This window comes from Rhinopithecus roxellana, chromosome 11 (assembly GCF_007565055.1).
Source record: "Rhinopithecus roxellana isolate Shanxi Qingling chromosome 11, ASM756505v1, whole genome shotgun sequence".
NCBI classification, from domain to species: Eukaryota; Metazoa; Chordata; class Mammalia; order Primates; family Cercopithecidae; genus Rhinopithecus; species Rhinopithecus roxellana.
This window is the reverse complement of record NC_044559.1, coordinates 136,700,929-136,930,763: the sequence shown is the minus strand read 5'-3', so window position 1 is coordinate 136,930,763 and position 229,835 is coordinate 136,700,929. Positions and strand designations below refer to the sequence as shown.

The window sequence follows — 229,835 nt, the reverse complement described above, 5'->3', positions numbered from 1 at the left end:
TGTACCCAGGGGGCTGAGCATCAGTTTGCTGTATGATAGTCCTTGGTTTGTCTCTCTGGCTCCTCTCTATAGGGGGAGCTCCTTGAGACAAGGAACCACCTGACAATTACTCCCACTTCTGTGTTGCAGAATGGGTACAGAGTGAGTGCTCATGACCTTAGTCTGGTTTCTATTGCTTATGAGAGAATACCTGAAACTGAAACTAAATATACCTAATTTATAAAGAAAAGGAATTTATTTCTTTCAATTAGGAAGTCCAAGGTTGAGAGGCCACATCTGATGAGGACCTTCTTGCTGGTGGGGACTCTGCAGAGTTCTGAGGGCAATACAGGGCATCACATGGTGGGGAGGCTGAGCATGCTCACATGCTAGCTCAGGTCTCTCTCCCTCTTCTTATAAAACTGCCAGTTCTGGCCAGGCTCAGTGGCTCAACCCTGTCATCCCAACACTTTGGGAGGCTGAGGTGGGTGGATCACTTGAGGTCAGGAGTTCAACACCAACCTGGCCGACATGGCGAAACCCTGTCTCTACTAAAAATACAAAAATTAGCTGGACTTGATGCATGCCTGTAATCCCAGCCATTTGAGAGGCTGAGGCACGAGAATTGTGGAGGTTACAGTGAGCCAAGATTGTGCCACCCCACTCTAGCCTGGGTAACAGAACAAGGCTGTCCCAAAAAAAAAAAAAAAAAACAGCTAGTTTTCCAGGATGAATCCATGAATCCATTCATTCATGGGAATAGAGCCTTCATGATCCAATCACCTCTTAAAGGCCCCACCTCTCAGTACCGTCACATTGGGGATTAAGTGTCAACATGAACTTTGGAGGGAACCATATTCAAACCATAGCACTCATTAAGTCTGTTTTGAAGGAATGAGTGATATGATTTTATTCCGTATGCAAACTTTTTCCACTGGAGAGTCCAGGATGAATCTTCACTTTTCTAGGGTAAGTGGCTCTTTGTAGTCATTTCTTGAACCAATATTCTCAAACTTTATGGTCTTTTTACTCTTTTGTTAGGACCAGAAATTCTCACTCTCTAAAGCTGTGCCTCATTCTTTTTCACATTATGACCCAACTGGTACATGATACTATTTGTTGTATAACACAGCATTGTAAATGGACAGAGCCTGCTTGCTGCAGAGGTAACACTTGGGCTGGCCCCCCAAATTTTACCTGCTCATCTCTGGGCCAAGGGCATAATATTTCTGCATCGCTAAAAGCCCAATGGCCACACTGGTCCAGAAGCTCTCCTCTGCAGAGAGTTGAAAGTTCATCTACTTCTCAGTGAAGAATATCATGAATTCCTTACCTGGAGGAGTTCCTGTCCTCCCTGTCGTTCCTGACTCTCTGTAACCTTGGTGGATCCCTGTAACTGTCTGACTCTAGGCTTCCTCTTCTGCACAAGAGTGATGCTGCCTCATGAGCTTGTGGGGACCCTCACATGCTGAACTTTTTACTTAAAAAAAAATCACATGACTATATGAGTATATTCTTAATGCAAAAAACCAAAACACGGAAAAGCAAAAGTCCAAGTTTCTGTTCTCCAAACTTCCTTACCACCCCCCGCCCCAGCCCCTACCTGTCCAATTCCTTCCCTTCCCTTTCTGGGCATCCATATAGACAGTTTCCTTCGCATTTACTTACAGACATAGACTTATGTAACAAATAGTTTTGTTTTTGGTGTTTCCCTCTAACATTTTGTCCAGAAAAACAGAAAAGTTGAAAGAATTACAGAATGAGCATCCTTATAACCATGTAGGTTTTAGAGTAAACACTTTGCTGTACTGCATTATCACACACCTCCTCATTTACCCACACTTCCTTTCCTCCATCCGTCCTTTCACACTTTCACTTTAGCATACAGTGAGTTGCACCAATCTAGAGTCAACATTGTGTAAGGGTTTTTCTGTTTTCTTTTTGTTGTTTGAGATAGGGTCTTGCTCTGTCTCCCAGGCTGGAGTGCAGTGACATGCATGATCTTGGCTCACTGCAACCCCTGCCTTCCGGGCTCAAGTTATCCTCCTGGCCCAGCCTTCTAAGTAGCTAGGACCACAGGCACACACCACCACGCTCGGCTAATTTTTGTATTTTTTTGTATTTTTTTTTTTTTTGCCATGTTGCTCAGGCTGGTCTTGAACTCCTGAATTCAAATCTGTCTGCCCACCCAGGCCTCCCACAATGCTGGGATTACAGGTGTGAGCCACTGGACCCGGCCTATTTCTTTACTTTAAAACGTCAGAAGATAACTTATCTCAAATAAAAAATTACTAAAATTAAGGATTTCTAATTGGCTGTTTCTTTTTGTTTTTAATTCGTGGTAAGAATATTTAACATGGGATCCACCCGCTTCACAAATTAAGTATACAATGCAGTATTATGAACTCTAGGCATGATGTGCAGCAGATCTCTAGAACACATTCATCTTGCATAGCTGAAACTTTCAACCCATTGAAGAGCAACTCCCCACTTCCTCATCCCCTCAGCCCCTGGAAACCACCATTGTACTCTCTGCTTCTGTGAGTTTGACTATTTTAATTGATTAATTTTTTTAGACAGAGTCTCACTTCGTCACCCAGGCTGGAATGCAATGGCGTGATCTCGGCTCACTGCAACCTCTGCCTCCGGGTTCAAGCGATTCTCCTGCCTCAGCCTGCAGAGTAGCTGGGATTACAGGTGCCTGCCGCCATGCCCGGCTAATTTTTACAATATTTTTAGTAGACAAGTGATCTGCCCGCCTCGGCCTCCAAAGTGCTGGGATTACAGGCATGAGCCACTATGCCCAACTGGTTTCTTTTTTTCATTTTTTTCATTTTTTTTTTTTTTTTTGTGAGGGAGTCTCACTTTGTCCCCCAGGCTGGACTGCAGTGGCATTATCTCGGCTCACTGCATACTCCGCCTCCCAGGTTCAAGCGATTCTCCTGCCTCGCCTCCTGAATAGCTGAGATTACGGGCATCTGCCACCACGCCCAGCTAATTTTTGTATTTTTAGTAGAGACTGAGTTTCACTATGTTGGCCAGGCTGATCTCGAACTTCTGACCTTGAGTGATCCGCCCGCCTCTGCCTCGCAAAGTGCTGGAATTAGAGGCATGAGCCATCGTGCCCAGCCGGCGGTTTCTTTCTGGGTAGATGGTGATATCATCTTAAAATTATGACAATTTTTTCTCATCTTCCAATCCTTACATGTTTTCTTTCTTTTTCTTTCCTTGGGGCATTGACCAGTACAATGCAGTTCTGTGTTAAACCATAGGAGATTACTGAGTATTTTTGTATTAATTAATCCTGACCTTAAAGGATTAATTAATTAAGGATCTTTGCAATTTTCTTTAGCAAGTAAAATTTTGATGTAAGGTTGAAAAAGTTGAAAAAGTTTCTTCCAGTCTTAATTAGCTAAGAGGGAAAAAATCATAAGTAGGCTTTGAATCTTATCAAATTTCTGAATAGACTGAGATAATTATATGATTTTTTTTTCTTTTTAATGTGGTAGCTCATGTTAATAGATTTTTCAATGTTGAAAAATTCTTCACAGGACTTTGGGAGTATGAAACAGGAGGATCGCTTGAGCTCAGGAGTTCAATATCAGCCTGGGCAACATAGTGAGACCTCATCCCTGTTGAAAAAAAGAAAAAATATATGTGTATATATACATATACACACACAAATATGTACATATATAGACACAAATATACACATGTATATATACACACATAATATAAAAAAGAAAAATTATTACATTCCTAAGCTAAGTTTTACTTGATTTTATATACAGTTGGCCCCTTGTATCCTGGGGCTTTACATCTGTGGTTTCAACCAACCGTGGATCAAAAATATTTGAAAAACAAAAGCAATAACAAATAAAAAATAATACAAATAAAAAATCAATACAACAACTTTTTTTTTGAAACAGTCTTGCTTTGTTGCCTAGGTTTGCAGTGCAGTGGCACCATCATAGCTCACTGCAGCCATGACCTCCTGAGCTCAAGTGATCCTCCCACTTCAGCCTCCTGAGTAACTGGGACCAGAACGCCTGGGCTCAAGTGATCCTCCTGCCTCAGCCTCCCAAAGTGTTGGGATTACAGGAGTGAGCCACCGTGCTCGGCCCCAGCAACTATTTACACAGCATTTACATTGTATTAAGTAGTAGTGTAAGTAATTTAGAGGTGATTTAAATTATACAGAGGATGTGCATAGGTTATACGCAAATACAGATGTTCCTTGACTTATGATGGGGTTACAACCAAATACATCCATCATATAGATTGACAATATGGTGAGTTGAATTTACAATGGGTTTATCCAGATGTAACCCCATTGTAAGATGAGAAGTGTTCTGAATGTCCATTGCTTTCACACCATTGGCAAGTCATTCCCAATTGAAGCCATCATAAATTGGGGACTGACTGTACAGTGCTATTTTATATAAGGGACTTGAGCATTGTGGATTTTGGGGGGAGGGTCCTGGAACTAATCCCTTGTGGATATGGAGGGACTGCTGTATATATACATCTACAGGGCAAGAAAGTTTATTTTTTAAAATTATACCATGTTGATTGTGATGACTGGCATATAGATTATGATGGTTTTTCTCTGATTTTGTATACTGAAGTGTTTTGATAGGACCAAGAATGTTAGAGAAATAAAGATCTTAAATACAAAATGATAAATTAATATATATACTATTTGATTCTGTTAGCTATATTTTGTTTTATATAAGTGATCATAAGTAAAAAATGGTTTTATAATTTTATTTTTGTTAACCTTATCTAACTTGAGAATTAAAAATTTTAGTTTCTTAAAATGAACTGGATAATTTTTCTACTTTTTAAATTTTCTTTTTCTTTTTCTTTTTTTTTTTTTTTTTTTTTGAGATGGAGTCTCGCTCTGACGCCCAGGCTGGAGTGCAGTGGCCCGATGTCTGCTCACTGCAAGCTCCGCCTCCTAGGTTCACGCCATTCTCCTGCCTCAGCCTCCCTAGTAGCTGGGACTACAGGCGCCCGCCACCACGCCCAGCCAATTCTTTTGTATTTTTAGTAGAGACAGGGCTTCACCGTGTTAGGATGGTCTGGATCTCCTGACCTCAAGATCCGCCTGCCGCGGCCTCCCGAAGTGCTGGGATTATAGGCGTGAGCCACCGCGCCAGGCCTACTTTTTTTATTTTCTTGTACAGCACACTGTCCAGTAGAAATGTAATACAAGAACACATGTGACTTAATGTTTGTAGTAGCCACTTAAAAAAGTAAAAAATATGCGAAATAAATTTTAATAATATATTTCAGTATGTCCAAAGTAGTGTCATTTCAGCATTTATCAACATAACCATAAATGAAATATTTCACCTTCTGTTTTTGCACTAAGTTTTTGAAATCTGATATTTTATATTGATAGCACTTCTTAATTCAGACACGAAATTTTCATAAGAAATACATGGTTTGTATTTCGGTTTCATAAAATTTACAATTCATAAACTAGATTCACATACGCGAATCGTTTCAAACATACTTAAAAGTTTTCCAGGAGGACCTCTCAGCCCAGCGCCTCGCCCCCTGAAGTCAGCCCTGACTGCAGCCTGCGAAGCACCCGCCGGTTGTCCCAGGAGAGGGCGCCTCAGACGAAAGCGCAGAGTCCCCAGGAGGCGCGGGAAGCAGGAGGAGGGCGAGGGGGCCCAGGAAGGCAATGGGGGCGAGGTGGGACGAGGAGGGGCGAGTGAGGACGGGGGGGCCGAGGTAGGCGAGCGCCGGGCTGTCCACAGCCAGAGTGTCTCCCCTCCTGAAAGCCCTGGGCAGGTGAAATGAGGACCAGCGCTGACAAAGGGTAGGATGCAGAAGACTCCTCAGGAGTGACTTTGGAGCTGAGATCACCCTCGGGAAGCTCGGATTCTCATCCGCGTCCACAGACCCGGTGGCCGCAGACTGGGCGTCCGGGGAAAAGGCAGCGGCTGTGAGCATCACAGTGAGAAAACCAGGCTCCTGCGACCCCCAGGCCTTAAGCCCCGACCCCAGGGCATTTGGGAGCAGGTCTGCGTCAGGGACCAGCACACTCTGGAAGGGAGCTCTGCCTTTCTGGGGTCCTCCAGCTGAAGAAAGATGTGATTTGCACGAAACCCACCCTGTAGACCTCAAATCAGCGGGAAGCCCCAGGAACTTGGCGGTGGGGGGGGGACTTTGATGTGGCTCCCGCGCACCCACCGGGCACCGTGTGAATTGCCAGGCGCACGACGAGCTTGAGTGGACGCTGGGTTCGCTGAGCCCCCCAGAGGCTCCTCGCCATGGGTCACCTGTGCCGCCTTGGACTACCCAGAGAAACCCTTCCTCCCGCCAGGTGAGCCGCAGGCCAGGCGCCAGGCCTGAGTGTGCCCGCGGCGGGGATTTCTCTGTGAACAGCCCATCAGACCATAATATCAATGTTATCTTAGCCACATGTTCTGAAGAAACGAATTTCATGCACAAGCGTGAATTTTGCGTGTTTTAAATTGTAAATGGGACTCCAAGGAAGATGAAACTTGAAGCAGCCTGGAAGCAAACTTAATTGCGCCATCCCCCACCATCCTCCAGGGTAAACTGAGGAGCATAGTTAATTGGTTTTGTCGGATGGGCTGTTCTGGATGTAACCACCTAATTCCTGGAACCCACTGAGAGTCAGCTTCCTTTATGGGCATCTGACAAGATGTGCTCAGAGTCAAACACCTTGAGGATCTTTATGGAAACAACTTTTTTTTTTTAATTAAGATGTCATTCAGGGCTCTGAACAGTCAAAGACATTGAATTGAGCTGTTAGGTGGATGAGTTTGATGTAGTTATACAGTGTGCAATTGGTACTTGTAAATAGCGTGAGTAATGATATTGCAAAAATAAAGAAAACCGTCTTTAAAAAAGAAAAGCAGCCGGGCACAATGGCTCACACCTGTAATCCCAGCACTTTGGGAGGCCAAGGTGGGCGGATCACGAGGTCAGGAGTTCGAGACCAGCCTGGCCACCATGGTGAAACCCTGTCTCTGCTAAAAATACAAAAATTAGCTGGGCATGGCGGCCTGCGCCCAGGCAGGCTGTTCTGGGAGAGGAAGCTTGGCTGTCTAATGCAGTGTGGCCATTTGGCTATGACATCACACTGCACAGTTTAATGACTGAAATCAGACCTCTTCTTGTTATGGGAGATGACTGGAGAATTTTTTTTTTTCCCCTGAACGTAAGTAGGTGAGCCATGGAGATCCCAGATTTCATTCAGGGACTCGGAACCAGCAGCAAGGAGCAGGCTGCGTGGAGAAAACAGAGGTGGCTCTGAAGTACCCCACGAGTCCAGCTTGTTCAAAGTAAAAGTGGCAATGGCTTTGGGATCACAAAAACAGCCCTTTAACATCAAAGTCAATTAGTAGAAACCCATAAATATCATGTGGCAAAAAAAGATTTGAAATTTACTTAAATATTCAGTTTATTTTCTCAGATGGGACTCAATTTTTTTTTTTTTTTTTTCTGAAACAGAGTCTCGCTCTGTTGCCCCAGCTGGAGTGCAGTGGAGCCATTTCGGCTCACTGCAACCTCTGCCTCCCAGTTCAAGCAATTTTCCTGTTTCAGCCTCTTGAGTAGCTGGGACTACAGGCGGGAGACACCACGCCCAGCTATTTTTTGTGTTTTTAGTAGAAATGGGGTTTCACCATGTTGGCCAGGCTAGTCTCAAACTCCTGACCTCAAGTGAAGTGAGGCCTGCCTCGGCCTCCCAAAGTGCTGGGATCACAGGCGGGAGCCACTGCACCCCACTGGGACTCAATTTTTAACACATACTTTTAACACTAACTTTTGTGCTAGAAAATTAAATTATTAATTCTGTAAAAAACCTAACTGTGTGTACTTTAATAAGTAAAACTAAGTTGGTTATAATGTGACAAAAATACAAGCAATAATAATAGAAAATTATCCAATAGGAACCGTGCAAAGAATTTTATATTATAACTCATGTCCCCTTTCCCTGCAATGTTATGAACTTCTATCCCCATTTTCCACATCAAGGAAATTAAGTTTGGAGACACTGAGTGACTTACTTAAGTCATAGATCTGGTAGGTGGAGAGAGTTTCTCTCACTCTAGGGACCACAATCTACAGAATAAAAAAATTCTACAAAATATTTGTTACCATTGAAGTAGGTAGGCAAACTGTTACTAGCATCAAATTATGGCAGGAATAAGAAGAAAGGGTGGTGGGCTGGTCTTGCTTCTGCAGTTTAATGGGGATCCCTGCACTGAGATGTCTGGCTAAGTGGTCATTGTAACAAATGGCAGAGATCATGAAAACATCAGGGAGCAGGTGGTGGCCGTTCCAGTTTCTGATCTCAGGAAGAGGGAAGAGCTGCAGATGTCTTTACTGTGAATGAGGGAGAGAAACGCTAAAGCGCAGAAATGCTCAGAACCAAATAGCTGTATCACTCACGCTTCTGGAAAAGACATTAGCATCTTCTCATTGCTCATCTACTGTGCCTGGCACAGCCTTATTTTCTAGCTTTCTGAATGTGAGTTCCATCCATATCCTTTGCATAACTGTGGTACTGGGCTATGGAGAGCTTGGGATGCGTGTCCATGAGGAAATGGGCTGTTCTGGTTATTATAAAATGGCCAAGGGAGGGCGCCATGGCACACCTCTGAGTAACCCAGGACACTCCTGTTTGGGGAATGCAAACCATCCATATGGCAGGGGCAAATTATAAAGATTGATCCTGTTACAAGAATGGTTTCAAATCTGAACAACCTCATGGCATACATTGGGGAAGCAATTGTGAAACCCCTTGATTCTCTGAATCTGGACATGCTGTACTGTGCCAATGGTTTGTGTGTGACAGAAAATGTAGCTGTGTCTACTGGGAAAGACTGGGGAAATTTCTTCCTGTGGAGTTGTTTATAAAGCAAAAGTGCATGAAACTGTCAGTAATATTGTAGTCTATAAAGGGAAATTACTCTTAGAGGCTAATATTGCACGATGACTACATTTTTTTTGCCTATTTGGAAAAGATCTTTATCTCTTGGAGTATTAAGAAGTCAACATATAATTGCCACCCTATACACTGTGTTCTGGACTGCCTAATTTATTGAAGCGTGAAACTTGTTTTAAATAAAAATCTGTTTCAAAACCAAGGCCAGACATGGTGGCTCATGCCTATAATCTCACACTCTGGGAGGCTGAGGTGGAAGGATCACTTGAGGCCAGGAGTTCAAGACCAACCTGGGCAACACAATCTCCACCAAAAAAAAATTTAGCAATTAGCCAAACCTGGTGGCACATACCTGTTGGTCCCAGCTACTTGGGAGACTGAGGCAGGAGGATCGTTTGAGCCCAAGAGGTCAAGGCTACAATGAGCTGTGACGCACCACTGCACTCCAGCCTGGGTGTGAGGCCCTGTCTCCAAAAAAAAGAAGTCTGGAAACATTGACAGTATTTTTGTAATAGATTGAACCCACTTGTTTAGTTCTTCTGGGGTAAAGGCATAAGTTTACACCCTGGAAGTTGGACACATAAATTATCTGCAGCAATATAGGGTGGACGCAGGTGCAGCGGATGATGGGAACGTTGCTTTAATGCACACTGTGCATTGCAGTTTTGCACAACCTAGTGAGGGACAGCACATTAAACATGTCATAACAATAAACTGTTATAGACAGTTGTCTGTTTTCAGACATTGTGGCTACCCCAAACAACTTTAAGTCAAAATATACGATCATTTAGTTTAACCCTGTTTTAAAAGTCAGTTTAAAAAGGGTACACTACTCTGTAATGCATTTTCTGTATGGAAATCTTTCCTAGTTGGTCCATTGTTCGATGATTAAACATCTGTTGCACTGTAAAAAGAATACAAGCCAATAGTGTACTAGAGGATACTCACTATTTCATCATTTTATGATTCAATGACATTAAAGGGAGTAAAGTAGAAAATATAATAGGTATAAGTGTGTAATTATAAGGAATAGGAGGGAAGTTCTTCTTGGAACAAATTGGCTTCAAGGGCCCTCGTGTTGACTTTGCTCCTTTTGAAGAAAGGAGTGTGATGCTTTCACCCTGAGGGATAATCTGAGAGACTTCACCAGTGACACATGCTTAACAGATGATATTAAAGCAGACTTTAACAAGCCAACGACAACGTATTACTTATAAGCAGCAAGAAATATACAGTCTCACCAAAGTGCACCCTTCAGAAAGTGCTGGGCATATAAGTACTGAGGCCTTTCGTTATTCTAATATACATGTTGACTAAATGGACACTTTCTTCAATTCAGATATTAAGACGCTTCGTCCCAGTACTTTGAATGGGCTGTGTATCTATGTCAAGCATACATTCAGTGAGAAATTTACTAAGATTCCAAATATCTGAAGTATCACATCCTTTAACCCTTTACTGAATATAAAATGAAGCCTGACCTCCAAGAGTCTTGGAAAATGTGCATTTCTTAGGATTATTTTAAAAATGAATCCTTTGGCCGGCATGGTGGCTCACGCCTGTAATCCCGGCACTTTGGGAGGCCGAGGCAGGCGGATCACAAGGTCAGTAATCCCAGGTACTTGGGAGACTGAGGCAGGAGAATCGCTTGAACCCGGGAGGCGGAGTTTGCAGTGAGCCAAGATCATGCCACTGCACTCCAGTTTGGGTGACAGAGTGAGACTCTGTCTCCAAAAAAAAAAAAAAAAAAAAATCCTTCTAGGTAGTTCATCAGCTTAAGCCATGTTGGCTGAACATGAAGACTTTGTCAAATCTTGGAAACATGGATAATATCATTTGAAGGTATTTTATATATATATATATATATATATATATATATATTTTTTTTTTTTTTTTTTTTGAGACGGAGTCTTGCTCTATCGCCCAGGCTGGAGTGCAGTGGCTGGATCTCAGCTCACTGCAAGCTCCGCCTCCTGGGTTTCCGCCATTCTCCTGCCTCAGCCTCCGGAGTAGCTGGGACTACAGGCACCCGCCACCTCACCCAGCTAGTTTTTTTGTATTTTTAGTAGAGACGGGGTTTCACCATGTTAGCCAGGATGGTCTCGATCTCCTGACCTCGTGATCCGCCCGTCTCGGCCTCCCAAAGTGCTGGGATTACAGGCTTGAGCCACCGCGCCCGGCCGAAGGTATTACATTTTAAGGAACAAAATAATATTAAAATTAGGATTATTTTGCCATGGGATAAAATAGAAATACTGCCATACATTTGACTCATTTACATGACTGAAAAACATTTTCAGATTGTTGCTTCATTTTAAAAATCAGACCTCACAAATCTGACACAAGTTATGTGCAAAATAATGTGCCAGTTACACAGCTCCTGGAGGCCAGTGTGAGCCCACATGCCTCTGGTGGTTTATTTCTAGAGTCCATTTGCCATGGGTCTTTATCATGTTTCCAAAATAAGGAAGTCACCCATCTCTAGTTCAGGCCTTGTTGCCAATGAAATTTTAAAATGCGACATTGATAGCATTTGACTAGACAGTAACTAAAATTGGACAAAGGAGATATTTTACTCTCATTGGAGGTTGGCAGCATTTTATTCAGGTTTAAAATTTATGATTCAGCTGGGTGCGGTGGCTCAGGCCTATAATCCCGGCACTTTTGAGAGGCTGAGGCAGGCGGATATCTTAAGGTTAGGAGTTCAAGACAAGCCTGGCCAACATGGTGAAACCCTCTCTCCACTAAAATTATAAAAATTAGCTGGGTGTGGTGGCACGTGCCTGTATCACAGCAACTTGGGAAGCTGAGGCAGGAGAATGACTTGAATCTGGGAGGCGGAAGTGAGCCGAGATGGTGCCACTGCGCTCCAGCCTGAGCAACAGAGTGAGATTCCATTTAAAAAAAAAAAAATGATTCTCTAAACTGTGGGTCAGGAAACTGTAGAGAACAGAAGTTTGCAGGTCTACACATGGAATCTGCAGTTCTGTTAGGAGAGAATGGCAGTGCAAAAGAGCAACAATTCGTGAGCATCTTCCCTGCAACGTTGACAATGACCCAAAGTTTCTGGGTTGTCCGGTAGGGGGCACAGCTGATGTTATCCCTCCTGTGCTGGCAGTTTTCTAAGTGAGTTCAGATCCTCTAGGAAGAATAGACATGAGGTCTCGGTGGGAGATCTTTGCAGTGGGAGGTCTCTGTGCAGCACTGTGGAAAAGGTCTCTGTGGGGGCCAAGCCTCCCAAGGAGATTTACGGGCTCCATCTCCGCCTCTCCCGATCCATTAGAACACGCGTTTCCAGCATCTGTGGGGTGCCCGGATGAGGGAATGTGCCTCCAAGTTGTCCTCAAGAGATTCCCAATTGTTCGTGGATGTTGGATGTGCTGTGTCCATGGATTTTGGTGTCTTGTGCGTCCAGCAGCATTGGCACGTCCAAGCTGAGGAAAGTGGGACCCCTGCCTCCAGCTGCCTGCATGTGGGGTCTCCCTAGAAGGAAGCATTTAGTGGGTGGGTGGGAAGATTAGGGTGCTCGAATGGATACTGTGTGGAGGTGCAGAGGCACCAGGCTCTAGCAACCTCCTGCCTCCCGGAGAGGCCCAGGTCAGGATCACTGCAGCGACCAACGCCTTGGATCACTCGAGGGCTAGAAGGCACCGACCAACTGTGTAGACAGGAGCACTCAGGGGCGTTGCACATTGGGCATATTGTCACATCAGTTTTGGAATCAGCCTGCATGGAGTCAGTCCTGGACACCCAGCCAGGATTCCGTCGTCGGGGAGGGGAATGCCCACATGGATTGTATGAAGGACGCTCCAGGGGATGCAAGGGCTGTGGTCGCTGGGAGGAGCACAGGGATGACAGAGACCCCAAGGATTCTACGGAGGTGGTCGGGTTTGGTGACAGGGTGCTGGCAGATGGCCGGTGTGAAGGGTGCTTCAGGGGACGCAAAGGCTCTGGTGGCTTGGAGGAGCTCAGGGATGACAGAGACTCAAAGGATCCTACGGAGGTCTTCGGGACTGATGATGGCATGGAGGCCAGAGGAGCCGGGGGAGCCCGTGGGGACACATGGAAGCTGGTGGGAGAAGCTTTCCCACGCCCCCCACGTGGACGGTGGTTCCTAGCAGGTGCTTGTTTGTGCAGTGGCCCCAGGTGGTCTTGGCATGGCAGGTGATGGGAGCTGCCCTCCCTAGGGAGCTTCTTCAGGCACCTGCAGGAGACAGGAGCACAAACTGCAGCTGGGAGCACTGGACACCTGTGGTCCAGGCCCCTCCAGGGCCCCCCATGCTGATTTCACAAAACTCTGCCTACCCCTGCCACGGGGCTTTAGTGACATCATGGCTGTGATCTCCCCTCCCAGATCAGCCCCAGGCCCTGGGGCAGCATCCTAGGCCCTGGGAGGAAGAAGGACATGGGAGAGAAGGGGAAAGAGCCTCACTTTTTCAGCAGGAAAGCATAGACCTCAAGGTTCTCCACTTCTTTCAAGAGAATTCTGTAATCTGGAAAGCAGGAGATGGGTTATGGTGGTGAGGGAGGGAACTGGGATTTATAGGAGGCTGAGTCCATGTACCCTTAGGAGAGACCCCAGGATCGGGGATTAGACTCTGGAGCCCCAGCATCCCTGTCCAAGGCCACATGGCCCCAAGAGTGATAGCCAGGTGCCCGGGAGGCAGCACTTTGTCATTTACAAAGTACTTCCTGAGTCTCAAAGAGGACTCAGCCATGTTAAACAGCTGCCCACATGGACCTGGGGTCCCTCCTGCAGGTCCACGCAGTCACTGGTCCCCTCCCCCACATAGTCCCCTCCTGGCCAATACCCACTCCCTGGACCCTATGACTTCATCCCAGCAGGGAATCAGAGATGGATCCTGGGTTGCAATTGCCCTAGCAGGAGCTTCCCCATCAGGCCTCCGCAAATGACTTCCTAGGAGATTTGGTGCTTGTTCCTAGGAACAGGTGAAGCTGTGATCTCTGGGGCTTCGGGGACCCTCGGAGCCTTACCTTTCGAAGTGATATACCTATTTCTGATCCTTATCCATTCCCCCACTTCAGCTTGGTCCTGAGAGACAAGAGTGAGGGCACAGGCCAGGTCTCAGTCTCTCGTCCCCACAGCTGCAGACCCACAGTGCTCGTGAATGACACACTTTCTCCACTCAGCTCACGGAGCCCTGCGTGCTTCTCTTTCCTTTCACTCGTTTCTAAAGTGCATAATAACCTTTTCTGGTTTCCTTCTTTGAAAAGCATGGAGGGGTTTTCTATGTGAGGCCTGCCCTGGGCATCCTTAGTCCCTGTTTCGCTGCTTATAAAACACACACACTTGGGTCTGCAGGTGCCTCTGAGCTGGCAGGGAGGATTCTGCTTCCGAGGAGGCCAGAGGCGACTCCAGTCTCAGGTGGGGGCTCTCAGGGGCTCAGCACAGCCCCAGAGCACCGCACACAGAGGCTGGGACCCGAGGCACCTGCCCGGGAAGGCGGCTGATGAGCCCGGGCTCAGGGCCTGTCCTCCCACAACGACCTCACCCTTCTCATGACTGGGTCCTCGCCAGCGCTGAGTCCCGGGGTTTGTTTTTGCTGTGATGCCTCCCATGCACCCCCACAGATGGTCTGGGACCTGGGGATGGAAATCCTATGCTCACTCCAACCCCTGCCTGCCCTGCCTGTCCCTAGAGGGATGATGAGATTTCCCATCACAGGAGCGCCTCTGGTTGATTTGGAAAAGTGGAAAAGAGAGCAGGAAAAACAGAATCATTCTCTGCTGGGTGTGGGCTGAGGGCTCCTTACATTCTTGCTGTTCTCCTCTCTGGGAGGCCCTGAGGATGGCTCCCTGGGGGTAAAGTAGGGGCGTAAGATGATCAGGAACATCAGGCTAAACGCAGCGAAGAGGCTGAAATGGATGATCTCCGGAATGGGGCTCCAGCACAGCTCTGTGTCAAGAACACTGTTCAGAGGAAAGAGAATATCCATGTCAACTGCACTGCTGCCCTCAGTCTACTGAGCCCTGGGTGTCCCCTCGGGAATATTTATTGGGGCCCAGGCCCACATCACAGAGCTGGGGCCTCTCCCTCACAAAGGGCTCCTAAGGGTGGGGTGGGCAGTGGGAGGAGGAGACTGAGGTCCAGCCCCACCCACCACCACCCACCCCTGCAGTTCCCTTTACCCTCCTGGCCTTCTACATCCCTCCTTCCCACTCCACCTGCTCAACCTGTCAGAGACAGACCTGGTCTGTTTTCCATCCTGTCACCCTGGCACACAGATGGTACCTGGTTCCTTGGAGATCTGTTCAGGCTCCCTCAATTTCACAGTTTTTGAGGATCTGGATTTGTCCCTGAAATTCCTGTTATTTCCAGGGATTATTGCTCTAGGGTCTCCTCTACCTGCTCACTGTAACTTCTGCCTCCCAGGTTCAAGCAATTTTCTACCTCAGCCTCCCGAGTAGCTGGAATTATAGGCGCCTGCCACCACGCCTGGCTAATTTTTTTTTATTTTTAGTGGAGACAGGGTTTCACCATCTTGGCCAGGCTGGTCTCGAACTCCTGACCTCGTGATCCACCCGCCTCACCCTCCCAGGGTGCTGGGATTACAGGCGTGAGCCTCCCGTGCCTGGCCTCAAAAAAGTTTTTCTAGGGCTTTGGCTAAGCACATGAAGATAAGTGATGCCCAATTCAGGTTTTGCCAAATAGCACAACTCTTTTCAGAGGCTACAAATTCCAATGGCTCTGGCAGAATGAATATCAACCTAGGTCAGTTCCTCATAACAAGAACCCACAAATTTGTCAGTCCACTTCATGTCTCAACTATTAGATAATAGCAGGCAAGATGCACGTTCCTGACGGGCACAGGTAGTTTATATGGTGATTCTTCTTTGAGTTGTTGGTGTTTTCTCCCTTTCTTCCCTCCCTCCCTGCCTCTCTTTCCTCCCCTCCCCTCCACCTACTAGAGGGCCCACGTCTTCACAGGGTGCTCACCTCTAACTGTCGCCAGCATTAGAAAAGGAAGTCAGAGGGCCGGGCACGGTGGCTCAAGCCTGTAATCCCAGCACTTTGGGAGGCCGAGACGGGCGGATCACGAGGTCAGGAGATCGAGACCATCCTGGCTAACACGGTGAAACCCCGTCTCTACTAAAAATACAAAAAACTAGCCGGGCAAGGTGGCAGGCGCCTGTAGTCCCAGCTACTCCGGAGGCTGAGGCAGGAGAATGGTGTAAATCCGGGAGGCGGAGCTTGCAGTGAGCTGAGATCCGGCCACTGCACTCCAGCCTGGGAGACAGAGCGAGACTCCGTCTCAAAAAAAAAAAGAAAAGGAAGTCAGGGCCAGGTGCAGGAGCTCATGCCTGTAATCCCAGCACTTTGGGAAGCCAAGGCAGGAGGATCACGAGGTCAGGAGATCGAGACCATCCTGACTAACCCGGTGAATCCCGGTCTCTACTAAAAATACAAAAAAATTAGCTGGGTGTGGTGGCGGGCGCCTGTAGTCCCAGCTACTCTGGAGGCTGAAGCAGGAGAATGGCGTGAACCCGGGAGGCAGAGCTTGCAGTGAGCCAATATTGCGCCACTGCACTCCAACCTGGGCGATGACAGAGCTAGACTCTGTCTCAAAAAAACAAATAAATAAATAAAAATAAAATAAAACAAGGAAGTCAGAAAGCTAAGCAAGGCCTGGATCAGGAGAGCTCTTTATTCTAATGATGAGAAACCACCACAGGGCTCTGGGAAGGGAAGTGGCATGGTCTGATTTACCTATTTTAAAAAATCCATGTAAAGATTATGGGGGAGAGCAGGGGCAAGAGTAAAAGCAGAGATGCCAGGTAGGAAGCAGTTACAAGAATCCAGATAGGTATGGTTGTGGGTTGCTTGGACTAGGGTGGTAATACTGCACAGGTTCGGGATATATTTTGAAGATAAAGCCAGCTGGTCTTGCTCACGTGGACGCTTAGAGAAACTGGGGCCAGGGAACTGGGTAAATTGCAGGGTGGGTGGGGAAGAGGGGGAAGGATGCTACTTTTGACTGAGATGGAAACACTGGGGGAGGAGTTGGGTGTGAGTTGTGTGGGGGCTTCAGAAATCTTTTGACCTTTAATGTAAGATGGCGTTAGACATACCAGTGGCACTAGAGGCTGCGGAAGCACGGGAACAATCTAGAAATCGGCCAAGAGCTTTGGCTAGAAATTTAAATGTGGGAATCATCAATTTATAGGTGTCACTGATATATTTAAAACCATGGACCACGGACCGGGCGCGGTGGCTCACACCTGTAATCCTAGCTCTTTGGGAGGTCAAGTCAGGCAGATCACTTGAGGTCAGGAGTTCAAGACCAGCCTGGCCAACATGGTGAAACCCCGTCTCTTCTAAAAATACAAAAATTAGCTGAGTGTGGTGGCATGCAACTATATAGTCCCAGCTACTCAGGAGGCTGAGGCAAGAGAATCACTTGAACCCAGGAGGCTGAGGTTGCAGGGCACCGAGATTACGCCACTACACTCCAGCCTGGGCGAGAGACTCCGTCTCAAAAAAAAAAGTGACTGAGAACTCAGAAATTGGGGAGAGCGGGAGCAGGGGAAGGGCTGAAAAACTACCTGTTAGGTACTGTGTTCACTATTTAAGTGACAGGTTCACTAGAAGCCCAAACCTCAGCACCACACAGTTTATCCATGTAACAAACCTGCACGTGTACCTACTGAATCTAAAATTTTTTAAGGCCGGGTGCGATGGCTTAAGCCTGTAATCCCAGCACTCTGGGAGGCCGAGACAGGCGGATCACGAGGTCAGGAGATCGAGACCATCCTGGCTAACATGGTGAAACCCCATCTCTACTAAAAAAAAAATACAAAAAACAGCCAGGCGAGGTGGCGAGCACCTGTAGTCCCAGCTACTCGGGAGGCTGAGGCAGGAGAATGGCGTGAACCTGGGAGGCGGAGCTTGCAGTGAGCCCAGATCACACCACTGCACTCCAGCCTGGGCGACAGAGCGAGACTCCGTCTCAAAAAAAAAAAATTTTTTTTTTAAAAAGCAATAAGTCATGTTAATAGCAGATACACTTGGTGTGATGTGATGTGATGAGAATGACATTTTCCCTGCAGGCTTCCTCCCCATGACACAGGGGCCACACTGGCCATCTTTACAGCCCCGACCCTGGACCGTATTGAGCCCCTGAGCCCCCAGCACTTGTGTGTACAGCCCCCGTCCCCTGCCCCACCTCACCCAGCTGGCTCTACCTTATTTTGACCTCATAGCTGAGCACCATGCTGGGAGGTGGCCATGGTACAGCCTGTAAGTAGGGCTATAAATAGTCCAGCCCCATTACCACATGCTGGTCCAGCCAGCTGGCTGCAGGTGAGTTGTTTCTAGAACCAGATTTTATAAAATGAGAAAAATAGAAGGGACAGAACAGTGTGTTCCCAGAACACACCTGCAGCTCCCACAGGCTGGGGTGGGGGTCTGGGGCCCGGCTCTGCTGGCTTGGTCACCTCGCTTCTCCTCAAGTTCCTTCTGTGGGACTGGGTGCTGTTTCTACCAAACCGTCTGCTCTCCAGTCCCACAGCGTGTTGCTTTCAGTTATCCTATGGCCTCTCCTCCTACGCTTTGAAACTGATTCATTGTTCTTTTGCTGTATTTTTCTTTGTAGGCTTCAGAATTCTCTATTTATTTATGATAATTTGGGAAGGATCCTGGGAGAGTGAAAACAAATGAAGTGCTCAATCTGCCAAGTTTCACTGGAGGCTCCACTGATCTTTCCACCACGCTCAAATGCCTGCAGGAAATCTGAAGAATCATCTTTCCTACCCTAAGACCCTGGGACTTAGCCCTGGCCCTGAGCCCCTGACAGACATAAACTAATCAGCAAATGTGCAGGAAAAATGCAGAGCTGCAAGATCAAAGTCAGATTCCCACTCTCCCTAAAGGCCTGGATTCCCCTGGAAACCCACGTCTCTACTGCCTGGAAGGAGGGATGAGGACCCAAGGGAGTGGCTCTGGGCATCAGCTGGTCCAGGCAGGAGGCAGTTCCCCATGTCCCATCTTTCCAGCACCCAAGGGAGCCTCTCGGGGGAGTCTCATTACCTCCCCTCACCATCACAAAGCAGCCTGCTCCTGGTCTGTATCCAAACACCCCTGGGGGCAGCTGTCCTGGGTGTGCTCCCCTTGCCCTGATGGCTCCTAGAACTCCATAAGGAGAGGCTCGCCAGGGTCATCCAGACAGTCCCTGAACCCACATTGTCCCAACACACGAGGCTTCACCCAGGAGGAAATAGGAAAAGGGAGTGAATCCCACAGGGTCCCCTCACAAAAGGAAAGCTACATGCTGTCACTTGCACGCAAGATGGGCTATGAGGCTGGAGAAAAACTCCCAGGGTGGACACCTCCTGGAGTCTTTTTCTTTGTTTTGTTTTGTTTTTTGGAGCTGGAGTCTTGCTCTGTCACCCAGGCTGGAGTGCAGTGGCGCAATCTCGGCTCACTGCAACCTCCACCTCCCTGATTCAAGCGATTCTCCTTCATCAGCTTCTGGAGTAGCTGGGATTATAAGTGCCCGCCACCACACCACACCCAGCTAATTTTTCATATTTTTAGTAGAGATGGGGTTTCACCATGTTGGCCAGGCTGCCCTTGAACTCCTGACCTCAGGTGATCTGCCTGCCCTGGCCTCCCAAAGTGCTGGGATTATAGGTGTAAGCCACTGCATCTGGCCATCTCCTGAAGTCTTTGCTGTACAGGGCTCTGTCCTTTTGTGGAGCCAGGAGGGTGGGATTCTGCCCTCATCTGCTGGCCAGTGCTCCCACCTCATTTTACCCAGGGGAAAGCCCAGCCAGGAGAGGCTGGCCTGTTATGCACCCACCACTCAAGGGCCTGTGGGAGGTAGTCACCCCCTCCTGGCCAGACTGAGTGCCTTTGCTTTGCAGTCCACTGATTCAAGTATTAATCCCTCCCTCACCACCATAACCCATCTCCTGCTTTCCGGCTTGTAGAAGTCTCTTGAAAGAACTGGAGAACGCTAAGGACCACACTCTCCTGCTGGAAAAGTGAGGCTCTTTCCCCTTCTCTCCCATGTCCTCCTTCCTACCAGGACCTAGGATGCCACCCCAGGGCCTGGGGCTGATCTGAGAGGGGAGATCACAGCTGTGATGTTGCTAAAGCCGTGGGGCAGGGGTAGGCAGAGCTTTGTGAAGTCAGCGTGGGGAGCCGTGGAGGGGCCTGGACCACAGGTGTCCAGTGCTCCTGGCAGCAGCCTGTGCTCCTGTCTCCTGCAGGCGCCTGAGGAAGCTCCCTAGGGAGGGCAGCTCCCATCACCTTCCACGTGAAGACCGCCTGGGGCCAGTGTACAAACGAGCACCTGCTGGGAACCACTGGCCACGTGGGGGACATGGGAAAGCTTCTCCCACCAGCTTCCATGTGTCCCCAAGGGCTCCCCCGGCTCCTCTGGCCTCCATTCCATCATCAGTCCCGAAGACCTCCGTAGGGTCCTTTGGGTCTCTATCATCCATCCCTGAGCTCCTCCCAGACACCAGAGCCTTTGTGCCCCCTGGAGCATCCTTCACAATGGCCACATGCGAGCACCCTATCACCAAACCCAGAATGATTTCTCTCCTACCTGGCTTTTGTGTTCTGCTCAGGTATTTGATGGATTGTAGGGGCCACCTACAATGGGGAGGGCTGTCTGCTTTGCAATCCACTGGTTCAAGTGTTAACCTCACCTAGAACTCCCTCACACACACCCAGAATAATGTTTGGCCAAATGTCTGCCCTCTGTGGGCCAGTTATGCAGACTCATGAAATTAACCATCACAGGCTCTGAGACTCCAGGCCCAAGAGGCCCACGCCCTCCAGCTTCTGCTTATGTGGCCCGGGGGTCCCTGGGGGTAGTCTGTGGCCTGGATGGGGATGGGGCCACTCAGCAGTGTGTCCCCTGGTCATGTCCTTCACACCTGAGCCTCCCTCCTCCTCTGTAAGTGGGCTCTGTTCTGTACATTTATGGTTCTCGTTTTTATTGATCTATGAGAATTATTTCTACCACTTAATTTTTTGTTCTGGCTTTTCTAAACTTCTATTTTATCTCTCCTTTCCTAACTTCTAGTAGAGAGACTCAGTTTTCGTATTCCCCTTCCTCTTTCAAATGACTTGGAGGTTATGGTAGGCTGATCATGGCTCCCACAGATACACCCATGTCTAAGCCCTGGAGCATCAGCTGGTATGGCAAATGACGTGATTAGAGAGGGACCCTGAGAGGAGGAGCGTATCCTGAGTCATCCAGGCAGGCCCTAAATGCCTTATAAGAGAGAGTCCAAGGGAGCTTCGACCCAGAGCTGCACAAGCAACAAGGCCCTGTGAAAGACGGAGCAGGTCTTGGAGATGCAGCCACAGCGCAGGAACGCCAGGGCAGCCGCCGGAGGCCGGAAGAGGCCAGGAAAGGAAGGCTCCTTCCCGAGAGCCTCAGGAGGGATCATGGCCCTGCCTTCTCCAGGCCTTGATTTCTGTCTTCTGGCCCCCGGGGCTGTGAGGGAATAAGTTTCTCTTTCTGTGAACCCCCAGGCCTGTGGTAGCTTGTTACAGCAGCCACAGGAAACTAACACAGAGGTCGTATTTTCTTTTACTTTAATAAACTGCCTTGAAGACTTTATCGTGTGCACCAGGACAGGCCCGCTCTTGGTCTAGACACAGCCAGCGTCTCTGCAGGTTCCTCTTCCACTGCAACCTCTGCCTCCTGGGTTCAAGCGATTCTCCTGCCTCAGCCTCCTGAGCAGCTGGGATTACAGGTGCGTGCCCCCATACCTGGCTAATTTTTTTTGGTTGGTTGGTTGTTTTTCTGTTGAGATGGAGTTTCGCTTTTGTTGCCCAGGCTGGAGTGCAATGGAGCAATCTGAGCTCACTGCAACCTCCACCTTCCGGGTTCAAATGATTTTTCTGCCTCAGCCCCCCAAGTAGCTTGGATTACAGGCTCCCACCACCACACCCAGCTAATTTTTTTTGTATTTTTAGTAGAGTCAGGGTTTCACCATGCTGGCCAGGCTGGTCTCAAACTCCTGACCTCAGGTGATCTGCCCGCCTTGACCCCCCAGAGTGTTGGGATTACAGGCGTGCGCCACTCTGCACCTGGCCATTTTTGTTGTTGTTGTATTTTTAGTAGAGATGGAGTTTCACTATGTTGGTCAGACTGGTCTCGAACTCCTAACCTCGTGATCCACCCGCCTTGGTCTCCCAAAGTGCTGGGATTACAGGCGTGAGCCAGTGCACCTGGCCGAATTGCTCCCATCTTTTATCTATTGTGAATAACACTGCTATCGACAGGGATGGGCAAGTGTCTCTTTATTTCCTTGCTTTCAATTTTTGGGGTATATATACCCAGAAGTGGAATTCTTGGAGCGTCCCTATGTATAATTTCTCGAGGAACCCCCATACTGTTTTCTAGAGGGGCGGCACTATTTTACATCCCACCAGCAGTGCACAAGGGTTCCAGTTTCTCCACATCCTCACCAACATTCGTTATTTTCTGGGTTTTCTTTGATACTAGTCAATGTAGTAGGAGTGAAATGGTATCTCATCATTTTTCCATCTCCCTAATGATTAGTGATGCTGATTATGGAGAAATGTCTATTCAAGTCCTTTGCTTACTTTATTTTATTTTTTTTTTTAAGACAGAGTCTCGGCCGGGCGCGGTGGCTCAAGCCTGTAATCCCAGCACTTTGGGAGGCCGAGACGGGCGGATCACGAGGTCAGGAGATCGAGACCATCCTGGCTAACATGGTGAAACCCCGTCTCTACTAAAAAATACAAAAAACTAGCCGGGCGAGGTGGCGGGCGCCTGTAGTCCCAGCTACTTGGGAGGCTGAGGCAGGAGAATGGCGTAAACCCGGGAGGCGGAGCTTGCAGTGAGCTGAGATCCGGCCACTGCACTCCAGCCCGGGCGACAGAGCGAGACTCCGTCTCAAAAAAAAAAAAAAAAAAAAAAAAAAAAAGACAGAGTCTCGCTCTGTTGCCCAGGCTGGAGTGCAGTGGCGTGATCTCGGCTCACTGCAACCTCAACCTCCCAGGTTTAAGCGATTCTCCTGCCTCAGCCTCCCAAGTAGCTGGGACAACAGGCACATGCCACCATGCCCAGCTAATTTTTGTATTTTTAGTAGAGATGGGGTTTCACCATGTTGGCCAGGATGGTCTCAAACTCCTGACCTCAGGTAATCTGCCCGCCTCAGCCTCCCAAAGTGCTGGGATTACAGGTGTGAGCCACTGCGCCTGGCCTTGCTCATTCCTTAATTTGATTGTTAGGTTTTTGTTGTTGACTATTTAATTGAAGCGTAATATTCATACAGAGAAGCCACCAATCCCCAGAGGGTAGCTTGGTAAATTATCATAGAGTGACTACGTCTGGGACACCAGCCCTCAGATCAAGAAGTAGAATATTACCAGAGCCATCCTCCCCAACAGCACTAAGATAATCGCTATCCCGACTTCTCACCAGATGTTTCTTTTGCCTGTTTCACAGAAACAGAATCGTGCAGTACGCATTCATTTGTGTCTGGCTTCTTCTGCTCAGCATTATGTTGCTGAGATTCACCAACTGTGCATGGCAGCTGTTAATCCATTTTCAGTGCTGTAAGAATTTTACTCTATAAATACACTGAGAGGTACTTATCCATTCTCCTGTTGGAAGTTGGGGCTACTGTGAATGGTGCTGATATGAACATTCTAGTGCACATCATGTGGTGAACACATGGACAGTGCACAATTCTTTTGGGTCCATGCATAGGAGTGGAATGTGGGGGTCACAGGTGTGGTCTCCTTTAGTAGGTATTACTCAAGGGTTTTCCAAAGTAGTTGTGCTATTTTACATTCCCAATAGTAGTATATGAAGTTTCAGTTACTCCACATTCTTGCCCAAACTTGGTATCAACAGTGTTTTTAATTTTAACCATTCTGGTAGGTATAATATTGGTTTCTCACTGTGGTTTAAATTTGATGGCTTATGAGGTTGAGCATGTTTTATATGCTTTTTGGCCATTTGGATGTTCATTTGTTCTTTCCTCTCCCTTCCTCCCTCCTCCCTCCCTTTCTATTTTTTTTTTTTTTTTTTTTTTGTTTTTGAGACAGAGTCTTGCATTGTCCCCCAGGCTGGAGTGCAGTGGCACGATCTCAGCTCACTGCAAGCTCCATCTCCTGGGTTCACACCATTCTCCTGCCTCAGCCTCCCGAGTAGCTGGGACTGCAGGTACCCGCCACCACGCCCGGCTAATTTTTTCTATTTTTAGTAGACACGGGGTTTCACTGTGTTAGCCAGGATGGTCTCGATCTGCTGACCTCATGATCCGCCTGTCTCGGCCTCCCAAAGTGCTGGGATTACAGGTGTGAGCCACCGCGCCCGGCCCCTCCCTCCCTTTCTTTCTTCCCTTTTTTGTCTCTCTTCATTTCTTTCACCCATTGTCCTAGTGGTCTGCCAGGTTTTTTCTTAATTAAAAAAAAAAATTATTTTACTTCAAGTTCTGGGATACATGTACAGAATGTGCAGGTTTGTTACATAGGTAAATGTGTGCCATGGTGGTTTGCTGCACTTATCAACCTGTCACCTAGGTATTAAGCCCTGCATGCATTTTTCTTTTTAATTTATAGGAATTCTCTTTATACTCTACCTGTGATTTATCTTTTCACCCTCCTCCACTCCTTATCTTTTTTTTTTTTTTTTTTTAAAGAGACAGAGTCTCACCCTGTCACCCAGGCTGGTGTGCCGTGGCACACTCATGGCTCACTGCAGCTTCAACCTCCCAGGCTCAAGTGATCCTCCTGCCTCAGCCTCCCAAGTATCTGAGACCACAGGTGTGTACTACCACATCCAGCTAATTTTTCATTTTTGGTAGAGACAAGGTCTTGCTAAGTTGCTCAGGCTGTTCTCTAACTCCTGACCTCAAGTGATACCCCCCACCTTGGCCTCCCAAAGTGCTGGGATTACAGCATGAGTCACCACACCCGGTCCCATGTTTTTACTCTCTTATTGATGAAAAAATTCTTAATTTTACTATCACCCAATGTATCAATCATTTTCTTTGGGGATAGTGCTTTGTTTGTCTTATTGAAGAAATTTTTACCTGCCTCCTAAGGAGCCTTAAAAATCTCCATATGCCTATAAAGCCCCACTGTTCCAATGTCTATTTTGTGCTAGAAAATAAACGAGGTACTGTTCCAGAGGCGATGCCTATCTTGTGGGAAAACTGTCTTCATCATCATTTGCCAAGCCAGGAGATAATCGGGATGAGGACAATTTCTATGACTCCCGGCGTCTGAAACTCTTCCTGCATTAGAGAGAGTGGGCCTGATGCTGTTGTGGGCCAGGTGGGTGCCCATCCCAGTCCCACCTGCCCACAGGGACAGGGCATGAGGAATGGAGAAGGTGTGGTGTCCTTGGGCAAAGCCAGGCCAGAGATGTGGTTCTGCAAACAGAATGAGGGTACAGATGAGTCTGCCTGCCTCGCCATAGGGCTCCAGGGGCTGCAGGAGGTGGGAGAGAAGCAGGTAGAGGAGGGATCCAGTGGGAAGAAGAGCAGAGCATTCTCCCTGGGAAGGGAAAAAGAAGGACGTACCTTATGTTTAACAGCTCAGTGTTCTGGGACCAGAGGTGAGGTCGCAGCTGCTGGTTCCCACACCTCCTGTCTCTGGCGTGAGTTGTTTAGATGTCAGAATTGGTGAAAAGTTTGAGATTGTACCAGCTGGTCCAGGAAAGGTAATGGGGGAGCTACAAAGCTTGTAGAAGGGCAGTCAGGGCTGTCCTGTGCACAGCGGCTCCAGGGCACGTGAGCCATGCTGGGGCAGTGGTTAGGGCCAGGCCTCTTAGGAGTGACCCAGACCAGCCTTTTCTTTCTCACTCTCTCACCCTCTGAATTCAAAAGCTTAAACATGCCACGAAATGTCCACCCACTAAAAAGAAAGTATTTGCCTCCCGAGCTCAGAAATGATATTAAGGAAATTGCACATCTACTGACTGTGACAGAAAGCAAATCAGTGGCTCCTTGAGATGGGATAGGGTGGGAGGGGCTGTAGGGAGCGATTCCAAAGAAGCATGAGGAAGCTTTGGGAGTCATGATGCTCCTGATCTTGACTGTGGTCATGGTTTTGCAGGTATGTGCGTGTGTCAAAATTGATAAAAAAATTTTTTTTTTTTTGAGATGGAATTTCTCTCTTGTTGCCCAGGCTGGAGTGTAGTGGCACAATCTTGGCTCATTGCAACCTCCACCTCCCGGGTTCAAGTGATTCTCCTGCCTCCTCCTCCAGAGTAGCTGGGATTACAGGCACCCACCACTACGCCTGGCTAATTTTTTGTATTTTTAGTGGAAATGGGGTTTCACCATGTTGGTCAGGCAGGTCTCGAACTCCCGACCTCAGGTGATCCACCCACCTCAGCCTCCTAAAGTGCTGGGATTACAGGCATGAGCCACCACACCCAGGCTTGTTCTCTTGTATGTCAGTTACTCCTCCGTGAGGCTGCTAAACATCCTCCCAGCACACACCCACAGACACACACCTGCACGCCCTCACGCAGTTTGCAAGGCAGTGGTTCAAGTTACACTTTAATCCCTCAAGCGTGCTCATCTCACTCTCCAAACCTGCCCTCTTGCAGGGTCCGTGGTTCTTCTAAGTGTCCTGGTCACAAGGCAGCTGGATCAACACTCAGAGGTACAGAGCAGGGCAAAGTGTGGTCCCTGCATCTGTCTCACCCCCATGTTCTTTACACACAGAGACCTTCCCGGGAGCTGTGACTTGAACTTCACAATCTGCAGGGCCCACCCAGGAGCCGTGTCCTCCTCACAGGCAATGGGATCCCCTCCTCTCTCCACCTGTGTGGGAAGATTGGCAACAAAACGTAGAGAAAGTGGGAGGTAAAAACACTAAGGGGATGGATCACACCTGAACGACCCCAGGACCGAGGGAAACACTGAGGGGATGGATGGACCACACCTGAGGGTCCCCAGGACAGAAGGAAACACTGAGGGGATGGATAGGCCACACCTGAGCAACCCCAGGACCGAGGGAAACACTGAGGGGATGGATGAGCCACACCTAAGCATAGAGGTAAACACTAAGTGTATGGATGGACCACACCTGAGGGTCCCCAGACAGAGTGAAGGACGGCTGTTGTTGGGATGATAATTCCATGTCTTTAGAGAACAAGAATTCCAGGTAGTTCTCTTGTCTCCAAACAGTGTGGTTATGAAGTAGCTCTCACTCCAGGAGGCTTTAAGGCTCCATATAATATATGTAGTAATAAAAAAAACAGGCCAGGTACCACGGCTCACATCTGCAGTCCCAGCACTTTGGGAGGCCAAGGTGGGAGGACCACTGAGGCCAGGAGTCTGAAACCAGCCTGGGCAATGTAACAAGAGCCCATTTCTATAAATAATTTCAAAAATGTAAAAAGAAAAAAAAAAAAAACAAATACTGGTAACTCACAACTAACATATTGGTACAAACAAAAATTTACACCAAGGTGAAAAAAGTCAAGTTTTTTTTTTTTTTTAACCAAAACAATACCTCAGTCTAGGAAGAGGTGCTTCCTCTCCAGAAGCAGCTGAAGCCCTGAGCTGCTGTCCACAGGAGGATGGACTCTGCAGGAGCCCCCAGTGGGCCTCAGCTACTCCACGTCAGTTCTTTCTTGTCCCCCTGCTGGTCCACGGGGGCTGCTGCAGTTGGCCAGGTCTCCTGGGAGTCAGAGGGGGCCATGGGTTCCACCCCAGGGCCCACCTCATCAGCACAGTGCTCTCTCCATCTGAGCACCAGCCCAGAGGAAAAGGAGAAAGGGTGATGCTGATCCCCCAAGCAAAATGGAAACACCTCCACCTCCCACCCTCAAAAGCACCCAACAATGGACCCTGGGCACTGAGGGCCTCGTAGGGAGTTGTTTGCACCACAGTAAAATCTACAAAGTTCCCATGGCACGTGAGTGGATGCTTCATCAACACAGGAATGTCCGGCTGCCCCAAGGAAGGCTCCAGTAATGTTGAGATCTTTGAATAGGAGCAACGGATCAAGGCCGATGGTCTCTCTGAGGGCCTCAGTTTCCATCCATGTGGTCAAGCTCCCCTTTGGGAATCTGGGTTATGGTTCCCGAGACTAGGGGCAAGAGGCATCCACTGACAGCTGTATTTACAGAAATCCATCAAGTCGACAATGCTTGTGAAAGTCAAAGCAACACAGTAACTCACTGGAAAAGTGAAAGCTTCTCATCATCACACCCATAGAGATAATGGGGGTAGGGTCGGGGAGCAATCCGAGAAAGCATGTGTGTGCTCTGTGCACTCACAGCCGCCCCTCTCCTCTGCTCTCTGGCTCCTGATTTGCATAGTGAGAGGCAGATACCAGGCTTGAATCAGGAGGGACAGCGCCTTGTCCCAGTAAGTTTGGGTCTTGAGACAGTGAGTAGCAAGGGTGTAGAGAGAAAGGGATTTATCGACAAAGTTAACTGACTTTGATTCTTGAGTTCGATAGGGAGAGTTTGAATAACAAGGGACACCGATACTAACATGTGTTAAATAGACAAACCGCTTCTAATATTTGATAGGTGACAAATGTCGCATTTATTTATACTTCTAAGCAAAGTCAAGTCTTTCTCAGTTGCTCATTTTCAGAGAGTGAGAAAGCCCAAGATCTCATGACCTCTTCCCTTTCCTCGGGTTATGGACACCAGGGCTCTGGGGACTGCAGAGCTGGGTAGGTCTCCTGGGAGTCACAGGGGGCCATGGAGGAGAGCAGAGGAGAAAGTGCTGTTCTTGGCTGTGATCAGGTGGCTGTCAGATCCCTGCTCCTACATTCAGTGGGGAGTGACCTTCGGAAAATTATGTAACTCTCTATGTCTCAGTTTTCTCATCTGAGAAATGGAGCTGATGGTAATAATCCTCATCCAGGAGAATAGTATGTGTTGATCATCCTCGTGGCATTCTTTTAAAGAGCTGCACAGCACTCCATTGTATGGGCATTAAATCATTGATTTATCTCAGCTCACTGCAACCTCCGCCTCCTGAGTTCAAGTGACTCTCCTGCCTCAGCCCCCCGAGTAGCTGGGATTACAGGTGCCTGCCACCATGCCCGGCTAATTTTTGGATTTTTAGTAGAGACAGGGTTTCACCATGTTGGCCAGGCTGGTCTTGAACCTCTAACCTCAGGTGATCCGCCCACCTCAGTCTCCCAAAGTGCTGGGATTACAGACGTGAGCCACCATGCCAGGCCCATAGACCTAAATGTAAAATACATTTACTGAACGCCATGAAACCAGCAACTTTGCTGTCACCACCAGAAGGTGATGACATGATTTGGAGAATTTTCAAATAGGGATATTGATGCAAACAAACAGGAAGGACCAGTCGCTCTGCTAGTCTCCTCAGAGACCAGAACCTGCCCAAACCACCCAACATCCCTGACTGATGATGGTACCTGAGCGCATGTGAGGAGAAGACACAGCAAGAGGAGATGCCTGTGGAAAGCAGATGGCCTGAGCTCTGTGTGCATGTCCTAGTCCACAGGTAGATCCATCAGCAACAATGGAAGCCTCACCGACTCAAGGTGTTAGTGTACAAATTCAGACAACTGTTGGCACAATACCGTGCATGCAGATACAGGAGTGGTTCCTAGGAAGCCATGCGTAAGAACATAAACAAAAAATGAGCAGAGATGGTTGTGGCTACACACTGCTGATAGAATTTACAAATTTAGTACTGGGGGTTACAAACAAATGAACAAAACAGTAACAACAATTCCAGGAGAAAAGAATCAGAATCCAGAGTTGAACAGTCTATAACCTAAGTATCCAGTGTTCAATGATAAGTTACAAGATGAAAAGAAACAGGAAAATGTGGTAGGAAACCAGTTAATAGAAACTGTCTTTAAGTGTCCCTAGCCGTCACACTTAGCAAACAAAGACTTCAAAGCAGTTACTGTATGTTAAAAGAACTAAAAAAGGGCTGGGCACAGTGGCTCGTGCCTGTGATCCCAGCACTTTGTGAGGCCGAGGCAAGCAGATCACCTGAGGTCAGGAGTTCAAGACCAGCCTGACCAACATGGAGAAACCCTGTCTCTACTAAAAATACAAAATTAGCCGGGCATGGTGGTGCATGCCTCTAATCCTAGCTACTGGGGAGGCTGAGGCAGGAGAATCGCTTGAACCTGGGAGGCAGAGGTTGCAGTGAGCCAAGATCATGCCATTTCACTCCAGCCAGGGCAACAAGAGCAAAACTCTGCCTCAAAAAAAAAAAAAAAAAAAAAAAAAAAAAAAAAAAAAAAAAAGAGGCCGGGCGTGGTGGCTCAAGCCTGTAATCCCAGCATTTTGGGGGGCCGAGATGGGCAGATCACGAGGTCAGGAGATCGAGACCATCCTGGCTAACACGGTGCAACCCAGTCTCTACTAAAAAAAATACAAAAAACTAGCCGGGCGAGGTGGCGGGCGCCTGTAGTCCCAGCTACTCGGGAGGCTGAGGCAGGAGAATGGCGTGAACCTGGGAGGCAGAGCTTACAGTGAGCTGAGATCCGGCCACTGCACTCTAGCCTGGGCGACAGAGCGAGACTCCATCTTAAAAAAAAAAAGAAAGAAAAAGAAAAAGAAAAATGACTTCTGAAACATCAAGCACAACATATGTAGAATGAGAGTCTCAGAAAGAAAGAAAAGGGGAAAGAAAGAATTATTTATAGAAATAATGGCTGAAAACTTACCAAATTTAATATGAAACATTAATCTATAGAGTCAATGTTTACTTTTAGTAAAATAAGAACCAAGATATCCACTCCTACACACATTGTGTCAAACTATGAAAAGACAAAGAGTAAATATTGAAAGCTGTCAGACAAAAACTTCTCTTCATGTATAAGAGCACCATGACAAAATTAACCACTGATTTCTGATCAGAAACAATGGTGGGACCGGGCACGGTGGCTCACGCCTGTAATCCCAGCACTTTGAGAGGCCAAGGTGGGTGGAATACCTGAGGTCAGGAATTCGAGACCAGCTTGGCCAACATGATGAAACCCTGTCTATACTAAAAATACAAAAATTAGCTGGGCATGTTGTGTGCCTGTAATCCCAGCTACTTGGAGGCTAAGGCCAGAGAATTGCTTGAACCTGGGAGGCAGAGGTTGCAGTGGACTGAGATCATGCCACTGCACTCCAGCCTGGGCAACAAACAGAGGGAGACTCTGTCTCAGAAAGAAAGAAAGAAAGAGAGAGAGAGGGAGAGAAGGAAGGAAGGAAGGAAGGAAGGAGGGAGGGAGGGAGGGAGGGAGGGAAGGAAGGAAGGAAGGAAGGAAGGAAGGAAGGAAGGAAGGAAGGAAGGAAGGAAGGAAGGAAGGAAGGAAGGAAGGAAGGAAGGAGGGAAGGAAGGAAGGAAGGAGGGAAGGAAGGAAGGAAGGAAGGGAAAGGTGGGAAGGCAATGGGATGGTATAAACAAAGAATGAAAGAAAAAAATTGTCAACTAAAAATGCCATGTCCAGCAGATCTATCTGTTAAAAATAAAAATATTCCCAGATAAACAAAGACAGAAAATTTGGGCCGGGCGCGGTGGCTCAAGCCTATAATCCCAGCACTTTGGGAGGCCGAGACGGGCGGATCACGAGGTCAGGAAATCGAGACCATCTTGGCTAACACGGTGAAACCCCGTCTCTACTAAAAAATACAAAAAAAAAAAAAAGAAAAAACTAGCCGGGCGAGGTGGCGGGCGCCTGTAGTCCCAGCTACTCGGGAGGCTGAGGCAGGAGAATGGTGTGAACCCGGGAGGCGGAGCTTGCAGTGAGCTGAGATCTGGCCACAGCACTCCAGCCCAGGTGACAGAGCGAGACTCCGTCTCAAAATAGAGGAAGCGATCTCCCTATTCCCATGCCCTGTTAGCCATGCCGTGTGTAGGCTTAGCCTCAGGTGGCAGATGATGTTTGAGGAAAGAGATTGTAGCGGGAAGATGGGACCGGGTTATGGTCGGGTTTCTGTTGGGAATGCTAATGCTCTTTGTGCTTTTGGACATCTGAATGGAAGCTTTAGATAGAACCTTTGGTAGAACTCCCCCAAATCGCCATATTTAAAAATTATTTTCACTCTAAAAAAAAAAAAAAAAAAAAAAAAAAAGACAGAAAATTTGCTGCCAGCAGTCCTACCATATAAGAAGTACTACAAGAAAGCTTTTGGCCGGGCGCGGTGGCTCAAGCCTGTAATCCCAGCACTTTGGGAGGCCGAGACGGGCGGATCACGAGGTCAGGAGATCGAGACCATCCTGGCTAACACAGTGAAACCCCGTCTCTACTAAAAATACAAAAACTAGCCGGTCGAGGTGGCGGGCGCCTGTAGTCCCAGCTACTCGGGAGGCTGAGGCGGGAGAATGGTGCAAACCCGGGAGGCGGGGCCGGGCGCGGTGGCTCAAGCCTGTAATCCCAGCACTTTGGGAGGCCGAGACGGGCGGATCACGAGGTCAGGAGATCGAGACCATCCTGGCTAACATGGTGAAACCCCGTCTCTACTAAAAATACAAAAAACTAGCCGGGCGACCTGGCGGGCGCCTGTAGTCCCAGCTACTCGGGAGGCTGAGGCAGGAGAATGGCGTGAACCCGGGAGGCGGAGCTTGCAGTGAGCTGAGATCCAGCCACTGCACTCCAGCCTGGGCGACAGAGCGAGACTCCGTCTCAAAAAAAAAACAAAAAAAACAAAAAAAAACAAAAAAAAAAACCCGGGAGGCGGAGTTTGCAGTGAGCTGAGATCCGGCCACTGCACTCCAGTCCGGGCCACAGAGGGAGACTCCGCCTCAAAAAAAAAAAAAAAAAAAAAAAAAAAAAGCTTTTGAACCGAAAGAAAGGCTTGATTCTTCTATTTGAAAATACCGAATTGATTTGTCACGGGGTATGTGTGTATATGTGTGTGTGCGTATGCCGAAAATTCCAAAATTTCTCATGCACTTTAACTTTTATTGATTTTAGAAGCAAAAATATTGCAAATATATAAAAATATCCTTGGAAGGTTTAGTAAGTTCAATGTTTATACTTTTGTAGTCCTATGAATTTTAATAATAAAGAATTGATTTAATTTTTGATTAAGTCTAGCTGAAGATAGTAAAGATTAATTGAAACAAAAATTATAAAAATTTTATTCAGGCCAGACGCGGTGGCTCACACCTATAATCCCAGCACTTTGGGAGGCCAAGATGGGTGGATCACGAGGTCAGGGGATCAAGACCATCCTGGCTAACACGGTGAAACCCCGTCTCTATTTAAAAAAATTACAAAAAATTAGCCAGGCGTGGTGGCAGGCGCCTGTAGTCCCAGCTACTCGGGAGGCTGAGGCGGGAGAATGGCGTGAACCTGGGAGGTGGAGTCTGCAGTGAGCTGAGATCGTGCCATTGCACTCCAGCCTGGGCGTCAGAGCGAGACTCCGTCTCAAAAAAAAAAAAAATTTATTCAAAACTCGCAATGATAAGCAAGTATGAAAAATAAGCTCTATGTCTGAGTTGATGCAAGGTAAGAACATATTATGTGGGAAAGTCAGAACTGCAGGCAGAGGAGACCCTAGAGCAATAATCCCTGGAAATAACAGGAATTTCAGGGACAAATCCAGATCCTCAAAAACTGTGAAATTGAGGGAGCCTGAACAGATCTCCAAGGAACCAGGTACCATCTGTGTGCCAGGGTGACAGGATGGAAAACAGACCAGGTCTGTCTCTGACAGGTTGAGCAGGTGGAGTGGGAAGGAGGGATGTAGAAGGCCAGGAGGGTAAAGGGAACTGCAGGGGTGGGTGGTGGTGGGTGGGGCTGGACCTCAGTCTCCTCCTCCCACTGCCCACCCCACCCTTAGGAGCCCTTTGTGAGGGAGAGGCCCCAGCTCTGTGATGTGGGCCTGGGCCCCAATAAATATTCCCGAGGGGACACCCAGGGCTCAGTAGACTGAGGGCAGCAGTGCAGTTGACATGGATATTCTCTTTCCTCTGAACAGTGTTCTTGACACAGAGCTGTGCTGGAGCCCCATTCCGGAGATCATCCATTTCAGCCTCTTCGCTGCGTTTAGCCTGATGTTCCTGATCATCTTACGCCCCTACTTTACCCCCAGGGAGCCATCCTCAGGGCCTCCCAGAGAGGAGAACAGCAAGAATGTAAGGAGCCCTCAGCCCACACCCAGCAGAGAATGATTCTGTTTTTCCTGCTCTCTTTTCCACTTTTCCAAATCAACCAGAGGCGCTCCTGTGATGGGAAATCTCATCATCCCTCTAGGGACGGCAGGGCAGGCAGGGGTTGGAGTGAGCATAGGATTTCCATCCCCAGGTCCCAGACCATCTGTGGGGGTGCATGGGAGGCATCACAGCAAAAACAAACCCCGGGACTCAGCGCTGGCGAGGACCCAGTCATGAGAAGGGTGAGGTCGTTGTGGGAGGACAGGCCCTGAGCCCGGGCTCATCAGCCGCCTTCCCGGGCAGGTGCCTCGGGTCCCAGCCTCTGTGTGCGGTGCTCTGGGGCTGTGCTGAGCCCCTGAGAGCCCCCACCTGAGACTGGAGTCGCCTCTGGCCTCCTCGGAAGCAGAATCCTCCCTGCCAGCTCAGAGGCACCTGCAGACCCAAGTGTGTGTGTTTTACAAGCAGCAGAACAGGGACTGAGGACGCCCAGGACAGGCCTCACATAGAAAACTCCTCTGTGCTTTTCAAAGAAGGAAACCAGAAAAGGTTATTATGCAGTTTAGAAAGGAAAGAGCACACAGGGCTCCGTGAGCTGGGCAGAGAAAGTGTGTCATTCACGAGCACTGTGGGTCTGCAGCTGTGGGGACAGGAGACTGAGAACCAGCCTGCACCCTCACTTTTTCTTGTCTCTCAGGATCAAGCTGAAGTGGGGCTCAGGATATATATCGCTTTTAAAGGTAAGGCTCTGAGGATCCCCAAAGCCCCAGAGATCACAGCTTCACCTGTTCCTAGGAACAAGCACCAAGTCTCCTAGGAAGTCATTTCCAGAGGCCTGATGGGGAAGCTCCTGCTAGGGCAATTGCAACCCAGGGTCTGTCTCCGATTCCCTGCTGGGATGAAGCCATGGGGTCCAGGGAGTGGGTGTTGTCCAGGAGGGGACTATGTGGGGGAGGGGACTAGTGACTGCCTGGAGGTGTAGGATGGGCTCCAGGTCCATGTGGGCAGCTGTATAACATGGCTGAGTCCTCTTTGAGACTGCCCCTGTCCTCTCTCCCCAGGAGGTGGTCGTGACCCCCATGATGGGGTGTGTCTGTGTCGGGAAGCACTTTGTAAATTACAAAGTGGTGCCCTCCGGGCACCTGGCTATCACTCTTGGGGCCATGTGACCTTGGACAGGGATGCTGGGGCTCGGGTCTAATCCCCGATCCTGGGGTCTCCCTTAATGACTCATGCACTCAGGCTCCTGTAAATCCCAGTTCCCGCCCTCGCCACCATAACCCATCTCCTGCTTTCCAGATTGCAAAAGGCTCTTGAAACAACTGGAGAAACTTGAAGTTTTCCTGTTGGCAAAGTGAGGCTCTTTCCCGTTTTCTCCCATATCCTTCTTCCTACCAGGGCCTAGGATGCCACCCCAGGGCCTGGGGCTGATCTGGGAGGGGCGATCACAGCCTTGATGTCACTAAAGCCCTAGGGCAGGGTTAGGCAGAGCTTTGTGAAGTCAGCATGGGGGACCCTGAAGGGGCCTGGGCCGCAGGTGTCCAGTGCTCCTGGCTGCAGCCTGTGCCTCCTATGTCCTGCAGGCACCTGGGGAAGCTCCCTGGTGAGGGCAGCTTCCATTGCCTTCTAAACCGAGACCGCCTGAGGAAGTCGTTCAAACGAGGCCCTTGGAGAGTTCACTGGCCAGGTGAGCGGTGTGGGAAAGCTTCTCCCACCAGGTTGTCCCCACAGGCTCCCCCGGCTCCTCTGGCCTCCAAGCCATCATCAGTCCCAAAGACCTCCATAGGGTCCTCTGGGTGTCTGTAATCCCTGTGCTCCTCCCAGCTACCAGTGTCTTCGTGTCCCCTGAAGCAACCTTTATACAAGTCATACGCAAGTTCCCTAACAGCAAACCCGGGCACTTCCATAAAATCCTTGGAATCTCTTTCATCCCTGAGCTCCTGCCAGCCACCAGAGCCTTTGCATTCCCTGGAGTGTCCTTCACACAAGCCACATGGGTGTTCCCCTCCCCGACGATATGGAATCCTGGCTAGGTGTCCTGATCCAAATCCACCCAGGCTGGTTCTCAAACTGACGCCACAATATACCCAATGTGTGACACCCCTGAGCTGTGTAGCTGGTGGGTGTCTTCTAGCCCTCGAGTGATCCAAGGCGTTGGTTGCTGCAGTGATCCCAGGCCTCTCCTGGAGGCAGGAGGCTGCTAGAGCCTGGTGCCTCTGCACCTCCTCACAGTACCCATTCGAGCACCCTAATATTCCCAACCACTTACCAAAGGCTTCCTTCTAGGGAGATGCCACATGCAGGCAGATGGAGGCAGGGGCCCTACTTCCCTCAGCCTGCACGAGACAATGCTGCTAGATGTACAAGACACCAAAATCCCAGACACTCCCATGGACGCCACATCCAACATCCACAAACAATTGGGAATCTCCTGAGGACAACTTGGAGGCACGTCCCCTCCCTGATCTGGGCACCCCACAGATGCCAGAAACGCATGCTCTAATGCATTGGAAGAGGAACCTGCGGAGACGCTGGCTGTGTCTAGACTAAGCGGACCTGTCCTGGTGCACACAATAAAGTGTTCAAGGCAGTTTATTAAAGTAAAAGAGAAAATACGACCTCTGTGTTTCCTGTCGCTGCTGTAACAAGCTACCACAGGCCTGGGGGTTCACAGCAACAGAAACTTATTCCCTCACAGTCTCGGGGGCCAGAAGACAAATCAAGGCCTGGAGAAGGCAGGGCCATGCTCCCTCCTGAGGCTCTCGGGGAGGAGCCTCCTGGCCTCTTCTGGCCTCCGGCGGCTGCCCTGGCGTTCCTGCGCTGTGGCTGCATCTCCAAGACCTGCTCCGTCTTTCACAGGGCCTTGTTGCTTGTGCAGCTCTGGGTCAAAGCTCCCTTGGACTCTCTCTTATAATGCATTTAGGGCCTGCCTGGATGACTCAGGATATGCTCCTCCCCTCAGGGTCCCTCTCTAATCACGTCATTTGCCATACCAGCTGATGCTCGTGGGCTCCAGGGCTTAGACATGGGTGTATCTGTGGGAGCCATGATCAGCCTACCATAACCTCCAAGTCATCTGAAAGAGGAAGGGGAATACGAAAACTGAGTCTCTCTACTAGAAGTTAGGAAAGGAGAGATAAAATAGAAGTTTAGAAAAGCCAGAACAAAAAATTAAGTGGTAGAAATAATTCTCATAGATCAATAAAAACAAGAACCATAAATGTACACAACAGAGCCTGTCCAATTGGACATGAAACAAAATCTAACCAGACATTGCTTACAAAGGTCATGGTGAAGCGTAGAAAGGTAGAAGGCAAGAGGGTGTGGAGTATGAAGTGTGAATGCAGATGGGAAGAAAGCCGGGTGGCTGGGTCAATACCCAACCTAGACTTAAAGACAGAGACCCCGGGAATGGAGACAGCGAATCCCAGATGATGAGGCAGACATAGCCTATAAGGGTGAGAGTAAGAGCAGGTGACCAGCTTTGTAGAGGAAAAGGTACTTCCCTGAAGGCTGTGGGGCCCATTCCAGCCTGGCTCTGGGAGGACAGCTCCAACCCATCCTCCCATGGATGGGGTGGCCCTGGCCCAGACTAGGGACAGTGCAGGGAGGTCCGGAGGGGCCTGCTGTGATCATGAAGTTGGGAACTGCCTAAACCGTCTTCACGGAGCCTTTGTGTCCAGAGGGAAAATCCAGGCACATGGAATACGATTTGCAGGCCATGGTTGCTGAGGACAAGGCTGGGTCAGCACCAGGCTGGTTTCCAGTAGATGGCAGCGAAGCCTTGGAGAAGCCTGGGGCGGGCAGAAATGCACAAGAAGGGGAGGAGGCCGGAGCCTGGCTGGTCCTGGTTGTCAGCGGCTTGGGGGGACCCTGGTCCTTTCTCTGGGAGCCCTGAGGCCTCAACTGGAGGACAGGAGGTGGATGTGCTGGTCCCTGAGGCCCGGGCAGCATGAACTGCGTGTGGAGCCAGGATTCGTCTGAGCCCTCACAGGCCTGGCCTTTCCCTGCCAGGGAGGTGCCATTTTCGCCCCCAGAAGCCTCCATCCCTGGATCCTGAGCCCTCAGGGACCCTGTCGAGGAAGCAGGAATCAAAGACCCAAAAATTTGGCTGGGCGTGGTGGCGCGTGCCTGTAGTCCCAGCTACTCGCGAGGCTGAGGCAGGAGAATCGCTTGAACACGGGAGGTGGAGGTTGAGCCAACACTGCACTCCAGCCTCGCGACAGAGCGAGACTCAGTCTCAAAAAAAAAAAAAAAAAAAAAAAGAAAAAAAAATTAGCCGGGCGTGGTGGGGCGGTAATCCCAGCTACTCGGGAAGCTGAGGTGGCAGAATCACTTGAACCCGGCAGGCGGAGGCTGCAGTGAGCCTCTCGAGATCACGCCACTGCCCTCCAGACTGGGCAACAAGAAAGACTCCGTCTCAAAAAAAAAAAAAAAAAAAAAAAAAAAAAAAGGTATTAGCCGACAGTACGTTTTGAACATTTGATTTTGCTGAAGACAGTGAGTGACCTGGCCTGGCTGAAGCCTTAGGAGGTGCGCACCCAGAAAGTTCAAAACTGACCGCCTGTGCTGTCTGCCTGAAGGAGACGCGCGGCGTGAACGGGAGGGGGCGTGCTCCGTTCCCTCGCCAGGTCGCCGACCGGCAGACCCTTCTCCTCAGCGGGCGGCCGCACACCGTGGGGACGCCTTTGTTTCCGCCGCTCACGGTGTCTGAATCCACAATTTGTTTACGTGGTTATGGAGCCGGACTTGGGCATCGAAAGGGCGGTCTCTTTCAGCACAACAGTGGGGCTCCAGGAAGGCCAAGAGACGCCGGGATCCCAGCTGGAAGGGCGGACCGCGCTGCCTGGCGGTGGCGGGGGAGGGGGTGGAACCCCATACCCGGGCTGTAACCAAGATGCCCTTTCCTTAAGTCTCTGCAGCTTGCAGTGTACCACCCGAGCAGGTCCCGGAGGCGGCCGATGCTGTATATCACTCAGAAATTTAAAGTTTGTTTGTTTGTTTTGCGACAGGGCCTCCCCACTTTGCCTAGGTTGGAGTTCAGGGGCGCTATCTCAGCTCACTGCATCCTCCACCTCCTGAACTCAAGCGATCCTCCCACCTCAGCCTCCTGAGTAGCTGAAACTACAGGAATGTGCCACCAGGCCTGACTAATATTTAATTTTAATTTTTTTTTTTTTTTTTTTTTTTTTTGAGACGGAGTCTCGCTCTTGTTGCCCAGGCTGGAGTGCAGTGGAGCGATCTCGGCTCACCGCAACGTCTGCCTTTTGAGTTCAAGCAATTCTCCTGCCTCAGCCTCCCAAGTAGCTGAGATTACAGGTGTGCACCACTGCACCTGCCTAATTTTTTGTATTTTTAGTAGAGGCAGTGTTTCACCATGTTGGCCAGGCTGGTCTTGAACTCCCGACCTCAGGTAATTTGCCTGCCTTGGCCTCCCAAAGTGCTAGGATTACAGGCGTGAGCCACTGCGCCCAGCATGTTTCTAAATTTTTGTAGAGATGGGGCCTCAATATGTTGCCCAGGCTGGTCTCGGACTCCGGACCCCGGGTGATGTGCCCGCCTGGGCCTCTTAAAGTACTGGGATTATAGGCGTGAGCCACCGCACGGAACCTAGATCATTTTTTCTCAACTTTTTTTTCATGATCGCCATCTTAAAGATCTTTTCTAGATGTTTTTTCCTAGTTCTCCACCACATGACATTTTAAAAACATAGATATACCGTAACGTATATCTTTTTATGTCCTGTGGCCCTTTGGAAGGCAACAAACCATTATGTTACCTAAGATTTATTTCCTTCCCCTCACAGCCTCACCATCCCACTAACCCCATGCACTCATACCACAATTTATTCCATACTTCATTAGAGATTAAGTTGAGATTAAGTTGAGATTAAAGCTTCCCTATTTCATGCTGCCATGAACAATCTTGTAATTAAATCAGTGCAAAAGTAGGAATGGAATGTATGCTTTAATGAAATGTATGTATTTATACTGCAAATAGCCCTGAGCGAGAAAGGGTGTACCAATTTACACTTCAACCACAATGTACCTCAATGACATCTCCCTGCATCCTTTCCAGCTCTCTTAATTATTATTTTAAATTATCATTAATTTGAAAATTAGTTGCAAAGGCTTTGTGTTATTTTATTTAATTTGCATGTATTTGGTTACCACTCAAAGGGACACATCTCAAGCCTATGGATCATTTGCATATTTTCTTTTTATTTCATTATTTTTTTGAGACAGAATTTCACTCTTGTCCAGGCTGGAGTGCAACGGCATGATTTCAGCTCACCACAACCTCCGCCTCCCGGGTTCAAGTGATTCTCCTGCCTCAGCCTCCCGAGTAGCTGGGATTACAGGCATATGTCACCACGCCTGGTTAACTTTTTGTATTTTTAGTAGAGACGGGGTTTCTCTATATTGGTCAGACTAGTCTTGAACTCCTGACCTCAGAGAATCCAACCGCCTTGGCCTCCCAAAGTGCTGGGATTACAGGCATGAGCCCAGTCATCTGCATATCTTTTGCAAATCTCAGGGTTCTGTTTTTTTTTTTTTTTGAGAGGGAGTCTTGCTCTGTCGCCCGGGCTGGAGGGCAGTGGCCGGATCTCAGCTCACTGCAAGCTCCGCCTCCCGGGTTTACGCCATTCTCCTGCCTCAGCCTCCCGATTCTGTTTTTTTATTTGTTTTGTTTTGAGACAGAGTCTCGTTCTGTCACCCAGGCTCGAGTGCAGATGCGTGATCTGGGCTTACTGCAACCTCAGCTTCCCAGGTTCAAGTGATTCTCCTGCCTCAGCCTCCAATTAGCTGGGATTACAGGCACGTACCACCAAGCCCAGCTATTTTTTGTATTTTTTTAGTAGAGACGGGATTTCACCATGTTGGCCAAGCTGGTCTCCAACTCTTGACGTCAGGTGATCCACCCACCTTGGCCTCCCAAAGTGCTGGGATTGCAGGCATAGCTACCGCCCCGGCTTTTTTTTTTTTTTTTTTTTTTTTTGAGACGGAGTCTCGCTCTGTCGCCTGGGCTGGAGTGCAGTGGCTGGATCTCAGCTCACTGCAAGCTCCGCCTCCCGGGTTCACGCCATTCTCCTGCCTCAGCCTCCCGAGTAGCTGGGACTACAGGCGCCCGCCACCTCGCCCGGCTAGATTTTTGTATTTTTTAGTAGAGATGGGGTTTCACTGTGTTAGCCAGGATGGTCTCGATCTCCTGACCTCGTGATCCGCCCGTCTCGGCCTCCCAAAGTGCTGGGATTACAGGCTTGAGCCACCGTGCCCGGCCTTTTTTTTTTTTTTTTTTCTTGAGATGGAGTCTTGCTCTGTCGCCCAGGCTGGAGTGCAGTGGCACAATCTGGGCTCACTGCAAGCTCCGCCTCCCAGGTTCATGCCTCAGCCTCCTGCCTCAACCCACCACCACGCCCAGCTAATGTTTTGTATTTTTAGTAGAGGCAGGATTTCTCTATGTTGCTCAAGCTGGTCGTGAACTCCTGACCCCAGGTGATCCACTTGCCTCGGCCTCCCAAAGTGCTGGAATTACAGGCATGAGCCACCACACCTGGCCCAGAGTTCTGTTTCTTGAGGGCTGTTTGGTGAGCGGTGGTTTGGGGATCCTAGCCGACTAGGGGGTCAATCATGGCAGTGTTTGGCAGCTGTGAACCTACCTGGAGCAAATTAATTACTCTAACCTCTCTCTGTAAAATTCGTAAAGTGGGGTAAATAATAGTACTCATCTCCCATTGCGTTGTTTTGGGAATTAGCTGAAATACCAGTAAGCATTTTATTTATTTTTTTTGAGATGGAGTCTGGCTCTGTCACCCAGGTTGGAGTGCAATGGCATGTTGGCTCACTGCAACCTCTGCCTCCCAGGTTCCAGCGATTCTACTGCCTCAGCCTCCCGAGTAGCTGGGATTACAGGCACCCAGCACCACGCCTGGCCAATTTTTGTATTTTAGTAGACACGGGGTTTCACCATGTTGGCCAGGTCTTTTTTTTTTTTTTTTTTTTTTTTTTTTTTTTTTTTTTTGAGACGGAGTCTCGCTCTGTTGCCCAGGCTGGAGTGCAGTGGCCGGATCTCAGCTCACTGCAAGCTCCGCCTCCCGGGTTCACGCCATTCTCCTGCCTCAGCCTCCCGAGTAGCTGGGACTACAGGCGCCCGCCAGGTCGCCCGGCTAGTTTTTTTTTTGTATTTTTAGTAGAGACGGGGTTTCACCATGTTAGCCAGGATGGTCTCGATCTCCTGACCTCGTGATCCGCCCGTCTCGGCCTCCCAAAGTGCTGGGATTACAGGCTTGAGCCACCGCGCCCGGCCTTTTTTTTTTTTTTTTGAGATGGAGTCTCGCTCTGCGGCCCAGGCTGGAGTGCAGCAGCACAATCTTGGCTCACTGCAACCTCCACCTCCCAGGTTCAAGTGATTCTCTTGCCTCAGCCTCCCAAGTAGCTGGGTTTACAGGCACCCGCCAGCATGCCTGACTGATTTTATTTTTAGTAGAGATGGGGTTTCACTATGTTGGTCGGCTGGTTTTGAACTCCTGACAGCAGCTGATCCACCCACCTCAGCCTCCTGAAGTGCTGGGATTACAAGTGTAAGACACTGCACCCAGCCTACTTCACATTATTAAGAAATCCATGAAAATATCATTTTAATGGCTGTAACATATCACACAAAATAATTGGAGTATAACAGTTTCCATCAAATCTTAAAATATCAATTTTAAGTCTCACCATTATTTTCTGTACTACTACGAACAAATTCTGGCCTGGCATGGTGGCTCTGTGCCTGTAATCCCAGCACTTTGGGAGGCCAGGGTAGTCAGATCACCTGAGTTCAGGAGTTCCAGACCAGCCTGGCCAACCTGTCTCTACTAAAAATACAAAGATTAGCCTGGTGTGATGGCATGTGCCTATAGTCCCAGCTACTTGTTGGGAGGCTGAGGCAGGAGGATCACCTGAGTCTGGGTGGGGGAGGTTGCAGTGAGCCGAGATCATGCCACTGCACTCCAGCCTGGGCGACATAGTATTATTATTATTATTATTATTATTATTTTGAAACAGGGTCTCACTTTGTTACTGTGCCTGGCTAATTTTTGTATTTTTTGTAGAGTTGGATTTTGGCCATGTTGCCCAGGCTTGCTTCAAACTCCTCAACTCAAGCAATCTGCCTGCCTCGGGCCCCCAAAGTGCTAGCATTACACATGTGAGCCACCACGCCCAGTCGTGTTATTTATGATTGCATTTCTTTTCTTTTCTTTGAGGCAGAGTCTCGCTCTGTCACCTAGGCTGGAGTGCAGTGGTATGATCTTGGCTCACTGCAACCTCTGCCTCTGGGGTTCAAGCCATCCTCCCACTTCAGAGTCCTGTGTAGCTGGGATTACAGGCGTGTGCCACCACACCCGGTTAATTTCTCTTTTTTACTACACTTGATCTTTGCCAAAAGGATGAGAAGTGATAATTTAGTAGAGACGAGGTTTCACCATGTTGGCCAGGTGTGTCTGGTACTCTTGACCTCAGGTGATCAGCCCACCATGCTCTCCCAAAGAGCTAGGATTACAGGGTGACCCATGACGCCCATCTGATATCATTGTTTTTTTGTTGTTGTTTGAGACGGAGTCTTGCTCTGTCACTGAGGCTGGAGTGCAGTGGCGCGATCTCCGCTCACTGCAAGCTCCACCTCCTGGGTTCACATCATTCTCCTGCCTCAGCCTCCCGAGTAGCTGGGACTACAGGTGCCCGCCACCACGCACGGCTAATTTTTTTGTATTTTTAGTAGAAATGAGGTTTCACCATGTTAGCCAGGATGGTCTCCAGCTCCTGACCTTGTGATCTGCCCGTCTCGGCCTCCCAAAGTGCCGGGATTACAGGCGTGAGCCCCCGCGCCTGGCCAATATCATTGGTTTTAAAACATATCGGGCCAGGCGCGGGGGCTCATGCTTGTAATCCCAGCAATTTGGGAGGCTGAGGCAGGTGGATCACCTGAGGTCACCATGGCGAAACCCCATCTCTACTAAAAACACAAAAATTAGCTGGGCGTGGTGGCAAGTGCCTGTAATCCAAGCTACTCTGGAGTTTGAGGTAGGAGAATCACTTGAATCCGGGAGGTGGAGGTTGCAGTGAGCTGAGATCATGCCATTACACTCCAGCCTGGGTGACAGAGCAAGACTCCATCTCAAAAAAAAAAAAAAAGCAGAAAAAATAAATAAAACATATTCCTATCTTATTGAGGCTAAACTGTACAACATGTGTCTTACAAATGATACCAAAGATAACAAATATGTGCTTAATCTCTGGAGGGAAAGGGCTTTCTAAGCTTAAAGACAAACCTCAAAGGAACATATCCATGGCTTTGACATCAAGAAATTTAAACTTCTATATGTCTAAATATTAAAAAGCAATCATAGGCCGGGTGCAGTGGCTCACACCTGTAATCCCAGCACTTTGGGAGGCTGAGGTGGGTGGATCACTTCAGGTCCAGAGTTCCAGACCAGCCTGGCCAACATGATGAAACTCCATCTCTACTAAAAATACAAAAATTAGCCGGGTGTGATGGTGCATGCCTGTAATCCCAGCTATTTGGTATTTTTTCTTTTCTTTTCTTTTCTTTTCTTTCTTTCTTTTTTTTTTTTGAGATGGAGTCTCCCTCTGTTGCCCAGGCTGCAGTACAGTGGCAGGATCTCTGCTTACTGCAACCTCTACCTCCTGGGTTCAAGTGATTCTCCTGCTTCAGCCTCCCAAGTAGCTGGGATTACGGGCGCCCCCCACCACATCTGGCTAATTTTTGTATTTTTAGTAGAAACAGGGTTTCACTATGTTGGTCAAGCTATCTCAAACTTCTGACATCAAGTGATCCACCCACCTTGGTCTCCCAAAGTGCTGGGATTACAAGTGTGAGCCACTGCGAATGGCGTATCCCAGCAATTTGGGAGGTTGAGGCACAAGAATTGCTTGAACCTGGGAGGTGGAGGTTGCAGTGAGCCGAGATCACATAGCGGCACTCCAACCTGAGCAACAAAGTGAGACCCTGTCTCAAAAAAAAAAAAAAAAAAAAGCAATCATTAATAACAGGGCGAGCATCATGGCTCACACATAGAATATTCCCCGTGCTTTGAGAGGCCAAGGTGGGAGAATTGCTTGATGCCAGGAATTCAAGACTAGCCTGGGCAACATAGTGAGACTCCCATCACTACAAAAAAATAAAAAAATTAGTCGGGCCTGGTTGAAAGTGCCTTTAGTCCCAGCTACTCAGAAAGCCAAGGTTGGAGGATGGCTTGAGCCCAGGAGCTCAAGGCTGCAGTGAGCTATGACTGGGTCACTGCACAGAACAAGACATTGTCTGTAAAACAAACAAAAAATACCACCACAAAACCACAAAAATAATTAAAAGGTAAGCAAACTGAGAAGAATGTTTGGGGCAACTATCCTAAGGGCTAACAGCCTTAATAAAGAGCTCTGTAAACTATAAGAAGTATACCAAGACATTGCCGGGCCTCACGCCTGTAATCCCAGCACTTTGGGAGGCCGAGGCGGGTGGATCATGAGGTCAGGAGATCCAGACCATCGTGGCAAACACGGGCAAACCCCGTCTCTACTAAAAAAACACAAAAAATTAGCCAGGCGTGGTGGCAGGTGACTGTAGTCCCAGTTACTTGGGAGGCTGAGGCAGGAGAATGGTGTGAACCCAGGAGGCGGAGCTTGCAGTTCGTGGAGATCGCGCCACTGCACTCCAGCTCGGGCGACAGAGCAAGACTCCGTCTCAAAAAAAAAAAAAAAAAAGTATACCAAGACATAAAGACCACTGAGGCAAGATGATGAACTCTTTTTGTTTTTTTTTAAGACAGAGTCTCGCTCCGTTGCCCAGGCTGGAGTACAGTAACGCAATCTCCGCTCACTGCAACTTCCACCTCCGAGGTTGGAGCGATTCTCCTGCCTCAGCCTCCCTGAGTAGCTGGGATTACAGGCGCGTGACACCACACCCAGGTAATTTTTGTATTTTTAGTAGAGACGGGGTTTCACCATGTTGGTCAGGCTCGTCTCGAACTCCTGACCTCGTGATCCACCTGCCTCAGCCTCCCAAAGTACTGGAATTACAGGCGTGAGCCACCACGCCTGGGCTGATGATGAACTTTTTATTTAAAAAAAAAAACCTTTGGTTGCGTGTGGTGGCTCACGCCTGTCATCTCAGTACTTTGGGAGGCTGAGGCAGGCAGGTCACTTGAGGTGAGGAGTTCCAGACCAACCTGGCCAACATGGCAAAATCCCATTTCAACTAAAAAATTTTAAAAAGTAGCCAGGTATGGTGGCGCATACCTGTAATCCCTCTACTTGGTAGGCTGAGGCACAAGAATTGCTTGAACCTGGGAGGCAGAGGTTGCAGTGAGCCAAGATTGCACCACTGTACTCCAGCCTGGGTGACGGAGTAAGACTGTCTCAAAAATAAAACCAAACAAAAAAACCTTCTTTCATTGCCAGACATGGTGGCTCACACCTGTAATCCCAGCACTTTCTCTGGGAGACTGAGGTGGGATGATTACTTGAGCCCAGGAAGTCAAGACCAGCCTGGGCAACAAAATGAGATCCCAGTGCTAAAAAAAAAAAAAAAAAAAAATTATCTCAGCAAGGTGGCACATGCCTGTGGTCCTACCTACTCAGGAGGTTGAGGCAGGAGGATTGTTTGAGCCCAGGAGGTAGAGGCTGCGGTGAGCCATGTTTGCACCACTGCACTCCAGCCTGGGTGACAGTGAGGCAGTGTCTCAAAAATAAATAAAAATTAAAAACCTTCTTTTAAGATAAGTTGGACAGTTTATATAAAAGAGAATTGGCTACACATGTATGAAATTTATTCTACCTCACTACTATTCTTTTTTCTTTTTTTCTTTTTTTTTGAGACAGAGTTTCGCTTTTGTTGCCCAGGCTGGAGTGCGATGGTGTGATCTTAGCTGACTGCAACCGCTGCCTCCTGGGTTTAAGCGATTCTCGTGCCTCAGTCTCGCCAAGTGGTTGGGATTACAGGCATGCATCACCATGCCTGGCTAATTTTTTTTTTTTTTTTTTGAGAGGGAGTCTTTCTCTGTTGCCCAGGCTGGAGGGCAGTGGTGTGATCTCAGCTCACTGCTTCCTCTGCCTCCTGGGTTCAGGCAATTCTTCTGCCTCAGCCTCCAGAGTATCTGGGATTACAGGCGTGCGCCACCATGCCCAGCTAATTTTTGTATCTTTAGTAGAGATGGGGTTTCACCATGTTGGCCAGGCTGGTCTTAAACTCCTGACCTCAAGTGATCTGCCTGCCTCGGCCTCCTGAAGTGCTGGTATTACAGGTGTGAACCACTGCACCTGGCCGGAGTCTCTCTTGTTGATTACCTCAGCCAAAGTACCTTCTGAAATAGTACCACAGATGTGTGCTTCTAGTTCTGTTTGTAGTAGAAGGCATGGCATGTACCGTCATTCACCCTGCCTGCTCCATCTGCATCCCCCTCACATCTAGCAAGAGTTTTCCTTTACACAGGGCTTATTACTCCTCTGCTGATCACTTGCCAATGCCTTCTCTTGGAGTTAACACCCTTGCCAAGTCCTAAGTGGCCTTTGAAGATCAGGCCCTGCTTAGCTCTGGGCTCCTGTCTCTCTTTGATATCCTCTCTACTTTTCTCAAACCTGTCAAAACTGGATTTGGACTCCGAGACACTGGGGTTGGAAACATGCTTTGTCCGCATCTTCCCAGGGTGGCACTCAGGCCTGCACTAGCTAAGGTAGCCCTGCGCAGGGTCCAACTCTACCTTATTGTTAATTTGTTTATTGTCTGCGTCCGCTAGAGCTGGGGTGAAGAGGGCAGCCAGATCAGACATGAGGAGGCCTGGGAAGCTAAGGCATCTTCGGTTTTGGGCAGTGCTGCTAGAAACCACGAACATTACTCATCTTGCAGCATGTGTGCACATGGGGTGACCCAGGGGCCTCCTCGAATGCAGCGTCTACGCCTGGGGAATGGAAGCACTCTTACCAGTTCCGCCCTGGGAGGATTCATCGGTAACCTACGGAGCACAGAGGCCGGTGCGCACCCATGGAAAAGCCCGCGCTCGCGAGTCCTCCTGGTGCCGGGGCCCCAGGGCATTCAAGACCCGCCGACCGTGAGGCGGGTCAAGGGGTACACAGGGTGCGAGTTCGTTAGTCAAAAGCGGGGTGCGGGCGCGAGCCACAGGCACGGGAACCTCGCGCCGACCGGGGCCCTAGGCCCGACAACGGCAGGTAGGGGGAGTGGAGGCACACATGGCTGGGACGTGCCCCAGGCACCATCCGGTTGGCTTCCGGCGCGGGACGTCCGCAGCCCCGCAGCTTCCAGGACTCTAGACAATCTGCGACTGATCAGCTTCAGCAGGTTTGGGGATAAAAGGAAGACAGGCTCGCGGGGAGTGGGAACGGGCCGTGCCTCTCCTTTCAGGTGGGCCAGGGGCAAGCCGGTAAGAGCCTGGGGCAAGGGATAGAAAGACGACCACCTCATTACAACCCAGAGCTCAGGACTCCTATACAGTCCCATAGGGAACAGGCGGCGGCCATTCCCCTCCCCCACGCTGGCGGGTAAGGCTAGAGAACGGTTTCTTTTCTTTTTTTTTTTCGAGACGGAGTCTTGCTGTGTCGACCAGGCTGGAGTGCAATGGTGTTATCTTGGCTCACTGCAACCTCCGCCTCCTGTGTTCAAGTGATTCTCCTGCGTCAGCCTCCCGAGCAGCTGGGATTACAGGCGCCCGCCACCACGCCCAGCTAATTTTTGTATGTTTAGTAGAGACGAGGTTTCAACAGGTTGGCCAGGCTGGTCTCGAACTCCTGACCTCAGGTGATCCACCCGCCTTGGCCTCCCAAAGTGCTGGGATTACAGGTATGAGCCACCGCGCCCGGCCTGAGAACGGTTTCAAGGAAGACGCATGCGCATGAAACAATTATAAATCGCTGAAACTCCCAAATTCAATATTCGCGGGAAGGCGCAGCCGCAATAAAAAGCCGGGAGGGTTTATGGGTGCGGATGCTGAGCCCAAAACCCAAGCGTGTAATAATCCGCCGGCGGGAGGTTGGGTGGGGGGTGGTGGCTCTTGAAGTTACGCTTGAGCTAGAGCTCTTTGTGACGCAACCTGGCGGTGCGCGCAGCTGGCTGTGCGCGTGCAGAGCTCGCACAAAAGGCCTTACCTAGGTTGCGCAGGCGCCCGCTGGCCAGAGTCGCAGAGGGTCCGCGTTTGCCGTCCAGCGACCCCCGTGGGTGCTGTTTTTGCGGGGACTGTTTGTCCTCATAACTCTGGGAGGGCCACGGGGACCTTGGCGAGCTGCGGGCTGCCATTCAGAGCCCTGGCCGTGAGTGGTTCGCTGAATCTCCGCACCGCTGCTGAAGCCTGCAGGCTGCGCCGTCTCTGCTGTGTGAGAAGTCGGAGGAGGTGGAGCGGAAGCGGCCGCCGCAATTTCTTTTCCTCCACGTTGGCTCTCAGCCGGGCCCCCAAGGTCCGGGGTGCCGACAGCTGCTGTTCAAGACAGCTTTGGGGGTGCGGTCGCTGGACGAGAAGGTGTTGGGTGTTGGAGTCGCCGGGGTGGGTGCATCCGCCCGGTTTTTGTTCCGTGCGGGGGCGGTGTGGGCCGGGGGGAACCTCGGAGGCGGAGGACAGCTTAATTGGCCCTCTCAGGTCTGGTCCTCTTCCCTGCCTTGCATTTTGTTTCAACGCCGGATCGCGTAAGAGACCATGATGTTGGACACCGAAGGTGGAAAGGGGATTCGTGGAGAAGGTCTGGGGCTTGCCCTGGTCTTGCTCAGCAGATGAAGTCCAGAAGTTTTTTTTCCGGTGAATTAGAACTAGGTCACGGGAGTTCGAGGCCGGGGCGGGCGGGCAGCCGGGGCGCCCTTTGGCGAGGCGCGGGCGACTGCACTCACCGCTGTGTTGCTCGCGCCCGGCCGGCCGCTGTTACGCAATGGAAATTTCGAAAGCCCCGCCCGTCCTCCTGGCCTTTGAGAGTGCGGCACATCTGGCAGACTTTTTCTTTACTTACCTGTGAACACCAGCTTTTCTTTTATGGGTGTCTTTTTTTTTCTTCTGAGTTGGAGTCTTGTCACCCAGGCTGGAGGGCAGTGGCGCGATCTCGGCTCACTGCAACCTCCGCCTCCTGGGTTCAAGCGATTCTTCTGCCTCAGCCTCCCGAGTAGCTGGGACTAGAGGTGCGCACTACCACGCTCGGCTGATTTTTGTATTTTTGGTAGAGAGGGTGTTTCACCATGTTGGCAAGGCTGGTCTCGAACTTCTGACCTCAAGTGATTCGCCCACCTCGGTTTCCCAAAATGCTGGGATTACAGGGGTGAGCCACCGCGACTGGCCCGGTGTCTTATTTCGAGAGGATAAATTGGCGTAGGTGGGATTTCCTCCTCAATCTTGAGAAAACCGCCGAGTAATTAGACACATAATAGTAATGTTTTGCAGTGTCTTGAAATGTAACATCTTGTTTCTAGTTTTGATGTTTCCTTGAAAAGGAGCATTTTTCGGAAAGTTAAAATGTCACGTCTTAATTTCAGTTTTCCTAATCAAGATTTGGTAATTGAAGAGTGTTTGCTCATTTAGTTCTTAACCTGGCTGACTATACAGTTGAAGACACTAAAGCCCGGGGAAGTTTCTTTGCAGTACATAGGTGTCCTGAGTATTTTGTATCAGAATGTCCTTGTTCCCATTATTAGACTGGAAAAAAGAAATCAGACAGATAAAATTCTATTTGGATGAAATTGACAGCTTTTGGCAAGACGTTTGTAGTATTGACTTAACTATGTGAATTTAGTGTCAGTAACGGAAAACGACCTGTAAAACAAGAACCAAGTACACTGGAAGCCACCTTGCAGGGGGCAACACTGGGTTTGGCTTCAGCCCTGCAACTTGGAGCATTTTAGCTTGGTAACACTGATCCCCTTTGAGGTGAGTATTGGGCCTGTAATTTGGATTTGAATGAGGAACCACAATGTGGCTGCTGGTAAGGTAAAACTGACAAATGCGCCAGAGCAAAACAACTCGCAACGAAGTATGTTTGCTGTAAAGTCACAAAGTCTAGGCTTGATAATGTTCCGAGAAATTAATAAAAGATGTGTGATGTAGACGTGAGTAGCAAGGACTTGAGAGGAATTCATTCTGAAACTGCTTTGAATATTGGATGTTGTTGATGGGTTGGAAACCTATCACCTTGGGAGTGAGGGTTTTTTTTTATTGGAGTTCTAGGAGTTGGTAATATCGTGGTCATTATATATAGGCTGAAGGGGTGGCCTGCCCCTCCACACCTGTGGATGTTTCTCTTGTTAGGTGGAACAAGAGACTTGAGAAAAGAAATAAGACACAGAGACAAAAGTATAGAGAAAGAAAAAGTGGGTCCAAGGGAGTCCAGCGCTCAGTATACAGAGGACCCGTGCCAGCACCTGTCTCTGAGTTCCCTCAGTATTTATTGATCGTTATCTTTACCATCTTAGAAAAAGGGAAGTGGCAGGATAATAGGATCATTATAGGGAGAAGGTCAGCAGTAAGACATTGATAAAGATTACTGTGACATGAATAAGGAAAAATGCTGTGCCTTGATAGGCATATGCAGACATCTCCATAAACCTTTTTAGTGCATAAAGAGCAGCATTGCCGCTAGCACGTCCCACCTTCAGCCCTAAGGTGGTTTTCTCCTTTCTCACTAAACAACACACAATCACCGAGATGTTCCATTGCCCAGAGATGGGCAGGAGACAGATGCTTTTCTCTATCTCAACTGCCAAGAGGCTTTCTTTCCTCTTATACTAGTCCTCCTCAGCACAGACCCTTCATGGGTGTCCCCCGGGTGTCAGGCTGGGGGACGATTAGGTCTTTCCCTTCCCACAAGGCCATATTTCAGACTATCATATAGGGAGAAACCTTGGACAATACCTAGCTTTCCTAGGCAGAGGTCCCTGTGACCCCCGTGTATGTGTCCCTGGGTACGTGAGATTAAGAGAATGGGGATTACTTTTAACCAGCAAGCTGCCTTCAGGCACTTGTTTAACAAAGCACATCCTGCACAGCCCAAAATCCATTAAACCTTGAGTCACCACAGCACATGTCTTGCAAGGACAGGGTTGGGGGTGGGGTCACAGATTAACAGCATCTCAAATACAGAACAAAATGGAGTCTCTTATGTCTACCTCTTTCTATATAGACACAGTAATAGTCTGATCTGTCTTTTCCCCACAATAGGCTTCACAAGTTACATAATTTGTAGTGGGGATATGGAATAGACATTTCATTTGTGTCACCCAGAGGTGGTTTTAGGTTTTAAATTCTGTATTAACGGTTGTTTTTTTTTCCAGACTGCAAAATTCAAAATGGGGAAGAAGGTATAACAGCACTGGCAGAAGAGCTGGCTTTGAGAGGATGAGGCGTGATGGTTATGGTGGAGGTATGTGAGGATTTGCAAGGTTCGGCAAGTAGTGTGTTCCTTTGTCTTGGTGTTTTATTTGATTGATTGTACTTTGTCTTTCAGGGTATGGAGGCTAGGACGATTACAATGGCTATAATGATGGCTATGGATTTGGGTTAGATTTGGAAGAGGTAAGGTAAAAATGGAATTTCTCTGTTGAAGGATGCTTACACTGTTAGTTCATCTGGACCTCAATTACTGTTTTTCAGGAATGTCTGATCACAGATACAGGGATGGTGGCTCTACTTTCCAGAGCACAACAGGACACTGTACGCATGCGTGGATTACATTACAGAGCTACTGACAATGAGACATGCATGGATTACCTTACAGAGCTCCTGAGAATGACATTTATAATGTAAGTGTAAGATGAACTCACAAGTCAATATTTCAGTATGGCAGTAAAAGTCTGAGCCTTATTCTATAAAGTGAGCACTATGTTAGAAATTTTGGTTTTATTTTGTAACATTAGAAAGTTGATTTAACTCTTGGAAATGCCTTGTGTTGTAGTTTTTTTCACCGCTCAATCCTGAGAGAGTACACATTGAAATTGGTCCTGATGGCAGAGTGGTGAAGCAGATGTCGAGTTTGCAACTCATGAAGATGCTGTGGCAGCTGTGTCAAAAGACAAAGCAAATATGTGGAAGTGTGATTGAGCATTTGTGGGCTCTTAACAGGTGATTATGTGACTAACATTTACAATTGAGAAATAGAAAAATAAGGATATATGAGAAGTTTCCTCTCCAGTAATAGATTAATTCTTGGGGGATGGGGAGCAGTGTGTTGAAGCAGGTTTGGATTTTAAAAATTAGTATAACAGGGATCTGTGATACACACATCTTGAAGTATATATCCTTAATTGACAATATAGATGAATATGTAAAGGCTAGAGTTTGGAGTTAAAGTAGATGACCTAAGAGAAGTAGCTAGAATTTTCTTTGCCAAAGTATTTCAAGTTCACAGATCTGCTTGTTTAAAAACTTTATAAAAGTGCTGGCTGGGCGCGGTGGCTCACGCCTGTAATCCCAGCACTTTGGGAGGCCGAGATGGGCAGATCACGAGGTCAGGATATCGAGATCATCCTGGCTAACATGGTGAAACCCCGTCTCTACTAAAAAATACAAAAAACTAGCCGGGCGAGGTGGCGGGCGCCTGTAGTCCCAGCTACTCGGGAGGCTGAGGCAGGAGAATGGCATGAACCCGGGGGCGGGGGGCCGGAGCTTGCAGTGAGCTGAGATCCGGTTACTGCACTCCAGCCTGGACGACAGAGCGAGACTCCGTCTCAAAAAAAAAAAAAAGTGCTTATCCTGTTTTGTTTCACCAACAAACATTTTCAAACTTTTTTCTCATTTCAGAACACAGATATGTAGAACTCTTCTTGAATTCTACAGCAGGAGCAAGTGGTGGTGCTTTTGGTAGCCAAATGATTGGAGACATGGGCTTGCGTAAATATCGTTAGTTTCTTTAAAAACCAAAATGTTTAAGTCTATTATAAGTTAAGTTAATCTATTTATTTAATGAGTTTAGCATAACAAACTTAGGCAAAGAAAGCAATTTCTTGATATTTGAATTTTGTATTTGTCTTTCTTAAATCCTTGTGAATTAGGAAGTTCCTTAGGATAGATAATTCAAATCAGATTTAAGTACTCTTGGAGGAGGGGACTACAGAGTGAAACTATTTAAATTTTCTGAGTGTAAAGGTTCAATCTAAAATAGCAAAACAGGATTAAGATAAATGTGGGCATAATTAGGTGTAGACATGCCTTTGATACATCAAATTAAGGAGGAAACCCTACTAAATCCAGTCAAGCAGTTTCGTAAGATCTTCACAAAATGTCTCTACTTATGGAATCATGTGGAGTTTAGTTCTGCTGAAGTGTATACCGTTAGCACTTTGGTTTATCAATATTTGATTAGCTGAAATGATGGATAGAAGGGTAACCTGGTTATAGACAGTAGGCAGAAGGAGGTGGAGGGGTTATAGTAATATAAGATCAAGACTGGAAAATCATAAAGAATTACAAGCCCGGTACCACCAGGTACAACATTACATAAGGAACAAGGTTCTAATGTTTCCTTAACAGCAAACCAGTCCAGTTACGGTGGCCCAGCCAGCCAGCAGCTGAGTGGTGATTATGGAGGCGGATGTGGTGGCCAGAGCAGCATGAGTGGATACGGTAAGCCTGTTTTTGTTTTTTTAATATACTTAGAATAAGTTTTAGGCAGATTTCTTTAGTTGGGAAGATGCAGGCTCCTTTTTGGTGAAATCGGGTTATTACATGTATGCTTTCAATCCAAATGTAACTGTTTTTACTAGCTTAATTTTCAGAAACAGTCATGGGGGGAAGTGTTCTGTGAATTAAAAACTAGTCATTGCAGCCGGCTGGGAATAGTGGCACATGCCTGGAATCCCAGCACTTTGGGAGGCCGAGGCGGGTGGATCACAAGGTCAGGAGATTGAGACCACCCTGGCTAACATGGTGAAACCCTGTCTCTACTAAAAATACAAAAAATTTAGCCAGGCGTGGTGGTGGGCGCCTGTAGTCGCAGCTGCTGGGGAGGCTGAGGCAGGCGAGTGGCGTGAATCCAGGAGGCGGCGCTTGCAGTGAGCAGAGATCACATCACGCTACTACATTCCAGCGTGGGCAACAGAGCGAGACTCCATCTCAAAAAAAAAAAAAAAAAACTAGTCATTGCAACTTTGGTGGAATACTGTCGAGCCAGAAAATATCTGCCTCCATTTATTAAAACGTTAAAGTTGTTCACTTTTTTGTCTTTTGGTTAGCATTAAATCAATTTTAGATGGAGGGAGAATTTGAAATAGTAGAATGGTGGTTGGGTTCAGGACCATATGTATTAGTCAGTTAATCTAGGATTGGTTTTATTTATTTTTTTTCAATTGGTCTAAAGAATGGTGATTTTGGTATTATAATCTTACCCCACAAAATCCTTTTGCAGACCAAGTTTTACAGGAAAACTCCAGTGATTTTTCAATCAAACATTGCATAGGTAAATATTTTCTCAAAAAATGTAATTTAAATTCTCAATAGCAAATATTGATATGTTGTGATAATGCTTTCTATAGCAGTCAATGACTCTGACTTAACTCCATGGAGGCTGCCATTTGGGCACAGTGAGTTGCCTTTAGTCCAACGTGGTTGTCACACTTCCTGCCCACCATGAATAGGAAAAGCAAGAGACTTCTCCTGTGTTTCCTTTTCCCAAATGCCATTTGAGGGACACATTGTGAACGTTTATGGTAAATGTTTTAAAAAGATGTATTGTTTAGCTTTAAAAATACGAAGTAATTTTGCAAATTTTGAAAACTACGACTTTTCCTTTAAACTTAATTGTTCACGTTGATCCTGAAGAATCCATTAAAATGGTAGCACAAGAGTCTGGCAAGTTGGTTCTGCAGAGAAAAGGGGTTAATTGAGGCTTGTTTAGCGTTGGGATTCCCCTTTCCCAAACATGCGTCTCACCACTTGGACAGCAGCCATTTGTACTTGTATACTTTTTAAACTTTTTCTTGGAATACTATATTTTATTTGACTGGTAGTCTGACGTTACTCCTAACTTGTCAAATTGATCTCTTTGCAGGTAACCAAGGAGCAATGAACAGCAGCTACTACAGTAGTGGAAGCCGTGCATCTATGGACGTGAATGGAATGGGAGGGATGTCTAGTATGTCCAGTATGAGTGGTGGATGGGGAATGTAATTGCTCGATCCTGATCACTGACTCTTGGTCAACTTTTTTTTTTAAAAGAAAAAAAAACTTCAGTTTAACAGTTTCTGCAATACAAGCTTGTGATTTATGCTTACTCTCTAAGTGGAAATCAGGATTGTTATGAGGACTTAAGGCCCAGTAGTTTTGAATTTTTTTTGATCCTACTATCTAGGATGTAACAGTAAAGCTGAGTAAACTATAACTGTTAAACTTAAGTTCCAGCTTTTCTCAAGTTAGTTATAGGATATACTTAAGCAGTAAGCGTATTTAGGTAAAAGCAGTTGAATTATGTTAAATGTTGCCCTTTGTCACGTTACATTGAACACTGGATGCATGTTGAAAGACATGCGTTTATTTTTTTTGTAAAACTTAATATAGGAGCTGTGCCTACAATTAAAAGTAAAACATTTTGGCATGTTTGTTCTAGTTTCATTTAGTAACCTGTGAGGCACATAAGTTTAAGCTTTTTTTTTTTTAAGTTAATGGGAAAAAGTTGAGATGCAATACCAATACTTTAGGATTTTGGTCTTGGTGTTTGTGTGAAATTCTGAGGCCTTGATGTAAATCTTCCATTGTAGTGTGATTTCCTTTTAGGTATATAGCGCTAAGTGAAACTTGTCAAATAAATCCTTCTAAAAACTGCACTCTGTCTCATCTGTGCTTCAGTGCCAAGTGAACTGAGTCTTGGTGCTCTGTGCTCACATGGGGCCCAGGGCCACATCTCTGGCTGTGGCAGAGCGGCTTGGTAGTTGAGGCTGTTGTATAGATGTCTCCAGCTCACAGAGGGTTCCCTCCCCCCGTCCCAAGGAGGAATCCTACTCTTGTCTCAGGCTGGATTGCAGTGGTGTGATCTCCGCTCACCTGCAATCTTCACCTCAGGCTGAAGCCATTCTCCTGCCTCAACCTCCCAAGTAGCTGGGGTTACAGGTACCCGCCATCACTCCAGGCTAATTTTTTTTGTATTTTTAGTAGACACTGGGTTTCACTATGTTGGCCAGGCTGGTCTCCAACTCCTGACCTCGTGATCTGCCCACCTCGGCCTCCCAAAGTGCTGGGATTATAGGCTTGAGCCACTGTGCCCAACATTCACGGATAGTTTTCAAATTGAGGTTTTGAAGTTTGTATTTTTGGCTCATTCCTAAAAATTCCACTTGGAAGCAAAATTCCATGTAAATCTCCTGAGGTAAAATGATAGATAGTGGTTGAGAGCTAATACGACTAGTTGAAATGAACCCTAAATATATCCCCATTTTGGTAGTTTGGAGCTCCAACATGATGCTGGAAGTATTCAAGCTGCTTTAAAGTAGTCCTGAAATGGCCGGGCGCGGTGGCTCAAGCGTGTAATTCCAGCACGTTGGGAGGCCGAGACGGGCGGATCACGAGGTCAGGAGATAGAGACCATCCTGGCTAACACGGTGAAACCCCATCTCTACTAAAAAATAAAAAAAACTAGCCGGGCGCGGTGGCAGGCGCCTGTAGTCCCAGCTACTCCGGAGGCTGAGGCAGGAGAATGGCGTACACCCGGGAGGCAGAGCTTGCAGTGAGCTGAGATCCGGCCACTGCACTCCAGCTGGAGCGACAGAGCGAGACTCCGTCTGAAAAAAAAAAAAAAAACAAAGTAGTCCTGAAAAGTGTGGTCCCAGAGTTCCTTCAGTAGATGCTTAGGGGCACTGCAGTTTGGGAACTGATGCTACTCTTTCATCCCATTAGATTCAAGTCCCTGATAGTGAAATTAGAATGTAGTATCTGAGCTAGGCTGTCACATAGGCTTGTGCCCTTTAAACCAAAGTAGATAAGCTTTCTCTTTCCTATGACTACACTGAAGCTTTTCTTGAGTTTGTTGTTGGGTTAGGGCTAGGTAGGGTGGACAGGGTGGCTTAGTATTGGTCATTTCTAACCATCTGCCCACAGGAGCAGTGCATGCAGGAGACGTGGAGGGCTTTGCAGATCCTACCTTGCTTGCCCTACCAGGTTGCCCTACTAGGACTGGACACTAGCAGAGGGAAGGGTCTGGAATGTGTTGTTGGTTTTGTCTTCAGCAGATCTAGAGAGCAGCAGTTTTCAGCGGGGAGGCAGTGTTGAGAGTTGTTGAGCTGTGTTCTAAGCCTGGTTACTGCCCTTGAGATCTTGTGTTAATAGAGTTTGGTATTGAGGCCCAGTATTGAGAAGGCTTGGGGGTTCCTTCTCTGGGTCCTTTAGTTAACTGTGGTACATTTAAGGATAAAGCTTGCCCTGTCAGAGAATGGACTAGAACTAGGAACTCGGAGTAAGGTTAAACTAAATCCAGAGCCATATGGCTTTTAAGAAGTGAGTCTAGGCCAGGCACGGTGGCTCATGCCTGTAATTTCAGCACTTTGGGAGGCTGAGGTGGGCGGATCACCTGAGGTCAGGAGTTTGAGACCAGCCTGGCCAATGTGGTAAAACCCTGTGTCTACTAAAAAATACAAAAATTAGCTGGGTGTGGTGGTGCACACCTGTAATCCCAGCTACTGAGGCAGGGGAGAATCACTTGAACCCGGGAAGCAGAGGTTGCAGTGAACCAAGATCACGTCGTCGTACTCTAGTCTGGGTGACGAGCAAAATTTCTGTCTCAAAAAAAAAAAAAAAGTCTAGAAGCATTATAGTTCTTTGGAATCTTGTGCTCCATAGCTTGTTTGCAGTGACTTAACCTCCTGACCTTGTCAGTTGGAATCTGCATTTTAAACAAAATCCTGACCACTCACCCCTACCTCAGTTGACTTGGGAAGTGTGCTGTCTTAGTTCGTTTCTCAGGCTGGGTAAAGGTGGTATGGCACCAGAACAGAGACTGGAGATTCCAAAGTTAGGGCTTGGAATATGTTTGAATTTCTGAGTAGGGAAGTTATCTTGACCAAATATTGACAACTTTGAAAATGGTATGATAAATTTTCACTTAAAAACAAGTGTCAGGCACAGAGGTGGGAACCTCCTGCATGTTTTGATTGAGCTGAACAGAACAGAACAGACTTGAAGTAGGGGGAGTGATGGATTATTCTGCTTTTGTGTGTGCAGAAGAGAGCTCAGGCTCAAGTGAACTGACTTGCCTAAGGCTGCCCAGCAAGTTAGGGGTCCAAACTGGGTGTATTGAAAAGGCATAGGCTGGGTGTGGTGGCTCACACTTGTAATCTCAGCACTTTGGGAGGCCGAGGCGGGTGGATCACGAGGTCAGGAGTTCAAGACCAGCCTGGCCAAGATGGTGAAACCCTATCTCTACTAAAAAAATAGAAAAACTGGCCGGGCGCGGTGGCTCAAGCCTGTAATTCCAGCACTTTGGGAGGCCGAGATGGGCGGATCATGAGGTCAGGAGATCGAGACCATCCTGGCTAACACGGTGAAACCCCGTCTCTGCTAAAAAATACAAAAAACGAGCCAGGCGAGGTGGTGGGCGCCTGTAGTCCCAGCTACTCCAGAGGCTGAGGCCGGAGAATGGCGTAAACCCAGGGGGCGGAGCTTGCAGTGAGCTGAGATCCGGCCACTGCACTCCAGCCTGGGCGACAGAGCGAGACTCCGTCTCAAAAAAAAAAAAGAAAAACTAACCAGGAACGGTGGCAGGCGTCTATAATCCCAGCTACTCAGGAGGCTGAGGCAGGAGAATGGCATGAACCCAGGAGGCAGAGGTTGCAGTGAGCCGAGATCGCACCACTGCACTCCAGCCTGGCCGACAGAGCAAGACTCCGTCTCAAAAAAAAAAAAAAAGAAAAAAAGAAAAGGCACAGATGTCATATATGCCAGTTGGGGGTAGTGAGTGATAGGCAGTTTTTTCTGGAAGTTTGGCCCTGTATGAGATGCAGCTGCTACGGTGAGGTGAGGGAAGGGGAGGGCTGCCAATGTGCTTCCCTAATAGGGTTGGAAACCTGCTTGGACATGCTTTGGAGCAGGGCAGACCTCGTCTTGAAGTCTGGCTGCACAGTCCTAAGCTGTATAGGATGGAGGGTGAATCCTTGAGCCTTGCCCAAGCTCCCGTCTTTTCCATCTTTAGAGCGGTCTGAGGGAGTGAGTGGCAGAGGAGGAATCTCAGTTGAGGTTGCCATGCAAGCATCTACCAGGGCTGACCAGGTCGTGGAGGAGCCTGCTTCGTGGGAAGAGCCCAGAGGAGGGGTGGGATCCTGAGGCCTGGATTTGGTGGAAAGGGAAGGTAAGGTCGAGGACAAGGTGTATGTATAGAAGGTGAAGGATGGAAGACTGACTGCTGGCTGTCTGGACTTAACATTGGCTCTTTGGAGGGGGAGCCTTTGAGGGAGGGACTGGAAGCCAGTCCTAGCACTGCATTTGAAACGTAAAAAATGGCTGCCTGGCAAGTGCCTTTCCACAGGTGTCTCTATCTGTAACCTATCAAACTCCCAATTATGTGAGCTACTCTTGCACTTTGGTGACAGGCTTGGGGTCACTTCCTCTGCCTGTTGATGGCAGGCTGACCCTGCAAACTGCCCTTGGCTCACCAGGCACAGCCCTTCAGGCTCTAGGGCAGCACCAGCAGCCTCCTGGTCACACTGGGCTGGGGAACAAGGGGTGCGCTGAGGCCTCCTCCAGTAGAGGCTGGAGGTGAGGATGTGGTGGGCTCTTTAGAAGTTGACACAGGCTTCTGCATGTGCCAGAGTGAAAAATAAATGATTTTATTGCGGGGCCAACGACAGGTAGTCACAGGACATGGAATGGCAGATCTCTTGACTGAAGCAGAGAAGGCACACTGACAGACCCCATGTGTGTCAAATGCTGTGCACAAATCAGGTTTTTAGAAGGGGGGGTGGGAGAGGAAAACTCACTAGCAGAACTGAACTGCTGTAAAATAGGTTAAATTCTTTGAAAAGTGAAAAATGATAGTAGCAAAATCATGAAGTTATATCTGAACCAGAGCCGTGATGTAACCAAGTACGACAGAAGTTTCCATCCAGAGGAGTTAATTCCGAACAAATCACGGAAAGGTGAGAGCTTCTGGCTCCAGCACACTATCTTCTGGAGTGCCAGTGGCCGGGCAAGAAATTGATTTTTTCCTTTGATTCTCCTGGGAAATAACACATTTCCCAAGTCCCTGGTTGGCCCCTGGAGACCCACAGGGTTTGGCACTGTCCGTGAGGCTGTGTTCCTGAGGATGGATGCATAAGGGTCTTTTTTTTTTTTTTTTTTTTGAGTCTCTGTCACCCAGGCTGGGGTGCAGTGGCGCAATCTCGGCTCACTGCAACCTCTGCTGCCTGGGTTCAAGCGATTCTCCTGCCTCAGCCTCCCAAGTAGCTGGGATTATAGGCGCCTGCCAACCGTGCCTGGTTAGTTTTTCTCTTTTTTTAGTAGAGATGGGGTTTCACCATCTTGGCCAGGCTGGTCTCGAACTCCTGACCTCGTGATCCACCCGCCTTGGCTTCCCAAAGTGTTGGCATTATAGGCGTGAGCCACCACGCCTGGCCTAAGGGTCTTTTTAAGACAAAAAGTTTACTTTTGCTGTACTTCACTAAGCCGGTGAGCTGCTAGTCCATGTTACAGGAAGAGTCTGGTTCATTCTCTTTGCTGCATTCCAAGGGGGTGGGAGTGGTTCTTTCACTTTCTAAACAGGTTCCCTGGGTCCTAATAAGACACCGAGATGAGCACCTGTGCAGCCTCTGCTTCTGTGACTCCACAGATGGGGACAGCCAGGCCTTGCAGACACATGTGATCTCAAAGGCAGCCTCAGGACATGATTTCTAGCTCTGAGCTTACTGTGAGGCACTGCCTGAAACTTGGGGGGCGGGTGGTGGGGTGGGGATGGAGGTAGCTGTGTCTTCCTCTTTTCCACAGAGGTAGGCTATTGATGGGAATAGACAGAATATGGCTGTGGCAGGAAGGGAGGTGGCACTGGTAGTGTTTCCTTTAGCTCCCAGTTTTGCTTATACCCAACTCTTCCCGTACCCAGCTGGTCTTGGTGAGACTGTTAATAAGGCCCTGTCAACCCTGGACCCAAAGGTGAGCCCAGGACCTTGTTTCCAGAACCTAAAAGGCAGGGGCAAGCACCCTGCCTAGATCACCAGTGATTTTTGGTGACCTGCTGCCCTGTAGGTTCCCCATAGATTCTGTTTTTGCCTAAGTTGGGCCAGATTTTGGTCCTGCCACATAGAATTTTCAATGACACTCCCCTGGAGCAGCTCTGCACACAAGAGCCCCATCTCCCCAAAATTAATTGTCAATCACTGAAAGGATGTGCTGGAGACCAAGGGCCTATGACTGGCCAAGGCCTCCCAGAAAGAGGTTGCCAGTATGGAAAGCCATCTGCACAGGCAAGCAGGAGAGGCGGGGCTGCCCATCTATCAACCAGTGAGCACAGTCACAAGGCAGTGAGCCTGGTCTGATGCGGGCTTCTGGAACCAGAGAAAGAGGAATCTCAGCGGGCAATGACTCAGGGCACTGGGAGGGTGGGTGGAGCCCCCACATACATTTCTCCGGGAAACGGAGAACTCCTTTTCACACTGCCTACAGTGCATCGCTTCATCATCTTTCAGCCAGGCATGGCCCTGAAGAGGAAAGGACATTCTAGAATCTACTTTCTGTCTAAGCCCCTGATGAGTGGATAGCTGTGTTCTGGCTACATCCATTGTCCCTCATAGCACCTGTTTCCTAGTGAGGCACTGTTTTTTCTCCATCAGATGTGGCCTCACAGCACTGTCATCAAGGGGCCCTTTCCTGGTCTGGCCGCAGCCAGGATTCCTGCATCCTAGCTCCAAGCTCCACCTCCTGGCCTCTGCAGGCTGCCCTGGGGCCTCAAGGCAGTCTCCAGCAGCCGCTTACTCAGGTGCACTCCCACTTTCAATGAGTTCCCTTTGGCTGAAGCAAGCAGAGTGAGCTTCTAGTGCCTGCAACCCTAGACCCTGCCGGAGACACTGGCCAAAGTGACTAGCTGAACTGGCAGGTGGGGGAGAAGGGCCAAATCTGAGTGAGACTGGCACACTTGCTGACGCTGATCCCTGTGGAGAGACAGAAGGTGATGGACAGTGGGCACCGTGTCCCACAGGCCTAAGGAAGCCCTTCTCCATGAGGGCCAAAACCCTGATTCTTGAACAGCCCTGGGGAGCAGATGGACTCCATTCCACAGGGGAGGCGGCCGAGGCTTTGAAAGGTGGCCCTTGGGAAGGCTTTCTCAGGGAAAAGCAGCACCTGTGATTTATTCAGGCTTAGGGACTGGAGTGTTGCATAGAAGTCAAAGGCATGAGGTACTTTTCTGACCTGTTAGCATCTGCTGGATGTGATTTTCTTGCTGACAAACAGATCCTCATGACTGAGCTAGAGTCACATACCCTTGGGGCTGTCAGTGTGTGCCCAGGACATTCATCCTGACATCAAAGAGCTCTGGCAGCTCTAGAGTCCTGTTTTATGATTTTTATCCTTCCTCTAATGCTGTGAAACTGATGTTACCTAGAAGTCCAGGCTGCTGTTAGTTGCTGCCCCTGACCTGGCACTTGGAAGTTAGATGCCCAGAGACATTAGGGTCCCTGCTCTGCACCACGTGGAAGAGCGTGGAAAGGGACTGCTTTTGCATTGCTGCCATAGCACAGCTGAGGCCGAAGGGTGGACGCTCCTGCAGGCAAGACCATCTTGAAGGCCAGGCTACCATGCCCCTGAATGTCTGCCTCCTCTCCCATACTCTCTTCCCTGCAGCTCAGCCTGGCACTCGCACCCGCACCTGCACCAGGCCACCTGCAATCTTCTGCTCTTCAGTGGAATGTGCCATTCTGCCCTCTCCACAAGGGTGTGCAAACATTGCCCAACTCTGGGCTTGGCTTGAGTGGTCCCTAGCAATGGCACAGGGCACTGCAGTGGGGTTGGCTGGCCTCTGGCCCTCACTTCAACAGATGGGCCTGTTTTTCTTTCTTTTTTTTTTTTTGAGACGGAGTCTCGCTCTGTCGCCCAGGCTGGAGTGCAGTGGCCGGATCTCAGCTCACGGCAAGCCCCGCCTCTCGGGTTCACGCCATTCTCCTGCCTCAGCCTCCAGAGTAGCTGGGACTACAGGCGCCCACCACCTTGCCCGGCTAGTTTTTTGTATTTTTTAGTAGAGACGGGGTTTCACCGTGTTAGCCAGGATGGTCTTGATCTCCTGACCTCGTGATCCGCCCGTCTCGGCCTCCCAAAGTGCTGGGATTACAGGCTTGAGCCACCGTGCCCGGCCTCTTTTTTTTTTTTTTTTTTTTTTTTTTTTTTTGAGACGGAGTCTCGCTCTGTCACCCAGGCTGCAGTGCAGTGGCGCGATCTCGGCTCACTGCAAGCTCCGCCTCCCAGGTTCACACCATTCTCCTGCCTCAGCATCCCGAGTCACTGGGACTACAGGCGCCCGCCACCATGCCCGGCTAACTTTTATGTATTTTTAGTAGAGACGGGGTTTCACCGTGGTCTCTATCTCCTGACCTGGTGATCCGCCTGCCTCAGCCTCCCAAAGTGCTGGGATTACAAGCGTGAGCCACCGCGCCCAGCCAGCCTGTTTTTCACTGTTAAAAGATATCCGCGGGTCTCTCGTCTCTGCCACCTGCTTCCTCCTTTAAGAATATCCGTGAGGCCTATTTTCAAAGCTGATGGCAGAAGAATTGGAGTCAGAAGGCTTAGGTTCACCTTTGGCCCTGCCACCTGTCAGCATTGCCCTCAGCCGAGGGGCACATTTCTGAGCAGCGTTTGGTTCTCTGTAAATACGTCATCACCACCACTGCCTCAGCCACACACCCTCACACCTGACTGTTGAGATACTTAAACGTAGGAGCACACAGGCCATCAGCGCAAGCTGACAGTGAAGTGGTTCCTAGCAAGCCAGTACCTTCAGTGCCTGGTTCACTTCTTTTATATCTTCCATCTTCAGCTTGGACCTAAGGAAAAAAAGGCCATTTCACAGCAGTGAGAGAGTGTGAGGCTCTGAATCCCTAACACGGCTGACTCCCATGACTAGCTTTGTGAGGATAACGGACTTGTGAGGAGATCCAGAACATGAGTTGTTGAAATGCCTTCCGCCTCTGTACAATCCCAGAGTCGCCTCATCACACTGGCTCCCATCTGCTGAGGGCTGAGGCTGAGCCTGGGACTGCATCTGGCACAAGAACACAACGTTTAGCCTGCAGGGTCTCAAAACAACTTTGAGGGAGGCTGAGGCGAGAGGATGGCCTAAGGCCAGAAGTCCAAGACCTGGCCCTGTTCTGCACTAGTCTCTACCGCCCTCCCCAGCAGGAACCTGAGTCTGCAGGCTTCTCCCCAGCCTCCATTCTGCTGCCTGCTGTCTGGAAGGAGCAGGCTCAGAGGGCACACCCATTTGTTCTTGCTCCATTCTTGTTAGTGTCAGAAGAATTCTTTTGTTTACTTAAGAGACAGGACTGAACATGGTCTAAATTGGCAGAATTAAACCAAATAAAATGAAGAAGTTTGCGCAATTTGGGGAAACACTCTAATCTCTTTTTTTGGCGATAGGGTCTCGCTCTATTGCCCAGGCTGGAATGCAGTGGTGCAATCATGGCTCACTGCAGCCTTGACCTCCTGGGCTCAAGTGATCCTCCCACTTCAGCCTCCCAAGTAGCTGGAACTACAGGTGCGTGCCATCATGCCTGGCTAATTTTTGTATTTTTTGTAGAGGTAGGGTTTCACCATGTCGCACAGGCTGGTCTTGAACTCCTGACCTCAAGTGATCCGCCTGCCTCGGCCTTCCAAAGTGCTGGGATTATAGACCTGAGCCTCTTTCTTTTCTTCCTTCCTCCCTTCCTTCCTTCCTTCCTTTTGTTTGAGATGGAGTCTCGCTGAGTTGCCTAGGCTGGAGTGCAGTGGGGTAATCTCGGCTTACTGCAACCTCTGCTTCCTGGGTTCAAGCGATTCTCCTGCCTCAGCTTCCCAAGTAGCTGGGATGACAGGCACCTGACACCACTCCCGGCTTATTTTCTTGCACTTGTACTAGAGACGGGGTTTCACCATATTGGCCTGGCTGGTCTTGAACTCCTGACCTCAAGTGTTCCACCTGCCTCGGCCTCCCAAAGTGCTGGAATTACAGGCGTGAGCCACCATGCCCAGCCTGGCCTGAGTCTTTCTTAAAAACTGAGATTAGTCTGAACTATTGTCAGATTAGACTAATCTAAGTGACAAAATGGCAGGTCTCTGGGAAACACAGGCTAGAATTCTAAGGGAGGGATTAGAAAACAGCATCAGGGCATTTAGAAAAATCTCTGTGGCTTTTACTAAAGATTGGGAGGCAGCTCCTTCCCTTCTGGGTCCGGCTACAGAAATAGGAAATAGGCCAGCAGATTGACAGGACCAGAAGAGGCTGCCCAGATGGACAGACCTTGGGAAGCCAGGTAAAAGATGGCAAACTGAACATACAAGAACTCTGGGAAACACAATTTAGGAAGAATCCAGATGTTCCCAAGATAATGAAACTGGAAAACTTCCTGAAGCTAATGTAGGGTCTGTGAAGAGGCTTTGTCATCTCTGTCATCCAATATAGGCTTGCCAGAGGAAGAAGGGAAGAGGGGAGAGAGCACAAAAGCAACTCCTCATGTAGCCCTGTCTGGGTTTGCATACAACTGATGCTGTGACACCCACAGCACTCTCTGGGAGGGAATGGTGACCAGGCAGCTCACACTGGGATTCGGAAACTAGGTTAGCCAGTAGCACCAGGTGGCTACAAAGTGCAACAATACATTTTTTTTTTGTTTTGTTTTTGAGAAAGAGTTTCACTCTTGTTGCTCAGGCTGGAGTGCAATGGCGCAATCTCGATCTTGGCTCACTGCAACCTCCGCCTCCCAGGTTCAAGCAATTCTCCTGCCTCAGCCTCCTTAGTAGCTGGGATTACAGGCACACTCCACCATGCCTGGCTAATTTTATATTTTTAGTAGAGACGGGGTTTCTCCATGTTGGTCAGGCTGGTCTTGAACTCCAGACCTCAGGTGATCCACCCACCTCGGCCTCCCAAAGCACTGGGACTACAGGCATGAGCCACCACACCCGGCCACAATGATACATTTTAAAGATCAGAGACCATCCACAGTTTCAAGGTCTATGGTCCACTAGGAGGGGACCTATGACACTGCCTTGCAGTCCATCCAATGTAAAGAGGAAAACACTGGCTGCAAACCCCAGAAGCCAGCTCCACACCAGCCTCTATTCCACGTCTGCTTCTGGTGAGTTCCCTTGGGATGCCCTCACAGCTGGCCTATGCTCTGAGCATGGGGACAGACACTGGGCCTTGCTTCACTCCCTGGGGGTTGGGGAGGAACAGGGGCCAGAGCACGGCAAGTTGACAGGCCAGAGCAGCACAGGGCACTCAGCTGAGTCGGTGGCAGGCAGGGCGGAGGGTGGGAGGGGAGGGAGCAGTGGCCATGGGCTAGTCTAGAAAGGTAAGGGGTGTAGGAGAGATGGCAAGTGGACAGCACCTGCATCTGGGAGTGAACAGACCACATTCCCGCGAGATATATCAGATTCCTTGACCAGCTACTTTTTGAGACTGATTCTTTTGTCACCCAGCTGGAGTGCAATGGCACAATCTCGGCTCACTGCAACCTCTACCTCCTGAGTTCAAGTAATTCCGCTATCTCAGCCTCCTGAGTAGCTGGGATTACAGGTGCCTGCCACCATGCCTGGCTAATTTTTGTATTTTTAGTAGAGATGGGGTTTCTCCATGTTGGCCAGGATGGTATCGAACTCCTGACCTCAGGTGATCTGCCCTACCTCAGTCTCCCAAAGTGATGGGATTACAGGCGTGAGCCACTGCGCCTGGCCTATTTTCTTAATAGTACTAGACTCTACAAATTTCCAGACTGTGAGAAAAATTCTAAGGCTGCACACATCTATACACTAGTGTGTTTCAAGCTGATTCTCATTTTGGTCTCCATGTGTGGACCTTTTCTGGTCAAATATATGCAGTGCTGGACCTGAGCCCAGGCTGTGCTGAGGTCGTGAGCCCCATCTCCTTGGTCATGGTGCTTATGTCAGGCATGGGTACTCGGTAGCAGAGAATCAACCTCGGGTGATCTTGGGAGCTATGCAGAAAGAAGAGGGACTTTGTTTCTCTGATAGGTGTTTTTGTTGAGTGCTGTTTTGCCCCTGCAAGGTCCAGACCCACCTGTGAGGTAGATAGGATAGCAGAAGTAGGAGACAGAGATCGATTCCTGATGGCTTCTTTTGCTTAAACCACTTTGAGTTGGATTTCTGTTACTTGCAACCATGAGTCCTGACTCAAGGAGAAAAAGCTACCCACTGTTGAAAATGCAATAATCACATAAATGGACAAGTTCTACAATCCGCAGTGTGATCTACCCCAAGGCCCACGTGTCCACAGCAATGTGTCTAGACTGGGACACCAAGGAGGGGAGCTGTCAAGTCAGAGGGGAGCAGAACTACCAGGGTCTGCATCCCATCAGCATCTGCAGCAGACAGATGGACTCTGGCAGATACAGTGGCCAGTTCCTCGAAAGGAAGGGGGCTGTGCTGCGCAAGGCCGGTGAGTGCACCTCTACCATGCCAGGCTTCCATTCTCAAACCAGCCACGCTCCCTCTGGCCTGACTGTAGGCTGACCAAGCAATCCTCTCATTGCCCATCTGTTCCCTAAGGCCCTGGATATGAAGCTAAGCAATAGGAGTATCCTGGTCACTAGGAATGAACGTACTTGATGAATTAACTAAGAGCTGACTGACATCCCCATGTGGTTAGCAGAAATCAGTCCTAGGTCCTTCTGAGGCCTGGCTTCCTGAGAGCTCATCCGTGAACAGTGGACTGGGCTCCTAAATGGCCCACCCTCCTTTTGCCAAAAGGAGGAAGGTTTGGGGCCTGAGGGACGTGGTGGGTAGACTGGTGTGCCTGCAGCTGCAGACGAGGGGAATGGGGTTCTTACTGGCTGGGGTGCAGGCCCATTTCCTGGAGAGGTTGTTCCTGCTCCTCACAGATCTTCTGCAGCTCTGCCTTCTCGTCCTGATGCTCTTGCAACTCCTAAAGTGAACAAACCAACCAGAAGCTGGATAGAGGATTACACTGTCCTTTTTTTTTTTTTTTTTTTTTTTTTTGAGACAAGAGTCTTGCTTTGTCGCTAGGCTGGAGTGCAGAGTCACGATCTCGGCTCACTGCAACCGCCGCCTCCTGGGTTCAAGTGATTCTCTTGCCTCAGTCTCCCAAGTAGCTGGGATTACAGGCACATGCCACCACGCCTGTCTAATTTTTGTATTTTTAGTAGAGATGGGGTTTCACCATGTTGGCCAGGATGGTCTCGAACTCCTGACCTCGAGATCTGCCTGCCTCTGCCTCCCAAAGTGCTGGGATTACAGGCATGAGCCACTGTACCAGCCTTTTTTTTTTTTTTTTTTTTTTTTTTTTTTTTTTTTTAAGATTTAGCAACCAGAGCAACAAGCAGATCAGAATGTTTTTCCCCCCCCCTTTTTTTTTTTTTTTTTGAGACGGCGTCTAGCTCTGTCACCCAGGCTGGAGTGCAGTGGAGCCATCTCGGCTCACTGCAAGCTCTACCTCCTGAGTTCAAGTGATTTGTAGATGGCAGTGAGAAGTCAGACGGTGGAGACAGAATGTGGAGATAGAAGGCAAGCAGAATGGTTACCGAATGGCTTGGGAGTAAAAGGGAGGTTCTGAATGAGAGGTTTAGAGAAAGGTGGAAGGAGTCTGGTAGACATTTAGCAATTCATCTGCATTTTGGTCCATTTCCACTCATGGTAAGACCTAGAATTTTTTCTGTTAAACCTGTTCAGACCAAGTAGTGGAATGGTCAATTCTCTTGGGTTTAGGGAACATGGAGCAATCAAGACTGGTTTCAGCATGTCAAGAAGATGATTGAGGGAATGTTTTTTCTTTTCTTTTCTTTTCTTTTTTTTTTTTGAGACAGAGTCTCGCACTGCTGCCAGGGTGGCAGTGCACTGGTGTAATCTCGGTTTAACGTAACCTCTGCCTCCCAAGTTCAAGTGATTCTCCTGCCTCAGCCTCCTGAGTAGCTGGGATTACAGGTGTGCACCACCACGCCTGGCTAACTTTTTGTATTTTTAGTAGAGACGGGATTTCACTATGTTGACCAGGCTAGTCTCGAACTCCTGACCTCGTGATTCACCTGCCTCGGCTTCCAAAGTGCTGGAATTACGGGCATGAATGATTGAATAATTGGAGTGTCTCTGTCTGACTCTCACCGTACTGACAACAATGAAGTCCAGAGAGAAGCCCAGCACTGGAGAAGGTTGTGCAGTCCCTGTGGAAGAGCAAATGACATTCACTGCTCTCTTTTGCAGTGGTCAGACCACTCACTCTTGACTACTGGTTTTCAGTGGACCCCAACTGACTGACATTCTGAGAAGATTAATTGTTGTCACAAAGACAGTGTAAACCCTGCTGCAAGTACCAAGAGAGGTGGGTAATCTGGAATAGAAAATACTTGTAGGGGAAGTAGAGGTGAGAGTATTGTTTTAGGGGGCCTTACAGCATGGAATCAGCACCAGTGAATGGAGGTTAAGAGAAGTATTTTAACAAAGAAAAAAAATTTTTTTGAGACAGGGTCTCTGTCACTCAGGCTGGAGTACAGTGGTGTGATCACAGCACACTGCAGTCTCAACCTGTTGGACTCAACTGATCCTCCCACTTTAGCCCCCCGAGTAGCTGGGACTATAGGCGTAAGCCACCAGGCTTGTCTAATTTTATTTTTTGTAGAGACAGGATCTCACTATGTTGGCCAGGCTGTTCTTGAACTCCTGTCCTCAAGCAATCCTCCCACCTGGGCCTCCCAAAGTGCTGGAATTACAGGTATGAGCCACTGTGCCTGGCAGAATTTTCTATTAGACAAAGCTGTCTGAAGATGAAGTAGGCAGCTTTGGAAAAGAATGAATTTCCCATTGTTTAGGGCATTTGAGCAGAGGCTTGGTGATCCCTTTACTGATATGTTGCAGAGAAATTTCCAGAACTTAGTTTAACTGGCTGGCTGAACTATATGATTTTGAAGAATCCTTTCAACTGTAAGGTTTTTTATTTGTTTTTTTGGGAGATGGGTTTTTGCCATGTTGTGCAACTAATGAAGTCCATCTAATTTTGCCACTGGATGCATTATGACACTCTGCCTGTTTTAAATGAATATATTAAATGAATCAAGCTCATTATGAAACCAGTAAAATTTTATCCTACGAAACTCATCATATAACACAGACATTATAGATGGGAGATTATTCTCTGAAATAATTGACCTGCATTTTTCTCCCCAGTAATAACTGCTTTTTGTGACAACTTTAGTTATTGATTTATCTTTCCTAATGCAGTCTATTCTGTAACGAGAAAACAGTTTTCTTGAGGCAGCTTAACGATCTAAGCTTAGGAGTCGGACACAAGTTTGAATTCCAATTCCAAATCCTTCGTAGCTGTGTGATGGAGCAAGTCACCAGATTGCTCTGAATTGGTTTTCTCGTCTGTAAAAGGGAGATAGTGATGATGTCTCCCTTACGGGATTGTGGTGAGGCTTGGGGATGATCTATCAAAAGTGCCCAATATAGGCTTAAGCAACCCCACTGCGGGCACGGCTGTGGAATGGCTTCAGGTCTTAAAAAGAAAAGTGCCCAATGCAGGAGGTAACTAATATACATATATATGCATGTATTTTAATATATTTTATAGTAACAAAAGTTGCTTCATAGGTAAATACATGACACACTATACAGGTCCCCTGTTTTTGTCAGGTTGTCTGGAATTCCTCCATTACAGATTTAGTCCTTTGGGAAGGTTGTAGGATGTATCTGCCATCAAAATCCGGGTATGCCACGGGGAGGTATTATGCCTTTAACTAACAGGTTTTCAGTTGATAGCTTATAAGTAGGAATAAAATATGCAAAATATGGGCTTATTGTAGACATTCATACAACATTCATCCTCTCTCATCTGAGATTTCAGACTCCTAGGAATCCCTAGCATAGCTAGGTTTTTTGCAAAGTATTTTCATTATTTCAAAAATTCTAATAGAAATTGTACTCATTTCCTTTGCCTTACTCTAACTCCTTGCTAGCTAAAAGATCATTCCTTTCCAAATAGTTGAAATTACACCAGCTCAGTAATGCAACACTATCCCATGCTGCTGTGGTGGTTAAACTGCATTTGTATCTTATTCTTAGATTAGAATAATGACCATGGATCGATTATCCCTAAATACAATTTATCAGACAAAACGTTACAAAATTTCAAATCTTCTTTTTATTATTATTATTTTTTTTCAGAGTCTCGCTGTGTTGCCCAGGCTGGAGTGCAATGGCATGATCTCAGCTCACTGCACCCTCCGATTCACGTGATTCTCCTGCCTCAGCCTCCCAAGTAGCTGGGACTACAAGCACGTGCCACCATGCCCAGCAAATCTTTGTATTTTTAGTAGAGATGGGGTTTCACCATGTTGGCCAGGATGGTCTCGAACTCCTGACCTCGAGATCTGCCTGCCTCTGCCTCCCAAAGTGCTGGGACTGGTCTTGAACCAGGCTGGTCTTGAACTCCTGCCCCGTCCTCAGGTGATCTGTCTGCTTTGGCCTCCCAAAATGCTGGGAATACAGGTGTGAGCCACCATGCTTGGCTCAAATCCTTTTTCTTGTTTCCTTTATTTTTTAGTATTTATTTATTTATTTATTTATTTGAGATGAAGTCTCACTCTGTCACCCAGGCTGGAGTGCAGTGGCGCAGTCTCTGCTCACTGCAAGCTCCACCTCCTGAGTTCAAGTGATTCTCCTGTCTCATCCTCCCAAGTAGCTGGGATTATAGGCAAGTGCCACCACGCCCAGCTAATTTTCACATTTTCTTAGAGATGGAGTTTCACCATGTTGACCAGGCTGGTCTCGAACTCCTGACCTCAGGTGAACTGCCCACCTCGGCCTCCCAAAGTGCTGGGATTATAGGCGTGAGTCACCGCTCCTGGCCCCAGATCTTTTTTCATATAGCAGTGCGCACACATGCGCATACGTGCACGTGCGCACACACACACACACCAGACCAAAGTGTCAAGTCCATAAGGAAGAGCAATGGAAAGAGCCTGTAGAAGGGAAAAGATTGGGAACCATGGCATTTTGAGAACCTATCTACAGCTACTAAGGCTTTTTGGGTGTTGGGAAAACAGGCTATTGCTTAACAGGGGTGGGGAAGACAGACATGAATGTCATGAAACAAGAATGGGGGCATCAAAGACAAATTCATGATTACTTTGCTGGTGTGTTACAGGACTTTCTCCCCTTTGAAACCTTAGCAACATTTTTTCCTCTTTAGCACAAGCAGCTTCCAAACATTACTTGGATAATGGTGCCCTCTTCTGGGAAGACCGATATGACTCTGAAACCCTCTCTCCTACTACTTGATTCAAAACATCCAGAAAGTAATTGACTACAGAAATGAGACTAAAGGTTAAGCACTTAAAAAATCATTTAAAAGTCTGAATTTAGGAGCTAGATACACGCATAAATATACATATGATAATGTGCTCTAAGATGTCTCTTTTCCAATGCTGTCAAAACCTCAAGCTAATGTAAGCACCTCAGTTCCATGGTGCTGTTATATCAGCGGATCCAGTTTCCTGTGCTACCAGCATTACTCTCCTCACTTTACTACAAGATTTTAGAACTGACTTGGTTTTGGTCCCATGGCAATGGGAAAAATACCCTCCTCCTTCCCTCCTATTCTCTTTGCCTTTACTTTCTTTCTGCTTTTCTATACTCAACACTTATTTTGTGACCCCAATGTGTCTTAAATCAGTTTTTAACTGCCCCTTAAACTATTTCCATGTCACAGCATTTAAAAATGATGGTTCATGACAAAGCTGCTTGGGATAAAGTAAAAAAAAAAGGTTCAATTCCTCTTGTCACATAAGATTGACGTGCAGATGCAAAATGGTTATTTGATGACTTTTACCTTCAACTCTCTAACTACAGAGTAAAACTAATCTAGCCCTGTAGTTCTAAAAAGATTAGAGAGAGGCAAGTTTGGAAATAGTCATCATATATATATGTGTGTGTATATACACATATATATACACATATATACACACACACACACATATATATATATATTTTGAGATAGAGTTTCACTCTTGTAGCCCAGGCTGGAGTGCAATGGCTTGATCACGGCTTGCCGCAATCTTCACCTCCAAGGTTCAAGCGATTCTCCCGCCTCAGCCTCCAGAGTAGCTGGAATTACAGGCATGTGCCACCATACCCGGCTAATTTTCTATTTTTAGTAGAGACGGGGTTTCTCCATGTTGGTCAGGCTAGTCTTGGAACTCCTGACCTCAGGTGATCCGCCTGCCCTGGCCTCCCAAAGTGCTGGGATTACAGGCGTGAGTCACCGCGCCAGGCCCTTTTCTTTTAATATCTTAATGGTCAGTTTAAACAAGCTGAGGCAAAGGGCAAGGGAAATCTTTATAGGACCTTGTAACAGTAGTAGCAATTGAAGCACCCAATTCTTAAATATTGTAAAAGAAAGTGTATCAGTGACTCCGGTAAGATGTTTGGAAAATAAAGATGTTCTAATAAGATTGTATTTTGAATTGTTGTGCATTTTAATTATTCATGCACAGTATGCCTCCCCCCAGCCCCAAATCTCATCAGACACAATCTCTTGAGATTTACAGAGGGAGCAAATATGAAGAAAACAAAGTTCTCCATTCCTGCATCCCATTCCCACGTTTTCTAGTTGATTGAGGCAAAATGATATCCCCAGAGAACACATGTGTAATGTGGTACATATTGTTTTCAGCTAAGCCACTCCTTAGTCAAATTACTGACATCAGTTTATACTTGCCCTTTCCACCTGACACAGACAGCAGCCAGAGATTTGGTTCAGTGAATTTAGGGCTTAGAAAGGCAGAGTTTGTAGTGCTGCAAGTCACAGAAGGTCATTCTGAAACACTCGTATACTTGTTAATCACTTGAATAGGGAGATTTGAACAGTCTACTCCTTTCTTTTTTCAGGTCTGCTCTTAGGACCTCTGACATACAAATGAATGCCAGAGTGCTTAGGAGCTCAACTTTTACTTTATCTGTTATTAACCTTCAACCACAGGACAGTAACTTCTGTTCCTTTTATCCCAGTTTTACGTGCGGCATTCTTAGCCATATCTACACTGTGTTTTTATGCACATCATCATACCCTGTTGTAGGGCGATAAAGACCCTACTATGGTAGAATTGGGAGTGGAGGGATTAGGACAAAAGGATGTAGAAAACCTCAGATCTAGAGATGCATAACTATTCTAATAACCTAGGAAGAGAGGTGCATTTCTCCGTCATCAATGACTGAACACTCCTTGTGTTTGTAAGTATTGAATCCATAAAGTTACATGCAAACATATAGCCCTTGCCTTCAGGCCAAGCCGTAGTTATGCAGAAGGCTTGAAGCAATCACAGATTTAACATTTGTGGTTCCAGCTGTTCAGGACCAATTCCCAAACTCCACAACACCTAACAATTTGTAATTTTGCTAGGACACAGTTTGATGCTTAGGTTTTAAGGCGGTGTGCTAGATGTTATCAAGAGGTTTCTAAGTAGCCCTGTGTCTCCATTGGGTTGAGTAGGTGGGTTGAAAGGATCATGAAGAGATGAAGAAATGGCTGTGAAAAGGCAACTAGCTAGCCTCGGTGATAGTAAGCAAAGGTATACAAACACACTAAGGAAGTTACGCTTCGTATTATCAAAAGTTTCAGTTTTGTGTAAGGTTGCGATTCACGGGCAGTTAATCCCCATCGCTAAAATTAAATCCTTTTTTCTTCACTTCAAATAGATACTCTGTGGAAGACATTTTGGCTCTTTCGGCTAGCAGAAAATGTGAGGCTTCTTCGGGTTTTTCCTGTTGTTTCATGGGAGGATCTTCTCTAAAACACTGTAAAACAAAGTTTTCAGGGTGATGTGGCAGAGAAAACACTGATCATGGCTTCAGGAGCTGAAGTCCCTGGTCCTGACTGTGCCACTAACAGACTGTGGGACTTCAGACAACTACATTCCTTTCTCGGGGTTCTTCTTAAGTCAAATGGACAGCGTGAGAAGGATCACAATGAACCAGTGACCAACTTCACGATTAAAACCTAAGACTTCAGGGACGGACATCTGTCCGTTCCCGGCTACACCTCCTGCCCATCTGGCCCACCGCAAACCGCGCGAAGCCACTCTCCACCGTCGCCAGGCCCGCGGCCTCGCGCTAAGCCGTTGGTCGTTAACATCTCCCCCGCAATGGGCGGGGCGGAGGGCTTCAGCTTCCGGCGACAAATAGCAAGGCGGCGCGTGGCGGTGCCCACTGGCCTCAGCGAGGGCCTGCCCACGCACCCGCCCACCGCGCGCCGGACAGTGTCTACAGACGTTGAAGGGCTTCCCAGCCCCAGCAGTGAACACTGGGAAGCCCCCAAAAGACTCTGCGGGGCCGAGGAGACCAGTTCGGAGTGGGGGAGGGGAAGATAAACCGAACTATTTATGCTAATCAGTGCGTGATTCCCTTATGGAGATTGGCCAGGTTTTTACTCTAGTAACCAATCACTTCATAACAAGGGTGGGACAGTTGAGATCTTTCACACTCATTGGTTGAGAAGTTGCGGCGCAATGGAAGGACTTAAACAGAGAGTATCCGGGATTATTTTTCCCCGCCGTGCGGTGCGTGTCCCGGAAGTGACGCACGGCCAAGGCCGGGCGGCCGCCCTGCCCCCGCTTCCTTTCACGCTGTCGCTGCCCGTAGGTGGTTGTGGCCACTGTGCCCAGAGGGAGGCGGCGGTGGCCAGTAATGCCTGGGAAACTCCTCTGGGGGGACATTATGGAGCTGGAAGCACCCTTGGAGGAGTCCGAGAGCCAGAAGAAGGAGAGGCAAAAGGTGCGCTGAGCATGGGCCGCGCCTCCTTTTGGGCTGCGCCGGCTTGGGCGGGGAGGGGAACTGTCTGTCCCTGATGATGGCCTGTCAGAACCGGGCCGGATCATCTGAGGGCCTCCCTTCGCGTCGCCCTCGGCCCTCTGAGGTCGCTCAGGGACCGTTTCCACTTCCACACTCCCGACCTGGTTAAAGATGGATGGCCCTGGGCTTTGGGCCTCCCCCCCGCGTGTCCCCTCAGCCCTTCCCGTTGGCGCCTGAATCTCAGAGATGGGCAGACTCAAGCTCCCATCACCGTGGAATCTGTTCTTTCTCTCCTGAAGCAGTGACGCCTGTCATTTCGTTCTCATTGGCCCTGTTAGAAGATGATTAAGAACAAATGATTGCTTTGAATATGTGTTGCTTCTGTCACCCTGTCCCCTGTGCAAGAATCCTGGGGAAAGCGATCTTACGTTTACAAACCTCAATAACTGTAGAAGCTTAAGGAAAAGTGTCACAGTGAGCCTTGCCAGGATTTGTCAGTGATGCAGATCGGGTGGGTTGCATTATTAATAGCTTTTACGGTCAGTATTTTCATTCAATCCCCAGGTGTTTTTAAACCTGATTTGTACTATTTGCTGGGCACCAAGGAGGTTAAACTAAATAAGTAAAGAAATGGTCCCTGCTCTCAAGGAGCCTCTAGAGGAGTTGTAGTCTTTCCTCCTCCCACCCCCATGGCCTCCAAAAAAAAAAAAAAAGATAGGAAAAGGAAAAAACATCCTGAAATGCTCAGAGGATCATAAGGTGCTGAAAAATGCCCAGGTAAAATTATTACTGGAGACATGTGACCTGGAAAAAAAGAAATCAGCTGAAGAGGCTAAGGTGGCAGTATTCGGAGGCTGACATTCAACCAAAGAATGAGATTTACTTTGTATAGCCTTAGAAAGCAGAATCTACCTCTCTGACCTTATCACTAAGGTAAACTTGCCATTCCAGCTAACACTTTTCTTTTATTGTGCTAAAATATACATAACATTTATCATTTTAACCATTTTTAGGTATATAGCTCTGTGACATTAAGTATATTTACATCGTTTTGCAGCTGTCACCGCCATCCATCTCCAGAACTTTTCATTGTCCCAGACTGAAACTCTGTGCCCATTAAACACCCACTTCTCATTCCTCTCTCCTTCCACTCCCGGCAACCACCATTCTACTTTCGCTCTGTGAATTTGACTACTGAAGCTACCTAGAGTGTAAGCAGAAAACTAAGCAGGTATTTTTTAAAAAGGCTTCTTTTGAAATTCTTGTCTTTTGCATCCAAATCCTGTCCACCTGTCAAGGCCTAGTTTATGTCTTTCCTAACAACCCTAGTGTACAGTTACCTAGTTTCAGTGGCTATCTTTATCATTTGATTGACATTTATTATGCATTTCTATGTAAAATTAGTTCGTTTTTCCTATATTATGCCACATATTTCCGAAAAGTTCTTGAGGAAAATGACCAAATTGTTGTCCATCCTTATGTTTCACTATATTGTTGTAAATTGGTGGCTTTCACATTGTAAATTCTCCAGAAATATGTGTTGACGGCCCTTTAACTATGAAAGATAACCAGAGATTTGGAAATGGATTGGAATACCAACTAAAAGAAATGGAGCATTAGAATACTGGTCTGGTGGCTAGCCGCAGTGGCTCATGCCTGTAATCCTAGCACTTTGGAACACTAAGATGGGAGGACTGTGTGAGCCCAGGAGTTTAGGTAGAGTTTTGTAGAGACCCTGTCTCTACAAAAAATGAAAAAATTAGCCAGGCGTGGTGGCTCATGCCTGTAATCCCAGCACTTTGGGAGGCTGAGGCAGGCGGATCACCTGGAGTTTAGGTAGAGTTTTGTAGAGACCCTGTCTCTACAAAAAATGAAAAAATTAGCCAGGCGTGGTGGCTCATGCCTGTAATCCCAGCACTTTGGGAGGCTGAGGCAGGCGGATCACCTGAGGTCAGGAGTTCAAGACCAGCCTGGCCAACATGGTGAAACCCTGTCTCTACTAAAAATATAAAAATTAGGCCGGACGTGGTGGCTCACGCCTGTAATCTCAGCACTTTGGGAGGCTGAGGCGGGTGGATCATGAGGTCAGGACATCGAGACCATCCTAGCCAGCATGGTGAAACCCCATCTCTACTAAAAATACCAAAAAAGGTCAGGTGCAATGACTCACGTCTGTAATTCCAGCATTTTGGGAGGCTGTGGCAGGTGGATCACCTGAGGTCAGGAGTTCGAGACCAGCCTGGCCAACATGGTGACACCCCGTCTCTACTAAAAATACAAAAATTAGCCAGGCATGGTGGCAGGCGCCTGTTAATCCCAGCTACTCAGGACACTAAGGCAGGAGAATCGCTTGAATTCAGGAGGCAGAGGTTGCAGAGAGCCACGATCACACCATTGCACTCCAGTCTGGGCAACAAGAGCGAAACTCTGTCTCAAAAAAGAAAAAAAAAATTAGCCGCCGTTGTAGCTCGTGCCTGTAGACTTAGCTACTCAGGAGGCTGAGGTGGGAGGATCACTTGAGCCAGGGAGGTTGAGGCTACAGTGAACCATGATTGAGCCACTGCACTCCAGCCTGGGAGATAGTGTAAGACCTGTCTCAGAAAACAAAATAAAAACGAATAGTGGTCTGGTATTGAGATGAAGATAACTTTGGTTTGGATGTGTTGAGATATGGAGCTGGTCCTTAGATTCTTAGAGTTGGAATGTAGGTGAGGAAGGGAGTCTGGAAGTACGTGTTGAGCCATGAAAATAGTAATAAAAGTGAACATAGAAAACAGATACTCAAGGAGCATCCACTGGAGGAGGAAGGAGAGGAACCATTGAAGAAGATATGTGGTAGAGGTAAGAAGATAGAGGTAAGAAGGGAATATAAAGTGTAACTGAAACCAAGTAAATGGAGAGTGCCAAGCATTGTGGGTCTAAAGTGGAATAATGTATTTAATCACCTTGAGATGTTACTGGGCTTGGACCGAGAGGTTTCACTTTGCCTTGCTTCAACTTCTCCCTGAAGTGCAGGGCCCAGGAGCAATTCAAGCCCCAAGGCTGACTCTATAAATAATCTTGTTTTTCTGTAGAACCTATTGGTTTGGAAAGATGTGGGCTAGTGCAATTAACTGTAGATCAATCAGATGATGTAATGTGCAACTGCAAAGCATTTTCACACATATTCAATTCTCATAGCAATTCCAATTTTATGGATGAGAAAATTATATGTGAAAGAACTCTAAAAGTTGTGTAAGTTATGGTGAACATTTTGGTGGTGGTAGTTTTTACTGTCACTAGTCACTGCTATCTGTTTTGAACATTTGACCAGGTAATTCATTTTTTTGAGAGTGGCTGAGATTACAGGCGTGCGCCATAACGCCCAGCTAATTTTTGTATTTTTAGTAGATATGGGGTTTCACCATGTTGGCCAGGCTGGTCTCGAACTCCTGACCGCAGGTGATCCGCCCAACCTCGGCCTCCCAAAGTGCTGGGATTATAGGCGTGAGCCACCAAAGCTAGCCACCAGGCTAAAGTCCTAAATTCCCAAATCCTTTCTTGTGTTCTGTAAATATCACAACACTGACCAGTAGTTTGGCATTTTAAAATTGAAGTTGCAGAATAGTGCTTTTTTTTTTTTAACTAACTAAATTAAAAAAGTAAAAAAAAATTCCAGGGATTACTGTCATTCCATGGAGGTATAACAGTATAACAATTGGACTTCTGTATGAATTATATAGTTTCGTTTTGTTTTCCTTTAACCTGTGAATTGTCAAAGTGCAGGGAGGAAGTATAATGTGAAAAGAGAATGGGCTTTCAAGTCAGGCAGTGCTAGATTCAATTTCTAGTACTTAGAGCTGCAGGAAATCCCACATGTGGATCTTTGACAAGTTGCTTAACCCTCTTAGAACTTCTGTTTCCTTGTCTGTAAAATGGCAAAGGTGGCTGGGCGCAGTGGCTCTCGCCTGTAATCCCAGCACTTTGGGAGGCCGAAGCGGGTGGATCACCTGAGGTCAGGAGTTTGAGACCAGTCTGGCCAACGTGGTGAAACCCTATCTCTACTGGTGGTGGTGTACGCCTGTTGTCCCAGCTACTTGGGAGGCTGAGAGGCAGGAGAATCACTTGAACCTGGGAGGCGGAGGTTGCAGTGAGCCAAGATTGTGCCACTGCACTCCAGCCTGGGTGACAGAGCAAAACTCTTATCTCAAAAATAAATAAATAAAATGGCAAAGGTAATACAGGTTCACTATCCCTTATCCAAAATCCTTGGAACTAGTTGTATTTTGGAATTCAGAATTCTGGGGATTTTTAGAAGGGTAACACCCAGATAGGGTTTGGGGCCCAAAACCTGTAATCAAACACCTTAATATTAAATATGAGTAGTCATACTAAGTGGGATAAATAAAGACTATAAAGAGCCTCACATTAGTTCAAGTTAAATTTTGCCATCAAATGAGTTGAGGTAAGGTTTTGCCTCCAAATAAGTTACAAAAAAACTTTCGGTTTTCAGAGCTTTATGGATATCGCAATTTCGGATAAGGGATTATGGACCTGTACTTCCCTTATAGGGTTGTTATGAAGATTTAAACAAGATAAGCTGAAAACACATTACACAGTGCTGGGTAGGTATTCAATAAGTATTAATTTTTTTCTCTTGGAAATGTTGCAAGTTTTTGTTTGTTTAGTATTTATAATTCTGGGGTTGTCTTTCTTTCCCTAAGGAGAAACCGTTTTAATTTTTCTTAAATCTTACGAAGGGATTAGAGAAGGGCTAGAGGCTGAGTCTTGAGAATGCTAGGAATGGGATGAGAGAGTTAGCAATAGTTGAGGCTTAGAGCTTGGCATTAGTGACCAGTCTGGATTTTTACCAGGTAGGTTTTCAAAGTAACTGTAGATTGAACTGAACTGGTGGGGGAGTCATACGCTAACTTCTCTAGAGTCTTAAAAGAAAACCTCTGACCATCTTGTCATTGCTACTTTGTTTGTTCACAGAGTGACAGAAGGAAGTCAAGGCACCATTATGACTCAGATGAGAAATCAGAAACAAGAGAAAATGGTGTTACAGATGACCTGGATGCTCCCAAGGCCAAAAAAACTAAAATGAAAGAGAAGCTAAATGGAGACACTGAAGAAGGATTTAATAGACTTTCAGATGAGTTCTCTAAATCTCATAAGTCAAGAAGAAAAGATCTACCAAATGGAGATATTGATGAATATGAAAAAAAATCAAAGCGAGTATCATCCTTAGATAGTTCTACTCATAAATCAAGTGATAATAAACTAGAGGAGGTATGGATGCTTTTTATTTTGCATTTGACGTTATACTTGAACTATAGGTTGATTTGATTTTTTTAAGGCTAATTATAATTGATTATATAATATTTCTTGATTAGTGTCTAGTACTTACTTTTAGTTACACTAGAGAGTCTGTACAGATGAAGTCTGAGTCTTTTTTCCTTTGGCCCTTGTTTATTTCATTGTATGACTTTTTTCTTGGGGCCTGGTGGGAGAAATAGTCTAATTTAAACCTTTTCTGTACATTTGGGTTCCTAAAGTTATTCTGAATTGCTTGATGGTCACCTACTTGAATTTCTTTTCTTTCTTTTTTCTTTTTTTTTTTTTTTTGAGTCAGAGTCTCACTCTGTTCCCCAGGCTGGAGTGGAGTGGCACAATCTCGGCTCATGGCAACCTCTGCCTCCTGGGTTCAAGCGATTCTCCTGACTCAACCTCTTGAGTTGCTGAGATTACAGGCAGACACCACCATGCCTGGCTAATTTTTGTATTTTTAGTAGAGTTGGTGTTTCTCCATGTTGGTTAGGCTGGTCTTGAACTCCTGACCTCAAAGTGATCCACCTGCCTCGGCTTCCGAAAGTGCTGGGATTACAGGTGTGAGGCACTACCCTGGGCCGATAATTAGTAATTCTTTATATTCTTTAAATATGATAATTGCTGATATACATTTGAGCTTAATGCCTAATCTTTGGGGAGTGTTGGGAAAAGATGTTGAATCCTTGTCTTATGACTTTCGACTTTTTTTTTTTTAATTTGTGAATTTGCTGTTTGTCAGGAAGCACATGTGTTTGTTGATCTAAATAATGTCCTTTAAATCTCTATTGCTAACAGTGGAATGTATGGCTTGCTTCTCACTTTGGTGGGATTTTGCTTGGTAAAATCTGTATTATAATAGGTTTAACAGTTTATTATTTTCTTTAGATCACATGAGAGTTTAGGAATTCTACTTAAAGGAATTTATCCTAAGGAGATGATCAAGAGGTGTGCAGAGCTTTATGAATAAGTACTCTTATCACAGTAATATAATAGCAAATATTTAAGCATCCTAAATGTCTGATAGTAGACAATTGGTTTAAATAAAACATACAATAGTTATATAATAGAATACAGTTATCCCAAAGGGTCTACAATAGAAAAGGTGGTCACTGTATCTTGTTAAAAGATAAAAATAGGATGGGCGTGGTGGCTCACGCTTGTAATCCCAGCACTTTGGGAGGCTGAGGCAGGTAGATCACCTGAGGTCAGGAGTTCCAAGACCATCCTGACCAACAGGGTGAAACCCCGTCTCTACTAAATAAAAAAAAATTAGTTGGGTGTGGTGGCACATACCTGTAATCCCAGCTACTTGGGAGGCTGAGGCAGGAGAATTGCTTGAACCTGGGAAGCGGAGGTTGCAGTGAGCCAAGATCGTACCACTGCATTCCAGCCTGGGCAATACGAGCGAAACTCCATCTCAAAAACAACAATAACAAAAAAAGATTATGAAATGGTATATACAGTGTGATTTTATTTCTGTTTAAAAAATTATATGTTCATAGAGTGAAGATTGGAGGAGTATGTTTCAAATGTGGCTTTAGCTGAGTGAATTATAAATAACTTTTAAATTTGTTTTTCTTTCCTCTGTAGTTATTAAAGTTTCTTTTCTTTTTTTTTTGTTTTTTTGAGATGAGGTCTCACTCTGTCACCTAGGATGGAGTGCAGTGGTGCGATCATGGCTCACTGCTGCAGCCTCATCCTTCCTGGGCTCAGGTGATCCTCTCACCTCAGCCTCCTGAGTAGCTGGGACTATAGGCATGTACCACCACGCCTGGCTAATTTGTGTATTTTTAGGAGAGATGGTGTTTCATTCACTGTGCTGCCCAGACTGGTCTTGAACTCCTGGGCTCAAGTGATCCAGCCGCTTGATGAGACCACTTTTGGCCTCCCAAAGTGCTGGGATTACAGATATAAACCACTGGGCCCTGCCAGTTTCAAAAGTTTCTACAATGACAGTGTATTATTTATTTTTTGTTTGTTTGTTTGTTTCTTTTTGATAGAGACAGGGTCTCACTGTGTTGCCCAGGCTAGTCTTGAATTCCTGGGCTTAAGTGATCCTACCACCTTGGCCTCCCGAAGTGCTGGAATTACAGGCATGAGCCACCCTGTCCTGGCCAACAGCGTGTTATTTTTGTAATTTTTTTTTTAATTGTAAAAAGGTAACAGGAGCATTGACATTTGTTTAAATGGCATGCAATTTGAATTTGAAATTATTTTTTATCTAATTCCAAGTTTGAAAATTGTTAGTGTATGTCTCTTTAAACACATGAACAGTAAAGCTGACTGGGTAGGCATACTGTTTTTGTTCTGTGTACACATTAGTGTACAGAGTTTTCAATAAATGTTACATGATAATGTCATGCTAAGTTGTATATATGTTAAAGAAATCTTCAAACTTACAGTAATTTTCTCTTGTATTAGCAACCTAAATAAAAAAGCTTTTAAAAGCTATAGAATAAATTACTTATTTTCAGAAAAACTTTACATTCCTCATTATGTAATTTCTTTTAGCTTAGTTTATAGGCTTGTGTTAATCTTTATAATTTTGTCTACATCTGTATGATTTAGATTAATAAATAACCTTTTTGGCTGGGCATAGTGGCTCATGCTTGTAATCTCAGCAGTTTGGGAGGCCAAGATGGGAGAATCTTTTTTTTTTTTTTTCTTGAGACGGAGTTTCGCTCTTGTTGTCCCAGCTGGAGTGCAATGGCGTAATCTCGGCTCACCACAACCTCCGCCTCCTTGGTTCAAGTGATTCTCCTGCTTCGGCCTCCCGAGTAGCTGAGATTATAGGCATGCGCCACCACACCTGGCTAATTTTGTATTTTAGTAGAGACAGGGTTTCTCCATGTTGGTGAGGCTGGTCTTGAACTCCTAACCTCGGGTGATCCACCTGCCTTGGCCTCTGAAAGTGCTGGGATTACAGGTGTGAGCCACAGCACCTGGCCAAGTGGATCTCTTGAGGCCAAGAGTTTAAGACTAACCTGGGTAACATGGTGAGACACTGTCTCTACAAAAAATAAAGTAAGTGAGCATGGTGGCGTGCGCCTGTGGTCCTGGCTCCTTGGGAGGCTGAGGTGGGAAGGGTTTGAGCCCAGAGGTTGTGGCCACAGTGAGCTGTGATGGTGCCACTGCACTCCAACCTGGGCAACATAGTGAGACCCTGTCTCAAAAAAAAAAAGAAAAAAAAAGAGTGTTCCACTAAGTTTCCTTGTAAGTGAATCTGTACAAAATTAAAAACAGTAAATGAAGAAGAGTTGAATATAAATTATATGATTTAGGCCATTGATTTCATTTTTACAGACCTTAACACGTGAACAGAAAGAAGGAGCCTTCTCCAATTTTCCTATTTCTGAAGAGACTATAAAGCTTCTGAAAGGTATGTGGTTTTGTTGTTGTTGTTGTTGTTGCTGTTGTTTTGAGATGGAGCCTCGCTGTGTTGCCCAGGCTGGAGTGCAGTGGCGCGATCTTGGCTCACTGCAACCTCCGCCTCCTGGGTTCAAGCGATTCTCCTACCTCAGCTCCTGAGTAGTTGGGATTACAGGCGCATGCCACCACACCCGGCTAATTTTTGTGTTTTTAGTAGAGACAGTGTTTCACCATGTTGGTCAGGCTGGTCTCGTACTCCTGACATTGTTACCTTGTCCGCCTTGGGCTCCCAAAGTGCTGGGATTACAGGCGTGAGCCACCACGGCTGGCCCAAATGTATGCAGTTTTAATGGATATGCAATTAAAAATCTATCACTAGATTTTGTAAAACTCCTGTGCCTTTTCTGACCAAAAGGAGAACATAAAAAGAATGGAGAAGTAGCTCTTCTTTAATTGCAGTTACTTTTATATCATCCTTTTCAATATTCTGACTTGTTTTTAGCTTTAAGATTTATATGCATTTGTCAAAAGTTTAGACTAATTTTTTAGTAATTCTTGTGATAGGAATAGCTGGGTCACCAGGTGATACGTCGTTAGGCAGACATAGAAGAATCATGATTGTCATTTTCAAATGAATATATTTTTTCCTAATGCTAGTCGTAAAGAAGTATTTCAATTAAATCTCATTTTACAGGTCGAGGGGTAACATATCTCTTTCCTATTCAAGTTAAGACCTTTGGTCCTGTATATGAAGGAAAAGATTTGATAGCTCAAGCACGGACAGGAACAGGAAAGACATTCTCTTTTGCCATCCCCTTAATTGAAAGACTCCAAAGAAATCAAGAAACAATTAAAAAAAGCCGCTCACCAAAGGTAATCATTATAGGGGGTAAAAGCTTTAAACGTTACTCTAACAGCAAGGGAAAGAAAGTTACACCAGTCCTAAGTTCTAGTACCCCCAAGATAGAAAAGTTAACACTGTGTTACAAAGCAAAAATATGTTGTTTTTCACAAAAAGAAATTTCAAGCATAGTTAAAATGAAGTAGTTTTTGCATATGAATGTGATGTGCATGGATCCATAGATGTCTTTTGTAATTTCATGAATTACAAAGCCAGTATATCTTATTTACAGTTTATATATTTAGTTGACCCTTTTCTTCTCTTTTTTTCAGTCCTGACCTTTGCTTTTAAACAAATGAATTTTCTAAAGAGGTGTTCATTTATTTGTCATTCAGTAAATGTTCAGCATCATTTATTTCAGTGTTGACTTTTTTTCCCTTTAGTATGGAATGCATCATGAATTTTTATGTCATCCTTGTGCGGGGGTCATGCTAATCTTCTCTGTGTCATTCCAATTTTAGTGTATGTGCTGCTGAAGTGAGTACACACAGATGGACTTTTTGTTTTTTTTTTTGAGACGGAGTCTCGCTCTGTCACCTAGGCTGGAGTACAGTGGGACGATGTCAGCTCACTGCAAACTCTGCCTCCCGGGTTCACACCATTCTCCTGCCTCAGCCTCCTGAGTAACTGGGACTACAGGCGCCCGCCACCACACCTGGCTCGTTTTTTGTATCTTTTAGTAGAGATGGGGTTTCACCGTGTTAGCCAGGATGATCTCCATCTCCTGACCTCGTGATCCACCCGTCTCGGCCTCCCAAAGTGCTGAGATTACAGGCGTGAGCCACCGCGCCCGGCCCAGATGGACTTTTTAAGAAGAGTATTATTGAAATGATACTGCTTGTTTATATATTATTGGGGTGCTAGACATCTGTCTTATTTTATAAATGTAAAATCAACTGACAGAGGGAACTTGTAAAATGTAAGCCTAAAATTTGACCTAAAAAGCTGTGTGCACTTAAGGTTAGTAAAAGTGAAGAAAAAAATCAGCACCATAATATGAATAGCTGTATCACTAAAAGTAATTTGTTCTTTGTAAGACAACTGGGTGGTATTAGAAGAGCAAATTAACATATATAAATATAATTAAATCATAATAGTCTTGGATTAACTATCCCAAATCAGGTTGGCCGTATTGACTTACAGGATAAATCTTTTTGGAGAGTTATGTTTTGGGGGCGAAATTAGGAAAAGACTGAAATAGGACATAGGATATAATCTCAATCTCCCAGGCCAGAGCGGAGTGCCTTGGTGGGATCTAGACTCACTACAGGCTCCGCCTCCTGGGTTTTTGTATTTTTAGTAGAGACCGGGTTTCACCATGTTAGCCAGGATAGTCTCGATCTCCTGACCTCGTGATCCACCCGTCTCGGCCTCCCAAAGTGCTGGGATTACAGGCGTGAGCCACCACGCCTGGCACACCGCTGTTCTTGTTGCTATTTGTGTTGTATCTTTTTTTTTTTTTTTTTTTTTTTTGAGGCGGAGTCTCGCTCTGTCACCCAGGCTGGAGTGCGGTGGCCGGATCTCAGCTCACTGCAAGCTCTGCCTCCCGGATTTACGCCATTCTCCTGCCTCAGCCTCCCGAGTAGCTGGGACTACAGGCGCCCGCCACCTCGCCCGGCTAGTTTTTTGTATTTTTTAGTAGAGACGGGGTTTCACCGTGTTAGCCAGGATGGTCTCGATCTCCTGACCTCGTGATCCGCCCGTCTCGGCCTCCCAAAGTGCTGGGATTACAGGCTTGAGCCACCGCGCCTGGCCTGTGTTGTATCTTTAAATACTATGACATTAATGTAGAGATTCCTGGTTTTAAATGCACATACAGAAAGTCTTCTTGGTTTTAATTCAGATATGTCTTTAGAAAAGTATCTTTTTGTTTTTTAAACCTCTTGCTCAGGTACTTGTTTTGGCTCCAACAAGGGAACTGGCAAACCAAGTAGCCAAAGACTTCAAAGATATAACTAGAAAACTCAGTGTGGCGTGTTTTTATGGTGGAACATCATATCAAAGCCAAAGTGAGTAAATATGTATGATATAAACGCAAAGATGTATTTGATACTTATATTTAAATAAATGTGAAAGTGTGAATTTTACATATTGTTGGCATTTCTCTCTTCTCACAGTTAATCATATTCGAAATGGTATTGACATCTTGGTTGGAACCCCTGGTCGTATCAAAGACCATCTGCAGAGTGGCCGATTGGATCTTTCTAAACTGCGACATGTTGTGCTTGATGAAGTGGATCAAATGTTAGATTTAGGTTTTGCTGAACAAGTTGAAGATATTATTCACGAATCCTACAAAACTGGTATATCCTAATTCAAAATAAGCACATTCGCAATTATTCTTCGATCTTAAATGCAAACGAGTTTTTATTTAATAATTCTTATTGCAGTGTCCCGTGTTCTAACAAAACTAAAATAATTTGTTATCTGTTCTGTCCTTAAAAAAGAAAGTATGATAGCATCTTTTTAACTATTTTCTTAGCTTTCTATGCTTTATTCTGGTTTTTTTTTTTTTTTTTTTTTTTTTTTTTTTTTTTTTTTATAGTCAGTGGTTAGATTTACTAACTCATTTTATTGATTTTTTTGTTCATTGTTCCTTCTTAAATTCTCACCTTCCTTTTAGGTTCAGTTCTCTTCCTATTGTCCCCCAGTTTTGCAAGTTGAAAGTTTTAATACTTGCAATGAAGTCTCTGTGTTAAAAATTCACCCCAAGTTTTAAATTTTTCATTATTTTTTTGAAGCTTGGAATTTTTAAAAGCTGGGTACATCATGGGAAATTAAGAAAACATTTGAATTCTTTTTGTTTATTTAAGATTCTGAAGACAATCCTCAGACTTTACTTTTTTCTGCAACTTGCCCACAGTGGGTATACAAAGTTGCAAAAAAATACATGAAATCCAGATATGAGCAGGTTGACCTTGTTGGAAAAATGACTCAAAAGGCTGCAACTACTGTGGAAGTAAGTAGCTTTCTAGCATGGTAGATTTTAGCTTTTAGTTGGTATTTACTTTTGACATTTGTTGAAGCTAAACTTAAGTTTTGGGTACCTCTTCAGGCCTAATCTTTCTTTTTTGCTCTTAGTAAGACACCAATATATTTTTATAGTCTGAGACTGAGTAGCAGAATAGAATAAATAGAGGGAAAACAAGCACATGAATAGGCAAGTCCTAATAGGAAACACACAAGCAGCCATAGAGACAGATTTGAAGTGTTTGTTTCTCTCTTTAAAGCAGCTCAAAAAACAAAAACAAAAAACAACAAAATATTTACAACGTGACAGGGCTATTTATATTGACTAGAAAAGAATAGTGTGGAGATAATTTGTTAAAGCTGAGGTGAAAAAAAGTTAGATCCTCATCCCATTCCCCTAAACCAAAAAAATTTCTCAAAGATTTGAAAAATTAAGCTGTAAAACAGCTTAAAGCAGATGTAGGTGAATAAAGAGTTTTTTGATTTCAGGAAAGGGAATGCTTTTCTAACATACAAGTTGGGTAGGGCATGGTGGCTAATGTCTATAATCCCAGCACTTTGGGAGCCCAAGGTGGGCAGACCACTTGAGGTCAGGAGTTGGAGACCAGCCTGGCCAATATGTTGAAACCCTGTCTCTACTAATAGAAAAATTAACCGGCCTGGTGGTGGGTCCCTGTAGTCCCAGCTATTTGGGAGGCTGAGGCACGAAAATCACTTGAACCCGGGAGGTGGAGGTTGCAGTAAGCTGAGATTGCGCCGCCGTAATCCAGCCTGGGTGACAGAGGGAGACCCTGTCTCAAAAAAAAAGCCCAGAGAAGTCAGAAGAAGAATCCATAAGGGAAAAGGTTTATGATTTTCACTCCTTGAAAGTTAAACCAATGGTATGTTTAAAAAAAGAATTAGGGCCGGACGTGGTGGCTCACGTGTGTAATCCCAGCATTTTGGGAGGCCAAGGCAGGCAGATCACAGGGTCAGGAGATCGAGACCATCCTAGCAAACATGACGAAACCCTGTCTCTACTAAAAATACAACAATTAGCTGGGTGTGGTGACGCGCAACTAATCCCAGCAACTTGGGAGGCTGAGGCAGGAGACTTGCTTGAACCCAGGAGGAGGAGGTTGCAGTGAGCCAAGATCGTGCCACTGCACTCCAGCCTGGTGGCAGTGTGAGACAACATCTCAAAAAAAAAAGTAATATTTACAGTATTTATGACAGTCAACTAGGTAACGTATGTCATCTTTCTATTTAATAGGTGCATATATATGTGTATGTAGGAAAGACTAGGTGACTAAGTGGATAGTAGTATCTGCAGAATGTAATGCAGTGGTTAAGAATTAGTGATAAAAACCAAATTATGCAATGATGTGTACAAAAATTACACTATTTAAAAAAATACTAAATGGATTCCTTAGGCATTTATGTAAATATGCAAAAGCAGGTTGAAAGAATAAACATCAAATAATGATTACTTCTGGGAAAGGGAGTGCTGGATGGTAAAAAGAAGCTTTGTGGGCGGGGCACGGTAGCTCATGCCTGTAATGCCAGCACTTTGGGAGGCCAAGGCGGGTGGATCATGAGGTCAGGAGTTGGAGACCAGCCTGGTCAACATAGTGAAACCCCATCTCTACTAAAAATACAAAAATTGGCTGGGCATGGTAGTGCATGCCTGTAGTCCCAACTACTCGGAAGGCTAAGGTAGGAGAATTGCTTGAACCCAGGAGGTGGAGCTTGCAGTGAGCCAAGATTGCGCCACTGCACTCCATCCTGGGCAACACATTGAGACTCTGTCTCAAAAAAAAAAAAAAGAGTAAAAAATAAGAAGCTTTGTGTGTTTTGTAATGGTTGAAAGTTTTGCAGTAAGAATGTAAAATGTATCAGTAAAAAAAGTTGATAAGGACATTTTCAAACGTATAAAATTGAATAGTAAATTGAATAGAAAGATTGGATAGTATAAAGAACATGATGTACCCATTACCTATTACTAGTCTTTAACAATGATCTTTTCTTCACCCCTACATTTGAAACAATCCCAGTCATTTCATCTTCAAGGAATAGTATATTCTTCTAAAATGGTGACTAAGGACTCTTTAAAACCACAGTCATTATCATAGTAGAAGAAAAACAGTAATTTATTTATTATTTTTTTGAGACGGAGTTTCACTCTTGTTGCCCAGGCTGGAGTGCAGTGGTGTGAGCTCAGCACAGTGCAACCTCTGCCTCCCCAGTTCAAGTGATTCTCCTGCCTCAGCCTCCCGAGTAGCTGGGATTACAGGCACCCACCACCACACCTGGCTAATTTTTTGTGTTTTTAGTAGAGATGGGTGTTTCAGGATGTTGGCCAGGATGGTCTGAAACTCATGACCTCAGTCTCCCAAAGTCCTAGGATTACAGGCATGAGCCACTGCGACTGGCATAGTAATTCTTATAATCATTAAATACCTAGTGTGCACATTGCCGTTGCTATCTTTTTTAAATAGTTTGTTTGAATCTGGATCCAAATAGAATTCTTACATTGCTACTGATTGATATGAGTCTTAAACATTTTATAGTCTATAGTTCCTATTTTTTCTTTGCAATTTTCTGTTGAAAAAACTGATTTGTTGGCTAGGCGCGGTGGCTCACCTGTAATCCCAGCACTTTGGGAGGCTGAGGCCAGTAGATCACCTGAAGTCAGGAGTTCGAGACCAACCTGACCGGTGAAACCCCATCTCTACTAAAAATACACAAATTAGCAAGGCATAGTGGCACGTGCCTATAGTCCCAGCTACTTGGGAGGCTGAAAAAGGAGAATCGCTTGAACCCAGGAGCTGGATGTTGCAGTGAGCTGACATTGTGCCTCTGAACTCTAGCCTGGGCGACAATGTGAGACTCCATCTCAGAAAAAAAAACAACAGAAAAACTCATTTGTCTTATGAGTTTCCCATAGTCTGTTTTGCTGATTTGCATCCCTGTGGTTTTTATTTTTATTTATTTTTTTACTGTTAATACCACTCAAAGGTGTGGTGGGTTTTCTTGTTTGTTTGTGTTGTGTGTTTCTTTTTGTTTTGAGACAGAGTCTTGCTCTGTTGCCCAGGCTGCAGTGCAATGTTATTCTTTAATATCATTAAAAAATGAAAGCATGATCTCAGCTCACTGCAGCCTCCACCTCCCAGGTTCAAGTGATTCTCCTGCCTCAACCACGTGAATAGCTGGGACTACAGGCATGCGCCACCATGCCCGGCTAATTTTTGTATTTTTAGAAGAGATATTGTTTTGCCATGTTGGCCAGGCTAGTCTGAAGTCCTTATCTCACGTGATCTACCCGCCTCAGCCTCCCAAAGTGCTGGGATTACAGGCGTGAGCCACCATTCCCAGCCTCCATTCCCTTGTTTCTTTATCCACTGTCAATCACTGAGACAGGTATATCTCAATGGATATACCTGTTTTGGATATTTCGTGTACAGTCATGTGCTGCATAACGATGTTTTAGTCAGTGATGGACCATATATACAATGGCACATATTCGATGGTTGTCCCATAAGATTATAATGGAGCTGTCCTATACAGGTGTATCAGTTTTTATCTTTTATGCCATGTTCTTACTGTACCTTTTCTGTGTTTAGATATGTTTAGAGACACACATACTTACCATTGCCTACAGTGTTCAGTACAATAACATGCTGTTTAGGTTTGTAGCCTAGGAGCGATAGGACATATATAGCCTAGGTGTGTGTAGTAGGCTATACCCTAGGTTTGTGTACGTACTCTCTGATATTTGCATAATGATGAAGCCGCCTAACAATGCATTTCTCAGAATGTATCCCTGTCATTAAGCAACGCGTGACTATAAATGTAATCATACAATATGTGACTTTTTATGTCTTGTTTCATTCACTTAGCATATGTTTTTGAGGTTCATTAATATTATAATTTTTATTATGTACAATGAAATGCAAAATCTTTGTACATTTGTCTATTTTTGAAAAATTCATATGTGTGTAACCCAAACCCTTATCACCATATAGAATATTGCCATCATCCCAGAAAGTTCCCTCATGCCCATTCCCAGTTAGTATTCCCGGTTCAGAGACAACCACTGTTCTGATTTTTCTTCCGCAATTGATTGGTTTTGCCTGTTCTGGAACTTCATATAAATGGAATTATACTGTGTGTGCTCATTTTCTGTTAAGACTTTATTCGGCATTTTTTTAAGGTTCATATTGTTCCATGTATATCAGTAGTTGGTTTCTTTTAATTGCTGACTGGTATTCTGTTTGAATATACTGCAGTTTGTTTATTCTTTCATCAGTTTATTGATGGCCATTTGTCTATATTGTTTTTAAGTGCTGCTGAGGAGAGTCTTTGTCTTACAGTCTCCCAGGAAGGCTAATTCTTGACCGGATAGAAAAACTACACAAGAGAAATATTTTAAAATAATTTTAATGAAACAAATACTGTGATATTTTCTTTCTTCAAAGCATTTGGCCATCCAGTGTCATTGGTCTCAGAGGCCAGCAGTTATTGGAGATGTCCTTCAAGTCTACAGTGGGTCTGAAGGGAGGGCTATTATTTTCTGTGAGACCAAAAAGAATGTAACTGAAATGGCCATGAATCCACACATAAAACAGGTAAGTCTTTTTTTCATGCTTTCTGTAATTGAAATTATGGGGATGAATCACTGAACAAAAATTATATTGTCCTTTGTGGACAAGATTTGATAGTCATTCTCAAAATTGAGTTGTAAGACTGGGTGTGGTGGCTCACACCTGTAATCCTGTGACCTGGTAAGTCAGGATAGATTTTATCAGTTTTGTTTGTTTGTCTTGAGACAGGGTCTCCCTGTTATGCCCAGGCTGGAGTGCAGTGGGACAGTCATGGCTCACTGCATTCTTGACTTCCTGGGCTCAGGTGATTCTCCCACCCCAGCCTCTTGAGTAGCTGGGACTACAGGCACGTGCCACAATGCCCAGCTAATTTTTTGCATATTTTGTAGAGATGAGATTTCACCATGTAGCCCAGGCTGGTCTTGAACTCTTGGGCTCAAGCAATTCCCCGCCTTCCCCACTCCCCGGCCCCCGCACCCACCTTGGCCTGCCGAAGTGCTGGGATTATGGATGTGAGCCATCACACCTGACCTCTATCAGATGTTATAATTTTTTTTTTAAACTTTGAAAATGTGATCTGGAAAATATAAAAGTTGAAATAAAATGAATTTCTATGGGTAAGAGAGTAATATTTTAGAGTTGTGTTACAAAACTACAAATTTTTATTAAATTACTAAATCAGAATACTAAATCCATGCGTCTTTTTCTTTCTTAAAAAAATATATTTTGGCTGGGTACGGTGGCTTACGTCTGTAATCCCAGCACTTTGGGAGGCCGAGGTGGGTGGATCGCCTGAGGTCAGGAGTTCAGACCAAGCCTGGTCAGCATGGTGAAACCCCGCCTCTACTAAAAATATAAAAATTAGCCGGGTGTGGTGGTGGGCGCCTGTAATCCCAGCTACTCAGGAGGCTGAGGAAGGAGAATCGCTTGAACCCAGGGGTGGAGGTTGCGGTGAGCTGAGATTGTGCCACTATACTCCAGCCTGGATGACAGAGTGAGACTCCATCTCAAAGAAAAAGAAAAAAATACCTTTTATAGAAAATGTCAAACATGTACAAAAGTTGATAGAATCATGTAATGAACCCCTGTGTATTCATCCACCAGCTTCAATAATTATTTTATTTATATGTTAACCTACGTCCTCTTTCAGAAATATTTTTATGCAAACCCTAGATATCATGTTATTATATCCATAAATGTTTGGGTATGTATCTCTAAAAGAAAAGGATTTTCAGAAAAAAAACCAACAATACAGTTATCACTTCTAAAAAATCAATATTTCAAAATATTAATTCATTTTACATTATCAATTGTCTTAGAAATGTTTATTTTCTTTTATTGTTTGTTTTCTTGAATCTGCATCCAAATAAGATTTTTACATTGTGTGATTATTAAGTCGCTTTTTATATTTGGATTTCTCCTTTATGTATTTTTTATAGCTTTTTTTGTTTAAGAAACTACATTGTCATAAATCTAGAGTATTGCTTCCCCATGATGTCATTTAACATGTTCCTCTGTCTTCTATATTTTCTGAATATTCAGATTTGTTTGTTTGTTTGTTTAGGGCAGAACTACTTCATAGGTGGTGTACTTCTGGCAGGAGATATATGTGTCTGGTTCTTTTTGTGATGCTAACATCCACCAATAATCAGTGCCATCAGTCCTTATGTCAGTGTCTCCAGTCATTTTTGTTGTTTGTGACTTGTTATTGGGTAGATTCCTGAGAAAGGGCTCATGGAAACAGTACTGCCTGTTGATAATATCTTATATGTGACTTTGTACCTGAAAATTATTTTGGCTGTATATAAAATTCTTGGTTCACATTTTCTTTCCTTCATTCTCTTAAATATGTTACTTTAATATGTTACTGTGTTTGGAACAAAGCATCGCTATAAAAAGTGAGATGCCAGTCTAATCTTTTTTCCTTATATGTGATTTTCTTAAAATCTTTTTTCTAAGTGATTTCCTTTAAAAATCAGTAGTTTTACTAGAATATATTTTAGTGGTGTTTTTTGTCAGTTTTTCTGGGTACTCAGTGTGCGCTTTCAATTTGTAGTTTCATATGTATTTTTTAAAAGTTTCGGCCGGGCACGGTGGCTCAAGCCTGTAATCCCAGCACTTTGGGAGGCCGAGACGGGCGGATCACGAGGTCAGGAGATCGAGACCATCCTGGCTAACACGGTGAAACCCCGTCTCTACTAAAAAATACAAAAAACTAGCCGGGCGACGAGGCGGGCGCCTGTAGTCCCAGCTACTCGGGAGGCTGAGGCAGGAGAATGGTGTGAACCCGGGAGGCGGAGCTTGCAGTGAGCTGAGAGCCGGCCACTGCACTCCAGTCTGGGCGGCAGAGCAAGACTCCGTCTCAAAAAAAAAAAAAAAAAAAAAGTTTCATCAAAATTTTCTTGAAGTACAATTTTTAGTGTTTGGTTTTCCAGTTGCTTTGGTTTTCTTCTTTAAGGACTCTTGTTGTGCATATGTTGGCTCTCTTTTTCGAATCTCCTTTGTCACATCAAATCTTTTTCATCTTTTTCCTTATTCAGTTTTCAAAATTTCTCTTTTTTTTTAAGAGACAGGATCTTGCTGTGTTGCCCACATGGGTGTGCAGTGGCTATTCACAGATGTAATCATGGCACCTGATAGCTTTGAGCTCCTGTAGCTGGGATCGTAGGCATGCACCACTACACATGCCTCAGAATTTCCCATTTTTAAGAAATCTGTTGTGTTTATTCAGTCTTTTACTCTTTCTAGTATAGTCTTCATTTGTGAAAAGTTATCTTTTATTTCTACTTCTTTCTTGATTTATTTTATCTCATTGAAAAACTGAAAAGTTTTTCTTGATTTTTGTTCTTTACCGTAGCATTAAAATTTTTTCTTTTAGCAGGCATGGTGGCTCGTACCTGTAATCTCAGCACTCTGGGAAGCTAAATCTGAAGGATTGCTTGAGCCCAGGAGTTCAAGACAAGCCTGGGCAACTTAGTGAGACCCTGTCTCTTAAAAAAAAAAAATTAGCCAGAGGTGGTGGTGTGTGCCTGTAGTCCCAGCTACTTGGGAGGCTGAGGTGGGAGAACTTCATGAGTCCAGGAGCTAGAGGTTACAGTGAGCTATGATTATGACGCTGTACTCTATCCTGGGTGACAGAGTACGACCCTCTCCCTTTTTTTTTTTTGAGAGCCTCCCTCTGTTGCCCAGGCTGGAGTGCAGTGGTACAATCTTGGCTCACTGCAACCTCTGCCTCCTGGGTTCAAGCGATTCTCCTGCCTCAGCCTCTTGAGTAGCTGGGACTACAGGCACGTGCCACTACACCCTGCTATTTTTCGTATTTTTAGTAGAAACAGAGTTTCACCATATTGGCCAGGCAGGTCTCAAACTCCTGACCTCGTGATCCGACCGCCTCGGCCTCCCAAAGTGCTGGGATTACAGGTGTGAGCCACCGCACCCAGCTGAGTATGACCCTTTCTCTAAAAAAAAAAAAATCTGTGTTTGTGTGTGTGTGTGTGTGTGTGTGTGTGTGTATGATTTTTAAAACTTTTGTGTATTTTTTATGTATTTAATATATATAATATATATTTTATTTTATTTTATTTTTTCTGAGATGGGGTCTTTGTCACCCAGGCTGGAGTGCAGTGGCATGATCTTGGCTCACTGCAGCCTTCACCTTCCAGGTTCAAGTGATCCTCCCACCTCAGCCTCCTGAGTACCTGAGACCACAGGTGCGTGCTACCATGCCTGGCTAAGTTTCATTTTTGTAGAGATGGGATCTCTCTAAGTTGCCCAGGCTGCTCTTAATCCTGAGCTCAAGCGATCCACTTGCCTCTGCCTCCCTAAGTGCTGGGATTACAGGCGAGAGCCACTGTGCCCAGCCAATATATGATATATATGTATATTTTATTTTATTTCTTATTTTTTTGTTTTTTATTTTTTTGAGACACAGTTTCACTCTATCACCCAGGTGGAGTGCAGTGGCAAGATCTCGGCTCACTGCAACCTGCTCCTCTTAGGTTCAAGCGATTCTTATGCCTCAGCTTCCAGAGTAGCTGGGATTAAAGGTACACACCACCATACCTGGCTAATTTTTGTATATTTAGTAGAGATGGCGTTTTGCCATGTTAGCCAGGCTGGTCTCAAACTGCTGACCTCAAGTGATCCATCTGCCTCGGCACTCCTAAGTGCTGGGATTATAGACGTGAGCCACCGTGCCCAGTCATATATGTTTGAGTTCATTCAAAATGGTATGCTTTTATTTATTTTGTGGATAAGCCTTTCTAGATCACTTTATTTGTGGAGGTAGTCTGCTTTTTTTTTTTTTTTTTTAAAGATGTAGTCAAGCTCTGTGACCCAGGCTGGAGTGCAGTAGTGCGATGTCAGCTCACTGCAACCTCTGCCTCCTAGGTTCAAGTGATTCTCCTGCCTCATCCTCCAGAGTAGCTGGAATTGCAGGTGCCAGCAGCACACCCAGCTAATTTTTGTATTTTTAGTAGAGATGGGTTTTCACCAAGTTGTCCAGGCTGGTCTAGAACTCCTGACCTCAAATTATCACCTAGGCCTCCCAAAGTGCTGGGATTACAGGCATGAGCCATCGTGTCTGCCAAAAAAAAACTTTTTTTTCAAGAGACAGGGTCCCACCATGTTGCCAGCATTGGAGTACCTTGGCACAGATGCAGTAATAGCACACTGCAGCCTCTAACTCCTGGCCTTAAGGGATCCTCTCTCATCAGCCTCCTGAGTAACTGGGATTACAGGCATGTGCCACTGCTCCCAGCTTATTCTGTTTCCTCTTTTTTTCCTTCCTAATTACTTTCTGTGAGATTTGAGTGTGATCTTTTCTGTTGCTCATTTTTAGATTAAGTTAAACTTTTTGAACTGTAGATGGGAAGGTATTGGTGAGAATGCTTCTGGCGTCACAGCTCTAGAGCTGCTGCTTCTGTTATTTTTGTTAGTGCTTAAAATATAGTCTGTAAATTATATCTGAGTGAAGCTGTTAAAAAAAGGTCTACTTTCTGGCTCTAGCTGTGTCTTTCCTCACTTTTCTCTGTATCTTTTTTTTCCTTTGATCCTGTTATTCTTGGCATCCTTAGTTTAGATCCTCTGTCCTGCAGTTTCTCCTCAGTATGGGGCTTTGTCCCGGAAAGTGAACATTGGCTGTTAGTTTAGAAAGTTTATATAGGGCCCAGCTTGCTCCAGTCCCCGCAGACCTTAACTCTGGCTCCTCACAATCACCCTCAAGTATATAAAAATCCTCCCAGATTCAGCTGCTGTTGTCAACAATTTGTTTGAGAATATGCCTTCCAGGTAGCTTTTCATTATGCTTTCAAGATGGCAGACCTGAAAGACTAGGTCCCTGAATTGCCTGTTCTTAGGACTAGCAAATTCCCCCACATAGATAAAAGAATTTATCCTTCCCTGCTCATTTTTTTTTTGAGAAGGAGTTTTGCTCTTGTTGCCCAGATTGGAGTGCAGTGGCGTGATCTTGGCTCACCACAACCTCTGCCTCCCAGGTTCAAGTGATTCTCCTGCCTCAGTCTCCCAAGTAGCTGGGATGACAGGCATGTGCCAACATGCCCAACTAATTTTTTTTTTTTTTTTGTATTTTTAGTAGAGACAGGGTTTCTCCATGTTCGTCAGGCTGGTCTTGAACTCTCGACCTCAGGTGATCTGCCTGCCTCGGCCTCCCAAAGTGCTGGGATTACAGGCATGAGCCACCGCACCTGGCCTCCGCTCATGTTTTGGAAATCATGAGACTACTTTGTCACTTGTTTGTTACGTGTGTTGTCTGTGGATTTTTAGTTTTGTTATCCTAGTTGATGTGTGTTATGTGGGAACTAGAGACTCAAAGTCACTGTCTTCCCCTGTGTCATTTTAACTAATTGTGTAGCATTAGCTTTGATATTTAAATGTCCAGTATAGGCCAGGCATGCGTGTAATTCTAGCACTTTGGGAGTCTGATGTGGGAGGATCACTTGAGGCCAGGAGTTTGAGACCAGTCTGGGCAGTATAATGAGACACCATCTCTATAAAAAGTTAAAAATTAGCCAGGGCCAGCTGCAATGGCTCACACCTGTAATCCTAGCATTTTGGGAGGCCGAGGCATGTGGATTGCCTGAGCTCAGGAGTTCGAGACCACCTTGTGCAACATGGTGAAACCTGGCCTCCACTAAAATACAAAAAATTAGCCAGGTGTGGTGGTGCACACCTGTAGTCCCAGCTACTTGGGAGGCTGAAGGACGAGAATCACTTGAACCTGGGAGGCAGAGGTTGCAGTAAGCCGAGATCGCGCCACTGCACTCCATCCTGGGCAACAGAGCAAGACTCTGTCTCAAAAAAAAAAAAAAAAGAAAGAAAAAAAATTAGCCAGGTGTGGTGGCACATTCCTCTATTCCTGTCTACTTGGGAGGCTAAGGCAAGAGGATTGCTTGAGCCCAGGAGTTAGAGGTTGCAGTGAGCTATGAACATGACACTGCATTCCAGCCTGGGTGACAAAGTGAGACCCTGTCTTTTAAAAAAATTAAAAAAGGCCGGGCGCGGTGGCTGACACCTGTAATCCCAGCACTTTGGGAGGCCGATGTGGGCGGATCACGAGGTCAGGAGATCGAGACCATCCTGGCTAACACGGTGAAACCCCGTCTCTACTGAAAAATAGAAAAAATTAACCAGTCGTGGTGGTGGGCACCTATAGTCCCAGCTACTTGGGAGGCTGAGTCAGGAGAATGACCTGAACCCAAGAGTCGGAGGTTGCAATGAGCTGAGATCACGCTACTGAACTCCAGCCTGGGCGACAGAGTGAGACTCCATCTCAAAAAAAATAAAATAAAATAAAATAAAGTCCTCTATAAATAGATATTTGCTAAATAGTGAAAGAGTGGTAGAGGGTAATTGATTTGCTTTTCTTTTCGTTGCTTTAAAATATTCAGTAGCAGTTGTTTTGCAGAAACCATTTTTTAATCTTGAAGAAATTGCCTTGCTACAAAGGCTAGGGGAGAATTCTCCTCTCAGTGGACAATAATCTGTTTCTGTGATTTGGAGAATGGAATTCTCCATTCTCCATTCTGCTGCGTGACTTTTCTATTTAGGTAGAACATACTGGTAGTATCTTATTACGAGTTATATGGGATTTTATGGATTAACCAGAGAACCTGAATAGTTTCTTTTTTTTTAGTTTAAAATTGTAATTTACTTGTAAAAAGACAGATTTTACTTGGTTTCCCCCAGAAACGAATGCCTTCTAAATTCTGAACAGCTGGGTTTGGTTGTGCACCTGTAATTCCGGCTACTCAGGAGGTTGCGGCGGGAGGCCCCAGGCAACACAACAAGAACCCCTTCTCTGAATGAATGAATGAATCATTAAACAGTCTGTGTCTCTCACAAAGAGAGAAACACACACACACGTTTGGAAAAAAAATTACTCAAAAGTTGGATACCTGGAAACCATCGCTGATACCATGAATGTAGTATGTTCCTCTAGGACAAATTATCAAGTGAAAAAAACCCTGTGTTTTTTTGTTTTGTTTTGTTTTTAGACAGGGTCTTACTCTGTCACCCAGGCTGAAGTGCAATGGTGTGATCATGACTCACTGCAGCCCCAATCTCCCAGGCTCCAGTGGTTCTCCCACCTCAGCCTCCCAACAAGCTGGGACTACAGGCATGCACCATGACACCTGGCTAATTTTTTATTTTTTGTAGAGACAGGATCTCCTTGTGTTACCCAGACTGTTCTTGAACTCTTAGCCTCAAGCAGTCCTCCCACCTTGGCCTCCCAAAGTGCTGGGATTACAGGCATGAGAAAAAAACCTGTGTTGCAATTGAAAAATTCACTATGAAAAACTGTCTAACTTATTTAAAGTATATTTGTTTATAACTTTTTTCAAAAATTAGATGTTTCTTTTCTTGAAATATTTTCCTTAACTTGGGTTATATGATAACCACGCAGGTTTATTTTCTTCTTTGGCTAACCTTTCCCAGTTCCTGCTGATCTTTTTGTATTCTTGTCTGTACTTTAAATATTGGCGTTCCTCATGGATCTGATTCTTACTCTACATATTTTTCATGGAGGAAAAAAGAATAGTGATTAATAGCACAGACTTGGGAGTCAGATTGGGGTTTAAATCTTAGTTGTGCTACTTACTAGCATAATTTTATACCTATGTACATATGTACACATACTTATGTATATATATTGTCCTGCTCTTACGAAGTGGTATTTCAAGTATCTGCTTTTGGTGAAGAAAAAGTAAATTAAAAAAAATATGTATTAGCCAGGTGTGGTGGCCCATGCCTGTTATCCCAGCACTTTGGGAGGCCAGGGTAGAAAGGTTGCTTGAGCCCAGGAATTTGAGACTAGCGTGGGCATTTCATTTATATAGTAGATATATTTTTAAAGGGAGTCTTATGCATAAATTAAACATCTTAAAATGTATTATGGAAATTGTATTAATTAAGCTTCCTATTTAAAGGGATACTTTTGAGCCGGCCACCATGGTTCATGCCTGCAATTCTAGCTACTCAGGAGGCTGAGGTGGGAGGATCTCTTAGCCCAGTATTTTGAGGTTGTAATGAGCTATGGTTTTGCCATTGCACTGTAGCTTGGGCAACACAGCAAGATTCCATCTCTTAAAAATGAATGAATAAGGCCAGGCTTGGTGGCTCACACCTGTAATCCCAGTACTTTGGGAGACTGAGGCGGGTGGATCACTTGAGATCAGGAGTTCGAGATCAGCCTGGCAAACATAGTGCAACCCCACCTCTACTAAAAATACAAAAATTAGCTGGGCATGGTGGCACGTGCCTGTAATCCCAGCTACTTGGGAGGCTAAGGCACGAGAATTGCTTGAACCCAGGAGGTGGCGGTTGCGGTGAGCTGAGATTGTGCACCACTGTACTCTAGCCTAAGAGAGAGTGAAACTGTGTCTCAATAAAATAAAATAAATTAAAATAGAATAATAATAAAAGGATGTTTTTGAAATTAAAAGAATTTCCCTGGGAAGCCAAGACAGGAAAATTTATTGAGGCCAGGCATTCAAAAGTGGCCTGGGAAACATAGCGAGACTGTCTCTACAAAAAATAAAAAAATTGCCTAGGTGTGGTGGGACACACCTGTGGTCCAAGCTACCGAGGAGGCTAGATGTGGGAAGCATTTCTTGAGTCCGGGAGGTCGAGGCTACAGTGAGCAATGATCATGCCACTGCACTCCACCCTGGGCGACAAAGTGAGACCCTGTCTCCAAAATAAATAAATAAAAAGTTGATATTAAAAATTACTTTCTTTTGTACCATTTTAACATTTAGATGTGCCAGGCACGATGGCCTGTGTCTGTAATCCCAGCACTTTGGGAGGCCAAGGCAGGAGGATCACTTGAGCTCAGGAGTTCAAAACCAGCCTGGGCAACATAGTGAGACTTCGTCTCTGTTTTATTTTAAAAAAAAATTGTTTATTTAAAGCATTTTGCATACCGCATTTATTTTCTTGAAGCAAGGAGTCAATTAGTATAGGAATATAGAAGTATAGATATGTATAGAAAGATCTAATCACTCCTATGGCTCCAGTTATTGAGTATATGCTAATGATAGGCAAATCTTTTTCTCACTGGGATCTGCCTCAAGAATACTAGACCTACTGGCTAAAGACACACCAACCTGTATGTTTCTAAACCTAAATTAATTAATTTTCTACACTCCTGTACGCACTCTGTCTCCAGCATTATCCGTTGCTTAAACCAGAAATTTGTGTATCACTCTTGAGTTTATTCCTTATCCTTGGCCATCCAGCCAACTACATAGTATTTTTGGATTCTGTCTCCTATGGTTTAAAGTGTTCTGTTTATTTATTTATTTTTTTTTGAGACGGAGTCTTGCTTTTTTGCCAGGCTGGAGTGCAGTGGCATGATCTCGGCTCGCTGCATCCTCTGCCTCCCGGGTTCAAGCAATTCTCCTGCCTCAGCCTCCCCAATAGCTGGTATTACAGGTGTGTGCCACCATACCCCACTAATTTTTGTATTGTTAGTGGAGACGGGGTTTCACCATGTTGGCCAGGCTGGTCTGGAACTCCTGACTTCAAGTGATCCACCCATCTTGGCCTCCCAAAGTACACAGATTACAGGTATGAGCCACTGTGCCCAGCCTTGTCCATTTCTTTCTTTCTTTTTCTTTTTTGAGATGAAGTTTCGCTCTTGTCCCCCAGGCTGGAGTAGAATGGTGTGATCTCGGCTCACTGCAACCTCCGCCTCCCGGGTTCAAGCGATTCTCCTGCCTCAGTCTCCTGAGTAGCTGGAACTACAGGTGCACATCACCACATCCAGCTAATTTTTGTATTTTTAGTAGAGACAAGTTTTCACCATTTTGGCCAGGATAGTTTCAATCCCTTGACCTCATGATCCGCCCACCTTGCCCTCCCAAAGTGCTGGGATTATAGGCGTGAGCCACTGCTCCCGGCCTCATTTTTTTTTTTTTTTTTTTTTTTTTGAGATGGGGGCTGGAGTGCAGTGGTGTGATCTCGACTAACTGAAACGTCCGTCCTCCGCCCCCCGGGTTCAAGTGATTCTCCTGCCTCAGCCTCCCTAGTAGCTGGGATTATAGGCATGCACCACCATGCCCGGCTAATTTTTGTATGTTTAGTGGAGACAGGGTTTTGCCATGTTGGCCAGGCTGGTCTGGAACTCCTGACCTCAAGTAATCCGCCCACCTCGGCTTCCCAAAGTACTGGGATTACAGGTGTGAGCCACTGTGCCCTGCCTGGTCCATTTTCTTTCTTTCTTTCTTTTCTTTCTTTTCTTTCTTTTCTTTCTTTCTTTTCTTTCTTTTCTTTCTTTTCTTTCTTTTCTTCTTTCTTTCCTTTTTTCTTGTTTTGTGATGGAGTTTTGCTCTTGTTGCCCAAGCTGGAGTCCAATGATGTGATCCCAGCTCACTGCAACCTCTGCCTTCTGGGTTCAAGCGATTCTCCTGCCTCAACCTCCTGAGTAGCTGGGATTACAGGTGCCCGCCACCATGCCCTTCTAAGTTTTGTATTTTTAGTAGAAACAAGGTTTCACCACATTGGCCAGGCTGGTCTCAAACTCCTGATCTCAGGTGATCCACCTGCCTTGCCCTCCCAAAGTGCTGGGAATACAGGCATGAGTCACTGCGTCCAGCCTCCATTTATTTCTTACACCAGTTGCAGAATCTAAAAGTCTGAGAATCGTGTATAATGTATCTGTTTCCTTTATACATAATTTCTACTCCCTTGAATATGTCCTTGCAATTTTATCAACTAGTAGTTCTTGAATTCAGTTATGGTGTAGCCCCTACTTACCTTTCCAGCTTCATCTTTTTTTTTTTTTTTTTTTTTTTGAGACGGAGTCTCGCTCTGTCGCCCAGGCTGGAGTGCAGTGGCGCAATCTCAGCTCACTGCAAGCTCCGCCTTCCGGGTTTACGCCATTCTCCTGCCTCAGCCTCCCGAGTAGCTGGGACTACAGGCACCCGCCACCTCGCCCAGCTAGCTTTTTGTATTTTTTAGTAGAGACGGGGTTTCACCATGTTAGCCAGGATGGTCTCGATCTCCTGACCTCGTGATCCGCCCGTCTCGGCCTCCCAAAGTGCTGGGATTACAGGCTTGAGCCACCGCGCCCGGCTCCAGTCTCATCTTATACTTCCCTCTCATTTTTTCATTTTGTGCACACGCGCCATACATGCCATGGTTTTTTTTTTTTTTTTTTTTTTTTTTGGGTGGAGACAGGGTCTCACGCTGTCCCCTAGCCTGGAGTACAGTGGCGCAATGGCTTATTGGAGCCTCAACTGCTTGGGACCAAGTGATCCTCCCACCTCAGCCTCTCAAGTAGCTGGGATGACACGTGTGTGTCCCTACACCTGGCTAACTTTTTATTTTTTATAGAGATGGTATATCTTTATGTAGCCTAGGCTGGTCTTTTTTTTTTTTTTTTTGAGACGGAGTCTTGCTCTGTCGCCCAGGCTGGGGTGCAGTGGCCGAATCTCAGCTCACTGCAAGCTCCGCCTCCCGGGTTTACGCCATTCTCCTGCCTCAGCCTCCCAAGTAGCTGGGACTACAGGTGCCCTCCACCTCACCCAGCTGTTAGGCTGGTCTTTAACTCCTGGGTTCCAGCAGTCCTCCCACCTTGGCCTCCCAATGTGTTGGGATTATAGGCATGAGCCACCATGCTGGTCAGCTCTTGAATTTGTAGTCTACCTTGCCTAGCAACTCCTACTCATCCTTCAGATCTCAGTCCAAACCATCATTTTTTAGGGAATCCTTTCTTGCCCCAAGTTAGGTCAGGTTGTCCTCTTACAAAGCCTCATTGCCTCTTAGACCCGTGCATCATCCATTACATTCATTATCTAAATTTATTTGTGTGCCTAATTATTTGATTAATGTTCATCCTTCTGACCAGGATATGAAGACTATGAGGACAGAAGCAGTCTTTTTTTTTTTTTTTTTTTTTTTTGAGACGGAGTCTCGCTCTGTCGCCCAGGCTGGAGTGCAGTGGCGCAATCTCAGCTCACTGCAAGCTCCGCCTTCCGGGTTTACGCCATTCTCCTGCCTCAGCCTCCCGAGTAGCTGGGACTACAGGCGCCTGCCACCACGCCCGGCTAATTTTTTCTATTTTTAGTAGAGATGGGGTTTCACTGTGGTCTTGATCTCCTGACCTCATGATCCTCCCGCTTCGGCCTCTGAAAGTGCTGGGATTACAGGCGTGAGCCACCATGCCTGGCCAGCAGTCTTATTTTTTGTTCACTTTTTTATCCCTAGTGCCCAACATGTTGTAGGTCATTATATATTTGTGGAGTAATAGGTGGTCATTGCCACCACCTTAGTGAGGCCACTGATAACTCTTTATTTCCTTTTTTAGAAACCGGGTATTGCTCTGTCATCCAGGCTGGTGGGTGGGTGACAGAACCTAAAAAATAAATGTATATATATATATATAGAGAGAGAGAGACGGAATCTTGCTGTGTCGCCCAGGCTGGAGTGCAGTGGCACAATCTCGGCTCACTGCAACCTCCGCCTCCCAGGTTCCAGTGATTCTCCTGCCTCAGCCTCCTGAGTCTCTGGGATTACAGGCATTTGCCACCATACCCGGCTACTTTTTTAGTGTTTTTAGTAGAGACGGGGTTTCACCATGTTGGTCTCAAACTCCTGACCTCAGGTGATCCGCCTGCCTTGGCCTGCCAAAGTGCAGGGATTACAGGCGTGAGCCACTGTGCCCGGTCGTATAATTTAATACGTTCATGATATTTTCCTGTTTATAATCATTCAATTGTTTCATATTGTCCTCAGGATAAAGTTTATATTCTATTCCAATCTCATCTCTCACTCCCTATCCTCTCACCCCTGCTCCCTTTTCACTCTGTTTCAGCAGTGCTCAAATATTTATAGGTTTCACTCCCCACTCTTTATGTATGATATTTCTTCTACCAGGATCTCCCTAGCCTTCTGCTCCTTCTTTTACCTAGTAGTTCCTTACGATGTTAGGTGTCAGCTTCAGTGCTGCTTTCCCCTCAAACAAGATTGAGTTAGATTTCCCTCCTAAGTATTCCTGTAGCACTCTGAACCTACACCTGTGATAGCACACGTCATACTTACTGAAGATGCCTGTCAGCTGGTGGCCCCAGAGTTGTGTTTCTTTATGAATGTTCTAGAACCAGGTATAATTCTGACAGATAGCAAGTGTTCACTGAATTTATTCATGTATGCATTAAACTATTTATATACCAAGGCTGAAATACTGTTGGGGTTAAATTATTGTTGTGAACTTTAGTTTTTTGAGATGGAGTCTCGTTCTGCCGCCCAGGCTAGAGTGCAGTGGAGTGATTATGGCTCACTGCAACTTTCACTTCCCGGGTTCACATGATTCTCCTGCCTCAACCTCTTCAGTAGCTGGGATTACAGGCGTGCACCACCACACCTGGCTAATCTTTGTATTTTTAGTAGAGATGAGGTTTCACCATGTTGGCCAGGCTGGTCTTGAACTACTGAGTTCAAGTGATCCACCCACGTCAGCCTCCCAAAGTGCTGGGATTACAGGCGTGAGCCACTGAGCCCGGCCTGGTCATTGTTATGAACTTTTTGACTTTAGTATAGTGGCCAGGAATACTAGGAAGTGTATTTATAATACCAGGAAATTTGCACCAGAGATGAAGATTAACCTAATATAAATAGGTTCAGCATCACTAAAAATTACAGACATGTAAATTAAAACATCATTGGGAAAGTATTTTTGCCTATTAAATTCACAAAGATTACAATGATTTATAATATGCAAACTGGGTGGGGTATGATGAAATAAATATTCATAGAGTATTTAAGAATAAAAGGTACACAACTTTTTTTGTAATACAGTTTTTTTATAATACAGTTTCTGTTAAAATGCTACGTGTTCATAATTTTTGACCCAGAAATTCAACTTCTAGATATGTATCCTACTGAAATATACAGATACTGAGGCATCCAGAGATACAAGTACAAAGTTGTTCATTGCAACATTGTTTCTTTCTTTCTTTCTTTTTTTTTTTTTTAAGACAAAGCTTTATTCTTGTCCCCCAGGCTGGAGTGCAATGGCATGATCTCAGCTCACTGCAACCTTCGCTTCCCGAGTTCAAGCAATTCTCCTGCCTCAGCCTCCCAAGTAGCTGGGATTGCAGGTGCTTGCCATCACACCCGGCTAATTTTTTGTATTTTTAGTAGAGACAGGGTTTCACCATGTTGGCCAGGCTGGTCTCAAACTCCTGACCTCAGGTGATCTGCCTGTCTTGGCCTCCCAGAGTTCTGGGATTACAGGCATGAACCACCGCGGCTGGCCCATTGCAGCATTGTTTCTAAAGGTGAAAATTTGAATACAGCCCAAAAGTTCATCAGTAGGATCCATATGAATAAATTATATACAGTTTAAAAAAATTAAGTAGCATTTTATCTGTAGATGTGGATAGCTAAGATACACTAAATTTATAAAGTAGGTTACAAAACCCTACCTATGTAATATCTCATGTTATAAATAAATACATAAAGTCATAGTATATGCTTGTGTAATGTGAGTATGTGTGTATTTAAAAAAAAAAAAAAAAAGTGGCCGGGTGTGGTGGCTCACACCTGTAATCCCAGCACTTTGGGAGGCTGAGGCCGGCAGATCACCTGAGGTCAGGAGTTCAAGACCAGCCTCATCAACATGGTGAAACCCTGTTTCTTCTAAAAATACAAAAATTAGCTGGGCATGGTGGCAGGCACCTGTAATCCCAGCTACTCGGGAGGCTGAGGCAGGAGAATCACTTGAACTCGGAAGGTGGAGGTTGCAGTGAGCCAAGATCACTCCATTGTACTCCAGCCTGGGCAGTAAGAGTGAAACTCTGTCTGGGAAAAAAAAAGAAAAAAAAGTCTGACAGAATATTTACCAAACTCTTAGCAGTGAATTATTTCTAAGTGACTAGTATTAGGGAAGCTTTTACATTTTATGTTAAATATTTTCTGTCATGTTTGACTTTTTTTAAACAGTAACCATGTGTTGTTAAAATTACCAAAATAAGATTTAAAAACATGCAAAAGGAGCACAGACTAGATGATGTTGTGGTGCTATCAGTTGCAAGTATGAACTATACACTTAATTTTCTCCCCCTTTCTCAAATAGAATGCCCAGTGTTTACATGGGGACATTGCACAGTCACAAAGAGAAATTACACTAAAGGGCTTCAGAGAAGGTAGTTTTAAAGTTTTGGTGGCAACCAATGTGGCTGCCCGTGGTTTGGACATTCCTGAAGTTGACCTGGTGATTCAAAGTTCTCCTCCTCAGGTAGGAAATGGGATTTGATTTGGGAAAAATAAGAACAATTTTATAAATTCCCATTTGATTTACAACATATTGCTTGGGATGTGAAAAATATGTCATCTCTTCTTGCTCTTAGCCATTTTTTTGTTAGTGTGGTATTAAATTGATCAGATTCTGATACCTTTGCAGATGATTAACTCTGTTGTTTGGATTTGAAGCATGGAGCAACAAAATCAGGCAGAGAATTTTAAAAAGTTGCCATGTAAAAAAACCTGGGATGAAGTGGATTAAAAGGTTTTAAATCATACTGCCTTTACCCCAAAATCCACACATATAATTGTTTGGAATGTTGAAAAGGGCAACAGTATTGAAATAAATATATTATTATTAACATTATTATTTGGATTCCAGAATGACTGGAACTTGCTAGAGCTTTAAAAAGTATTACCTCTTATAATCTTTAGGATGTTGAGTCCTATATCCATCGCTCTGGACGCACAGGTAGAGCTGGACGGACAGGGATTTGTATATGTTTTTATCAACCAAGAGAAAGAGGTCAACTAAGATATGTGGAACAAAAAGCAGTAAGTAGAGTTAAATTATTTCAGGCTTATTGTCTAAATGGTGCCTTAAAAGAGAGTTCTTATATTTATTCTCACAAGTAGGTCTTCATAACTTTTCTCAATTTAAGCTGCATTTGGATGTGAAGCCTGCGGAGATCTAAATTTATATTAGCTTCAAGACTTTAATACAGCTTTTATTTTGAAGACAGTGGAGCTGACTTTCTCATCTTTTCCTTGAATTTCTCTCTTCATACTAAAATCAGAAGTGCATTGTGATTTCACTGCTTCTTAGTCCAGCATTGTAAATGGGTGACTAAAAGATTGTCTTGGAATAATAGTTAAGATTCTTTTAAGTAATGGTACAAGTTTCTTGAGAAACTGTACATTTTCTGTGGTCTGAATTTTCAGTTTTTCCCAATTTTATGTGTTTTTATATGCTATTTCATATACTTTGTAAAATAAGGAAAAAAGATGATAGATTTAAACATCTTTTTTTTTTTTTTTCCCCCAAATCAGGCTTGTTTTACAAGTGAAATTCTGTGATTGTAACTAAGGGGCAATTCAAAAAATTATTTTTCTCTTTCTGAAATTTGTAATTGATTATTTATTAGAAAAAAACAGATCTTGGCTGGGTGCAGTGGCTCACGCCTGTAATCCCAGCACTTTGGGAGGCAGAGACGGGCAGATCACTTGAGGTCAGGAGTTTGAGACCAGCCTGCCCAACATGGTGAAACCCCATCTCTACTAAAAATACAAGAATTAGCTGGGCATGGTGGCAGGCACCTGTAATCCCAGTTACTATGGAGGCTGAGGCAGGAGAATTGCTTGAGCCTGGGAGGTGGAGGTTGCAGTGAGCCAAGATCATGCCACCACACTCCAGCCTGGGCAACAGAGCAAGACTCTGTCTCAAAAACGAGAAAAAAAAAAAAAAAGATAAAACAGATCTTTTAATCTGCTAGGGCTATGAAATCTTTAAATCCAAGAAATAGAAATTCAATGAACTATTAAAATATTAATTTAGGAATTAATTGTAAAGACTTCCATTTTTCTTTAATGTAACTCTTTCATTTTCAGGGAATTACTTTTAAACGTGTAGGTGTTCCTTCTACAATGGATTTAGTTAAATCTAAAAGCATGGATGCCATCAGGTATGCTTTCTGAACTTGCTGAATAATTGTTTCTTTTGTATTAGGCTATTCATCTGTAAGCTCTCCCTGTTTAAATAGCAGAAAATTTTAATCACCAGTTTTACCAGCAGACATTTAGTTATATTAAAATATAAAAATGTGGCTGGGCACTGTGGTGCATATCTGTAATTCCAGCACTTTGGGAGGCTGAGGTGGGTAGATTGCTCGAGCTTAGGAGTTTGAGACTAGCTTGGCCAACATGGCGGAACCTTGTCTCTACAAAAAATACAAAGATTAGCCAGGAATGGTGGTGCATGCACCTATAGTCCCAGCTACTTGGAAGGCTGAGGCGGGAGGATCGCTTGAGCCCGGCAGGTTGGCTGCAGTGAGCCAAGATTGGGTCAGTGCACTCCAGACTGGGTGACAGAGCAAGGCTCTGTCTCAAAAAAAAAAAAAAAAAAAAAAATTACTCTCTCTTTTTCCCATTTATCCTCTTTTATTTTTTCCCTGTGTCTTGACCAAGAATACTATTTTTAAACCATAGGTCTCTGGCTTCCGTTTCTTATGCTGCTGTTGATTTTTTCCGACCATCAGCTCAGAGACTGATAGAAGAGAAAGGGGCAGTGGATGCATTGGCTGCAGCTTTAGCCCACATTTCTGGTGCATCAAGCTTCGAACCACGATCTTTGATCACCTCTGATAAGGTAGAAATCTGTGAGAAAATTGTACATAGTGGGAAAAGGTTAAAATTGAACTATAGTAAATATTGTATAGTGAATTACTGTGCTTTTTGTGCAGAAAAAAACTGTTTTGCTCTATGAGAAACTTGTCTCTTTATTTCCTCTACTCCCTAATAAATCCTTTTTTGACAATCACCTCTTCCAAATTTTTCAAATCCACAGAAAAACTGAAAGAATAATGCAGTAACCACATACAATCCACCTAGATTCAACTGTTAAAAGTGTGTATCATTTGCTTTATATCCTTTTTGAGCTCTTAATTTGTAATTTAAAAAAAAAGACACGTAATAATTGGTACATATTTATTTATTTTTTACAAGAGCACAAATCCACGTTTATTTATTGATTTTTCGTTAGTTTAAATCCTTGAGGGGTACATCATCACTCGGATTCTGTGTCCAGTGGCCTTAGCAGGAAGATTGCTTGGGAATTTGGCACGAACCATGCCACTGTTTCCATGGGCCTGAGTTACCTTTCCCCAGATGACTCTGGTTTTATTTGGTTTGCCGCCTGGAGTCACTGTGTTGTTCTTTGCTTTGTATACATAAGCGCATCTCTTGCCCAAATAGAATTCTGTTTCATCTCGGGCATAAACACCTTCAATGTTAAGAAGAGCTGTGTGCTCCCTTTGGTTCCGGAGACCCCGCTTATCGCCGGCAAAAATGGCCTTGGACCACAGCCTTCTAGACATAGTTCCTTTTAGAAGTCCCGTTCCCAGCAGGCTTCCACAGGAACCAAGATGGCGGGAAGAGGAATTGTACATATTTAAAGGGTCTGTAGTGATGTTTCAATACATACTGTGTATAGGGATCAGATCAGGGTCATTAGCATTTCCATCGTCTTAAACATTTATCATTTCTTTGTTTTAGGAACCATTCAATATCTTCCTTCTTGCTTTATAACTTTATAAGTATATATATATTTTTTGAGATGGAGTCTTGTTCTGTTGCCCAGGCTGGAGTGCAATTGCATGATCTTGGCTCACTGCAACCTCTGCCTCCCAGGTTCAAGCAGTTCTCCTCCTGAGTAGCTGGGACCACAGGCACATGCCACCACGCCCAGCTAATTTTTGTATTTTTAGTAGAGATGGGGTTTCACCATATTGGTCAGGCTGGTCTCAAATTCCTGACCTCAGGTGATCCACCGTCCTCAGCCTCCCAAAGTGCTGGGATTACAGGCGTGAGCCACCTCACCCGGCCTGTATTTTTTTTCTAAACCATTTGAAAGTAAGTTGAAACACCGTGATATCATCCCTAAATACTTCAACATGCATCCTCTGAGAATAAGGATATTCTGCTACATAACCACAATCTAATAAGCTCATCTGTGAAAAGTAATGATAGTTCTGTATCATCATCTAATATTTAGTTTATATCCATTTTTTTCTCATTATCCTGAAAATGTCTGTCTGGGTATTTGGAGAGAAATATGGGAAATGCTTACTTTGCACAGACCTTTGTTTACTGAAACTTGTATCCCAGAACCTACATTTCATTTTGTAAGTTTCCATGGAATCCTGCAAAGTAAGAAATAGATTACTTTTAATCTATTTAAAATTAACACAGTAGCATGCAAAGTAAGTAAATGCCTGTGTGTGTGTGGAGGGATTGTGTGTGACACCATCTGAACTCGCCTGCTGCCAGGTTCGTGTCACGTGCCAAAACATAGCACACCAGAACCATTGGTGCAGGTAGCTCAGAGATTTTTTACTTATTCAAGTATAAGTGAGGGGAGTTTCTTGGTGAAGAGAATTTTAAGAGTTCTTTTATGTCTGAGTGGAGAGAGAGAGTGACGAGCCTGGTCCTGGAGACATCTATAAGACTAGAGCCTGCTGGTGGGATTTTCAAATAACAGAACAGACTAATTTTGGGCAGCACATCCCTGTGATGGGGAGGAGGGAACAAAAAGGGCAGGGCAGGTTCACTTGGATGTGACTTATTTGGTGTAGCGCAAATGAATGCAGCTGGGGTATCTGATGGTTTCTACCTGGTAGGTGTTAATAGTTTAGCTAAATGTCATTTTGCTTCGAGTGACTTATTGGGCTCCATTCCATTTATCCGTATGTATACATATACCTGTTTGTATGTATCTTTTTAAAAATTCAGAATCTAGTTAAATATGTTACATTTGGTATTATGTCTCTTTAGTCTTTTTTAGTCTGGAACTGTTTTCTCATCATTTTAATTTTTTTCTGATACTGATTTGGTGAAGAGTCTAGGTTGGTTGTTTGGTATAATATCTCACTGTCTGAATTTGTCCGAATCTCTTCAAGCATCATTTAACTTTTGCCTTTATCCTCTTTTAAACTGGAAGTAATACCAAAGCTTGGTTTTTATATTTAGGTTAAATATTTTTGGCAAGGGTACTTTATAGTTAATATGTACCTCATACTGCATCACATCAAGAGGCATAAAATGTTAGGTTGTTCCAGTACTAGTAATGCTTAGTTTGAGCATTTGTTTAAGATGGAAACTGCCATATTTTAAAGGTGTATCTTACTTTTTGTAATTAGTAACTTGTGGGGTGATACTTTAGCATTGAGCAAATATCCTATCCCTGATAACCCACCAAATGCTTCTTAAGACTGTATTTAAAACATATTTGTTGAGAAAGCATTGAGATTTGAGCTAAGAAGTACCTAAGAAGTTATTTAGTCTCAACCCTCATCCAATAAAGAATCCCTCTTTGGCAGATGGGTCATTTAATCTCTGATTAAATATCTTAGAAACAGGGTGTTAGTGGCTTTAAATTTCTTTCATGGGTTAAACCAAAATCCAGTCTTTATCATGAATGTCCTATAGGCTTTTCCTCTTGCTGTCTCCTTGATATAATCTCTTATCACTCTCCCCTTTCTTATTTCAGACACCCTAACCTATTTGGTTTTCCTCAGACGTAAACTTAACTATTACACAAGGCCTTTGCGCTTACTTTCATTGTCTTGAATGTTTTTTCCCTCTAATAACCATGTTGCTTCCTCCTTTATTTCATTCTGGTCTCTGCTCAAATATCATACCAGAGAGGTCTTTCTTGATCACTCTAAAATAGCTTACCCCTCCCTATACTCTTTGTTTCCTAAGCACTGCTTTATTCCTATTCGTGATGCTTATTACTATATGATATTCCATATATTTGCTTATTTGTTTACTGTGTACCCCCCCACCCAACCCCACATACAGGTGTAGGTACATGCACATGCACCAGAATCTACTCTCCATGAGAGAAAGGACTACTTATTGCTGAATCTCTAGCACCTAATACAATCTGTGGCACATACATAGGGGGCACTCAATAAATATTTGTTTGCTGAATGCATCCCCATATCTTCTTAATGTTGATTCTTTTGCTGTTAGTGAAGCTTTACAGAACAAACAATTTTTGCTTATGTAACAGTCCTTCAAAAGTTTAAAGAAATTGGTCAGGCATGGTGGCTCATGCCTGTAATCCTAGCACTTTGGGAGGCTGAAGCAGGCAGATCACTTGAGTCCAGAAGTTCAAGACCAACGTGGGCAACCCCGTCTCTACTAAAAATACAAAAATTAGCACGGCATGATGGCACACACCTGTAGTTCCTGATGCTTGTGGGGCTGAGGTGAGAGGATTGCTTGAGCCCAGAAGGTTGAGGGTGCAGTGAGCTGAGATTGTGCCACTGCATTCCAACCTGGGTGACAGAGCGAGACCCTGTCTTTAAAAAAAAAAAAAAAAGGTTAAAGAAATTTATGTTGTATTTATTTATTTATTTATTTTTTTGAGACAGGGTCTAGTTCTGTCACCCAGGCTGGAGTGCAGTGGTGCAATCTCGGCTCACTGCAACCTCTGCCTCCTGGGCTCCTGGGCTCAAGCCTCCTGAGTAGCTGGGACTGTAGGAGTGCGCCACCATGCCTGGCTAATTTTTTTTTTTTTTTTTTTTTTTTTTTTTTTTTTTTTTTTTTAGCGATGGCATTTCACCATGTTGCCTAGGCTGGTCTCAAACTCCTGGGCTCAAGTGACCCTCCCGCCTCGGTTTCCTAAAGTGCTGAGATTACAGATGTGAGCCACCACACCCAGCCAGGGTTTTCACTCCAAGCTGACTTTGACTCCCTCAACATTTCCTTAATTCTTCACTTCCTTGTTGTCTTTCTTGGCTCTGGTTTGCTTAATTCTTAATTCTCTCTTAAAGCATAATGGTTAGAATTAAATAGAGTCTTGCAGCAATACATAGGATAGTACTTTCAATTATCTGTAAACACTATTCTAATAATGTAGTTTCAAAAAAATTTTTTAGCTGCAGTGTTATATACTTTTGGCTCATAAGAAATGCACAGTTACATCTTGAAGGATTATAGAGTTAGAATTTCATTGTACTGCTGCTGCTGATTTATTTCCAAACATAATGTGGTTTTTATTCCTCAAGGGGTTTGTGACCATGACTCTGGAAAGCCTAGAGGAAATACAGGATGTCAGCTGTGCTTGGAAAGAACTTAACAGAAAGCTGAGTAGTAATGCAGTGTCTCAGATTACCAGAATGTGCCTCCTGAAAGGAAATATGGTAGGCTTTTCTAGACAATTAAAAAGCTTTTTAATCAACTACCCCAAATGTTTACAAACACTAGCAAATTTTGTTTTCTCTTTGAAGCCTAATGGCGTGAATAATACTCTTTTCTCTGTGTTAGTTTGTTTTCAGTTATAAATTTGGGGCACTATATATGTAACCCATTCCTCTAGAGCTATAAGTCATTCTGTTCAGTTTGACTATCTGATACCCAGGTTATCTAAGTTTCTGCCACATACCGTATGTGGTTGTGTACATGTGTTTATTCTCTTTTTATTTTTTAAATTTTATTTATTTACTACTTTACAGTGATGAGGTCTCACTCTTTGCTCAGGCTGGTCTTGAACTCTGGAACTCAAGTGATCCTTCTGTCTTGGACTCTCAAAGTACTGGGATTATAGGTGTGAGCCACTGCACCTGGCCTTTTTGTATTATTATTTTTATTTTTGAGACAGAGTTTCACTCTTGTCACCCAGGCTGGAGTGCAATGGCACAATCTTGGCTCACTGCAACCTATGCCTCCTGGGTTTAAGCAATTCTCCTGCCTCAGCCTCCTGAGTAGCTGAGATTACAGGCGCCCGCCACTATGCCCAGCTAATTTTTGTATTTTTAGTAGAGATGGGGTTTCACCATGTTGACCAGGGCTGGTCTCGAACTCCTGACCTCAGGTGATCCTCCTGCTTCAGCCTCCCAAAGTGCTGGGATTACAGGCATAAGCCACCATACCCTGCCCATATTATTATTATTATTATTATTATTATTATTATTTATTTTGGTAAAGACAGGATTTTGCCATGTTGCACAGCCTGGTCTTGAACTCCTGAGCTCAAAGGATTCACCTGCCTCAGCCTCCCAAAGTGCTGGGATTACAGGCTTGAGCCACTACCTGGCATGTGTGTTTATTTTGTAAGACTAAGTAGCTTATGATTGCAGTAGTTAAGCAGCTCTATAATTTTGAGGACATGCAGGTTAGTTTTTAAGTGGCCTGCTCTTCGTTGTTAATGAATTAATGATATGAATTAAATAAATATTTTAATACTTTTAGATAGCAAAATTAAAACTGTAATCTTGTGACTGATTTCTTCTAATGGTTTTGAAAAATGATGTTATGTTATTAATTTAACCTTATTGTATAGGTTCATTCTAGCTTGGAATTTATTAACTAGATTGTTTATTGCAAATAATCATCTCTCTCAAAGTTTAATAATACTTACTTTTAAAAAGGATGTGGTGGTCGGGCGCGGTGGCTCACGCCTGTAATCCCAGCACTTTGGGAGGCCGAGGTGGGCAGATCACGAGGTCAGGAGATCGAGACCATCCTGGCTAACACGGTGAAACCCTGTCTCCACTAAAAATACAAAAAATTAGCCAGGCGTGGTGGCGGACGCCTGTAGTCCCAGGTACTTGGGAGGCTGAGGTAGGAGACTGGCGTGAACCCGGGAGGCGGAGCTTGCAGTGAGCCGAGATTGCGCCACTGCACTCCAGCCTGGGTGACAGAGCGACACTCTGTTTTAAAAAAAAAAAAAAAAAAAAAATGGATGTGGGGCAAGTATGAGACAAATACATACTTTCAGGAAAAAAATGTAGAGGGGAGGGAAAAAACAACAAGACATATAGGCCAAACTAGTTGCTATAGTTGAGTATTAATTTTCAGCTTATTGACAACTAAGACCATGGAAGAAACATCTTGGGTTATATAATTCTTATCTAATAAATATTGAAGCTTTTTTCTTTTTTTTGAGACAGGGTCTCACCCTGTCACCCAGGCTGTAGTACAGTGGCATGATCTCAGCTCACTGCCACTTCCACCTCCCAGGCCCAAGTGATCCTCCCACTCCCACCTTAGCCTCCGGAGTTGCTGGGACTACAGTCATGCATCATCACCACACCTGGATAATTTTTGCATTTTTTTTTTTTTTTTTTTTTTTTTTGTGGAGATGGGGTTTTCCCTATATTGCCCAGGCTGGTCTCGATCGAATTCCTGGACTCAAACACTGTCCACCTTGACCTCCCAAAGTGCTGGGATTCATTAACTACCACGCCTGGCCTATTGGAGCTCTGTAAATGAAACTTTCCGTCATTAAATTTTAAAAGAAATTTATTAGAAGGATCATTTTACAGGGGACATGGAACAACATACAGTGTCTACACAAACTCTTCTAGAGAATACTCTAGATTCTTAGCAGTAGTTGTAAATTCTTATTGTATACTGTGTTTAGTTAACTTTTTAAATTTAGAAAATATATTAAGCAGCCACTGAGTCATGCATTATTAGTAAAATAAAAAAATCAACACATATGCATGTAATTTAAAATGTTTTGCTTTGTTTTGCTTTTAGGGTGTTTGCTTTGATGTTCCCACAACTGAGTCAGAAAGGTTACAGGTATTTTTAAAATTTTATCTTTTAAATAGTTGAGTACATTCTCTGACATTTAGATTGGGATATTTTGGGAATCATAGTCACAATGTCATTATCGTGCCTAAATCAATGAAGAATTCCTTAATATAAAATAACCAGTCTGTCTCAAACTTAAATGTCTTTTTAAAGAGATGGAGTCTCTCTCAGTCTGGAGTGCAGTGGCATGATCATAGCTCATTGCAACCTTGAATTCCTGGGCTGAAGTGATCCTCCCACCTCAGACTCCCAAGTAGCTAGGACTACAAGGCATGTGCCACTATTCCTGGCTAACATGTGCCACCACGCCCAGATAACTTTTTTTTTTTAAAATTTTTAGTAGAGACGGAGTTTCTCCATGTTGGTCAGGCTGGTCTGAAACTCCCGACCTCAGGTGATCCACCCGCCTCGGCCTCCCAAAGTGCTGGGATTACAGGTGTGAGTCACTGCTCGGCCTCCTGGCTAATTTTTAAAAAAAATTTTGTAGAGACAGAGTCTGTAGCACAGGTTGGTCTTGAACTCCTGGCCTCAAGTGATCCTCCCACTTTGACCTCCCAAAGTGGGAATATTGGTGTGAGCCACCATACCCAGCAAAATATTTTTTATTATAAATCATTTCAAACATATTTTTTAGATGAGGGACTTGTATAATGAATTTCCATGTACCCAACACTCAGCTTCAACAATTATCAGTTCATGGCCAGTTTTGTTTCCTTTCTCTGTTCATCTACTTACCCACTTTTCTGCATTCTTTTGAAATACTAGTTATTCTGTCATTTCAACCATAAACATTTGCATATTTCTAAATATTAACGACTTTAAAAAATACATTATCATAATACCATAATTAAACTCCCCCAAATTAATAATTCCTTATTATCGTCCAATTTTGTTTAAATTTTTCCATTTGTTTCCTAAATTTTTTAAATATAGGGTCCATAAAGCTCATACATGGTAATTTGATGTTTCTTAAGTCTCTTTTAATATGTAGGTTCTTTCTGCTCCCTCTTTCTCTTTTTAAAAAGTATCCCTGTATTTTATCTGTTGAAGAAAGAAGTTGTTTACTGGATTCCCATAATGAAGAATTTGTCTATTTATGTCTCAGTACATACTTATATACCTACTTTGAAACAAAAATGAGTATTCTGCTTTTGAAGTCTTTTTAAAAATTCAGTATATATTAAAGACACATTTTTGTGTCAATAACACAGTTCCTTTTTTTCTTTTCTTTTTATATTTTAATTTATTTTATTATTTTTTTTGAGACAGAGTCTTGCTCTTTTGCCAGGCTGGAGTGCAGTGGTGCGATCTCAGCTCACTGCAACCTCTGCCTCTTGGGTTCAAGCGATTCTCATCCCTCAGCCTCCTGAGTAGCTGGGACTACAGGTGCCCGCCACCACGCTCGGCTAATTTTTTGTATTTTTAGTAGAGACGTGGTTTCACCGTGTTAGCCAGGATGGTCTTGATCTCTTGACCTCATAATCTGCCCATCTTGGCCTCCAAAAGTGCTAGGATTACAGGCTTGAGGCACTGCGCCTGGCCTTTCTCTTTATATTTTTAAATAGAGATGGGGTCTTGCCATGTTGCCCAGGCTGGTCTCAAACTCTTGGTCTCAAGTGATCCTCCCACCTCAGCCTCCCAGAGTATTGGGTTCACAGGTGTGAGCCATTGCACCCAGCCACAGTTACTTATTTTTAATTACTCCCTGACATTTTGGCATTTGGGTGGCTGGTTTTCTTAACCAGTGTCCGATTTGCTGAAATTTATATTTTTTCTAAAATTTATTATTATTAGGACTGCCCTAAACATTGGTATAGTGAATTCTTTATGCATTGCAATGTTTATCTCTATTTTAAATGTGATTGCTTGGCCAAAAGGTTTGTGCCTTTTTTTTTTTTAATTTTGGTTATATATTGCCAAACCCACAAGTGGTATGTTCATTTGTCTTTTCCCAAAAAGTACCAGTATTGGAAAGAAAGATAGCCTTAGCAACAGGGTGTCTTCATAACAACTTTTTTTGAGACAGAGTCTCCCTCTGTTGCCCAGGCTGGAGTGTAGTGGCATGATCTAGGCTCACTGCAACCTCTGCCTCCCAGGTTCAAGCAATTCTCCTGCCTCAGCCTCCTGAGTAACTGGGACTACAGGCACCCACCACCACACCTGACTAATTTTTGTATTTCTAGTAGAGTTGAGGTTTCACCACGTTGGCCAGGCTGGTCTCGAACTCCTGACCTCAAGTGATCTGCCCACCTTGGCCTCCCAGAGTGCTGGGATTACAGACATGAGCCACTGTGCCCAGCCAATAATAACTTTCTTTGCCAACTCATGATCACAATAAGGAACAGTTACTGTAGCAAGATATAAAATAGTGATGTTCTTATGGGTTACCGATTTGTATATCTTCACTTGTTTACTCCAATATCAAAGTGTTTCCGGTGGCTACATTTTTCAGTCCTTGGCTGATGTTGACTTGTATTTAATCTCCATCATGGGCTCTTTTACTTTTTCCTTGTCAGTATACCTGCTGAAAACAATGCATTACTTATTAATGGCCTATCTGCATTTTGCTGAGATACCAAATAGTGCTGTTTTAGAATGTATAAACTGAGTATAATGTATACTTTTATATATTTAATCAGTATATTTATTAATACATAGTATAATTTTGAATGTATATTTATTAGAATGTATATTTATTTAGAATGTTAGAATTTATTAGATAAATGTGCTGAGATACCAAATAGTGCTGTTTTAGAATGTATAAACTGAGTATAATGTATACTTTTATACATTTATTTAATTAGTATATTTAATTCATAATATGTAGTATAATTTTAGAATGTATATTTAGAATGTTAGGATTTATTTATTAGAATAGAAGTATATTTATGTAGAATGTTAGAATTTATTTAGAATGTATATTTAGAATGCATATTTATAGAATGTAATTAGTATATTTAATTAGTAATACATAGTTTAATTTTAGAATTTATAAACTGGGCCGGGCGCGGTGGCTCAAGCCTGTAATCCCAGCACTTTGGGAGGCTGAGACGGGCGGATCACGAGGTCAGGAGATCGAGACCATCCTGGCTAACACGGTGAAACCCCGTCTCTACTAAAAATACAAAAAACTAGCCGGGCAAGGTGGCGGCGCCTGTAGTCCCAGCTACTCGGGAGGCTGAGGCAGGAGAATGGCGTGAACCCGGGAGGCGGAGCTTGCAGTGAGCTGAGATCTGGCCACTGCACTCCAGCCTGGGTGACAGAGCGAGACTCCGTCTCAAAAAAAAATAGAATTTATAAACTGAGTATGAATTTATGATCTCGAAAATTGAAAATATTTTTGCTTATTTTCTGGTTTTCATTTTTGTTCCAGATACTTTAACAGAATAGATGGCCTTTAGCTAATAGATATGAAAAAGGTGTCTTCTATACTTACATGTTTGCTTATGGTTTCTATTTTGCATTTATATTAATCCTGTAAATTCCCCTAACAGGCAGAGTGGCATGATTCCGACTGGATACTCTCAGTGCCAGCCAAATTACCTGAAATTGAAGAATATTATGATGGAAACACATCTTCTAATTCTAGACAGAGAAGTGGCTGGTCAAGTGGTCGATCGGGCCGGTCAGGCCGGTCAGGTGGTCGATCTGGTGGCCGGTCAGGTAGACAGAGTCGACAAGGGAGTCGCTCAGGAAGTCGACAAGATGGTAGAAGACGAAGTGGGAATAGGAATCGATCAAGAAGTGGGGGCCACAAACGGAGTTTTGACTGAGTATTTGATAGTTAATCTACCAGTGTGAGCTTGCCTATTTCTGCCTAATCATGTACATTATCCACCAAAAATTAGGTCATCATAGTTGAGGTATGTGTCTGCTATTTGCAAAGAAGTTGGTCGTATTTTTTTAAAAAGTATTTCACAAGAATGGTTGTAAACAAATCTACTTATCCAGTTATACCTTTGAATAAAAAAACCTCCTTTTATTGTCTCTTTTCACTTACGTGTTAAGAATTTTCTCAATGTAATCTTAAAAATATCTTTACAAACTTGGCAGTCAGGCCAAGTGTGGTGACTCATGGCTGTAATCCCAGCACTTTGGGAGGCTGTGGTGGGTGGATCACTTGAGGTCAGGAGTTTGAGACCAGCCTGACCAACATGGTGAAACCCCAACTCTATTAAAAATACAAAATTTAGCTGGACATGGTGGTGCACGCCTGTAATCCCAGCTACTCGGGAGGCTGAGGCAGGAGAATCGCTTGAACCCAGGAGGTGGAGGTTGCAGTGAGCCGAGATCATGTCAGTGCACTTCAGCCTGGGCAACAGAGTGAGACTGTGTCTCAAAACAAACAAAACTTGGTAGTCAAGCTAATCTTAACATAAGATTACCTGCATTTTGCAAAATGCAATGTATTTGTATATTTGTGTTCATATCATTCCTTCCATAGGTTATGTGACAAAAATAAGAAATTCCCTTCTACATTAAAGGACTGTGTAAACTGGTGACATGGTTAGTTAGGTGTATCATTTTAGTCTAGATACAGTTAATTAAAATGGTGTGCAAACAGTGCATACTCATTAATTTATTCTACAGATATTTATTGAATTTCTACTATGTTTCCATCACTATGCTAACCACTGGGAAGTATAGTTGTGAATAAGGCATAATCACTATCCTTAAGAAACTTCGAGTCAATTATTACAGACTAACATGAAAGCTAAGACAGTGGTAGGTATGGGATGCTAAGGACCTACTTGGGGTGCACCTGACCAGTTTTAGGAGTCAGGAAGGCCTTTTAAAAGTGATGCCCAACAGAGAAATAAAGAAGTATCCATTTAACCACATGTATGTACAGGTGGGAAGAGGAGTTTAGAAGGGAGAGGGCTTGCAGGCAGAGAACAACGTATGTGGAACCCAGAGGCAAAGAATAGCATGGTAAGTCTGAGGTTTCCATATGATAGAGAACAGGAATAAGAGACCGGTTTAGTATTTAACAGGGACAGATTTTAAAGACCTTATGTACGTTGTTAAGGAGTTTAAAGCTTTTCTTGAAGACAGTGGGTAATCATTTAAGGGCTTAAAGTAAGGAGTAACATGATTTGATTTACATTTTAGAAAGAATGCTGGCCACACTGAAGAGACTGAATTGGAGAAAAGCCAGACTGGAGGCCTGGAGACCTCTTAAAATGCCATAGCAGTAATCTATGGTAGAGATCTAGCTGGTGATCTGAACTAATGCTCAGTAACATATTTTGAGGAATGAGAACTGAGGCACTTGAGAGGTTGTTAACTTGTCCAGAATCATGCAGCTGGATGTGAGGTAAATGAGGATTTGAACCCAGAAAAATGTCTAGCTTCTGAACCAGCACTCTTAACCACTGTACTAAATAGTGACAGTGGACATTGAGAAACATGGAGAGGTTTCAGAGTTTTTTTTTTTTTTTTTTTTAAATACGGAGTCTCACTGTGTCACCCAGGCTGGAGTGCAGTGGTGCGATCTTGGCTCACTGTAACCTCCGTCTCCCAGGTTCAAGTGATTCTTCTGCCTCAGCCTCCTGAGTAGTTGGGACTACAGGCACATGCCACCATGCCCAGCTGATTTTTTGTATTTTTAGTAGAGACGGGGTTTCACCGTGTTAGCCAGGATGTTCTCGATCTCCTGACTTCGTTATCCACCTGCCTCGGCCTCCCAAAGTGCTGCGATTACAGGCGTGAGCTACTGCGCCCAGCCGGTTTCAGAGTTAGGAGACAGAATTGTTAGGACTCAGATAGTGGATTAAAAGATGAGAGGGAAACAATAAAACCTAGATTTTGTTTTTTTTTTAGATGAGGTCTCACACTGTTGCCCCAGCTAGAGTGCAGTGGCTCAATCTAGGCTCACAGAAACCTCAACCTCCTAGGCTCAAGTGATCCTCCCACCTCAGCTACTCTAGTAGCTGGGACTATAGGTGCATGCCACCAAGTCCAGCAAAAAAACTAGATTTTTTCCCTGAGATAGGGTACTAGGAGGAAGAGCATGAAAAGTTATATTGGGAATATGATTAGTTCAGGATTAGATATATTTTAATATTAAGTAACCCATGAAATATGTAAAAGGAAATAAACAGTAGACAATTGGATTTGTAATTCTGAACCTCAGGAGAGATATTTGTTCTAGAGATATAATTTTGGGAATGACAGACCAAAAAATAATTACAGTTAAGCTAGTAGATGAGATTATCCAAGTATGGTAAGAGCAGAGGACTGAGGAGGGAAGCCAGAGGGCTACCAATGAACTTAATTCATAGTGGAAGAAAGAGGACTCCATTGAGAAGAGATGAGGAGGACAGAAAGCCCAGGAGTGTGTGGCTTTTAGAGGAAACAGGACGAGCTAGAAATGGCCATTGGATTTGGCAAAAGAAACTTTATAGGGAGCAACCATAGTAATAAGAGTATTGAGAATAGAAGCTATTTAGCAGTGGGCTCAGTAGGAAATGGGAGATGAAGTGGTGAGAACAAACATGAAGATCTCATTCTGAAATTTGATTGTCAATAGGGAAGAATAAGCAAAAGCTGGAGATAGAAGGACATGAAATTCTGGCAAGGATTTTCTGTGTATGTGTGGGAAGTGGGATATTTGAGCATGTTGAAATGTAGGAAGAAGCCCTAAAGGAGAGAGGGCAACATGAAGTTTCGGAGAAGGAATTTATGGGATCAAGCACACAACTAGAGATTTTAGCTTTAGTTATTCATTGTTTATTTTTTTAAAAGTTTATTAGGCTGGATGCGGTGGCTCATGCCTGTAATCCCAGCAGTTTGGGAGGCCAAGGCAGGCAGATCACCTGACGTCAGGAGTTCAAGACCAGCCTGGCTAACACAGGGAAACCCTGTCTCTACTAAAAATACAAAAATTAGCCGGGTGTGGTGGCAGGTGTAATCCCAGCTACTCGGGAGCCTGAGGCAGGAGAATCGCTTGAACCCGGGAGGCGGATGTTGCAGTGAGTGGGGATTATACCACTACACTCACAGCCTGGGTGACAGAGTGAGACTCTGTCTCAAAAAAAAAAAGAGAAAAAATATATTTATTGATTGATAGAGTCTTGTACTCTTGCCCATGCTGTTGTGCAATGGTACAGTCATGGCTCACTGCAGCCTCGATCTCCCAGGCCCAAGTGATCCTCTTACTTCAGCCTCCTGAGTAGCTGGGACTACAGGTGTGTGCTACCATACCCAGCTAGTTTTTGTGTTTTTTTTTTTTTTTTTTTTTTTGTAGGGATCGAGTCCCATTATGTTGCCCAGGCTGGTCTGAAACTCCAAGGCTCAAGCAAACCTTCCATCTCGGCGTCCCAAAATGCTCAGTTGCAGGTGTGAGCCATGTGAGCCACTGTGCCTAGGCTTTTTTTTTTTTTTTTTAATTGGCTGTGTTGCCCAGGCTGGTCTTGAACTGGACGCAAGTAATCCTCTTGTCTCAGCCTCCTGAGTAGCTAGGATTACAGTGCATGCCACTGTTCCTGGCTAGAGATTTTAGCCTTAGATAGCATAACATTTTGTCAGGGAGAAAGTATGATTATCTTGCAGATGTTAAGGTAACAACTACAGGTGGAGCAACTGAGTGATTTCCTGTATTAACACAGCATTCTGTTGTAGCAATGAAGATGAGGGATAGTTGACTGATCCAGGATTGGAGTTTCACTTTGTGAGTGAAAGGATGACGAGGTAAAGATGCCAAAGACTCTGGCAAAAGTGATAGGAGTAATGGTCCATGGAGTCTAGACTGCCTAGGGATTGAAGTGGAGATGGGGTTGATAACAGAGAATGTAGAGGAGGCAAGGGACTGAAGGTCCGTGAGGGCTGTCTGAACTTGAGATTTCAAGAATGGAGCAACTGGGGAGAAGCAAGTGCAAAGGTTGGGGCAAAGGTCACTTCAGTTGCGGTGGTCAAAGCAGTGGGTACATGGGTGGTACTCAAGGACAGTGAGGTCTCCTATGATGAAAACAAGCCAGGACTGCAGTGAGGAAGACTAACCCGATTCGAAAATATCAGTGAATGGTGGGGGTTGGGAAATTACCTGAATGAGGAGGGGTATAGGATGACATTATGCCTTATCTTTAAAAGGACAAGAGCTTTTACATCAAAGTGGAGTAATGGTTTGAAAATGGATTTCAGGAAAAGAGGACGCTGACATCAACTGGGATATGTGGAATTTCAGGGAATAGGCAACATCTTGTGTGTGAAACCTGCAGAGAGTGAGTTTTCAGAAAGAGCCAGATTTCAGTTAAGCCAAGGAGGCAAGGAAGGACTTTCAGTGCTGGCTTGTGGACGGTGGAAGTTTTGATTTGGGGGACTAGTGTTACAGACAAGACACAAGGTGGGGGGGGGGGGGGGATATCTCAGTCTGCTTTGCATTTGAGCAACTGAGTTGTATAACCAAGATGAAGTGGGCTCCATTCATATTAAGTTGCATGAGTACTAATATATTCAGTCAGAATATGTTGTGTGCCTACTATGACACGGGCAGTATGTTTTGGGTTAATAAGCAGTGCCCAGTCTCTCTACTCTGGGGCTCAGAATCTAGTGAAATAAGTGGACAAATAAACCTATGTCCATGGGAATGACTAAGTACAATGATTTGTGAATACTGAGCAAGGGCACCTGGCCCTGGAATGGGAATGGGAGTGGGAGTTCAGGGAAAGCTTTTTAGACATGATGACTGAGCATTAAGTAGGTAAAAGAAATAGGAAACTGGGAATAGGCATCCAGGCAAAGTCACAGAAAAGCTGATGAAACAGCTTTTTGATGGTCTTAAGTATGGGGAACTATGAGTAGCTCTTGTTGCTGGGATCGTGACTATGAGGAAGGCAATTGTGAGAACAAGGCAATATGTATTATATCTTGGAGGGCTTTGTAGATCTTGTTTTGGATAGCCATTGGAGGGTTTCAGGGAAGAGTGAAAAAGATGAGTATGTAGGTAAATGCCAACAGGGTGGATGGGTTTAAGAGAGTCTACCTGCTAAAGGTCAGCTGCCCCTATCAGCAAGGGTCCTAACAAAATTAAATAATAGCTTTCCATATGTTTTGAAAATAGGATGGGGCAGAGCAAATTTCTCATCAGATTCGCAGCTTTGGGCTGCACTTGGCCACTGGTATTACTCTTCTTCCTTTTAGAAGCCAATACCTTCATGGCTCCATTTTTTGGCTTTTGGCCTCCTGTTTGGTACTCTGTGCTCTAGTCATTTAACAGCTATTTGAACTAGAATCAGTTACCCTGATCTTCAGTTTTTGAATTTATAAATGAAATAACACCTGTTTTATTCTCTCCAGCTTTAGAATTATGAATTCACTTAGGTTTAAATCTTGAGAGTCTTCTCTCACATTGTTTTTGTTTCCTATATTTTGGGGATAGTGCTTAACAGTAGTTTTTAAAAACCATATTCCTTTTTTTTTTCCTTGTAAGTATACATGTCAGGCAGAGTGCAGTGACTCACGCCTGTAATCCCAACACTTTGGGAGGCCGAGACGGGTGGATCACTGAAGGTTGGGAGTTGGAGACTAGCCTGGCCAACATGGTCAAACTCTCTCTCTACTGAAAATACAAAAATTAGCTGGGCGTGGTGGTGAGCGCCTGTAATCTCAGCAATTTGGGAGGCTGAGGCAAGAGAATTTCTTGAACTCAGCAGGCGGAGGTTGTACTGAGCCAAGATCACGCAACTGTACTCCAGCCTGGACGACAGAGTGAGACTTCATCTCAAAAAAAAAAAAAAAAAAAAAAAAAAAAAAAAAAAGATGTCCATTGTTGGGAATCTGAAAAAATAGAGAAGCAAATGGAAGAATATAAAACCCACCCACAGTCACATTACTCAGAAATAATGACTGCTAATATTTTATTTTGTAGACTTTTGAATTCGTTGTGTGTGTGTATACATGCTTTTAAAAATAGAAATTCTCCCTCTAATTTTGTGAAAACATTACATCATCCAGATCAGAGGAAATGGGCCTGGCAAAATATTGATATTTAAGCATTCAAGGATATTCAACATTTCCTATCAAATTTTTTCCTCTATTTCCTTTGTTGTTTTTTGGAGATAGGGTCTTGCTCTGTCACCCAGGCTGGAGTGCAATGGTGCAATCTTGGTTCACTGCAACCTCCGCCTCCCAGGTTCAAGCAATTCTTCTGCTTCAGCCTCCCAAGTAGCTGGGACTACAGGTGTGTGCCACCATATCCAGCTCCTGTCAAATTTACATAAGCTATTCTTCCTCTTGTTACTGAATTTTATACTGATGACTAGACAAGATAATTGGCCACCTTTTGTCAAATGGGCCTTTTGCATGTTTCCTGGTGGAAATTTGGGTTTGCCCCTATATGCAGGTTACAAAGGAACTTAGTTTATAAGCTTTGAAAAGTTTTCCATTTAGTACCATTCTGGGGCTTACTCTCTTGTTGAGTATCTCTTGATGATAAACATGTCCCTGTACTGTATGCAGTAGTATGTATATAGCAAGATCATGTAGTGTTGTGGTTTTTCAACCAGACTGCAGGTTCTTTGAGGCGGGGACTGGGCCTCCACTTAGTATCTAAACTACATGATACAATGGTGAAACCAGAGATGTTAAGCATTTTGTTGGCCAGTTAGTTGACTGCATTCATGCTTGCTCTCCTTTCTTCTACATCTAACACCAGGATTACTTAAGTACTTTTGCACCTGGGCATATAGCTAAAATTTATTTCAAGGGGTTCCCCTCCACCACTGCTATGTTAACATTCAATAAACACTTAATTACAGATTACTATGTACCAGGCACTGTGTGAAATTTTGAGGACACAAAGATGAATAAATCAAGGCTCCTGGCTCAGGGATATCAGAATATAAGTTAAAGCATTGTTGCACATTTTCACAAAATGTTAAAAAAAATTTGAGACCGTGGCTGGGCGCGGTGGCTCACATCTGTAATCCCAGCACTTTGGGAGGCCAAGGCGGGTGGATCACCTGAGGTCAGGAGTTCGAAACCAGCCTGGCCAACATGGTGAAACCTTTTCTCTACTAAAAATACAAAAATTAGCCGGGCGTGGTGGCAGGCACCTGTAATCCCAGCTACTCGAGAGGCTGAGGCAGGAGAATTGCTTGAACCTGGGAAGCGGAGGTTGCGGTGAACCGAGATTACGCCACTGCACTCCAGCCTGGGCAACAGAGAGACTCGTCTCAAATAAATAAATAAATAAATAAATAAATACATACATACATACATACATACATACATACATACATACATAGAGACCATGAAACATCAAATAATAGTTTAGGTGAAACAAATTTTTTCCTTGAAACTCTGATTAAAAAATGTGCAGTAATCAGAAATACTTTTTCAGCATTTTCCTTTATCATAAAATGTAATATTTTAAATTGTGTTTTTAAACCCTTGTGATACTAAGTTTTAACAGTTCTCATTGATTGTGCTCTATGTACCAGGCACTGCCAGACCATTTTCTGCCATTATCTTAATTTTCTCAATAGATGAAGTAGGTTTTGTTATCATTTCATACAAGGGAAACTTGGGTTCAGATTAGGTAATGTGTCCAAAAATAACAGAGCAGACTGGGTATGGTGGCTCCTGCCTGTAATCCCAGTACTTTGGGAGGCGGAGGTGGGAAGATCACTTGAGCTCAGGAGTTCAAAACCAGCCTGGGCAACATGGCAAAACTCCATCTCTACAAAAAAAAAATTAAAAAATTAGCCAGGCATGGTGGCACATGCCTGTAGTCCCAGCTACTCGGGAGGCTGAAGTGGGAGGATCGTTTGAGTCTGGGAGGTCGAGGCTACAATGAGCCGTGATCACACCATTGCACTCCACTCCAGCCTGGGCAACAGAGGGAGAACCTGTCTCAAAAAAATGAAATAAAGACTGGGCGCTGTGGCTCATGCCTATAATTCCAGCACTTTGGAAGGCTGAGGCGGGCGGATGGATCACGTGAAGTCAGGAGTTCGAGACCAGCCTGGCAAAGATGGTGAAACCCCATCTCTACTAAAAATAGAAAAATTAGCTGGGCGTTGTGGCGAAGGCCTGTAATCCCAGCTACTCGGGAGGCTGAAGGATGAGAATTGTGGAGGTTGCAATGAGCTGAGATCGTGCCACTTCACTCCAGCTTGAGCAACAGAGCTAGACTCCGTCTCAAAAAAAAAAAAAAAAGGCTGATTGTCAATGTCAGATATTGTATGATTCTAACCCATCTTTGAAATTTATTTTTTCATATATATTATATATATTATATATTTACATATATATAAAGACATAGGGGTTTTGCTATGTCGCCCAGGCTGGTCTTGAAGTCCTGGCTTCTTTGGAGGCTGAGGCAGGAGATTCGCTTGCGCCTGGGAGGCAGAGGTTGCAGTGAGCCCAGGTCGCGCCATGGCACTCTCCAGCCTGGGTGACAGAGAGGGAGACTCTTGTCTCAAACCACAAGACTTCTCTCTCTCCCGCTAGTCTATAAAGCTTCTTGAGGATAAGGCTTTTGTGTCTGCTAGTGAATCCTAGCCCTGTTTGTCCTACCTGACACAGTGAACGCTCATAAAATGTTTGAGTGCACGCATGAATGAACGACCAGAACCGACTGAATTTTTTTTTTCCTTCAGGCTCTTGAGTCTGGCCGACACTTTCAGAGTAGAGGTTTCCAAGAGATGATTAAGAACACACATCCGCGAGTCTGTACGTGCAAACTCGAACAATATAACATAAAGCACTGAAGATGCGCCACTCAAAAGCAACTAGAAGCCTTCATTTTTCAGGCTGGGGCTAGGGAAAATCTGGCCAGTGTTGGAGAATACAAGGCTAACCTTTGTAATTCCTTGTGGTTTTACCGTTCCGTAGGTGCCTTCTAGACCAAAGGCCGCAAGTGGTCAGTCAATGCACTAAAGTTAGCCACAGTCACAGGCCGCTGCTTTGAATTTACCACGCGGAGAGCAGTCTTTCCTGTGCTTCCTGCTTTCCCCGGAAGTGCCTTGTTACGGGAAGTGACGAGAGCCGGGTGGACAGAGGGTGGAGAACTACCTCTTCCTCTCCACGCGGTTGAGAAGACTGGTTGGCCTGGGCAGCCTGCGCTGAAGATGCCGGGGAAACTCCGTAGTGACGCCAGTTTGGAATCAGACGCCGCAATGAAAAAAGGGGAGACACTGCGAAAACAAACCGAGAAGGTGAAACGGAGGGACCTGGGGCCAGGAGGGACGCTGAGTGGAGCGGAACCCCGGGGTGCGGGAGAAGTGCCCGGGCTGGGATCGTGAGAGCGCGCGGCGGGTAACAGCGCGTCCAGAGACCGGGCGTGGGTCTTGACGGGCGGCCGTCCAGGAGTGGTGCGCTCCCAGGCAGTGGATGCGTTGTCTGCCCGACCGAGCCAGGTCCGCCGCGCGCTGACCTCTTCCTCTGAGATTGGAGGCATCCACATGTCCCAGGAACTCTGGTAGAGAGGCCCTATTGGAGCTCGGGAGAAGGCCGGGTGTCCCACGTGGTCCCCGGCGACTGGGCGCGCCTCACACAGTGCGCAGAGTTGGACATTGTCAGGCTCCACGTTGTTGGCTGAGACGTAAGCTCCCGGCTTGAGGGTAGTACGCTAAGGGAATTACAAGTCAAGTCAAATGGAGGCAGGGTGCGGTGGCTCATACCTGTAATTCCAACACTTTGGAAGTCCGAGGCGGTCGGATCATGAGGTCAGGAGTTCGAGACCAGGCTGGCCAACATAGTGAAACCCCGTCTTGACTAAAAATACAAAAATTAGCCGGGCATGGTGGCTCACGCCAGTAGTCCCAGCTACTCGGGAGGCGGAGACCGGAGAATTGCGTGAACCCGGGAAGCGGAGGTTGTGGTGAGCCGAGATCGCGCCACTGCAAGTCAACCTGGGCAACAGCGAAACTCCGTCTCAAAAAAAAAAAAAAGTGGGGACTGGAGCTTTAGAGTAGACTGGAGATATCTTAACCTCATCTGCGCACGTGGGCGGCGTCTTTAGTGACTTTTTAAACTCTAGTAAGGGAAGTACAGTTTGTTTTCCGGTAAGCCGACCTGAGAAGATGACGTAATTCAGTTCTTCTTAGTATTATATTGACTAGATTTCCCATGGAAATGTAAAGGCATGTGTTACAATGCTGAGTGTACACCGTATTTTTTACATAGGCCAACAGTGTGCAGTAGTCTTAACCTTGACAGCCGTCCCTTGCTTTGCTGTTGCTTCCTAGTGATTTAACTTGTGACTGAGTCTCTGTTCTGAGATAAGTCAGTGGGAAGAAAGATGGTTCTTTTTTTTTTTTTTTGAGACGGAGTCTCGCTCTATCGCCCAGGCTGGAGTGCAGTGGCCGGATCTCAGCTCACTGCAAGCTCCGCCTCCGGAGTTTACGCCATTCTCCTGCCTCAGCCTCCCGAGTAGCTGGGACTACAGGCGCCCGCCACGTCGTCCGGCTAGTTTTTTGTATTTTTTTTTTAGTAGAGACGGGGTTTCACGGTGTTAGCCAGGATGGTCTCGATCTCCTGACCTCGTGATCCACCCGTCTCGGCCTCCCAAAGTGCTGGGATTACAGGCTTGAGCCACCGCGCCCGGCCTTAGAAAGATGGTTCTTGAACTTAGGTTGTACACTACTTAGAATTAACTTTCCTTGTTTGTTTCCTTGTCTTTGGATATGGAGCTCTTACAATAGCAATATTTTAGAATCGTAGGAAGCCGCGGCAGATTTGTACTCAGGTGCAAGAAGGTAGTGGTCCTGGTTTACATCACATCAGTCAGTTGCTTTCAATTTGGCGTGCTCAAATCCAGAGATACATGACCAAACTCTGTTATATTCCAAAGGAGACCACCAGGATGGGAAACTCGGTCTTATTTGGTGGAACCAAGGGATGAAAACGAATACAATTTTGGAAGGAGACTAGCTTGTTTTTTGTTGGCAAGGAGATTATTTTTAATCTATGATTTGAGAGCAGAGACCAGGCCTGAAGTTTCCAGGAGGCAGAATTCAGTGTAATATGTATTTCCAAGATTGTTCTGGGGCTCTGCCAGAATAGGTTTCTAAGGAGGCTACAACATGTGTCTAATTGTTTTCAATAGTATGAAAAGTTGTAGGGGGTCAGAAAGTTCAAATAGGAGCCACAGTCATCTGTCTTACTTGGTTCTGAGGTGTCACTCCTTCCATATTCTTGTAACTTATTTATTTTATTTTAAATTAAGTACATCTTTTTTACACAAGGGTGATAGACTGAGTTTTTATAACTTTTTGTTTCATAAAGTGTCTCTTTTATTTTATTTATTATTATTATTATTATTATTTTTAGATCAAGTTTTGCTCTCGTTGCCCAGGCTTGTTCTCCATTGGTCAGGCTGGTCTTTTTTTTTTTTTTTTTTTTTTTTTTTTGAGACGGAGTCTCGCTCTGTCGCCCAGGCTGGAGTGCAGTGGCCGGATCTCAGCTCACTGCAAGCTCCGCCTCCCGGGTTCACGCCATTCTCCTGCCTCAGCCTCCCGAGTAGCTGGGACTACAGGCGCCCGCCAGGTCGCCCGGCTAGTTTTTTGTATTTTTAGTAGAGACGGGGTTTCACCATGTTAGCCAGGATGGTCTCGATCTCCTGACCTCGTGATCCGCCCGTCTCGGCCTCCCAAAGTGCTGGGATTACAGGCTTGAGCCACCGCGCCCGGCCTCAGGCTGGTCTTAAACTCCTAGCCTCAGGTGATCCGCCCACCTCGGCCTCCCAAAGTGCTGGGATTACAGGCATGAGCCACTGCGTCCTGCACTTTTATTTTTTGTAGAGACAGAGTCTTACTGTCACCCAAACTAGAGTGCAGTGGCATGATTATAGCTAACTGCAGCCTTGAGTTCCTGGGCTCAAGCAATCCTCCCACCTCAGCCTCCTAAGTAGCTAGGAGTATAGGTGTGTGCCGCTACGTCTGGCTAATTTAAATTTTTTTTTTTTTTTTTTTTTTGAGATAGTCTTGCTGTGTCGCCCAGGCTGGAGTGCAGTGGCATGATCTCAGCTCACTGCAACCCCCGCCTCCCGGGTTGAAGCAACTCTCCTGCCTCAGCCTCCCAAGTAGCTAGGACTACAGATGCATGACCATGCCTAGCTAATTTTTTTTGTATTTTTAATAGAGACGAGGTTTCACTGTATTAAGCCAGGGTGGTCTCCTTCTCCTGACCTCGTGATTCGCCCTCATCGGCCTCCCAAAATCCTGAGATTACAGGCGTGAGCCACCATGCCCAGCCTAATTTTTAAAGTTTTTCAATAGAGAAAGGGTCTTGCTATATTGCCCGTGCTTGCCTGGAACTGCCGGCCTCAAACAATCCTCCTGCCTTGGCCTCCCAGAGTGCTGGAATTACAGGCATGAACCACTGCACCTGGCCCTAAACTGTCTTTATATAAATTAATTTGCTCTTGTGAGATAGGCAAAGTGCAGAATTCCTGTTTTGGAGTGGCTGCAGTGAGCTATGATGATGCCTCTGTACCACAACCTGGGTGAAAAATAGAAATTGTCTATTAAAAAACAAAAAAATCCCTGTTGTTTTACCTGGGATTTTAGCAGGAAGAAAGAAAAGAAACCTGCTTAACATCATCAATCTATAGATACATGGCCTTATTCTATTGGAATTGAATTTGGACTTTCTATAGTATTGAGTTTGGAGCCTGTTGGAGTATCCCATGAGCTTATCCAAATCCCTTACGAAAATCTGGTTTCCAGGCCAAGTGCATTGGCTCATGTAATCCTAGCAGTTTGGGAGCCCGAGGTGGGTGGGTTGCCTGAGCTCAGGAGTTTGAGACCAGCCTGGGCAACGTGGCAAAACCCCGCCTCTACTAAACATACAAAAATTAGCTGGGTGTGGTGGTGCACACCTGTAGTCCCAGGTACTCGGGAGGCTGAGGCATGAGGATTGCTTGAACTCAGGAGTGGAGGTTTCAGTGAGCTGAGATTGTACCACTTCACTCCAGCCTGGGTGATAGAGCAAGACTGTCTCAAAAAAAAAAAAAAAAAAAAAAAAAGAAAATCTATTTTGCAGCTGTTTGACCCACATGAGTTGAATAGTTACTAAGGGGCACTCTTCATTTTCCAAGATAGTGAAACTATTGATATATACTTGTCTCTATATATAGCTAAGAAGTGGTTTTTTAAAAGGTTTACTATTTTGATTTTTACCTTATCACAACACGAAAGTACAGATGTCAAAATGCCTCAGAACTGTATTTTTCAAAGTTGAAAATGATCTTGAAATAATCCAGAACTGATGAATTTTGCAAATGTATAAATGCCTTATTCAGTGTTTGTATTTTCCTTTTGAATATTTTAGAAGGAGAAAAAAGAGAAGCCAAAATCTAATAAGACTGAAGAGAGAGCAGAAGAGGAAGAAACTGTTTCCCCCAAAGCTAAACAAGTTAAAAAGAAAGCAGAGCCTTCTGAAGTTGACATGAATTCTCCTAAATCCAAAAAGGCAAAAAAGAAAGACGAGCCATCTCAAAATGACATTTCTCCTAAAACCAAAAGTTTGAGAAAGAAAAAGGAGCCCATTGAAAAGAAAGTGGTTTCTTCTAAAACCAAAAAAGTGACAAAAAATGAGGAGCCTTCTGAGGAAGAAATAGATGCTCCTAAGCCGAAGAAGATGAAGAAGGAAAAGGAAATGAATGGAGAAACTGGAGAGAAAAGCCCCAAACTGAAGAATGGATTTCCTCATCCTGAACTTGACTGTAACCCCAGTGAAGCTGCCAGAGAAGAAAGTAACAGTGATATAGATCAGGTAAATTTGCACTTCATTGGGTAGAAGATATCTTTCATTGTTGTTTCAGATAAATAAGTAGGTAACTGCTATATGTAGCCTTTAATCGCAGGAGAAAATGTGATGTGTCAGCACCTCATGGGTTGGGGGATACCTTAGGCTAAGTGGAACTTCATCTTAAAAATTAGCATATGACAGGGCACGGTAGCTCAGCTAAGACAGAGCCCTGTCTTTTTTTTTTTTTTTTTGAAATGGAGTCTCGCTCTGCTACCCAGGCTGAAGTGCAGTGGCACGATCTTGGCTTACTGCAACCTCTGCCTCCTGGGTTCAAGTGATTCTCCTACCTCAGCCTCCTCAGTAGCTGGGATTGCGCGCGTGTGCCATCACGCCTGGCTAATTTTTTGTATTTTTAGTAGAGGTGTGCTTTCACCATGTTGGCCAGGCTGGTCTTGAACTCCCAACCTCAGGTGATCCACCCCCACCCCGGCCTCCCAAAGTGCTGGGATTACAGGCGTGAATCTGTTCTCAGCAGACTCTGTCCTAAAAAAAAAAAAAAAAAATGGCCGGGCGCCATGGCTCACGCCTGTAATCCCAGCACTTTGGGAGGCCAAGGTGGGCGGATCACGAGGTCAGGTAGATTGAGACCACGGTGAAACCCTGTCTCTACTAAAAATACAAAAAATTAGCCATGCGTGGTGGCGGGTGCCTGTAGTCCCAGCTACTTGGAGGCTGAGGCAGGAGAACGGCGTGAACCCGGGAGGCAGAGCTTGCAGTGAGCCGAGTCTCGCCACTGCACTTTAGCCTGGGCAATAGAGCGAGACTCTGTCTCAAAAAAAAAAAAAAAATTAATGTAGTGTCACAATGCTTCCTTTACAAATAAGCAGATACTGTTTAAGCTTAGAGAGAGTCTTGGTCTGCTTATTTGCAAGTCAGTCATCAACAGAAGAGATACAGTTGTGTAAATGGGCCCTAGTTTCCCTCTGAGGGGTTTAACCAAATAAATTATTGGAATTACTGAAAAGGTTGATTGTATAAGTCCTTTTGGTTAGGCCGTTAAGTAATCATCCTAGAGTTGAACAGGATGATAAAATGTCTGTCCAGAACCTAATTCTGTTACCTTTCAGAAACTCAGTCATGAAAGAAAAATACTAATTGTATTAAAAATATTTTTTTGTAGACATGGGATCTCGCTATGTGGCCCAGGCTGGTCTAGAACTTGTGGCCTCAAGTGATAATCCTGCCTAAGCCTCCCGAGTAGCTGGGATTACAGGCACGAGCCACCACACCCAGCTGAAAAATAGTAATTCTAATAAATTTTCTTTTTGCTATAGATCATGGTCAACATTTGTAATTTTTTTCCTGATTATAAAAAATATGTGATTGGCCAGGCGCGGTGGCTCAAGCCTGTAATACCAGCACTTTGGGAGGCCGAGACGGGTGGATCACGAGGTCAGGAGATTGAGACCATCCTGGCTAACACGGTGAAACCCTGTCTCTACTAAAAAATACAAAAAACTAGCCCGGCGTGGTGGTGGGCGCCTGTAGTCCCAGCTGCTCGGGAGGCTGAGGCAGGAGAATGGTGTGAACCCGGTAGGTGGAGCTTGCAGTGAGCCGAGATCCAGCCACTGCACTCCAGCCTGGGCGACAGAGCGAGACTCTGTCTCAAAAAAAAAAAAAAAAAAAAAAAGTGATCCAGAGAAAATAAAAAATGCAGACATTTTGCAAAAAGAAAGAAATGCTTCCTGGAATTTCACCATTCATTTAGTAAATATTAATACCTGTACTTTTCAAGTGCAGAAGTAATCTTGTTCATTTTTGGTGTTTCCTTATAGTACTTTTAATATATGCATCTATTATTTTTAATCAGATTAGGATTGTGCTATACAATCTTGTATCTTGACTTTTCTGTTTCTATCTAAGCATTTTTCTCATTAAGTATGCTTAATGGTTACGTAATCCTTCATATAAATGTCTTGAAATCTACTTACTACTTTTATTGAGCATTCAGGTATCTTACTATCAAATAATGCCACAGTGACTGCTACCTCATAAACGTTTGTTCATTTTCTATGGATGTGTGTATACGAGAGATGCTGCTTTGGAAGAGGGCTAATGACATTTCCAACAGTATATTGTTGTATTGTTGGTTATGGTTATGGAGTAGATCTTAGTTAAGATCTAGTCACACATAATATACCCAGCATATATTTGCCTCAGATTTTTCTTTTGTTAAGGTTTTATAGATTTATGACAGTGTTTCCTTTTCAGATCTCGATTTACCTATCAAGGTTTTTGTGTCTTTTTGGTTGATTTTTAAACTGATGTGTTTAGAAGAATTGCTTTAGGATAGCTTGTTTTGTCTCTTTCTCAAAAGGTTCTCTGTTAATTTGTATAGGTGATTATTGATTTCTTTCTGTGGCCCTTTACTTGATAGGAAATATCTGTGGAACAAAAAGAAGGCTCTTTCTCTAATTTTCCCATCTCTGAAGAAACTATTAAGCTTCTCAAAGGTAATGTTCTTGGAAGTATCATATGATGTTAGAATGTATTATTTTAACAGAAGCACTCCACTGTTTTTGTTAAGATGAACCAGGATGTATTCTTATTGTAGGCTGACACATGCAATCATATAATGAAGTAGGTTTGTGTATTCAGTATAGTGCTATAGTAGTGATGGTTCTTCATGCCTCTTAAACAAGTGGTTAAAATTTCTTCAGAACCTCTGTGGTGGCTCACACCTGTAATTGATTGAGGCCAGGAGTTTGAGACCTGCCTGGGTAACATAGTAACAACCTGTCCCTACAAAAAGTTTAAAAATTAGCCGGGCCCGTGGTGACACACATCTCTATAGTCCTAACTACTCCAGAGGCTGAGGAAGGAAGATCGCTTGAGCCCAAGAGTTCAAGGCTTCAGTGAACTGTGATCACACCCCTGCATGCCAGCCTAGGTGACAGAATGAATCTCTGTCTCAAAAAAATTTGTATTTAATACAGTATGTATTCAGAAGTGTAATGAATAATGATGCTGGTGAAATTAAGCAGTTAGGTGATGCCATGTTAATGTTTTATCTCTTTCACTTCTGAGGCATCTCTAGGTTAATGAGCCTAATTTATAGACATAAACCCAGAATTCATTTAATAATATGCTTCTGAACTAGCTGACGAGTCACAGTTACTCAAGTAGGTGCTTCCTAAATCAGGAGCAGCACAGTTGGATTGCAAAGCACCAGATTTTCAGGTTTATGGATGAGACTTCAAATATTTACTGTAATTGGGTGCTTTAAAGTTTGCTGATATTTTTCAGTCAAGCAGATTCGTTGCTATCAGAATATTTTTGAGCCAGGTATGATGGCTTGCGCATGTAATCCCAGCTGTCCATCAAGCTGAGGCAGGAGGATCACTTGAGCGTAGGAGTTCAAGGCTGCAAGTGAGTTGTGATCACACCACTGTACTCCAGAGTGGGCGACAAAGCAAGACTCTGTCTCTTAAAATATATATATATATATTTGACCCTAACTTTGTAGATGTTGACCAAAAGGTAGAATTCCTTAATTCTGCAGGACCAGAAGCATAAGTAGTATACTTCAGTATGTCAGTATGGCTAATATTTTAAGAATTGTGGTGTGAGATAACACAGTTAATTTGTTCATAGGCCGAGGAGTGACCTTCCTGTTTCCTATACAAGCAAAGACTTTCCATCATGTTTATAGTGGGAAGGACTTAATTGCACAGGCACGGACAGGAACTGGGAAGACATTCTCCTTTGCCATCCCTTTGATTGAGAAACTTCATGGGGAACTGCAAGACAGGAAGAGAGGCCGTCCCCCTCAGGTAACTGTCTTAAATACAAGGGCTCTCAGTCAGCACAGGAAAAAGCACCACTTGGGCATTGTGTACATACCCTACGATTTTTTATTGAGTTCTTATAGTCACCCATTCTATTTACTGTGGATCTTTTTTTTTTTTTTTTTTTTTTTTTTTTTTGGAGGCGGAGTCTTGCTCTGTCACCCAGGCTGGAGTGCAGTGGCCGGATCTCAGCTCACTGCAAGCTCCGCCTCCCGGGTTCCCGCCATTCTCCTGCCTCAGCCTCCCGAGTAGCTGGGACTACAGGCGCCCGCCACCTCGCCCGGCTAGTTTTTGTATTTTTAGTAGAGACGGGGTTTCACTGTGTTCGCCAGGATGGTCTCGATCTCCTGACCTTGTGATCCGCCCGTCTCGGTCTCCCAAAGTGCTGGGATTACAGGCTTGAGCCACCGCGCCCGGCCTTACTGTGGATCTTTATGTGAAAGTAATCCAGGATAATTCTTTTATATTTAATAATTAATATATACAGATCATTCTCTATATATTTCAACATTTTAATCCTTCCTATACTTTTGATCATCTATATAATTAATGCTTATCATATTTCCTTCAAACCATTAGATGTCCCTGGGGCTCATAGCTTTGGTCAACTGACCATTTTTGCCTAGATGGAGAAAGCATTTTTAATAGAAAAGCATGAATGGAAGGAAGGACAAGTCAGAGATGAAAAGGCCAAGCCCCCATATTAGGGTGAGTCCATTGGGCTCATTTCTAGAGAACTTGACATTTGATAGACATTAACCTCATTGAAATGACTGCCCATGTTGTCACTTTGGCTGTGGGTTCTTGCAGTTGTCTTTCGGGCCTAACCTCACTTGCTCACTGGCCTTCCAGTGTCTATGCTCCCCTTTTGTTAATTTGTTTACTGCTGTGTCCCTAGCACACAGAATAGTGCTTGGCCAATAGTAGGTAGTCATTAAATTTTTTTTTTTTTTTTTTTTTTTTGAGACGGAGTCTGGCTCTGTTGCCCAGGCTGGAGTGCAGTGGCCGGATCTCAGCTCACTGCAAGCTCCGCCTCCCGGATTTACGCTGTTCTCCTGCCTCAGCCTCCCAAGTAGCTGGGACTACAGGCGCCTGCCACCACGCCCGGCTAATTTTTTGTATTTTTAGTAGAGACGGGGTTTCACCGTGTTGGCCAGGATGGTCTCGATCTCCTGACCTCGTGATCTGCCCGTCTTGGCCTCCCAAAGTGCTGGGATTACAGGCGTGAGCCACCGTGCCTGGCCCTCATTAAATATTTTTTAGATGAATGTATTAGGTGTTCTTTAATCATATTAGTTTCATACCATTACCCTATTTTGAGGACCTGTAGCAGGTTTTTTTTTTTTTTTGAGATGGAGTCACGTGTTGTCACTCAGTGGTACAATCTCGGTTCACTATAACCTGTGCCTCCTGGGTTCAAGCGATTCTCCTGCCTTAGCCTCCCAAGTATCTGGGATTACAGGTGTGTACCACCATGCCCGGCTAATTTTGTATTTTTAGTAGAGGTGGGGTTTCACCATGTTTGCCAGGATGGTCTGGAATTCCTGACCTCAAGTGGTCCGCCCACCTCAGCCTCCCAAAGTGCTGGGATTATAGGCACGAGCCACTGCACCTGGACTTTTTTTCCTTCTTTTTTTTTTGGAGACAAAGTCTCGCTTTGTTGCCTGGGTTGGATTGCGGTGGCGCAATCTCAACCTCCACCTCCCAGGTTTAAGTGATCCTCCCACTTCAATATCCCAAGTAGTTGGGATTACAAGTGTGAGCCACCACACCTGGCGCATTTGTAGTTTTAGTAGAGATAGGGTTTCACCATGTTGGCCAGGCTGGTCTTGAACTCCTGACCTCAAGTAAGCCACTCACCTCGGCCTCCCAAAATTCTGGGATTATAGGCGTGAGCCATTGCGCCTGGCCAGCAATTTCATGTTTTATAGATACATATATAGATCAAACACATATTGCTCTAGGATTCAAAGCCCTTACATTGTTGGCTCTACCTTACTTCTCTGACTTTGTTCTGCTTCAAATGTTCTCTACTGTAGAGGTTAAGACTATAGGTTTTGGAGCCCAGTTGCTTGAAGGCTCTGCTCCTTCTTAGCCTTTGGGGTTTAGTCAAGTTATTTATCCTCTAATACCTAGCTCAAAAAGTTGCGAGAATTAAATCAGAATAATACATATAAAGAATTTAGTACAGTCTAAGATCTATTAGACAAAAATATTAGCTAATGTTATCATCATCATCAGTGTTAGACCTTGTTCAAGTCGTTCTTTTCCTGGAATGCTATTCTTTAAGAACTAGATTAAGAAACAAATACTACACAGTAATTCGAATTCAATTATTTTTCTTTATCAGGTACTGGTTCTTGCACCTACAAGAGAGTTGGCAAATCAAGTAAGCAAAGACTTCAGTGACATCACAAAAAAGCTGTCAGTGGCTTGTTTTTATGGTGGAACTCCCTATGGAGGTCAATGTGAGTACATTCAAAAAGTGAGGGAAGCATAATGCCACCCATTGTTGACTACTCTTATTGGATTTCTTTTAACCTTCACATCTGGCTTCTCTACATGGGATAGTCGTTTATGGGGATTTTCTTTTGCCATGGTTTAAACATGGTCAAGAACATGGTCCTGCATGATGATAGGCAAATCCTGTATATGGTTCTTAGTACTTTTATCTATATTTATCTAGGGGCTACAAAGGTAACTTATTGAACCCAGAAAAACAGTCCATTTGGGCTCTAGGAAATAGGAAGTCAGAATTCAAGGTTACTCTTGTCTGTCAGGACCTTGGGTCTGTCTCTCTTTCCGCATGGTTGCTTCTTTCTTGATGTACGCAGGCTTTCTTTCCTTGGGGCTCAACGGCCAAATATTACAGTCTCTGCTCTTGTATTCCATTACTTCCCAGTTCAAGGCCTTGGAGCTTTATTATTAGAGCGGATGTATAAATTAGGAAGGGATTTAAGGAATTAAAAAAATCATAGTTTTGGCCGGGCGCAGTGGCTCATGCCTGTAATCCCAGCACTTTGGGAGGCTGAGGTGGGTGGATCACAAGGTCAGGAGATTGAGACCATCCTGGGTAACATGGTGAAACCCCATCTCTACTAAAAATACAAAAAATTAGTTGGGCTTGGTGGCAGGCACCTGTCATCCCAGCTACTCAGAAGGCTGAGGCAGGAGAATGGTGTGAACCTGGGAGGCGGAGCTTGCAGTGAGCCGAGATTGTGCCACTGCACTCCAGCCTGAGTGCAGTCTCACTCCAGACAGAGTGAGACTCTGTTTCAAAAAAAAAAAAATTCATAGTTTTGGCACACAGTCTTATGGTTATTTCTTTTCAGCTTTGCCAGAATGAATATAGGGTTTGGCACCAGAAAAGCTTGAATCTAGACTCTGCTCGCAGAGTAGCTATTGTGTTCAAGTTGCTTAATTTTTCTGTGCTTTAGTTTCCTCATCTATAGAAAAAGATTACTAAACCTCCCTGCAGGGATGTTGTGAGGATTGGGTTGGATAATGTATATAAAGTGCCTAGTGTTGTCCGTAGACTACAACAGCAGTTCAGTACAAAGCTAAATTATTATTACCATCTCACCACAGTTATATTGAGCTTCATTTTTCCAAATGTCTTTATATATCCTTGGAATATTTGCCCTTTCATTATGTCTCATCCTCCCTATACCTGTTTACTTTATAGAAAGTTCCTATTTCTGTTAGATTCTTATTTGTACTCTGCGAAACCTTGATACTTTCCTCCAGCCAAGGAAGTAATTTCTTTCTTTTTATTGTCTTGAGACAGAGTCTCGCTCTGTCGCCCAGGCTGGAGTGCAGTGGTACAATCTTGGCTCACTGCAACTTCCGCCTCCTGGGTTCAAGTGATTCTTCTGCCTCAGCCTCCCAAGTAGCTGGGACTACAGGCGTGTGCCACCATGCCTGGCTAATTTCTGTATTTTTAGTAGAGATGTGGTTTCACCATATTGGCCAGGCTGGTCTCGAACTCCTGACCTTGTGATCTGCCAGCCTCAGCCTTCCAAAGTGCTGGGATTACAGGCATGAGCCACCACACCCAGCTGGAAGTAATTTCTTTCCTGGTGCTATTGTCCTCCAGTAGTGTACATTTCTTCCTTTCCTTCCCTTACCTTTCCCCTTCCCCTTCCCCTTCCCCTTCCCCTTTCCTTTCTCACTCACTCTGTGGCCCAGGCTGGAGTGCAGTGGCGTGATCTCGGCTCACTGCACCCAGGTCCAAGCGATTCTCCTGCCTCAGCCTCCCAGGTAGCTGGGATTACAGGCACTCGCCACTGTGCCTGGTTAATTTTTGTAGTTTTAGTAGAGATGGGGTTTCACCATGTTGGCCAGGCTGGTCTTGAACTCCTGACCTCATGATCCACCCACTTCAGTCTCCCAAAGTGCTGAGATTACAGATGTGAGCCACCACGCCCAGCTGCATATTTCTTTTATGTCACTTTATACACTAGACAGTCACTTCAAATATTTACTATAATTGGGTGCTTTAAATTTTGTTGACATTTTTCACTTTGAATGTTTTTCCCACTAGATTAGGAGTGTCATGAGTATCTTTATCATTATTACTTAGCATATTACTTTGTACTTGCAGGTATTTAACAAATATTTTAGAATAACAATACAGTTAACGGTGGTACCCCAGACAGATAAAAACCCAGCAAATCTTGTCATTGTTTTTTATAGTTGAACGCATGAGGAATGGGATTGATATCCTGGTAGGAACACCAGGTCGTATCAAAGACCACATACAGAGTGGCAAACTAGATCTCACCAAACTTAAGCATGTTGTCCTGGATGAAGTGGACCAGATGTTGGATATGGGATTTGCTGATCAAGTGGAAGAGATTTTAAGTGTGGCGTACAAGAAAGGTAATCCACAAATTCAAGAAGCTGATAAAGAAGGCCAAAGGAAGGGTGGTAACTAAATAATTGTCTTTATTTATTTATTTATTTTGAGGCAGAATTTCACTGTCTCACTCTGTTGCCCAGCCTGGAGTGCAGTGGCATAGTCTCGGCTCACTGTAACCTCTGTCTCCTGGGTTCAAGTGACTCTCGTGCCTCAGCCACCCGAGTAGCTGGGATTACAGGCACCCGCCACCACGCCTGGGTGATTTTCGTATTTTTAGTAGAGATGGAGTTTCGCCATATTGCCCAGGCTGATCTCAAACTCCCAGCCCCAAGTGATCCGCCTGCCTCACCCTCCCAAAGTACTGGGATTGGAGGCATGAGCCACTGTGCCTGACCTGATGACTAAGTAGATTTCTAAGAGATGAATAAAGCCTTGGGAAATTGGAAGAAGAGGGCTTATTTTATCTAGAAACTTGAATTAAAAAAAAAAATTATTACTCTGGGATTAAAGCTGGTGAGGAAAAAAAAAGTCATGATTTATCATATAACCACAATGGGGAAGACTTGGGAAAGTAAAAGAAGAAAAATATCTTCTATCATCTTGATGTGGTCTACTTTTGGTGTATTCCTGATGTTTTGCATTTTATTGTGTATATGTGTTGATTATACTCTGACTATACATATAAAAATTCAGCAAAAATACTGTATGAAGTGGTTGTCCATGACTTAATTCTACCTTCTGCCTATTTTGATTTTTTATTCAATATAAATAATTCTGTTTAGCCACTTTTTTAAAAATTATTTATTTATTTATTTATTTATTTATTTATTTATTTATTTATTTTGAGACAGAGTCTCGCTCTATTGCCCGGGCTGGAGTGCAGTGGCTGGATCTCAGCTCACTACAAGCTCCGCCTCCCGGGTTTACGCCATTCTCCTGCCTGAGCCTCCTGAGTAGCTGGGACTACAGGCGCCCACCACCGCGCCCGGCTAGTTTTTTGTATTTTTTTAGTAGAGACGGGGTTTCACCGTGTTAGCCAGGATGGTCTCGATCTCCTGACCTCGTGATCCGCCCGTCTCGGCCTCCCAAAGTGCTGGGATTACAGGCTTGAGCCACCACGCCTGGCCTAGCCACTTATACAGGTAGCTTCTCACCTCAGTATCTGGAATTGGCTTTTTTTTTTTTTTTCTTTTGAGACAGGGTCTAAATCTTTCACCCAGGCTGGAGTACAGTGGTGGGATCTTGGCTCATTGCAACCTCCACCTTCCAGGTTCAAGCGATCGTTCGAGTAGCTGGGACTATAGGCGTGCGCCACCATGCTCAGCTAATTTTTCTGTTTTTTGTAGAGATGGGTTTCACTGTGCTGTCCAGGCAGGTCTCGAACTCTTGGGCTCAAGTGATCCTCCCTCCCACTTTGGCCTCCCAAAGTGCTGGGATTACAGATATGATCTACCACGGCCGCCCTTTTTTTATTTTTAAGGTAGGCCCTCACCCTGTCACTCAGGCTGGAGTACAATGGCACCATCATAGCTCACTGCATCCCTGAACTTCTGGGCCTCAGCTTCCTGAGTAGCTAGGGCTACGGGCGTGTACCACCATGCCTGGCTAATGTTTTTATTATGCGTAGGGACAGGGTGTCACTGTGTTGCCCAGGCTTGTCTTGATTCCTGGCCTCAAGTGATCCTCCTGCCTCTACCTCTGAAAGCATTGGAATTACAGGCGTGAGCCACTGTGCCTGGCCTGGAATTGGTTCTTTAGGATAGATTTCCAGAAGTGGAATTACTGAACTTGAAAGTGTAAATAATTCATGCTCCTCAATATACATTGTCAGATTCTCTCCAGAAGGGTTCTACCACACTTCTATTTGGAATGTTTGAGAATGTGATGTCACTCTTAAGTAGAATTGAACAAACAAAAATAGTAGCTGGACTCAATGATTGGACAAGAATTCTAAATTCATAAAATATTGAGAATAGAAATCTTAGAATATATTTCGTTTGTAATTCAAAGCCTAATGGTCAGAAAGCAAAATAACTTTCAAGTACTTTCACTGTTTTAAGGATCTTTTAGATAAATTACCTAGCGGTTTCTTTGCCCATTGGGAAACCTCTTTCTTCCAGTTTTGTGTCCTCAGTACCTGACTTGGCCTCAGGTGGTTGCTGTTGAACGTTGATGGACTGTGGAAGTGTTAGGTTAGGTGGAATACTATGTAGGCTTGTTTGGATTATTCATACTGACTTTTTTTTTCCCCTTGTCAAAGATTCTGAAGACAATCCCCAAACATTGCTTTTTTCTGCAACTTGCCCTCATTGGGTATTTAATGTTGCCAAGAAATACATGAAATCTACATATGAACAGGTGGACCTGATTGGTAAAAAGACTCAGAAAACGGCAATAACTGTGGAGGTAAATTATTTACTTAGTTGCCAGAATATAAAATTGTATATTATTATTTTCTTGTCTGATAATATTAAGACCGGCAAATACTGTTTTTCCGGATAAATACTAAATCCGTGTGAAAAGCCAAGGAAAGATATTTCTATTTGAGCTGTGTATGAGATCTGTGTTTTTATTTTTATTTTTTGTTTTTTGAGATGGAGTCTTGCTCTGTAGCCAGGCTGGAGTGCAGTGGCGCAATCTCTGCTCACTGCAACCTCTACCTCCTGGGTTCAAGCGATTCTCCTGCTGCAGCCTCCCTAGTGGCTGGGACTACAGGCGTGCGCCACCACGCCCAGCTTAATGTTTGTAGTTTTTGTAGAGACAGGGTTTCACTATGTTGGCCAGGATAGTCTCAATCTTTTCACTTTGTGATCCGCCCACCTCAGCCTCCCAAAGTGCTAGGATTACAGGTGTGAGCCACCACGCCCGGCCCAATATCTGTGTTTTTAAAATTTCATCATCTGATGGCCTCATTTCATTTCAGAATAATTTGGAACTTAAATCTATCTGAATTATGTAAACATAAATCACACTTACAATTTAAACATTAGAGGGCAGCAGAGAAACCTAGTGCTTTGGGTTTAAGCTTAAAAGTGTAGAAGTTTAAAATTTCACCTTCGATTCTGATACCTAGATGAATTAATTTCACTGAGGAACAGACCTGGATATTAATCTACAGATTGGATTTTTAAGTAAATGAAAGGGCAAAACATACAGAAACTTGTTGGTTATTTGGTTTCCTGTAGAAAGCTAGGGAATGGCATTTCCTTTCCAGCATTTTGCTGGTTGTCAGAAAATAAAGTTAGGTGCTCCTTAGAGAAAGGGGAGAGGCATGGGGAAATGGGCAGATCATGTTGCTTTCTGCTTTAATGACTTATTTAGGTTTTTTTCTCTCTGGAGTGGTGGCTGCAGACAGCTCTTATTAGGCTTGAGTAGTTGTTTCCAGGAGCAAGACGTTAGAACATTAGTGTTGTGCTCATTGATCATTGTGTTGTGATTTTAGTTTCCAGCAAATCTTTACTAACTAGATGTTTTTTTCTTCTTCTTATATAAGCATCTGGCTATTAAGTGCCACTGGACTCAGAGGGCAGCAGTTATTGGGGATGTCATCCGAGTATATAGTGGTCATCAAGGACGCACTATCATCTTTTGTGAAACCAAGAAAGAAGCCCAGGAGCTGTCCCAGAATTCAGCTATAAAGCAGGTTGGTCCTTCCCCTTATGCCAGCAAAGCTGGGGATATCAACAAATCTTCACCTTGGGCATATTTGCTCTTGGTCTAATTTTCATTCATTCAGTGAATACCAGTTTAGTTTCTTTTAGTTTAGAAATGAGAGGAAGCTACTTTTTTTTTTTTTTTTTTAATTGAGGCAGAGTCTCACTCTGTTACCCAGGCTGGAGTTCAGTGGTGTGATCTGGGCTCTCTGCCTCCCTGAGTTCAAGTGATTCTCCCACTTCAGCCTCCCGAGTAGCTGGGCTTACAGGTGGGCACCACCACTCCTGGTTAATTTTTTTTTTCTTTTTTTTTTTTGAGATGGAGTCTCACTTCTTTGCCCAGGCTGGACTGCAATGGTATGATCTTGGCTCACTGAAACCTCCGCCTCCTGGGTTCAAGCGATTCTCCTGCCTCAGCCTCCTGAGTAGCTGGGATTACAGGCACGTGCCAGCGCACCTGGCTAGTTTTTGTATTTTTAGCAGAGATGGGGTTTCACCATGTTGGCCAGGTTGGTCTTGAACTCCTGACCTCAAGTGATCCACCTGCCTTGGCTGCTCAAAATGCTGGGATTATAGGCATGAGCCGAGCCACTGCGCCTGGCCAATTTTTTTTTTTTTTTTTTTTTTTTTTTGGAGACAAGTTCTCACTTCCTTTGCCCAGGCTGAAGTGAAGTGCACCAGCGTGATCTCAGCTCGCTGTAGCCTCAACCTCCATGTAGCATGCACCACCATACCTGACTTTTTTTTCTGGATGGTGTTTTATTGTTGATATAATTCATGTGCCACATATTACCATTTTAAAATGTACAGTTAAGTGGCTTTTAGCATAATCATGAGGTTGTGCCACAGTCACTACTATCTAATTGGGAAGACTTTTTTTTTTATCTTCAACTTTTAGGTTCGGGGTACACGTGAGGATGTGCAGGTTTGTTACATAGGTAAACATAAGCAAAGATGGTTTGCTGCACAGATCATCCCATAACCTAGGTATTAAGCCCAGCATTTATTAGCTGTTCTACCTTATGCTCTCCTACCCAGCCTCCACTAACTTTATTTTATTTTATTTTTTTATTTCTAGTAGAGACCGAGTCTTGCCATATTGCCCAGGCTGGTCGCAAACCCCAGGCTCAAGCAGTCTGCCTGTTTGGGCCTCCCCAAGTGCATGAGCCACTGCACCTGGCCTCACTTCTTTCTGATAATCAGAGTGTACATGTTAGAGCTCACTTAATCTGTCATGGCATCTCACTGTACAAATGAGGAAAGGGTGGCTCAGACCTAAAGTTACACTGACAAAATAGGTTTGATCACCCTTCTGTCATATTCTCAACTTCAATAAGTAAAGTTGGATACAGTTGGAATTGATGACTGAGGATCTTGAAATAATATTGAGGCTTATCCATTCAAGACACATTTTCCCCTTTGTAATGTTTTCAACAGGCATAACACCAAAATATGATTGTCTTTTACAGGCCTAATTGATGATGAGAAAAAGTACTTGTATTGTTGGAGCTGGTGTTCTTACATCCGTTTATTTATTGGCAGGATGCCCAGTCATTGCATGGAGACATTCCACAGAAGCAAAGGGAAATCACCCTGAAAGGTTTTAGAAATGGTAGTTTTGGAGTTCTGGTGGCAACCAATGTTGCTGCACGTGGGTTAGACATCCCTGAGGTTGATTTGGTTATACAAAGCTCTCCACCAAAGGTATGTACTTTATGCTTAGATTTTATTTTGTTTCTTTTGGGTATTAAAACAAATGGGAAATTGTACTATTTACTTTCTTTTTTTTTTTTTTTTTTTTTTTTTTTTTTTTTTTTTTTTTTTGAGGCGGAGTCTCGCTCTGTCGCCCGGACTGGAGTGCAGTGGCCGGATCTCAGCTCACTGCAAGCTCCGCCTCCCGGGTTCACGCCATTCTCCTGCCTCAGCCTCCCGAGTAGCTGGGACTACAGGCGCCCGCCACCTCGCCCGGCTAGTTTTTGTATTTTTAGTAGAGACGGGGTTTCACTGTGTTAGCCAGGATGGTCTCGATCTCCTGACCTCGTGATCCACCCGTCTCGGCCTCCCAAAGTGCTGGGATTACAGGCTTGAGCCACCGCGCCCGGCCTATTTACTTTCATATAATTAGTATATAGCTATCTTTTAAGTGCTGGGATGCTAAGGGTGATTTTGAGAATGAACCTGTTATAAGACATCCCCCTCAGAACTGACACTTGAATAGAAGTGCAGTCAGCAGACAGAGGTTCAAAAGGTGACTTTGGGATATAGTGTGATTTTTGAGCCAAACCTTGAAGATGGGTGGAAGGACTTAGATGGGATAGGGGTAAGTAAGATAGATAAATGTATGAGTCTAGAGGACAGGGGAGAGAAAGGGCCTGTAATTAATGTCTGTGGTTAGAGATGCTTAGGTTTGTGAGTTATAGGAACCTCTCAAGGAGGATCCTGAAGCATAGTTTACGTGATGTGGATAATTTTCATGTAAATAAAGGTTGTTCTAAAGGTATTCCAGTCACTTCCAACATGAAGACCCCAGAATCTCACCCAAATTGGCAAATCCCCCATGGTTAAAGGCTATTACAACAATGGGGAAAAAATAACTGAAGACTATGAATTCACCAGTTCTTAAAAAGGAAGTCCTGCCGGGCGCGGTGGCTCACGCCTGTAATCCCAGTACTTTGGGAGGCCGAGGCGGGTGGATCACAAGGTCAGAATATCGAGACCATCCTGGCTAACACCATGAAATCCCGTCTCTGCTAAAAATACAAAAAAATTAGCTGGGCGCGGTGGCAGGTGCCTGTAGTCCCAGCTACTCAGGAGGCTGAGGCAGGAGAATGGCGTGAACCCAGGAGGCGGAGCTTGCAGTGAGCCGAGATTGCGCCACTGCACCCCAGCCTGGACTACAGAGCGAGACTCCATCTCAAAAAAAAAAAAGAAAGTCCCATAAGTGTGTGGTATAAACATTGTTTCATGAGCCTTTAGACTTTTTGATATGGTGGCCCCTAGCTGTGTTGAGCACTTGAAATGTAGGTGATCTGAATTGATCTGTGTACTGCAAGTGTAAAATACATACTGCGTAACTTTTCATTATGTGGTCTGGATTTTGAAGACTTATGAAAGAATACAAAATATTGCATTGGTACCCTGGTTTGTATAGATAGTATACTGAAATGATAAGACTTGGATATATTGACTGGTGTGGTGGCTCATGCCTGTAATCCTAGCACTTTGGGAGGCTGAGGCAAACGGATCACTTAAGGTCAGGAGTTCGAGACCAGCCTGGCCAACATGGTGAAACTCTGTCTCTATTAAAAATATGAAAACTAGCCAGGCCTGATGTCGGGTGTCTGTCGTCCCAGCTACTTGGGAGGCTGAGGCAGCAGAATCACTTGCATCCGGAAGGCGGAGGTTGCAGTGAGCCGAGATCATGCCACTGCACTCCAGCCTGAGTGATAGAGCAAGACTCTGTCTCAAAAGAAAAAAAAAGACTTGATATATTGAAAATACATTAAACTTCTTAAATCTTTTCAGTGTGTCTACTGGAAGATTGAAAATTGGAATTACATATATGCTTCTAATGGACAAGCACTGTTTAGACAACGCTCTTTGTAAATTTGCCTACAGGACAGGGACCACTGTTCTAGAAGCTTTAAAAATTGCCAGAGGTCAGCCAGGCGCAGTGGCTTATGCCTGTGATCACAACACTTTGGGAGGCTGAGGCAGGTGGATCACGAGGTCAGGAGTTTGAGGCCAGCCTGACCAACATGGTGAAACCCTGTCTCTACTAAAAACACACAAAAAAGTAGCCGGGTGTGGTGGCGCGTGCCTGTAATCCCAGCTACTCAGGAGGCTGAGGCAGGAGAATTGCTTGAATCTGGGAGGTGGAGGTTGCAGTGAGCCGAGATTGCGCCACTGCACTCCAGCCTGAGCAACAGAGCAAGACTCTGTCTCAAAAAAAAAAAAAAAAAAAAAAAATTGCCGGAGGTTTTTAAATTGAAGTGCTAAGGGACCTTCTCCCTCATGCCCTCAGGCTTATAACCACAATTGCTAGTGTTCACTGACCTGCATAGGCTACTCAGGTGTTTGTCTCTCTTTTTTGGTTTAGTGTTATTTATGTATTTTACTTCAATAGGATGTAGAGTCCTACATTCATCGATCCGGGCGGACTGGCAGAGCTGGAAGGACGGGGGTGTGCATCTGCTTTTATCAACACAAGGAAGAATATCAATTAGTACAAGTGGAGCAAAAAGCGGTACAACTATTCTTACCTTTCATTAAGCAAATGTTGAGTTTAAAGTCAGTCTGGTTTCTTCAATTTTTATCCACTCTAAAATATTTTTATTTCTAGTGTGTGGCAATGACTGAAAGCTTACTGTTAGGTACATATGTTGTCCTGTGATAAAAGGCCCATTCTGAAGTAACTTTGCATTTGAAAACAGTGGTTTTGTTTTCATATGTTTGAAAGGCAGTTTTCAGACAATGATAGTATGAACCAGAGATAATTAAGATTGAGGGGCTATAGGAATTGCTTGAAAATCAAATGAATTCGGGCATGTCAAAAGGATAAAGGAGAGAAGAGACTAATTTTTCCTCCAGAAGAATTGGAATAGTGTGTGTAGATTCCTGCCACTTCATGAGCTTAACTCATCTCCCTCTTGAGTGGACTGCACTTAGGGACTTGCTTTCAAAGAATAGAGTAAGGTGGGGAGTGAGGACTTTACCGTGGAGAGATGAACAAACACTACCTGGGCCCGCTGATTGTGGGTCACGTCATCAGTGATAGGCACATAGGCATGTGCCCCGATAAGAGGTGGTGAGGCGAGCATTCACACTGGGTATTCCTCCCCCAAGTATATAACCCTGAGCATGAGGAAAATACCAGACAACCTCAAATGGAGGGACATTCTACAAAACTGTTGACCAGCACTCCTTAAAACTTTCAGTCATGAAAAACAAGGAAAGAAGGAAAGACAGACATGGAATAAAGTCTGGGGTTTGGTTAATGGTTGAGCCATGTTGGTTTCTTAGTTGAAACAAATATACCTTAACAGTGTAAGATGTTAACGGTAGCAGAAACCTGGAGCTCTCTGAACTGTCTTTGTAGCTTTTCTGTAAATCTAAAATTGAAAGTTCATTTTTTAAGGTAATAAATACATTTGGCCTATATTAAAAAATTAGGGAACTGTTTTATCTTATTGGAAACAATTAATGGCCATTGTACATTAAACTGTGGTTCATTTTCCTGTAGGGAATTAAGTTCAAACGAATAGGTGTTCCTTCTGCAACAGAAATAATAAAAGCTTCCAGCAAAGATGCCATCAGGTATGTCCCCTACTACTGCTATGGTCTGTTTTAGTGTTTGTTCAAATACTGCGTGTCTTTGTACAGTAATAAGATTTGACTTTTTAAAAATTTATTTTTTTAATTTTTGAGACAGGGTCTCACTATGTTGCCCAGGCTGGTCTCAAACTCCTGGGCTCAAGCAGTCCTCCCACCTCAGCCTCCCAAGGTGCTAAGATTACAGGCGTGATATTCATTCCTGTCCAATCCTGTTTACCAAAGGAAACCACTATTAAAAGTTTGCTTTGTCTAGGATATTTTAAGGGATAATATCTTAGGTATAGTATAAGTGCTTCTCACCCACTGGCTGATTAGACCACAGATTACATTCCAAATCTATGTTAACCCAGTTCCTCACCTGGTAGGATGAAAGTTGATTGTTTCATTAATAGTAAATGTCTAGATGGTGAGGATTGAGTTAATTAACCATTTGTCAAATGGAGGTGCTGCTGACATTGGAGGCAAGAGAATTATTTTTTATGGGATTGTCCTGCAAATGGAAGGATATTTAGCTGTTTAGGATCCGTGGCTGATTCCCCTGTGCAGCATACTCAGGGTAGGTAGGTTTGGCATTATAAAAACCAGAAGCCATTTTCCAGATGCCTCCTGGTGGTGACCTACATTCTCTGTTAAAGAACCACTCAGTTTGGGCATCATTTTTATAGTGGTTTCCACAATTACTGTAAATGCTTATTTAAAAAACAGACACAGGGAGTCCGTGATCAAAGGAAATCCTGGATGTCAATCAGCGTGTTAATAGTTCAGGAAAGTTTTGTAAATGAAAGAGTTTTGGGCCAGGCATGGTGGCTCATGCCTGTAATCCCAGCATTTTGGGAGGCTGGGGTAGGTGGATTGCTTGAGCTCAGGAGTTCAAGACCAGTCTGACCAACACAGTGAAACCTCATCTCTATAAAAAATATAAAAATTAGATGTGATGGCACATGCCTGTAGTCCCAGCTACTCTGGAGGCTGAGATGGGTGGATTGCATGAGCCCAAGAGGTTGAGGCTGCAGTGAGCTGTGATTTGTGCTACTGTACTCCACCCTGGGTGGCAGAGTGAGATTGTCTCAACAAAAAAGAAAGAAGGAACGAAGGAAGAAAGAAGACAGGGAAGGGAGCAAAGGAAGGATGAGTGTTTTTGTTGTTGTTGTTGTTTTTGAGACGGAGTCTCACTCTGTCGCCCAGGCTGGAGTGCAATGGTGCAATCTCATCTCACTGCAAGCTCCGCCTCCTGGGTTCACGCCATTCTCCTGCCTCAGCCTCCTGAGTAGCTGGGACTACAGGCACCCACCACCATTCCCGGCTAAGTTTTTGTATGTTTAGTAGAGACGGGGTTTCACCGTGTTAGCCAGGATGGTCTCGATCTCCTGACCTCGTGATCCACTTGCCTCGGCCTCCCAAAGTGCTGGGATTACAGGCGTGAGCCACCGTGCCTGGCCCGGAAGAGTGTATTTTAACTGCGTTTTTCAAATTTATTTTAGCATGGCGTGTTTTTTTTAAGTGTCCTACAGACAGGGTTCCCTTGGGTGCCAGTTAAGGAGAGTTGGAGTTAGATGGCAAAGAAGTAGAATGGGACAAAGATGCTGGTGGTATACAACAAACAGCCTCCAGAGTGCCAGCACTGACGCTGCTGCATGTCACTTTCTACCCTTTTACTGGATGATCTTTTTTAACTTTGAATGGGACATTTATTATTGCCAAGATAATAGTGACCCCCTTAAAAATGTGCAAATAGTTCCGTAAACGTCCTTATCATTTTTGTAACTGACTTTGGAGATCTTTTTCTTATTTCTTTTTTTAAATTATTTTTTATTTTTTATTTTTGAGACGGAGTCTGGCTCTGTCACCCAGGCTGGAGTGCAGTGGCACGATCTCGGCTCACTGCACGATCTCGGCTCACTGCAAGTTCCCGCCATTCTCCTGCCTCAGCCTCCCAGGTAGCTGGGACTACAGGCGCCTGCCACCACGCCCGGCTAATTTTTTGTATTTATTTAGTAGAGATGGGGTTTCACTGTATTAGCCAGGATGGTCTCGATCTCCTGACCTCGTGATCCGCCCACCTCAGCCTCCCAAAGTGCTGGGATTACAGGCATGAGCCACCATGCCTGGCTTCTTATTTCTTTTATTTTCTTTTTTTAAAAAGAGATGGGGTTTCTTAAAATGATTGTGTGTGGCACAGTCATAGCTCACTGCAGCCTCAAGCAGTCCTCCCACCTCAGCCTCCCAAGTAGTTGGGACTACAGGCATGTGCCACCACACCCAGCTTTTTTTTTCAACTTCAGAATGGAAATAGGTATTTTCTGATCCTAAAAGTAACACATGCTTCTTGTATAAAAACTCTTGACATTATTCATCATCACATCTAATGGTAGTATAACATTTTATTATATCTGTTTTGTAGCGTATATAAGCAGTCCAGATGATGCACATTTTAAAATTGTTTATACTTTTTGTACATCATAAGTAACACCGTGTTGAACTTCTTGTTTTATTATTTCCTTAGGATAAAATGGTGCGGTAGGTGGTAAATTAGAATTACATACAGTCAAAGGAATTGATGTATTACTATAGAAATATGATTATTATACACTGCATCAAAATAAATGTGTTACACATGTGAAAGATTTGCAAAGTTATTCATTTATCTTGAGATGTCTTAGAAATGAAATCTGTTCACTTCTAGTATCCTTTTTCCTAACACACTCTCAAACAACAGGCTTTTGGATTCCGTGCCTCCCACTGCCATTAGTCACTTCAAGCAATCAGCTGAGAAGCTGATAGAGGAGAAGGGAGCTGTGGAAGCTCTGGCAGCAGCACTGGCCCACATTTCAGGTGCCACGTCCGTAGACCAGCGCTCCTTGATCAACTCAAATGTGGTAAGGTTCTGCAGCACATTCCTGACGCTTCATAATTTGGGGTATGAACAGGATGTGAAAGGGTTTCATTTAAACTTCCCAGTTGTTTTCCCTTTCTCATGAAGGTAGTAAAGTATTAATTGTATTTTACAATTTCTGGCTGGACATGGTGGCTCATACCTGTAATCTCAGCCCTTTGGGAGGCACAGGCTGGAGGATGGCTTGAACCTACAAGTTTGAGATCACCCTGGGCAACCTAGTGATACTCTGTCTCTACAAAAAAATAAAAATAAAAAATTAGCTGGGTGTGGTGGCATGCTGTGGTGCCAGCTACCTGGGAGGCTGGGACGGGAGGAGGGAGGATCACTTGAGCCCAGGAGGTTGAGGCTGCAAGGATCCACGATGGTGCCACTGCACTCCAGCCTGGGTGACAGAGTGAGACTCTGTCTCAAAAAAGAATAGAACCAATAATTCCCGTGTTTAAACACACACACATATATACACACACACATGCAAATCCATAGAGGCAGAAAATATGAGTGGTCCCCAGTGGCTGTGTGGAGGGAGGAATGGCAGTGGCTAGTAATGGACAGAGGATTCTTTTGGGTGGATTATGACATGGCTGAAATTTTACATAGTGCTGAATGGTTGCAGATCTTACCAATATACTAAAATAAAAAACACTGGATTGTATACTTTCAAATGGTGAATTTTGTGGTGTGTGATTTTTAATCGTTTTAATCCTAAAGTAGCCCAAACATATATATGCATAAATGCATGTAATACATTTAGGCAGCATACCTAGAAACTTTAGAAGGTGTATACTTTTCCTGTAAATTCAAATTTTTATTGAGATAATTGTAGCTTTACATGTAGTTGTAAGAAATAATACAGAGAGATCCTTCGTATACTCTACCCAGCTTCCCTAAGTGACAAATGTATTTTGTAAAAATATAAAATTTTGGAAAACTATACCACAACCAAGATATTGACATTCAGTCTTACTCAGAGTTCCCCAAGTAAAACCAGAGACTGTTTGTACTAATCGTTTGTGTGAGGTGTATGTTTTTAGGAATAACTTTTCAAGAAATATTATTTAGAATCACAAAAGCAAGTATTTACCAGTTTAGGTTTATTTTCAGCACTTTAATTTTATTCCCCTTTCTTCTGTAAGGGTTTTGTGACCATGATCTTGCAGTGCTCAATTGAAATGCCAAATATTAGTTATGCTTGGAAAGAACTTAAAGAGCAGCTGGGCGAGGAGATTGATTCCAAAGTGAAGGGAATGGTTTTTCTCAAAGGAAAACTGGTAAGGCTGGGGTCTCTTATAACCTTGATGGGGCTTTATGTGGGCAGGAAAACATAAAGTGGTGTGGGTTCTTCCTCTTCTGTGGAAATGCTGCATCTCTTCACTCTCTCATCTTCCCTGGGTAATCTCATCTGTGATCCTCAGTTGCCACTCTGCCACTGATAACTACTGTACCTCTATCTCCAGCCTGAACCATTCTCCTCACAGTGCCAGACTGGATCCAGCTGCTTCCCTGACATCTCCACCTAAATAGCTTACTTAAAGTAACTTTTTCAGAATCTTTTTTTTCTTCGCAATCCTATTCTAGCACTGGACTTATTCAGAATCTTGAATTCAAATTAAAAATGAAAAATTTTGCCTCCTAAACCTGTTGTTCTTTCTTCTGAGGACTTCTCTTGGTTAATGCCATAGACTTATCGCAAGGATCCTCAAACATTTTGGTTTCACAATCCCTTTAGCAAATGTTAGGGACCCCCAAAAGCTTTAGTTTATATGGGTTATATCTATTGATACTTACTGTATTAGAAATTAAAACTGGAACTCTAAAACACAATATCATGTTCCATTAGCCATCAGAGCAATGATTTTATCACGTCATATAGTGTCTAGGAAACTCCGCTGCACCCTTGAGAGAATGGGTGTGGAAAGGGGAGCATTATTATGAAAATAATTTTGACTTGGCGAAGCCCCTAAAAGATCTCAGGTTTCCAGGTGTCTACTGGCCTAGTGAACCAATTAGGTTTATCTTCAGCTTATTGCATGTCTAGCCATGTTGTTTATCTCCACAAAACTCCACAAAACTTGTGGGATAAAGTCTCAAGCCTTTCATAGGTGGGTAAGATCCTTCATGTCTTGGCCTCTGCTAGCCTTACAGCTTCATTTCTACCAACACCATATACTCCAGCAGTGCCCACTACACCATGTTTATCTCATCCTCAGTGCCTGCTGAACCTACTATTTATAGTAATCTTTTGGCCGGGCGCAGTGGCTCATACTTGTAATCTCAGCACTTTGGGAGGCCAAGGTGGGCGGATCACCTGAGGTCCGGAGTTTTAGACCAACCTGACCAACATGGAGAAATACTGTCTCTACTAAAAATACAAAATTAGCCAAGGATGATGGCGCATTCCTGTAATCCTAGCTACTTGCAAGGCTGAGGCAGGAGAATCACTTGAAAACCCAGGAGGCAGAAGTTGCAGTGAGCCGAGATTGCGCCATTGCACTCCAGCCTGGGCAACAAGAGTGAAACTCCGTCTCAAAAAAAAAAAAAAAAAATGTTGTATATATATAAATCGTGTCCTCCAAAGTAGCTTTTATGAATTTGCTTAGCCTTAAATCTTACCAAGCAATGTTAGGGGCATCTTTATCTGTACTTCAAAGTCTTTAGGACACACGGTTATGCAGGTAAACTTTTACCTTGCTGTGTTTGCTTACGGAGAGCCTCAGGAACACTCAAAGGCAAAAACTGTTTTCTGGTTACCTCTATCCCCAGTGAATGCCTGGGATTATACTCTACTTTGTAAATATGTAAGTGAAGATTACCATGAATGGCAAAATCCACCAGTAGGTGATGATACCTATGTTATGAATGGGTAAATTTTGGGGTGAAAGGGTGTTCCTTATAAAATATTGCAGTTGAAGACAGCAGGGAGAGGAGTGCCTGTATTAGTTAACACATAATTTGACTATATTTTTAGATGATTTCCTCGATTGGAGAGGATGGCACTTAATATTAAAGATGGTGTTCTGGCTAGGTGCCGTGGCTCACACCTGTAATCTCAGTATTTTGGGAAGCTGAGCTGGGAAGATAATTCTTGAGACTGGCCTGGGCAACATAGTGACACCCTGTCTCTACCCAAAAAAAAAAAAAAAAAAAAAAAAGGCCAGGTGTAGTGGCATGCACCTGTAGGAATTCAAAGTTAGAGTAAGTTGTTAATTGCACCACAGTACTCCAGCCTAGGCAGTAGAGAAAGACCCTGTCTTAAGAGGAAAAAAAAAAGATGGTGTCCTGTATTATTTTTTTCATACTCTTACAGAAGGCTGAATTAAGAAAAACTAGACAGTTAACAATAGAAGATCACTTGTTTTTCTGCTTTTAGTTAGGTCATTCTGAATAGCTGGCATTGCTTTTCTGATGGAAGGCAGTATATAGTTTAACTACAGGTTTTAGAGCCATACAGACCAGATTTTAAATACTTTCTCCATTTAATAGCTGTGGGGCCTTAGACTAGTCATTTAACCTTTCCAAGCCTGTTTGCTCAGCAATAAAATGTAGCTAATAGCCACTAGAGGGTTAGCCCGGTGTAATAGCTAAGACTCTGTCTATAGTTAGAAAGTTCTAAATCGTTTGGAGTTCTTTTTTTCAATATTCCTTGTCTTTCTGCAGTGTACTTTTGCCAGCTGTAATGTATTAGCTTTGGTCTAAAGTTCATCTAAAATTATACCTGGTGGTTTTTTTGCTTTATGTTTTTTGTTTTCTCTTTTTCACAGAATACGTGGTCTTTTAAAGGGAATATTTTTATTGTGCGTTGGTTGGATTAACTTCCATTTGCTTTGATTTCTAGGGTGTTTGCTTTGATGTACCTACCGCATCAGTAACAGAAATACAGGTATTCTTTTCTCTTAGATTTTAAAGTTAATGTACCTAAATTGTAGAATGTTAATTATGAAAATAGAGAATAATAGATTGGGAAACAATAGTTCTGGTTCCTTTAGTAAGAGATAATTGATAATTAAATTTTGGAATATTCCCCCCTAGCTTTTTACTTCTGATATTTTTGTAGTTGAACCCACCTGGTTTCTATAATTCCTTTATACAAAGTTGTGAACGATATCCAGCTCTTCCCGCCCTTTACCACTTACATATGTTATAGAGGTTTTGTATGTGTGTGTGTGTGTGTGTGCGCGCACATGTGTGTGTGTGTTTTCAGAGTCTTGCTCTGTCGCCCAGGCTGGAGTGAAGTGGTGCAATCTTGGTTCACTGCAACCTCCGCCTCCCGGCTTCAAGCGATTCTCTTGCCTCAGCTTCCCAAGTAGCTGGGATCATAGGCCCACCATCACCCCCGACTAATTTTTTGTATTTTTACTAGAGATGGGAGTTTCGCCATGTTGGCCAGGCTGGTCTCGAACTCCTGACCTCAGGTGATCCACCCACCTCCCAAAGTGCTGGGATTACAGGCATGAGCCACCACATCCAGCCTACAGGTGTTCAGAGACATTTAAAATTGTTACATCTTTATTCAGTACTGTGAGAAATGTGTGCTTAATATATTTATTACCTTTGGCTGTAGATACCCTGTAGCAATTGAGTTGAATAAATGGTTTAATAACGTAATAAATGAAGTAGTGATGAGGGCTATTTCTCATAATAAAACTATATTTTCCCACACTTTAGTGACACTGACTTTTGGACCATGACGGTTGGCCAGTGTTATTTTTGACCAGTGACTTGTTAAGCACTTATGTTACCACCTTTTCTTTGAAAAAATGGAAAAATTTTGTTTTTCTCATGCTTTTTAAAAATTGAATAGTAATTAAAGCACATGAAAACAAAACGTTCTCTCACAGGAGAAATGGCATGATTCACGACGCTGGCAGCTCTCTGTGGCCACAGAGCAACCAGAGCTGGAAGGACCACGGGAAGGATATGGAGGCTTCAGGGGTCAGCGGGAAGGCAGTCGAGGCTTCAGGGGACAGCGGGATGGAAACAGAAGATTCAGAGGACAGCGAGAAGGCAGTAGAGGCCCGAGAGGACAGCGATCAGGAGGTGGCAACAAAAGTAACAGATCCCAAAACAAAGGCCAGAAGCGGAGTTTCAGTAAAGCATTTGGTCAATAATTAGAAGATTTATATAGCAAAAAGAGAATGTTTGGCAATATAGAACTGAACATTATTTTTCTTACAAAGTTAAAAGCACATTGTGCCTCCTTTTGACCACTTGCCGAGTCCCTGTGTCTTTCAGACACAGACAAGCTTCATTTAAATTATTTCATTTGATCATTGTAATTTATAACTTTATTGCTACTTCTTCAGTTTTTCCTTTTGAAAGGTGTATGAAGTCATTACATTTTTATTCTAATGGATTATCTGTAGATTAGAAGATAAGATCAAATGTGTATCTGCCTATACTTTGTGATTTCACCTGTCTTTATGCTCAAAAGTGTCCCTTAATAGTGTCCTTCCCTGAAGTAAATACCTAAGGGAGTATAACAGTCTCTGGAGGACCACTTTGAACCTTTGGAAGATTTCCTCAGCCACCTGCCGAACAGTTTCTCATGTGGTCCTATCGTTTGTCTACTGAGACTTAATACTGAGCAATGTTTTGAAACAAGATTTCAAACTAATCTGGATTGTAATACAGTTTATACCAGTGTATGCGCTAGACTTGGAAGATGTAGTACGTTTGATATAGATTACCTATACTTATGTTCATTTTGATACATTTTTAGCTTCTCATTATAAGGTGATTCATGCTTTAGTGAATTCTTCACAGATAGTATATATAAAAGTACATTTTAATAGAAAGCCAGGGTCTTTAAGGAATTTCAAATGTGTAAGGTGGCTCCATAGCTTTATTTATAAGTAGGCTGGATAAATGGTGCTTAAAATGATAATGTACTCCACTTCTTCCTATTGGAAGATTAACATTATTTACCCACAGGATTTAAGGGAGTAGGGGGTTGCAGATTAGCATTGCCAAAGAGTATGTAAAAAAAAAAAAAACCAAACCACTGGAAATAATCAGATGCAAAAATGTAACAAATTCATAACTGGAGAGCAAAGAGAACGAGTATGATTTGCATGATAAAGCATTGTTTTAATGGTGAAAACTTCACAGATCACTAATATTTCTAGAGGTTAACTTCAAGTGGACAAGCTGGGGTTTTTAGGTAGTCAGTGGCCTAGTTTCTAAAGCTACAGTATAGGGTCTGTTTGTTAAACTGAATCTCTGTTGAAAGTTTGTGTTAGCTGCTTGGAGGCTTCCTTTTAAGACAAACTGTATGTGATTAAGTTGTTTTAAGGGAACTGAAGAACTTGATGTAACCCCTGGCCAGATAACTCTGCCTGATTTCTCAGATACTATTTCTCTGGGAAACATTCTACATAGCACAGGAGCTTAAGAGTGGCATTATCTTCTTGCCTTAATTTCCAGAGATTATTTCTGTACTGAGAATCCTGGAACTACTATGCTAGGAAATTTAAAGCCGCATGGTCTGTCTGGTTTTCATTTAATTATTGTGAACACCTAGAATCTTTCTAGGTCGTGATTTCTCTTGCTTAATCCAGTCTTTATCTCTAACTGCCCCTTATTTGATCACCATGTACTAGGGGCTCTGATAGCCAGCTCAGCTCCTGATCCTTGAGGCAACATCCTTTTTCTATTTGAACTTCAGTTCTGTCCTTGAATCCTGACTAGATATTTCTTGCCCTCTGGTCTCAGAATTCTCTTGGCTTTTGTTTGTTGATCCACTTGCCAGTTTTATCACTTTACCCTTGTTCCTCATGACTTACCATCAAGCCATGGGTATTAGGTGACAGTGTAATTTATTAGATTCTGATTTTGCCCAAATACTAGGCATGCTTTAATAACAACTGAACCTTTTCATTATTTGGATAGGCATGGGTACCTTATCAAGCAGATTAAAAGGATATGGTACTTGTCCTTTAGAAAAGAACAGCTAAAACCTTGTTGTGGATTATGGATTTAGCATAAAGAAAAATAATCCGGCATAAATTAAGAGTAAGAGGGAAGATTAATAGAAATTTCACTTCACATAACTTAAAACATGGCTATTTCAATAAATGAAACTAAAGTTTCTCCTGGATCCCAGAATTCAACCTGTATTTATAAATATATAATGTATTTAGCTACTTTTTGGTTTAAATGAACTTGTTGGGTTAGCTTGGTAAATGTTACAATTTTTACTATTTTCTACAGAGAAAATATTTTCTAATTTAAGTTAGAGCTATCTGTGCAGCAGTTTCTCTACAGTTGTACATAAATGTTTTTACTATAAAATGAGCTAATGTATAAAATACTACTCTATACCATAATAAAGATAGTAATACTTGATTTTGGTGGCTTTTGTTTTCTAAAATGGAAATAGCTTGAAATATTTATTATAAAAATAATAAAAGCTAGATATAAAAATCTAAAGAGAAAAAAAAAAACCAGTCACCCTTATCTAATATTTTAGTGAGCAATCTTCCACATATTCTTTTATAAAATTGGAATCATTTGATTTTCTGAATTGCTTTTCCCCCCTCAACATGTTGTGCACAATTTTGTACAGGCCTACATGGACATTTTTGATGACTACATGTTATCTTGTATAGATATGCCACTACACATTTAACCAGTACTTGATGGCCATGTTGGTTATTTCTAATTTTTCACCATTATAAACAACCCTAAAGTTAATACCGTCATATACGTGTTTGCATACTTGTCTGTCACCTTAGGATACGTTTACTAAAGGTAGAACTGCAGCTTTGAACTCCTGGGCTCAAGTTATTCTCCCTCTCAGCCTCCCAAGTAGCTGAGACTACAGGTAGGTACCACCAAACCTGGATAATATTTAAATTTTTTATAGAGGTGGAGTCTCATTCTGTTGACCAGGCTGGTCGTGAACCCCTGGCCTCACGCAGTCATCCTTCCTTGGCCTCCCAAAGTGCTGGGATTATAGTGTGAGCCACCATGCCTGGCCTCTTCTAATTACCTGTCATGAGATGGATCTCTAGTCATTGCATTATGGTTTATGTATTTAATATGTTTAGTGTTTTCCCTATACCAGGGCATGGATTTTTGTCTTTTTTTGAGATAAGGTCTCTATCTGTTACCCAGGATGGAGTGCAGTGGCATGATCATAGCTCATTGCAGCCTTGAACTCCTGGGCTCCAATAATCCTCTTACTTCAGTCTCCCACAGAGCTAAGACTATAGGCATGTGCCGCCACACCTGGCCAATATTTCTTTAAAAATGTTTTTTGTAGAGCTGGGGATCTCACTATATTGCCCAGGCTGGTGAATTTTTGTCCATTTTTTACTGCTGAATTTCCAGCACCTACAACAGTGCCTGGCAAATAACAGACACTCAATAATGAACAAGTGAACAATTTTTTTTTTTCTTTTTGAGGCAGGGTCTCTGTTGCCCGGGCTGGTCTTGAACTCCTGGGCTCAATCAGTCCCATGACCTCGGCCTCCCAAAGTGCTAGAATTACAGGTGTGAGCCACCGCGCCCAGCCCAAATCATTTTAAATGTACTGGGAAATGCATTGATAGGAGGCCAAACTGGCAACAGGACTGCCTGTTAGAAGTAATCAGATGATAGCCTAAACTAATGGAGATAAAAAGATGTACACAGAGCTCTTTAGTAGGTGGACTAAGCAGTACTATTTAGTTTTAGGTTTAATGACAGAAAAGGCCTGGTGCAGTGGCTCACACCTGTAATCAGCACTTTGGGAGGCCAAGGCAGGCAGATTACTTCAGGTCAGGAGTTTGAGACCAGTATGGCCAACATAGTCCCACCATCTCTACCGAAAATACAAAAATTAACCAGGTGTGGTGGTGCACACCTGTAATCCCAACTACTCAGGAGGTGGAGGTTGCAGTGAGCCGAGACCACGCCAATGCACACCAGCCTGGGCAACAAAGCAAGACCCCATCTCTACAAAAAAAAAAAAAAAAAAAAGTGCAGGAAATCAGCCTGGTGGATGGTGGTGCCATTCACTGACGTAGAATTGCAAATGTGGCAAATTTGGTATGGGAAGGAAGGGGCATGTGAAGAGGAAGATCATACATTTAGACTTGAACATACTGATACACAGCAGCTATTGAAACATTCAGGTGTGATTGTTCTAGCTGGATGTTGGATATTCCAGTCTGGAACTCTGGAGAGCCATCTGGCCTGGAGACAAAGTGGGAGTGAGCAGCACATGTAATGATAGACCTGGAAATGGATGAGATCTCCCAGGGATAAGGTTTAGGAAGGAATTTTTAGGAGCATTAACACTTAAAGGATAGATGTTTAATTTTATTTATTCTTCAGAATAATTCTGTAGAGGTAAGTAGTAGTATCATTCAGATTTTACTGTGGGAAACCTGAAGCTTAAAAAAGTTAACTTGTCAATTAAGAAAGCAGGTCAATCTGAGGTTCAAATCATGTATATGAACTTCCAAAATCAATGCTCCTTTGTATGTCTCAGAGCACTTTACACAGCTGGTGCGTAATAGTTAAAATCTTATATCACCCCTCCCCATTTGACTTGATAACTTAGGAAGGTAAAAGGCATGAGGTGGCTTTCACAGCTGTGGGACTTAGCTCTTGTTACGTTGGGCAGTTGTACAGATTCCTACAACCTGTATTTCAGGGTTGAAGTTAAAGTATTTGTCTATCACTGAGTGTTTTGTGTATTTATGGCTCTCGATCAAGATATTATATGTTGATAATAATCAGCTCTCGGCTACATTTCAATCTTTTTTTTCCTTTTATTTTACTTTAAATTCTGGGATATATGTGCAGAACGTGCAGGTTTGTTACATAGGTATACATGTGCCATGGTGGTTTGCTGCACCTATCAACCTGTCATCTAGGTTTTATGCCCCGCATGCATTAGGTATTTGTTCTAATGCTCGTGTTTTCTTTTTTTCTGAGGCAGTCTTGCTCACTGTAACTTCCACCTCTTGGACTCAAGCGATCCTTCCACCTCACACTCCGTCGTAGCTGGGACTACAGTCGCGCGTCACCACACCCGGCTAATTTTTTTAAAAAATTGTAGAGATGGGTCTTGCTATGTTGCCCACTCCAGTGGGCATCCCAAAATGTTACTGGCATCCCAAAATGTTAGGATTACAGATGTGAGCTGCCACGCCTGTCCTTTTTTAAAAAAGAAAGTTTTATCCAGTGACAGGCTGGGGTATATACACTTAATGTCTAAAGGTTTTTGCCTTTCAGTTCATATCAACGCGAGTAGAGTTAGCTAGCTATGTTTGTAAAAAAATATTTCGGCATGCTTCGTTAAAGTAAGCTGATATTAAACATTTATATAAATCCATCCTCACAGGGTCAATCTAGAGATAAACTCTCCGCTGCAGGGGGCGGGGAAGGAGGCGGGAACACCCTCATTGACAACTTCATTTCCATGAGAATGGTTGCTGTGGTGATTGCTACGTCTTCCCATTGGTCACTGCCAAGCGTATTGCGGTTCTCCGGACGGGTTTTATTGGTTCTCGTTCCATAGCGGCCGCAACGTGTCGAGAGCCGTAAGTAAAGTGTCGCAAAGCAGAAGGAAGGCGGGAGTCCCGACTGCAAACATTGAGGAAAGCCAGGCGGTAGAGGCAGCTATGGCGAACGTTCCGTGGGCAGAGGTCTGCGATAAATTCCAGGCGGCGCTGACCCTGTCGCGGGTGGAACTGCAAAAAAATCCGGAGAAGGAACCGTACAAGTCCAAATACAGCGCCCGGGCGCTGCTGGAAGAGGTCAAGGCGCTGCTCGGCCCCGCGCCTGAGGACGAGGATGAGCGGCCTGAGGCTGAGGACGGCCCGGGTGCTGGTGACCACGCCCTGGGGCTGCCGGCTGAGGTGGTGGAGCCCGAGGGGCCCGTGGCCCAGCGGGCGGTGAGGCTGGCGGTCATCGAGTTCCACCTCGGGGTGAACCACATCGACACGGAGGAGCTGTCGGCGGGGGAGGAGCACCTGGTGAAATGCCTGCGGCTGCTGCGCCGGTACCGGCTCTCGCACGACTGCATCTCCCTCTACATCCAGGCGCAGGTGAGAGCGAGCCCGGCCAGGCCGGCGTCTGCCGACGAATGGCGAGGGATGGGGAGGAGCCCCTGCCAAGGCCAAGGGCAGAAGTTCTAAGGCGCAATTCGTCCCCGCGTTTTTGAAGCTCTGGACTGAGTCCCAGAGAGCGTCTGTGGTCTTCAAAAAGGCCAGTCTTAAGGACATATTGCCTTGTAACTAGATCTCCTACAGTCGTCCCCAAACTCCCTGTCCACCCTCGTCGCCCACTCCTACATCGTCATGCGCTTTCCTCTCCACCAGTCCAGCTCCTGTTCATTCTGTTGAGAAAATCCAAAGTAATTTAAATCTTAACGTCTCAAGGAAATGACAATGACCTGAGTACATTCTTTTTTGGTTTTGGTTTTGTCTTTTTCTTGGAGATGGGGTTCTTACTGTGTCTCCCAGGTTGGAGTTAAGTGGCACCATCATAGCTCATTGCAGCTTCCACCTCTTGGGCTCAAGCAGTCCTCCTGCCTCAGCCTTCATAGTAGCTGGGACTACAGGCACACGCCACCATTCTTGGTAATTTTTTAAATTTTCTGTAGAGATGGGAGTCTCACTATATTGCCCAGACTGGTCTTGAACTCCTGGACTCAAGTGATCCTTCTGACTCGGCTTCCCAAAGTGCTGGGATTACAGGCCTGAGCCGCTGTGCCTGGCTCGGAATACATTCTTAATTCAAAATAAAGTGTCCAAAATCTTCACCTTCCTTTCTTACCAAATTCATTTGTTTGCATCTTAGGGAATTCGTTCCCATTCTTGAAAACCTAACTCAAGAATCACTTCCTTTAGTATTAATAACTTTCTTGGGACCATTTTGAGCCAAACTGATCTCTCCTTCCTACCTTTGAATTCTTATAATACTTTTTGTATATACCATTTATATGGTACTTGGTTTATTAAATAAATCTGGGCAGGGCACAGTGGCTCCCATCTGTAATCCTAGCATTTTGGGAGGCCGAAGTGGGAGGATGGCATGAGGTCAGGAGTTCAAGACCAGCCTGGGCAACAAAGTGAGACTCTGTCTCTAAAAAAAAAAAAAAGCAAAAGAAAACCGCACAAAACTAGCCAGGCATGGTGGTACACACCTGTAGCCCTAGCTACTGGGGAGGCTAGGCTGAGCTGGGAGGATCACTTGAGCCCCTGGAGGAGCTGTGATCATGCCACTGCAACTCTAGCCTGGGTGACAGAGCAAGACCTTTTCTCAGCAACAACAACAAAATCCACATCAATATTCTAAAGTAATATTGGTTAACACCTGTGAAAAGAAAGGGTGAAAAAAAAATACTTCAAAAAGTTAAAATAATATTGGGACAGGTGAATATGGATGTTCATCAAAGCAGTGTTGATTTTTTTTTTTTTTTTTTGGAGACAGAGTCTCGCTGTCTCCCAGGCTGGAGTGCAGTGGTGCAATCTCAGCTCACTGCAGCCTCCGCCTCTCGGGTTCAAGCGATTCTCCTGCCTCAGCCTCCTGAGTAGCTGGGACTACAGGTGTGTGCCACCATGCCCGGCTAATTGTTTGTATTTTTTGTAGAGATGGGGTTTCACTGTGTTAGGCAGGATGGTCTTGATCTCCTGACCTCATGATCCACCCTCCTTGGCTTCCCAAAGTGCTGGGATTACAGGCACGAATCACCACACCCGGCCAGTGTTGATTATTAAAGAAAAAAAACTGCAGGGCTGAGGCAGGAGGATTGCTAGAGCCCAGGAGGTCAAGGCTGCAGTGAGCCAAGATCATGCCACTGCACTCCAGCCTGTGCAACAGAGTGAGACCCTGTCTCAAAAAACGAAGAAAAGGAAAACAATATAAATGTCGGTAGGAATATGATTAAATTCCATTACATCCAAACAGAAGAACAGTACATAATTATTAAAAATAATAATTTATATTTTAAAAAATTGACAATATGAAGAGGGAGGGAGAAGACTGTAAGCCATGTTTAGAATTATGTAGAAAAGGCCGGGTATGGTGGCTCACACTTGTAATCCTAGTACCTTGGGAGGTTGGGATGAGATGATCACTCGAGTTTAGGAGTTCAAGACAAGCCTGGGCACATAGTGACACCTATTTTTAGTCGCTACTAAAAATAAGAAAAAAAAGTTATTCCAGGCATGGCTGCTTCGCTAGGCAGTATGTTCTTTGGGCAGCCATCAGAGCCCCGACCACCACCAGGGCTCTGGGACCAGGCTTCCCTTACTTACCAGCAGCTCCAGGGGCTCTGAGACCTTCTAACAATACTTTGGTGGACGATATGGAGTCATCTTTGCAGACTTGCTTAGCCTCTCCGGTAAGTCAGGACTATGTCAATGGCACCAATCAGGAAGAAATTGAAACTGGTGTTGATCGGTGTATATACAAGTTTCTGGACATTGCAAGACAGAATGTTTTTTTTCCTACAAAAAAGATTGCAATTATCTGTCCAGAAACCAGAGCAAGTTATCAATGAGGATGTCTCCAAACTAAGAAATGAGTAACATTGGAGACATGCACTGGTCCAGAAGCACTTGACAAAGCTAAGGCGTTGGCAGCAAGTGCTGGAGGTCATCACCTGCAGCACAAAAAGCTAACCGACATCTGTCAAGGCTCCTTGGTCTACCTTCAGCAGGCATTCAATATCCCTGCACTTCTGAAGTGCACCTGAGCAAAAGGGTAAAGGCTGTGGGCCTGAGAGTGGTCTGATGTGGGAGACAGCCCCATGCAGATGGTTTGCCATACATCCCTTCTCGTAGACTTGGCATTTTGGAAGAACTCTTTGACAGAGAATGAGTTGATTTTAGTTTTATGCTCCCCCCTAAAATTTTTTCAGTATTTTTGTAAGCTGTTAATTTCTTGAGTACTTTATTTATAACATGCCTGTGCCTTGGGTAAACCAAATAAACTTTTTTTGTCTCAGGCAAAGTTTAGACTGTTTGTATGATGATACAGTTTCTTTTTTATGTGGGTTTTTTTTTTTTTTTGCTTGTTTTTTATTTTTGTTTTTGAGACAGAATCTTTCTCTGTTGCCCAGGCTACATAGCAGTGGCACCTTCACAGCTCACTGCAACTTCCACCTTCCTGGCTTAAGCGATCCTTCCATCTCAGCCTCCCAAATAGCTGGGATCACAGGTGCATGCCACCATGCCCGGCTAATTTTTGTATTTTTAGAGAGAGGGTGTTTCATCATGTTGCTTGAGCTGGTCTCGAACTCCTGAGCTCAGGCAATCTATCGACCCCAGACTCCCAAAGTGTTGGGATTACCGGTATGAGCCACCATGCCTGGCCTTTTTAAATTTTTTGCATGACTTTTCATCTTTTTATGTGTGTTTCTCATTTGTTTGATATGAGGGAAAAAATTATAATAGCTTGAGAATCAAAGGGATGGGGATTTTGGTTGTAGGCCTTTTATAATACCCCTCAGTGGTGGTGTAGAAAAATAGGTAAGTTTTTTCTGTTTCAAGACTTCAGACTACCTCAAGAAGAACAATCTATTGCAACAGTATTTGTAATGCTTCCAGAGGGCTCAGAAGAGGAATTTTTTTTGTAAATAGGTTGGAAGAGGATTAAAATATCCTGGGTTAGTGTAGTAATATTACAGTAGGATCCTAAGGTTGATGCTGACTTTTATTTGGGGTAAGCTTATATTTTGTGTGGTGTTTATTTACTTTTTTTGAAGAGGAGGATGTAGTAGGAGCAGTGTTACAAATCAGTTTAAGTAATGGGATAGACCCTGTTCTCAGTAGGGGTATAGGTGAGTTATGAGGGCTAAAGCTTGCTCTGATGGTGTCTTTTTGTTTTGTTTTCTTTGGTTTTATCTTTTTTGTTTTACATTTGGGGAGGGGAGAGATTTTCCATTAAGGAAGAATTTGCTAGTGGATTTGATTCCAAGGGCCTGGGGTATCACAGTGGGGTTGGGGAGGGGCTGCAGGGTGATCCTTGGCTACTGACCCTCCACAAAGAGTATGTGGTGCCCCTGCCCTTTGAAGATAATTTGCTCTCTTGTTAGTTTTGCAGGCCACCTCAGATTCTCTGTTGAATTGCTGTTAAGAAATACAGACCAGCGTTGTTTCTGGGCTCTTGTTGGGTGAGGTTTTCCTGAGTTTTATATCTCTTCTTAGTTCACATCGTGTTACCCAGAACAAATGCTTCACTGTCTTCTGAACAGGCAGTCCTCCTGTGGCTCTGTGTCTTGGCTTGTTTAGTTTTCTTCAGCCTTGAAGACTGCTTCCCACACTTACTGACATCCACTCATGTTCCTGGTATGACCTGGATTGCTGCCTGGTCCCTGCAGTATCCCAGTGCTCTTTCTGCTGCATTCTCAGAGCACAGGACTTTTCCCTTTTCTGCTGACCTTGCTTGGTTCTCCCTTGTGGGTTAGTAATTTCTGTCTGTCTCTTTGCCCCTCACTAATTGTTCACCCATGAGAGTTAGGTATTATTCCTTTTAAATATACAGGGACCATATATAGTCTTTATCTTTTATACATGATACTTATTACTCAATTTTATGTGTGCAAAGTATCTGGCACATGGACCTGTGATTAGTAGCCTGAGGTCAACAAATGGATAGGTTAAACAAATTTTTTTTTATTTATTTAATTTAATTTTATCTTTACAGAGATGGGGTCTCACTATATTGACCAGGCTGGTTTCAAATTCCTGGCCTCAAGTGATCCTCACATCTCGGCTTCCCAAAGTGCCAGGATTACGGGCATGAGCCACTGAGCCCAGCCTAAACAAAGCTTTTAAAAGCTCCTGCAACCTCAAGGTTGTTAACCTGGTCATCTCTTGGTAATTAGAAAGTCTGATTGGCTGCTTTAGATTTCTTAATTAAAAACCTAAATAAACTGATTAAGTTTTAGGCATTCTTTCAAAGGTTTCTCAGTGAAAAGATTGGGAACTATTCTATTTAGTGCTTTGTGAAAATATTTTGAATTAATGTATGTACCAGTTATTGCCATTTCTTAAGTCCAACATGTTTTTCTGGTCAAATAAATAGCAGCTTTTCAAAGACAAATTAGCAGGGTGTGGTGGCATGTAGTCCCAGCTACTCAGGAGGCTGAGGTGGGAGGACTACTTAAGCCTGGGAGATCAAGGCTGCAGTAAACTATGATGGTGTCACTGCACTCCAGCCTGTGTGACAGAGTGAGACCCTGTCTCAGAAAAAAAAAAAAAAAAAGAATTTGTAGAATGATCCTATTTTTGTATAAGACTATGTATACACATACACACACATATTTACATTATATATACACATATAATAAAAAGTTTATGTGTGAATATATACAAATACATATATATGTGTGTGTGTATGAAAGACTTTTGCAAGTATCAGTTCATGGGAATTCATGATATTCTAACTGCTTTGTCTTAATCTGGTGTCTTCTCCTTGGGGAACTACAGAACTTGGCTTTACATTATTTATCAAAAGAGATTGATCTTACTTTAGATTATCAAAAGAGAATTCTGCCTTCTCTGGGTTCCAGGTGCCTTAGGAATAATTTTTATCTGGTATTCCTTCTGATCCTTGTTATTACCGATATATACTGGCACTACCAGCTTGATTTTAGTAAAATTTCTTGGGAAATTAGTAGATTGCTCTCCCCACTCCAGGTTATATATGTATAAGGCGTGCTTTTTGTTGTTATTGTTCACAGCTTCGTTGAGTTGCAATTGGCATATAATAAACTGCACTTTTTTTTTTTTTTTTTTTTTGAGTCGGAGTCTCCCTCTGTCACCCAGGCTGGAGTGCAGTGGCAAGATCTTTGCTCACTGCCTCCCAGGTTTACGCCATTCTCCTGCCTCAGCCTCCCGAGTAGCTGGGACTACAGGTGCGTGCCACCACACCCGGCTAATTTTTTGTGTTTTTAGTAGAGACAGGGTTTCATCTTGTTAGTCAGGATGATCTAGATCTTCTGACCTCGTGATCTGCCTGCCTCTGCCTCCCAAAGTGCTGGGATTACAGGCATGAGCCACCGTGCCTGGCTTTTAATTGCACATATTTGTAACGGTACAGTCTGATGAGTTTTGATACATGTGTGTGTGTTTTTTTTTTTTTTGAAACGGAGTCTCACTCTGTCGCTCAGGCTGGAGTGCAGTGGCGCATCTCCGCTCACTGCAAGCTCCGCCTCCTGGGTTCATGCCATTCTCCTGCCTCAGCCTCCTGAGTAGCTGGGACTACAGGCGCCCGCCACCTCTAATTTTTTTTTTTTTTTGTATTTTTAGTAGAGACGGGGTTTCACCATGTTAGCCAGGATGGTCTAGATCTCCTGACCTCGTGATCCGCCCACCTCGGCCTCCCAAAGTGCTGGGATTACAGGCATGAGCCACCGCACCTGGCCTGACATATGTATTTATACCTGTGAAACAATCACTGCAATCAAGATACGAACATGCCTGTTGCCACCAAAAGTTTTCTTGTGCTCCTTTGTAGTCCTTCCTTCTCTCCTATATTCTTTTCCTCCCTTCTGCTTGCCCCAACCCTGCATTTTGTAGATTTTTATTTTATTTTAGAGACAGAGTCTTACTGTGTTGCCTAGGCTGGCCTCAAACTCCTGGGACCATGTGAACCTTTCACCTCAGCCTCCTGAGTAGCTGGGACTATGTAGAAATTTATTTTATTTTATTTTTGGAGACAGAGTCTGGCTCTGTCACCCAGGCTGGAGTGTAGCGGCAGGATCTCGGCTCACTGCAACCTCTGCTTCCTGGGCTCAAGCCATCCTCCCAAGTAGCTGGGACTACACAGTCATGCCACCACGCCCAGCTAATGTTTGTATTTTTTGTAGAGGCAGGGTTTTGCCATGTTGCCCAGGCGTCAAGTGATCTGCCTGCATTGGCCTCCCAAAGTGCTGGGATTACAGGTATGCACCACTGTACCCAGCCTATGTAGAATTTTATGTAACTGAAATTGTATTGTGTATACTCTTGTTTTGGTATACCTTTTTTCCATTCCACATCATTATTTCATTCTGTATCTACTGAGCTGATCATGTCTTTTCATTTTCAGTCTGTTAATAGGGTGGATTACATTGATTTTTGTAAATGTTAAACCTTGCATTCCTGGGATAAACTCCATTTGGTCATAACGTATTATCCTTTTTATATATTGTTGAACTGAATTCACTAAAATTTTGTTTAAAATCTTTGCATCTATGTTCATGAAGGATTTAAGTCTGTAGTTTTCTTGTTATATCTTTGGTTTAATATGATATGGGAAGTGTTCTGTCCTTTTCTCTTTTCTGGAAGTGTTTGTGTAGTGTTGGTGTTAAACTTCATTACATGTTTGACAGAATTTACCAGTAATACTTTTTTTAGCTGTTTTTATTTTGTATTTTACTTTTCTCCTTACCTAGTTTGATATGATGGCAAGGGTATGATATGTGAAAGATGCCAGACCTTCCATTGTAGCTTTTCTACCCTTAGAATTTATATTGTATTTAAAGAATAATTCACATAAAGACTGGGCACAGTGGCTCATGGCTGTAATCCCAGCACTTTGGGAGGCCGAGGCCGGTGGATCATTTAAGGTCAGGAGTTTGAGATCAGCCTGGCCAACATGATGAAACCCCATCTCTACTGAAAATACAAAAATTAGCCAGGTGTGGTGGTGGGTGCGTTATCACAGCTACTCTTGAGGCTGAGGCAGGAGAATTGCTTGAACCCGGGAGGCGGAGGTTGCAGTGGGCGGAGATTGTGTTACTGCACTCTAGAGTGGGCAACAGAGCAAGACTCTATCTCAAAAAAAAAAAAAAAGGTAATAATAATTCAAATAAAATGTCAACAGTGATTATCTCTGTGGAGTCAAACTTAAAAAAAAAAAAAATCCAAAACACCAAACCTAACTTAATTTTAAAAATAAAAGGCAGGCCGGGTGTGGTGACTCACGCCTGGAATCCCAGCACTCTGGGAGGCTGAGGCAGGTGGATCACCTGAGGTCAGGAGTTCGAGACAAGCCTGGCCAAAATGATAAAACGCCATCTCTACTAAAAATACAAAAATTAGCTGGGCGTGATGTTGGGCGCTTGTAATCCCAGCTACTCTGGAGGCTGAGGCAGGAGAATAGCTTGAACCCTGGAGGTGAAGGTTGCAGTGAGCCGAGATCGTGCCACTGCACTCCAGCCTAGGAGACAAGAGTGAAACACTGTCTCAAAAAAATAAATAGGCCGGGCGCGGTGGCTCACACCTGTGATCCCAGCACTTTGGGAGGCCAAGGCGGGTGGATTGCCTGAGGTTAGCAGTTAGAGACCAGCCTGGCCAACATGATGAAACCCCATCTCTACTAAAAATACAAAAATTAGCCAGGCATGGTGGCAGGCGCCTGTAATCCCAGCTACTCGAGAAGCTAAGAGAGGAGAATTGCTTGAAGCTGGGAGGTGGAGGTTGCAGTGAACTGAGATCGCGCCACTGTACTCCAGCCTGGGTGACAGTGAGACTCCATCTCGAAAAAGTAAATAAATAAATAAATAAATAAAGGCATTCTAGATTCCTTACATGGTCCTTACCTTCAGGACCTTAATAGGTTATGATCCAGAAGAAGAATTTTAGTCATTTTTGGATATACTCTAGGGTCTCTATTTGTTTTCAGATTTGTCACATACCAAGAATTGTTGCTTTCTGTGGCATAGTCTACCCTGGATCTAGCAGGCCAAACACAACCCTGTCCCAAAAATAGAGTGTGACTAACCAGTTTCTGGTACTAGGTGAGTCTCTAGACTACCTAGGTTAGGTGCAGGGTGCTACAGTGGGGCATAGTGGTGTCATGGTCAAAGGAGTTTCCCAAGCACTGTCTATCATCAAAGGAGAAATAAGTTGAACTAAAGAGTAAGGAAAGCCTGGGCGCAGTGGCTCATGCCTTTAATCCCAGCACTTTGGGAGGCCGAGGGGGGAGGATCACGAGGTCAGGAGATCGAGACCATCCTGGCTAATACAGTGAGACCCCGTCTCAACTAAAAAAAAAAATACAAAAAAATTAGCTGGGTGTGGTGGCGGGTGCCTGTAGTCCCAGCTACTCAAGAGGCTGAGGCAGGAGAATGGCATGAACCTTGGAGGCGGAGCTTGCAGTGAGATGAGATGGTGCCACTGCACTCCAGCCTGAGCGACAGAGCGAGACTCTGCCTCAAAAAAAAAAAAAAAGGAAAAGGTGACTTGTACGTCTAAGATCAGGAAATTACATTCAGTAAGTTATTAGGAAGGCAGAGCCCTTTGTATTAGTCCATTCTCATATTGCTATAAAGAACTACCTGAGACTAGATACTTTATAAAGAACAGAGGTTTAATTGGCTCACAGTTCCACAGGCTGTACAGGAGGTATAGCTGGGGAGGCCTCAGGAAACTTGCAATCATGGCAAAATGTGAAGGGGAAGCTCAAACATCCTACATGGCTGGAGCAGGAAGGGGAGAGAGCAAAGGGAAGTGATACACACTTTCAAACAACCAGATCTCATGAGAACAGCAAGGGGAAATCCACCCCCATGATCCAGTCACCTCCCACCAGGCTTCTCCTCCAACACTGAAGATCACAATTCAACATGAGATTTGAATGGGGACACAGAGCCAAACCTTATCACCCTTCAAGTCTCTGTTACTTATGAGATTTAATAAGGTCATCTATTATGTCAAGCCTCTATTACTTATGTAGTTTAATGAGGTCCTGGAAAGGACCTCGTAAGTAACACAGGAGAGAACTATCCAATCTCACAACATTATCAGTATGACCTATAGTCCTGGATACTGAGGACTGATCAAGTCACGTAAAAAAAAATTATACAATGGATATATTTTGTGAAGCCAGAAGACCAAAGTGCTATGTTCCAGTGGAATGATCAAGTCACTTTTATTTCATTTTTCTTCAAATAGAGACAAAGTCTCACTGTGTTGCCCAGGCTGGTCTCGAACTCCTGGGCTCAAGTTTCAGCCTCCCAAAGTGTTGGGATTGTAGGCATAAGCTGTGCCCAGCCAAAATTTATTTATTTATTTATTTATTTATTTATGGAGACAGGCATCTCTCTGTTGCCTGTCAGGAGTGCAGTGGAGTGCAGTGGCGCAATCTCGTCTCACTGCAACCTCAACCTCCTGGGTTCAAGCGATTCTCCTGCCTCAGCCTCCTGAGTAACTGGGATTACAGACATGCACCACCACACCTAGCTAATTTTTGTACTTTTGGTAGAGATGGGGTTTCACCATGTTGGTCAGGCTGGTCTTTTTTTTTTTTTTTTTTTTTTTTGAGACAGAGTCTCGCTCTGTTGCCCGGGCTGGAGTGCAGTGGCCGGATCTCAGCTCACTGCAAGCTCCGCCGCCCAGGTTTATGCCATTCTCCTGCCTCAGCCTCTGGAGTAGCTGGGACTACAGGCGCCCGCCACCTCGCCCGGCTAGTTTTTTGTTTTTTGTTTTTTTTTTTAGTAGAGCCGGGGTTTCACCCTGTCAGCCAGGATGGTCTCGATCTCCTGACCTTGTGATCCGCCCGTCTCGGCCTCCCAAAGTGCTGGGATTACAGGCTTGAGCCACCGCGCCCGGCCCTGTCAGGCTGGTCTTGAACTCCTGACCTTGTGATCTACCTGCCTCGGCCTCCCAAAGTGCTGGGATTATAGGCGTGAGTCACTGCACCCAGCCCAAAAGATTTTTAAAACAAAATGTGTGATATAGTAATATATATACTTCTTTATTAACACATTATATAATGTATCTAATGTCTTTGATGATTTTAAAGTAATGATGAGCATAAATGATATTTTGAGATATCTGCAAACTAGCATAATAGGTTTTTTTTTTCATTTCTATTGTTCACAAAGTCCCAGGTCCTATAATACTGCTACAATTTGTTTCCTGTGTTCATAATGAAAAGAAATGCTATATTTTAATAGGAGATTAGTGAAAAGAAATTTGTATTTTTTTTTTCCCTTTTCAAATTCGTGGACTCTGAATTCTCTTTATGGATGCCTTAGGGGTCCTTAGACTTGGGGTTAAGAATTTCTGCATTAAAAACTCTGTTTCCTTAACCTGTTCCTTCCCTAGGGGAGTGGCAAAAGATGGTAGAAGGCCAGCCTCAGAAGTATCCTTGTGCCTTAAGGACTGACTATTCCAAGGGAAGTGAGGTAGACTAACTCCACTACATATATACTTTTTTTTTTTTTTTTTTTTTTTTTTTTGAGACAGAGTCTCACTCTGTAGCCCAGGCTAGAGTGCAGTGGCATGATCTTGGCTCACTGTAACCTCCACCTCCTGGGTTCAAGCCATTCTTCTACCTCAGCCTCCCAGGTAGTTGGGATTACAGGCATCTGCCACCACACTCGGCTAATTTTTTTTTTTTTTTTCAGTAGAGATGGGGTTTCGCCATGTTGGCCAGACTGATCTCGAACTCCTGACCTGAAGTGATCTGCCTACCTTGGCCTCCCAAAGTGCTGGGATTACAGGTGTGAGCCACTGTGCTGGGCCCATATATATAATTTTTTGGTTTTTGTTTTGTTTTTGAGACAGAGTCTTGCTCCATCGCCCAGGCAGGAGTGCAGTGGTGCGATCTCGGCTCACTGCAGCCTCTACCTCCCAGGTTGAAGCAGTTCTCGTGCCTCAGCCTCCCAAGCAGCTGAGATTACAGGCGCATGCTACCACTCCTGGCTAATTTTTGTGTTTTTAGTAGAGATGGGGTTTCGCCATTTTGGCCAGGCTGGGCTTGAACTTCTCGCCTCAAGTGATCTGCCTGCCTCGGCCTCCCAAAGTGCTAGAATTACAGGTGTGAGCCACCACACCCAGCCTATTTCTTTTTTTAAAAAAGGTCTCTGGATAGTATTTTGAAAGCATTATGTTTCTGATCCATCTTGGTCTATTATCTCAGAAATCTCATCATGGCTTAGCTGATTGCCCCTTACTCAAAGGCCGACATCATATTGTTGACCTGCTGGGGCTCACAGTAATACTTGAAGGCTGGGATGCCAAGAGGATCCATTTCCAACTTACTCACATGGTTGTTGGCAGGATTCAGTTCCTCACAGGCTTTTTGATGGAGGGCCTCAGACTGTTGACCTCTCTCATTTCCTTTCCATATGGGCCTCTCCATAGGGTGGCTCACAACATGGCAGTTGGTTTCCTTAAGAAGCAGCAGTCAGTTGGCTGGACGCAGTGGCTCATGCCTGTAATCCCAGCACTTTGGGAGGCCAAGGCGGGTGAATCACAAGGGGTCAGGAGATCGAGACCATCCTGGCTAACACGGTGAGACCCCGTCTCTACTAAAAACACAAAAAATTAGCCAGGTGTAGTGGCGGGTACCCGTAGTCCCAGCTACTCAGGAGACTGAGGCAGGAGAATGGCAGTAACCCGGGAGGCAGAGCTTGCAGTGAGCCAAGACTGCGCCACTGCACTCCATCCTGGGCAACAGAGCGAGACTCTGTCTCAAAAAAAAAAAAAAAAAAGCAGGCAATAGATAGCACCCAAAATGGAAACCAAGGGTTTTGTTAACTAATCTTGGAAATGACTTTCCATCACTTCTGTGATAGTCTAGTTGTTAGAAGCACATCACTAAAACCAGCCTGTACTCAAGGGGAAGAGATTACATAAGAGCATGAATATCCCGAAGCAGAGATCATTGGGGGATGATTTTAGCAGCTACCTGCTGCACTACATAAGGTCAATATCATTGTGAATAATTAATTGGTAATCCAACTCCACTATTTGGTTGGTAAGTATTGACTTTAAAACTATGAAATTTACTTTAATTGGAGGTCTTATATCATTGTTTGTTTCTCTTTTTCTTTATTTTCCAGAATAACCTGGGTATCTTGTGGTCTGAAAGAGAAGAAATTGAAACTGCACAGGCTTACCTAGAGTCATCAGAAGCACTATATACTCAGTATATGAAAGAGGTATGTTACATGTCAGTTAATTTTTAAGTTTTGATTGAAACTAGTCAAGAATTGATAGTAAGAATCCCTCATTCGTAATATTGGTGTGACTCTTCACTGTGCCCAGGAACTTCTCTATAGAGCTATCTGGGAAGTCACCTAATAGCTGAAATTATTGCATATTAAAGACTTCAGGATTTTAAAAAAATAATTCTTGGATAGGACATAATGGCAACCTAGTCTAAATACCATTATAAAGGAAATATTATTCTAATGTTATCCTAAAATACTATTTGCATGTTTTTGTATTTATAATTTAAATATTTTATTTTGGTTTTCCATGAAAATAGCATTACTTGAAGGAAACAAGAACTACTTTAACAAAACATCTGAAATCTCTGAAGCAATGGTTCTCAAATGTTAGCACCCATCAAAATCTGGAGAGCTCGTGAAAGCAGAGCAGACTGGGCATCCAGGCTCTGATTTAATAGTTCTGGGGTGGGGCCTAGGAATTTGCTTTTTGTTTGTTTTTTTTTTTGAGATGGAGTCTCGCTCTGTCGCCCAGGCTGGAGTGCTGTGGCCGGATCTCAGCTCACTGCAAGCTCTGCCTTCCGGGTTTACGCCATTCTCCTGCCTCAGCCTCCCGAGTAGCTGGGACCACAGGTGCCCGCCACCTCGCCCGGCTAGTTTTTTGTATCTTTTAGTAGAGACGGAGTTTCACCGTGTCAGCCAGGATGGTCTCGATCTCCTGACCTTGTGATCTGCCCGTCTCGGCCTCCCAAAGTGCTGGGATCACAGGCTTGAGCCACCGCACCCGGCCTTTTTTTTTTTTTTGACATGGAGTCTCGCTCTGTCACCCAGGCTGGAGTGCAGTGGCAGGATCTCGGCTCACTGCAAGCTCTGCCTCCCAGGTTCACACCATTCTCCTGCCTCAGCCTCCTGAGTAGCTGGGACTACAGGCGCCCGCCACCACACCCGGCTAATTTTTTGTATTTTTAGTAGAGACGGGGTTTCACCCTGTTAGCCAGGATGGTCTCGATCTCCTGACCTTGTGATCCACCCACCTCGGCCTCCCAAAGTGCTGGGATTACAGGCGTGAGCCACTGCGCCCAGCCGGAATTTGCATTTTGAACAAGGTCCTGCCTGGGTGATGCTTGTGCTGCTGGTCTAAGTACTATACTGTACTTTGAGAACCACTGCTTCAGGGCAATGGTTTTTCAATGATTTTTTTTTTAAGCCCATGAAACCCTTCTGAAAATGCAACATATAAAAATTGATTGAGTTACTCTGGTTAAGCAGGTTAGAAGGACCCAGAGCCCAGTCCACTACAGATTCTTCCTCCTCCCCACTGCAGTAGTACAAAAGAGATGCTGTAGAACTTCTAGGGCTCTGGGGAGCCAACACTGAAGACTCTCACTTTAGGGTCACGGCCTGCAAAGGTGACAAGCCACTGTGTTATCATCTTTTTCCTTAATAAACTTGTTTTAATATGAAAGGGAAATTATCAGGCACAATATTTTCTTATGGATTACTATTTGTCACAGCTATCTGCTTTAAAAATCCATTAATACGGCTGGGCATGGTGGCTCATGCCTGTAATCCCAGCATTTTGGGAGGCCGAGGCAGGTGGATGACTTGAGGTCAGGAGTTCAAGACCAGCTTGGGCAACGTGGTGAAACCCCATCTCTACTAAAAATACAAAACAGCAGGTGTGGTGGCACACTCCTATAGTCCCAGCTACTCCGGAGACTGAGGCAGGAGAATCGCTTGAACCTGGGAGGCAGAGGCTGCGGTGAGCCGAGATCACACCACTGTGCTCCGGCCTCGTCGACAGTGAGACCCTGTCTCAAAAAAAAAAAAAATCTATTAATAAAGTGCTTTTATAACATTAAAAAACTTGAAATAACATTAGATATCACATAAAAGAGACTAAACATACAAAATTATGTTTGCTAAATTCAGGCATCAGAATGCTTAACTACAAAAGGATATAAGAAGCTCGGTATGCCTGTAATCCCAGCACTTTGGGAGGCTGAGTCTGGAGGATCACTTGAGCCCAAAAGTTTGAGACCAGCCTGGGCAGCACAGCAAGGCCTCGTCACTACAAAAAATTAAAAAATTTGTCAGGTGTGGTAGCACACACCTGTAGTTTTAACTAGTTGGGAGATTGAGGCAGGAGGGTCACCTGAGCCCAGGAGTTTGCGGTTGCAGTGAGCTATCATCGAACCACTGTACTCCAGCCGGGGTGACAGAGTAAGATTCTGTCTTTATTTATTTTTCTCTTTTTGATACGGAGTCTCGCTCGGTTGCTCAGGCTGGAGTGCAGTGGTGTGATCTCGGCTCACTACAACCTCCACCTCCTGAGTTCAAGTAATTTTCCTGCCTTAGCCTCCCAAGTAGTTGGGATTATAGGTGCCCGCCACCATTCCCGGCTAATTTTTTATTTTTTTGGAGACCAAGTTTCACTGTGTTGCCAGGCTGGTCTTGAACTCCTGAACTCAAGTGATCCGCCCACCTCAGTCTCCCAAAGTGCTGGGATTACAGGCATAAGCCACCATGCCCAGCCTCATACTTTGGCATTTTAACTTTCTTCCTGAAGTACTAACAAGAGCAGAGTGCCACAAGGCCAAATAGAGATGTTAGTCTCCCCTTTCTTGCTTTTAGGCTCACAGTCTTGTATGTGAAATTGTTAATTTAAAATGTAAAGGCTGAGGCCGGGCACGTGGCTCACGCCTTTAATCCCAGCACTTTGGGAGGCCGAGGTGGGTGGATTGCTTGACCTAGAAGTTCAAGATTAGCCTGGGCCACACAGTGATACTCTTGTCTCTATAAAAACTAAAAAAAAATTAGCTGGGTGTGGTGGTGTGTGCTTGTGGTCCCAGCCACTTGGGGGGCTGAGGTGGGAGGATGGCTTGAGTCCAGGAGGTCAGTCCAAGAGGTCAAAGCTGCAATGAGCTAGGATCCTGCCACTGCACTCCAGCCCAGGCAACCAAACGAGACCCTGTCTCAAAAATAAATAAAATGTAAAAGCTGAGTGCGGTGACTTATACTTATAATCCCGCACTTTGGGAGGCTGAGGTGGGAAGATTGCTTGATGCCAAGAGTTCAAGACCAACATGAGCAACAAAGCAAGAACCCGTCTTTTCAAAGAAAAAAAAAAAGTTACTAAGCATCAATAGTATTTCATAAAAATAGTATTTATATGGAAACATAATACATATAGTGAAATTCCTTATGCTTAGTTGTACCTCTATTTCAGTTAAAAGAAGATACTGATTTGACTGTTAATATTACTTATGAAGTCTGAAAGCCATAACAGTGAAGTATGTACATAAAATAATATATTGATTAATTCCCCTCATCTAGACAGGGGTATGCTTGGTAAGCAGCCCTCGGCATTGTTGAGTTCTCTGAAGAATTACTTATCTATTGGGTTTGCCTTGGGCCTTGCTTCCTGTCTTAGTTGTTTTTACTTTCTGTGAATCCTGGGAGCCCAAGTTGTGATGCTTTTAGTGTTCACATCCAGAATGTAAAATCATATTTTTATGGGAAGCGTTGTTCCTTTTTGAGTTTAATAAATTCAGTTGAAAGCAAGACTATGCTTCTAGATGGGACTATCCTCATAGAAGTAGAATGAGGCAGAGGTTAGGTAGTTCTGCTCTTTTGGAAGACGTAAGAGGGGGTTGTAAGTGATTTATAAATATTAACTCACTTAATCCTCATGAGATAGATACTGTTATTACCCTTATTTTATAGACGAAAAAACAGAAACACAAGAGATCAAGTGACTTGCCCAAGGCAATAAATAATGGAATCTGGTTTTAATGTCCCTGTATTGAAAGGGGGTAATACACTTTTCTTATTTCCTTGAGAAAAAAATATCAGAATAAATATTAAAATCTCTCATTTGATTTTTATTAGTGGTCAGTTTAGAATACTACTACTCTAGAAACATATACATTTTTCTTACTTGTTTTGCTTATGCAGGTTTTTAACAGAGCCCTTTTACCAGACAAAATTGCAATTTGACATACTTAAAGAGGGGTCAGGCACGGTGGCTCGCACCTGTAATTCCAGCACTTTGGGAGGCCGAGGCAGGCAGATCAAGAGATCAAGACCATCCTGGCCAACATGGAGAAACCCTGTCTCTACTAAAAATACAAAAATTAGCTGGGGGTGGTGGCACATGTCTGAAATCCCAGCTACTCAGGAGGTTAAGGCAGGAGAATCGCTTGAACCTGGAAGGCAGAGGTTGTAGTGAGCCGGGATGGCACCACTGTCCTCCAGCCTGGTGAAAGAGCGAGACTCCATCTCCAAAAAAAAGAAAAAAAAAACTTAAAGAGGCTGGGCACAGTGGCTTATGCCTGTAGTTTCAGTACTTTGGGAGGCTGAGGCAGGAGGATCACGGGAGGCTAGGAGTTCAAGACCAGCCTGGGCAACAGAGCAAGACCCCCATCTCTAAATAAATAAATAAGAATTTAAAAAAAGAAAAAACAAAATACCTAAAGAATTATATATATCTAAAAGCAAATTGGTGAATTTTTTGCATGTTTGCAGTTTAACTGCAACAACAGTAAAATTTTGTCAAATGTGAACTTACAGGATATCTTTTATTTGTTTGACTCAGATTTTATGGTTAAGAAAATTACTTGGCTCACGCCTATAATCCTAGCACTTTGGGAGGCCAAGGCAGGTGGATTGCTTGAGCCCAGGAGTTCAAGACCAGTCTGGGCAACATAGCGAAACCCTGTGTCTACAAAAAAATACAAAAATTAGCCAGGCCTGGTGGTGCACACCTGTAGTTCCAGCTACTCAGGAGGCTGAGGTAGGAGGATTGCTTGAGGTGGGAGGATTGGGAGACGGAGGTTACAGTGAGCCAAGATTGTGCCACTCCACTCCAGCCTGGTGACAGAAACCCTGTCTGAATAAATAAATACAAATTTAAAAAACGGAAAATTACTTCTTGAGTAACAGGAAAATGAACTAGGAAAAAATGAAATGTATTTGGCTTGTAAAAGTTGATTTCTCCAGGTCCTCCAGAAGAGGGCACTTGGTGTTTACAGTTTAAAACTTTAAAGAGCTTTTGTTTTTCTTAATTGTAGGTTGGGTGTCCTCCTCTTGATCCTACTGAGCGTTTTCTTCCTGAAGAAGAGAAACTTACTGAACAAGAGAGATCAAAAAGGTGAGTAGGTGTAGAAATCAGCCCTTGCAAATATTTCCACATAGCATAGATAAGTGATTATTCAAAAAGGCACTTACAAAGGTTACAGAATGGGGATTCTGACATGAGTAAAACCTCCATGTACCGCTTACATGTTATGTGACCTTGTTCAAACCTGAGACTCAGTTTCCTTATCTGTCAAATAGATACAATAAGCAAATCCAACTCAAAGGGTTGGTGGGAGGATCAAAATAAATATGTATGAAATTTACTTATAAAACGTAAACCATGGGCTGGACACAGTGGCTCACGCCTGTAATCCCAGCACTTTGGGAGGCTGAGGCAGGTGGATCACAAGGTCAGGAGTTCGAGACTGGCCTGACTATTATGGTGAAACCCCGTCTCAACCAAAAATACAAAAATTAGCCAGGCACGGTGGCAGGCGTTTGTAGTTCCAGCTACTCGAGAGGCTGAGGCAGGAGAATTGCTTGAACCCAGGAGGCGGAGGTTGCAGTGAGCCGAGAGTGCGCCACTGTACTCCAGCCTGGGCAACAGAGTGAGACTCTGTCTCAGAAAAAAAAAAGTAAACCATTACACAAATATTGGCTTATTTTTTCTTTACAGATTTGAAAAGGTTTATACTCATAACCTATATTACCTAGCTCAAGTCTACCAGCATCTGGAAATGTTTGAGAAGGCTGCTCACTATTGCCATAGTACACTAAAACGCCAGCTTGAACATAATGCCTACCATCCTATAGAGTGGGCTATCAATGCTGCTACCTTGTCACAGTTTTACATCAATAAGGTAAGCATCTTGAAGTAGTTTTCTAACAGAGTACCAATAGTGAGTATAAAAATAGAACCAGTAGTACCTTGAAAATACCATCTTTTAAAAACAGGTAGCTTGTATTTTATGATTTGCAACTGGACCCGAAAATGCAGCTCAGTTTGCCCGTGTACTAAAATTTTGTAGCTTTTTGTTGTATGAATTATTTTAAGTTTTAAAATACTGAGTTTTATCATTGTTTTTCATGTTACCTAAGACCAGTTCTTTTTTTTTTAACATAGGCACACTATCTCAACTCATTTTAGTGAGGTATTACCTTAAATTGCAGATTTTATCTTGTAGATATATCTTTATGTAATGGTAATCTCATAACTCTGAGAATTTGACTGAGGAAGTTGACTGTTAAATGTGGGCTTTGATAAAAGCATGTGATGCATTTCAGTTATTTTTCAGAATTAACTCTGTAATAATTTTTTAATGTTGGAAATATGTCTGCTGAGTTCCAAAGTTCTAGGTCTTTATGACATACTTCTTTTGGATTGTTAAACAGGGACAATGTTTTTGAGTTTCTTAATTGTTTATCAGAATTTCTCATAAAAATTTAAAAAAGCATTGCTCACATCATGTTGATGTACCCTTAATTGACCCATTTATTCCTTTAATCCCTAAGAGTTTTTAATGCTAAAATAATTTTACACCACCTTTTCTAACCAGATTTTCCTATTAATCCTTAATAAGACATCTTGGCAATATAAATTACTTTTATTTATATTCCTAATTCGCAAGCCTCTATGAAATTTTGGTAATTCTCTGCTTATCAGAGTTCCTTCTTTCATCTCTCTGGTAACCTGCTGCCTTATTCTTGGGCCTTTATCCTTTTTGAGCATTTCTTTAGCGTTGGTTCTGTAAATGCGCCCAATGATTAAAGTATTGTCCCACAGAATTTCATTCAGAAAAGCTATTAGCAGGAGAGAAAGGGCTGTGGTGACTGCAGCATCGCTTCTAGGACTTTGGTCTAAGATCAAGTGTGTAAGTAACACTACTGCATATATCAGAGCATTCAGTTAACTAATTCTCATGAATCCATTTCATTGTCCTCATCCAAAGTATTATCCAGTGCCTCTGCTTGTGACATCTTTTTTACAGCTGTTGGAGGCCCCTTGTTCATTTTGTTTAGCAACTTTAAAATTATGTATTCACTATGACTTTAATTAATACTTAAAACTCCATGGATATTGGAAGTACTAAGATATCTAGATATTAAAGTATGATTTAAAATTTAAAGTTGTTAAGCATTACTTATGTGGAGCATGCAGTAATTTTCATGAGACCTCCCACACCCTGCACTTTTATTTTTTGCCAAAATCTTTTTTAAGTTTTTGTTAAAACCAACTAAGTCGTATTGCAAAAAGAGGGATTTGAACCATGTTTTTAAAAATGCAATTGTCATTTATATCATTGTCATCTTCATCTGATTCCAGTGATGAGGTTTTGCTACGTGGTGAATCCCTACCTGGCAGCTGCTAAAGTCCCACATTTACCAGCCACCTAGAGGGCATAAGATACTCACTGTTCTAGCAGCGATTGCTCACAGGGAGCCAATCTGGACAAAGCTGAAATGATGATAATGGTTAAGGGATTGGATTATAGAGAGATAATTAAAGTTTCATTATATAAACTCTTAACTTTCTTTTGGCTTTTAAGATTTAACACATTTTTATCTATAGATGTTGCTGGGCCAATACTTGACGTGCCCAGCTATTCTCAAGATGGCTTCTGAATTTGCCATAATGGAAAGATACATTTAATGCTGCGATTTTAAAGTTATAGCCAACCATTTAAAGCCTTTCAGGTATTACTATAATTAAGTAGACATTCTATTTAATGAGGGTGGCTTCCAACTAAAAGTTGGACTTTAACTTTGAACTTCTGCTGGGTGGTCCTTTTACATGACAAATACAAAATGTTTCTGTTAATAAGGAGGTCTTCTCTAATTGTTTGAGAAGTTTGCCACGCCCAGAAATGAATTATGAAGTCTTCAAGAGTGTTGGTAAAGCAGTTCCATAAAGTTCATCTGTAGAAATCTGTTGACTTTAAAACTTGGTGGGAAGCCTTATTGTATGTAAATTTTAAAGATTTTAGAACACAGGAGTCTCTCCTTATCCAAATTTATCCTAATTGCCTTTGTATAGTAGGATGTAAAAGGGCTCTATAAACCTAATAAAAATTAAATCTTCAGACTGGGCAAGGTGGCTTACATCTATAACCCCAGCACTCTGGGAGGCCAAGGTGGGAGCATTGCTTGAGGCCAGGAGTTGGAGACTTGTCTAGGCAACATAGAGGAACCCCAGAATTAGGCTTGGTGGCATGTGCCTATAGTCCAGCTACTCAGGAAGCTAAAGGTGGGAGGATCCCTTACGCCCAGGAGGTTGAGGCTGCAGCGAACTATGATTGTGCCACTCCACTCCAGCCTTGGGCTAGAGTGAGACCCCTATCTGGTAAGGAAAAAAAAATTCAGTCCTGACACAATGTAAATAGTCTAAGAATTTATTGTGTGTGGGAGTTTGGCTCTTTAGACTGAACCTAAAGGACTTTTTGAGACAGTTTAAGTCTAGGATGACAGCCATTCCTGTATATCTATTGATTAAATAAGGAGAGCTAACTTTCAATTGGCAGTTGTCTTTCAGCCCGAGTGGATTATTGTTAAGAGTTTGGGGGCATTAATATTTTAACCTTTGAGGTTACATTTTAACCAGATAATACGATAATATGTCTTTTATACCTTCTGAATGATCTGCAACTCTATAGGGCCTCCTTTGTAGTATTTTTATCTGATTTTATACCTTTTCCCATATTAAAAGAAATTATGCAAGCATCAGTTGCAAATAAAGCTGTATGATAGCATTCACTGTTGTTTATTTCCCCAATAGCTATGCTTTATGGAGGCCAGGCACTGTTTATCAGCTGCTAATGTCATTTTTGGTCAAACTGGAAAGATCTCAGCCACAGAAGACAGTAAGTTTACCTTTGCATGTTTTACATAGCTTTTAAAAAAGTATTTTATTTTGAAATTATTTTAAACTTTTGAAAAGTTGCAAGATCAGAAGAGCTATCATATGCCCTTCTCCTAAATGCACCAATTTTTAGTATTTTCCTCGCTTGGAATCAAATTTTATTTTTCTCTCTGAACCACTGGAGAGAAGGTTACATACAAGGCTCCTTTACTCTTTCATACTTCAATATGTATTTCCCAAGAAGAATATCTTTTTACATAATCATAGATCATTTATCAAATTCAAGAAATGTAACATTGGCTAGGCACGATGGCCCACGCCTGTAATGCTAGATTTTGGGAGGCCAAGATGGGAGGGGCCAGGAGTTCAAGACCAACCTGATCAACATAGTGAGACCCTATCTCTGTGTTTTTAAAGAAATTTAAAAAACAAAAGTAACATTGATACAATTCTTTTGTCTACACTGCATATTTCTGTTTCATCAGTTGTTGCCATAATATTCCTTCTAACATTTGTTTGCCAGTACTGGATTATACAGTTCAAGATTGCATATTGCATTCAGTTGTCACATCTCTAGGCATTTTTCATCCAGAATTGTTCCTCAGCCTTTCTTTCCCTTTCATCGCTTAACATTTTTGAAGAATATAGGCCAGTTATTTCATAGAATTACTGCCAACTGGGGTTTGTGTGATGTTTCCTTATGCCACGATTCAGATGATATATTTTTGGTTGGAATACTACATGCATAAGCGATGTAGCCAAATATCCATCTTTTTAAGTATAGTGTTTCATTTAGTCTTAGAAAATCACAGTTAACATGTATCTTTGAGCCATTTAACAGGTTATGTAGTAAGTTTTTCATTTTCTTTAAAAATAGTTTATTTTTAAAAATAGTTTGATTTTATAACTCACAGTTGAACAGTTTCCAACCTTCTTACGATGTTTTAGATTTTGAAACATCATGTCTTCCTTACAAATGAACATTCTAATTGTGTATCTGAAAAGTGCAGAGACTCTTAAGAGTTAAAGGAATGTACATTATCAAAGTAAATAGTTGCTTTCTCCCCTAATATATTAGCTACATTGAATTAATTATAGATTAGTTGAAGTCTAAGAGGCACTTGTCTCAAAAAATGAATAAAAACTAAATTGCTGAGATATTATTACTATATTTTATTTAAAATAATATTGTGAGATTTTTTTTACTCTTCAAAATAGCTGAAAAAATGAGAGTGTCCAGTGTTTTCAAAATGTTCTTATTGAGCATTCTCATATATTGTTGGTTGGCGTATTTGTTGAAAATAATTTGGCTATATGTTGTGAATTATTTAAAATTGTGTAAACTCTTTTACTCAGTAAATTCCACTTCTAGGAACCTGCCCTAAGGAAGTAATCCAAAATCCAGGCAGATTTTTGCACAAATATATTCATGTTTCGAGTGTAAAAAAATGTGTCTGTGTGTGTAAACTTTCTAAACCTTTGTGTTGAGGGCTGACTTTCAATAGATTGCAGCAAGAAAGCTGCCCTGCTGTGTATGACACTCTGACCCAGAAGCAGGTCATCTGAATAGTTTAGCACCAGGTTCTCCACAACCATGTGTTGTGTGACATAGAGGTTTTTGTGATAGTACAGATATGGAAACAACAAATTCCGGGTTAGAATTAGAAGAATGGCTAAATAATGTAATATCTATTTAATTGTATATAATGGTGCACTTAAAAATGAAGCTAAGAGTCGATAATGATATGAGTAAAGTGTTTGTGGTATGAAAAAGAAATATGCAAAAATAATAGTGAGTGCTTCTGGATAGTAGGATTTGGGGTGGATCTTTCTTCCCTTTTCCCCGAGCCCCTGCTTCAGTAAAGATCTGTTACTTTTGTAGGAAAAAGTGATATAAAAAAATTACAGTACCCAATGAAAATTACAGTTGTGATCATTAATTTAAACAAATCACATGTATATTTTAGCTCCTGAAGCTGAAGGAGAGGTGCCAGAGCTTTATCATCAAAGAAAGGGGGAAATAGCAAGGTGCTGGATCAAATACTGTTTGACTCTCATGCAGAATGCCCAACTCTCCATGCAGGTAATGCAGTCAGAAGTTACCTTTTTCTTTCTTAAATGAGAACATTGTAAGTAAAAACTCATAGTGGGGATTGTGCTCATTGGGATCACATTGTGTTTAATATGAAAGGCGTGTAGAATGTTTTCATAAATATTTCTTTCTTGGTTTTAAATCGTACTCATCAAATTGATTGAATCCAGGAGGCAGAGTCTGCAGTGAGCCAAGACTGGACCACTGCATTCCAGCCTGGGCAACAGAGCAAGACTCCATCTCAAATAAATAAATAAATAAATAAAATCTTACTTATCATTCAAGGCCTATCTTAAATACTATGTCTTCCTTGAAGACTTCTCTTTGGTTAGACTATAAGCTTCTTGAGAGCTGGGAACTATGTCATATTCTTTTTTTTTTTTTTAAAGACAGGCTCTCGCTGTGTTGCCCAGGCTGGCGTGTGGTAATATAGTCATGGGTCACTGCAACCTTGATCTCCCCAGCTCACACAATCATCCCACCTCATCCTGGGAGTACAGGCATGTGCCACCATGTCCAGTTAATTTTTAAATTATTTTGTAGATACTGGCTCTCACTATGTTGCCAAGGCTGGTCTTGAACTCTTGGGTTCAAGTGATCCTCCTGCCTTTGCCTCCCAAAGTGCTGGGATTACAGGTGTGAGCCACTGTGCCTGGCCTAACTAATCTTTTTTTTTTTTGAGACGGAGTTTTGCTGTGTTGCCCAGGCTGGAGTGCTGGAGTGCAGTGGTGTGATCGCAGCTGCAACCTCTGCGTCCCGGGTTCAAAGGATTCTCCTGCCTCAGCCTCCCAGGTAGCTGGGATTATAGGTGCCTGCCACCCTGCCTGGCTAATTTTTGACTTTTTAGTAGAGACGGAGTTTCACCATGTTGGCCAAGCTGGTCTTGAACTCCTGACCTCAAGTGATCCACCCATCTCGGCCTCCCAGAGTGCTAGGATTACAGGTGTGAGCCACCACACCTGGCCAAGGCCTTACTAATCTTTATATACTTCTCAGTGTTATCTTACACACAGCATGGACTTGATAAAATCTAAAAGGGTAGACTTTTAAGAAATAGCTCATGTAATAGTTCAAAAATAGAAGCAGAAGTGATGGCAGTGAAGAGCATGGGCTCTGGAAACACACTAGGTAGGTATGAACTCCAGCTCTGCCGCTTCGTAGCTATGTCTTTGTGGCAATTTACTTAATATATTTTTGCCTCTATTTCCTCACAAATAAGTTGGAGATAATAATACTTAATAATGTTGTTATGAGAGTTAAATCAGTATATATTAAGGCCAGTATATAAAAGTGCCTGAGACATACTAAGTCCTTAATAAATGTTAACTACCATCATCATTATTAATTTATACCCAATCCTAGTTTCTAACCACTAGGGAGAATAATAAAATTAATCATTTAGATGCAGTATACTAATTGTAGATACATAGGAAGCTTTCCTGGGGGAGTCATTGTGCTTTTGTTTTTTATATGTGTATATTAAAGTATGATAATTTTTTTTTTTACATGGGACTCTGCTTGATAAAAGTATAATAATCTTTAGTGGTTGTATTAGTCCTTTCTCACACTGCTAAAAAGAGTTACTTGAGGCTAGGTGCAGCGCCTCATGCCTATAATCCCAGCACTTTGGGAGGCCAAGGTGGGTGGATCACTTGAGCCCATGAGTTTGAGACCAGCCTGGACAACATGTTGAAACCCTGTCTCTACCAAAAATACAAAAAATTAGCCAAGCATGGTGGTGTGCACCTGTAGTCCCAGCTACTGGGGAGGATGAGGTAGGAGAATCACTTGAGCCCGGGAGGCAGAGGTTACAGTGAGCCAACATTGCACCACTGCGCTACAGCCTGGGTAACAGAGTGAGACCCTGTCTCAGAAAAAACAGAAAAAGAACCACCTGAGACTGGGTAATTTATGAAGAAAAGAGGTTAATTGACTTACAGTTCCTCAGGCTTAATAGGAAGCATGACTGGGAGGCCTCAGGAAACTTAGAGTCATGGCAGAAGGTGAAAGGGAAGCAAGCATGTCTTACCGTGGCAGAGCAGGAGAGAGAGAGCAAAGGGGGATATGCTACGTACTTCAAAACCATCAGATCTTGTGAGAGAGCTCACTCACTACCACAAGAACAGCAAGCAGGAAATCTGCCCCCAATGATCCAGTCACTTCCCACCAGGTCCCTCCTCCAGTTTGACGTGAGATTTGGCTGGGGACACAAATCCAAACTGTATCAGTGGTAAATAATGTAGAACCTTGTGAAACTACTAAACGAAAGAAAACTAAACAAACCAACACATCAGAAGCATAGGTCTTGAAGAGATAAAGATCATTTTAGAGGTTAGAGGGTAAAGAGGAGGCATATTAAGGAAAGACAGGAAGTAGGGAGAAGAACTATGGGCTTTATGTCTAGAGAATTTGGAGCCAGGAAGAGCTGTCAAGTTGCTTCTGGTCAGGTAAGGAAAGCTGGAAAAGGAGGGTTGCAGGGACTCTTGGAGCAAAACAGTAGGCTAATTTAAGAAAGCATCCTAGAGAGAACATGTAAATAAACAAGCAGCCCAGGAAGGAAGGAAGTATACAAGATTTAGAGACTTATGATCTATATTTGAAGTAATTGTGTCAAGCATAATGCACTATGATTTGACCCTTACCTTTCATTCAGTTGATGTTTCTAGTCTGGGAACTTAGAACTTCATCACTTGGTTAGTTTAAACTCACATATTTGCCATGCTACTAAATTACTCAGATTTTCCTTAAACCCAATTTTGTTTTTTGAGATGGGGTTTCTGTCACCCAGGCTGGCGTGCAGTGGCATGATCTCCACTCACTACATCCTCCACCTCCCCAGCTCAAGCAGTCCTCCCACGTCAGCCTGCCACGTAACTGGGACCACAGGTGTATGCCACTGTGCCCGGCTAATTCTTTGTATTTTTGTTAGGACGATGTTTTACCGTGTTGCCCAGGCTGGTCTTGAACTCTTGAGCTCAAGCAATTCACCCGTGTCAGCCTCTCAAAGTGCTAGGATTACAGGTGTAAGCCACTGCGCTCAGCCCTGACTTTCTTTTTTAACCTTAACTTCATCCTGTATTAGTGTATTTATCTGAAAGACCTTTAGTTCAAGCTTTCTTTTTTTTTTTTTAAGACGGAGTCTCGCTCTGTCACCCAGGCTGGAGTGCATCGCAGTGGCGCGATCTCGGCTCACTGCAAGCTCCGCCTCCTAGGTTCACACCATTCTCCTGCCTCAACCTCCCGATTAGCTGGGACTACAGGCGCCTGCCACCACACCCGGCTAATCTTTTTTGTATTGTTAGTAGAGATGGGGTTTCACCATGTTAGCCAGAATGGTCTCGATCTCCTGACCTTGTGATCCACCCACCTCGGCCTCCAAAAGTGCTGGGATTACAGGCGTGACCCACTGCGCCCGGCCCAGCTCAAGCTTTAAGACATACGTATATTTATTTAATTAAGTATTTATGCCAAACCTGTGCTAGTCATTGGCCAAGGATACTATGATGGACAAAAATGAACCTAGCCTTTGACTTCATGTAAAAGTACAATTTTGCTAAGTTCCACAAAGGAGAGACACGTGGTATGAGAAGGCACAATAGGAGGAAATAACAAGCAAGCTCTGGGGATGAGTAAGTAGGAGTTACCTAGCCTGAAGAAAAGAAGGCACACCATGCCAAGGAGCTGAAGCAGCATGTTTAGAAGTTCTGTGGCGTAAGGGAGGATAACATCAGAAGGGATGGAGCAAAGGCTGTGAGGTTGGAGCTGAGGGAGAGGGAGTGTGATATAAGGTAAAGTTAGAGTTAGAAAGGGGCTAGAGCAATCAAGGCTTTGAAGCATTGTTGTCTTCATCTTCTGAGCATTTGGAAACCTTGAAGGGTTTGTGGAGAGATCACTAGTGAGACAGTGTCAAGTGAAAAGAAGAAAAGGCCTTGGGATCTGTTATTTAATTTTATTGGCCATGAAGAGCTTACTCTTATTTCTTAACCACCTTAGTTATTCTTAGTTATTCCCCACCCCCAAGAGGTAGAGGAGAAAACTTTAACTAGGAAGGTAGATTTAACTTTGTTCATTTTGATATCTTTAAGAGACCTAGAGCATTTCTCTCTGATATATTTCACTAAATAACTAATAGCATAAACATGGTAGCATTAATCTTAATGGCATCCTTGTGAAATATTTTTGTGATGTAGATTACAGTCTGTTTGTTTGTTTGTTTCTTGAGACGGAGTCTTGCACTGTCACCCAGGCTGGAGTGCAGTGGCACGATCTCCACTCACTGCAACCTCTGCCTCCTGGGTTCAAGCGATTCTCCTGCCTCAGTCTCCCGAGTGACTGGGATTACAGGCCCCTGCCACCATGCCTGGTTAATTTTTGTATTTTTAGTAGAGACAGGGTTTCACTGTGTTGGCCAGGCTGGTCTTGAACTCCTGAACCTCGTGATCCACCCGCCTTGGCCTTCCAAAGTGCTGGGAGTAATGTATCACATGTATATAATGTTTCACAATTCTCAAAGTACTTTTACAGGTAGCATTTGTATTATTGGAAGGAGTAACTGTAAATGAATTTCAGTTCCTCAGAATAAATGATATGTAAGCAGCTTGTCTATTTAAATCCTTTTTTTTTTTTTCACATTTCTTGAGTTTTTAATATAACTGGAAGAAAGAAAGAAGTTTTCAAAGGTGTTTAAGACTATGATACCCTTCTAAACCAGGCTGGAAAGTAAGAGACTTTTCTAAAAAACTCTGAAGTTTGCTTTAATATTATTTAACAGCAGGAGGTGAGTGTCCTACTTAACCATAATTTATTTATTTTTCCTTCAGGACAACATAGGAGAGCTTGATCTTGATAAACAGTCTGAACTTAGAGCTTTAAGGAAAAAAGAACTAGATGAGGAGGAAAGCATTCGGAAAAAAGCTGTGCAGTTTGGAACCGGTGAGCTGTGTGATGCCATCTCTGCAGTAGAAGAGAAAGTGAGCTACTTGAGACCTTTAGATTTTGAAGAAGCCAGAGAACTTTTCTTGTTGGGTCAGCACTATGTCTTTGAGGCAAAAGAGTTCTTTCAGATTGATGGTTATGTCACTGACCATATTGAAGTTGTCCAAGACCACAGTGCTCTGTTTAAGGTGCTTGCATTCTTTGAAACTGACATGGAGAGACGGTGCAAGATGCATAAACGCAGAATAGCCATGCTAGAGCCCCTAACTGTAGACCTGAATCCACAGTATTACCTGTTGGTCAACAGACAGATCCAGTTTGAAATTGCACATGCTTACTATGATATGATGGATTTGAAGGTTGCCATTGCTGACAGGCTAAGGGATCCCGATTCACACATTGTAAAAAAAATAAATAATCTTAATAAGTCAGCGTTGAAGTACTACCAGCTCTTCTTAGACTCCCTGAGAGACCCAAATAAAGTATTCCCTGAGCATATAGGGGAAGATGTTCTTCGCCCTGCCATGTTAGCTAAGTTTCGAGTTGCCCGTCTCTATGGTAAAATCATTACTGCAGATCCCAAGAAAGAGTTGGAAAATTTGGCAACATCATTGGAACATTACAAATTTATTGTTGATTACTGTGAAAAACATCCTGAGGCTGCCCAAGAAATAGAAGTTGAGCTAGAACTTAGTAAAGAGATGGTTAGTCTTCTCCCAACAAAAATGGAGAGATTCAGAACCAAGATGGCCCTGACTTAATCCTTGTTTTTAAAGAAAGGAAATGTGCAATATTGAAGTGATCTTTTTCCCTAGTCAAACAGGCCCAATTCCTTTGTGATATTTACCTTTATGGCCAGGTGAGTGCAGTTTGAGCTTGAGATACAGTCAACTGAGTGTTTGCTAGGATCCTAAGGAACATAAAGTTAATTAAAAACTTACACCTAATTATGTAAATTGCCTTGTTAAAGACATGTGATTTGTATTTTAGATGCTTGTTTGCTATTTAAATATAGACATTTCTACCCTCAGTTTCTAAATGTAGATTATTTGTTGGCTAGTACTTGATAGATTCCTTATAAGAAAAAATGCTGGGGAATGTACCTGGTAGACAAGCCTGTTACTATATTAAGATTGAAAGTAACTTCTCTAGTTACTCCTTCTAAAATATTTGACTTCCTAAATTCCTCCCACCCAAAATCTTTCCCTTTTGAAAATACTAAAAACTAAGTTATGTTATTATAAAGTGTAAAATGGTTTGTCTTAATTATAGGAGAAAAAGGCCTTGTTGGAAATAAAATAAACTGACTTATTTCACTAATAAAAACTACCATTTCCTCTTTTGTTTTCTTGTGAGCATTGGTTTTGTTTTTTGATACCTCAAAGATACTAGCTTATTTGAAGCTAGAGAAGAGTATTTCTTCAATAACATTGCATAGTTAGAAAACATTAAAATATCATTCATGGCTGAGTGTGGTGGCTCATGCCTGTAATCCCAGCACTTTGGGAGGCCGAGGTGGGAGGATCACTTGAGGCCAGGAGTTCGAGACCAGCCTGGGCAACAAAGTGAGACCCCATCTCTACAAAACATACAAAAATTAGCTGGGGCATGGTGCCACCTGTCTGTAATCCCAGCTACTTGGGAGGCTAAGGTGGGAGGATTGCTTGAGCCCAGGAGGCCAAGGCTGTAGTGAACCATAATTGCCACTACACTCCAGCCTGGGTGACAGTAAGACCCTGTCTCAAAATAAAATAAAATATTATTCACTTAGTAAATATTTATTGAGCTACTACGGTGTCCCAGGAAACCTTACTGACTGATTTCTCGCCAGAGGATCCTAGCATGTTTATAAACTTCTAAGCACTGTTGAGAAAGGATATATTTGTCATAATTAAACCTTGTTAAAGTGTGTTAGTCATTTTAAGAAATGCAGGAATGAAATGGAGTTCCTCTCCGGTGTATTGTCAAAATCAGTCGTAACATTTAATATAGAGAATAGCTCTGTGTGTTAGCTTGCCTGTTAAAATTGTTTCTGAAAGCTTAGGTCTGGGTCAACGCTAAGATTCTGTAACATTTATGTAAACACACACACACACACACACACACGCACACATGTAAATCACCTTGCTTTCCCTTTGAGATCAATTTTCCAGGAAGAAAATTCTTTGAGTATAACAGTCAGAAATGTGTAATTCACTCAATTTTTAACTGATATGTATTCAAGTCTTTACTAAGGTCAGGCCCTGCTCTCACTTTTCTAATCATAGAGGATATGATGATTAACAGGATAAACAAGGACCTGTTCTCAGAGACTGAATAAACAACTAAGATAATTTCAGGCCATAAGGGCTGTTAAGAAAGGAAAACTGAAATGGTAAACTTTTTTTTTTTTTTTTTTTGAGACAGAGTGTCACTCTGTCGCCCAGGCTGGAGTGCAGTGGTATGATCTCGGCTCACTGTAATTTCTGCCTCCCGGATTCAAGCAATTCTCCTGCCTCAGCCTCCCGAGTAGCTGGTATTACAGGTGGCACAACACCACACCTGGGTAATTTTTTGTATTTTTAGTAGAGGCGGGGTTTCACCAGGCTGACCAGGCTGGCCTTGAACTTCTGACATCAAGTGATCTGCCTGCCTCGGCTTCCCAAAGTGCTGGGATTACAGGTGTGAGCCACCACGCCCAGCCTGAAATGGTAAACTTTTAATGGAAGGGGTGCTGTCTTAGCTGTGGTGATCTGGAAAGGTCTTTGAGAAGGTGGGAGGTGACACTGAGCTGAGAACTAAATGGGGGAAGAAAGCAGCCAGGTCATCTTTAGGTAGGGTGTTCCAGGGCTGGAATAAGCTCAGGAAGGAGTTTGGCATGAGAAAGACCAGAGTGGCTGGAGCAGATAAGGGTGAGCAGTGCGGGGAGCAGTGGGGAGTCCAGTTGGAGAGGGCTTTGTAGATCAGGGTAAGGAGTTTGGATTTTATTCAAGGTGCAGTGGGAACCTTCATGAAATTTTAAAAAGTGAAGCAGCATGATCTGATTGGATTTTTTTTTTTTTTTTTTTTTTTTTGAGACAGAGTCTCCCTCTGTCGCCCAGGCTGGAGTGCAGTGGCACGATCTTGGCTCACTGCAAGCTCCCCCTCCCGGGTTCACGCCATTCTCCTGCCTCTGCTTCCTGAATAGCTGGGACTACAAGTGCCCGCCACCACACCTGGCTAATTTTTTTGTATTTTTAGTAGAGACAGAGTTTCACCATGTTAGCCAGGATGGTCTCAATCTCTTGACCTTGTGATCCACCCGCCTCGGCCTCCCAAAGTGCTGGGATTACAGACATGAGCCACCGCGCCTGGCCTCTGATTGGACTCTGGCTCTTAGGGCAAGGGAAGGGGAATAGGGCAGCCGAGAACCAGAGGAAGCAGAGAAACAAGTGAGTTTCTGTTAAGATTAATCCAAGTGAGAGATGAAAGTGGTTTGGACTAGGATGAGGGAGTAGAGATGGAGAAAAGTGGATAAATTCTGGATGTGTTTTGAACACGTTAGAGGGTCAAGTGTAGAGCATGAGGGGAAAAGAAGAGCCATGTTAAGCTGAGGAAGTATGGAGGCAAAACATGTTTTATGGGGGATACGTGGGTTTAGAATTAAGAGTTTTGGGGGAAGTTCCAAGATGGCCAAATAGGAACAGCTCCAGTCTACAGCTCCCAGCGTGAGCAACGCAGAAGATGGGTGATTTCTGCATTTCCAACTGAGGTGCCGGGTTCATCTCACTGGGGCTTGTTGGACAGTGGATGCAGCCCACCGAGTGTGAGCCGAAGCAGGGTGAGACAGGGAAGCACAAGGGGTCGGGGAATTCCCTTTCCTAGCAGGGAAGCTGTGACAGATGGCACCTGGAAAATCGGGTCACTCCCACCCTACTACTGTCCTTTTCCAATGGTCTTGGCAAATGGCACACCAGGAGATTATATCCTACACCTGGCACGGAGGGTCACACGCCCACAGAGCCTTGCTCATTGCTAGCACAGCAGTCTGAGAGAACTGCAAGGCTGCAGCGAGGCTGGGGGAGGGGCGCCCGCCATTGCTGAGGCTTAGTTAAGTAAACAAAGCAGCCGGGCAGCTCAAACTGGGTGGAGCCCACCACAGCTCAAGGAGGCCTGCCTGCCTGTGTAGACTCCACCTCTGGGGGCAGGGCATAGCAGAACAAAAGGCAGTAGAAACGAGTTTGAGATCTGAGAGTGGACAGACTGTCTCCTCAAGTGGGTCCCTGACCCTGAAGTAGCCTAACTGGGAGGCACCTCCCAGTAGGGCCAGACTGACACCTCACACGGCTGCGTGCCCTTCTGAGCCAAAGCTTCCAGAGGAATGATCAGGCAGCAACATTTGCCTGTTCTGCAATATTTGCTGTTCTGCAGCCTCCTCTGGTAATACTCTGGTAAACAGGGTCTGGAGTGGACCTCCAGCAAACTCCAACAGACCTGCAGCTGAGGGTCCTGACTGTTAGAAGGAAAACTAAAAACAAAGGACATCCACACCAAAACCCCATCTGTACGTCACCATCATCAAAGACCAAAGCTGGATAAAACCACAAAGATGGAGAGAAACCAGAGCAGAAAAGCCGAAAATTCTAAAAATTAGAGTGCCTCTTCTCCTCCAAAGGAACGCAGCTCCTCACCAGCAATGGAAGAAAGCTGGACAGAGAATGACTGACAAGTTGAGAGAAGAAGGCTTCAGACGATTGGTAATAACAAACTTTTCTGAGCTAAAGGAGAATGTTCAAGCCTATCGCAAAAAAAGGTAAAAACCTTGAAAAACGATTATACAAATGGCTAACTAGAATAGCCAGTGTAGGGAAGTCCTTAAATGACCTGATGGAGCTGAAAACCATGGCATGAGAACTGCGTGATGCATGCACAAACTTCAGTAGTCAGATTTGATCAACTGGAAGAAACGGTATCAGTGATTCTTCAATCGAATGAAATGAAGCGAGAAGAGAAGTTTAAAGAAAAAAGTAAAAAGAAACAAACAAAACCTCCAAGAAATAGGGGACTATGTGAAAAGAGCAAATCTACATCTGATTGGTGTACATGAAAGTGACGAGGAGAATGGAACCAAGTTGGGAAACACTTTTCAGAATATATTATGCAGGAGAACTTCCCCAACCTAGCAAGGCAGGCCAACATTCAGATTCAGGAAATACAGAGAATGCCACAAAGATACTCCTCGAGAAGAGCAACTCCAAGACACGTAATTGTCAGATTCACCAAAGTTGAAATGAAGGAAAAAATGTTAAGGGCAGCCAGAGAGAAAGGTCAGATTATCCACAAAGGGAAGCCCATCAGACTAACAGCAGATCTCTCGGCAGAAACTCTACAAGTCAGAAGAGAGTGGGGGCCAATATTCAACATTCTTAAAGAAAAGAATTTTCAACCCAGAATTTCATATCCAGCAAACTAAGCTTCATAAGTGAAGGAGAAATAAAATCCTTTACAGACAAGCAAATACTGAGAGATTTTGTCACCACCAGGCCTGCCTTACAAGAGTTCCTGGAGGAAGTACTAAACATGGAAAGGAACAACCAGTACCCGCCACTGCAAAAACATGCCGAATTGTAAAGACCATCAATGCTAGGAAGAAACTGCATTAACTAATGAGCAAAATAACCAGCTAACATAATGACAGGATAAAATTTACATATAACAAGATTAACTTAAATGTAAATGGACTAAATGCTCCAATTAAAAGACACCAACTCGCAAATTGGATAAAGAGTCAAGACCCATCAATGTGCATATTCAGGAGACCCATCTCACGTGCAGAGACACACATAGGCTCAAAATAAAGGGATGGAGGAAGATCTACCAAGCAAATAGAAAACAAAAAAAAAAAGCAATGGTTGCAATCCTAGTCTCTGATAAAAGAGACTTTAAACCAACGAAGATCAGAAGAGACAAGCCCATTACATAATGGTAAAGGGATCAATTCAACAAGAAGAACTATCCTAAATATATATGCACCCAATACAGGAGCACCCAGATTCATAAAATAAGTCCTTAGAGACCTACAAAGAGACTTAGACTCCCACACAATAATAATGGGAGATTCAACACCCCACTGTCAACATTAGACAGATCAACAAGACAGAAAGTTAACAAGGATATCCAGGAATTGAACTCTGCTCTGCACCAAGTGGACCTAATAGACATCTACAGAACTCTCCACCCCAAATCAACAGAATATACATTCTTCTCAGCACCACATCGCACTTATTCCAAAATTGACCACATAGTTGGAAGTAAAGCACTCCTCAGCAAATGTAAAAGAACAGAAATTGGCTGGGCGCGGTGGCTCAAGCCTGTAATCCCAGCACTTTGGGAGGCCGAGGCGGGCGGATCACAAGGTCAGGAGATCGAGACCATCCTGGCTAACATGGTGAAACCCCGTCTCTGGGCCGGGCGCGGTGGCTCAAGCCTGTAATCCCAGCACTTTGGGAGGCCGAGACGGGCGGATCACGTGGTCAGGAGATCGAGACCATCCTGGCTAACACGGTGAAACCCCGTCTCTACTAGAAATACAAAAAAAAAACTAGCCGGGCGAGGTGGCGGGCGCCTGTAGTCCCAGCTACTCGGGAGGCTGAGGCAGGAGAATGGCCTAAACCCGGGAGGCGGAGCTTGCAGTGAGCTGAGATCCAGCCACTGCACTCCAGTCCGGGCGACAGAGCGAGACTCCGCCTCAAAAAAAAAAAAAAAAGAAATCCCGTCTCTGCTAAAGAGTACAAAAAAACTAGCCGGGCGAGGTGGCAGGCGCCTGTAGTCCCAGCTACTCAGGAGGCTGAGGCAGGAGAATGGCGTGAACCTGGAAGGCGGAGATTGCAGTGAGCTGAGATCCGGCCACTGCACTCCAGCTTGGGCAACAGACCGAGACTCAGTCTCAAAAAAAAAAAAAAAAAGAACAGAAATTATAACAAACTGTCTCTCAGACCACAGTGCAATCAAACTAGAACTCAGGATTAAGAAATTTACTCAAAACTTCTCAACTACATGAAAACTGAACAAACCTGCTCCTGAATGACTATTGGGTACATAACAAAATGAAGGCAGAAATAAAGAGATTCTTTGAAACCAATGAGAACAAAGATACAACATACTACAATCTCTGGGACATATTTAAAGCAGTGTGTAGAGGGAAATTTATAGCACTAAATGCCCACAAGAGAAAGCAGGAAAGATCTAAAATTGACACCCTAACATCACAATTAAAACAACTAGAGAAGCAAAAGCAAACACATTCAAAAGCTAGCAGAAGGCAAGAAATAACTAAGATCAGAGCAGAAATGAAGGAGATAGCGACACAAAAAACCCTCCAGAAAATCAATGAATCCAGGAGCTGGTTGTTTGAAAAAGTCAACAAAACTGATAGACTGCTAGCAAGACTAATAAAGAAGAAAAGAGAGAAGAATCAAAGAGACACAATAAAAAATGATAAAGGGATATCACCACCAGTCCCACAGAAATACAAACTACCATCAGAGAATACTATAAACACCTCTATGCAAATAAACTAGAAAATCTAGAAGAAATGGATCAATTCCTGGACACATACACCCTCCCAAGACTAAACCAGGAAGAAGTTGAATCCCGGAATAGACCAATAACAGGCTCTGAAATTGAGGCAACAATTAATAGCCTACCAACCAAAAAAAGTTCAGGACCAGACGGATTCACAGCTGAATTCTACCAGAGGTACAAAGAGGAGCCGGTACCATTTCTTCTGAAACTATTCCAATCAATACAAAAAGAGGGAATCCTCCCTAACTCATTTTATGAAGCCAGCATCATCCTGATACCAAAGCCTGGCAGAGACACAACAGAAAAAGAGAATTGTAGACCAATATCCCTGATGAACATTGATGCAAAAATCCTCAATAAAATACTGGCAAACCGAATCCAGCAACACATCAAAAAGCTTATCCACTATGATCAATTTGGCTTCATCCCTGGGATGCAAGGCTGGTTCAACATATGCAAATCAATAAACATAATCCATCATATAAACAGAACCAAAGACAAAAACCACATGATTATCTCAATAGATGCAGAAAACAAGATAAGATTGGCATGGGTTTGTTTTTGTGTGAGTGTGTTTGTGTTTGTTTTTGTTTTTGGCTTGACTCAGGATTTAAAAACTGGACTGTGAAGGTGACAGCAGTTGGTTGGAGTGAGCATCCGCCAGAGTTCTACAATGTGGCCAAGGACTTTGACTGTACATTGTTCTTTTTTTTCTTTTTTTAATATTTATTTTATTTATTTATTTGTTTTGAGATGGAGTCTTACTCTGTTGCCCAGGCTGGAGGGCTTTGATGTGATCTCAGCTCGCTGCAACCTCCGCCTCCCAGATTCAAGTGATTCTCCTGCCTCAGCCTCTCGAGTAGCTGGGACTACAGGCACGTGCCACCGTGCCCGGCTAATTTTATTTTTTTCTTTTTTTTTTTTTTTAGTGCAGACGGGGTTTCACTATGTTGGTCGGGATGGTCTCAAACTCTTGACCTCAAATGATCTGCTCTCCTCATCCCCCAAAGTGCTGGGATCACAGGCATGGGCCACCGTGTCGGGCCACATTGTTCTTTTTTTAAATAGTCATTCTAAATACCGTGAGGTGCATTGTTACAGGAAGTCCCTTGCCCTCCCAAAATCCAGCCCACTTTTGTCTAGGGAGAATGGCCCAGTCCACTCCCAAGTCCACACAGGGGAGGTGATAGCATTGCTTTCGTGTAAATTATGTAATGCAGGCCAGGCGCGGTGGTTCACGCCTGTAATCCCAATACTTTGGAGGGCTGGGGGGCGAGGTGGATCACCTGAGGTCAAGAGTTCGAGACTAGACTGGCTAACATGGTAAAACCCTGTTTCTGCTGGAAATACAAAAAATTAGCCCGGCATGGTGGCATGTGCCTGTGGTCCCAGCTGCTCGGGAGGTTGAGGCAGGAGAATCACTCGAACCCAGGAGGCTGAGGTTGTGGTGAGCTGAAGTCGTGCCATTGCACTCCAGCTTGGGCAACAAGAGCAAAACTCCGTCTCAAAAAAAAAAAAAAAAAAAAAAAAATCATGTAATGCAAAATTTAAAAAATCTCCCCCTTATACTTTTTTATTTTGTTTCATTTTGAATGATCAGCCATCATGGCCCCTCTTTTTTGTCCCCCAGGTTCAGATGTATGAAGGCTTTTGGTCTCCCTGGGAGCGGGTGGAGGTGTGGAGGCAGCCAGGGCTTACCTGTACAGTGACTTGAGACCAGTTGAATAAAAGTGCACTCCTTAAAAAAAAAAGATAAAATTCAAGTATAACAGGCAGTGGCCGTAAAACCAGCCTTTATCCCAATAGCCATCAACATACTCTGCTATTTGTCATTTGCTCCTCTGTAGTGACTTGTTATATTTTAAGACTGTGTTTTCGTTGGCTGCTTTGCAGTCCTGCCCTCTGTTCACATAGCCTATGCCACAAACACTGCTTTCCCTGAGCCTGGCTTCCCAGAGATAGTTGTCTTCCAAGACCTCAATGCCCCTTTGCACTTAAAATTATCGAGGACACCAAGATTTTTTGTTTATGTATGTTATATATTTCTATATTCACCCCATTTGAAATTTAAGTGGATACATTTAAATAATTTATGTTAAAATGACAATAATAAACCCATTGCATTTAAAGATAACTTTTTGTTGTTGTTTTTTGAGATGTATTTATATATAAATATATATTTATAAATACATATTTATATATACTATATATTTATATATAAATATATATTTATATATACTATATATTTATATATAAATATATATTTATATATACTTATATATTTACATAAGTATAAATGAATATATATTTACATATGAATATATTTTACATATACTAATATATATTTATATATTTTATATATATACTAATACATATTTATATATTATATTTTTCCCCCTTCTTTTTTATAGAGATGGGGGTCTCGCCGTGTTGCCCAGATTGGTCTCAAACTCTTGGACTCAAGCAATCCTCCTACCTCAGCTTCTCCAAAATGCTGGGATTACAAGCGTGAGACTGTAACTAAACTTGAGGCATGAGTCTGTTTCTAAGCTTGCCATAGACACCTTCAGTGCATGTCTGCTTTTTGATTACCACAGTCACTAATCATGGGTTATAAAAATATAGAATTCAAATATGTTAGGGCAATAATATATTATGTATAGATGGATTCATGTCGCAGTACAAAAACGAGCCTTTCAGTCATTTTGCTCTCTAGATAGATGTAATCTTTTTTAAAAAATTAATTGCTTTCATCTTGAGCTTGGGAGGTCAAGGCTGCAGTGAGCCATGATTGCGTTACTGCACTCCAGCCTGGGTGACAGAGACAGACCCTGTGTCATAAACATAAATAAATAAATATTTTTAAAAAGATTCTAAGGCTGAACATGGCGGCTCACACCTGTAATCCCAGCACTTCGGGAGGCCAAGGCAGGAGGGTTGCTTGAGACCAGGAGTTCGAGACCAACGTGGGCAACGTAGGGAGACTCCTGTCTCTACAAATAAAAATCAAGAAAAATTTAGGCCGGGCGCAGTGGCTCAAGCCTGTAATCCCAGCACTTTGGGAGGCCGAGACGGGCGGATCACGAGGTCAGGAGATCGAGACCATCCTGGCTAACATGGTGAAACCCCGTCTCTACTAAAAATACAAAAAACTAGCTGGGTGTGGTGGCGGGCATCTGAGGCTGAGGCAGGAGAATGGGAGGCGGAGCTTGCAGTGAGCTGAGATCCGGCCACTGCACTCCAGCCCGGGCCACAGAGCAAGACTCCTTCTCAAAAAAAAAAAAAGAAAAGAAAAATTTATTGGAGGCCACAATGTCTATTGCTATTTTTAAATTATTTTTTATTATTAGGCTTTGAAAAAAAAATCTAGGATGGGAAAACAAAATTCAAGAAAGCAACCAGGAACTATGTGTCAAAGAGAAATCCCAAAGAAAGTATAGCTTTCGTTAAGCCTCACCCATATAACTCATAATCCAACCAGGGTCTTTTTTTTTTTTTTTTGAGATAGAGTTTCGCCCTGTCACCCAGGCTGGAATGCAGTGGCATGATCTTGGCTCACTGCAACCTCCACCTCCCACGTTCAAACGATTCTCCTGTCTCAGCCTCTGGAGTAGCTGGGACTGCAGGCGCCCGCAACCACGCCTGGCTAATTTTTGTATTTTTAGTACAGACAGGGATTTCACTGTGTTGGCCAGGCTAGTCGAGAACTCCTGACCTCAGGTGATCCTCCAGCCTTGGCCTCCCAAAGTGCTGGGATTACAGGCAAAAGCCATCTCGCCCGGCCCCAACCAGACTCTTTAAGCCAGTAACCTCTTTCTCAGGAAGGTCATGACCCAATATTAATTTTTCATCTACAGGGAGTGACAAGAAGGCTTTATGCATGTGCTGTGTAAAAATGGGGTTCAAAATGTAGTTAATAGAAACAGACCTGAGAATGTGCTAGATGATTATGAGTCGCCAAATCTGACATGACCTGCAGCAGCCACATACCAACTCTATCAGTACAGAGCTCTTTCTCCACACTTCCTTCTGAATTATCTCACCCACTTTTTCTCCACTGGTTATCTTAATCATTTTGCCTTTCCTGTTACCACTCTAAGTCAGGTTTTGTTATCAAAAGAACTCATCACCCTTTAGCTATCTATACTTTTGTGTGGATGATTTTTATGCTTTAAATTTACCCAAAACCTATTGCTTGGACACTAAGAAAATGGAACAAACATGCAAGAAATGTTAACAATGAAAACAGAATAATTTCCAATCTGCTCCACTGATTGTACAAAACTGTAGGATGACTTTATGTCAAAATCATTGCCCTTTTAGACTCAAGAGTTTTGAACTCTGCTTCCAAAGAGTTAATCCTTCATCCGTGTTTTCCGTGCGTGGAGCCCATAAAATCTAATTACATTCCACTTATATATAAGGAGAAATAACTCCCAAATTCGTCTGGAAAAGTAGCTTTTTTTGTTGTTCTTGTTGTTTTGAGACAGAGTCTCGCTCTGCTGCCCAGGCTAGAGTGCAGTGGCATGATCTTGGCTCACTGCAGCCTCCACCTCCCAGATTCAAGTGATTCTCCTACTTTGGCTGAGTAGCTGGGACTACAGGTGTGCACCACTGCATCTATCTAATTTTTAAATTTTTAGTAGAGATGGGGTTTCACCATGTTGGCCAGGCTGGTCTCAAACCCCTGACCTCAAGTGATCTAACTGCCTTGGCCTCCCAAAGTGCTGGGATTACAGGCATGAGCCACTGAGCCTGGCCAGGTTTTGTTCACTGAGGATGTGTCAGTGTCCCAAGTTGTAAAAAGTTAATTCCATAGGCTTGCTTCTTGCCTTCCTAGTTCAAAAATCACATGTATCTTATCGTAGGAATACACTAAGGTATGGATACTAAATATAGAAAGTATGTTTGGGATGATCTGACTTGAAATATGGTTGTTTTAAATGGAAATCACTTTGTGTTACATTGGGGTGCATAGAGAACTAGGCCGAACTCTCAGAGCAGCTGATAAGGTGCTAGAGAAGCGGGGTGCAGTGGCTCACGCCTGTAGCCCCAGCACACGGGGAGGCCGAGGCAGGTGGATCACTTAAGGTCAGGAGTTCGAGACCAGCCTTGCCAATGTGGTGAAACCCCATCTCTATTAAAAACACAAAAATTAGCCGGGCGTGGTTGCGGGCACCTGTAATCCCAGCTACTCGGGAGGCTGAGGCAGGGGAATTGCTTGAACCTGGGAGGCAGAGGTTGCAGTGAGCCAAGATTGTGCCACTGTACTTCAGCCTGGGTGACAGAGCAAGACTCTGTCTCAAAAAAAAAAAAAAAGAAAGAAAGAAAGAAAAAAAAAAGAGGCCGGGCGCGGTGGCTCAAGCCTGTAATCCCAGCACTTTGGGAGGCCGAGACGGGCGGATCACAAGGTCAGGAGATCGAGACCATCCTGGCGAACACAGTGAAACCCCGTCTCTACTAAAAAAATACAAAAAAACTAGCCGGGCGAGGTGGTGGGCGCCTGTAGTCCCAGCTACTTGGGAGGCTGAGGCAGGAGAATGGCGGGAACCCGGGAGGCGGAGCTTGCAGTGAGCTGAGATCCGGCCACTGCACTCCAGCCTGGGCGACAGAGCAAGACTCCGCCTCAAAAAAAAAAAAAAAAAAAAAAAAAAAAGAAAGTGCAAGAGGCCAAGATGCTACTAAGCTGACACAGACAGAAAACAAATAGGTCTCAGCTATGAGCTCCAAATTTAAGTATTGATTGCTAATTAATCTGCTTCTCACATGGGCAACTCTGTGTTCCAGGGTAAGCAGCAGGGATTTGTTTGTGTCATTCAATTATTTAATGATACTTACAAATTTAACTTACTAGGGCTGGGTGCGGTGGCTCACGCTCCCAGCACTTTGGGAGGCCAAGGTGGGTGGATCACAAGGTCAGGAGTTCCAGACCAGCCTGACTAACATGGTGAAACCACGTCTTTACTAAAAATACAAAAATTAGCCGGGTGTGGTGACGGGCCGCCTGTAGTCCCAACTACTCGGGAGTCTGAGGCAGGAGAACTGCTTGAACCTGGGAGGCGGAGGTTGCAGTGAGCCGAGATAGCGCCACTGATTCCAGCCTGGGTGACAGAGCGAGACTCCGTCTTAAAAAAAAAAAAAAAAAAGGCCAGGCGCGGTGACTCAAGCCTGTAATCCCAGCACTTTGGGAGGCCGAGATGGGTGGATCACGAGGTCAGGAGATCGAGACCATCCTGGCTAACACGGTGAAACCCCGTCTCTACTAAAAAATACAAAAAACTAGCCGGGCGTGGTGGCGGGTACCTGTAGTCCAGCTACTCCGGAGGCTAAGGCAGGAGAATGGTGTAAACCCGGGAGGCGGAGCTTGCAGTGAGCTGAGATCCGGCCACTGCACTCCAGCCTGGGCGACAGAGTGAGACTCCGTCTCAAAAAAAAAAACCCAAAACACCAAATTTAACTTCATAATAATATGTAATGATATGCTGAATAATGGGGATAACTTTACTTAACATCATAATTTTAATATAGATTGTATCCACATTCAATGTAAGGCATTATTTATTAGAGTCAAGTCCCAGGACTATGTGCATCAGAAACATTTAGTGATACCTATTAAAATGCGGATTCCTAGGCTCTGGCCCAGACCTAATCAGAAACTCCGGGGAGTGACGTCCAGGAATCTATGCTTCAGCAGAACCCCATGTGATATTTATGTACATTAAGGTGCTAGAACCCCATGCTTCTGGAGTTAAGGAAACTCAAGCTACAGAGTATTGGAAAAGCTTTTACAGGGAGAAGCATCTGAACCAGAAAGTTATTCCCAAGGGGAACCCAGCCGGGGACAGAGGGACACAATAAATGTTCCCAGCTGCCTTAGGAGCCTAGGAGCTGCAACCCTCTCCTTCCCTGGAGCTCCCTGTACTGGGAGGAGAATTCTGTGTGCATCCCAACTGGAGGCTGAGCCTAGTAACCACAGCACTGGGTCTCTCAGGGACCTAAGGGGAGGTCTCTGAGATGAAAGGTAGGCCCTCTCTAATGACCCTTGAAGAATATTCTAGATTGCTTCAAGGAAGGTGAGAAAAGGAAAAGAGATTGTTTGACTAGGGTCACAGATTGGGCAGGAGTCATTCCTGGGGCATTTGAATGGAATTACCCAAATGGTTGTCCCAGAGCTGTGGTAATTAACTATTTCCTCAGCAATCTAGAGCTAGGACCATCTCTCAGAAACTGCAAGTTTGGAGTAGAGCAAATACTCCAGGATTCCCCCACTTTTGTTACCGGCCCAAACTGAGGGTCGGGCTGCTATTTCTCATGGCCCAATAATGAGACCCAGATGAACTGGGGAGGAAGAGAGTTTTTATTTCTGCAACCAGTGACAGGGAGAAGGTGGAGAAATTATCGCCAGACCAACTCAAAACTACAAAGTTTTCCAGAGCTTATACACCTTCTAAGCTATATGTCTACGTGTAAATGTGCATTCATCTGAAGACCTAAGTGATTAATGTCTTTTAATCTGTAACTAAGGTGTGAGTCCTGAAGACCTTCCTCTGGAGCCTCAGTAAATTTATTTAGTCTAAATGAGTCCAGGTGCTGGGGTGATTAACTTTATCTTGTCTCCTGCTAAATCACAGAGGTTTGGGGAGTTCCTTTAGACCCCCAGTAAACTTGTTTGTGGACATCTGGGGAGTTCCTTCAGATCCAAAATAAAACTTGTTTAATCCTAAATGGGTCCTGTTAAGAATTCCTTCATTATTTTGTCATGCTTTAAGGTCCAGGAAAGGCCTAGGCAAAACTCTTTTTGGGCTTTTGTTACATCCCAGCCTTTGTCTAAGAAAACCGGCTTCTAATATTCACCTTAACCAGTCAGTCAGCACTGAAACAGTTGTTATGGAGGCCTGCGTGAGTGAGGCCTGGCCTGCCACACTTTAACACCCCAAGAAGGGTTATGTTCTGGTGATGTCCGATTAAAATAAAAGCTGAATGCCTGCTTATAGAGAAGCAATCTTTCCTCCTATAGCACACAGAGCATGCCTTCCCCGAAGAAATCCGCATCTGCAGGATGGAGACATTTTGTATCTAAAACCGACCACTAGTGCTATCTTCCTTTGTTTTTTGTTGTTCGTTTGGTTTTCTTTTGAGACAGAGTTTCACTCAACCACCCAGGCTGGAGTGCAGTGCCTGGATCTTGGCTCACTGCAACCTGTGCTTCCTGGGTTCAAGTGATTCTCATGCCTCAACCTCCTGAGTAGCTGGAATTACAGATGCGTGCCATCATGCCTGGCTAATTTTTGTATTTTTAGTAGAGACAGGGTTTTGCCATATTGGCCAGGCTAGTCTCAAACTTCTAACCTCAAGTGATCTGCCTGCCTTGGCCTCCCAAAGTTCTGGGATTACAGGCGTGAGTCACCAAGCCCAGCCAGTGCTATCTTCCTTTGAAGGGGATGAAAGTCACATGCCAGGTGGATGAGAGCTTGGAACTTGGTGAATGAGAAAAATGCAGTTCTCCCCTCATATCTCTGCAGCCAGGCAGCCCAATTTATTAATATATGCACATACAGTGCATACAACACATAGTGGACTTAGCCATTGACTGGAGGTCCAGGGACCTCCTTGCTGCTGTCCTAATGCTAACTTTCCAGTCCTCACAATTCCAGACCTCTTGGTAGGATGGCATTTAACTGACTGACTGCTTCCTCCTTTTTTTTTTTCTCTCTTTCTTTTGAGACGGAGTTTCGCTCTTGTTGTCCAGGCTGGAGTGCAGTGGTGTGATCTTGGCTCACTGCAACCTCCACCTCCCGGGTTCAAGCAATTCTCCTGCCTCAGCCTCCCAAGTAGCTAGAATTATAGGCACCTGCCACCATGCTTGGCTAATTTTTTTGCATTTTTAGTAGAGACAGGGTTTCACCATGTTGGCCAGGCTGGTTTTGAACTCCTGACTTCAAGTGATCCACTTGCTTTGGCCTCCCAAAGTGCTAGGATTACAGGCACGAGCCACTGCACCTGGCTGACTGTTTCCTCCTGGAAGCTCCTTCCTCCTTTTCCGTCTACAACACTGCACTTTTCTATTCTTCTATCTTACCAGCCTTTCCTTATGTTTCCTGTAAGGGCCTTTTCAATCTATCACTAGCCTATAATGATCCTCAGGATTGTGATGTAGGCTTCTAATCTCTCCAGGCACTGTTGTTCATTCTTTTTTTCTTCTTCTTTTTCTTTTGAGACAGGGTATCACTCTGTCATCTAGGCTGGAGTGCAGTGGTGAGAATTTGGCTCACTGTAGCTTTGACCTCCCAGGCTTAAGCGATCTTCCCACCTCAGCCTCCAGAATAGCTGAGACTACAGGTGCATGCCATAATGCTTGGCTAATTTTGTTCACTTTTTTTTTTCTTTTTTTTTTGAGACAGAGTCTCGTTCTGTCGCCCAGGCTGGAGGGCAGTGGCGCGATCTCGGCTCACTGCAAACTCTGCCTCCCAGGTTCGTGCAATTCTCCTGCCTTAGCTTCCCAAGTAGCTGGGACTACAGGTGCCTGCCACCGTGCCTGGCTAATTTTTTGTATTTTTAGTAGAGACGGGGTTTCACCGTGTTAGCCAGGATGGTCTTGATCTCCTGACCTCGTGATCCGTCTGCCTCGGCCTCCCAGTGTTCACTTTTTGTAGAGTTGGGGTCTCACTATATTGCCCAGGCTAGTCTTGAACTCCTGGGGTTTAAGGGATCCTTCTGCCTCAGCCTCCCAAAGTGCTGGGATTACAGACATGAGCTACCTCGCCTGGCCTCATACTTAAGACATATTACTTACCATCTATATCTAATTCTTCATCTTAAAAAAAATGTTTTAGAGATGGGAGTCTCACTATATTACCCTGGATTCCTGGGCTCAAGCAATCCTCCCTCCCCAGGATCCCACATAGCTGGGATTATATTTTCAAGCCACTGTGACTGGCTTTTATTTTTATTTTTTTCATTAGTTCTTCTATTTAGCTTACTTATCCTTAAATTAGAATGTATTGAATACTACTGTCTCTCTCTCTCTCTCACACACATGTGCACACATACATATACTTTTATTCATTTCCTTTTTAAAGTTATTTTATTATAAATAAGTATATATATATATATACTTAATTTTTAAATTTATTATTATTATTATTCTGAGTTGGAGTCTCACTCTGTCACCCAGACTGGAGTGCAGTGGCACCATCTCAGCTCACTGCAACCTCTGCCTCCCAGGTTCAAGCGATTCTCCTGCCTCAGCCTCCCAAGTAGCTGGGACTACAGGTGCGTGCCACCACACCTGGCTAATTTTTTGTATTTTTAGTAGAGACAGTGTTTCACCATGTTAGCCAGGATGGTCTTGATCTCCTCACCTCATGATCCACCCGCCTCGGCCTCCCAAAGTGCTGGGATTACAGGTGTGAGCCACTGCACCTGACCAAGATCTATCTCTTAAAAAAAGATAAATAAGGCTGGGCGCGGTGGCTCAAGCCTGTAATCCCAGCACTTTGGGAGGCCGAGACGGGCGAATCACGAGGTCAGGAGATCGAGACCATCCTGGCTAATACGGTGAAACCCCGTCTCTACTAAAAAATACAAAAAACCAGCCGGGCGACGAGGCGGGCGCCTGTAGTCCCAGCTACGCGGGAGGCTGAGACAGGAGAATGGCGTCAACCCGGGAGGAGGAGCTTGCAGTGAGCTGAGATCCGGCCACTGCACTCCAGCCTGGGCGGCAGAGCAAGACTCCGTCTCAAAAAAAAAAAAAAGATAAATAAATTTAAAAAACACCCCAAATTTGGCTGGGTGTGGTGGCTCATGCCTGTAATCCCAGTACTTTGGGAGGCCGAGGAGGGTGGATCACCTGAGGTCAGGAGTTCAAGACCAGCCTGGCCAACATGGTGAAACCCCATCTCTACTAAAAATACAAAAATTAGCCAGGTGTGGTGGCGTGTGCCTGTAATCCCAGCTACTCAGGAGGCTGAGGCAGGAGAAACACTTGAACCCAGGACCGGGAGATTGCAGTGAGCAGAGATCGCGCCATCACACTCCAGCCTGGGGGACAAGATCAAGACTCTGTCTCAAAAAAAAAAAAAAAAAAAAAAAAAAAAAAGAAAGGAAGGGAAAAAAAAAGAAAACACTCTAATTTTAAAATAATAGTTGCAAGGAGTTTAAAATGAAAGTGCCAGTCCCAGTCCCTAGTACTATCATTCCCTACTCATTCCCTAGTACTGTTGTTCCCTACTCATTCCCCTCCACCCCTCCCATGAGAAAATCTGTTTAACGGTCTTTTGGTGGTTACCTCGACATGTTGTAATAACGTTCACATCACTATTTCTTGATTTAGCAATTTAAAACATCTGTTGATTTCTTCAATGATAGCAAATGATTTAATTCACTTACAACACCCCGCTTCCCCTCCTCACTTCTTTCAATATATCTCCCAATATAGTTTAACACCTTTTTGTTAAACCATATATGTAATATATATACATATATCTACTTGCATATGTATAATACATATAGCAAATTTGTAGATATAGGTATGTGTTGTTCTAGTTCTTGACTACCCACTAAGATAAGGATACTAGTGCCCCTACCCTTCAAACTTCCCTTTCTTCATCAACCTCACCAATCCTCTCTATTCTCATGTATACATTGTCAGGGGTAAGCATACATTTTATTACATAGTCATAATTATTAGTGTATCTTTTAGCCGGGCATTGTGTTGGGCACCTGTAATCCCAGCTACTCGGGACACTGAGGCAGGAGAATCGTGTGAACCTGGGAGGTGGAAGTTGCAGTGAGCCGAGATCATGCCACTGCACTCCAGCCTGGGCGACTGACTGAGACTCCTCCTCAAGAAAAAGAAAAAAAATTGTTACAGTATCTCTGTCTTTAGGGAGATCCTGAAGGTTAGTAATCAATCAACAAATATTATCTACATTATGACTGCATATATATATTATATATATGTTGCCCACTGCAGAATCAAGTAAAATATACGTCATCATTTGGGAGGCCCACCTTGGCCTCCCAAAGTGCTGGGATTACAGGCATGAGTCACTGTGCCCAGCCTGAAATATACTTTGATTATATATATTCCGTTCCTGCACAGATTTGTATTCTTCCTGGAGTTCCTAACTTTGCTCTTTTTCCCTTCAGTGTTTGCCCTTAATATCTTCAGACTGTCAAACTCACCATCATGATAACCAATTCTATAGAGTTATTTTCTCCCCCAAAGACCTCCCTCCAGGAGCTCCCCTTCCTACTCCAGTCCAGGCTGATTGTTCTCTGACTGTTGCTCAGCTACCACCTTGAGATGTGCAGGTGGAGGTGAGGTACCTCTTTAAGAAGATGAGCTGGGGCTGGGCGAGGTGGCTCATGCCTGTAATCCCAGAACTTTCGGAGGCTGAGGTGGGCAGATCACTTGAGGTCAGGAGTTCGAGACCAGCCTGGCCAACATGGTGAAACACCTATATCTATAAAAATACAAAAATTAGCGGGGCATGGTGGCAGGTACCTGTAGTCCCTGTTACTTGGGAGGCTGAGGCACAAGAATGGCTTGAACCTGGGAGGTGGAGTTTGCAGTGAGGTGAGATCACACCAGCCTGGGTGACAGAACGAGACTCTGTCTCAAAAAAAAAAAAAAAAAAAAAAAAAAATGAGCTGGGAGGTGAGGTGCACAGTTTGGGAAGGAGGGGAGCCCTCTTGGATCTGCGAGCCAGCAGGTTCACCCAAAATGAGTCTTGTGTGTCGACACTGAGGAATGAAGTTCACCTGGCAGAGCTGGGCTGAAGGAAGAGACAGGTGCGGTTACAATAGGCAGAGGAGGCATGGCATGTTTTGTGGGGGAAGAGATGGAAAGAAGACTTGGGTTAGTTTTAGCACCAAAGGCTCAGAGAGAAAAAAGAGGAGATCAAACCTGGCTGAAGACACTGAAAGAAGTACTGATCAAGACACGAGGCCTGGCTTGGTGCGGTGGCTGACACCTGTCATCCCAGCATTTTGAGAGGCTGAGGCAGGAGGATCATTTGAGCATAGAAGTTCAAGACCAGCCTGGGCAACACAGGGAGACCCCCATCGCAGAAAAATAATAATAATAATAATTAATAAATTAGCCAGGCATGTTGGCACATGTCTGTGGACCCAGCTACTCGGGAGGTTGAAGTGGGAGGATTGCTTGAGCCTGGGAGATTGCACTATGAGGCCGGAGGGTAGATTGGGGCCAGACAGAGCAGCCCATGAAGGACCTGAATTCCAGGTGAGGAGTGTGGGCTTGTCCTGCAGGCAGGCATGTGGAGTCACTGGCTATGCTTTAACAGAGGTGTGTTATGAACCAACTGGTGAAATACTGGATGTTTTAGTTTTCCATTTGCTGTAACAAATTACCACAAACTTGGTGGTTAAAACTACATGAATTTATTATTTTACAGTTCTGTAGGTCTGTAAGTCTGACACGGGTCTCAGCGGCATGAAACTTAGGTGTTGACAGGGCTGCTGGCTGTCCTCTCTGGAGGTTCTAGAGAGAGTTTTCTTATCTTCTCCAGCCTCTGGAGGCTGCCCACATTCCTTGGCTTGTGGCCCCTTCTGTTGTCTTCAAGCTGGCAAAGGCAAGTCTAGCCCCTCTCACATCACATCATATCACTCGGACCTTATCTTTTGTCTTCCTCTTCCACTTCTGTGAGGAAGGACCTCTGTGATGACATTGGGCCCACCCGGATGATCCAGGAGAATCTCTCTTTTTTAAGGGCATATGATTAGCAGCTTTAATCCACCTGTATCTCCAATTTCCCTTTGCTGTGTAAGGCAACAGTCACCATTTCCAGGAATTAGGACAATTAGGACATGGACATCCTTGAGGAGGTGGTGGTGCTATTATTCTCCCTACCACATTGTATTAGTTGGGTCTCTTTGCAAGCAAAAAAGAAAAAAGAATAAAAGAAAAGAAAAGAGCCATGTACTGACTTAAATAACCGAGCACTCAGCATCTTTCTTGCTTTACCTCTTGGATCTGCTTTCCTTGCTGTTGGTTTTCAGGCAGTCTCCTTCTATGAGTGGCCCTGGAGCCCCAGGCGTACTTCCTCCCAGCTTAGCAATGTTAACGAAGGGTCCCATCTCCTGATAGTTTTAGCATAACCCAGGATGATGAGTATTGACTCTCACTAACCCAGCTTCTGTCCAGGGCTGTCCCTGGACCAAACCCTGTGGCTTAGGAGAAATTCTCATGGGTCAGGCGTGAATTTCATATGCATCCCTGAAGCTGAAACTTCAGAAGCTCCCCTAAACCACAGGGAATGAGAACTAGGGACTGGTGATTCCTTAGAGGAAAACTGGCAGATTGCTATCCCCAAAACAACAATGGTGGTGATAATTGCACAACAGCATGAATGTACTTAATGCCACAGAACTGTACACTTACAAATGATTAAGGCTGGGCATGGTGGCTCATGCCTGTAATCCCAGCACTTTGGGAGGCCGAGGGGTGTGGATCACTTGAGCCCAGAAGTTCAAGACCAACCTGGTCAACATGGTGAAACCCTGACTCTACTAAAAATATAAAAATTAGCTGGGCGTGGCGGTGGGCGCCTATAGTCCCAGCTACTTAGGAGGCTGAGGCAGGAGATTCACTTGAACCCAGGAGGCAGAGATTACTGTGAGCCATGATCACATCACTGTACTCCAGCCTGGGTGACAGAGTGAGACCCTGTCTCAAAAAAATAAAAAATTGATTTAAATGCTGAACTTTATGTTATGTATATTTTACCACACACAAAAACAGAGAATCAATCTAGGCTGTAGCATCAACCTGTGGACTTTTGATGAACCTGCTAAAAAAGAGGATCTTTCTCTTTCTCCTGGGATGCTAGGCTGGTCTGAGCCTAGGATGGAGCTGTTAGGGTCATCATGTCCCCAGGTGAGGAGAGAACCTGCCTGAGAGCAAAGACAACATGAGGAAAGCAGAGCCCAGAGATGCATGCAGTCAAGTTCCTGATGATGACTGGGACACCTGGACCCAGCTGTGCCTGAAGCCCTCATCTATCCAATAAAGTCCTTCTTATGCTTAGATCAATTCAATTTGAGTTTGAACTGGCAATTAAAAGAGTCCAGACTTATAAAAACAAAAAGTACAAGGGATGGTGGGTAGTAAGCAGCAAGATAAATCCACAAACAGTAATTCCTGGACAAGGGTGAAGCAAGGACAGTCTAAAGGCCAGAAAACAGCAGAATGTTCTTAAACAAATGTAGATGTGAGATGTCGAGAAAATGGAAAAGAAAGATGATAAGAGAAGCTTTAAATCAGCAGTCCTTAAACTTTCTGGTCTTAGGACCTCACTACACTTTTAAAAATTATCAAATTTTGGGCCGGGCATGTTGACTTATGCCTGTAATCCCAACACTTTGGGAGGCTGAGGCAGGAAGATCACTTGCATCCAGGAGTTCCAGACCAGCCTGGAAAACATACAGAGATCTCATCTCTACAAAATAAGCAAATAAATAAATAAATAATTGAATTTTCTTTATATGGGATGTATCTACTGATGTTTGCCATTTTAGAAATGAAAACATAATTATTGTATTTTTTTCTTTCTTTTTTAAATTATACTTTAAGTTCTAGGTCACATGTACACAACGTGCAGGTTTGTTACATATGTGTACATGTGCCATGTTGGTGTGCTGCACCCAATCTTATTTTATTTTGATTGTTATTTATTTATTTTGAGACAGGGTCTGGCTCTGTCGCACAGACTGTAGTGCAGCTGTGCTATCATGGCTCACTGCAGCCTCCAACTTCTGGACTCAAGCAATCTTCCCGACTTAGCCTCCTGAGTAGCTGGGACTACAGGCATGCATCACCATGCCCAGCTAATTTTTTGTATTTTTTTTGAGAGATGGGGTCTTGCCGTGTTGCCCAGGCTGGACTTGAACCCCTGGACTGAAGTGATCTGCCTGCCTTTACCTCTCAAAGTGCTGGGATTACAGGTGTGAGCCACGGTGCCTGGCTGAGAATAATTTTAAATAGCAATGATAAACCGATTACATGTTAACATAATTAGTATATTTTATGACAAATAGCTATATAGTCTTTCTTTCTTTTCTTTTCTTTTTTTTTTTTTTTTTTTTTTTTTTGAGATAGAGTCTCACTCTATCACATAGGCTGTAGTGCAGTGGTATGATCTTGGCTCACTGCAACCTCCACTTCCTGGGTTCAAGCGATTCTTATGCCTCAGCCTCCCAAGTAACTGGGATTACAGGCATATGCCATGATGCCTGGCTAATTTTTCTATTTTTAGTAGAGACGGGGTTTCGCAGTGTTGGCCAGGCTGGTCTTGAACTCCTGACCTCAAGTGATTCGCCTGCCTCAGCCTCCCATGCACAGGCATGAGCCACTGTGCCCAGCCCATATACATTCTAAAATTTTAAAAAATTACTGAGAAGAATAGCATTGTTTTATATTTTATATTCTTTTCTTTCTTTCTTCTTCCTTTCTCTTTCTTTTTCTTTCCTTCCTTCCTTCCTTCCTTCCTTCCTTCCTTCCTTCCTTCCTTCCTTCCTTCCTTCCTTCCTTCCTTCCTCCCTCCCTCCCTCCCTCCCTTCCTTCCTTTCTTTCTCTCTCTCTTTCTTTTCTTTTTTTTTTTTTTGACAGCGTCTAGCTCTCCAGCCCAGGCTGGAGTGCAGTGGCGCAATCTTGGCTCACTGCTACCTCTGCCTCCCAGGTTCAAGAGATTCTCCTGCCTCAGCCTCCCAAGTAGCTGAAATTACAGGTGCCTGCCACCACGCCCAGCTAATTTTTGTATTTTTAGTAGAGAAGGGGTTTTGCTGTGCTGGCCAGGCTGGTCTTGAACTCCTGACCTCGTGATCTGCCCACCTCAGCCTCCCAAAGTGCTGGGATTACAAGCTTGAGTCACCGCACCTGGCCTGTTTTATATTTTTTCAAGTCTTTTTGATGTCCAACTTAAGAGATAAGACAGCTTGCTGGATTTTCTTACGTCTCCTCATTCAAGCTATTTTGACACCACAGATCACAAAGCTTCTGAAACTCTACTGTACCCTTTTGAGAGAAAAAGACTAAAATAACATCTTAGTATTATTGTGAAAATAGTTTTGGCCTCATAAACACCCTGAGAAGGTCTTGGGGATCCCAAGGGTCCCCAGACTCACCGAAAAAAAACCCAGCTGTTCACTGGAAAGAGACCTGGATTTGAGTTCAGGCTATGTGGCTTTCTAGCTGTGTGACCTTGGGCAAATTATTTAACCTTTCTAAGCTTCTCTTTTCTCCTGTGTAATGAAGCCCATCTCATAGATTTTTGTTGAGGGTTAAATTAGACAATATTCGTGCCGGGTTCATGTTCAGATGGGATTTGATCCTATTGTTACTGAGGTCTGGGGCTGGGGTGACGGGGTGAATGGCAGTGTCATTGACAGTAATAGGGACATAAAGGACCAGAGCTGGTGAGGGGGTAAGAAAAGTTTGGTTGGGTCGTGGTGAGTTAGAGCTGATGATGGGCCACCCAGGTGGAGCAGCTGGGCTAGAGCTCTGGGATCGGGTCTCAACTGGAGATCAAGATTTGTGAGTGGTAGGTTTTGAGGTGGAAATGAAAGATGTGAGGGCCAAGAATGTTAGTCCTGTGAGGGCAGGAAGGGTCTTGGAGCCCCAGGTCTAAGAACAGGGCCTGGCACAAAGTAGGTTCTTACTTATTTACCTACATTTTTTAGGAGATAGAGGTCTTGCTCTGTTGCCTAGGCTGGAGTGCAGTGGTGCAATCACAGCTCACTGCAGCCTCCAGTTCCTAGGCTTGATCAAATAATCCTCCCACCTCAGCCTCCCTAGTAGCTGGGACTACAGGCATGGGCGACCAGCCTGGCATATATATTTATTTATTTATTTTTGAGATGGGGTCTCATTCTGTCACCCAGGCTAGAGTGTAGTGGTGCAATCTCTGCTAACTGCAACCTTCCTTTCCCAGGTTCAAGTGATTCTCCTGCCTCAGCCTCCTGAGTAGCTGTGCTTACAGGTGCCCGCCACCACACCTGGCTAATTTTTGTATTTTTAGTAGAGATGGGGTTTCACCATGTTGGCCAAGTTGGTCTCGAACTCCTGACCTCAGGTGATCCACCCTCCTCGGCCTCCCAAAGTGCTGGGATTACAGGTGTGAGCCACCATGCCCGGCCTAATTTTTATTTTTATTTTTCTGTTTTTAGAGACAGGGACTCACTATGTTTCCCAGGTTTGTCTTAAACTCCTGGCCTTAAGCAATGCCTCTGCCTTTGCCTCCATGTGTATCTGGGGTTATAGGCGTGAGCTAGGCCCTCAGTAACTGTTGAAGTGGAAATGAAATAAGGGAAAGAGAAAGACAACTAGTCCTGGGGCCATGGACAGGAAGGGCGGGGTCTGAGGCAAAGCTGTTCTGAGGCTCACAGGGATGCCAGTTTCCTCTGGAAACATTTGCTTTTAACCACCAGGGAATCCTTCCTGAAACATTTGCTTGAGACATCATCTTTTTTTTTTTTTTTTTTTTTTGAGGTGGGAGCTTGCTCTGTTGCCGAGGTTGGAGTGCAATGGTATGATCACGGCTCACTGCAGCCTCAACCTCCTGAACTCAAGCGATCCTCCCACCTCAGCCTCCTAAGTAGCTGGAACTACAGGCGTGCACCACCGTGCCCAGCTTATTAATTATTAGTATTATTATTATTTTTGTAAAGATGAGGTCTTGCTATGTTGCCCAGGCTGGTCTCAAACTCCTGAACTCAAGCAATCCTCCTGCCTCAGCCTCCCAAAGTGCTGGGATTACAGATGTGAGCCACTGTGCCTGGTCAAGATAGACACCCATCTCTTAAACTGGGACCACTTAACCAGCCCAACCATTTGATTTGGCTCAAGAGCTGGGGTTCAGAGACAAGTGCCTGCCGTCCGCTGGTCCATCAGGCATCATCTCACATTTAGCTGCCCTTTTACACAGGTTACCTTGACCTTGAGTTGTCTTGTTTCACCTTGTGGCAGGGAGAGAAGGTGTGTTTTCACATGATTCTGGAAGTTGGGACTTGTGGTAGACATTCATCAATATTCGAGTCCTTCTTTACTGTCTCACAGAAGAATGAAGAGGAGCTGCAGGACAAGCTCCAACATCTCTTTTCCATCTTCGTCCACTCCTGCCATGCGTGTGCAGAGGATGCACAGAGCGGGAGATCCTCCGCTCACCCTCCCCATGGCCCAGTGCACTCCTGTTCTGGATATGCATGAAGCCTACTGTCTTGGAAGCAGCAGTGCCCATGTCCCCATCATTCTTCCATCAAGTCTGGAATAGACCTTTCTCTTTTTTTTTTTTTTTTTTTTTTTGAGAAGGAGCCTTGCTTTGTTGCCCAGGCTGAAGTGCAGCAGCGCGATCTCGGCTCACTGCAACCTTCACCTCCCCAGTTCAAGCAATTCTCCTGCCTCAGCCTCCTGAGTAGCTGGGATTACAGGCGTCTGCCACCATGCCCGGATAATTTTTGTGTTTTTAGTAGACACGAGGTTGGTCTTAAACTCCTGACCTAAGGTAATTCGCCCGCCTCAGCCTCCCAAAGTGCTGGGATTACAGGTGTGAGCCACCTCGCCCGGCTGGAATGGACATTTTTAAGGTGAGTTTGATTTCAACAAAGTCATCCTTTCTCAATTTTAAGTTTTACTTCAGGTGTTTTAAGTCAGTGTCAATGGTTGGAAACTATTGGATAGAGGAGATCTGGGAACTTAGACTGCACATGAATGCTTAGGGAAATAATTCTCCTTTGTCCGTGCTTTTGCTGTAAGCTGTTTAACCTTGTCATATACAACATGGACTCTCTGCCAAGGGCCTCTTGGTGATCTGCAAAGCTTTCTCAGATGGCTGTCTCTGAGGGCCTGGTCCCTCCTTTAGCTTGTCAAAGGACACAGAGATGGGTCACTGGAGCTGGCTCTCCTCGGGGTACAATCCAGTCCCCTCAGCTAGGGCATTTTTATCACTGCCCTCGGGTGGAGCTCAATAGTGACCCCATGTTTAGGCCATCTGGAAACAGGCTGCTGACACCCGGGACTTCTGTGCTGCCAGGAGGAACGACCAGGAGGATGTGTCCCTGCACCCAGGCTGCCCTCCAAGCCTGTGGAATGCAGCCCCTGGTCAGACAGGTGGCCCAACTGTTGCTGACACGTATGGGAATCCAGAGGCCGGGCTCCCCTTCATACTGCCAGGGCCCCATGGAGACCTGAACTGACTCATCACATGCCAGACGGGACAGAGTGCTCACATGGGCCGCTTGCCGGACCCTCTGACGCCTTTATGAAGCAGGTATTTTCACCATGGCCACACCCAATGCTAGCAAGTGCCTGTGATGGTTAATTTTACGTGTCAGCGTGGCTAGGCTCTGGTGCCCAGTTGTTGGTCAAACATTGTTCTAGATGTTGCTATGAGGGTATTTTTTTTGAATGAGAGTAACATTTAAATAAGTAGACTCTAAGTAAAACAGATTACCCCCCACAATATGGGTGGGCCTCACCCAATCAGTTGAAGGCCTTAAGAGAAAAGACTGAGGTCCCCCGGGGAGGAATGAATTCGTCTCTAGACCACCTTAGGATTTAAGGCCACAATATCAACTTCTGCTAGAATTTCCAGCCTCCTGGCCTGCCCTGCAGATTTCACACTTGCCTGACCGGATCATTGCGTGAGCTGGTTCCTTAAAGCCTCTCCCGCTGTTTTTCTGGAAAACTTGACTACTGCAGTGCCTGAAGTGGGACCGGATTACCCCATTCTGCCTTCCAGCTGCTGGCAGTGTGTGTATTTGCCTGGAAGGGTGATCCAGGGCTTGATCTGGCAAAGCATTGGGGATGGAAAGTCCGGTGACTCTCGTGGCCTTGCCCGGTGAGGGGCACCCCTGGGGCGAACCCTGTTTCCTACTGATTCCACGTCAGCACTGCTTTTCCTGCTGGGAGAAATCAAATCAAGCCAGTTGCCATGGCTCACAACTGTTATCCCAGCACTTTCAGAGGCCAAGGCAGTTGGACCACCTGAGGTCAGGAATTCAAGACTAGCCTGGCCATCGTGACGAAACCCTGTCTCTACTAAAAATACAAAAAAAAAAAAAAAAAAAAAAAAAAAAATAGCTTGGTGTGGAGACAGGCACCTGTAATTCCAGCTACTCAGGAGACTGAGGCAGGAAAATCATTTGAATCCGGAAGGCGGAGTCTGCAGTGAGCCGAGATCGCACCACTGCACTCCAGCCTGGCCAACAGAGAGACTGTCTCAAAGAAAAAAAAAAAATGTTCCTGCCATCTAGGCATGAACTGTTTGCTGAAGCCCCTCGAATCTCCTGCCTTGCCCTGGGTGGAGACCTGTTTTTATTTTGTTATTTCTGTCTATAAAAGCAGCTAGGTTACTATATCTTTCCTTTTTATTGAAATTTGAAAAGCTGCACACCACTTATAAAACTTATAATGTGTGAGCCACGTTATAATGGAACAGGCAGGTGTCTCCAGAGGAGACACACAGGGCGGCATGTGTCTGTGTGATGTGTGTCATTAGAATACACGTGTGTGGGTTTGTGTCTAGCTCCCTTCATCTGCATGGTGCCAACAATGATTGTGACTATCTGTGAGCCATGCATTCCTTTACTAACGCAGCACATGCTACGCAGGGCCCCCTCTGTGCCAGGCACCACACTGGGTTCTGGGGACCCAACAGGGAACAAGACACAGTCCCTGCCCGCAGGGAATGTGCAGCCTAAGTGTCATTCCTGAGACTGGGTTCGAAGGGAAGTGAGGAGCGTAGAGCTGGGGCCTGCAGTCTCTTTACTACTTAGCTATTTATCATTACAACGGGGCTCTATGAACCTAGTAATATTTTCTGTTTGAGTCAAAGACTAGCGTTTTTTGGAGCCAGCCAGTCGGAAGTGGGCTCTCCAACCTTGCCTCCACAGCCTCTCTGTGCATCTCACCGTGGCACCTTCACTTCTGCCCCTCCCATGTGATTTTGCAGATGTGGGGCCCACAAGTTGAGCTTCGTCCTCACCCACACCTGTGACTGGGTCCCAGTCACACCATTTCTAGCCCTGTGATCTTGGCCTCACGACTTAGCCTCTCTCAGCTTCCCTTTCCTCATCTATAATACTAATTCAGGGGAAAATAATAGTACTGTACTTAGATTGGTGGGGCTGTTAGGGAATTAGTGAGATGATACATACCACAGTCCCTTGCATAAGTGCCAAATAAATGTTACATGCCGCAGCCCCTTGCAAAAGTGCTAAAGACAAGTCCCTTGCAAAAGTGCTAAATAAATGTTAACTTCCTTTTTAAATTTTTTTTTTCTTTTTTTGAGACCAAGTCTTGCTCTGTTGCCCAAGCTGGAGTGCAGTGGCGTGATCTTGGCTCACTGCAATCTTCGCCTCCCTGGTTTGAATGATTCTCCTGCCTCAGCCTCCTGAGTAGCTGGGATTACAGGCGCCTGCCACCACACCCAGCTAATTTTTGTATTTTTAGTAGAGACAGGGTTTTACCATGTTGGCCAGGCTGGTCTCAAATGTCTGACCTCAGGTGATCGGCCTGCCTCGGCCTCCCAAAGTGCTGGGATTACAGGTGTGAGCCACTGTGCCCAGCCTTAAATGTTAACTTCTATAATGTTATTTTCGTTATTGTTACTTATCTCCTTACTTAAGTATTTTTCATTATTCAAGGGCAAGGACCATTTTTCCCTTTCTCCTCTTACCCTCCTCCTTATTCTAAATAGACTTATGGCAAATTTCAGCAAGTTGATGAGAAAAATAGAGGGAAAATAAAGACATAAACATAAAATGGAGCCAGTAGGGACTAATACAGAAAGTACATCCTTACTTTAGTGGGTCACAGGATTGGCTCTGAGCTTCCTAGCACCCAATGAGTTAAAAGAAACTGAATTAGTTACATACTGTAACACTGTTGTCCATGAAATAAAACAAGCGAATAGCTCAGGAGAAATACACCTGGGCAGCATTCTTTTTTTCCTTCTCACTTCCTTCTTGACCTTGTGGTTCATTTTGCTGAAGGGAAGATCATTTGTGGGACAGTGTTTCTGAACGTGATGGGCATCCTGGCCCTTGGCAGAGGCCTACCCCTCCCTGTCTTCAGCTGATCTATTAGTAATAGAGAAGATCTAGTTCCTGGCCCAGAGAACTAATCTTGCAATAGGGCTGTGTTTTTGAAACCAAAAGCGTCATACAGATAACAAAGGAGATGTGTCTCACTGTGGTTAGGCTATTTTGTAGCAACACTTATTTCCTCTCTTTTGCAATTTCAGGTTCTGTCTGACTTGATCTAAACAAGAATGTGTAAGTCCAGTGCTCAGGCTGATATAACCACTGTCTGGGCCCTGAGTTGATTTGAATTTCCACTTCCAGTCTGTGGTGCAAAGTATGTAACACAGCAATCAGTAAGGCTTTATCGAGCACTTTCTTTGTGTGAGGCCCCTGTCCCAGGCCCTCCCTGGGAACCCTGCTTCCAGCTGGCAGTAATGGGGGTCAAGAAGGAGGGGCAGGTAACCCTGGTTTTGAGAACTCAGGAGGGAGCTTGCAAACTCAGGAAGCTAGAGAGGCCTGGAAACTTCATGGTGGAGGTAGGACTTGAAGGATGAGTGGGATAGGAAGGAGAAGAGGCTGCACATGATGACAAGGACTCCAGCTGGCACGGTCCAGTGGTGTTCAGACACCAGAAGAGCCTGACTTGCTTGGAGTGGAGAGGGGGAGGGAGGGAGGGTGTGGACATCAGCATGTCCCGGAGCCCAAGGCTGCTACAGCTGCTCCCTGCTCCCACATCAGCTACCTAACATGGGAGTCGGGGAAGTCCTTGCTCAGCCTGTTGCCCCCCTTCAGGGGATCCTTGGGAAGAATCCAATGAGACTCTTTTTTTTTTTTTTTTGTGAGACAGAGTCTCGCTCTGTTACCCAGGCTGGAGTGCAATGGCACGGTCTTGGCTCACTGCAACCTCCGTCTCCTGAGTTCAAGTGGTTCTCTTGCCTCAGCCTCCTGAGTAGCTGAGATTACAGGCATTCACCACCTCGCCCGCCTAATTTTTGTATTTTTAGTAGAGATGGGATTTCACCATGTTGGCCAGGCTGCTCTCAAACTGCTGACCTCAAGTGTTCCACCCACCTTGGCCTCCCAAAGTGCTGGGATTCCAAGTGTGAGCCAATGTGCCCGACCCAACATGGGACTCTTTTTTTTTTTTTTTTTTAATATACTAATAATGTTTATTGAGGGAATCAGGATAAAACTAAAATAACAGACAAAGTACGTAAGAAAGAGGGGTAATTGAAGTGAAGGCATTTTTTTTTTTTTTTAGGTGGACAGGAAGTAGAATTTATTGGTGAGTATTAAGAGGGGGCAGCACAGTGGAAGCCCTCATGAGTGCAGGGCCTGCCACTTGTCCAGAGCGCCACGATTGGGAACGTACTTGACCCATCTGGGATAAGCCGCTTCTCAGCCACCATGTCTTCAAATTCATTGGCATTGAACTTGGTGAAGCCCCACTTCTTTGAGATGTGGATCTTCTGGCAGCTGGGGAGCTTGAACTTGGCCCTGCACAGGGCCTCCATCACATGCTCCTTGTTCTGCAGCTTGGTGCGGATGGACATAACTTGGTCAATGTGAACCCTGGCCACAGTGCCCTGGGGCTTTCCAATGGCACCTCGCATGCCTGTTTGGAGCCTACACTGGGGTAGTGCAAGGTCAGAAACATGAACATCCATCTGAAAGGACTGTCTCCAAGGTCCCTTAGAGCAACCCATACAACAAACAGGTTGCATCACTACCAGGGAAGCTGCTGTTTGCAGCCATTGCACACTGGGCCCCCATGAGGAAAGGAACTCAGTCGGCTTAATTGGCTGCAGGGGGACTCTTTGAAACAATTTGCTACTTAGGGATTTACGAACTTTTAAATATATATCATCTGGCCAGGTGTGGTGGTTCACATGTGTAATCCCAGCACTTTTGGAACTAAGACGGGAGGATCACCTGAGCCCAGGAGTTCAAGCT

General features: G+C 44.3%; 4 protein-coding genes, 2 non-coding genes and 4 pseudogenes across 12 annotated transcripts; 4 read left to right on the top strand and 6 right to left on the bottom strand.

Annotated features, from left to right (window-relative positions):
* Window positions 1-12,257: 12,257 nt before the first annotated feature.
* LOC104673743 lies at window positions 12,258-14,949 on the bottom strand (annotated as a pseudogene).
* A 5,729-nt stretch (window positions 14,950-20,678) lies between these two features.
* Window positions 20,679-27,935, bottom strand: LOC104673746 (annotated as a pseudogene).
* A 25,134-nt stretch (window positions 27,936-53,069) lies between these two features.
* Window positions 53,070-56,788, top strand: LOC104655026 (heterogeneous nuclear ribonucleoprotein H-like). The gene is made up of 5 exons (XM_030941562.1): window positions 53,070-53,093; window positions 53,772-53,861; window positions 54,501-54,593; window positions 55,375-55,425; window positions 56,017-56,788. Exons 2-5 carry the CDS (start codon window positions 53,840-53,842, stop codon window positions 56,133-56,135), a joined length of 285 nt encoding a protein of 94 aa, XP_030797422.1. The 5' UTR covers window positions 53,070-53,093; window positions 53,772-53,839; the 3' UTR covers window positions 56,136-56,788.
* Window positions 56,789-76,714: 19,926 nt separating this feature from the next.
* DDX50 (DExD-box helicase 50) lies at window positions 76,715-123,157 on the top strand. Of its 6 annotated transcripts, none has more exons than XM_030941522.1 (17): window positions 76,797-76,922; window positions 77,998-78,171; window positions 81,491-81,544; window positions 81,915-82,211; window positions 85,554-85,629; window positions 86,314-86,492; window positions 88,412-88,529; window positions 88,638-88,823; window positions 89,334-89,479; window positions 93,948-94,097; window positions 109,672-109,833; window positions 110,274-110,393; window positions 111,447-111,520; window positions 112,044-112,203; window positions 116,630-116,764; window positions 119,106-119,150; window positions 122,657-122,935. In XM_030941522.1, exons 4-17 carry the CDS (start codon window positions 82,023-82,025, stop codon window positions 122,933-122,935), a joined length of 2,019 nt encoding a protein of 672 aa, XP_030797382.1. In that variant the 5' UTR covers window positions 76,797-76,922; window positions 77,998-78,171; window positions 81,491-81,544; window positions 81,915-82,022. The 6 variants fall into 6 exon arrangements, with proteins under 6 accessions (XP_010361108.2, XP_030797381.1, XP_030797383.1 ...); XM_030941520.1 differs by having other exon boundaries at window positions 81,433-81,544; XM_030941521.1 differs by lacking the exon at window positions 77,998-78,171 and having other exon boundaries at window positions 76,733-76,922; window positions 81,433-81,544.
* Window positions 86,899-87,005, bottom strand: LOC115900506. Its single transcript, XR_004060190.1, has one exon. It is a non-coding gene; the product is annotated as a U6 spliceosomal RNA (small nuclear RNA).
* Window positions 112,549-112,966, bottom strand: LOC104661951 (annotated as a pseudogene). The gene has a single exon (XR_004060179.1). The product of XR_004060179.1 is annotated as a 60S ribosomal protein L35a pseudogene (transcript).
* Window positions 123,158-131,907: 8,750 nt separating the features above from the next.
* Window positions 131,908-164,796, top strand: DDX21 (DExD-box helicase 21). Its single transcript, XM_010362810.2, has 15 exons — window positions 131,908-132,322; window positions 136,440-136,883; window positions 139,297-139,372; window positions 140,514-140,692; window positions 143,058-143,175; window positions 145,403-145,588; window positions 147,829-147,974; window positions 149,062-149,211; window positions 150,764-150,925; window positions 153,348-153,467; window positions 154,464-154,537; window positions 157,272-157,431; window positions 158,585-158,719; window positions 161,284-161,328; window positions 162,287-164,796. The coding sequence occupies exons 1-15, from the start codon at window positions 132,236-132,238 to the stop codon at window positions 162,554-162,556; spliced, it is 2,352 nt and encodes a 783-aa protein (XP_010361112.2). The 5' UTR covers window positions 131,908-132,235; the 3' UTR covers window positions 162,557-164,796.
* A 3,153-nt stretch (window positions 164,797-167,949) lies between these two features.
* KIFBP (kinesin family binding protein) lies at window positions 167,950-198,621 on the top strand. Its single transcript, XM_010362812.2, has 7 exons — window positions 167,950-168,487; window positions 181,228-181,326; window positions 186,408-186,487; window positions 187,091-187,274; window positions 190,187-190,271; window positions 192,238-192,353; window positions 197,183-198,621. Exons 1-7 carry the CDS (start codon window positions 168,062-168,064, stop codon window positions 198,056-198,058), a joined length of 1,866 nt encoding a protein of 621 aa, XP_010361114.2. The 5' UTR covers window positions 167,950-168,061; the 3' UTR covers window positions 198,059-198,621.
* A 30,462-nt stretch (window positions 198,622-229,083) lies between these two features.
* LOC104661956 lies at window positions 229,084-229,676 on the bottom strand (annotated as a pseudogene).
* Window positions 229,557-229,690, bottom strand: LOC115900578. The gene has a single exon (XR_004060250.1). It is a non-coding gene; the product is annotated as a small nucleolar RNA SNORA70 (small nucleolar RNA).
* Between the last annotated feature and the right edge of the window lie 145 nt (window positions 229,691-229,835).

Coding starts and splice junctions, on each gene's coding strand:
- DDX50 (XM_010362806.2), top strand. CDS start 76,836: ATGCCTGGGAAACTCCTCTGGGGGGACATTATGGAGCTGGAAGCACCC. Junction 89,480..93,947: donor AGGCTGCAACTACTGTGGAA/GTAAGTAGCTTT, acceptor CTTTCTTCAAAG/CATTTGGCCATCCAGTGTCA. Junction 112,204..116,629: donor CTTTGATCACCTCTGATAAG/GTAGAAATCTGT, acceptor TTATTCCTCAAG/GGGTTTGTGACCATGACTCT.
- KIFBP (XM_010362812.2), top strand. CDS start 168,062: ATGGCGAACGTTCCGTGGGCAGAGGTCTGCGATAAATTCCAGGCGGCG. Junction 186,488..187,090: donor GAACAAGAGAGATCAAAAAG/GTGAGTAGGTGT, acceptor TTTTCTTTACAG/ATTTGAAAAGGTTTATACTC. Junction 187,275..190,186: donor CACAGTTTTACATCAATAAG/GTAAGCATCTTG, acceptor TTTCCCCAATAG/CTATGCTTTATGGAGGCCAG.
- LOC104655026 (XM_030941562.1), top strand. CDS start 53,840: ATGATTGGAGACATGGGCTTGC. Junction 53,862..54,500: donor GATTGGAGACATGGGCTTGC/GTAAATATCGTT, acceptor TTTCCTTAACAG/CAAACCAGTCCAGTTACGGT. Junction 54,594..55,374: donor GAGCAGCATGAGTGGATACG/GTAAGCCTGTTT, acceptor ATCCTTTTGCAG/ACCAAGTTTTACAGGAAAAC.
- DDX21 (XM_010362810.2), top strand. CDS start 132,236: ATGCCGGGGAAACTCCGTAGTGACGCCAGTTTGGAATCAGACGCCGCA. Junction 136,884..139,296: donor GTAACAGTGATATAGATCAG/GTAAATTTGCAC, acceptor TTTACTTGATAG/GAAATATCTGTGGAACAAAA. Junction 139,373..140,513: donor AACTATTAAGCTTCTCAAAG/GTAATGTTCTTG, acceptor ATTTGTTCATAG/GCCGAGGAGTGACCTTCCTG.